This window comes from Hydra viridissima, unplaced genomic scaffold, assembly GCF_058129835.1.
Source record: "Hydra viridissima isolate aposymbiotic clone 2 unplaced genomic scaffold, HvirCarnegie_v1 scaffold_10, whole genome shotgun sequence".
In the NCBI taxonomy this organism is placed as follows: Eukaryota; Metazoa; Cnidaria; class Hydrozoa; order Anthoathecata; family Hydridae; genus Hydra; species Hydra viridissima.
The window spans coordinates 10,357,493-10,640,087 of NW_028324309.1; the positions used below are offsets into that span (position 1 = coordinate 10,357,493).

General features: G+C 29.1%; 17 protein-coding genes, 1 long non-coding RNA gene and 2 pseudogenes across 54 annotated transcripts; 7 read left to right on the forward strand and 13 right to left on the reverse strand.

Annotated features, from left to right (window-relative positions):
* Window positions 1-4,111: 4,111 nt before the first annotated feature.
* On the reverse strand, window positions 4,112-18,654 carry LOC149883095 (uncharacterized). Of its 4 annotated transcripts, none has more exons than XM_090100363.1 (5): window positions 18,384-18,654; window positions 10,399-10,504; window positions 5,183-10,320; window positions 4,814-4,975; window positions 4,112-4,637 (listed from the first exon to the last, which is right to left on the reverse strand). In XM_090100363.1, exons 2-5 carry the CDS (start codon window positions 10,430-10,432, stop codon window positions 4,506-4,508), a joined length of 5,466 nt encoding a protein of 1,821 aa, XP_089956489.1. In that variant the 5' UTR covers window positions 10,433-10,504; window positions 18,384-18,654; the 3' UTR covers window positions 4,112-4,505. The 4 variants fall into 4 exon arrangements, with proteins under 4 accessions (XP_089956489.1, XP_089956492.1, XP_089956491.1 ...); XM_090100366.1 differs by lacking the exon at window positions 18,384-18,654 and adding an exon at window positions 16,792-17,385; XM_090100365.1 differs by lacking the exon at window positions 18,384-18,654 and adding an exon at window positions 15,772-15,879.
* Window positions 18,655-31,283: 12,629 nt separating this feature from the next.
* On the reverse strand, window positions 31,284-36,710 carry LOC145181137 (uncharacterized). The gene is made up of 5 exons (XM_090100769.1): window positions 36,669-36,710; window positions 34,715-34,756; window positions 32,514-34,423; window positions 32,278-32,412; window positions 31,284-31,721 (listed from the first exon to the last, which is right to left on the reverse strand). Exons 2-5 carry the CDS (start codon window positions 34,746-34,748, stop codon window positions 31,611-31,613), a joined length of 2,190 nt encoding a protein of 729 aa, XP_089956895.1. The 5' UTR covers window positions 34,749-34,756; window positions 36,669-36,710; the 3' UTR covers window positions 31,284-31,610.
* Window positions 36,711-46,687: 9,977 nt separating this feature from the next.
* LOC145181824 (ethanolamine kinase 1-like) lies at window positions 46,688-51,433 on the forward strand. 3 transcript variants are annotated; one of them, XM_090101361.1, is made up of 9 exons: window positions 46,855-46,967; window positions 47,347-47,390; window positions 47,593-48,189; window positions 48,290-48,429; window positions 48,696-48,779; window positions 48,955-49,047; window positions 49,177-49,244; window positions 50,556-50,629; window positions 51,223-51,433. In XM_090101361.1, the coding sequence occupies exons 3-9, from the start codon at window positions 47,600-47,602 to the stop codon at window positions 51,302-51,304; spliced, it is 1,131 nt and encodes a 376-aa protein (XP_089957487.1). In that variant the 5' UTR covers window positions 46,855-46,967; window positions 47,347-47,390; window positions 47,593-47,599; the 3' UTR covers window positions 51,305-51,433. The 3 variants fall into 3 exon arrangements, with proteins under 3 accessions (XP_089957488.1, XP_089957486.1, XP_089957487.1); XM_090101362.1 differs by lacking the exons at window positions 46,855-46,967; window positions 47,347-47,390 and adding an exon at window positions 46,688-46,815; XM_090101360.1 differs by lacking the exon at window positions 47,347-47,390 and having other exon boundaries at window positions 46,829-46,967.
* Window positions 51,434-58,161: 6,728 nt separating this feature from the next.
* LOC145181086 (uncharacterized) lies at window positions 58,162-62,700 on the reverse strand. Its single transcript, XM_080056083.2, has 3 exons — window positions 60,852-62,700; window positions 58,467-60,302; window positions 58,162-58,343 (listed from the first exon to the last, which is right to left on the reverse strand). Exons 1-3 carry the CDS (start codon window positions 62,566-62,568, stop codon window positions 58,297-58,299), a joined length of 3,600 nt encoding a protein of 1,199 aa, XP_079912209.2. The 5' UTR covers window positions 62,569-62,700; the 3' UTR covers window positions 58,162-58,296.
* A 3,158-nt stretch (window positions 62,701-65,858) lies between these two features.
* LOC145181676 (TNF receptor-associated factor 6-like) lies at window positions 65,859-79,069 on the reverse strand. 3 transcript variants are annotated; one of them, XM_090100419.1, is made up of 13 exons: window positions 78,956-79,035; window positions 78,857-78,875; window positions 77,720-77,744; window positions 77,380-77,568; window positions 74,064-74,115; window positions 73,865-73,972; window positions 73,612-73,773; window positions 73,218-73,295; window positions 73,027-73,104; window positions 71,632-71,832; window positions 71,355-71,540; window positions 66,442-66,547; window positions 65,859-66,326 (listed from the first exon to the last, which is right to left on the reverse strand). In XM_090100419.1, exons 4-13 carry the CDS (start codon window positions 77,538-77,540, stop codon window positions 65,974-65,976), a joined length of 1,485 nt encoding a protein of 494 aa, XP_089956545.1. In that variant the 5' UTR covers window positions 77,541-77,568; window positions 77,720-77,744; window positions 78,857-78,875; window positions 78,956-79,035; the 3' UTR covers window positions 65,859-65,973. The 3 variants fall into 3 exon arrangements, with proteins under 3 accessions (XP_089956545.1, XP_089956543.1, XP_089956544.1); XM_090100417.1 differs by lacking the exon at window positions 78,857-78,875 and having other exon boundaries at window positions 78,956-79,069; XM_090100418.1 differs by lacking the exons at window positions 78,857-78,875; window positions 78,956-79,035 and adding an exon at window positions 78,382-78,516.
* A 4,596-nt stretch (window positions 79,070-83,665) lies between these two features.
* Window positions 83,666-85,326, reverse strand: LOC149883096 (uncharacterized). The gene is made up of 2 exons (XR_016456436.1): window positions 84,904-85,326; window positions 83,666-84,499 (listed from the first exon to the last, which is right to left on the reverse strand). It is a non-coding gene; the product is annotated as an uncharacterized LOC149883096 (long non-coding RNA).
* A 212-nt stretch (window positions 85,327-85,538) lies between these two features.
* LOC149883097 (uncharacterized) lies at window positions 85,539-87,237 on the forward strand (annotated as a pseudogene).
* A 2,724-nt stretch (window positions 87,238-89,961) lies between these two features.
* Window positions 89,962-112,347, reverse strand: LOC145181094 (GTPase-activating Rap/Ran-GAP domain-like protein 3). 14 transcript variants are annotated; one of them, XM_090099882.1, is made up of 26 exons: window positions 112,302-112,347; window positions 109,313-109,447; window positions 108,303-108,366; window positions 108,020-108,100; window positions 107,635-107,731; window positions 107,433-107,551; window positions 106,998-107,062; window positions 106,547-106,610; window positions 105,532-105,558; window positions 105,362-105,437; window positions 105,125-105,223; window positions 101,644-101,774; window positions 101,355-101,512; window positions 100,257-100,363; window positions 99,174-99,286; window positions 98,019-98,111; window positions 97,538-97,621; window positions 97,352-97,463; window positions 95,598-95,693; window positions 93,339-93,440; window positions 92,943-93,109; window positions 92,622-92,774; window positions 92,450-92,519; window positions 92,260-92,340; window positions 90,921-91,039; window positions 89,962-90,836 (listed from the first exon to the last, which is right to left on the reverse strand). In XM_090099882.1, the coding sequence occupies exons 2-26, from the start codon at window positions 109,384-109,386 to the stop codon at window positions 90,225-90,227; spliced, it is 2,964 nt and encodes a 987-aa protein (XP_089956008.1). In that variant the 5' UTR covers window positions 109,387-109,447; window positions 112,302-112,347; the 3' UTR covers window positions 89,962-90,224. The 14 variants fall into 14 exon arrangements, 12 of the variants coding, with proteins under 12 accessions (XP_089956008.1, XP_089956017.1, XP_089956014.1 ...); XM_090099891.1 differs by lacking the exon at window positions 112,302-112,347 and adding an exon at window positions 110,630-110,800 and having other exon boundaries at window positions 101,674-101,774; window positions 109,358-109,447; XM_090099888.1 differs by lacking the exon at window positions 112,302-112,347 and adding an exon at window positions 110,630-110,800 and having other exon boundaries at window positions 109,358-109,447.
* A 5,685-nt stretch (window positions 112,348-118,032) lies between these two features.
* Window positions 118,033-119,324, reverse strand: LOC149883098 (uncharacterized). Its single transcript, XM_090100892.1, has one exon. It carries the CDS (start codon window positions 119,136-119,138, stop codon window positions 118,236-118,238), a length of 903 nt encoding a protein of 300 aa, XP_089957018.1. The 5' UTR covers window positions 119,139-119,324; the 3' UTR covers window positions 118,033-118,235.
* Window positions 119,325-123,975: 4,651 nt separating this feature from the next.
* Window positions 123,976-140,969, reverse strand: LOC145181548 (uncharacterized). 10 transcript variants are annotated; one of them, XM_090100275.1, is made up of 14 exons: window positions 140,828-140,969; window positions 139,088-139,237; window positions 137,394-138,240; window positions 131,518-131,664; window positions 130,339-130,429; window positions 129,810-129,968; window positions 129,534-129,721; window positions 129,314-129,403; window positions 128,543-129,011; window positions 128,082-128,302; window positions 125,541-125,655; window positions 125,311-125,412; window positions 124,534-124,610; window positions 123,976-124,298 (listed from the first exon to the last, which is right to left on the reverse strand). In XM_090100275.1, exons 3-14 carry the CDS (start codon window positions 138,038-138,040, stop codon window positions 124,193-124,195), a joined length of 2,412 nt encoding a protein of 803 aa, XP_089956401.1. In that variant the 5' UTR covers window positions 138,041-138,240; window positions 139,088-139,237; window positions 140,828-140,969; the 3' UTR covers window positions 123,976-124,192. The 10 variants fall into 10 exon arrangements, with proteins under 10 accessions (XP_089956401.1, XP_089956398.1, XP_089956400.1 ...); XM_090100272.1 differs by having other exon boundaries at window positions 137,394-138,525; XM_090100274.1 differs by lacking the exon at window positions 140,828-140,969 and adding an exon at window positions 139,697-139,783 and having other exon boundaries at window positions 137,394-138,525.
* Window positions 140,970-141,548: 579 nt separating this feature from the next.
* On the reverse strand, window positions 141,549-176,485 carry LOC145181547 (spectrin alpha chain, non-erythrocytic 1-like). The gene is given in 56 exon segments (XM_090100270.1): window positions 141,549-141,959; window positions 142,101-142,251; window positions 142,334-142,480; window positions 142,686-142,841; window positions 142,943-143,037; window positions 143,141-143,195; window positions 143,292-143,404; window positions 143,482-143,545; window positions 143,827-143,942; window positions 144,057-144,173; window positions 144,273-144,345; window positions 144,635-144,771; window positions 145,313-145,389; window positions 145,473-145,632; window positions 145,916-146,147; window positions 147,335-147,577; window positions 147,689-147,787; window positions 147,999-148,213; window positions 148,449-148,633; window positions 148,806-148,890; window positions 149,572-149,734; window positions 149,899-150,002; window positions 150,221-150,404; window positions 151,185-151,333; window positions 153,519-153,618; window positions 153,807-153,988; window positions 154,177-154,321; window positions 154,699-154,790; window positions 154,893-154,997; window positions 155,083-155,166; window positions 155,335-155,449; window positions 156,841-157,121; window positions 157,521-157,570; window positions 157,573-157,612; window positions 157,989-158,138; window positions 158,754-158,821; window positions 160,095-160,164; window positions 160,246-160,298; window positions 160,523-160,766; window positions 160,903-160,971; window positions 164,059-164,171; window positions 164,462-164,666; window positions 166,024-166,179; window positions 166,305-166,382; window positions 166,510-166,620; window positions 166,736-166,975; window positions 170,176-170,284; window positions 170,372-170,436; window positions 170,601-170,717; window positions 170,865-171,009; window positions 171,291-171,382; window positions 171,497-171,601; window positions 173,445-173,528; window positions 175,039-175,179; window positions 175,274-175,399; window positions 176,037-176,485. Coding segments are annotated over 56 exon segments (7,260 nt in total). The 5' UTR covers window positions 176,316-176,485; the 3' UTR covers window positions 141,549-141,833.
* A 412-nt stretch (window positions 176,486-176,897) lies between these two features.
* Window positions 176,898-178,758, forward strand: LOC145181138 (DNA repair protein RAD51 homolog B-like). Its single transcript, XM_080056149.2, has 2 exons — window positions 176,898-177,433; window positions 178,055-178,758. The coding sequence occupies exons 1-2, from the start codon at window positions 176,980-176,982 to the stop codon at window positions 178,609-178,611; spliced, it is 1,011 nt and encodes a 336-aa protein (XP_079912275.2). The 5' UTR covers window positions 176,898-176,979; the 3' UTR covers window positions 178,612-178,758.
* A 603-nt stretch (window positions 178,759-179,361) lies between these two features.
* LOC145181375 (phosphatidylinositol N-acetylglucosaminyltransferase subunit C-like) lies at window positions 179,362-188,366 on the forward strand. 3 transcript variants are annotated; one of them, XM_090100282.1, is made up of 11 exons: window positions 179,362-179,423; window positions 179,501-179,559; window positions 184,823-184,943; window positions 185,917-185,986; window positions 186,219-186,352; window positions 186,570-186,673; window positions 186,753-186,808; window positions 187,280-187,427; window positions 187,556-187,722; window positions 187,809-187,859; window positions 188,004-188,366. In XM_090100282.1, exons 3-10 carry the CDS (start codon window positions 184,844-184,846, stop codon window positions 187,852-187,854), a joined length of 825 nt encoding a protein of 274 aa, XP_089956408.1. In that variant the 5' UTR covers window positions 179,362-179,423; window positions 179,501-179,559; window positions 184,823-184,843; the 3' UTR covers window positions 187,855-187,859; window positions 188,004-188,366. The 3 variants fall into 3 exon arrangements, with proteins under 3 accessions (XP_089956408.1, XP_089956409.1, XP_089956411.1); XM_090100283.1 differs by lacking the exon at window positions 179,362-179,423 and adding an exon at window positions 179,907-182,845 and having other exon boundaries at window positions 179,496-179,559; XM_090100285.1 differs by lacking the exons at window positions 179,362-179,423; window positions 179,501-179,559 and adding an exon at window positions 184,029-184,052.
* Window positions 188,367-189,274: 908 nt separating this feature from the next.
* LOC149883099 (uncharacterized) lies at window positions 189,275-190,262 on the reverse strand (annotated as a pseudogene).
* Window positions 190,263-194,499: 4,237 nt separating this feature from the next.
* LOC145181925 (uncharacterized) lies at window positions 194,500-214,007 on the forward strand. 5 transcript variants are annotated; one of them, XM_090099387.1, is made up of 21 exons: window positions 194,500-194,919; window positions 195,179-195,302; window positions 195,683-195,751; window positions 197,660-197,808; window positions 198,714-198,762; window positions 199,127-199,276; window positions 199,708-199,778; window positions 200,257-200,320; window positions 200,815-200,912; window positions 201,042-201,139; window positions 204,880-204,946; window positions 205,130-205,250; window positions 205,602-208,706; window positions 208,779-209,384; window positions 209,463-209,822; window positions 209,990-210,082; window positions 210,165-210,208; window positions 210,365-210,401; window positions 210,580-210,642; window positions 213,176-213,485; window positions 213,902-214,007. In XM_090099387.1, the coding sequence occupies exons 1-21, from the start codon at window positions 194,890-194,892 to the stop codon at window positions 213,930-213,932; spliced, it is 5,739 nt and encodes a 1,912-aa protein (XP_089955513.1). In that variant the 5' UTR covers window positions 194,500-194,889; the 3' UTR covers window positions 213,933-214,007. The 5 variants fall into 5 exon arrangements, with proteins under 5 accessions (XP_089955513.1, XP_089955515.1, XP_089955514.1 ...); XM_090099389.1 differs by having other exon boundaries at window positions 208,779-209,354; XM_090099388.1 differs by having other exon boundaries at window positions 205,602-208,364; window positions 208,437-209,384.
* Window positions 214,008-222,481: 8,474 nt separating this feature from the next.
* Window positions 222,482-241,965, reverse strand: LOC145181162 (talin-2-like). The gene is made up of 43 exons (XM_090100423.1): window positions 241,870-241,965; window positions 241,388-241,464; window positions 241,208-241,283; window positions 241,022-241,122; window positions 240,630-240,704; window positions 240,279-240,443; window positions 239,979-240,060; window positions 239,554-239,623; window positions 239,119-239,245; window positions 238,310-238,380; window positions 238,127-238,190; window positions 237,949-238,053; window positions 237,041-237,130; window positions 236,854-236,919; window positions 236,673-236,774; window positions 236,220-236,519; window positions 235,399-235,532; window positions 235,157-235,316; window positions 234,672-235,028; window positions 234,329-234,544; window positions 232,561-232,686; window positions 232,132-232,368; window positions 231,852-231,968; window positions 231,629-231,763; window positions 231,422-231,550; window positions 231,062-231,163; window positions 230,762-230,941; window positions 230,490-230,636; window positions 230,140-230,247; window positions 229,855-229,971; window positions 229,155-229,298; window positions 228,739-228,909; window positions 228,317-228,496; window positions 227,477-227,599; window positions 227,221-227,337; window positions 226,917-227,102; window positions 226,543-226,747; window positions 226,328-226,396; window positions 226,078-226,202; window positions 224,226-224,360; window positions 224,011-224,076; window positions 223,683-223,865; window positions 222,482-223,138 (listed from the first exon to the last, which is right to left on the reverse strand). Exons 2-43 carry the CDS (start codon window positions 241,445-241,447, stop codon window positions 222,854-222,856), a joined length of 5,808 nt encoding a protein of 1,935 aa, XP_089956549.1. The 5' UTR covers window positions 241,448-241,464; window positions 241,870-241,965; the 3' UTR covers window positions 222,482-222,853.
* A 407-nt stretch (window positions 241,966-242,372) lies between these two features.
* On the reverse strand, window positions 242,373-245,777 carry LOC145181260 (tetratricopeptide repeat protein 17-like). The gene is made up of 7 exons (XM_080056326.2): window positions 245,520-245,777; window positions 244,509-244,777; window positions 244,199-244,421; window positions 243,945-244,054; window positions 243,667-243,814; window positions 243,331-243,470; window positions 242,373-243,070 (listed from the first exon to the last, which is right to left on the reverse strand). Exons 1-7 carry the CDS (start codon window positions 245,664-245,666, stop codon window positions 242,911-242,913), a joined length of 1,197 nt encoding a protein of 398 aa, XP_079912452.2. The 5' UTR covers window positions 245,667-245,777; the 3' UTR covers window positions 242,373-242,910.
* A 4,575-nt stretch (window positions 245,778-250,352) lies between these two features.
* Window positions 250,353-271,629, reverse strand: LOC145182057 (A disintegrin and metalloproteinase with thrombospondin motifs 6-like). 2 transcript variants are annotated; one of them, XM_090065640.1, is made up of 33 exons: window positions 271,529-271,629; window positions 270,905-271,020; window positions 270,388-270,460; window positions 263,999-264,300; window positions 263,571-263,856; window positions 261,883-262,049; window positions 261,436-261,522; window positions 261,223-261,347; window positions 261,077-261,120; window positions 260,845-260,950; window positions 260,473-260,625; window positions 260,159-260,312; window positions 259,776-259,883; window positions 259,171-259,316; window positions 258,640-258,703; window positions 257,346-257,454; window positions 256,991-257,124; window positions 256,527-256,830; window positions 255,951-256,080; window positions 255,070-255,274; window positions 254,824-254,986; window positions 254,532-254,670; window positions 254,192-254,424; window positions 253,388-253,544; window positions 253,094-253,281; window positions 252,516-252,704; window positions 252,229-252,372; window positions 252,114-252,149; window positions 251,965-252,012; window positions 251,824-251,853; window positions 251,173-251,496; window positions 250,874-251,014; window positions 250,353-250,776 (listed from the first exon to the last, which is right to left on the reverse strand). In XM_090065640.1, exons 2-33 carry the CDS (start codon window positions 271,013-271,015, stop codon window positions 250,616-250,618), a joined length of 4,761 nt encoding a protein of 1,586 aa, XP_089921766.1. In that variant the 5' UTR covers window positions 271,016-271,020; window positions 271,529-271,629; the 3' UTR covers window positions 250,353-250,615. The 2 variants fall into 2 exon arrangements, with proteins under 2 accessions (XP_089921766.1, XP_089921767.1); XM_090065641.1 differs by lacking the exon at window positions 271,529-271,629 and adding an exon at window positions 271,224-271,406.
* A 76-nt stretch (window positions 271,630-271,705) lies between these two features.
* LOC145182059 (synaptotagmin-1-like) lies at window positions 271,706-274,036 on the forward strand. The gene has a single exon (XM_080057304.2). It carries the CDS (start codon window positions 271,796-271,798, stop codon window positions 273,260-273,262), a length of 1,467 nt encoding a protein of 488 aa, XP_079913430.2. The 5' UTR covers window positions 271,706-271,795; the 3' UTR covers window positions 273,263-274,036.
* A 951-nt stretch (window positions 274,037-274,987) lies between these two features.
* Window positions 274,988-276,580, forward strand: LOC145181165 (tyramine receptor Ser-2-like). Its single transcript, XM_080056188.2, has one exon. The coding sequence runs from the start codon at window positions 275,247-275,249 to the stop codon at window positions 276,441-276,443; it is 1,197 nt and encodes a 398-aa protein (XP_079912314.2). The 5' UTR covers window positions 274,988-275,246; the 3' UTR covers window positions 276,444-276,580.
* The last annotated feature ends 6,015 nt before the right edge of the window (window positions 276,581-282,595 follow it).

Genomic DNA, 282,595 nt, shown 5'->3' on the forward strand with positions numbered 1-282,595 from the left:
ACGTTTATGCTTTTTCCCGGAAAAAAAATTCTTTTATTTATATATTTTCGAAAGTACGGCTTTTTTTACATTGAACTCTTAAATCGCACAAAAAAGCTTTGAAGCTTTTGTTTTGAAAAAAAAAAAAAAAGTTTTCTGTTTTACGTACTACAAATTTTATTTTATAGTATTTAGCTGTAAACCAAGTATTGTGCCCTAAATTACTTATTACAAGAGTCCATTAAAAAAAAACTTCAAAACTCAAAAACGCTTTTTGATTTTAATCCAGGACTTAAAAATGACTCCTAATGAACCTCTATTGGCATGTGCTATCAGCCTTTAAAAGGATTTTCTTAGGCTATTTAATTCTCAAATTTACTTACCGTGTTACTAACAAATCTATTTTTTGCGGATGAAATCTGTTTTTTGTGGTAAAAAGATTTGTTTTTTTTAAAATATTTAAGTTTAATAAACATTAAGTTTATGGAGATAATTCACCAATTCCTTTTCTTGTTTTGGGTATTCAATATCTAAATCAAAAGCATAAACAAAAAGAAATTAACATTTCATATAAAAAGCATTTAAAACAAGAAAAAGAACGAAACAATTGAAAAGAAATCAAAGCTTCCTGGTTATGGGCCGATCTCAGAAAAATCAAACAAAATATTCTTCACCACATAGTCAGTTTCTTTTGAAACATCAACATTTGCTTCGTTGAATTTTCCATTGTAGTGTCTCAATAAGGTTTCCATCATTTGGTCAAAGTCAATTGTTTATTCTGATTATGCTTTATGTGAAATATCAAAAAAGTTGTAAAAGAACTAAAAAATCACAAAAAAATGAATATAAATGCCACAGCATATGTCATTTGCCGATAATATACACTTCTGTACACAAAAAATGATCCTCCACCAATTTGGTAAGCTAGTATTGGAATCCGCCACCATGCCTTACAAGCTAGTATTGGAAACATGTGACGTCACTTTCATGGGGTGAAAAATACAGATAACTAATAAAACGTTTTTTATTTTTTTTCACTCTTTTTTTTTTATTAAAAATCACAAAAATAAACAAAGCACATGTCCGATTGGTATGACTCCTGTATATAAAATATCAGCACAATAAAAAGACATTGACCATAGTGATATGGCGAGTCCTAGATGTCGTTATATCTAAGATTTACATTCCCCTAAGAATAATCGTTTTTAAACTTTGACATTTCTAAGTGTGTTATAGCTCTTCTACTGACTTCTCGGAATAATTCGAAACTTTTTTCAATTTTTTTGATTGTGGCACAAAAATTAATGTTCTTTTAAAGGAGTAAATAGAGTAAATATTACATCAAAGGTGCAATTTTAGCATAAATCTGGCTCACTTGCCTAAGCTTCTCTATTTAATTAAGGACTTCTTTAATGTTATGTTTCAAACATTAGTTTTTTATTCAACCGCTTACATTTGATAAAATACAAATACTATCTTCTTACATGATGCACGTTAGTAACATGTGTAACATAAAAAGATTTCTATAATTTTTCAGAAAAATATGATTTACGTTTTAAAAAATTTAAAAAAAGTTTAAGCGAAACCTAAAATTTTTACGAACAAGTCATCAAAACAAGTCAAATTTAGAGTCATTTGCTTTTCCTTTGTTGGTGCTAATTCTTTAAGAAATTTTGAACCTTTTCTAAAAATGGCTACTTTTTTTCCTTATAGAAATTGTACATTGGATGAATTGAAAACATGAAGTGATTTGGTTTAAATTATGCTAAAGATAAATTTCTGCTGCTTGTTGAAACCAGCTGTCAATTATTACCGGCTGTGTAGCCATTAGCCTAAAATATTGCATACCGGTAGCTTTTCGTCATCGAATTACGTTTTCATAATTTTTTATGAAGCCTCTGTACCATTTTTTAGTTTATTTGTCGTTTTAAATAAGCTAGCTTGATTTAATTCTTTCAAATAGTCTTGGTGTTTTATGAAAAGCAACGCATGTATATGTATTGGTTTGAGAATTATCACACAGAAAAACCAATTCAAAAGTTAAATAATCGATTTAGTCACTTTAAGAAACAGAGAATTTATAAGGGATACGAAATTTAGCAAGTAACGTTGAAGCTTACACCACCCATTCCTCTTTACGGCTACATATCTACTCTTTTTTTTTTAAAACTTTTGAAAACCTTCTCAAGATTTTTTTAGTTTCAAGAAATAGTTCCTAATTCGCCCCTCTCAGTAATTTATCGTGCGGGTTTCTATGAACACAACATGTTTTGTTTCTAACACATTGGCTGAAAAGTCCCGGGCCTAACAAAGAAAACACGGTTTTTTTTGTTCAAAATTAGCTTTATTCATTAAAGTAATCTCCATCAAGAGCAACGCAATTATTCCAGCGCCGCTCTAACATTTCAATACCACTTTTGTAGAACAATTTATCTTTTGCTTCAAAATAGGCCTCAGTTTCAGCGATAACCTCTTCATTCGTGCGAAATTTCTTACCGCCGAGCATTTTTTCAGGTCTGCCAACAGCCAGTAGTCGCTGGGAGCAAAATCTGGCAAATATGGTGGATGTGGGAGCAATTCGAAGTTCAATTCATGTAGTTTTGCCATTGTTTTGATTGACTTGTGACACGGTGCGTTGTCTTGATGAAACAAAACTTTTTTCTTTGCCATATGCGGTCGTTTTTTTGCAATTTCGGCCTTCAAACGCTCCAATAACTCAATATAATATTCACTGTTGATGATATTTCCTTTTTCAAGGTAATCGATAAATATTACACCATGCACATCCCAAAATACCGAAGCCATAACCTTTCCAGCCGATTGTTGTGCTTTCGTGCGCTTTGGACGAGGTTCACCGGTTGCTGTCCACTCAGATGACAATCGTTTTGATTCCGGATTGAAGTGATGGATCCATGTTTCATCCATTGTCAAATATCGACGCAAAAATTCCGGTTTGTTACGTTTGAACATGGCCAAACACTGCTCAGAATCATCAACACGTTCTTGTTTTTGGTTAACAGTGAGCAAACGCGGCACCCACTTTGAACAGAGTTTTCTCATAGTCAAATGCTCATGCAATATAAAGCCAACACGTTCCTTTGATATATTTACGATGTCAGCTAACTCACGCAACTTCACTTTTCAATCATTCAAAACGGTTTTGTGGATTTTTTTGATGTTTTCTGGTGTTACCAACTCATTTGGATGTCCACTGCGTTCTGCATCATTGATGTCTCTATGACCACGTTTGAAGCCAGCAAACCAACGTTTTATTGTTGTTTTTGATGGAGCGGAGACACCATAACACTTTTCAAGCGATTGCTTCGCTTGAACGGTATTTTTTCCCATCAAGAAGCAGCGTAAAATTAAAACACGAAATTGTTTTTGATCCATTGTTCTGAAAATAAAAAAAGTAAAGTTACTATTAGCAAATTAACTCACAAACTAATGAATAGAATATAATGAAATTTTAAGAGCTGTCTTTTGAAGGTTAGTATTAACTGAAAAAAAATGTGACTGCAATAAAACTCGCGCTATCTATGTGTTAGGCCCAGGACTTTTCAGCCCATGTGTTAGACAAGCAAGACTTTAGTTCGTCTGAAAACTGCGTCACTTACAAAACCAAGTAGACTTTAAATAGCGATGTTTAATAGTCATAGAAACCAACAAGAAGAAGCATAAACAATCAAAAAACAAAATTTTTATCTAATATTTTAAAAACTTTTTCAGAGCTCGGAAAGGAGAAAAAAAAAGATCTTAACTAGTTTTAGAAAGGCCTACCGAAGCTCTTCTTGCTTCTGAAATCCTTATTAAAATCTTCTTCTTTTAATTTAAATTTTGATATAAGAAGGATTTGAGAAAACTCTTCATTTTAAATAAGAATGATTAATCTTTTTGCACTTTTATTTAAAAGTATTTTATGAAACACACTTTATGTTATACTGTTTAGAAAGAAGGAAAGGCATTTCCTTCATTTCCAATGCATAATGAGCGAGCGAATCTTTACCACTTTTTAGATTAATAACCAGTGTCCTATCATAAGCCAGACCCCCCTCTCTTCTCGCCAGCCGTGTACGAGAATAAAGGGCTCCGTTTAAAATTTTTTTACGTTTAGAATTTAAATAAACCGATCTTTGTAAATTTGTTAAACTTAAGATCTTTATACCGTGGTTATATAAAAGAAAGCAGTTAAATTTTATGAAATACTTTGGTAAATAATGTGGAGTTAAAGTTAATAGCCACAAAATTGTATATATTATTTAAACTTTCGCTTTTTCTATAACAAAAAAAAAGTGTTTCTTCAACTAGAGATGGTGAATGGTTTTCCCGTTTCATGCATGTTGATGCTCTTTTCATCACTGTTCGTCTCGAGGTTTTCAATAATATTCTCAAACAAACAAAAGCCAACTATTTTTACGTTTCTTCCAACTCTATTATCCCTTTTTTTAATATCAAAATTTTTTTAATATCAAATCTTGTATTTCTAGCTCTTGAGATTTTGTTTAGATAAAATTATTCATATAACTTCAATCATCTGAGATGTAAGCTCCATTTATGTACTTTTTTGAAACAGAACCATCTTTATCGGAAGGTTTTTTGTTCTCTACGTTTACACCGTTGATGTCACCGTAGAATAAACTTTTACTTATTGTCTCGTGCTAAAGATAAAAAATAGAGTGCATTTTGGGTAATTTGTTATAGCAAAGCAAAATCTTACATTACATTGCACACATTTAACAACTAGCTTAAAAATTTTGAAAAGGAGTAAATTAGCATCAGCTTATAAAATTTTTTTTACTTTTAATGGTGATTTGATAATCTAAAAAAACACTACCTCATTATTGTTTTTAAGAATTTCACTTTCTTTTTTCATATCTTTCGTACTTATTTTACGGACTTGTACCAACTCAAAATTAGGTTTATCATAACGAGAAAAAGATCCTGCTGAAATATGCTCAGATACGTAAAGCCGGTCTTTAAAATCTCTTATTTTTCGCTGCAAAAAACAAAAATAAATATTTTTCATTACAAATATATTGGATGAAGGATATTAAGATGCCAGATTGTTGGTCAGTTAAAATGACCAACAGTAAATGACATTTAAACTAATTAAACTGCCTCATCCAGCAATATAAAGGATCTTTAGAGACCTTGTTAATCATAATAAAAACAAACAAAAATAAAAAGAAAAGAAAAAACTTACCCTTTGTAATAAAATTACAACGCTTAAAGCAAGTAAGAGAATTAGAGCAACAATCATTACTATTATCCAATTTGCAACGGAAGATGAACGAACATCGACTGTTCTTTCAATACTAACACTTTTAGCGTCCACAAGAAAACCTCCAACAGTACCATTTGATGAATTTAGATGTTGCATGAAGTTATTTATAACTTTTCCTTGAAGAACAGAATCGCTTGCTTTTGCCTCATTTTTATCAAAAAAAACACGACTGTTAATACGAACACTACCTTTCTCAAAACCAATTACAACAACTTTAATAAAACCTTCTATTTTTCGAAAAATCGCAGTGAGTTCTTGTACAACTACATTCTGTAACTTAATAAAATCATTGGAAGAGGGATTCTTCAAAAAATCGTTAAACTCCATTTTTATGGCTATTCTAAATTCATAGATGACCTCTACTGACACGGGAATTCTTGTGCTAAAAACTGAGAAACTGCTGATACTAGAAGAATATACTAAAAAAATAGAAGAATGTAAAAGAGTTTTAGAATTCAAAGAACCATAGGTAATTCCAGCGGTCTGAAAATATGAAGAATAGGCGTTTTCGTTTGCACTAAATAAATCTGATTGCCTTAAAGCTGTTGTTGCAGTATGCAAAAGCTGTTCTGCTTGAGTTGACGAGTCGATATTCGTATTCAAAGAAATAAAACTATTATTCAGAACGCCAGTGAATACGCTTGAAAGAGTCTTAGCTTCATTGCTGGAATAGCTGGCAGAACTATAGGTAGGAAACACAGTAAGATTACTGGCGTCAGAAGTTTTTGAAGAATGGTCAATTAAGCTTGTGAGGCTAGAAGAGTTTTCTATTGCTTCACTGCTGAAATAAATGGCAGAACTAAAGGTAGGAAACACGGCAAGACTAATGCCGTCAGCAGCTTTTGAAGTTTGGTCGATTAAGCCTGTGGTGCTTGAAGAGTTTTCTAATGCTTCACTGCTAAAATAAATAGCAGAACTAAAGGTAGGAAACACGGTAAGATTACTTCCGTCAGTAGCTTTTGAAGTTTGGTTGATTAAGCCTGTGGTGCTAGAAGAGTTTTCTATTGCTTCACTGTTGAAATAAATGGCAGAACTAAAGGTAGGAAACACGGTAAGATTACTTCCGTCAGTAGCTTTTGAAGTTTGGTCGATTAAGCCTGTGGTGCTAGAAGAGTTTTCTATTGCTTCACTGCTGAAATAAATGGCAGAACTAAAGGTAGGAAACACGGTAAGATTACTTCCGTCAGTAGCTTTTGAAGTTTGGTCGATTAAGTTTGTGGTGCTAGAAGAGTTTTCTAATGCTTCACTGCTGAAATAAATGGCAGAACTAAAGGTAGGAAACACGGTAAGATTACTTCCGTCAGTAGCTTTTGAAGTTTGGTCAATTAACCCTGTGGTGCTAGAAGAGTTTTCTATTGCTTCACTGCTGAAATAAATGGCAGAACTAAATGTAGGAAACACGGTAAGATTACTTCCGTCAGTAGCTTTTGAAGTTTGGTCGATTAACCCTGTGGTGCTAGAAGAGTTTTCTATTGCTTCACTGCTGAAATAAATGGCAGAACTAAATGTAGGAAACACGGTAAGATTACTTCCGTCAGTAGCTTTTGAAGTTTGGTCGATTAAGTTTGTGGTGCTTGAAGAGTTTTCTAATGCTTCACTGCTGAAAAAAATGGCAGAACTAAAGGTAGGAAACACGGTAAGATTACTTCCGTCAGTAGCTTTTGAAGTTTGGTCAATTAACCCTGTGGTGCTAGAAGAGTTTTCTATTGCTTCACTGCTGAAATAAATGGCAGAACTAAATGTAGGAAACACGGTAAGATTACTTCCGTCAGTAGCTTTTGAAGTTTGGTCGATTAAGTTTGTGGTGCTTGAAGAGTTTTCTAATGCTTCACTGCTGAAAAAAATGGCAGAACTAAAGGTAGGAAACACGGTAAGATTACTTCCGTCAGTAGCTTTTGAAGTTTGGTCAATTAACCCTGTGGTGCTAGAAGAGTTTTCTATTGCTTCACTGCTGAAATAAATGGCAGAACTAAATGTAGGAAACACGGTAAGATTACTTCCGTCAGTAGCTTTTGAAGTTTGGTCGATTAACCCTGTGGTGCTAGAAGAGTTTTCTATTGCTTCACTGCTGAAATAAATGGCAGAACTAAATGTAGGAAACACGGTAAGATTACTTCCGTCAGTAGCTTTTGAAGTTTGGTCGATTAAGTTTGTGGTGCTTGAAGAGTTTTCTAATGCTTCACTGCTGAAAAAAATGGCAGAACTAATAGTAGGAAACACGGTAAGATTACTTTCGTCAGTAGCTTTTGAAGTTTGGTCGATTAAGCCTGTGGTGCTAGAAGAGTTTTCTATTGCTTCACTGCTGAAATAAATGGCAGAACTAAATGTAGGAAACACGGTAAGATTACTTCCGTCAGTAGCTTTTGAAGTTTGGTCGATTAAGCCTGTGGTGCTAGAAGAGTTTTCTATTGCTTCACTGCTGAAATAAATGGCAGAACTAAAGGTAGGAAACACGGTAAGATTACTTCCGTCAGTAGCTTTTGAAGTTTGGTCGATTAAGTTTGTGGTGCTAGAAGAGTTTTCTATTGCTTCACTGCTGAAATAAATGGCAGAACTAAAGGTAGGAAACACGGTAAGATTACTTCCGTCAGTAGCTTTTGAAGTTTGGTCAATTAACCCTGTGGTGCTAGAAGAGTTTTCTATTGCTTCACTGCTGAAATAAATGGCAGAACTAAATGTAGGAAACACGGTAAGATTACTTCCGTCAGTAGCTTTTGAAGTTTGGTCGATTAAGCCTGTGGTGCTAGAAGAGTTTTCTATTGCTTCACTGCTGAAATAAATGGCAGAACTAAAGGTAGGAAACACGGTAAGATTACTTCCGTCAGTAGCTTTTGAAGTTTGGTCGATTAAGTTTGTGGTGCTAGAAGAGTTTTCTATTGCTTCACTGCTGAAATAAATGGCAGAACTAAAGGTAGGAAACACGGTAAGATTACTTCCGTCAGTAGCTTTTGAAGTTTGGTCAATTAACCCTGTGGTGCTAGAAGAGTTTTCTATTGCTTCACTGCTGAAATAAATGGCAGAACTAAATGTAGGAAACACGGTAAGATTACTTCCGTCAGTAGCTTTTGAAGTTTGGTCGATTAACCCTGTGGTGCTAGAAGAGTTTTCTATTGCTTCACTGCTGAAATAAATGGCAGAACTAAATGTAGGAAACACGGTAAGATTACTTCCGTCAGTAGCTTTTGAAGTTTGGTCGATTAAGTTTGTGGTGCTTGAAGAGTTTTCTAATGCTTCACTGCTGAAAAAAATGGCAGAACTAAAGGTAGGAAACACGGTAAGATTACTTCCGTCAGTAGCTTTTGAAGTTTGGTCGATTAAGCCTGTGGTGCTAGAAGAGTTTTCCATTACTTCACTGCTGAAATAAATGGCAGAACTAAAGGTAGGAAACACAGTAAGATTACTTCCGTCAGTAGCTTTTGAAGTTTGGTCAATTAAGCCTGTGGTGCTAGAAGAGTTTTCTATTGCTTCACTGCTGAAATAAATGGCAGAACTAAATGTAGGAAACACGGTAAGATTACTTCCGTCAGTAGCTTTTGAAGTTTGGTCGATAAAGTTTGTGGTGCTTGAAGAGTTTTCTAATGCTTCACTGCTGAAAAAAATGGCAGAACTAATAGTAGGAAACACGGTAAGATTACTTTCGTCAGTAGCTTTTGAAGTTTGGTCGATTAAGCCTGTGGTGCTAGAAGAGTTTTCTATTGCTTCACTGCTGAAATAAATGGCAGAACTAAAGGTAGGAAACACGGTAAGATTACTTCCGTCAGTAGCTTTTGAAGTTTGGTCGATTAAGCCTGTGGTGCTAGAAGAGTTTTCTATTGCTTCACTGCTGAAATAAATGGCAGAACTAATGGTAGGAAACACGGTAAGATTACTTCCGTCAGTAGCTTTTAAAGTTTGGTCAATTAAGCCTGTGGTGCTAGAAGAGTTTTCCATTACTTCACTGCTGAAAAAAATGGCAGAACTAAAGGTAGGAAACACAGTAAGATTACTTCCGTCAGTAGCTTTTGAAGCTTGGTCGATTAAGTTTGTGGTGCTTGAAGAGTTTTCTAATGCTTCACTGCTCAAATAAATGGCAGAACTAAAGGTAGGAAACACGGTAAGATTACTTCCGTCAGTAGCTTTTGAAGTTTGGTCGATTAAGCCTGTGGTGCTAGAAGAGTTTTCTATTGCTTCACTGCTGAAATAAATGGCAGAACTAATGGTAGGAAACACGGTAAGATTACTTCCGTCAGTAGCTTTTAAAGTTTGGTCAATTAAGCCTGTGGTGCTAGAAGAGTTTTCCATTACTTCACTGCTGAAAAAAATGGCAGAACTAAAGGTAGGAAACACAGTAAGATTACTTCCGTCAGTAGCTTTTGAAGCTTGGTCGATTAAGTTTGTGGTGCTTGAAGAGTTTTCTAATGCTTCACTGCTGAAATAAATGGCAGAACTAAAGGTAGGAAACACGGTAAGATTACTTCCGTCAGTAGCTTTTGAAGTTTGGTCGATTAACCCTGTGGTGCTAGAAGAGTTTTCTATTGCTTCACTGCTGAAATAAATGGCAGAACTAAAGGTAGGAAACACGGTAAGATTACTTCCGTCAGTAGCTTTTGAAGTTTGGTCGATTAAGCCTGTGGTGCTAGAAGAGTTTTCTATTGCTTCACTGCTGAAATAAATGGCAGAACTAATGGTAGGAAACACGGTAAGATTACTTCCGTCAGTAGCTTTTAAAGTTTGGTCAATTAAGCCTGTGGTGCTAGAAGAGTTTTCCATTACTTCACTGCTGAAAAAAATGGCAGAACTAAAGGTAGGAAACACAGTAAGATTACTTCCGTCAGTAGCTTTTGAAGCTTGGTCGATTAAGTTTGTGGTGCTTGAAGAGTTTTCTAATGCTTCACTGCTCAAATAAATGGCAGAACTAAAGGTAGGAAACACGGTAAGATTACTTCCGTCAGTAGCTTTTGAAGTTTGGTCGATTAAGCCTGTGGTGCTTGAAGAGTTTTCTATTGCTACAGCAAGTTTTTGATAATATACTGTATTTGAAGTCGTACTTTTTACCATTTCTTTACTGAGCATGAGAACTATTTTAAAGATTATAAATTTATTAATAATTTTAGTTTTATACTGAATTTTCGTTTAAGAATTAAAGGAGAACTTACATAGTGTATTGAGCATAATTTTTATTAAAGTCATTTTCTACTTCATAAAGTTCCAGGTGTCTCGTGGCTTTTCGAGACAACTCTTGTAATCTCGTGATGCTTTTTTCTAGAAAACGTAAAACGCTGTCGATTAATAGAACACCCACTAAATATATATTATCATTATCATTTTTCAAATCAAATGATTAGAGCAGGTACATCATAGTGACAACACCCTGCGCAATAGTACCATTCAATTATAAAAGTTTTTTTTTTCCTCAATTTGTTTTTGTTTTCGAAAGTTAGGTTTAGTGGAACTGTCTCCTGAAACGTGGTAATAATATTAATCAAAATATGATGCATTTTTCAATAGCATATTTCTCATATCACGCTTTTACTTAACTTTCGTTGTTTGACCAATATCATGATTATAGAAAACTACCTCTAATAGAGTACATAGCGTTTAAAATATGTTTCCTGTGAGATATATACTTTGTTCAACATATGTATATATATATATATATATATATATATATATATATATATATATATATATATATATATATATATATATATATATCCGTCAAAACATACCATGGTTTCTTTTATTGTGAATTTAAGTGTTAGTATATCCTCTAAAAAGTTTCTGACACATAGTTGCACTCCTAAATCTTACGCTATTTTTAATAAAATATGGTTCCATAGTGATCAGTAACCTGGAAGAGAAGTCCTAAAACTTTTTCAAAAGTATCACGGTATTGTAAATTATGAATTTAGGTGTTAGTTAGACCCATGGAAAATTTCAGTCCCTAGGACATAAGTACACTATTAAGCTAAAATAAAAACTAAATTAAACAGTTGCGGAAACTCTAGAAAGTTCTTGAACGCTCAAACTAGTTACACAATGTTTTAGCAAGTACTAGAATGTTATAGAAAGTTGTAAACAGCTGTTGGAAGTTCAAGAAAGGTCTGGAAAATTCTAATAAACCATAAAAAGTTTCAGAAAGCATTACCAAGTAAGATTAATAAAGCACCTGTATTATAAAAATAATTATTCCAGGTATTAATTTCGGGGTGACCATTTTTTTAAAAGTATGAAGAATTGTTTTAAGGCAAAAGCTAATCCATTTATGATATAGGAAATTTTTTAAGAAAAAAATTCAAAAGTTATAGCCCAAAGATTAAAGATTTTTATGATTTAAGAATTACAGACTTTGTAACTTTTAGTTGTTTAGCTAATAGTTTTAGTCTGAGTAAAGAGGAAGTGCTGGGGGTGGGGGAGTGGGGTGATGAAGGACAACGAAAAATATAGAATTTACTTTATAACATAAAGAATAAGTATAGATCAGTTTTCTGAAAAATAGAAATAAAAATTTAAAAAGTCTTACTTTATAAATTTATTTAGTTGATAAATTAATAAAAGAAGTCTTTTATTAATTTTTTAAAATTAATTCATGATTTCAAAATATATTATAGTAACATCATATTACATTCATATGCTACAAAATGATTTTTTAAGGTGGAAATTTAACATTCTTAATATCGGCAAAAGTTAAAAAGGATTTCAAAGGGCGTGAAACGATTTCAAAGGGCGTTAAACGATTTCAAAATGACAAATCAAGCTCTTAATGATAACAGGGAAGTTGTCTGCATAACAAAATATGCACACGGATTCTTACAGAAACTCAATTAGAAACAATCCTCCAAATCACATTAACATTGATGAGATATATTCGGAGGATTTGAGGCCAGTCTAGCTGCCCTACGCTGAAAAAAAAAGATGATTTTTATACAAACAGAATTCAACCTAAAACAAGTGAACCTAGCTACTTGATTTGTCAAACAGAATGCTAAAAACTAAACTTAAAAAAACTTGTTGAAGATTAAGAAAAGTTCACAAGAAGAAGCACAAAAGAGCTAGCTGTCTAATCCTTTTGGTTCAGGGCACATGCATACAAACAACCTCCCCTCAGAGAAAATCCTAACCTACTTGTCAAAATTTTTCTGAGAACCAAGAATTCCAACCAATGACCTTGTTCAATCCCAATTTAATACAAGCTTATCCAATTCTTTTATTATTAAATTGGCCTTAGTAATCAACCAAGTATCAAAAATACAATCTGTTGAGCCGAACTTAGCTTTAAAATTTCACAATAATGGGAAATAAAATTCAGACTTTTTCACAAAAACCTCACTCAATCATGTGAAAGTGAGGTAAAAGTGAAAGCAAAAGAAATCATCTTATGGCTAACTTCAATAGTCTGTCAAATCTTGACTGAAGAGTTTCTCCTCAAACCGAAAGTGGTTTTTGATTACTTGAACCAACTCGGAGTTGATAAAGGTGGTGGTTTTTTGAAAATTTTATCTTGGCATCAAAGACTTTACAATGCTTGAAATGTTTTTAATTAGAATCAATTCAAGCATTCAAAGCTGCTGAAAATGATATAAAACAATCCTAAAAGTTTGGAAACGTTGTGAATCATCAGTTTTTATACCATAATTTATGTTCAGAGCGATAAAAGCGATAAAAGCGATAAAAGCGATAAAAGCGATAAAAGCGATAAAAGCGATAAAAGCGATAGCGATGTATGATCAAAAATGAAGTAATGGCCAGCAGCTTTACACATAATAAGCTCCATATCAAATATTAAAATACTGTAAAAATTCAGAAACTTTTAATGCTGTTTTGTATGTAAAGAAGAAGAAGAAGAAAAAAAATCTTTTATTTCTTTCTCTCATGCAATAGTTAGATTTAAACTTTATCATTTTTGGAAACTGGAACGTACTCCAACCTTGCACAGGTGATTTTCTTGGGTCATAACTTATGTCAAACAGTGAAAAATAATATTGATTTCTTAACCACCTACCATCAGAACTTAGTTACATGCTATTAATATTTAATTACCTACCATTATTACTTTTTTCCTATTATTATTGCATTATTTGCTTACCATTTACTTAACTACTTGCCAATATTACTTAATTACTTCCATTAACCAAGCAAATTCGATTAAAGAAATTTTTTTTTTAAAGAAAAAATTTTTTTTTAAAAGTAAAGTTTTTGACTGAAAATGTATTTTTAATTTAATTATTATACATCTTACTTTCTTCGTCACACAATAATTGAAATAAATAGAAAGTAAAAGAACTTATATTTATGAGTTCTTTTACTTTCCATTATGTTGTTTATCATTTTTAACGTTGATTTTAAAGATCATAAGGTGATTAAAAAAAACTTACTTTGAAAGAGAAGTTGTAGAAAAAAAAAAAGTTGTAGAAACTTTTTTTCTGCTCCTTCAAAGATGAAAAAAGTTTCAAATGTTTCTTTTTTTGCCAAAGAGTAAAAAATTATTTCTCTCTATGAAAGTTCATTTTTTGCGATGAACTGAATTTCACTTTTAAATTTAAATCTTTGGGTGTATTACTCGATTAATACTTTGTTTACATTATAGTAAGCCGATAACAAGCCTGAATAACCGATAACAATGTAGTTTTCATTAATGACGAATTTATTTTACAACTTGGAAGGGATAAAGATTTTTTCTTTCTCTCCATTAAGGTTTTGTAAAATGAGTAGATTCTATCAGTTTCGTTTTCATTGAAAAAATTTAAATGGTTACAAGTGTTTCTGGAACAGGTTTTCTCACGTGGGTTATGACAAAGGATATTTTGCACGTGAGATGGAATAAAAGATGTTTATTGTGATTGGATAAAATATATTTTAACAACTCAACATTAAATTTCTGTAAAGAGTTTATAAAAACAGTTTTTTAATTAAAACTACTGTTGTAGCTGTTTGAAAATGAAACTCCTTTTTTTTTTTCTTTATTTTTTCTTTAGAGCCAACAAAGTTTAGGAACCTTTTTCCATAAATTTCAAAACAGTTATGAGAAAAGCATTTAAACCCGTTGTAAAATTCAAAATTAAAGTACATAATATGTAGGGGCATTTCACAGCATTTGAATCTAAAACGTCAATATTAAATCTATATTAGCTTGTGCTGAACATTCCGCAAAAAACATTTCCTTTTTTCATGACCTGTAATTGGAGTAAAAGAATTCCATAATTTGAGCTTCGTACAGTGCATATATATAAAAAAAAAAAAGTTAAAAAAAGTTGTGTTTAGGCTAAAACTGTAAGATTTATAAATATAGTTATTTAGCATAAGAATTCCCTTTTTTTTTTTTACATTTGCTGTAACCCTAATACCTTAATAATAGTAATACATTTTTATCATATTTGTAAAAGTTATATCAGTTGAAAACATAAAATTTTTTTTTAAATTTTTAAGTTGAAAACATATGATTCTGAAGATTCAGAAGAGCTTGTTTTCTACAATCGCTGAATTGAAACTTTTACTCGTCTAATTTTTCTGTTTAAAAAAGTTGTAATATAACAAGGTATTTCTTTAGAAAGTTTAGAAATTGTTTTAAAAACATTTAAAACTTGCTCTAAACATGAAAACTTAAACTTTTTTGGGGGTATTTTATTGTCTGGTTTTGATCACAAATGAAACACGATTTAAAATCCAAAAACATGATTTATAAATCAATGGGTGTTAAACGATGCACCGCATGAAACTGATATACTCTTAGAAAGTTTTATAAACTATATACTATACATACTAAATATATATATATATATATATATATATATATATATATATATATATATATATATATATATATATATATATATATATATATATATATATATACATATTAAAAAATGACTCAAAATTTTGACAAGGCCCAATTTTTAATGACATGAACTGTGTTTGTAAATCACTACTTCAAATGTTGTGAATTAATATTTGCATAAATTGTTTGTAGTCAAAATTTTTATTTTTAAGTATCCACAAAAACAACAACGTTGTTCTTTACTTAGGAATGTTTTCTTCAATTAACACTGCACCACAGTTAATTCGGGCTGTTCGATGTATGAAAGTAAATCTAACAAAACATCCTCGAAAAAAACAACGCTGTTCTTGTTAACCTAACACTGTACCAGAGTTAATGCGCAGACTGTCAATGTCTACAAGAAAATCTAACAAAATATTCTCGAAAACAACAACGCTGTTCTTATTAATACTGCTCCACAGCTAATGCAGGCTGTTCAATATATGAAAGAAAATCCCAAAAAATATTGATTATTAGTTCCACGAACATTTTTTGAGTTTTTGATGTTAAATAGAGCACACGGCGCTCATAAACTCAAGGTTGGCCAAACACATCGCGGGTGTCAGTGAATAAAGCAGTAATTAAATTTTATGCGTGTTAATTTTGAAATATTTTTTAAAGAAAATTTTTAGGATTTAATAATTAAACAAAAGCAAACGACAAAAAAAGAATTTCTGACATTTCTTTATTAAAAGATAAGAAGCAAAAAATTTACCAGTGGTCGAAAACATGTGTCCACTGAAAAACGAGACCAAATAAATCGCAATGGTTATAAGTTTAAATGCTTCTCAAAAAATACATATCTTCTATGTGTAAATTATACAATCAGTAGATAAATATTTACATAAAGATATTTAAAAAAAACAAAAAAAAAACAGAGTACCTGTTTTTTAAATGATCACAATTTTGTCTGAAAAAGATCAGGCGAGAAAACCCGTCTGTAAATTTTCTAAGAAAAGGTTCTTTTTTGTGGAAATTCATAAAACGTGTTAACAATTTTCAGCAGAAAAATACCAAAAATCATTATTTATTGTATAATTTGTTGTTATGAAGCCAGATAAAGTGCAGAGAACAAAATTAAAAAATCCACAAAGATAAGTCTAATGCCTTTAAGGATGACGGAAATTAATGTCAACGGCAATGAAAAAAGGAGCGGAAAAGTTCAAAATATCACGAGCTTATATTCGTAAATTACTCGAAACCAAAAAGTTGTTGTTGCTCATCATTTAAAAAAACTGAATTCTGAAAATTTGTCCTCGAAATCGAAGATTTCTTAGGTTTTTTGAAGGGAAGTCGAAAACCTTGAGTCACTAGTCGAATCAAATACCAAATAAAGGTTATGCTTAAAGAATCTAAGAATCTCACAATTTTTTTAAAATTTGAGATTTATGGTTCAAAACGAAATAAAAGGAAGTCATTTATCTAAAAATAGTTGCACATTGCGAATTGATTGAAAAAGAATTTAAACCGACATATTTTTCTGAATCAACAATATAAAATTTCCTGGTATTTAAAAAATAATAACTTGTCTCTTTATCTTTAAAATGTCGCATAAAAATCAGCAAATGAATATTCATTTTCTGATATATTAGGGGTTAGAAGAAATGATTCTTCTGTGTATTGAAAATACGTGGAAACCAGTCTTACTATTATTATTATCCTCAGTTTGTCAGATTTTCTTTTCCAGTAACTTTCCTGAACTTCAGAATTAAAATCATGTTTTTCAATTACTTACGACACTTCAAGGTTCTTTAAAACCATCTAGATCACGTGGTTTAGTAATGTATGGTTGTATCTAAGAAGCTACCATTAAGCGATAGATAAAGTATGAAAAATCACAGTAGCCATCTAAGGAATCATCACTAATAAAGACAAATTTAATGATGACAAATATAATAAATTGAATTCTCAACTGTATTTTAACATTTTAAGATACCATTTAAAAAACACCTCTCCTCAATATTGTTTCTTGTCCTCCTTTAGCCCTAGTTCAAAATATTTTACAACGAACTCGCTGTGTCTATGTGCTTTAAGGCATTTTGCGGGATTTACACCTATAACGTTGAGCTTTAATGCAAATATGAAGCGAACAAACTTCAGTAGGATAAAATGTAAAAAAAACATCCAAAATTCTAATTCAACTGGATTCCAACTGATCACGTAGTTCCAACGTTTGATTAAAATTAACCCTTGTTCCCAAAAATCTGTTATGAACTTTATTTTTGTTTTCTGTAACTTTTTATAGTCTGTGATTTGTTAAGAGCTGGTTGCTAGCTAGAGTCACCAACTCTTAACAAATATAAAACTAAAACGAATAATAGTTAAAACTTAATTTATTGTATAATCCCACGTGGCTTGAAATTAATTCCACATGACATGAAAAAATTATTATAACATACATACATACATACATACATACATACATACATACATACATACATACATACATACATACATACATACATACATACATACATACATACATACATACATACATACATACATACATACATACATACATACATACATACATACATACATACATACATACATACATACATACATACATACATACATACATACATACATACATACATACATACATACATACATACATACATACATACATACATACATACATACATACATACATACATACATACATACATACATACATACATACATACATACATACATACATACATACATACATACATACATACATACATACATACATACATACATACATACATACATACATACATACATACATACATACATACATACATACATACATACATACATACATACATACATACATACATATTTTAAAGATAAAGAGACAACTTGGATCAACGTTCCAAATAAAAAGGCTAAGAATTTCTCTCTATGATAGACTCAAAAAATCTTTTCGCGATCATTTTCAAAAATTTTTTTTCGCGAACAATCGTTTTCAAAACTAATGCTGATATATAATGAACTCTGCATGTAACAAAATTTTAACTGTCCAAAAAGTCTATTTTAATTATGCTGCTAATTTTAATTATGCTGCTAATTTTAATTATGCTGCTAATTTTAATTTTGCTGCTACCAATCCTGTTACCTTTCCACCTTAATCTTTTGCTGTTATTTTTAATATTGCGACAGTTCTAATCGCAAAATTATCGGGGTTGCTTCTAGTTTTATTATACTTGACCGCTCTTAAAAACTCTTAACTAAATAAAGATTTCTTAAAAAAATTAAAAGAAAAAAAACTTTAAAAAAAAAATGTTAGAAAAAAAGATTAAAAAATCCATTTAAAAAAACAAATAATTAAAATTCTCTTACTGATACAACAAGTCCGAAAAAAACTGTTCGATAAACAAAAGAAGAGAAAGATTATCATCACCTCGTTGACTTAACCAATAAAAAGATTTATCTAAAAACTTATAATGCTTTACACAAGTTTTTTATTTGACCAAGCTTTTTCTTAGAATTTTCAATAAAGCTTTCTAACTGTGACAGGGTGTAATGGAGACCGATTATTCAGATGTCCTTTTTCTAAATTTTTTTCTAAATGTTCGTTTCTTTGGTGCATTTGAATTCCTTTTAAAGTTCAAATGATTTTAACAAAGTCCTAATGATTTTAGAAAACAGATTTAAATTTACTTTCTTAATAAATGAATAAATAGACTAAAGATTCAAAAAAATGTTTAAAAACTTTATTTTTCCATAAAAGCAAACACATAACGATAATGAAAAAATAAACACGAGCGAAAGCATTACAGCTAAAACAACAATAAAAAAAAAAGTAGTTTGTTTGTTAGGTAAAACTCAAAAACAAGCACTAAGTTTTACCACGTTAGTGATAGTTTACTTAAGTTTTTGTGAACCAGCTGAAAAACTATGTTGCTATAGTTATACTTAACTAGAAAACAAAAGGCCGTCAGCGGTACTATATATACCGGTTGAACAAAAATATGAATATCTTCTAAAATTACTATTATTGTTTAAGTTTATTTTATATTTGTTTACAAAATTATACTATTTACCAGTTACAAAAAGTAATGAATCACAAATAATACAAGAAGTGTTTGGCTGAATAACCTAGTCATATAACGAAGCGAAAAAAAGTCTTTTCAAAACTTTGTCTCATTTTAAAAATTCTGATTTGAGTAAAATATTCTCAGACAATTTTCTCTTGATCTGCATATTTCCCATATTGAGTGAAATTTATTGGAGATTTTATTCAATCTCTACGTCATTGTTACCCCATATGTAGATGAAGATCTTCAAGTGGCCCTAAAAATGCACCAACAGCATTAAAATTCAAAAGAAAAGTGAAATTTGAAAGAAAACTTTGGGTTAATTTTAGTACATGAAGCATGGCTAAAAAATTGATCAAGCCATCTTACATGTGAAAAAAAAAACTTTTCCAGATTTGCTTTAGAAGATATTGTCTCGAAATAAACGCGTAGCACAATCTTCTCCCGCGGGGTAAATTGAGCAACTTACTGGATAAGTTCAGCAACTAACAAAGAACACCAATATGAAATTTAGATATAAACCAATATGAAATTTAAATAAATCTTCAACAAAACTACTGAATAATAAATGAATTATTTCTATTGACGTTTCTAAGATTTTCTTGACTTCTAAAAAATTTGCTCTTTTGAAAGTTTTTCTGTGACATCAATGATTCCATTTACTATACCTGTAAATATCTCTATAATTATTTAAATATAGACTTTAAAATCCGTATAAAACATTTAGTATACAAATCTAAAATGTAGTAAAAATAAATGAAATAAGTTAAATAAAAGTAAAACTTTTTTTATTTGAAAATTAAACATTTTCTTACTTTTTAATCGTCAAAAATCAAAAAAAAAATATTGCAATTAACTCAAACATAATTCAGACCAGAATTAGAATTGGATTTTGTGTGGGACCATTGCTTTAAAATTTGACTCTGAGGTCCAGCCTTCTCTAAGTAGGCTCTCAGGTTCACAATAGACAAGGCAAGGCATAATCGTATTGTGAACTTGGTTTTGAATTATTTTTCTTTTCAATTTTTGTTAAATGTTATTTTTAACTTTTTTTAACATATTACCTAAGACAATCTATTTTTAGTATTAAGATCTCTAATTGATTGACAAGAGGTTTTTTTTAAAATTTCATCACTTTTCTTAACATTTTTGCCAACAACGTTTTAATATATTTCTTTCACGAGCATTTATTATAATAGTGGCATATCTTTTCCTTCTTTAAGGTGCATTTGTTTTTCTTGGGTCTTGGGTGTATTTATCTTTTCTTGACCTGCCTTTGGGTAAGAACAAATGGTTTCTGGTGATAATGTTCCTGAACTTGTAAGAACAACTGCCAGACTCTTTACCACTACAACCAATGATATATTAACAGAGTGATGCTGTTAAACTAGCGTCAGCATGATCTTGATATGATAGATGCAGGCTTTTCTTGTTCTTGACGGTCTTTAACAAATGATGGTAAAAAAATCATCATTAGCGAATATCTGTGGATTGTATGGACAGATACTAGTTTTTTCGAAACATTTTCTAAGGTACAAGTCATAGCTAATGGCAACGAATCTACTTTGGTATATCATAAATTATTATAGTCTTTCCTGGGTTGTCCCTCACCATGCTCTATATGCACCTGGCATTAATTCTTTAAAAGATCCAAACTGTAGGCTTTACGTATTTTATAAAATGTTACATAAACTAGTTGAACTTTTTATTTGAACCACCAAGCCCATTTCCAACTCCGATTGACAACTTTTAATTGGAATGCTGTATCGAGCTTGTTGCACCGAAGTCCACAGTAGTGTGATAACAAAAAAACTTTTTTTATGAAACCACTTGCAATCGAGGAAAGTTTATGAGTAATTAAAGAATATAAATTGCATTTTTGATTTTTTTTAAAAAAGTTCCCCCCCCCCCCCCTCTTTGGAAGAAAAAAGTGACTAAATAATTTTTTTTAAAAAAAACGACATGTGTTTTTTGCTTTATTCAAAAGAGTATTAGTAATAACTAAGCAACTTTTATTAACAAATAAGATACAGAACACTAGCAATTTGTCCAAAATGTACAAAAAATGTTTAAAAAATAGTTTTTGCTATGAACTTCAGGTTCAAAAATTCAATTTTTCTTGATTTTGCATGAAGTTCCTCCATCAGTTTTACAACACGTTCAGCAATTTGGTTAGATCTGGGAATGTCAATTAATGACTCTTCGACTGACCAATGCGTCTCCAAACACTTAACTGCTTTCTTGCATTTTATCTTCATGAGTGAAGTAAACAGTTCATTGAAGGACGCTTCATTGTAGTGTTGCGAATGGAACCAAGCATTTGCCCATTCGTAGCAGATGAAGTCGCATGCTGGAGTGAGGGTATTGCGCCACTCTGGTATCAGAAATAATGCTATAGCAGCATATATCGCACGTGAGTTCCACCTTGCCTGGTGTAAATTTGGGAGTTTCTTCCAGCTGATTATAGGCCAACGTGAAGTTGTTTTGTAATGACGATATGCCTGACATAGTTCAAATAAGAACTTAAAATCATCTCGCCATCAAGGGTTCTCGCCTGTGTTAACATCATCTGTAGCAACGAGGTGGTAATCAGCCTGAAGAGAGACATAGTTTTCTGTTAATTTGTTAATGAAGGAATAGTTGAGTTCTGGTTTGGTTGTTGGCTCTTGAATAAGAAAATCTATGACATGCTTCAGAAGGAGGTCGAGCACATGGTGCTGACAGCCAATATATTGTGGCTTCTGAAACCCCTTGCTCAAGACATCATCCTGTATGAGCTTTACAATCCCGTGTAAACGACCTGTATTTACTGCGGTCGTGTCGCAGATTATCATGCGAATATTTTCCCAAGCATCGTATTCATCAATTAGCTGATAAAGTTCCTTATGAATGGCCGCGGCAGAACCACTCTCACATTTAAGAATACCGAGTTTGATTTCGGTTGTCAAATTTTTCAGCAGAACAACTTGATACTCTTCCCCTTGCATTCTTTTACCATCAAACTGGAGACAATAGGGATCATTGCTTTGAAGTTTTTGAACAACTTATGTGAGAGATTACTCGTTTCCAGACACCCGCCTGACTTGGAACCGGCACATCATGACCATGTTCAGCAATGGTTGCAAGAACGTCATGTGCTTTATGTGTAGAAATGTTGTTTTTCAGTACTAGTAAACCCGCTGTTGTAGTGCTTGATCTTTTGTATTTTGGTTTGCATTCAGGAGAAGATGACGTGGAAGAAGAGGTTGGCGACTCGGGTGAAGAATCAGAGGTTTCAGAATCCGAAGCTTCTGAGTCACTTTCATGTGTTTGTGTGGGTTGGGGTTGAGAAGAGCTGGCTTGAGGTTGAGTTGTTGATAGTCGGATTCGTTTTCTTGGGTGGATTAATTCCAAAGGGGCTTGTTTGATCATTGAATAACCAATCTTTCCTCCACTCTCAACTTGCCTCTGGTAGAGCTCTTTATCCTCCGTGCTTTTTCATTCTCCATTAACGTTAGTGACATCAAATAACTGAGAAAGTGTTGCAGTGAATTTATCAGACGGTTTCTTTTTGTTTTTGTCATATAGATCAATCAGACTATTGAGCTTCTTTCTGATGAGTGCGCTGGATAATAGTGGAAAGTCTAGAATTTCCCTCCAGAGCAATTCTATATCCGTAATCATAATTTTGATTCAATTCAGTCGCCGTTTTTTGCTGTTGAACAGAAAATAAAGTTTCTAAGAATTTGACGGTTTGTTGGCATCCGTGTGAGATTGGTTAGCTTTTCAACAGATGGAATACTTGGATCTCTTTTCTGTTTAGAAAAAGAGGGAAGATTCTTCATCCAAATATACCTGTTTGACTTTACACTGTTGCTGGAATTTCTATAAGACATTTTATTGACAATCTTGCACTGAAAACAAAAATATTCAAACGAGTTCACACTTCACACGGTATAGCAAAATACCGTGTGAAGTGTGTAAGTGAATATATTCAAAACAAAGATAATAAACAACATCTGTTAACAAACTACTAAACTAACAACCATCTGTAAATGTCTAGTTTATAAACAAATGGAAACAGCTGACTGGAATGTGCTTAAAAGCAGTATAGAACGTCATATAAAAAGTCAGTGTGAAATTGAAACCGATAGTCAAACTGTGCGATGTGCGCACAAAAAAAAATAAAAAGGTGGGGGAACTTTTTTCAATTTTGTCATCTACCTACAATTGTTCCTCTAATATAAAGGGTTTCAGTTTCGTAACGAAAAATAATGATAATAGTTATTACCCTAGTCCACAGGTCAGCTTTATTACTCGGTTTTGAATTTCCTAATTTGTATTTGACTTGTTTCCGTAAATTTCAATCAGATTTAAGCCCGGAGAATACTCTGGTAATGGCTTAATACTGATATTATTTTTCTGGAGCCAAAATGGTATGGTTTAGGCTGTGTGTTTTGGATCATTATCGTGCTGAAATGTCTACCACAACGGCAAGCTCCACTCTGCAGGAGGCAACATTTTTTATTATGTTTATGCAAACATCCTTTGTAAGAAATTTATTTATCAGAAAAATAGAACCTCTGCCATACAATGATAGACAGCCAAAACTAAGATATTTCCACATTCATGTTTTATGGTCTTTTTATTGCATAAAATCCGTACTTGTGTATATGGTTAAAAGCTTGATTTTCGGGATCTCTAAGAAATCTTCTCCCATATTTACCAATTAACATAAACTTGCTTTCCTCTCTAAACAAAATATTTTTCCACTTTTTAAATTTTACATCCCCATCTTAACCTAAATAGTCTTTAGCAAAATTTACACAACTTTGAAAATGTTTTTTTCTTAACAATCGCATTTTGCGATTCAAACAACTTTTTAAATATGGTTCCACTAATTGTCTTTGTATTGTCCATCCCGATGTATTTGCTCCAGTTTCTAATAAAATTTGGGATGTTGACAAAGAAAGATCTATCATACCTTGAAGTAAAATTCGTCTACTGATTTTTTCTGTTATTTCTGGGTCTCTATTTTCTTCTTTATTTTGATATTTTTACAGCATTTGTACCCAATGAAGATTTCATAGTATTAGCTATCACTCTATATGAAAATCCATCATCTTTACAATAATATGACGTTTGTCTTTCTGCCAATAGTATTGATGTTTAGAATAAAGCTAAATAAATTTTTTTGATGAAGCCATATATTTTATCATAAAACAAGTTCAAACAAGTTGATGTGCTTTTTATTAGGGGTTGATGTAAATAAAATTGTAAGTGTATTTTATTACACATCAATTTCAGGTAGGTTTTTCCTACAAATTAAAATATTTTTATGACTTTGAATTATTTAGAAACAAATATTATACTTTTTAATTACTTAATTATTAGTTAACTATTTTAACATTTCAAAAATTGACAAAAAACTAAAACATTTTAAGTCCAATAAATTAAATAGTAGGTGAACCTGATATAGTTAAGTGCAAAAAAATAAACTTTTTGGACTTATCTGTATCTGGTTGTCCACCTATCGGACTAGGAAATAAGAGAGGTGGGTCATATATGAAGTTCAACAAATTCATGGGAGGTGCACAAAGTATATATATATATATATATATATATATATATATATATATATATATATATATATATATATATATATATATATATATATATATATATATATATATATATATATATATATATATATATATAATATATATATATATATATATATATATATATACAGTATTGGACAAAACATTTGCAACCAAATAATGCTAATTTAGTTTCTTTATATAAAAGTGCTGCATTTTTTCAATTTAGAGAAATAACTATGTAACTGTTTAGAGACAAAGTTCTTCAAGTTTTATTCATCACAAAGTTCATTATTTGTACACGAAAATTAACAAATTAGTCAAAAGTATTAAAAAAAGTTGACTTCCTTCTGGACAAAACAAGTGCAACTCGACAAAATGTTGACCAAGCTGTATTTCGCTATCAATATTTCGTGGCGAATCCTTTGTTGTCTATCACAGCCTTGCATCTTCGAGGCATAGATTCGATCAGGTGATCAATGAAACTTTGTGGAATCGCTGCCCAGGCCTTTTGGATTTGCTCAAACAGTTGATCCTTATTACGAACACCTTCACGATTAATTCTGCGGTTGACGATCTCCCACAGGTTCTCGATAGTGTTGAGATCCGGAGATTGAGGCGGCCAATCCATCACCGATAGGTGGTTGTCTTAAAACCACTGCTTGGCTACTTTTGCAGTGTGTTTCGGATCGTTGTCTTGCTGAAAAACCCATTTTATTGGCATATTCCATTCACCATGAGGTAACATAACATCTTTCAGGATATTTTTATACATGAAACGGTCCATTATTCCATCGTTTCGATGTATTGCACCTAAACCGTTAGCAGAAAAACACCCCTAGACCATTACATTGCCTCCACCATGCTTCACGGTCTTATGGCAGTAACGTAAATCGAGGCGCTTTCCGGCCAGTCGACGTACACGGCAAATGCCATCGCTCCCAATGATGTTGAACTTCGATTCATCACTGAACAGGACAGTTCGCCGTTTCTGCACATTCCAGTCAATATGAGATGTAGCAAACAGGAGTCTTTTCTTCTGGTTTTTTAGTGAAATCAGCGGTTTCTTTACAGAGCTTCGAGAAAACAATCCGGCTTCAACAGCACGTCGTCTGATTGTTCGGTCCGATACAGGCAGCTCTAATTGCTTTTGTATCTCGACTGATGATATCCAGGGATCCTTCTTGACGGATCTGACGATCATAGAATCCTCTCTAGAAGTGGTGGAACGCGGTCTTCCACCTTTGTTATCTGCTGCCAACTTCCCCGCAGAACGATATTTGGAACATAGTCTTGATACGGTCCATTTTTTCACGCGATATTTATCACAAATACTTTTTTTTGACATTCCACTTACGTAATCGCCAATAATTTTCTTTCTTAGTTCCAATCCAAGACTGTCGGGAGCCATTTTTGCACTTGAAGTCATAAAAATAATAAATATTTCTGGATGCTACTGGATGCTTCCAGATGGTTCTTCTGGAAACGTCTGGAAGCTTCTGCATGCTTCTGGAAACTTCTGGATACTTCCTTTAATTATTAAAAAACTTCCGTGACGTTGACACGGACCAGACTTAAGAAAATGAAACAAACCAAAAAAGTTGCACTTGTTTTGTCCGCTGCAAAATGGCACTTGTCAACGAAATTCTGCATGTGTGCTGTCACCTGTCAGCTGATTGCTCATGTCATGGCATGCTATGACAACAGACTCCTGAACTATTTGCTGTGGTAGTATAGTTCGTTTCGTTTTTTAGACATGTAAAAATAGGAACACTTTTTAGCATTGTTCGATGTTGGTTGCAAATGTTTTGTCCAATACTGTATATATATATATATATATATATATATATATATATATATATATATATATATATATATATATATATATATATATATATATATATATATATATATATATATATATATATATCATATTGAGAGCTACAATACAGAACTCCAAGACAAGCTAGCACAGAAATGTATTAGATCTAATGGCATCCTGAGACCAGTTGAACTTGACATTTCTCCAAAGTTTTTGACCTCCTTTTAAAGCTGCGGCAAAAGTTTTTTGAGCGTGACACAAAGCATTCTACACATTATTCCAAAATATTCTTTATACCCCTTTTATCTTAATCAGTGTTGCTGTATGTTGTGTCTACACACAATCCAATGATCTGTGAGACGTCTTATAGTAATCTAAAATATTTTTAGTTTGTTAATTCTGGCTCTTTTTTAATCTGACCAACCTCATTTTGCTTTCTCTTATTTTCCTTCTTTTGAAAATTCTCTAGCATTTTTTTTTTTTAGTTTCTTCTCTGCCCTATTGACGTTTTCTCAAAATTTTTTGTCAGTGTTTACTATTTTGACCATGTTTCCTTTAGGCAGGAACTTTATGCTTTTGTTTTTGGCCTCATCAGCATTGCTAATGGAAATCACAACACTATGACACTATGACTTTTTAATCGCAACTACTTTTTAAACATATTTATAAGATGCCATAGTGTTGTGATTAAAAAGTGTTCAGGCTCATAGTTGTTGACAATATTTAAAGAGAATTTATCTTCATCGATGCAGCACTACAAAGCATGACTTTTTAAACATCTGCCTTCTTCACAAGATCAATATTCAATACAGACAGCATAACTACCACTGAAATTCGTGACATAGGCTTAACTTTCCCACCTTTCCTATCTACACTCGTATTACATTCTTAGTAAAGCTGAATGCCAAACTAGAGGTAGCTAGGCTGCAAATATATGGCGTATTGACTTTTACTCTAAAACTAAATGACAAAAGTTGTTACAATAGTTCTTTAAAAAAGCAATCAAGAAAAAATTCAAAAAAATAAAATGTTACTTTATTGCTTATTTTGGCGATTACGGGGGTATCAGGGCAATATCATCCCCCTGTCACTCAAAGTTTCACCGCCGCACAGTGGAAAATTGTAGAGCAATAGCATATCATAAATGTTTTTTATGATGTCGCTACTGTCATTATATTTCAATTTTATTTAATAGTTTAATAGTCAATCATTATTATAATGCAGGAATTTCACATAATTTTATGTAAAAATAAAAGATTTGAAGTCCTACTGTTTATTACTTTTGCGGATGTTCATTTCAAACCTGTTCGCTTCATCACTTTAAAAGTTAATTTTTTATAAAACTTTCTAGGAATAAATATAAAGTATTATACATTTTTGAAAAGCTCATCTTATGGAGATTTTAAGAAAATTATACATTTTTACTTAAATGGTTCAGTTTAGGAGTAATTATTTGAACAATAAAATAAATGAAAAAAAAAAATATTCTTCAAGCTCACTGAGACTTTTGGCAGTTACCCACGCTTCCCCACGCTTTAAATTTAATATAGTATTGTAGCCTTGGTGTTTATTAAAAACATGTATAAGAATCAGTTGCAGAAACGTGCGGTTTCCGAAATTATCGAGAAAAAAGTGATAAAAGTAAAAAAAACAGAAAACCGCTTTTTATCGTGGTTTTAAATTTTGTTCATTTATAACAATAGCTTGGTATATGTTTTTAAATTTATTATCAATTTTTTATTGATACCATGGCATTCTTGTATTTTTACACTCATTTTGTGGTGAATGTACACTGCCAATATATAAAGAGTTGAAACATTTATATCAGTATAACAAATTCACAGTGGAAATTAAACCGACACTTTTGACTATTGAATATTATGTACATTACTTTTGTGACTTGTTAAAATGACAACTTTTAAGTGTTCGAAACGTAAATTATTGCTTTCCTATATTGATGGAGGAAGGACAGTTGAGTCACTGTCAATAATTTTAAAAGAAAATTATCAACTTTCTGAGGACAACTTGTGTTTCATCATTAGTGATATTCAAAGGCACATTATTCCGTCGTTTAATAAACGATGGATACAGGCGTCACGGAAAAAGGATGCTTTTTTATCTAAGAACAGTGATTGGTTGGATTCTGAATATTGTGTACCTTTACCTAACTCAGAAGAGGCAATTACCGACTCCACGCCATCTACTTCTTTTGAAAAACGCGGAAGACCGTGCGTGTCTTATGGAGATTCGTCAGAATCCAGCAAAAAAAGAAAAAATACCATGTTACTTAAGGAATATGGATTTGATCACATCTTTAATACATATCTTCAGGCGTTGCGTTCAATAGGAGAAGAAGCAGAAGCAAAACTTGTGGAATCATTAAGGATGGCTGATAAAGACAAAAAAAACTTAATATCGAGTTTTATGGAAAACGCAAGCCAGAAAAATATGCTAACGGATGAAGAAGCACTCAGCGTGTTTATTGACTTAGATTTAACAAAAGCACAATATTTGTACATGAGGAAGGTGACAAATGAACGAAACTGTTCCATATTCCCACCATATTGTAAAATTCAAGAAATTAAACAGACCTGCTATCCACCATTTTCTGCAATAGAAATTACGAACACACATGCGAAAATTCTGGAACTGCAAGATTTATTGGATCACACTGTAGCTAGAATTTTGACTATAGATTCCGTGTACAGTATTGAATTCAAACATTTACTTTTATATAGTAAATGGGGCTGTGATGGTTCCTCTGGCCAAAGCCAATACAAGCAGAAACTTCCAGAGGAATCTGAACTTGTTTCTGATGCAAATTTGTTTACTAGTTCTTTGGTGCCTATCAAACTAATTGATATAGTAACTGGCGCAGTTGTTTGGCAAAATCCGGCACCTTCATCAGTTCGTTTTTGTCGACCTATATGCATAGAGTTTTGCAAAGAGACTCCCGAGAAAACTAAAGCCGTTGTAGATGAAATAAAGAGCCAAATAAACTTTTTGCGGCCGTCTATAATTAATAAAAATGGTAAAAGTGTTCAGGTAAAACATGAGCTTTTTCTAACAATGATAGATGGAAAAGTGGCTCAGGTATTAACGGATACGCCTTCTGGATCTACATGTACAATATGTGGAGCTACTCCACGGCAAATGAACGATTTGATTAAAGTGGCTTCTAGGCCTGAAAATGAAAGTTCGTATCAATACGGATTGTCTACATTACATGCCTGGATTCGTTGTATGGAAATGATATTACATATTTCTTACAACCTTTCTTTCCAAACATGGGCAGCCACAAGTGAAGAAAAAAAACGGCTAAAGCAAGAGAAGAAGATCTTGGTGCAGAAACGTTTTCGTGAAGAGCTAGGGTTGATCATTGACAAACCAAGACAAGTAAGTGGTAATACCAATGACGGTAATACTGCTAGAAGATTTTTTTACAATGCAAGCTGCTCTGCTGAAATCACTGGAGTGGATGAAAATTTGATTAAGCGATTTTACATAATTCTGCAAGCTCTCTCCTCAGGTGTTATGATAAATGCTGAAAGTTTTGGTAGTTATGCTGTAGAAACTGCCCGAATCTATGTGACCAATTATGGATGGTACTATATGCCATCTTCAGTACACAAAATCTTACTTCACGGAGAAAATATCATAAAGCATTTTGCAGTACTTCCTATCGGTCAACTTTCAGAAGATGCGCAAGAATCCCGTAATAAGGATTATAAAAAATTTCGCCTTCATCATGCCAGAAAATGTTCTCGATCAGTTACAAATGAGGATGTATTTCATACCCTTCTGTACACTTCCGATCCGTACATCACCAGCATTAGAAAACCGTATAACAAAAATGTGCAAGAACTTGATGAAGATACTCTGCAGCTTTTGAAAGTCAACGAACTGATTTCAGGAACTAAAAGTCCTTATGTAGTTGTGATATAGTACCTTTAACATACCTATACATTACTTCATAAAAACAACTATTTAAAAATTGTTCTTTAGAAACTGTTTTAAATATTTCTATAATTAGTAGGTAAGCATTTTATGTACTTTTCGTCGTTTCTAATAACTTTAAGATATTTTCATATATTTGTAAAGAATTATGTTAAAGTGTAAATTATTAAACTGCCAATTTTGAAGTTTTTGATTTTTATTTATTTATTTTTAATATTGTATTACAAAAAAATTCTTACAAAAAGTATTTCATTAGAAGCGTCATATACTACTTTACATTTGTGCAAATTTTCAAATCTCTTTTTTTAGTAACAAAAAAGTTATCGATTTTTGGTCCGAAACACACCTTTATTTTCCACTGTGCGCCGCATTGACAACATATATTAAGGGCCTGTTTATATGGAAAGCGGGCTGGCTCGGCAAACGGGCTGGCTCGTTTGCCGAGCCAGCCCGCTTTCCATATAAACAGGCCCTAAGTTGAATTTATTTGAACAACAAAGACTGATTCACAAAGATATTTATTTAAAAATAGTCACATCCTGTTACTATGTCGCATAAGTATGATATCAGAGTTTCTCCTGTTGTAAGAACTTTATAAAGATTTTATGGTGGTTTTCAGAGAGAAAAAAAATTTTTGTTATTCTTGATTTAAACGAAACTAACATTATCTAAATAATAAATTTAAGCATAAATATTGTATTTCATGTAAAAATATTTTTTAAAATGTTTCATTTAAATTGTTTATTGCAAAGTAATTCCCGCAAAATTTAGAACTTTGTACTCTAAAAAAAGAATTGGAACAAAAGCCTAAAAAATTAAAAATATTATTTAAAACGATTAAGAATAACACTTTTCTAAATTTCTTTGATTAACGTTTATAATCCTCTCATTGTTTATAATTATTGAAATAATCCCATGCAAACTAAAAATCTTATGTTACTTTGGCTTTTTTTTAATTTGATGTTTTTTTGTTTTTCAAATTAAAAAAATAATGATCGCCAATATTTAAGTCCTTTTACTTCCGCAGTTTGTTTCTTCTGTTGAAGAAACATTTTTTTCGTCTTTCTGCTTCTTTTTGCTGCTCGAAGAAATAAATGGGAGTTGTTATCGCGATTTTAAGCTCTCGATTCGTCTCGGGATTCTGAAATATTTCACTGTTTTTGGGAATTGTTCATTTATTTTGATAAGGGATGTCGAATTCTTGGGTTTCAAAATTTTCGTCGTTAACTTCCTCACTTATCTCACCGTAAAACAAGTGATTGATTTTTTCCCCACTTGACTCCTATAAACACAAGCTCATTGTGTAAGATTTCTTTGTACAAAGAAAAAAGTGAAAGTGATTTACAAGACGAAAAGAGCTTTTTAAAAGAAATTTAAAAAGTATATTATTAGCAGTGATCTAATTGAAAATAAACTTCGGCTTCATTTGGTTATTTATTGAGTTAAAAAAGAAAATCTTTAAACAAAGCCGTCAGGGGATCTTGTGGATTTAGGGATAAAAAAGTGGACCAAAATAAAACCATAAGTACATTTGTTAGTATACTTTTGGTTTCTGGAGCTACTTTTGTTTTTAAAGCGTCAAAGAAGAAGAAATAGTATAAAAGGGCAAGTAGCTTTTAAGCTAAAATTTAAAAATTGCTACTTTTTGACATTCAATGCTTTATTAAAAAAGTTACCAGACGATCAAATATGAAAATGGGGATAATAAAGTTGCTGAAAAATCATTGGGAGATAGTGGAGGATGGCACATGCCTCCTTTGTCTCCGTTCAAAAGGCCCTAAATTTACTCAAAGCTATTTTATTTAGTTAACTCAAAAATATTTTCTCCCTTAACACACCTTGTTGTTATTTTTATGAACGTTTTCAATCACGTCATCCGTCAGTTGTAGATTTTGGAGTTCGATTGTTGACCGTTTAGTACTTCTATCTTCAATGCTTGGAATTTGAAAACCTTTTTTTTTGTTAATTTTCCACTAAAAGAAAAAAAGAGAGTTCACTAAACAATTAAGCAAAACTATCACTGGAATAATTACCTTTAACATAAATTTTTCACTGTAACAAAAAAATCACTTACTGAAAGCAATATAATTACAAGGACCAAAGGTACGATTATGATAAGAGCGATTATCAGAACAATAAGCCAAGCTGGGAAACTGGATGAACTTGAGGCTGGAACCTTTTGTTCAATTAATTTCAAACTAGTAATGTTCACCTTATATTCTCCAATCTTTTCATTATTTAGAACAAAGTATCGAATAATGTACACTTGAATGATGGGCTTGATGTCTTCAGCTAAAGAAATCACTTCTTTATTAAAAACAAGCTGGGACTTTACAATAATGCTTCCCTCTTCAAATCCAGATATTTTTACTTCAACAAAACCAGTCATATTTTGCAACGAACTAGAGAGAGCTTCGATCATCAGGTACTTTAAAGTTTTATATACATCAGAGCTTTCGTTCTTTAGTTCTTTGTTATATTGGGTATCTAATTTTATTTCTAAACTAATATTCAAAGCACTAGAATCAGAAATTGAAAATGGCTTTATTTGAAGGGTATTGAATTGAATAGTAAAATTTGCAGTTTCATTATTTAAATTATTTTTAAAGTTTGCAATAATTGCCTGTTTGAGATCATCGTCACAATATGCCTTGCTAAAATAAAGATTAAACCAGTAAGCATTGGTGGTATTATCAATAACTGTTATCTTTGGAAACGTTAAAAACTGAAAATCGCTATAAACTTTCAAGCCGTTAGACAATGTCTCGTTTATTTTTTTTTGAATTTGAGGAACTGTCGTATATGCGACGAAAATCACATTAACACGACATTCAAATATGCACAATACACTTGGTGGGTATGGTGTGGTTGTGCTTTTTTCTTGAAAAATTGAACTTATAGAAAATTCAGTAGAATTAAATATTGTAGCTGAAGAAGGATTTGGTATTAAAATGTTTGTAGAACTTTGAATACTTTTAGTGTACATCACTGGGAAAGACACGCTCGATGAAATCGACATTGTTCCGTACAAATCTGTTTCAAACACTCCGGATTCGTTAAGCTGCGAGCTCTCTAATACTACGGTGCTGTATGATTTGAATTGATATAAACTATTGACGAAAGATTCACTCCAATAATGAAAGCTTGTGACCGCCATAATTGAAGTATTAGATATCATACTTCTTTCAATACTAGTAGTACTTGCTTTAATACCAGTTATGTAACTTCCTTCAATACCAGTTGTGTAACTTGTTTCATTATTAAATGTGCGAGTTGGTTCAATTGCTGTTGTGCTACTTTCTTCAATGCGAGTTATGTAAGTTGTTTGGTAATCAACTGTATAGCTTGGGTGAATAGAAGTTACGTAACTTGTTTCATTATTAAATGTGCGAGTTGATTCAATTTCTGTTGTGTCACTTACTTCAATGCGAGTTATGTTAGCTGTTTGGTAATCAACTGTGTGGCTTGGACCAAAAGTTGGTATGTAACTTTTTTCGCTATTAACTGTGCGCGTCGGTTCAAATGCTGTTGTGTCACTTACTTCAATGCGAGTTATGTTAGCTGTTTGGTAATCAACTGTGTAGCTTGGGTGAATAGAAGTTATGTAGTTTGTTTCGCCATTAACTGTGCGAGTTGGTTCAATGGCAGCTGTATCACTTGCTTCAATGAGAGTTATGTTAATTGTTTCGAATTCAACTGAGTTTTCCTCTGACAAAAAGTTAGTAACTGTTGTAATTTTGATGTCGCTACTTGTGTCAGAGTTGGGCAATAAAATACTTCTAGTATTCAACGAGCTAAAAGTATATTGAATAGTGTTTTCATGGGTTAATGAGGAATAATCTACTCCAGTCATAATCGTGTAAGTGTTTAATAGTGAGGTTAGCTCAATGCTTGAGTCATTGGAATTAGTTGGTTTATCTGTAGATATAAGGCCATTACTAGTTAATAAAGTGATCTGGGCAATTGACAAAATGTTGACCATTACTAAATTTTAAAAAGTATTACTTATAAAGGCAGTTACAGAACAAAATAACAGAGTTGTTCGAAAAATAAATGGCTATATTATAACTATTATAATTATTATTCGACCAATTAGTAACCAATAATAATACTGTTTATCAGCGACCATTCATTGGCATTAAGTATTTACTATCGCCTATTTTCATAATTGATATTTAAGCAAAAACATAAGCTTTTGGTGTTTCAAATAATAAATATATAATCAATAATAAATTTTTTGTAAGTTTAAATGGATATAAAAATATAAAAACTTACACAGAGTGTATTTAACATAGGTGACAGCTGCCATTTTCTTCCCTAGCTTAAAATTAAAAAAACAAAATGGAATGTATCCAGGAATCACACAACGTTGAAACAACGTTAAAATAACGTTGATCAACGTCAATCAACGTTATTTCAACGTTGTTTCAACGTTGTTTTAACGTTGTGTGCTTGCTGGGGCATCATAGAATATAAATATTTGATGTAAATCTTTGAAATTTTCAGATAACTTTATGATAAGTCAATTGAAAACAAAATAGGTAACTGTTTTCAGTGGCCAAAAAAGAAGATAAAAATTATTTTAAGAGTGAAGTATTCTTGACTTCATTTTTTTGTTGTTGTTGTTTTTTTTTTAACACTCACCTTTGATTCTAACTATTTCGTTTTTTTTTGTTTCTTTATTTTATTATTTTCATTTTTTAGTTACAAAAAAAGTTTAACCCATTTAGAAAAATTGCTTCATTTAATCGTTTACTAAAAAATTGTCAATCAAAAAACTTACGATGCACTTTCCTTTTATATCAACGATAATAAGTAGGTCTTATAAAATTCTCCACAAGCAAATTCAATGTCATCAAAGCATAAAACAAATGCTTTAGAAGATTAGAATAGACAACGATTTTCAATGTGGTATTCAAGTAATGGATTTAACCAACTAAAGCTTAGAATAAGCTTCGAGTACAATGAGATGCGTTAAAGTGAAATTAAAAAACACAGTTAAAATAGCTATGGTTTTATTGAATTCCTTTTAGTATATAAAACAACATTACCATGTCAATTAAAAGCATGACGATGTAATTGTCACTCCGTTGAAAAGAAAATCCTTTTTTTCTTTAGATTATTGCATTAGGGAATTTTCTTAAAAAAACTAAATAAACTAATATCAGTAGAAAATGCACACAAAAAATGCAATCCTAACATTCAATTTATCTTTGAGCAGTTGGTTATCTTTTAGGTGAATCTAATCGCGTTATTTAAAAGTTAGTCATGTGCTATTTAGCGTAAATAATGCGAAAAGCCAGTGAATGTTGTTAGAAATTTAAAGTTCGTTAGGATTTTAAGATAAATCTTTAATGGCAAGATTTAATTATAATCATTGACTAATATTATTGTTGGATTAACTGTTGTCTATTTAAATTAGATTCATCATTTTTTCCTGAAGATCCTGGGCACGAAATCTTCATTTAATGCGTTCCACTCTGTGAAACGCAGTTATTTAGAGCAACCGTCACGCCAAATATCACGAGTTTATATTATTTCTTATGTGTTTGTTATATGTCGCACATAGATTTGCAGTAAGCAGCAATTATTGCATCTCACTGGTTCAAAATGAAAGTGTTAGATATTTTGTGGATGCATATTTAATTCTCGTAACAATTCAACCAATGAAAAAAAGTTTCAAAACTGAAGCAAAAAATTTTGACAATCGAAGTTGTTTCGCTTAAATAAAAACCACAACCACAATTCCTCCCTTTTAAAAACCACATCATTAAAAAATTGTTACAAGTCTTTGTGAAAATTTCATGCCCTAAATTTTAAAGAATATTTTAATAAATATACTTTTTTTATCAGCTTTTTAATTGCGCACTTTTTAATTGCGCATTTAATTATAGCCTTCTATATCAACAGGCCTTAAGATCGTGCAAGCGACCGCTAAAGCTGATGGCCGATGGAATATTTTGTTCTGAACTGTTATTTAGAATCAGTTACTGACTGCACGTTTATCTCCAACAAATAAATGTTTGGTAGTTTATACATAAATTAAACTTTTGCTTAAATCTTGGTGTTAGAATAAAAATTTAGTCGCATATTTTACATTTTGATAATTATGTTACGAATTAAATAGTCGCCATAACAAACAAAAAAATGAATGTATAGATAATATAAATCATCAAAAAGCAAAAATAATCGAATAAAAAACTCTATATATTGCTTTTTGTTAACTTACATTGGAAATCACCATGATTGGAGTAATCCCCTTTGACATACTCTTAAAATAATTATCATATTTGTGATAACAAATTTTATATTATTCTCGTAAAATTATATTTCAAATTTTTTGAACAATCAGCTAGTTACATGCTCCCTAATTTACTGAGCTTTTTATTACAAAAAGATTAAATACAATAAAATTAATTTACATTAAATACAATATCCTCCAGGAAAAATTTCCTGGATTGTGGATTTGCTAAACTTGCAATCAGAAGACTTTAATAAATTGTAACATTTTTGATAATTCAGTTATGATTAAATAATAGGAAAACCTCAGAAAAAGGCAAAGCTGATTTAACATTATTTGGAAACCTAAAACTGGTGTACAATCAAAGCCATGCTAACATTTTCTTTGGTTCTGCTGTAAATTTGGTTGAAAGTTACAAATACTGCGATAAATAATTGATCGCAACTCTTTCATAAAAAGCCTTTATTTCTACAATAAAAAAGCAGAAGACTTCTATGTAAAATGCGATTAATTCAAACCACTTGCGTAGCAAAAGTTTTGCCGCAGCTAACGCATCGATCAACAGGGGGTTTAACTTCAACAAAAATCAGACAAATTTAAATTTTTTCAGAGTCGAGAGTTTCAGGGGCGAAACTATATATAAAGTTATTAACCTTTCGAAAAGTAATATAGCGCTTAAAATTTTTTGAGAAACCTTTTATGACTTTTAAAAAAGTTTGATTTTTACATTTTAGTTCCGATCCCCAACATACTTAGTTAACACCAAGCATCCTTACTTGTGTGATAGCTTTGAATTTTTCTTTTTCTACTCTGCATCTATAATCCTATTTCATTCTCATTAGTGATTGTTCACTTTAAATGGTTAGCTTATTTTAAACAGGAAAGTGCTAATTCATTTTACGAATTTCTCATATTCTGTTAAAATATCCTATGAATCCCATCAATAGTAATTTCTAGTTTCAGGATGAACTCGGAGTGCTAAATTTGATGGCATACGTGACATTTTCAAAATAGGTGGCCGTAATACTGTCGACTCGTGGAAAAAATTTTCTCAATTTCTGTTTTTTAAAAACTAACCAAGACGTTCTGATTTTCATATTTACATGACTATATAAAAACTCTTGCTTCCAAAAAAACATTTGATTATAAACGATAGGTCGATGAACGATAAACAATAAAAGCTCTCTAGCCAGTTCTTTATGGTGGTTTACCTTATCACCTCTTTGGTAAAAAAAAAATAGTTTCATTGGATCTGGAGAGATTCTTTTAATTGGATATGGAAAAACTTTTTCCATTGAATTTGAACTCATAACAGTATTGTTTACCAATTTTAATTAATTAGTTAAGCTTGGTTATGAGGTCAATTTCTTAAGGATGTGATTAGCTGGTATCTTGTTGTCAACACACAAACGGTCATTAACAAACAAGGTTTAATCTGATGTACCCAGGATATAGAACCTCACATATAATCACATATCTTTTAATTGGTGAGAATTTCTTTTGCTGATTTTTTGTGTATTTATCTTTTAATAAAGACTAAATGTTAAAACTGATCCCATATGGTGAACAAAAAGTGAAAAATTGCTCATGAACAAAAAGTGAAAAATTGCTCAGTTTTGTTTCTCATTGTGATGTCATTGAGTTTTTTTAGTATCTTGTATTAATTTAGTTTTCTCCGATAAAAAAAAACGAAATTCTGTATTTACTTTCGAATTACCGTAAATAAGTGTTATCCACAACCGTAAGTGATTTAAGTAGGACATGCTTGTGATAAAGTACGAGGATGGCCTACTTGAATTTAACGGCCTGATATTCTCCAATATCGTTGAAAAAATAGAAGATCAGTTGGATCGTTTTAAAAATAAGCGTGTTAACTCACTTATTGCAGTTTCTAAGTAAGAAGTGGAAATGAGGGCACTAAAAAATAGTCTTGATCAGCCAGAGAAAACTTTGTTACTTTAACAATCATGAATCTTAGTGAATTAATTTGCGAAATAAAACCATAAGCAAAACCATTGTTTTCTTAAATGAAAGTTAATTGACTTAGCTCTATTTTGTTTAAGACAGTCCAACTTTTAAGTTTGGCAAAATAAATGCTATGTTGTTGGTTGCTTTTCAAACTATGTATGAAATTTTTGAAAGAGTCAAATTTGAATACCCACTATAGATTCTACTATTAGTGAATTGGTCACAAAATACTTAAACACAATGATCAGGTTGTACTTTACAAAATATCGCTTCACAAACATTCTATTTTAGAAATTACTGAGTATAAAAGAGTTTATGAAAATCTACATAAAACTATTATACAAGACTCCATGTTCTTATGATCCTCTTGGTCCTATTGGTTCTCTTGGTCCTCTTGGTCCTCTTGGTCCTCTTGGTCCTCTTGGTCCTCTTGGTCCTCTTGGTCCTCTTGGTCCTCTTGGTTCACTTGATCCTCTTGGCCCACTTGGTTCACTTGGTCCATTTGGTCAACTTAGTCCACTCACCAACGTATTGCATCAGTATAAAGAGTTTAAAAAAAAGTTTATTTAAGCTGTCTTCGTTTTTAAGTCTTGGCGTTCGTAAGTTAGGAACGATACTATAAGAATTTGCGATGGTTGATATTGTAATTTTGTAGTTTTCGACATTCGTTAAATCAAACATTCTAAATATCAAACTATTGGTGTTTTCGGAATATTATAAATACTGACAGTTTTTCCAAAATCTTTTGATTCAAAAAAAAAATTTTTTTTAATGATATTTTATTGAGGAATGATTTTTATTAGATATTTTGAAACTTAAATTGAGTTTCAAAAAATACTTCCAAATTAGAAATCCTTTCTATTTGAAGTAAGGTGCGATTTTATTTGAAACTTAAATTGAGTTTCAAAAAATACTTCCAAATTAGAAATCCTTTCTATTTGAAGTGAGGTGCGATTTTATTTGAAACTTAAATTGAGTTTCAAAAAACACTTCCAAATTAGAAATCCTTTCTATTTGAAGTAAGGTGCGATTTTCTTTGAAGTAAGGTGCGATTCTATTTGAAGGTGCGATTTGATAAAAAAAGAACTCTCAAATGAACTTCAGAGAAATCTTTTAAAAATGGTGGCATTCAATTTAAAGATTTCATACTTGATGACCTGATTGATTTGTTTTGAAATGTATTAACATAAATGGATAATACCCATATGGCTAAAACATTGCAAATCTTCACAGAACTGAATAAAAAAATGCTATACAATCGTAAATTACTTAGTACTTGTAGAATGTCATGAACTCACGTAATGTAGAAATGTTAATTGGTACAGCAGATATGACATCGGTAAAACTATGCCTTTTTAAGTTTTACTTTAATGGTGCAGCGTACAGTGGCACCAAGTGATTGTAAACTGCGACAAAACCAAAAAATCTAAGTTTGACATTTTTTGACTTTATTTGTCCCTTTCAAATTCAGGCAGCCAAACTAACAACATTACAAGTAATTAACTGAGACAGGCACGCTTTGATTTTTGACGTTTGAAATATTCTTTTAATGAAAATGCTTTGTGTAAAGATATCATGAAGTAATGTGTCAAGCTTTTAACTAGCTTCAAAGCATATTTAAAATGTGTTTTTTAAGCAGGTGTCGAATCCCTCATTGCTTATACTTTTTTAACTAAATTAGTTTAAACGTTGTTGTTTTTTGCTATCTATGAAGTAATTTTATTTTATAAAAGTGAGTTACATCAAAACCCCAAGAAATCCTCGGTTAAATCCTTTGACCAGCCATCGAAAAGATATAAAAAGAATCACCATTGTCGCTTACACAGTGTTAGCTGTAGCTAAAAAATATTATTGTAGAAATTGCTTGCAAGGGATGAACAGCGAGGAGGCGCTTTCCAAGGATTGGACTTACTGTCAAGATCACAGCTCTGTCCGAATCGAGCTTCCTGAAAAAAATTCAACTATGCAGTTTTGTCAAGAAGATAGATCGATGAGAGTTCCGTTTGTGGTTTATGCCGACTTTGAAAGTTTCATCACTCCGATCGACACGGACGATAAGTGTGATCCTAATCAATCTTAAACCAAGCAGTTTCAAAAGCACACTACGAGCTCATTCCGTTACTTTATCAAATGCTTTGACGAAACCATTTATGAAGGAAGGCCGGTGACGTTTACGGCAACAAGCAAAACGGACGACGTCGCTAAAATATTTGTGGAAATGCTTGAAAAAGACATGAATGAAATTTGCGAGATAATTAGATTTTAAGAAAATATGGTCATGACACCTAAGGATAAAAAAGATTTTAATAATGCAAAAGTCTGTCACATTTGCGAAAAGTTCTCGGTAATGACAAAGTGCGCGATCACTGTCACATCACTGGAAAGTACCGAGGAGCTGCTCACAGCAGTTGCAATAAAAAATATCAAATTCCCAAATTCTTCCCTGTCGTTTTTCATAATTTATCCGGTTACGACAGCCACTTGTTCATCAAGAAATCACAGGTGGGAAGTTAAACTGCATCCCCAACAACGAGGAAAAACATATCAGCTTTTTAAAAGAAATTAAAATGAAAGAGTATGAAGAAGAGAGAAATCTCAAAGAAGTAAAACGAGAATTAAGATTTATCGACAGCTTCAGATTCATGGCCTCCATTTTGGACAGTTTATCCAAAAATCTGACCAAAGACCAATGCAAAAACATCACCAAATATTATTCCGGAAAGAAGTTTGATCTGTTGCTCAGAAATGGCGTTTACCCTTACGATTGGATGGAATCGATCGAAAAGCTTTCTGAAACTCAATTGCCTCCCAAAGAGTCGTTCTTCTCCAAACTCAACGACGAGGGAATAAACGATGAAAATTGTTCACACGCCAAAACGGTTTGGGACAAATTTCACTGCGAAACGTTCAGAGATTACCACGACTTGTACAACGTCTCTGACGTGCTGATGCAGGCGGATTTCTTTGAAAATTTTAGAGACGTCTGCATGAAAAAATAGATTGATCTCAACACCCATTTAAGAACTAAAGCCACCAACGACTTTGAAAAGGAATTTTTCAAGCTGATGAACAATTCAGTGTTTGGAAAAACCATAGAAAACATTGAAAATCATGTGAACGTGAGACTGAAAAATTAGCCTCCAAGCCTAATTACGAAAGTCGCACCATTTTCGATGAAAAATTGATCGCCGTGCACATGAAAAAAACAAAGCTCATTTACAACAAACCCATTTATTTGGGAATGTGCATTTTGGATTTAAGCAAAGCGTTAATGTTTGAATTCCACTACGATTACATCAGGAACAAATACTCTGATAAAGCAAAGCTGCTCATGACCGACACCGACTCGTTGATTTATGAGATTAAAACGGAAGATTTTTACAAAGACATTGCTGAGGATGTGGAATAAAAATTTGACACGAGCGAATTTGACAAAAACCATCCCGCCATTCAAAGCGTCGGTTTTAAAACAGGTGTCAATAAAAAGGTCATTGACATGTTTAAAGACGAAACCGCAGGAAAACAAATTGAAGAAATTGTCGATCTCCGGTCCAAATTGTACTCTTACAAGCTCCACGAAAAAGAACACAAAAGATGCAAAGGGGTCAAGTAAAATGTCTTCCAAAAATACATCACACACGATGATTACAAAAACTGCTTAATGACTAAAAATAAAATGCTCAGGAAAATGAACGTCATACGATCCCATCTGCACGAAATTTACACTGAAGAAATCAACAAAGTCGCACTCAGCGCCGACGACGATAAAAGAGTCATTTTAGAAAATGGAAGCAACACCCTCGCTCACGGACATTACAAAAACAAGTTTAACTTAATCCATTACTGGAAATTCTTCTGAGAAAAAAAGGTATCATGCCCACAAAAAAAGTGACACGCAAAAAAAATATTCGTGGTTACATTAAGGTCGAAATGAGCCAGAACCCTTCACGCAAAAAATATTTGCAAAAATGAAAATGAGCCAGAACTCCCATTTCTCTACTACTACCCTAATATATCTTTTCGCGGTTTGTTTTAATATAGTTTGACAAAATCCACCATCTTCATCAATCCGAGTTTGTAGACCACCATTTTATTTAAAATAGAATTTCAAACTGCATGTCAGACATGGAAGATTTTTATAATGACTACAACAGTGATTAAGTTTATTTATAATAACTACGATAGTGATTGAGTTTTTTTTACAGTTATTTCCCCTTTTTTCATATGACTTATAATAAAAATAAGTATTTAAGGAAATATGAGTTTAACACATGGCTGAAAAGTCCTGGCCCTAACACATAGATAGCGCGAGTTTTATTGCATTCACATTTTTTTTCAGTTAATATTAACCTTCAAAAGACAGCTGTGAAAATTTCATTATATTCTATTCATTAGTTTGTGAGCTATTTTACTTGAGTAATTTACTCACTGTTGACCAAAAACAAGAACGTGTTGATGATTCTGAGCAGTATTTGGCCATGTTCAAACGTAACAAACCAGAATTTTTGCGTCGATATGTGACAATGGATGATACATGGATCCATCACTTCACTCCGGAATCAAAACGATTGTCATCTGAGTGGACAGCAACTGGTAAACCTCTTCCAGAGCGCCCGAAAGCACAACAATCGGCTGGAAAGGTTATGGCTTCGGTATTTTGGGATGTGCGTGGTGTAATATTCATCGATTATCTTGAAAAAGGAAATACCATCAACAATGAATATTATATTGCGTTATTGGAGCGTTTGAAGGCCGAAATTGCAAAAAAACGACCGCATATGGCAAAGAAAAAAGTTTTGTTTCATCAAGACAACGCACCGTGTCACAAGTCAATCAAAACAATAACAAAACTACATGAATTGAACTTCGAATTGCTCCCACATCCACCGTATTCGCCAGATTTGGCTCCCAACGACTACTAGCTGTTCGCAGACCTGAAAAATTGCTCGGCGATAAGAAATTTCGCACTAAAGAAGAGGTTATCGCTGAAACTGAGGCCTATTTTGAAGCAAAAGATAAATCGTTCTACAAAAGTGGTATTGAAATGTTAGAGCGGCGCTGGAATGATTGCGTTGCTCTTGATGGAGATTACTTTAATGAATAAAGCTAATTTTGAACAAAAAAAAACTGTGTTTTCTTTGTTAGGCCTGGGACCTTTCAGCCCATGTGTTAGTTCATTTTTCGCTAATGTAATAATTTAAATACATAAACTAAAGCTTTGGATCATATATAGACCATTTACTTTTGCTAATGTGATAAATTTTTGGGGCTTCAATATATATGCAAGCATTACCATCTATTTTACTTTTCGCCATTTTAAAAAAGTGACGACCAATTTTCTTTTCACAAATATGGAGTGCTATTTGTTGTGTGCAAAAGTGTATCCCGTTGTTTTTGTTAAAGTGTGTTTCACTTGGTATCAATTTAGAAAATTGCGGTCAAAAAAATGAGTCAGAATATAGTAAAATAGTTTCTAACATAGCATTATTCTGACTTATCTTTTATAGCTTTGTTCAACTGTGTCCGTATTCAACCGTGTAACACTTCCTCCAAATTTTTAATTTCTATTTATAGTTTTTCAGTTTTATAATTGTTCGTTTGAGAGGGATTTATTTATAAAAAGGATTTTTTAAAAAAAAAAAGCAATATTTAAGAAGAAAATGTTTTAAAAATTAAAAAGAAATAAAATTTGTCAAAATAAGAGTTGAACAAAAATTAAGTAAACTATTTGATGCTTTTAAAAAAGTTAAATCTAAGAATAGAGCAGTTATTGAATGCCTCCTTCATATCCTACTGACTTGAGATTAGTCAGAAAATTAGTTTAAACCCAAATAAATGCTTGCTAAGTTACAGTATGTGCCAAAATTGTCACCATGTTTGAACAAATAAATATTTTATATTTTTTTAATAGAAAAGCTGTAAAGAAAAATGAAATTTTAGTTTTATTTAATTTAAGACTTAGCTAACTGAAAATATTGCTTTTTACTAAATTTAGAGGATATTGAATTTTTTTTTTTTAATTTTTATGTGAAGAGCTAACGGTGACAATTTTGTCGCAAATGAAAGCAACTAACATATTTGCCCACAGTTAATTTGGCATACGACATAAATTAATAGCCTTATGGCTAAAATGATTGAGTTATCAACTTTTCACAGATTTCTAACAATTTAATATCATTTAAAGTTTGATTTTGTTTACAAAACATAAAAAAAGTATTGTTATTATCATCATGAGGAACATAAATCTTGAACTAGAAAAAAATATTATGGAAAGGCTTAAATCCGGATAATCTTATCGTGAAATCGCTGCTGAGTTCGGAAAGTCTTATAATCTCATATATAAAATCAAATTGCGCAATAATTTAGAAGTAAATAAGCCTAAAAGTGGTGGAAAGAAAATTTTTACATCAAGAGACCAAAGAACAATCGTTCGTTTAATTGCTTCTGGAGAGTCTAAAACTGTAAAGGATGTTACTAATTTAATGAATAACAGCTATGAGACTAATGGTTCAGTGCCGACAGTTAATAGAGAGCTCAAAAGAATTGGTTTTCAATCCAGAAGAAAGATCAAGAAGCCATTGTCAGTTTCTTGTCACCGCTAAGCTTGTTTAAATTATGCTAAACTTCATGCACACATGACTTTCGATAACTTTTATGACTGGATTTGGACAGATGAAAGTAAAACTAATACTTGGAGGAAGCCTAATTCACCATTAAGTGCTCGAGATTTTACACCAATCGTTAAATATGGCGGAGGAAAACTCTTGTTTTAGGGATGTTTCTGTGCTCGTGGAGTCGGTGAATTAGTGAAAATTAATAGAACAATGAACGCTGATGACTATATCAACATCCTTAAGGTCGGATATTTCAAGTCCCTTCGAAAATGGGACAGAACTGTACATAACACGATGTTCATGCAAGACAATGACCCCAAGCATAAGGCTGATAAGACCATTTAATTCCTTCACGAGAAGAAATTGAAAGCCGTTGACTGGCCAGCACAAAACCCTGATCTTAACCCTGCCGAATTAGATGTTCCGATTTCACAAAGTTCTTTATCAAGCCAAGTTTAATATCTAGAGTTGGTAAAAGATCTTTTTCAGATCTCATAGTATCATCATATGCAACTTATCTAAAGAAAAATAGACGTTCAACGAAAAAATTGAGCACATATTTGAAACCAATGCAAAAAATTGTATTTGGGCCCAAAATCAAGTGTGATGAAAAATTCCTATTGACAATTATAATTTAAGATTAAAAATTCAAACTAAAAAGATTTTTATGTCGTTTGAAAGATTTTTGCATCACATATAAAAAATTTTAGCCTAATGATAAAGAAAACTATTCTTCCCCGTATTTATGGTGAAAATTGTTTATCTATCAATATGGGTAAACAAATTGTAATGGGTAGGCAAATTAATAATAATAAAAACGGTTATTTTTGCTTTATTTTATTTTTTTAATGGTTTATAGCTTTACGCAATGCATAAATGCATCGACACCCATTGCCTAAATTTTTATAATCCCCTTGACTACTTTCTTGGTGTAGGAAGTGGGAGAGGGGCGAAAGGTCTAACTGCGGCACTGACAACAAAAATCGCGAAAAATCTCAAACTTTTTTTACTAAGCTCATCAAAATGTTTAAGAATTGCATAAGATGAAAATTTCTCTTTTGTAAGATCGCGTTTTAAGGGAATCGAAAGAAGATAACAGCAAAAAAAAAAAAAAGTATTCAAAGCATTTTTCCTTTTATTAACATGTGTTTTGAAAAGTTATTCAAGAGCATAACTTAATTATTGTAATTTAAACGTAGTAAATCAATTTAATAAATCATAACTTAAATAGAGCCATAAATTATAATTTAGACATTTTTTTTTTGTTAATGTACTTATTAAAGGAAGTTATCGTCTTAACGAGATGCTGTCTCGTTAAAACTTCATTTTCCTTAAATTAAGACTCGTAGATTTATCATTACTCGTTGAAACAACTGTGGAAGCATCAAGTTTGACCAGACTTTGACGTGTTTCTATTGGTACATCTAAGATTTCAATGTTTGCCGTTTGCCCCAGATGAATTACCAGTATGGTGTGAATGCTTTTTTTTGCTTGCAGTTAAAGAGTGGTAACCAGGCGTAGGTAATTTGCGTACAGTTAAGTGTGGGAACCAGGTGAGTAGGTATTACATTTACGGTATGTTTTGATTCCAAATGCACAGCGGCACTTTTCGTTTGTTTACGAGTTAGTTAATAAAGAAAAAACTGTACTTTTCTTTATAATATATCATATTCAAGTAGAGGACTGACAAGTATCTGTTTTCAATGTGAGATTTTTTTCGTGTGTTATATAGATATTGTTTTAAATAAAATCATCTAAAGCTTTAGGGTTTTTTGGTGAGACTGATATATATTTTTATGCAACTGAGTTTTCTTAATGCAGATGATAGGTTAATTACTCAATTATTGGTGGAATTAATCATTTAATCTCTCTCATTACCTAAAAAAAATGTAGGCTAAAATGAACAAAATACACACCTAATTTCTTATGTTCAAGGTCAAGGAATAAGAAAGAAGATTAACTTTTAGCCTGTCATAATGAAGCATGTTAACCAAAACATAATCTACACTTTTTACTTAATATATATAGTATATTATATTTATATGTTAACTATTTGTTATTTGAGTTTAAAAAAATATGTTTAGATTTAAAAAAAGTGAGCTGTTCAATAGACTTTTTTTTTATTAAGGTAAGGTACAACAATTGTTAGTGTGGTGTTAAACAACCTAATAAGTTTCTGTAGTAAGGTGTTCCTCAACATGTATTACAGTTATTTTAATCCAAATTAGTAGAGGATGGCAAAGATTTTTCTTGCAGCTAAACAAAAGTAATTAGAGTATAAAATTACTTCTCTGTTGTACATAGGATAACTTTTTTAAAATTTGTTTTAGATTTCTAATGGCTTCAAGCTACATCAATCGTTTGGATGATATTCCACATTTTGAAGTTAAAATTACTGACAAAAATATAGAGACAACAGTTCAACTGTTAATAAGTCACTTAAAAAAATCTTGGAATATTAACAAGTTAAACAAAAAGGTTTATGAATCAGGTATCACAAACAAGCTTTATGGTTATTATGTGAACTATGATGGTACTACAGTTTCACCTCAGTTTTCTGAGTATGGTCGCTCAGAAATTGTACTTGTCCGAATCTATGGAAACAAAACAGATTTAGTAATTGATCGTGCACAAGAACTACGTAATTTTGAAGAGTTATCTAAGTCTGGAATGGCTCCAAGTCTTTATTGCACTTTTTCTAATGGATACTGTTACAAATACCTGGAAGGAAGAGCTCTAAATCCACAAGATTTTAAGGATAAAAATATTTTAAGCCTTTGTGCACGACAAATTGCAGCTATGCACTGCCTCCAATTGTCAGAAACTTATCTTAAGCATCATAAGCAAGAATCTCTCATATTCAAGACAATTAATCGTTACATTAGTTTAATTCCTCAAAAATTCAACTCTGAAGAATTGCAGAAAAAGTAAATTTTTTACCTTATGTTGACTTATTTTCTGTGTACTAGTAAAAGTGAGTTTCAAATTATTCAATATCTAAGTCTAATTTTTATGAATGTCTTCTAGATATATGTTAATACCTTCCATTGAAAGCCTACAGTCAGAAGTAAATCAGCTTATGGCTGTTGTAACAAGAATAAAGACAAATGTTGTGTTTTGCCATAATGACCTGCTCTGTGGCAATTTTATCTTTGATGAATATAATGGTATTTATTTTTACTTGTTTAAGCTTAAGTTTGATAATCTACTGTAAAAGAAGAAATAAACTAAATTTAAAATTAAGAATTAATAGCTATACTGATATAAAAGACGTTTCAAAAGTTTGTAATATCTGCTAATTCATAAACTATGAAATAGTTATTTTTCACTGAAAGAAAGTTGATGACTTTTAAAGCATCTATTAGATGTGTTTAGTTCAAAATTATCTTATTATCTTCATATTTTTGTTATGATTCACTTATTTTCATTTTAGAGAAAGTGTTTTTAATTGATTATGAATATGCTTCACCAAACTATGCAGCATATGATATTGCCAACCACTTTAATGAGTATGCAGGTACTTTGTTATAATGCTTTAACATTTTATAAAACATTTCAAACAAGAAAATCTTATTGTTAAAAAAAAAAATTATATAAATATGGTTTGTTTTTGAAATTTATATAAATATGGTGTTGTTTTTGAAAATATTTGGGATTTTTGTTGTTTTATGTTGTTTTTTTTTTAAAAAAAGGAATAGAAAATTTTGACTTCAGCTTGTATCCCAGTAAAGAGGCACAAATGGTGTGGTTAAATATCTATTTGACTGAAACCTACAAAATAAAAGGTAGAATTTGTTTCTCTAAAAACTTAAGTAAAACAATGGTTGCAGATGTACTTGTTGTGTGTGTAGTTTTATGCTGTGTTGACAACTTGTGAATTGTTTTATAATAAAACATCTTCTAAAATTTCTCAGGTTTAACTGCTGAAATTAGTGAAAGAGAACTGGAAAGTTTGTATTCTCAAGTTCAAGTATTTTCTTTAGTAAGAATATTTAATTGATTTTCTATAGTGATGCAAACCTTTTTTTTTTGTTTATGTACAAGAAATAAATCTTGAAAATAATCACACTCTTGTTTTACTCATGGGAAAAAACAAACTTAGAAAAAGAATGTGAAGTAGTAGTCTACAAGTTTTTAACTTAGGTCTAAACCAACTTCAAGTAAAACATCATAAAACAATGAAGTACCATTGTTTTGTGTTAAAACTAACATCATTTAATTATCTGCTGCTGTTACATCATTCAATTGGACAATGTGTTGATGGATATCTTTTGGTGAACAGGGTTATTTATTTCTGACTTATCGCTACTATATTATAGAGCTAATAGTTTGAGCTGCAATCTGTAGATACTACTATGAGGTTACTATCAATATATTTTTAAATCTCTTAAAAAAAGAGTCTTAAGGCCTGTTGAAGTTTGAATAAATTAATTGATTTGTATCTTATATTGACATTTTAGAGTTTTCTTAAAAACATTTAGATGTTAAGCATCAAACAGATAAGTACAAATTACTTGAATTTTCTGTTGTATATCTATATGTTATATAATGTTCAAGGTGTTTTTTCTCAGTCTTGCTGGATGACCAACATTACTCAATAAAGGTATTCTTGTGCCATGACCACTTTTGAATAACAGAAGTAGAACGGAATGGGAATCAGAAAGTTTATGAAATTGTCAATATTTTTGCTCTCTGGATTTATCATCCTAGCTCCAACATTAGAGCCTGGACCTTTAATAACTTATTTGTTTCAAGTAAAGGTCTGAGATTCAAAGGTGTGGTAGTTGGTCTAGCTTTTAATTAAATACCACTTGAATCCAAAAAAAATTTGTTTGCCGAATTAACAAAATTAGCTCCAGACTGTCCAACAAAGTAACCAGTTGTAAAAATGGTGTAAAGACTTGACAATAAAAGTCTTAGAAAATTTGTTTATAAAAAAAAATCAAAGAGTTGTTTCAGCTGGTGTTGTTAGCTCCATTAAGTTATAATTTTAAAGAAATTTTTTCAAATGAACAGAAAAAAAAGTTTGCTGTGGCAATTAACAAGGATAAGCAAATATTTACTATATTAAATCATAAAGAGCTCTGTTTTCAAAAATTTGGCACTCGACATATTTTTTTTTTTTTTTTTTTAATGCAGATATAATGATTCTAATCATTTAAAAATGTACATATAAATTTAGATTGCTGGGTTTTTTTTAGGGGGGATTTTTTAAATTAAAAAAAAAACACTTTGTTTATTATTGTTTTCATGGTTCTTCTAGTTAAATTATTTTTGTTAATTTCCCATACAGGTGTCACATTTATTTTGGGGAATTTGGGCATTAATTCAGGCGCATTATTCTGAAATTGAATTTGATTATATGGGGTAAGATTTTCTGTATGCTTTAGATTTTTAATAGTAGTAAAATTAGTTCTTTATAATTAAATATATAATCTATTATTTCAAGTATTGAAGAGATAATTTATTACTTCAAATATTAGTCTCTGAATTTTTACTTTTGAAGGGCATTTAACTTGGTTTGTTTTATATTTAATTGTGTAAAACAGATCAAGTTAATGGCCCTTAAGTCTGTGTTTTATGCATAATTATGGCTTAGTGGTAAAATGCCCAATATCCTAAATTTTGATTTGCAGCTATAGCTGTTAAATAATTTTTTTTGCTTTTTATAATTGCATTGCAATAGAGTAAAAGATCTATTGAAGTGATTTTTTTGTTTTTGTTTTTGAATGTTATGTAAATAAGAAACTTGGATATTTATCTTTAATGAATCCGAATCTCTCAGTAAATACAAGAGTTGAATATTGGCCTTTCGTGCACTATACAGAATAAATTATTTACATATTGTAGGAACAACTCAAGTTTATTATTTTGGATAGTGCCCATTTTATCACTGAGCCACAGATATATTTGTTACTTTCTAACAAATTTTTTAATCAATCGTGTTTTTCTATTCTTAGGTATAGTTCTTTGAGATTAAACGAATATTTTAAACACAAAGAATTGTTTTTAACGATCGGAAAAAATGCAGAATGTATTTAGTGGATAATAAAACGAAGTTTTGTTTTAGAAAACTATTAACAATATTATGATTATATTAACTACAATTTCATTTTTTTAAAAGCCAAATTATTGTAAATGTTTATATTTAAATTATTATATGTAAATGTTTATCTTTAATTATTCAAACGTCGTCCACAACGTCGTTGCGAGAAGAACAACGGACAACATCTGGTTTGTGATGTAACAAAAGTTTTTAAAGAAATCATTTGCTATCAAAATAACCACAAAAATGACAACTAGATAAGTTCGAGCAATTGTGTTCGAATATAAGTTTACATCAGTAACAGTTTCAGAATATTATATTGTCTAACACCATCTCAAAACCAGGAGCAAGTGTGATTTTTTTTTTTTTTGTCTTGGCGTCAACTAAAGTGTGGTTTACATTATCTTTTTACTTAGATTTTTTAAGGAGGTTTGCAACTTTAGGAGGGTTTTTTAATAGAATGTCAGGGTGGATGGTGTCAAAAAGTGTTTGGACCTAGCATCATGATGAACTGAGGGTGCTTGGTGTGACACACAGGTGGTGTCTTGTCACCCTTCTACAAAATGAATCTGTCATATTGCCTATTGAGCACACTGTCAACACTTAAATTTTTCATCTAAGAAGACTTTGACTGTTGATGAAGCTTTTCAGCTGATTCAGAAGCTCAGGGTTGCCACCAAATCAGGGAAATCAGGGAAATTTAGATACAATCAGGGAAAATCAGGGGGAAATAGTTGATTTCGGAAAAAATCAGGGAACTTTTAATTTTTCTTTAATGTTTTAAAATATTTTCTAATAAAATTTTTCCTTTTCCAGCGTACCAGGGTTAATGTTTAACATTTTTAAAGAAAATTAATCAGATTGCGTTTACATTTGCTTATATATGTATGTATGTATGTATGTATGTATGTATGTATGTATGTATATGTGTGTGTGTGTGTGTGTATATATATATATATATATACATACATACATACATACATACATACATACATACATACATACATACATACATACATACATACATACATACATACATTTATACATACATACATACATACATACATACCCCTTCAGAGTTCAAGTTGATGGGATTCTACTTTTGATTATTTATTTTAATTTTCAAACAAATAGATTGGTTTTTAACTCATTGGGGGATTATAGTATCTGTTTTTTTAGAGATAAAAATGCTCTGGGGTTAATGAAGAAGTTTGGTATGGAAGTTAAGTTTGGGTGTTTGAATGCTGGAAATATCAGGGGGAGATAAGCAAAATTTTAGCAAAAAATCAGGGAAAATCAGGGAGAAAAAAGTGAAATTTTAGCGAAAAAATTAGGGAAAATCAGGGAATTTTGTTCTTTAATAACGGTGGCAACCCTGGAAGCTTCTTTAATCGTTAAAATCTCAACGTTTTTAGTCTTTCTGTCAAAAGTTGGCGTATAAGTCGGGCCACACTGACTGTCCTTTTATCAACATTGAATAGTTTTGCTGTCTTTCTGATGGATACAGTAGAATTATTTTCATCATACTTTTTGTTAAGCTTTTCAGTGAACTTTTTTGTTCACTGGAGAGGGCATTTAGGCTCTCTCAGCACTGTCACATTTTTTCACTTGGTAAAATGTAGTTTTAGGCACTCCAGAAAAACGAATCACTTCACTTGCAGGCAAACCCGCGTGAATCAAATTTAAAACTTCGATTCTTTTGGCTTCCATTGTAAAACTTTTAGCTAAAATATTTTTTATTCAGTTTTATTCAAATCTAAGACTTTCATTGAAAATTTACCAACAAAATTCGGAAAAGTTTTAATTACAACATAAAACCTATACAAATCGCTACCACACCCTGTAATTGCGTTTTTGGCTACTATTACAAAAACAAATTTAAACTTCAAATATGAGTTCTATCTTTCGTACAAGCTCGTTGAAAAGGAGAGGCTGACGAGGAATTTGTGTACTTATATGTATGTATTATTTTCACTACTTCTTAACTTGTTGTTTTACTTTATTTAAACCAATCACCTGACGAAAAAAATTCAAATAAACATATAACAAACTTTATCTTATCATTAAGCAACAAACAGTTTTCAAGAGCACATTAAAAAAAGTTTTTTTCTTCCTGCGATTGTTAGTAACAAAGATACTGAAAAAGTTGTCCATCTTCAACTTCATTGGCACGTCAGGCTCAATTGACAGCATAAACTTGATCTATCACTATCTTAGCTCAAATACAGATTACATTTACAAAAAAGCTGAAACTGGACCAGATTGCACTTATTTTTGTTAATATAGCAATTGTCAGAAAGTCAGATTGATGTAAGACAGTGATTCTACATGTCCAACACTCTCTGGCCCCTCTGGTTTCTCAACCAGAGGCCCCAGAGAGTGTTGGACATGTAGAATCTGGTGTCAAACGTTTCCCACGTTGAGAAACACTGAGTCACTATAATAATTTTCATTTTCATTTGGTACCACGTAGTTTGATTTTAATTTATTTGGTACCACGTAGTTTGAGTTTAATAATCGAATACTACTACTTTCTTCAGAAGCATCAAATGACAAATGTTAAAATGTAGGTCTGAGTACTGTTGCAGCCCGTTGTATAGGATCCCCGTTTTATACCTATCAAATTTCTATTTCTAAATCACTCAATATATTTACTAGATTTCCGCAATTTTTTAGATTAAAAAGATATTAAATCTCTGAGATTTACAAAATTAAGATTCCGTCGAAAATTTAAATTTGTGAAATATACCTGCCTTTGACCATTCTTTAAGGAGATATTTGCCACAACTCAATAACAGGTATTTAAACATAACACTGTTAGTTTGTAAGATGTAAAAATAAATTCTCAGAATATCTCTAAACTAATAAAAATCTAAGTAAATAAAAATGGGTTTCAGTTCAGTTCGAATGATACAGTTAACCTGATTTAAGCTCTGTTCGGCTTTTTTATGAAAAGAAATAGTGGTTCTGTTCTTTAAAAGATTTTTTTACTTTTTTATGATTTACTTGAGATGAGATAGACTGAAGTCAAGGGTTCTCAGAAGATGGACTGAAATTAAGGATTATAGCAAAATGTAACCACTTTTTTATTTACCAGGAGCTGCAAAATGGAGTTTAAAAGTAGGGTTACGGAGAAAAAATGACACTTTAAGGGAAAACTATAATGATAAACAGATTTTCCTTTGAGATACTTGTTATTGTGTCAATGCAGCGCTTTTAGAATATTTGGATAATTTCGATAGTCAGTGGTCTTTTTATACCTTTGCCAATGATGATAATAATTATTGTAGATACCCAAAGGAATTTTCTGACCGCTGTAGAAGTCCTTAATATCATGAAAGACATCATGGACTTTTGAAAATATTTTACTCAAAAGCTCAGAGTTTGCATTAAAGGAAGATATTAGTTTAGTGTTAGTTATAATAGTTAGTACATTTAGTTATGTTAGTAAGTACGTTTAGCAAAGTATTCTTTTCAATAATGGCTTAAAAAAGAATCTTCATTCAGGTAGCATAGTATTTTGAGGAATAGAAAGAATAGAAAGATTTTTGAGGAATATGTTTGTAAAGGTGTTAATCACCAATAATTTTTATTCAAAGTATAAAATTAACACTAATTGTTTTATTCAGAGCCTTAACTCCATAGTAGTTTAATGTCATAATGGTAACATTCTTGGGTCAGCATTTCGGGTAATCTGGTCATTTTTAACAGCATTGACATGGTGTTGCGCCAGAAAAACCTTTCGGAAATCTTTTGAAGAGTTGCATCCTTTCCCTGGTGAGAGCCACCAATTGGCTCGGCTTTTGAATCCAATACAAATATCAGATTATCCTTTTACTTTTTACTATTGTAAATAAATTGAACGTTTACTGCTGTGTTTACGAAAGAATTTGCTTTCTTTTTGTTATCACTCTGTTACTTTTGCTATTAAATCAATTGAACTATCGATTAGACTTAAACTTTTTCTGAACACTGCAATAGAAAAGTTATGCTTTACGCATCTCATATGCTAGTAAAAAAAGAGTTTATTAACGAAAATTCAGTTGAACATTTAAAAAACTGGGTTTTTAAATGTTCAACTGAATTTTACGGGTTTTTTGGGTTTTATTAAGTATTTTATTAGAATTATAAAATACTTAATAAAACCCAAAATCTAAAAACTGTGAATGAAAAATAATTGACACTTTTTTACTTCAACTGCTTTTGTTATATCAGTATATTCTTGACCAAGGCACAGGTGGAGGCCACTGATCTCTATAATAACTGGATAGCGCAACTCCGAGCAAAAACTTAAATCCCGTAAGCATTAAGTTCTGTTTTTCGACTAATCCGCTTTAAATACGCAATATCAATTTTCAGCGTTCTGGGGCTTTCTAATATGGCGATTTTGGCGTCAACTTTTATACTAGAGATGCCCTATCCAGTTATTATAGAGATCTGTGGTGGAGGCATGGAAAGACAACTTCTTGTCTGGTTCTTAAAAATTATTTAAAGTGAACTATTTCCTTCTTAAATGGTCATGTAGGAATGTATTCCAATGCGATTGTTTTAGTTATTGCTTTTCAAGTGCAGCTTGATGGCTCAATCAAAAACCAGTCACCAACCAGTTAGCTAAGCATAATGGCTTCAATACTACAGGATAAATCTCCAGCAGTTACCTAATTAACTGCTCTCTAACATTTAACAACAACGAACACTTTAAGTAAGACTTTTAACCAGTTTCAAAAATAACTCAACTTTTTCATCACTTGGAATTTCACTGAAGAGAAAACCAGGCACCTCAATTAGTAGCAGTCCAAAATCCAGATTGCAGCTTCTTTTCAAATCTTGAGTCTTTTTTTGTTGCTAAAGACGTTCTTGTTCTTATTCTTTCACCATTTTTAACTTGACTATAAGATATATTTTATAGTCTAATTCAAATGTGAAAGAACTAAAAAAAAACTTAGACCAGAATCATTCAGACAAAATACTTCAAGGGGCATGAAGAAGTTGTTACAGTAATAACTAGAGGTCTAACTAAATTTAGTCGACTAACTTTTTAGTCTAACTAAAATTAATCGACTAAGAATTTAGTCTAACTAAAATTAGCTGACTAAAACAATATTTAGTGCTAAAAACAAGATTTAGTGCTAATTTTAGGTAGACTAAAAAGTTAGTCGACTAAATTTAGTTAGACTGAAAAGTTAGTTGGCTAGTTTTAGTTATGCTAAAACGCCAGTTGACTAATTTTAGTTAGACTAAAAAGTTAGTCGACTAAATTTAGCTTAGGTTTTTTTAACCATTAATTGAGAATTAGGGGTCTCGGTTAAAATGGTGCAGTAAAACAATACTGTTACTCAATCAAAATGATTTTAAAATTTTTTTCGTAGTTAAAACAAACATCAAGAAACATGATTTTTAATCGTAGTAATCAGAATGATTATGAGCAATTTGATCAAAATAATCATGAGCGTCCACTTTAAAGCTTTTAATTAAAATAGAAGATTTTAAATTTTTTCGAACAATTTTTAATTTTCTTTGCTGATGTTGATAAGTGATTAAAAAGAAAAAAAAAACACAATGCTATTTCTTACATGGAAACATTTTTTAAAATTTAAGGTAAAATTTAAAAAATTTAAAAGGAAGGTAAAATTTAAAAAATTATTTTGATTGTTTATTAATGTATTTGTGAGATTTGGACTTAAAGATTTTAAACCTAATACCAAAATGTATGAATTTTTTTCTATTATTGTCGCTAGCTCATTAAACACATAGATATGTAATGAAATAGAAAATGGTGAAAGGGATTTTGAAAAATGACCATTACTGTTATTAACAACATTTTGAAATGGTATAAAAAATTTTTGTAAAACGATTATGATTAATCAATTTAATTGATGAGTTAAAACGGCGTCATACCAGTCATCATTTTGTTCATCTTTATTTTGGTTGACCATTTCGTTCATTACATTTTTAATTTGGTTGACCATTTTGTTCATTACATTTTTAATTTGGTTGACCATTAACCATTAATCAAAACGTGCAATTGTCCGGTGTTTAGTCTAAATGATACTTTGGTGTACATGTCACAATGTTTTTTTGTTTCTGCAGCCAATTATCACATTTTTTCAAATGCCGGCAGATCACTGAAGTCATCATTTTTTGGCGCCACGTGTGACTTCCAACTGTTATTGTGTTAATTTACGCATTTTCATGACAGTTTAAAATGCTTGCACTTTAAAAAAAACCTCTGCAATTTCTGCTCTTCAAATAAACCAACCTGACACAAAAAATAGACAAATAAGTTTTGTCTCGCCTCTTCAATCTCATTGTACTCCATCTTATTACTAAAGTTTGATATAAAATTTTTTTACAAATGTTTTCATCAATGACAGCTCAAAATGAATCTTTAAATGTTACGTAATGTTTTTTGTGTTTGAGTCTGAGAAGATTCATCACCGTACTGATTTTGGGCTCGATAACTCAATAATAAGATTTTGGTTTTTTTTGGTTTTGATGTTTTTGTGTTTCAGTAAATGCTATAGCTAATTATAAACAAGTGTCTGATTTTGTCACATTTGAATACAAATATCTATAAAAATTAGTTTGAACGTAAATGAAAAACAGCTCGCTTATATGTTCACTCAAAAAGCTAATTCAAATATTTAGAAAAAAACATACCTTTACAATTTTTCATTAAAAACATTTGTAACTTAACTTTTCATTATCCTAGTTTTTTCGTTAATGATCATGAATCTCGCTGAGATGAATCTTTTATTCGTTTTAGATATTTCAGCGAGCAAAATATTATTAAAATGAAGATTTCGCTAAAAGGAATTCTTGCTAAACTAACGTGATTTAGAATGGACTTAGATGTTGCTTTTGATTTCTTTCATCAACCGTAAAAAAAAATATGTACACATTTCTAAAAATAAGTTTAAAAAAAAACTCAAGATATTTAAAAAAACAGTTCAAAATCGATGTAGTAAATGACTTCAAAACTTCGATTCTACAATTCTTTCAAGATTCGGTCAGGTATGTATATTTCATCTTTATCTAAAATAAGTATATATATATATATTAAAAACTAAAATTAAATTTAAGTTTTCTTATGGTGCTTCATAAGCTTCTAAATCATTTTTAAACAACTTTAAAAAATTACAAAAAAAGATGCCGTACCTGATTTTACAAAGAGTAACTTTTGATATTTTTTAAAAAAGCCAGTCAACTTAAGTAAGGTGGCGGTTGCCTCAAAAGAGGACATTAAAATCGGCATAAACGCTAATAAGTTGATGAAGTTTTCATACAATTTATGTCCGCTTTTATTTATGAACATCCATCGAAATGTGTCACTCCATAAAGCCACAAGAGATAAGTTAGTTAATAGAATCGCGTGGAATATATTGTGATATGTTTTAGCAAAAGGCTTCAAAATCAAGAACAACACAAGCACAGTTAAGCAAGCAACACTCACGCATGTTTGTTGAACTTCAGAAGGACTAAAAAGGCCAAATATTAGTACAAAAATTCTGGACAAAAAATAGAAGATCGGAAAATGAGACCGATTTTGTCCGTCATTTGTTGTCTTGAGTCCATCTTGAAAACAGTTAAAGTATTCTTTGATCATCGGCTTCTTAAGTTCAAAAAATGGGCTAGAGCAATACTTCTTCGTTGTGAAGTAATTCCAATTTATACTTGAGCACAAAATCAGAAATGGATAACCGATAAAAAAAAATATTATCAAAATTATTGCTGTTACAACTAACATTTTGTGTAGAAACCCTGTGAAATATTGTCTTTCTGCAAATATAAGAATTTTATCCTGGTTATCTATTTTAACTGACAAAAGTACTTCGATAGACACCTTAGCTGTAATCGAATAAACAACAAACGAAATAATAGCCAATGAACGCTGAAAAGACTCTTTGCAAAATATCCGAGAAAGAAAGCACGAGCCTATCTTCTGAATGAGAACTAATGAAAGCAACCACCAAACAGCAACAATATACATTAATGCTTTTTTCCACAAGTCATTCATGTGATTCAAAAAACAATAGGCAAAGCCATAGTCTCCATACATACCTACTGAATTAAATAACTCAATGAAAAATAATGAAATACTTATAACTTGTATAGGAAGCACTTGATCCAATACTTGGTAAGAATAAATTGAAGCAATAAGGTACCATGACAACGACTCAGTATTGAGTAGCAGTAGTATGAAGTTAAAAAGTGCAATCAATCCAAAAATAGTAAACGTGATTTTAGCTGCTTGAGACGGTTCTCTTGTACAGTTTTTACAAACAGAACTTCCATATACAACTGAGAAACCATCATTACATGCACTGCACAAAATGGAACTTTGATTTCGGTTTTTAGCACATTGATTTTTTGCATCTAACTTGCACATGTTCCCAATATAGCTATCACTCTTTGGACATTTTTTGCAGTAACCTTTTGGGCAAAAAAACAGTTCTTGTTTGTGTGCCCATTTCTTTATTGGTATATATACAACATCATCTAAACAATTGATATTACTACTGTTTCTGCAAACACAAGACTTCTTTTGAGCATCAAAGTAATATCCAAAATCACAATCATCTAACTGTATATCAAATGATAACAAACTAGAAGCTGATTGAATAAATAGTTTTGTGGTAATCATCTGAGGGCCATACAGTCGAAAAGATGCAGAACTGTTTTGAACAATTTGACGGAGATCAACATAAAACTCAGAGCTTCGAAAAAAAACACTAACTTCTTCATCAACATTTTGTCCACGCTCATCTGTTAAATTTATTCTTGCATCAATCAGGAAACCAGGCTGCACATTCCAATCTTTGTTCGAAACGCTAATATTTACTGCGTTTGTAGAAATACTGTGTGTATGGTTCTTAAAAAAAAAATTTGGCCATTTACTTATGACATCAGCTAGCCTTTCCACATCTGAATTTCTACAGGTCTCTAATGTTGATGTAAATATATCATTACCAACACCTGTGCCACTCTTATTTTCTAAAATTGCATACATTTAATAAGTGTTAAAAAGTAATTTGTGAAACCAGCATACAATTATAATTATAACAGTAACACCAATGGATATGCATATATACAAGTATTTAGTTTTTTTTTTTAAAATACAATTTAAAGTAAAAACTAGATAATTACACATATGCATGTCCATTGGTGTTATATGTAGCATATCAGCACCATTTTTTGATATGCTACATTCTAAATTTTGTTTAAAGATATTAAATAGGACTTCCTGTAGTCAAAATAACAATGAAGAATGAAGAGTGGAGAAAAAAAATTTATAAAAGAAGAAGAAATGTAAGAATATTAGAAATTTGTGAGGAAGAGAAAGATAATACAAAACATGAAAATTATTTACTGCAGAGGGATCAGTGAGCAGACATTTTAGTTAACAAGTGAATTGCTGAATTCACTTATTGCATTAGAAAGAAATATTTGAAAGTATACATATGAGAACATAGATGTAAAAACATACATATGAAAGCATACTTAGGAGAAAAATTGATTCTAAAAAAAGATAAAAAAACTAACCTAAAAATGTAACATTTCCACTAAAATTTTTAGCAAGTTGAAAAAAGCAATTATAAATCTTAAAGGATGGTAACCATGGTCTTTGAGAGAGTCCTGATACATGAACAAAAATGGCTCCACCTTGTTTTGTAGCTGTATTACTTTCAAAGGTCAGACTTGCATGCTCATCAATGAATAAAAAAGATTCACCAAATAATATTGCTGCTCCACCTTGATAGCCAGAATTATTTTTGAAACTAAGTATATCATAAATCTCAAGAACTGAGGAGTCTAAAAAAACAGCACCGTTATTATTTTCAGCTATTGTATTATGTCCATAAAAAGAAAGCTTACTATTTGAAGCATGAACTGCTCCCTGACCACTGCTGATTCCTAATAGCTTACTATTATTCGTAACATAAACATCTTTAAATGAAATAAAAGCATTATTTAATTGCAAAGAAGATCCCACATCAGCTTGATTTGAGTCAAACCTTAGAGAACTAAAGTTGACACTCATTTTAGAATTATAATCCAAACCAATGCCACCACCTATGCAAGCAGAATTATGACTAAAACTTACGTTTACAAATTTTATTTGATTTGATTTATAATTTGCTAGGTTAATAACACTGATGCCACCACCTAATATTCTTGCTTTATTAGACAAAACAACACCTCCATTAAAGAAAATCTGGTTTTGACGAGTATATTTACTGAAATACAAGTAGAGTCCACCTCCAAAACATGCTTTGTTTTTGTATATTAACTGATCAAAAAAGCTAATTTTTTTATTTGTAGCATTATTCCTTAAGAAAATTGACATTCCACCTCCTTTGTTAATTGGAGCATGTAAGTTATAACCATGATCGTGAATAGAAATACCATTACAAATGTATTTTTTTCTGTTGGTAGGATTAGTTATAAAGTTTGGACTGTTGAACCCAAATAAATCTCTGTGATTTTCTGAAGTCCAATTTATAAAACTAGACTCTTTTGTAGTTTTGCAAATATTCTGGTCCCCTATTGAATTAAACTGAAATTTTGTTTTGTTAAAAGTAATAGAAACAAAATCTTCATTTGAAATATCTAAGTAAACACCTCCATAAAAGGAAAACTTCCCAATAGACTTAGCTATTGAATTTGATACTATAACATGGTTGAAGAAACAAGTAATCTTTGGGTCAATTATAGTTATACCATAGCCACTGCTATTAAGAACAGCAACATTTTCAACAAATATATTTTCAACACCTTCATAGTAAATTGCACTGGAAAGTATAGTAGATACTTTATCAATTTTGAAAGCTTTAGCTTGTCTGTGAAAACCACATAAAAGTAAAGAAAACGAAGAAAAGAAAATATCAGAAGAGTCAGTAACCAGTATTCCATTTAATTCAGATATATTGCATGCAATTACAGTACGATCTATCGCTTCTCCAAGCAATGTGAATCCATATACATTTTTAATTGTAAAATTAACATTTAAACTAATATTACCAACAGCATATAAGCAAGAATTATTGAACGAAGACTCGATAACTGCCTCGTTAAAACTGTTGCACAGGGTATAAGTCTTGTTAACTGAAATACAACCATTTTGTACTTGTGAAGATATATGAATAAGACGAAGCCGGTTGCCACAATACTCTGAAAAGCAAACTTTTGTACTAAAGAATAGAACATATCCACAAAAAAACAAGTACCGAATCTCAAAACAGAGCATATTTTGAGCCATTCATAATTTTGAACTTTTAAAGCAAATAATAATTTAGGAGAGAGCCACAAGAATAATAATTTAGGATATCAATTCAGAATTCTCAGCTTCTTCTTTGAGTTTTTGTCTTTCTCCACGGATAGAGAAAGAAAGGGGGAGAGGCAAGCATACCAATCGGAAGGGGAAGTGCTGCATTATTTGAATTTCTTTTTCATCTTTTACCATAAACAGAATTCTTTTTCTCTTTAAATTTTCACCTTTAGATACAAATATATCCTGGTCTTCAGCTAATACATTTATAACATATAACGCAAAACAATATGTATAAATCGTATGATACTATGAATAATTAGTGTAATAACACCAATTACCTCCAAGGGACAAACGTCATTAACCGGTACGCGATATCTAACCTTTGATAATAATAACTCAACATAACGTTTTGATTTATTAGCAATATTAATAATGCATGAAGAGACACATGAAGGCTGGCACAGCACTGGTTATTTTTACGTTGAAAAGTTACCATTGACCCGTAAGTACAACTGATAATAGATAACTTTTTTTTTTATCAATAAGTAGATCAAAACCCAAAGAAAGGGTTTTAAACACCGAAACTCAACTTCTAGTAGATTGGTGAAACAATATCAACACATTGGTAAATCTGAAAGGTCAGTTGGATCAGGGGGAAAGCTTAAAACTTCTAAAAGAGCAAATCGCTACATTATTTTAAGCTATGAAAAAAGATCAAAAAATCATTTGTCATAAGATACAATTAGATTTGAATGCAAATATCTAAAAGTAAACAAAACCTTATTGAATAAAAGTAAACAAAACCTTATCGCTTAAAAGCATCAGTTGAACTGTTTGCTGGCCAAGGAAAGTAAAAAAAAAAATTCCATTACTACAAATAGCACTTAGATTGCATACAGTGAACAGTGAACAAAAGCTATTTGGAGTGATATGTGTTTCTTTTTACATGTTAATCTCACTTTTTAAAAAAAAATGTGGGAACCATTTTCAACTCTCAAACTTGTAAGACATCTGTCGTAACAAAACATAACAATAAGTTTAATGTTTGGGTTTGTTTTAGTGCAATAAAGTTACAGTCCTTCTTGCATCAGCACTGTACCTAGTCCGCTTCACTTGTGCCCCATTGATTCCTGTCTGTTGCTTTTTTTCATGTTTTTTATTTTTCACATCGTTTTTTAATGGTATTTTGGATGTTTTTTTTTAGATCATACTGCCACAACGCAGAAGGTTTTGTATATAAGTCTTTTGTCAAATTGACGTCTGAAAACAGATTTCTATCACGAACAACTTTTTTCAAAAGATTGCTTGTTACATGCAATACTGTGTTTTTTTCTTTTAGATTACAAAAAATTTTTTTTTAAAAATCTAACCACAACGAAAAGATCGAGTCGAGTTTGTATTAATCATCAGGACAACTTTTTGTTACATTTGTGCAAAGCTTACTATAAAAGCTGCATATTAAAGTTACTTTAGCATAAAATTTGGTGACCAGGATAAAAGTTGTCCTCCTCATAATTGCTACATATTATGTTATTCCTAGCTAACACTATGGCTACTTGCAAAGAAAATTTCAGTTCATTTCTATATACCAAGGGTAAGTGTGAACAAACCAATCATGTGGCCGATTGCTAAACTGAAAGACCCAATATAGTAGTATTTATCATGAACAAATCAGGTACATTGTATCTAGACTGTCCTTCAGTTTTGTTACCAGTCTAGCATGATGCTAGAATTCTGTCTCCATTCCATCAACGTATCCAAAGCCACTAGTGATGACAGAACAGATGAGATACGGCAAGAAAATACTTCTTGTGAAGAAGATTTAAGTAAGAACTAGCCACAATTTTTAACCTAATAACTTTGGAAAAGACCTTCAGATGATTAAAGACTCTTCATAGTAAAAAATTTGTTAAACCCGTCTTTCTTCATAATGACAGTTTAAAGCCGTTTATTTCTGCTGTGTATGTTGTAGGAATAAAAGTGACGTATAAATCCATGACACCAATACTCAAGGTAGTTAATTACAGCGAATGTGCGTGAATTACTTATAGAGGTTTTAAGGTTGCACTTTTTCTGAGAATGCAGATTTGTTACAATATGTACATGTTTTTCTAATACCGCTGGAACAGTCGTGATAACAAGGCTCACTATGATGTGAAAGAAAGACCTCCTCGATCTGAGTTTGTTGTAGTGCTCGCTATCGCACTCTGGTGGATATTTTTGTGAGACTGTCCGTGACGATCATCTACATTTGTGGTTTCAAAAGATGAATTTACAGCGAACACATCAAGAGAAACAATGGTTTTGTAAATTTAAAAGAACGTGTTTAAATGAATAAACTGGAAATCATTCTTCAACTTAAGTTCAATATTCAAGAAGAGATTTAATGAATAACACCAGAAATATTGGACAAAATCAGGTAATCACTTCTTTAGAAACAGTTAGTAACAATAAATGTAATTAAAATATGGATTAGTGTAATAAGTTTATCTACCACAACAAATTGTGTTGCAAGTTTATTATCTAAAACATAAGGTATATTGTATTACCCCGTTTTGGTGGCAGCTATTGTCATTTAGTTTTCGTATAAATATGACGTCATCAAACTTTTTTTAAATCAAAATATTAGTTATTAGAATTTTTACATTCTTAAGTAAAAAAATTAGGTATTTTGTTCCAGTTTACTAGGATCAGTCAAAAGCCTTAGTTAAATCCATCACACACACACACACACACACACACACACACACACACACACACACACACACACACACACACACACACACACACACACACACACACACACACACACACACACACACACACACACACACACACACACACACACACACACATGTAATAGGTCACAAATTTACAGAAAGGAAGCCTTTCAAGGGTTCCATCCTCGGGACAAAATGAAAAGCCTTTTCTATTTACAGCGTAGAACTTATTTCGATTGAACACCATTCAGTTGAAATTTGACCAAATTTTGATAACCGATTTTCCGAATATTTGTGCCTAATTTATTGTAAAGCTCAAAAAAGTATTTTCTAGTGAAACAGTAATTACTTTTGATTGGCTATTTTATACTGCTTTTTTTTAAAAAATGATTGTTAGGTCAAGCTATGTTCATAGGCGCCCGCAGGAAAGAATGTAGTAGGGGACAAAGCTATGAAACTGTTATATAAGTAAACAGTATCCTGATTTCAGCTGAAGCATGTGTAAGCATGGGCAAAACGAAAAATGCAGTTAACTATATAAAACAAAACGACACCAAATGATTACCAAATTAATCGAATTTATAAAAAATAAATTTATGAAGTTACATAGGGAGGTAAATTTATGAATCTATTCGGCTTCTCTCGTTATTTCGCAGAAATAAAGTATCAGTTGTTATCTTGGAGGCATCTTGATATCTACACGTACTAATAAGGTATCGTTTGCGATATACCCACGTGTGCGTAATGTTGTATGTCGAATCAACTCTATGTAACCATATCCTTTGTGATTACGATTAGTTTTTGGTCTTAAAAAGGCCTGCAATGTCGGTCTTGCAGTTAAAGTTTCACAAATATGTTGCGGATCGGGGGTATCTTGGTCAAGTATGGTGAAATTAACATTTCCAGGGAATGGCCATTCGACCAAACTATCAAACTCACCTTGCATCATATGAACAAACATAGAGATGTGTGTTCCAGCACCAGAATCGATACCGTTTAAATTGACTCGTAAACACATTTTGTAACCTGATATAAAAAAAGTAAAAAAGTGAACAAACAATAATATTTGTCGAAGCTGAATGACCAACAAATCTACATTTCTTTAACGAAAAAAAAAAAAAACCTTGTAGTAAGGAACTACCTGGAACGCCAGTATAGAATGGTAAACTATGTAGAGCTGGAACTTCACCACTCGACGCTTGCTTGAACAAATGATCGAAGTTGTTTATCCTCCATATAAAATTTCCCTAAGAAATTTATTATTTTGTTAATATATATATAAAAAAACAACTCAATTTCAGAAAAAGTTCACTTCAAAATTTCAATTGACACCCCCCCCCCCTCTCTCTCTCTCACACACACAGTGGACAGACAAAGGGCGTTAGATTATCGTCAATGTTACTACAATGTCCCCTTAATAACAAACTACTTACAAAATTTGTTTTCTTAATTTTTTCCGATCCGGAAGACTTTCGGCATTATCAATGAAAGTTAATTTTTTTAAATTTTTTTCATTAAAAAATTCATTTTCTATATTGATCAATGTTAAAGAAATTGACGATTTCCAATTGATTCATAAACTTTTGTGTCTAAACATTACTTTATTGAAATTAAAACCCATACTTTCCTTAATCTTCTGTTTTACTGTTGATAAAAATTACTAACTTTAACAAATAGTATGTAATTTTATTAGATTAATATTTGGTTAGGATTTTTCTTCAAACATGGAACTTAAAACAATAACATGGAACATAAACATGGAACTTGAAACAGTAATATATCAAGAGAATTTTGATACTTATAACTGTTTTAAAATTTTTTTTTCGCTTTTTTACTGAAAACTAACTTTTGCTTTACTCTCATACAGTGCTCTGCAATCTTAAAGCAAACTATACAAAAAATACACAACTGAATAGTCTTTTTTTGTAAACTTGTAGAACTTATTTTAAATTTCTATATTGCTAAAAAGTAAGGGTCTGTGTCTCGTTATTTTTTTTAATCGAGACGAGACGAGACGATCCTAAAAGCTTTGTCCCGATAGTAATAGAAATCGAGACTATTTTCAATTTTCACTCGAAATCCGGGACGATAAAGAGACGAGACGAGATGTCCCGGACAAAATAGGAGCTTTACAATTTCCCGGAATTTACATCTTTTTAACGGGACATAACGGGACATAACGAGACATAACGAGACATAACGGGACATAACGAGACATAGACATAGGGTAAGGTTGCTAATATTGTACCGATGCCTATATTGTACTTTTAACATAACTCGTTACAACCCACAAGAAATTTTTTAATTTATTTTTTATCTTTGCTGAATGAAATTAAGTAGTCAACTGTTTTTTTTTGTCATCCAACTGTATTAAGGCCAGAGTAAGCTCTTGTTGGTTTGTTATTGGAGATTTCTTATTTTAGGTTTTTATGGCTAAGCGTATTTCACTAAAAAAAGCAGAAGATATGATTTGTTCAGTGTATTTATGTTAAAGCATAATTTATCTAAATTCAAAATAAATACCTAGAATTTAAAATATCTTATTTTTAGTTGTCAAATTTTTTAACTAACTGAATGTCAGATTAGTTGCGTAAATTGTACCTCAAGGCATATCCTTAATTGTACCGACACAACCATTCTGACCGCTAAAAATGCGTGTAAAGTTTAACAAATTCCTTTTGAGATTCCAATTAGAGAAATATCCATACTTACAAAACGAACTTCACCACTTAAACAAAAAAAGAAAAATTTCAGTATTACTCTTGTATTGACAAGCAGTCCTTAAAAAGATGCACTCTCTAGTTCAGTTTTACCAATATGTCAAGGCTGGTGTCATGTTCACTGTGCAGGTGTTAATCAAAAACAGACACAATATATCTGAAACTTTTTCCAAAAATAATGTTTTTATGTATTTTATTTTACAATATTTAGTGTGGTTGTTTTTAAAACAGATATAGTATATATTGTTTTACATTATTTAGTATAACTATCTTTAATATCTACCTTCCTCCACTATTTTAGTCTTACCCATTGCTAAAATATTTCCAATTGCTGATTTTATAAAAACCATTCCTTTTAATCAGTTCTTTAAATTCCTTAAATCTAAAATCATAAAATATTTGCAAAGCTGTAAAGTAATTGAAATCAAGAAAGTGGTACAATATTGGATAGCAATGGTACAATTTAGGATCTAGTTTCCTTAATTGTACTCTTAGCGCTATTTCTTTAGTTTGATTCTTCGAGACTTAACGCTTTTTAAATTTTGAGCTTTTTAAACATGTTTACAACAAACAGTCCCTAAATTATGAAATCCAATTGAAAATCCAGGTTTCTACTCGTAGATTGCCTACATTTTTAAATTTTGTCTTAGGGGGTACTATATTGGCAACCTTACCCTACTAGTTAATCCTTAATGTGAAATTTAAATAATGAATTTCTGGCACAATCACCATTATTAATTTCAGCTGCTATTATTGATATTGTTATACCATCTACATAAACACAGCTTTATAAAAGTTAATGGTAGCAACTGAAATCAGGGGGGAAAAATATTTTTGGGATAGTATTTAAATCTTTCCACTAAAATATATTGGAAGAAGGGGATAAATATGTGTCCAAGGGCTAAGAGTCTGATCATTTAATATTGTTTACCACTGAGGTCAGTATTCACTTCTAATGCAAGAGTTTGTTTTACACTCATATTTAAGGGAAAGGTTATCCAACGTGTCTTTAACTTTTTTGATCTATAAAACATTTGACTTTTTTTAAAAAGTTTAATTCTTGCAGAGACTAACAATAGAGCATGATGTTCAATACCTAGTTCTTTTATTTTTTTTCTTTTCCTTTGCTCTCCAAGGACCACCCATTGTTTATGGGGTTTTCCAGAACCAAAATGGCTACTTTTATTGGTCATAAGATTTTCTTGAAGCTATTGGCATTCTTTTTCTATAAAAGAATCATAATTTCTACCACATTGTTTTAGTTTTTTTCTTCACTTTTGAATTAAATCTATCTAGAGTAGCATTAATTTATGTTCTATTTGCTAATTTCTTCAGCTTTATTTGATTTCGTTAAGTAAATCCTTCCAAAATCGTAATTTATCCACTCTTAATTCACGTATATTCGGGATAAGATCTAACCTTTTTGTTGTTGTTGTTTTTAAAATCATTAAAATATATCAGAAGCATTTTTGAGTACTTTATATTATTTTTCACTTTACACTGTTTAACGTTTTGTTATAACTTCGTTGACAATTATCACATTACGTTCCCTATAATGTTTAAGTAAATAATGTTACTTGTATATTACAGGAAATACTGAAGTTGTTAAGTAAAGCTATTTCAAATATCTAGCACTTCTTGAATAGTAAATCATTATTCAAGTCAAAACATTTTAACAAATTTCTAAGTAGCATATGATGACAAAAATATGTTTCTTGAAACTATATTTGATATGTTGAAACAAGTCATATAAGTAAAAAACTCAAATTCAAGAAATACTAATGTCAATGAGTCCATAAAAACCTTGTTTTCCGCCATTTTCATTTATTTTGATATAACAAACCACTTAAAAAATGGCAGAAGACAAGGTTTTTTTGGGTTCATTGACATTTGTATTTCTTCAAAAAATATATATTAAGTTATGAGATTATCTTCAAAGTAAATATAGACTTTAATTTAGATTAAAAGTTCTCCATTTTTACTAAATAAAAATCTCTCATTTTTTAGATTTCTTTGAAAATAATATTAAAATTTTTAACTTCTTCTAACCATAAAATGTAAAATATAAGTTTCATTAAAAAACTGTTTTTACTTTTTAAATAAATGATCATTCTAATTTAATATTATTTAAAAAAGGGCACTATATTTACCAAAAAATTGTGAGGGGTTTAGTGCCATTTTTGTTGTTGTTTTGAGTCACTGTGCGTCATTTCTGGCTGGCAAAACAAACTTGGTTGGCAAAAAATTTTCTTCACTGGGAAAGCGCAAGTTAAATATCTAGTTAATATAATTGATGTGTCTCGTAACGTTTCGTAATTATCCGGGGCACAGTTTTTAAATTCCGAGAAAAAGTTTATGTCCCGATTTATAACTTTATTCCGGGATAATCGTTTCCATTACCTCGTTAATTTTTTCCGGGAAACTTCTCGTCTCGTAACGCTTTTCCCGGTTCATTTCGAGAAAACGATTCCGAGACGCAGACCCTTACTAAAAAGCTTCCTAAAAAAAAGATTGGAGAGAGATTGTTTGGGCCGATTATGATTAATTGGCCCTTACTTTGAGTACTAACTGTGAATACAATAAACTGTGCAAAATGATTCCAACTATTTAGCTTAGTCCTTGCAACAGTTTAATGGATTCAATAAAAAGAATATTGAATATATAAAAATTCAATACAAGAATAATTTTTTGTAAATAATCATGGATCGAAATAAAATAATAATTTAAATAGGTTAATATTGTATATTACTGAACGTAGGCTGAACGTAAGTAAAGCAAATCTCATTTCTACTTAAAAAAAAGTTTTAACAAATCAAATATATAAATCTTTTATATGTACTTTAAGAAAACTGATAAACATAAACTTTAAATTGGAACGGACAACAAAATAAAAAAACTATTTAAGCAAGTTAACAGCTATATTTTTTAAAGTGCACACTATATAGGCATAATATATCAACAGCAGTGTACTAGTTGTCTAGTTTACTTAATCATCTCTAGTTTATTAGACGTTAGTTGAAAAACAGTTGAAATGAGGGGAAATCAAGCTTTAATAACTATCTTCTATGACATGAGAGGATAACGATATTAGTTTAATTAAACACTATCCTCTTGTGTCAATTTTTATTACAAAATGATTCTAAGGTAGTAATCAACCTTGAAATTATAGAGAGGCTTATCTTTTCATTGAATAAAGGTTTTTATTATACTATATATTTCTTATTATCATATAACATATTGTTAAATTATAAATTGCAACTGATAATTATGCAACTAAGAATGTCAAAATAAGCTTAAAATCTGTAAGTTTTAGAGACTAAAATTTGAAACTTACTTTCCATGTCTTTGCGCTAACTTCATTAAGAGCTTCATTTTGAGCTTTAAGCTCAGTGCTCAGCGAATCAAAACGCATGTCAAAATCATTTCTGGTGTGCTTAAGTTCACTGCGACACATATCTGTCATAGTTTTTATTTGGTTGATTTTTTTATCAAAATCATCAAATTTTGAACTAATGCTGTCCTGAAAAAGTTATTAAATACACATATGTAGAAGACAGAAAAATGATATAAGAAAACTCTACAGAAAATACGCTTCATGAAATCATGTTTACCTCTGGTTTCAAATAGGATAAATTGTCTGCAGATGGTTGTATTGTCAATTGCGGTCCTTTACTGAAATAGGCGTTTGTTTTTATATCTTCAATAACTTTTTCTTGATTTACAACTTTAGTTTTTAGCTCTTGCAACAATTCTAGCAAAATAGCAAGATGGTTGTCTGTTTTCTGATGAGCGTTTACCTCATCTCTTGTTCCCTTAACACAAAACATCAACATTTTACTAAGGAGATAAAAACATGTAACAAAAATCAGTAAGTTTTGAAAAAAATCATCATAAATTTGTGTTTGCTAAAATCATTTTCTCTAATTTATTTTAAACTGATCTTTGGTTAAAAAGAATTAGTTTCTCTAACAGCTATAGTAACCAGGACCTATCAGTGTGACCCATTTGGGCATTTGGCCTCCATGGAGAATAGCCTTAATCAAAAAATAATAAATACAAAAAACTAACATAATAAAAGAAATTGTATAGAGTAAATGAAATAAAAAACTATATAGTATATTAATGTTTTACAATTAAAAATTCAAATCCATTATATTAATCAGTCTATGACATCATTGTAATACATTTTTACAAAATTTGTAGATAAGTTTATGTTAAAAAGAAAATCTGAAGTGGCTCAAGTTTTTAAATTTGAAGCAAGAAATAAGAACAGTATTTGAATGTTTAAATTCCAAAACAAACATTTTTTTTTTTTTTGTTTTAAATATTTTAATATAAAATTAATGTTTTCATCAGATTTTTAGAATAAATAATAAGTTAGGAGCCTCCAATTTTAAGCAACTACAGGAGTATTAAAAAAAGCTTGTAGACATAAACTATATTTTAAAAAACAAAATATTATTACTCCAAAATATCTTAAAGACTGTTAAAAAGTTTTAGGGCTAAAAGGTAGTAAAAGAAGCAATTCATTAAAATTAACTTTTTAATAGTAATATAAAAATCATTAAGAAAAATTTTTAGTTATATATTGATCTAAAATTTTTTAAATATAACATTTTACTGCATGATTAAGCTCCAAATATAATTCTAACAATTTGATTTATAACCAATGTAAGTGAATATACAAATTAACAAAAAGAGAGCAAGGTGCTTCTGAAACTAAAAAGTATTTCTATTATGATTTTTTAAAATGGAGATAAAGCAACATGTTAGGTGGCAATATAAAAACTTTTACCTCTTTTTTAAGTTGACATAAAAACAGAGATTATGAAAAAATGAACTAAAACTTTCAAAAGAAATTAACATTTGGTAATTTTTTTTTTAACTAGAAAAATAGAAAAACTTATCAAAAAAAAAAATCAAAAAAAAATTTTTCCAAGCAAAAAGAATTTAAAAACTTATTTTTGGTTTTTAAAGGCTCAAATTTGAAAAAAAAGAAAACTTACTTGAAATACACAACCATTATCTTTAAACAAACATTTAATTATTGCCCTTGAGCAATCTTTTTCCATATGTATTTTTAACTGTTAAATAAAATTTACATTTATCAAAGAATTGATTGAAAAAGACAAAGTTGTAAAATAAGATTAAATCATCTGCAGTAAGACATACTAACACATTTAAAATATTGACTCACACGAGCTCTAGGTATTTCATTAACTTCACATAAATTGGGACAAATAACAAGATATTCTTCACAGCGTTCATAATGCTCCTTAAAAGAAAAGAACACTTGAACAAAGAACCAAAAACAGGTCTTTTAACAATTCTTACAATTAATAATATATTCAACTTCTTTTTTTGCAATTCAAAATAAAAAATAATGAAATTTTGAGAATTTTTTTATTTTAAATGTTTTTCCAACAAATCATTTTGAAACTACTTAAGTTAGGGAACATATAAAATATGGAGGGAAATTGCATGAAGGTGATTTTTTTCATCTCAGAAAAACTGTTGTCAAAATATTTAACTGCAGCAAAGAATATTAACACATTCAAAAACACTTTTAAAAATACTTTAACAATGAGTACCTGTAATTTCTTAAAAACAACTTTAATATTGCAGAAATTACAGCTGATAAGTCTTTTTGGACAGTCATCTTGACAGTGTGCAGCCAATTCACTTTGTTTCATTTCAGCGCCACATTTATTGACACAGGGGACCACATTATACTCACAACTTTTCATATGCTCCTTGTAAATTTAAGAATTTTTTTAGCATGAAAATATATTCTAAAATTTACATTTACAGACAATAAAGTTATTTTTAACTCATTTTTATTACCTGAAGATGCTTTAGACTGCCTAACCATGTACAGTTATGTGTTTTGCTGTTTTGACATCGCACTTTAAGTTGAAGAATCTCTTTTAAAGCATAATTATCTGGATATATCTGGAAATTATAATGAAGATCTGTGAATATAAGCAAAGTTTTCAAATTTAATTAAAGAAATATTTACAAAAAAGATGATATCATAAAATACCTGTCTTTCATTAATTGATTGATTGTCAATTGGACAATTTGGACGGCCTTCTCTAAAAGTATATAGTTTATCCTTTTTGAATTTAAAGCCTTTAGATTTAAAACTTATTCATAATAACTCTTATTTGAAAAATAAAAATTTGAAGTGAAATTAAATTGCATTTAAGGACTAAATGCTTTTAACTGCATTTGAGTCAATTAGTAAAATAGTCATTTTAACTGCATTTGAGAAATTTGATAATAGTAGTTTTTAGTAAAATTAGTAAAATAATTTAATCATTATAACATGGAGTTTTAAATTGAAAGAAAATTTTTGTTACTATTTTTGTGAGTATTATTATTATTATTATTATTATTATTATTACTATTATTATTATTATTATTATTATTATTATTATTATTATTATTATTATTATTATTATTATTATTATTATTATTATTATTATTATTATTATTATTATTATTATTATTATTATTAAATATACAAATATAAATACTAAATGTATATATAAACATACTAAAGAAAAATAGAACAAAACAGTGAGTTAAGGAATGAGAAAGAATACTTTTAATGCTGATCTTTATTAAAAATTTTGATCTATTAACATATGCTGTAATAAGGGACACAAAACATTATCTCAATATGCCAAGGAGTCAGTATATTTAACATCTATAGACTAAATGTTTGATGTAGCTGTGATACAATGAATTTGATATGCATTTATGAAGATAAGTAGTTTTTGATTGATCAGCAATCATGCAAAAAAAAATGTATTAGGAGGAAGAAACAAGAAATTGGAAGCACAGAGATATAGGGAGAAAAAAAGAGCAGAAATTAATGAGACCTGTAAAAAATCCACTGGTGATGAATCCTCAAGCAGTACAGATGATGAATCTAACAGTAGCAGCAGTGATCTCACCTCCAATGGCAGCAGCCTTAGACCATGCAAATGTGAGCAACAGAAAGCAGCATTTATCATATCAGAAGCTGCTCAGACTTATGGTAAAGTTGCCAGTTCAATGGCTATATCATTCAGCAGTATCGACCAATCAAGAATGATGCACAGAGCACAATATGCTGAGGCTATCACATCAGATTCATTTGAGGGCCCTGCAGTTGTATATAGATGAAGAATTGCTTTTTGCTATTAATGGCAAACCAGAAAAAGAAGATCATATAGCAGTTGTGGTGACTAGAGAAAATGGTGAAAAATTGTTGGGTACTCCTAAGGCTGTTCAAGGAACTGGAGAACAAGTTACTGAAGTTACCTACAAAACACTTCTTGAATGGAATCTGCAAAATCACATGGCTAGTGTTTTACTTGATACTACTGCTTCAAACACTGGTCTTTCAAACAGATCTTGTGTCCTGCTTGAGCGAAAGTTACAGAAAGAGCATGCAGATATCATGTGCTGGAGTTGATTTGCGGAGCTGCATTCAAAGCTGTATTTGGACTAACATCAGGTCCAAATATTGCATTGTTTCTCCAATTTCAGGAGTTTTGGCCAGCTATTGATAAAAGTTGTTCAGACAGAAGCCTGAATGAAGGTCTGAAGTCAGCTGATGCAGTTTGGTTTTCCTGTGAAGCTCTTACAAAGTCTTTTCCCAGAGAAGAACTTCTTGAACTTACACTAATCTTCTTAGATCAGACTCTACCTCAAACGGTATCCTTTGGAAGCCCTTCAAATTCTTAACATGTACAAACTGTATCTGTTTCAAGACCAGTTTCAACTGATTAAACATGAGAATTCTGTCCATTTAGAGTTCTGCCTGCTTGGAGTTCTGCATGTTTGTTTCACTTGTGTATGCTAAAGCAAGGAAACAAGCATAAATGCATGCAACACACCTTTGAATGATTTGCAGCTGTTTCAAGTCTGTCATGAGTATGATTTAACATCAGTCACTATCTCTAAAGAAACAGCATCAACCCTTGGAAGGCATCTATGATATCTTGGAGAAAAGTTAGTGACCCTGAGTTTGTTTTCTGACAAGGTTCTGACAGAAACAAAGCATGTAATGGCATACAGACATCGTGATCATAATGATCAGTCCTTTCTGCACAACTCAACTTGCTCACAGAAGTGCAGTGATATAGACATCATTGGCAAGCCTCTTGAAGCCTTTATTGGAGCTCATTCAATGTAATTGTTCAGCATTTTCAAAGTTGTTAATGATAGTACTGAAAGTGCCATTGCACTGGCAACAGAATTTAAGTCATCAGTTACAAAAACAGGAAGAGCAGAAACAATTCCTGTTTCAGACAGTTGAAAGCCACCACAAACAATTCCCAAACTGCAATAAGTCAACCCTCATTGGAAAAATTGATGAATTAAAAATCTTGCTGATAACTGAAATGACACATAACAACTGTTATATTTTGAGTAATCCTGACATTACAGTGTCATTGCAATGTATGTTTTTGAGTTGTGTTTCATAGTATGCTAAGAGTTGCTGAAATATTGCAGATATATGACTTATTGCTTAATAGGCCACTTTGACCGGGTGAAAATACCCAGATATACAAAATCTTTTACACATTTGACAATTTAGAGGTGTATTGAGGCACTTAATATTTATTAATGCTAAAAATATTTTTCACTTTTTATCTACTAACTAAAAAGAACATGAAAAGCAAAGAGCACTAGGGAATTTCAACAGTTACATACATGCATACACACATAAATACATACATACACACATACATACATACATACATACATACATACATACATACATACATACATACATACATACATACATACATACATACATACATACATACATACATACATACATACATACATACATACATACATACATACATACATACACACATACATACAGACACACACACACACACACACACACACACACACACACACACACACACACACACACACACACATACACACATACATTTATACATACATACATACATACATACATACATACATACATACATACATACATACATACATACATACATACATACATACATACATACATACATACATACATACATACATACATACATACATACAGACACACACAGACACACACAGACACACACAGACACACACACACACACACACACACACACACACACACACACAGACACACATATACACACACAAAGACACACATACATACATACATACATACATACATACATACATACATACATACATACATACATACATACATACATACATACATACATACATACATACATACATACATACATACATACAATATATAAACATAAAGTACAATACTGCACAACACACACATGTCAAAATGGTAGAAAGTAACAAACCTTACAACTTTTAATATGCACCCTCTACAAAACCGATGTCCACATTCTGTCTGAACAGGTGTATTAAGTACAAGCAGGCATATTGGACATTCATAGACATCTGGAGCTGGGGGATCAAAATACTCATCGAAACCCTGCTGGTAAGTTAGATTTTCTTCCATATTTGAATTTTTTGTATCATCTAAACATCTATGATAAAATAATATTTACTTATCATCTGTGATACAATAAGCATTTATTTATTATCTGTGATACAATGAAATTCAATAGAAAGAAGATTGTATTACTGAATTACATATCCTTGTAAGATTTCATTTAACTGGTGAGTTAACTAATTTACCTCACATACACTTCTGCTGTAAATTCTAGAAGAAAAAAAAAGTCTTTATTAACCTTGTCAATCTAAAAAATGCTGGCTTTTATTTAAGAATAAATTTTAAACTTTACATAATACATATTAGGTACATTAGGGTGACAAAAAATATTTTTATCATAGAGTGGCCTATATCCTTTCTAAAACTACCTTTGGAACATGCTTCTGATGGTTAGACTTGATATAAGTAAATCTTAGTTATACATAGGAGAGCTTCTTTTTGCAAAGTTATATACCTTTTACATGTTTACTTAAAACTACCTGCACCTGCTTTGTTATCTGTTTTATTTTACTATTTGTTACTTAATGCTGGCTCATTATACCATACTTCAAAAAATTCAAATTACTAATGGATCAGTTTTAGAGTTATTATCAGTATCTTGTTGGACTAAGATCAGATGTTATCAATCAACAAAGAACTTAGTTGCAGGAAAAAAAAAGTGAATAATGTAAGACAATTCTGCTTCTGTCATAATCCTACTAGCTACAAATAAAAAAAAATGTTCCAAGTGATAGTGTAAAGAGTAAGTGTACAAAGCTAATATTTTGAAGTAGCAATCATTTTCAAATCAACTACAAAAATCTTAGTGGGTATTTGGTATTTCACTTAAATGTATAACCAGACATACTAAATGGTTCTAAGATCTGTCAACCAGTAGTCTGCCATAAAACAAGAGTTATTCCAGATATTTTGTAACATTTAGAAATAGAGATAAAGTTCCTGTTCTGAATTTTACACCAGATTAGAAAAGGAAACTGTGTCCGAAGCTAGTGTAAGAATTATATTTTGTTATGCATTTGTTGCACAAAGTTGATTTCATTTTAAGGTAAAGATCTAGCGGCAGAAGTCAGATGTTAGTAAGATTTAACTGAAAAAATATCTCCTAACAGTTGAAATGCAAATTCACTAAGTTCCTTAATAACGTCAATGGGAAAACTAATATGCAGAAAGGGATATAGTTTGCAAGTTCCACACAAAATAAGTTTGTGCCTTTACATATTGCTATGAAAAAAGCCTTTATTTTAATTGTTATACTCGATAAATGGTTAATTTTATTGTAGCTAATATATATTGAAGTAAATAATTTTAACATATGCGTTTACTAGGATTCCAGTTTCAAATGGGTTATAGAACATCCAATACTCTATGATTTTGAAATTTAAAAGAAAAAAAGCAAAAACATAATGAACATTTTCGGTCACCTCCATGCACATGATAGGGAGAAATTTATTCAGATCTACACATATTACGGCCAAGGGAGTTTTTACAGACAAAATTAAAAGTGCTAAAGCTATCGAAAAATTTAACGGCGTAAATTTGCATTAAAGAACTTTCATTTAAATTTCTTGTTTTTTCTCATTTAAAGTTCTTGTTGTGTAAAGTTTTAGCTTTAGTAGAACAAATTTTAATCTGTTAAATTAAAATCTTTTCAAAATTCTCTAAAGACCTTGTGAACAATCAAATAATTTAAAAAATTCTTGAACTTTTTAAGATTAAAAACTTTAGAATTAATTGAATTATACAATGATCAAGTTTAGTGATAATATTTACAAGACAAGAAAGAAGACTCGACAAAATGAAGAAGATATGACTCAAGTGTACCTCACAGTCTCTCAAAAGCTTCTCCTTACAACAGAGATATTTTATGAGATACAAATTTTGTTTGCTTCACAAGATGCCAAAGCCTCGAATAAGGAGAAGACAGTAGAGTAACAAAAAGTCTATAATGCAGCTTTGGCCAACTGTTTGCCTGTCTCTTGTAGAGACTATATTTAAGCTTTATAATGGACTTACATGGCTCATTTAAAGTCTACCCAACTAGCCATTTCAGAAAACTAAATCATAAAAAAAGAGAAATACTTTTAAAACATTAACACTATAGATATTGTGGAAACTTGGTAGATAGATGTCTTGACTCTTGTGCATCTGATATACACTGAACTTTGCATTATTAATACAGGGGTTCCATCATGGATTAATGTGTTCATTTACAAGAAAATGTCAGTCCTAAAAAGGCTACCAAGATGTCATACCCGTATGTTTAATGTATAATCTTCTGATTTAAATGATGAACATTTGTTGATGAACACATTGATTGACGAACACATATATTGATGAACTTATTTGTATAAATTTCCAACAACTTTTTTTCAAATTTTGTTGTTGTTGCTTTCATTGATGTTGCTGTCGTTATTTTTGTTGTTTTAATATGGTTGACTTTTTTTGACAGGAGAATACCCTAAGGACAAAAGCTTCAAGTGCAAAAGTCTTGTTTGTTATTTAAAGAAATTAGAATGAATGTGAAAAGTTTTGTCTTTAAATCTAGTTTATCTAATTTTATATTTAAAAAAATTATTTCTTTTGAGTTGATACAACCATTGTAATATATTGCAGTGTTTTTAGTATGCATGAGCATTGAACATATTGACCTTAATATTTTAAACATTTTGGGATACTTTGCGCCATTCTACTATGACCAAAATTGATTCACTTAATAAAACTGTTCAAGCCTATTTCTATTAATCATCCAATCATCAGCTCCTTAGATAGATCAATTAACCGATGATAAATTTATCAAATATGTTAGAATAGCTCGATTGAACCTAAAATCTCATTCGATATGAAAAAAATCTTTTCTTTTATTCTTAAACCCTTAGTTTAGTTTATAAAAGAAGCAATGCTTGATAATAAAACAAATTCTATTATCTTTATTAAATTGTTAGAAGTGGTGAGAAGTACACAAAAGTGGATGAGATTGTGCTCAATATTTTTGACTTGGCTGAACATTCATCAAAAGTCATAAACTTTTCGATTTTCTCGAATAATGACGAATTATTTCAAAGTTTTATATTAGTAAATTGAAGTTAATCGAATTTAAAAGAACTTTTATATTTAGACATTCAAAATTACAAGATTCCAGAAAATAAATTGCAACAACTTGCATACTTTTTGTAACTATGTTTCATCCCTTCAAGACGCATGCGCAGAATTGCTACTCGAATAAAACCGTTATACTTATCTTTACAACATGTCTTAAAAAACAAACTTATGTATGAAAATAAACTTATTACGCCGAAAATTTTTCTATTTTAAATACTTAAAGAGTTTCATTTTAATGAGCTCTAGAAAATTCGATTTATCCTAAAAGACTGGAAGCTGGTCATTGTTCGTTATTATTGGTTAAATACTAAAAAAACAAAAGCTGGTGTTTACTAAAAATTATCTATTAGCTTCTTGCAAGTTATGACTATTTATTTGTTTTTCCTCTGCCAATCGGAATTCCCTATTTTTGAACTTGACAATAAAGTGTTTATGTTAAGAATATTTAAAACAAAATAATTTATTATACTGGTATTAAATATAATATAAAATAAGATATTATTAAAAATTATATTTTATTCTATCAGAATATTCTTTGCATTGGATGAGATTGTAATTTAAAGGCATACAGGGAATAAATTTCAAACGAATGAAAACTGAAAACTTTTTTTGGTAATAAGTTAAAAAACAATTCAATATTTATAAAAAAATGTTAATCGGTAATTGTACAATGGATGTTTCCAGCCCGTCGAGAGGATGAAAGAGGTTCGTCAACTTACTTTGGTTGGCCTCTAGAGCCCAGAAAAGGCTGTGATGACGCGATTTAAGAAACTATTAAAACGTTTTTTCCTATTAAAAAAATTTTATATTGAAAATTAAATTTATTTACAAAAATCACGTAGGAAACAACGAAGGTTCATTCACCGATCCTCAAACGAAGGTTCATTCACCTATTCTCAAATGGATATTCACAGATTCTCTAATAGATGTTCACAGATTCTCTAATAGATGTTCACAAATTCTCAAATGGATATTCATAGGTTATCAAATCGTTACTTAAAGATTCCTTAACGGATATTTACAGACTCTGGCAAAAAAACAATCAATTAGCTGTCTCTACTCTCAATAATTTCATTAGCATTTGTTTCTACGGTTGACCAAAACAGTTTCACCTAAACATTCTCTTACGAATGTAACAACTTGCATCGTGCATCTTGAGGAATCACAATTCAAACTGAAGGTTGTTTATTTGAGCGCGACTAAGAACTTTTGTGTTCTGATAAACCTTAACAACACAAATAAGTAAAGTATTTGGAACTTTAGTAGCTTAATGAATGCTTAAAGAATTTTCGTTTAGCTACTAAAGGTAATTAATTGAAAAATAAAACACTTCTTGCATCACAGTTTTTTTTTTCCCTAGCTAATTTCAATTAAATCTGATCAATATTTTGAACAAATAGCACCTGGAAAACAACTTTCATTTGGGTAAATGATCTGCTCGGCTTCCATACATATAAGGTTTCGTTCTGTTTTAATCATGACTTCATGGCAGATTTAAAATGTGCCATTTTGAACAACTTCTCCAAAAATTTCTAAAAAAGTAACTATTCCGAAATTCAACATAGAGTCTCAAATCTGGCCTAAGCTACTTTTTTTATATTTTTTAACAAGTATTGTAAAAGTTTGTCAACTTAGATGATTAGGGAAACAATTTGAACATATCTAAGATAAGTTTGCGCTATAGTTGCTCTAATAAAAATACCCAACATTCTAAATCGTCACCACAGTAATAGCTGTGATAACGTGAACATTATTACCAGAATCTTAATGGCTTACCTTTTTAGTATACATAGATTAGCTTGTAAATAAAATAAAAAAGTATAAATCATCAGTGTAAATATGAAATAAATATAAGTAACACAAAAGTTGTTATTCTAAAGTTAACTTTATCAGTTTGTAAGAAAATCTTCCAACTGATCAACGAACAGTTCTTGGCACCTAAGATGATTTTTAGAACTAATGTTTTTTTAATTGTATGATTTAATTGTTCATAAAAACCTCAGTTTGAATGTGTCTTTTTTTTTTTTTTTTTCTACTGATGATCCCAAGTTCATCTGTGAAGCATATTTATTTTTTAAAACCACTTCCGAAAAACATGTCCATCAATAGTAATATCTTGCCAACAATTCTGAATCATTAAATCAAAAACCTTATATAAAAAAATTAAAAAAAAAAAAAAACCAAATAAACATAACCTCCTAATCATTCCATTTTATAGACAACTAGGGTCATAAGATGGGAAAAAATCATTTCCTAAGATAATAGTTTTAACTTTAAGGTGTTTATTTTCTCTATTAAGGCTAATTTATATCGTACCTGTAATCAATTCTATTAATTGTAAACTTATGGAGATCATTTAAAGTGAATTTACTACAAATTACAGTTAATTTACAGAAAAATCTCGTGCACAAATTTTCATATCAAGTTGGGTATGAATTAAATTTGCTTTAACTCTTTAGGGCCCAATGTATTGACTGGCCTGGTGTACTGTTAACATCATTTACATTTTTTTAAATTAAAATTTCTCTAAATATCAATATTTCAGTTTTTGAAATATTTGATCTCTTAAACACTGAGTTTTGTTTTAGAATTTAATTTAATATTAATTATTAACTTGATATCAATTATTAATGTTAATTACTAATTTAACAAATTTAGTAAACTAAGGAAAGAATCGAAAGAATCGTTGAGCTAACCAGTTAAGCTTCCTGAAGTGCAAACTTTTGGACTTTGGACCTTGGACCTTGCAGTTGGGAAAGATGGAATTGCAGACTTTAATTTAAAACAAATTTCTACAGAACGTCCGAGGTTTTTAATTATGTTGATTGTCTCGCTTTTGATACTCGGTTCCCTACTATAAAATTTTGATACTCGGATGTTATAAAATAATTGAAAATTTGATAAATAGCCATTACTAGCGCAGCGTAAACTTTTTAGATTCAATATAAAATCTCTTTGAGGTTCCATCACTAAGAATAACTGATAATTCAAAGAATTATAACCAAAGACGTATGTAATAAGACAGCACCATCAACAATTTCACAATATTTTCTTTAATCAATCAAATCGTTAATAAAATTATCGAAAGTATACATAATATTTAATATAGAACGTTCTTATATTTTACATAAACATTCTTATATCAAATATATTAGTTGTTTTTTTTTTATGTAAAAAAAATCGAAAAATCTTTTTAAAAGATTATAAAAACGTTGATCAAACAATCAAATGTACAATCGTACAAATATATTTAGCTTAATAAATTTCATTCTTGTTGATATAGTCACTTGTTGTAATTTGTTTGTAAATGATTTTTTTTAATAACAGTATTAGAAAAATACAAAACAAACTTTGAAAATTTTGCGCGGATTTTTTGTAAATAATGTGAATAATTTACTCCAAACCAATTACAAAACAAAAAAGTGTTTTTTACTGTGCAATTTATATACAGATCATATACTGTATGCTATGTGTACAATTGCTGTACTATATGTATGTATGCTCGCTGTACTAAATGTATGCTCGCAAAATTATATGTATGTATGCTCGCAAAACTATATGTATGTATGCTCACAAAACTATATGTATGTATGCTCGCAAAACTATATGTATGCTCGCAAAACTATATGCATGTATGCTCGCAAAACTAAGGAAACGTTTTACCAGGAATAAAAATATTTAATAAAAAAAGCAGCAAAAAACAAAACGACTAAAAATATATCAAAATATTCAAGTTGTGTACACTTCTGCACCAAATTACAAATTTTCGCCATCATCAAGAATTGGTGAACGTTTGATCTTCATATTATAAATATCGTTTTTGACAAAAAAAAATAAAGTTCTTTGATTGGTTTCACGGCTTCTATCTTAAAATAAGAAAATAATCACTTTTTACTATAGAAAAAGGAATCAACGTTAACCTTTAAAAAGCTATTTTTCAGTCCTTTTACAATAGTAAGTAAACAAAAAAAGAAAAAAAATGAAAAAAAAGTTGCTGTTGCATGTTTTTTTGCAACATTATTTCATTATTACGCTTCAATGCTGTTTCCAATCTAGCATCAATGTTGTTTCAATACTGTTCTCAACCTGGCGTTAAAGCCGCTTCAATACTGTTCCTAATCTTATGTTAACTTATGTCTTACAAATAGGAAATTTCCTTTATAAAAGACACCATTATGAATTAACAATTCGATAACGGTAAACCATCTCAACACCAAAACAAAATTAAATCATCAAAATCTAAAAAAATAAATTACTTTTAAATCATTACTTGTTTATGGATGAGAAAAGTTCTTCTCGTGACCATTTTTCATTGACTTCGTTTATTCTGCAACAATTTTTACATTTTATTCCATCAGTATGTCCTTTCTTACATGTGTATGGTAACAAAAACCCTCTGGCCACTACCACAGCGTTTGCCATCATAAATGTAAGCAGCGTCCCAGCCGCAAACCCCAAAGTAGCTTCCACCATGACCATGGAAAAATCTCTTTAACTTTCAAATAAAATCTTTAAATGAAGAAGTTTCCTTAAAAACAAATTTTTTTCCTTGTTGCATTAATTTTAAATTATGTTCGTTCATTTTAATAATTTTGTTCAAGCACATTGCTCTTCCTCATTGTAATTCTAACGGAAAATTTCCACTTTGTTTAGAATCATGATAGTAACGCTAGTGAATAATGCTTAAAAATGCGAAGTTGCTGGGGCGGAGAGCTGTTATGTCGGTTGTTCCAATAGACTCACCACATTTACATAAATATTTTAAACCGTCATTAAAAATTTAAATTTTTCTGCTCAAATACCTTATTACGAATACTAATCAATGCTGTATTATTATGCAAAGACTCTCAAATAAACAAATTGTTATGTAAAGATTTTCTCAAATAAATCACTCTAGACATTTAATTGGCACTCAAAAAAAGTAAACTAAACGATAAAATTCACCATCGATAATCGATAAATCACGACAGAAATGCATTAATAATACAATACAAATACACATATAGTGCGTATGAACCGCGCTCACGCACACACAGACTGGTCCAAAACCATATCTTAAAAAAGCATTACACCTTTTTCTAAACGTTTTTTTCAAAACAAAAGGAACCTTTCTCTCACTTAAAAAGATAAAGGTACGAACGGGAGCATTATCGCGTTACTTCACACACAGCGCTTCATAACGGATAAATAGATTACTTATTGACCGATTTACTAATCAGAATAAACTCCTGACGCCTAAGATTGTAATAATCGAAAAAAAAAAAACCTTGCGCAAGATTTTGATTTTCGTTCAAAGTTTTAAATTTCGGATTCGACTTGTACTATCCAGATATGTACTCTATATTATATCATAGGAAATATATCACTGATCTAATCAACAGATGAGAGTTTAAAGAAAGCAAGAATAAGATCTCAAAAGCAGCAGGAAAAGCAAGACAAAATTTTAAAAAGAAAGGAGAGAAAGTTTTTTGGTTTGCTATGATAAATATCCAAGACATCCTAAAGAAGACAAGCCTTAATTTAAACTCATATCATACAGATAAAAAATGTTTGACAGACCAAAGAACCTGTCGTAAGAAGACCCTGGGGAAAAAAGGCAAACAATATACCTAGAGAATGAAGAAAAGACAACAGAGAAGATTGAAATATGAACAGTTAGCTCAAAGAGATTGAACATTTTGTCAAGAAGATTATTTGACAACAGAACTTTAGTTTTTCTTTAGAAATCAATGATGTAAATACTCGCTTAGACTCAGATTGTTCATTTGATAACACCTAGCCAGGTCCAAGTAATGACAAACCACACGGATTTTAGTTAAAGATATTCCCATGACTGCATTTTTCAAAAGTAATTCATCCAAAGATTTGATGCACATATGTACAGATTTGATTCAGTTCAGGCGGAAATATCTGCTAAAGACTTTTCACTGTCTCATTCATTCATTTGGCGAGCCAATTGAATGACTATGGAATGTGTGATGATGTGGAGGGATTATGTTTTTACTCAACTGCCTTAAACACGGGAAAGCACCCTCGGAACTAATATCAGGTTTTGCCAAAAACAGGATTCTATTTTACTGAAGCTTCAAAGAAATGAAGGTAATGACAGAATTTTCCTCAGCTGCACGTTTCCAGGATATAAAAGCCTACTGGCAAGTGGTTCAATACAGAGAGTACATCGAGAACCATGACTCTGGTTTTGATAGAGTTTTAAATGCAATTGAAAGCATCCTGATGTCAATGGAGAGACACCGCTAGTACCTAGCTGAGACCTTAGTTCCACTAGCCCTTATAAAAGCTGATCTTTCTGATGTAGAGCGAGAGAAAATAAGAAAAACATTATTTGAAAACCAGTTTCTGATCAGTTACAACATTCAGAAAAGTAAAACATGTTCAAAGATGTGAACTCTAATCAAGAAAGACCACCAGGTCTTGCCTCATTGATTGGAGAGTACTTTTGGTTGATTTTCAGTTTAGTAAATTTGACCAAGTTAGAGGACAAGTTTTTCAACTTTGGTAATAGTCTGGAAGTTGTTAACAACAGCTCTTAAAGGACTGTAAGGCTTGTTTTAGAATTTGTGAACAATTTTTACAAACTACTCTCTATGCAGCAAAGACAAGCTCTGTGGGATAGCAACGAAGGAGCAGTTGTAATTTCAAATTTGTATACTTATAATAGCATCAACAATAAACGTCTTCATTGCACTCCCATCTTTATTTTATGCCTCCATCCCTCTTTACTTAACACACTTTATATAATTCAATGATAGGCCAAAGGATTTCTAACAATGTTAGAAATCCTTAGGCCTTTCATTAAATTATATAATTTGGCCTAAATAGAAAATCAAATCCCAGTTATATATAGTAAGAAGTTACGTCTCAGTTATATATAGTAATAAAAATTACTTTTTTTGCCCTTGGGTATTCCTCTGCCATAGGAATCCACAGATAGCACTAGTTTATTACAATAGTTCAGTCACCATTCTTTTATGTCAATAAAGTCTTCAGTTTTAGGCCTTCTTGTTTCAAAGTTTTCGTTAGCCCCATAGATAAGATTTTCATACTCAGTTGGTGTGTAAATCCTGTCATTTTTTCAAATATCTTTTCGCTGTCCCAAACATTCTATCATTTGGCAGGAATGAGTGACCTCATTTGGGTTACATACCCAAATGAGGTATCTTATTTATATTGTTACCTAGTTCAGCTACCAATGATAAAAGAACTTGGACCATGGCGTGATTCCGATTTTGGCAAGCACAACCATCTGAAAATAGGTACCGGTCTTTGGCATCATTGACAATATACTTTTTTAATATATTGTCAATGATGCCAAAGACCGGTACCTATTACTTCATTGGGACCTTTGTAAGCAACTCCTTCACAATAAAATACTGAGTTACTTGTTTTTAGATCATATATGCAAAACTCATATACCCATAGTTGACGTAGATAAAAAATTTCCTGGACGGGGTCATGTGGAAATGGCAAATTTTGCATAAAACCAAATGTAATCCTATACACATTCGGATCATTCTTGCATTTAGTATCTTTCTTCCTGTATTTTTTGGTAAAACCAGACATCAATGATGTCTGTGGACTGTGTAAAGAGTTAAAGATTAAACTAATTAATGAAAATGCAAAAAGAGTCTATCAAGTAGATATTGAGATCCATAAAAGACAAGCAAATAAGTAAAATTTGTATTTAATAGAATGATCTGGATATTTTTGTTCGTAAACATCTAACTTGTTTCATAGAAATTCCGTGCATACTGCAAAAAGCTTTCTTGCACACTTTTTTTCTAACACCGTTTATCTTAATGTGATAAATAAAGGTAAATTCTTTTTCTTAAGTTCTTCAGATCTAGGACGTTTTCTCTGTATATCCTTCTATTCAATTAATGAATGCAAGTATGTGTCTAGGGCGTTTTTGCTATCAAATTTGTTAACAATATGATGATATAGAAATTGAGATAATTTACTCAACTACTTTAGTACATGTATAACTAGAGATATAATAAATAATACAAAATATCAACTAGTTTTGTAGCTACCTAGACCTGCTATATTGCTGTAGACTTCCAGCTTATGAATAATATAGAATTTTCTATTTTTATGCTTAACAACAGAAATATATACAGTTAAGGATAAATAACTTATACATAAAAGGAATGTAAATACAATAAAGAAAAAAATAATTTGTCACAGTTTTAAAGAATTTTGCAAAGCAAATTTATGGCAAACCGTAAAAATAACTAAGTATTTAATATTAACATAATTTGATTTACCAGCTAGATATAAACTAAATTGTATTTGACAAAAACAAATGGGTCATTTTGTGCTTTTAATGAAAAATGAAATAATATATGAAATATGAAAAACGAAAAACATGAAATGTCTGACCGCATTTTGCAAGATAATTATAAATTTCAATAACTTTTTAAAAGGTTTTGCGTTATCAAATGAATTACAAAAAAGCCCATTAGAAAATACGCCTATAGAAAAATATTGCATAGTTGAATATATATTGTGGAAAAAATAATAAAAAAATACACAAAATTGAGGCTGTTGAATGAAGGACCAAGGAATTGAATAAAACCAGATCTTGACAAAAAATTTTATTTAGACTTTTTTATATTTCGCTATACTTTTTTTAGTCATTTCAAAATTATCCTTACAGTTCTATTTTATCATTGACAGACCTTGTTTACACGAAAAAAATTCCCAAATTTACAAATGTTCATCTTGAAAAAATGATAAAATCTGTTCGTGCCGATAACTAATTTCCTTAACCTCGGTGTAATTTGTTAGGTAATTTGTCAAAACGTGAAGTAGTTGATTTATCCTGAACATTCTTATTAAACAAATGCTACAAAAATTTAAACTAATACCACGTGATCAGAACTTGTTTTAAATCTGTCGGCAGCCATTTTAAAAAGATTTTTTGTTGACGGGTGAAAACTTAGACTTTGTCGGAAACTCGCATGGCTCGCTGATTTCTGCGGCCTCTGTTTTAAACAATGTTGCACGTCCATCTCTTATACGTCCCATGTTGTGAGTAATATGAAAATTCAATATACTTGTAATTTTTTTTTTTTTAGGAAAGAGCATCCTAACAGTTCTTTTTAACTCAAAATTTCTTGCCGTCAATTCAATTTTATAAAGGTTTTGGGTTAGGAAATAAAAACAACCCACGGAAAGGTGGGAAAAAAAAAAAAAATTAAATTAAAAAAAAAAAAAAAACACAAAATTCTCAAAAAACTCAGGCCAAAAGTTTTCTTTTAGGATGGAGGAAAAAAGAAAACAGAGAAAAAATGAGCACGAATTGATTTCAATTGAAAACTTCGGTTTAATTTAATATATATAAAAAAATATATATACAAAATATATATATAAAATAAGACCGACCCATCACAAATTATACAAGTAAAAAGTGAGTAGAAATAGGTGTTTCTAGTGACATCAGAAACGGAATCTGTTTACAGGGGGAAACTAAGAACTCCGAAAAATAATTATTGCTTTATAAATATTAGATAAATACACGATCGAATTATTTTCCTAAACGGAATCAATTTTACGCAGCAAACACGAAATTCATGTTTGTTTACTGCTTAACCTTGTTTTTTCTGGTAGAGACCTTCTTTGTGTTGGAATATACTTATTTTCGGTAATATTTCCAGATCTTTGCATGTCCTCTGAATGCAACATTTTCAGAGGGGAATAAAAGAAATTAGTTCCATCAATTTTTAGCGAATCTCCATTAGATTTTGTAGCACTCTTCAACAAACTCATATTTATGACTTTCGTTGAGCTTTTCTCTTCCGTTATAAAAGATACGGGCTTAATATGTGTGTGCAGGTCGTCAAAGGACTTGGACGAACGCAAAGTTGTCTCGGTGTGGTTTAGATCCTTTGAATTGTTAGCGAGGGTTTTTTCCGTTGTATTTGGTGTTGCAATCGAATATGTTCTTGTTACGTCTAATGAAGCAATTCGTCTTCCAGTGCTTCCAGATGTAAAACTTGCATAAACGCTTACATTTCTCTGAAAATGGGAGTCATTTAAATCTGTAAGATTTTCTTTCAAATTCAGTCCAGCTAAATCTGATAGGTTGATTTTCAAAAAAGTCTGTGTAACAGAGGAAATCTTTTTTTTCTTTTGAAGAGTTGCATTATTGTTGACAGTTGACGAGGTAAAATAAATATCTGTCTAAATAAAAAATTTATGTTCGAATTTATAAAGAAAAATTAATAAAATGTAAAATTTTTTTTTTAACGAGTAAGAGTTAAATACCTTGGCGGTGATAAACTTTAGTTCCGGTACACAAAGCGTATGAACCAAACTGCCGTTCACCATTAAGCGAATTTCAATAGAGTTATCCGAGAATCCCAATAAGTATGGGAAAGCGCACACTGTTAAAAAATTTTTTGCGTGAGATTTTTTTTTAATTCTCAAATATTTACGAGCAAAATTTGATATGATACAAAACCTATGTCAAAGGTGGACTGCGCTAGATAAAAATGACCAACGAAACGGCGGTAAAAAAATATTCCTTAAGTACAATATCAAATCTGTAATTTCAAAAAATTTGATAGTTTTACCCAAAAAAAGCTATTAATTCAACAAACTTGATGGCGACTATCAACATGTAATGCTACTAAAATATTAAAACAATTGTCGCAATCCTAACAGCAGTTTATAAGTTATTATGCAAAGTGGCTGTTAAATCGAGGAAAAAAATGATTGAAAAATAACAGATGGAACAATAGTCCCTACACCTTGAGGGAACTCAGAACATCAGATAGTGTTAATAGAAAACCTTATTAAAATTGAAACCTAAGTAAAATCAGTGTTTGAAAGATGGCAAGGCTGAAACATTTGTTACAGGAATTGCCAAATATAAGATTAAAAAACTCCATCTGGTTTACTTTCAGAATATTCCTAAGATAAGCAATGCAGATTGCTGTTCAAAAGCCATTCTAGCTATTCTTGCATTCATTCTAGCTATTCTTGCATTCATTCTCATACCAATAAAAAAGAATTTAGAGAAAGTATGTGAATTCATTTTATGACTGAGAAGACTATTGGTTAACTAATCAGATAGATGTACAATCAAAATGACTTCAAGAACTAGTTAAAAATGCTGAAACCTTACAAAAAAGCATTGTACTCATCGGAGCAGAGAAGTCACTAGAAGCAGGATCTATACGCAATATACCAGGAAATAATCAGTGCATAGAACCTGCAATCAAAGTGATACAAGAACTGTGCTTGCAGAATCAAAGATAGACAGTCAAGATGACTATTTTGTGGTGAAATTAAATTAAAAATATAAAATTTGCACACAAGAACAATAACCAAGACTCAATACAAAACTAAATACTAGGTATTTTAAATTTGGTTTCAAGTGAAGCATCTCTTTTAAATTCAGGTTAGTTTTTCGCATATTGGCGAGTTTTTACTACAACAATTCAAATTCATATTTATCTCATTGGTCTCAGCAAAAACATTTGAAATTGCAGATTTTTATTTTACTTTGGCTATAATCAAACTTCCTAATGGCAAGTTTTGATGAACATTTTATTTTTTATCTAATCCACCTTAAACTTAGGTGTATTCACCTGCAAAATACCTATATTTTTTGGTGCATTGTTCCAATGGAAATTTATTATTTCAGGTAGTTTATCGTGAATCCGAACAAATGCTGACGAGTCTAAAAAAAAAATAAAATTAATCTTTTAATATTTAAAGAAAAAACAAAATAAACACCACTGTTTTGAAAAAGAACTCATGTATGGTTAATTAAAACTTTTATAACATACGACTGTAAGTAAGAAGCAGCTCTGGGTTATCTTCATCAAACACATCTAAGGCTGACACAATCTTTGGTTTCTTAAGAGAAATGTCATTTGGTCAGTTTATATATAATATTCATATATATGTGCAGCAATCAATAAATAATATCTTTGTCGTTAAATTGCAAATCTTTCTTACCCTGTACATGACAATGTTCTTTAGAACAGAAACTTTCTCTGTTTTAACATTTATAATGTCAAAACGAAAACGAAGACCCAAACACAGAATGAGATCTTTATTTATATCTGTAGTTATGGTTATAGTTCTTGGAGATTCATTCACAATTAGGTTCTAGCAAAACAAATATATGGAATATATAAAAATAATATAAATTAATGTTAAAAAGTAAAACATGTGAATTATTTAAAATTGAATTTTAAATATTTTAAAATGTTTACCTCAAAAATTGAATAATTTATCAACTAATTGTACTAAAAGAGAATAAAGAAATTAACATACTCTTTCCATTTCAAATCCAGCAGGAGGCTGACCAGCGCTGCTATTTGACTGTGAAGCATACCAAACTGTAGACTCATTCCAATAAAGAAGGGAGATTCGTCTACCAACAGCAAATGCCAAACACATACTAGGTGTAACTTGACGAGATAATGTATACACATGTGACCCTTGAAATATCACAAAACTTTATTTATTCACAATCTAAATGAATCTATTTAATGAACTTTTGGGCTTCAGAACACATCAATTAACTTTAATCAGAAAAAGTGTCATTAAAATCTTATTAATGCTAATAAAGTAAGAAATAAAAAGTATATTAGTCTTTTTGAACTAAAATAAATACTAAATATGCTCAAAATGTTACAATAAATAGATTTAATTTAAAAAAAAAATTACCTTTCGATCTTTTGAGATAATACTTTGCACAATGTCTTCTAGATAAAATAAAAGGTTTTTCCACTTGAAGTTCTGATAAAGGTATTGCATAAATTCTGCCATCTACAAAACATATAATGCATATAAATATACACACATGCCTACACACAGTCATTAAAAAAGAACAGTTTTAAGTGCAAATACAATTTATACATGTTTCACTAAGTTTGTAGTTGTGAATCACAACTATAGTTTTTTTTGAAAATTGTTATGCATATCTTCTAAAAAGTCTTTTAAAAACCCTCCATACACATCGATTAATTGACATTTAGGGGTCCTCAAGGTTCATGAATTTCTTGGAAATCACTGAAAACTACAAATCAGTCAGTATCCTACTGTAGATTGTTTGTCAAAATTGGACAACTTTTTTCAACTTTTTAAAGGTATTTTATATTTATTCCCCACTGGATATAGTTGGACACACCAGCAAAACAAAAATCGTGTAAATAGAAAAGTATTAAATTGTAACAATTCTGAACAATTCACTGTCTGTGGCACAAATACAAAATTAAAAATACAAAATTACAATCAGATAAAACATTGAGTACAAAAGTTTGTTTCAGTACAAAATATGATTCAAATAAAATAATAAAATAAAGTTAGTAACCCAATCATATATTGGTAAAATTGTGGATAGTTCCTTATTCAGCATTAACTTTACAAAAGCATTACTTTGCTTGGCTATACTCAGTACTGCAGTTTGGTAAAAATTTTAGTCTTAACAATAACATATCAACCAAATCAGAAGTTTTTGTTTAATATTGCAAAACATCTCAGTTCTAAATATGTAGAAGATTGCTATCATTACACTCTGCAATGCCACTCTTTTAAAAGTTACTGTTTTTTGTTGTTTTTTTTTTTCATTTTCATTTGTTACTATGGCATTGAAATTCTGTATAAGAGCAACAGCGTATTTGGAAAAGTAATTAACACAGGTCAAATTATTAACCAACTCAGATATAGTCTTGAATGATGGCTTTCAGCCAACACTGAAACTGGAATCTCTAGAAAACTATTGTTAATGGTAGTGATCTTGAAAAAACTTCTAGAGATAGATAATTTTTGTACTACAAGGAGCCGAGTCTTAAGTAGATGCAGTCCTCAATCATCTCTAATCAGTGACATAAGGTGTCCTTCTTCTGACAAGAGAGAAACCAAAAAAAGAGAGAATTACTAGCTCTGGCCTTAAGTACCACAAGTGGCACACCATCATCTTTATACTAAAAGTCTGCAAAGTCACATCATCATCAGCATCAAGTCTTTTGATGAGTTGAATGTTGTGTCAAAGCACATGCCAATCACAAATGTATTGCATTTCCATGATTTCAAAAGTTCTAGAACTGCCAACATAGCTGTCTCTACTGAGCCTGTGGCCAGCTTTGGTATACCGAGAAGTTTTGTGCTTCCATTTATAAGAGAAGATACCAAAACTAACAATTTTTAAAATTGCCAAGTGTCTTCTCCAGTTGTATCAGACAGCAGCTTGCCATCTCAGTGCACAACAAAATTGCTGGCTTGAAATTCATCCCTTGTCTGCTTGGCAGCTTCATCGTAAAATTTCTGCTGTTTTTGGTGAACTGTACTGTAACATGTTCACATTCTTCAGTTTCTACAACTGCTAGTCTGTACTGATATTATTCTGCCTGCTTGAGTAATTGTTCTTTGCATTTTGATAACTATAATGGTGAACAGTTTTCACTGGTTTAATCCTATATGGATTAAGGGTATAACAACAACAACAACAAAAATGTTAGAAACCAAATAATAGATACTTACCTTCATTTCCTTCAAGCTCAACACTTGAACAACTAAATTTTCAAATGTCTATTCAACAACGCGAAAGATGATTACATTAAAATACCTGCCTAGTGCCAGGTCACATGACAATTATATTTACCCAAAATACACATAATGTTAAGAAACTAAATGTAAAAATGCTACATTGTGAAAAATCATGACAACTTTTCATGATTTTAATATTGTTTATGCTTGAAATCTTATTTTTTGTGTGCATTATTTCACAAGTTTCATGACACTTGGAAAACCTCTAAATGTTATTTTAATTCAAATTTGAGATAATATCCAAAAAAAACTTTGAGTAGGTATACATCAACATTCTCGAAAAAAAAACATACGTACACACAGATATACACATTTTTGAAGTTAATAGTCATATACAAAGTGTGTCAAAAAAAAAAAAAAAAAAAAAAAAGAACTTACTTTTTTTGATTCTAATAACACAAACATTATAACATTCAATTACATTTAATTGCAAAGCAGACATGCTACGATCAAACACTTGCCGCGTGCCATGATCTATAAAAAGGTCTTTATATAATGATGTCTTTTTTAGATTATAAAACAAAACATGCAGCTGAAAATATAACAGGTGGCCAAAGATAAATGGCATAGGTAGTATTTTTATTATAACTGTTCTTTTTTAGCTAAAACAGTGAATTTTTTTTAAAAAGATTTATTAAATTCTCTATAAATCTGTCTTGATGGCCTTGTTTTATGGTTTTTAATTTTATTTGTAGATAATGAAATCTAAAGATTTGCAAAAGCTTGTACTTTCTAAATACCAAATTGGGTTTCGTACAATAAATCGGTGGTGTCAAATGATAAGAGAGACAGGCTCTATTGAGTTGAAATGTCCATCAGGTGGTCCAAGATCAGTTTGAACAAATGCAAACATTCAAAAAATCAGAAGTTGTCTGAAACCTAAAAAGAGGATTTCATCTCAGAAATAAGCTAATGAACTCAATATCTCCAGAACCAGTGTTCAAAGAATACTTCAAAAAGGATCTCAATTTGCAGGCATACAAACACAGAGTTGAACCACTGCTTACAAATGGTCAAAAAGTCAAGAGAATTAAATTTGAAAATTGGATAAGAAACCATTTTCGAAAAGAACAAACACTGAAAATTCTGTTTTCAGATGAAAAAATTTTTGATTTAAATGGTATGTACAATGCCCAAAATGATCGCATATGGTCCACTAATCGTAATGAGGCTGATAAAGATGGTGGTATTAAACAGAAACAAAAGATCCTTCAAAAGGTAATGGTTTGGTTGGGAGCTTGTTCAAAAGGTGTTACACCACTGGTTATTTTGGACAAAGATACAGTAAATCATGACTGGTATATAAAAAAAGTGCTGCCAGTGGCCTTGAAATATGGAAGCGAGATGTTTGGTGATGATTGGACATTTCAACAAGATGGAGCAACCTCACATACGCATCATTTAACTCAAGAATGGTGTCATGATAATTTTCCTGCTTTTATTGACAAAAACCATTGGCCTCCAAATTCCCCCGATCTCAATCCTTTAGATTACTCAATATAGGATGAACTCGTTCAAATGAAATGGAATAAAATTAAATCAAAATTAACATTAATTCAAGAACTTAAACGAGCTGTAAAAAACATTAGAGTAAATGTAGCTTTAGAAAGTTGTACTAGTTGGACCAATTGCTTATATTGTATGTCAAAAAATAATGGAGACTATTTACATTAAATAAATCATGTCATTTTGTAGAGAATTTAATAAATCTTTTAAAAAAAAATTCACTGTTCTAGCTAAAAAAAATAACAAAGTTATAATAAAAATACTAGCTATGCCATTTATCTTCTGCCACCCGTTATTTTATTAACTATTTATTACTTTTACTATCTTATGTAACAAAATTTCTTAACGTACAGTTGATAAAATAATTATCAATTGATATAATAAATATTACTTGATAATATTTATTAAACCAACTGATAATCATTGTCTCAACTGTACGTTAAGAAACCTATACTTTATTTAAAACTATTTCAAACTACTTATAAAAATTTTGTTTGATCAATTCTCTTGATCTACTTTAACTATAGGTCCAAAGCTGTTGCATTGGGTAGAAAATATTTAAAGAGGGAATTTCAAGGAACTTGATTTCCTTAGAGATTACTTTTAAAAAGAAATAATTAACATACCAGTTATGAAAAATATTCCAAAGTCAGTCGAAACAAGTAGTGAATTAACTAGTGAGTCACCACACAATATTCTGTGTGAGAAACTTGAAAGTACAGGATGAGGAGTCCATGGCTAAAAATATAAAAGTTTAAATAAATGAACTTAGTACATTTTTGGCAGTAACACTTTAAAGCTGATCGAAGTACCGTGTTTTTAATAGCACGCAAACCTCCAACATTGGCAACACTTGTTGGTGCAACACCTTGAAGAATCTTATTCACTTTCAGTGCCTAACAAAAAAGTAAAATAAACTTTTCTTATACAAAAAAATCACAAATAAACTTTTCTTATACCAAAGAATCATAAACAAACTTTTCTCATCCAAAAAAAAAGTAAAATAATTTTTTCTTATACAAAAAAAATCAAATTTTTTTAGGAGAATATTATTATCTGTACAAAGCCCATTTAATATTTATAACAGACTCAAAATATTCATAATCATGTATATTTTTAACCAATAAATAAGAGGATGTTCTTTAGATTTAAGTAATTGATATTAACTTTAAACTTTTCTAATACATCTTAAGATACTCTATCTTATATTAAAGTGTTATTTGAACTAAAATAATACTTACAATCAGATAGAACATCTTAAGATGTATTAGAAAAAAATAATGTAAAAATTACCTGACCAAACTCAAGAAACACTTTCCTTTTTTCAGCATTGATTTGTTTGTTATCAGAGTTTATTGTATCATTAATAGAAAGCTTCATGAATTTCTAAACATAATTCAATATATTGTAGTGTTTTATGGCATTTAAACTTAAAACGCTAAGTTTTGATTTTTATTTAAACCTGTGTATTGAATATTTTTAATGGTGTCAATAAAAAAGAAAAAAAAGAGAAATTTTTTTTGGTTTTAATGTGATAATAAAAATTAAGTTTTAATTATCAAATAAATTAACATTAAATTTTGAAAAATATTTCTGACTTACTTAAACTTTTTTAACACTTTCCTATACATAAAGTGAAAAAAATTGGGTTGTTTGAACATGACTGCTGCTAATATCAGGTAGAGACAGAGGTACACACCTCTCGCTTCTTGGAAGCATTTACTAGAGAAGTGCCTCTATGAAGTAAAAGATGTATACCTCCAATTTAAGAGTTTAGAAGGCCTGACTAGGGATCAAGGAAGAGATAAACAAGATTGAGAAGCTTGTCAAAATTAAGTGGAAGATGTTCCAGGCTTGATCCTCAGAGCATCAAAGGACCTAATGTGGAGGAGTTGTTCCAGAGTTTTATCTACATCACCCTGGAGCTTTCCATGAAGCCAGATGCTTGGCATAATTTAATTTTACTTAATATGGTTAGCAGAAAATTTATTTTTAGTTATCTAAAAATATTTATTCCCAAACTCAACCGGACTTACAACCAGTGTAAGGCTGATTGTGTTTGCTATCTTAAGCTAGTGTGAGGTTGTTTGAGTTTGTTCAATGTGTGAATGATTCTACTGAGCATAACATCCACCTATTCAGGACTTACTCAGTGACTACAATCTGAGTAAATGACACAAAACCTAATGCTAGCAGTTAGGAATGGCTGGAGAAAATATTCCCTGCTAAAACTTTTCAAATAAAAAGTTTTTACATTCCTTGATACATTTTAAGTTCTCCTAACTTATTACATAAAAGCCTTTAAAACAGTTTTCAACTGTTTAAACATATTGAACTATGGCTGTGAGTTTTAATTTGCCTTTCTTTTTGGTACTTTAAACCCGTAAAAACAACACTTAAAAAAAGAATAAAAAAAAGCAAAACAATGACAAAACTATCAGTAAGTACCTCTGGTTTTGCCCACTTATCATTTTGCAGGCTGTTAATTAAACTTTCTAATGTTCTTTGTCTTTTGTTACTAAAAACTGGGCTGGAATAAGCTGCCTTCTCACCATTCATCACTAAAAAACAAAATCATCCAGTTTTTCTTCTTCCAATATTTCTTTTCACAGTTACATTCTTTATTTATAAAGTACTTAAAAAATTTTGCATGAAAAAGTTTGTAGCTTTTTGAGACTTAAATACAAAAATTGTTCAAAAAGTAAAATTTTGGCTTGTTTTAACAATCTTTAAAATTTTTAGTGAAAAGAAAAATAACACTTTCATTACACTGGTTTAAGACATTAATCGGAGCCATTCAAAAATTACCTTAGCTAAGAGGTGGGTAAGGGATCTATAAAAAGCAAACAAAAACAATTGAGTGGGGGGGGGGGGGGGGGGTTATCCATCACAAACAAATGTTTATTCATTAGAAAATTTTTTCTTTAACTTTTTGCAGTTAATGTTAGTGAACAGAAGACTTTCGGCCAAATCCATCTGTTTGGGTAACATTCTTATTTTGAATTATCATCATTTTAACTTTTATATTAAGAAGGCATTGTAAACTAATTTGCACATTTTTTTCTTGTGTAGTTCTTAATCTTTGAGGTTGTAGCTGATTATGACAATATTTTCTAAATTAAAAAATGAGAACTTTTTTTCCAAATGCTTTAGATTTGAAAGATAGGAACAAGTGCTTGCCCTAACTGATTTTCAGGCTATTTATTTTTTGCTCTTGAGTTTCATAGCAGAAAATCTACAAGTAAATGTCAAAAGCTACATAATTACTTTTTAGAATTAGTGAAGAAAGTCACAGATGACAATTCAAAAATAATTCCAAAAATGTTATGAAAAAGAGTAAAAAAACAAAGCAAAGTTAAACAAAGATGGGAGAAAGAAGGGGTTCAAGAAGGATTGTTTTAAATAGAAATTACTGGATATGACTCTTTAAACAAAATATCCATCCAGACAATAGAAAAAGCCATATCTGTGCATCACTAGATTTTGAGCAAATGTAATATTTAAATGGCCTCCTAAAATACATTTAGTTACATTTTGTGATAAGAAAAGATCTGAACTCCTGCGGATTATCAAAGCGTGGAGGAATAGGTAGAGGGGGGCCAAAAACAGGAACATTTTCTTCAGATAGCACTGATATCCTAAAAAAAAAACAGTCACATGTTTGTAAATAAAAACTGTTTAAAGCCAACAATATTATTAAAGTTAATATAATGCTTGGGTGTGTATTTTTTCATTTTCGAAAAGATATAAAATTTCTATCATTCATGGCTTTTGTGTAATATAAAAGTTTGGTTTGACTGTAAGTATTTTGACACAGAAAATTGTTCTTAGAAGAGTAAAAGGAACATCACTAAAACATTATACTTTGAAAACTATTAATGTTTTTTGAGCTCAGATGAATGATCATTTCTTCTAGGAATATAAAGGATCCAGAAGCAATTTGCAGCTAGGTTTTAGTTTTGTAAAATCTGAAAATTGTTTGTTGTTCATTGATGACTAATCAACCTAATCAAATCTAATTAACTAATCAAAATTTTGTTCAAAAAGATATAAAGTAAAGAGTTTCAAATGAAACCCAAAAGAGATGATGTTCTAAACCTTCAGATTCCTACCTAAAGATTCAGATGATTTACTTACTAGCAGTTATCAGAATTGTTGCAGTTTTACTTTTTCAAGTGTAGTTTTGAAGAGAATTTCCATTTAAAACTACAGTTTACAAAATAAAAAAAATAACAGCGCTGAATAACTAATTAATGATTTTGACATGGAAGATGAAAACTTTGAACAATCCAAGAAACTCTTGAACAAACTAAAAAGCTTATTTGATGAAAAACTGTCTATTCTGTAAAAAACTGCTTACTGTTGACTGTGTCATTAACAGGAAGCAATTTTTTTTATAGAATTTTTGTATTTTTTCTAAAAAACAGAAAACATAAAAAAAAAAAAAATTTCAATAACAATAATAGAGTGACTTTTTTCATTATTAGAAACACAGAGCAGAGAATGAAAGATGACTAAAGTTTCAAAAGAATGTGTTCTCAAACACTGTAATGTATAATCTGACAAATTTGCAATAAGTAAAACATTTCATATTTGAAAATTTAATTCAACTAAGAAATTTAGATTTACCAATAAGATTTAGTTTTGATGGAGTATCTGACTAAAGCAAAAACATGAGTGAACTTTGTCCTAATAGATGATGGTTTAAAGCACAACTCTTCAGTTGGCTCTCCATCAACAAATACAATAACTGCAATATCATTACCAATATGACGTTTTCTTTCAACCTATAAAGTTAAAAACTGAAAAAAAGTAAATTATTGTACCAAATTTGAAAAATTAACCTCATACCTAAGATATTGAAACATAAATGCCTTAAAATTCCCATAAGAGAAATATTTCTTTAAAAACAAAAAACCTGTTGAGAATCTTTGGAAAAACAAAAAACCTGTTGAGAATCTTTGGAAAATGGTAACATTACTGAAACATGAAACATAACTTCATGACCTTCAAACACAGTGTAAAGTGAGTGAGTGCCAGTCATATTATCTAAGTGTATTAAAAAAAGAGCAAAATAAATTAATATCAGCATAGTAATGATTTAACATGTAAAACTCTTTCAAAAAGCAAATTGACAGAATAGCAACTAATATAGCCACTTTATGAAAATTATTAAGTAAAATGCTTAAAAAACAATATCAAACAGTAATATTGCATTTATATGAGGAGCACTGAAGAAATTTTATAAGAGTATTTTAGAAAAAATTGCTTTTTCAGGTGGAAATTGTTAACATCATTATTCGTAATCAATCTACATCAAACATGTTTCTTTTTAACACTAAATATACTTTTTAAGATGTAAATGCCTGCAATCCTACATGTTCTTAACAGTTTCAAAGACCAGAAGCTAATCCTTTAAACACAATGTTTGCATAAATTACTATTTTGATTCATTCTGTTCATTAGACTGAGACATTTATTTAGCTGTTGCAGCAATCAGCCTCTCTTAGCATACATTTTCTTTAATTAGAATTTGATTGATTCAATGAAAATGTAGTATGCAAAATGTAAAATGTGGATGATAAACATAAACAATAAAAAATAGTAAACTTACAAATGTATACATAGTAAACTTTATTTCAAAAATACCAAAATTATGAAATAAACTTGTTCACACAAAAACTTTTGCTGTTTTAAATGCAGAGAAAATTATACAGAAATAAACTTCAGAAAATTCAATTTCTTTTAACAGACTGATAGTTATTTCAATAGATTTTTTTACTTTATTTGTTATCATTTGTTGTTGATGGAAAAGTCAAAAACTGTTGCTTAATTTAAAAGTGAAATACTCCTTCTAAGAAATACAATTTTCTATGAATTTAAAATTTAAAATGTGAGAAAGCAATTTTATAGCTGTAAATTATTGATTTTTTTAACAAAGCGTGTCAATTTCACAACAATTTCTTCAAACCTTAAAATAGGGATATGAATTAATGATCTATTTTCTGAAAATCCACTCAAAAAAAATTGTAAGTTATTTGTTATTTTGGTTATTTGCAATTTTGTTGAAGCAAAGTTATCATTTTTAAAATTGTATTACTAACTTTAAAATAAAGACTGTACTATTCATGTATTTAATACATATACTATTAAACTTAAATTTATTAAATAATACAATTTAATCATGCTAACCTCATTATTGGAGCATGTTTGACTTTTATACCTTTGATGTTCATTATGTGATTCACCTAATAAAAGGTAAACAATCTGCAGGGTTTTTTTTTTTTTGGTTTTTTTTTTCAATTTTCTATTTGCATTGGTATCTCACAAATAAAACGGGTAATATTGGCTTCTAATATTTCAATCATAGTTGATTTATCAGCAAAAGCTTTAGACTTTATGTAGCCCCAGAGAAAAAAGTTTAGATGTGTGATATCACATAATCTTGGTGGAAAACAAATGTTTTCAAGATTTTGGGCTTGAATTTCATGTCTAAAAAAATGTAAAGTTTACCAGGTTGGTTTATCTTTCCAAAGTGTACCAAGGGCTGAACTTCCTAAATAAGTTTACTTAAGCTCTAAGATCCTGCTAGGTGTTCACAATTTGATTTATACCATTATGACATTTTTACAGAGTTAAAAATGTATAAACTTTACAATTCTCCAAGTATGCTAAGGAGGCCTAATTTTCTAAAATAAGGATACAGTACAATCTCTCTAATTCAAATCTCCTTAAATCGAAAAACCTCCGTAATTCGACTAAATGTAAAGTCACCGTGACATGCGCTTAAGAAACTCTTTTGTTTAACTTTCTATAATTCAAATCTCTATAATTCGAAAACCTCCGTAACTCGATTGGATTTTTCGGACCCTTTAGTGAGAATCTCTCTGTAAATCAATTTTTTTATTTTCTGACTTGTAAAAAGCTCGTTAACCGTTGAGTTCTTTTTTCAAATTTCGAATGTTTTGAGTTTTTGAAAAACGATTAATGTGAATTATTATCTTTTGTTTAAAAAACGTCATGGCATCAAAGAAACACGATGTTCTACTAGAATTGGAGAAAGGAAAAACAAATAGAGGTTTCAAAAATCTTTGATATTCCACCAAACATTCTTTTAACCTGGAAATAGAATAAAGATAAAATCTTTGACGCTTTTCGTCAAGGAAATTTGGCTAAACGGGTGAAGGGTGAAGGTTGATATGTATTATCATGTCAACAAAGCTTTACTTAAATGTTTCAAACAAATGAGCTTATATTTATAAAAGACATAATCTCTATTGCATTTAGGTCTAAGAATCACTATTTGTTTGTTTTTTCATCTCTATTTGTAGTTTGACCAGAATATTTGAAAAAAAAATCAACTTTCTATAATTCCAAAATCTCTCTAATTCGAACTTTTATTTTTCCCCATGAAGTTCGAATTAGAGAGATTGTACTGTATTGGAATTGACACAGGGGTCATATAATGTCAGCAACATTAATTTTAATTATTATTTTAACACCTATTTCTACTTGGATAGTTTTTTTAAATCAAATTTGGTTTAGTAAGACTAAAATTACATATTAAGAATATATAAATACAATATTAAGAAGTTCTAAAAATTATTAAACTTTATGATACAAGGAGTAAAAACCTATGATATAAAGAATTTCTTGTCAAAAATAACCCAAAGTAGATAAATATAAATATAGCAATATCTTGTAACTGGAGGTATTACAAAGTTTATTGGCCAATTTAATAGATTTTATTTTAATTTATTTGATGATTAAAACTTAATTGCATAATACCCAAAACAAAAATGAAAACAAAAAGATTTAGAACTTAAGGCATTTAAAATTAAGGTCTAAAATATTTTGAAATACAGTTACAAAAATATGTATTAAAACTTAATAAAAGAGGATTAAATGCTGCAAACTACTTTATAGGATTAATGACACATTTTTGTGTGTTTTGCATAACAAGCTTTATAGGATTAGGCCCAGGAAGAAAGCTTTCAGCTGTCATACTCAGGCTAGTCAGAAGCCGAATTAACAGGAACCCTATCAGGTCAATCAGAAGGATGGAAAAAAGACCTCAATCTGTCTGTAACAACAATAAGAAGGGTTCTCAGAAAGAACATTGGTGCCAAATCATTGGTCATAATCAACTTTTGGACTCATTGTCTTTTCAGGAGAAAAGCCACCTGTGTTTCTTAAGACAGACTTGAGGAAGCTGAATATTATAGCAGTGATTAGCAGATGATGGTGGCTACATAGATTAAATATTGTAAAACCCTTTTACTTTGTTTTCTTTTTGAAAAAATTCTTTGGTAAGTAATTTTGAAAAAAAAAAAACTGTCAATTTTTGTAATGCAATCAGTTATTATTATGATGTGATGACATTTATTTTCATAAATTACCTTTGACATCCAGGCCACCTCGAAATCTATTCCAACCTTGTAAAGTTACAATATCTCCAAGTACATGAAGAAAGTTACTGAATTCCAAACTTCCACACTCTAAATGTTTTATTAGAAGTGCCTATTACAGAATTAAACTGGACTATAAAAATCAGCTTGTTTAACTCTTAAAGACAGGATCAAAGCAAGTTATTGACAATTGAATGCATGAGAATAACACTAAAAGATTTAGATTACCATTTCCAAACATTTCATCATCGGTAGCTTGACCTTGTTTTGCATAAATTACACCAAACTTAAAATTAACAGAACCCTAAAAAAGAATAATTTAAAGCAACTAGATGAAACACAGAAAAACACAAGTTTGCTTATAGCTACCAAAATAACTTTAAAAAATCAACTTTTACCTCTTGTTCTTCTAGTATTAAAAGTTCCTACAATGAAAATAGTAACATGAAAATAAAATCTTAAATGATTCAAAAATAAGAAGTTTTATTTGTTTTAATATTTTATGCATTCTTGTAAAGAATCATAAAAACAAAGCATCCTAATGACTCCTATTTACATTTATTTTGTGAAAGATATAGAAATAAAATTTAAAAAAAATATGAAAATCATACATTTCACTGCAACAACTTTCACAAGTTATTAGGAGACAAAAAGAATTCCATACTTCAATATAAGGTTTTTTTAATGACTAAACTTAATTTTTCAACTTTTTTGTAACAAAAAATTTATTTAATTTTTTATTAAAACATGTACTTGACATAAAGTTGATAAGCCTGTAAGAAAAATAGAGAAAAATGATGTATAGCCTAGAAGCAATATATATGTCTTTTCATTTTAGAATAAACAATTAAGGTAGATTTTTAGTTTAGTTTTAACCCTTTTTTATTTTATACACTAAATATATAATATTTAATACAGCCACTAAATATATAATATTTTATACAGCCACTAAATATATACTATTTTACAAAGCCACTAAATATATACTATTTTATATAGCCACTAAATATATAATATTTTATATAGCCACTAAATATATAATATTTTATACAGCCACTAAATATATAATATTTTATACAGCCATTAAATATATAATATTTTATAGCCACTAAATATATAATATTTTATATAGCCACTAAATATATAATATTTTATACAGCCACTAAATATATAATATTTTATACAGCCATTAAATATATAATATTTTATAGCCACTAAATATATAATATTTTATATAGCCACTAAATATAGTTAGAGGCTGTATAAAGTAGAAAGGATTTTTTGCAAAAATTAACTTTGATATATAAGAATAAGGGGAAATAAAAGTGTTGAATGATAAATCAAAATGATAAATCTTTTGTATCAGAAAAAAAAAAATGAATGAATAAAAAATACTCATCTATACAAACTCACTTTCTGAACTTCAGGTGATATAATTTCTCTCGGGTTTTTTTCTAACTTGTCTTTCATAAAAAACCTTTAAATGTGAAAAATCATTTTAAAAGTAATTTTAGTAAAATTTTAGTAATTTTAGTTATTATACCTAAATTTTTAATGTTAGGTTAATAAAATTTAAAATTTTAAGAATAATTTAATAACAAAAATGCAATAAAGTAACCATAGTTAAAATAAATTTATTTTGAGATTTTAACCGGTTCTATATCAACATATAGGTATAATTATAGGATATGGATCTTATAAAAGGGAATATGGAAATTTTTTGCTTTTACTTCATAAATTATTTACATTTATTGGTTGATAAATTTATATCAATCTTTACTTATAAGTAAATTTGTGTCTTAAACATTTTTCCAAAGTAGTATTACAAACTTTAATGTATTGTAACAAACATTTCAATATTTACCTGAGAACTTCTTTTGCAGTGTAGCTTTTCTGTGGATCGTAAGGAAAAGTAATTCGTCTGCAACCCTAAAAGATTTATAATCCTTTATAAAATAACTTCATTCGAATGAACTTTTGTTTTAAGCCAAAAGCATTTCTTCTCAAGAATATGCTTAAATTTTGAACAGAAAAAACATTATTTGCTGCTTTTCATACTTACAGCCTTTATACTTAGTAAATAAGACATATAGCAAATATTGGCATAGAAGCATAATGATTATTTGCACTGATGATATAATATTGGCATAGAAGCATAATCATTATTTACTCTATGGATATAAAATTGGTATGGAAGCATAATGCAATGATTATGTTAAAAAGAATCAATAATTTAAATTATTTAAGTTTTTTTTATAAATATGTACTAAATGTACTATTAAATAAAAACTTAACTTACCCACTTACGCCATAATATAGCTCTATATTGTGGTATACCACGATTCTCTATGTCTGTCAAACAAACTGATAAGGCATATGCATTATTTGATGAATCAGTAAACACATAATTGCAATGAACTAAGAAATCAAAAGATAATTTAAGCAATTAACATAAAAAAAATACTTATAAAAAAATTGTGATGATATACCATTTTTTTTACCTTGGCCAAGAAAGTACTTAAAATACCATCTGGTTTGGAACTCTGGGTTTTCTAATTGAGCAAGGGAGGGTGAGTGAGCAATCATTACCTGCGTTGCCTAAATTTTTTAAAATCATTTATTCAACAATACAACTTTAATACAATTTTCATTACATTAAGTGCAAACCTTACAGTTATCAATATAAATAACATAATTACACATGGATATATTTAAAATTATCTTTTACTGTAAATGCACCCCTGTTACTGTATCCAACCCCTGGTAGTAATAAGAAATACAAATTTTAAGAAGAATGTATTCTAGGTCATGTATCTACTTTTCCATCATATTAAAAAGTATAAATATGCATAAAACTTTCAAATGGAAAAAAAGTAAGAAAATTACCTTTCCATCTTCACTAGGCTCAACACGAAAACGACTAGGTTTTCTTGATAGTGGGGTGGATGAACCTTCTTCTGTAGTTACCTAAAAAAAATTGCTCGCCTTAAAATAAATTTATTGCAAGATAATGGCTTTACAATAAATGCTCACTTTTTTTCTTTCATTTCTTCTTCTCTTTTTTTTTTTTTTTTTTTTTGAGCAAAGAAAGTTTAAAGCCTACTACAAAAGTTGATAAATCACAGATTCTAGCAAAGTAAACAATTTAGACATTTAATTATAAACTTACTGCTTCCATGGAGCCATAGTACTGGCTTCGAAACAGGATATTTCCAGAGTAAGTTGAAGTCGAGCTGAAAAAATATCTACAACTTTAAAACTTTTGGATAAACTTTAACTTGAGATATTGAAAAATTCATAAATAATAAGTTAATTTACACCAAAAATTGAGAACCAAAATTTTTCTATCCTGTTGCTGGAAAAGAGCTTGTTTAAACAAATGAGTGATAGATTTAATAAAATATACTACTTTAAGAAGTTCTGAATTTTTAACATTTATCTATTTTGAGACAGTTATTCTTATATTCTCATAAAATAATGCCAACCATTATTTTATAAAAACATGTAAATATTTAAATTGAGAGAAAAAATAAATGTGAATTTTAATGCTCAGAATTAAATGTAAAATAATTCTGAGTATTAAAAGCAAAAATACTTCACTTTTATTAAACTCAAGGATTTTGCAATCAGCTTTTTATATTTTAAACTTGAAAGAAAAAGATAAAAAAAAGAAAAGATAAAGAAACAGATAGCAATTATTTGCATGATAAGAGAATTGTAGCTTTAACATTCATTTATCTATTTAACAAACTTTAAATAGAAAAATTATATTTTCTTACTTTGTTTACTATATAATTAATCTAATAAGAAATTATTTTACTTTAAGTCAAAAAGTTGTTACTAAAGATTTAGAGACAAAAAAAACAAAAAGATGGGAACAAGAAGTAAAATATAAATTGAAAAAATTTGGTAAAATTTTTTTTAACATATTATTTGTAATATTTCTTTTTTTAATCTTTTTCACTTAAGTAGTTCTGTAAAGATATTTAAAAATCAATAAGTTAAAACTTAAATCAAAACACTTTTGCTGATTTCTTATGGTGACAATATCTTTTAGATTTATGAAAAGCATTAATAAAAATCATTACAATTTAATCTTATAAAATTGTAACACTAAAACCCTCAACAGTTATAGATTGGTTAACATAAGCTTAATTCATTTGAAGTATCATATCTCACCTAACTCTTTCAACTGTATTCTTTTGTGAGTGAAATAAAACTTGCCTTACACTAGGATCCTTCATATCTGCCATAACACTTAACACAGCAAGTAATAAACTTTATTTGCATGAAATACTGGAGGTGTAACTTTAACTAAAAAGACAATTTGTTTATGCATACATACATACATACCTACATACATACATACATACATACATACATACATACATACATACATACATACATACATACATACATACATACATACATACATACATACATACATACATACATACATACATACATACATACCCATTTCTATTGTTTGGTTTTTTTTGTGGGGATAGGGGGGGGATTTAAAGACCAAATTTACCATGAGGTTAGTTTATTTATTTTGAAGCCAATTATAATGCACTTACTTTTCAAATAGAAAATAAAATCCACAAACATTTCATAATTGAAATACAAAGACAAATAATTTTTGAATCAGTTATTTCAAACATATTTGTAAATCAATAGTAAAATAGCAACAAATAATACAATCAAATGGCAGCAAAAAAACTTAATGCTCTTTCTAATCTAATGGGTAACAACTCATTAAAAAACGTCATTAATACTTTACAAGGAAACTACATATTATGGTTTTTGATTAAAGATAGGACATCATATCCTTCTATGAGAATCAAAGCAGATTAAAAAAATTTTTTGAATAACTTAATCTTGTAATTAATAACTTTTTATTGAAATGAAACTAAAACAATTTGTACTCTCACACATTATTATAGAAAAAAACCATTTAAATATGTTTAAACAAAACAACCTTTCTGAGATTTTAAGATTAATACTTTGTCTTTTAAAACGAAACAAGAAAGTATGAGATTGTTAGTGATGTGATGCAATTACTAAGAGGAAGTTCATTTAAATGGAGTTATTTATTTTAATTAGATTCCCATTTACCTAAAAAAACTTTGATTTTTTAAAAATATATACAAAGATTTTAGCCACAATAAACTTATAACTAAAATTATTCAAATTATAAGTTTGTTTTTTTTTTTTTTAAAAAAAAATACTTTTGGATAATTAAAACAAAGCTATTTTGTTAGAGAAAATGTTAGAAAAAAAATATTATCCTGTTTACACAAATTGTTAAAAATTAAAAACTTTGATAAACTAAACAGTAAATACTTTTGAAGATATATTGCTGATGACTTTTTAGTCTAGATTTATATATACAAACACAAACACACACACACACACACACACACACACACACACACACACACACACACACACACACAACTAGAATACAATTGTAAACAGCCTATTTCATCTTACCCCACATTTTGGGATGGAAAATAACAGTGACCAGAACTAGTACTGTTTATTTTTTTGCTCATTTGGAATTTTTCATGTTGAAGTTGTACATAAAAACAGTGGTAGTTTTCAAAAATATTTTAAACTGAACTTGGTCAAGTATGTTGGTTACAATATTTTGGCTGCTAAATATTGATATGATAGATAAAATGTTACAAACAGATAATAGGAGCACTTGTTTGATTTCAGATAAGCAAGCTACACACTTCATGTAAAGTACCCATTTAAAAAACTTTCATTAACAAATCAGAAACTAAAAAATATCAACAAAAAACTGACATAAAATTTAGTGGGGATTTAAAAATTCTATCATTCTTTTCTAGTAAAATGTATAAAGAACTTGTTATGTCATAGGATATTAAATATGCCCACATAAGTTCACAATCAATCTTAATCTGCAATCATCACATTAGAAACTGAGGAATATTGAGCACCTAATTTTGCTCATTAAAAAGGTTTTACAATCTCAGTTGTTTGTTTATTGAAGATATAACAGTATTACATAAACATTTAATATAAGAATTTTCTTCTTAATTAAAATATCATACTTTCAGCGTTATTGTTACAAGCATTTTTTAACATGATCATTTCCAATGTCATGGGGAAAATTTTTGTTTATTTCTCTACACAAGCATTAACTAAACTTAAACCAAAACCTTTCATCGAACAACATTTTACATGCCTAAAAGTAGTTTTATAAATATCTTTTACTTCTACTTATTAATCATTATATCTTTTACTTTACTTTTATAGGGCAATTTGCTTATGATGTTAAAACTAATTAATAGACAGTTGATAACAATAAAAAATTAATAAAATGGAATAAAAAATAAAGATCAATAAATAATTAATAACTTATATTGGTTTAAGTTTTTAGCTTAAAGCTGAAGATTAATGGATTACAACCATATTGTCAGATTTTCATAATAAAATGCAATGAAAACAAACAACCATTATTTTGTTGAGTTAAATATCTCAAGTAGAAGCAGTTTTTACTTTACTTACTATTTTTACCTATATTATATAAAATTACAGTTTAAGAATGCTTCCTAAGACTGCATTAATGAAGCTTATTTTTCTAACAAGAATTCAAATTTCATACTCAGAGTTGTGGGGAATAAATTAATAAATAAAATTTTTATGTGAAAAACTTATTTTAACCTTAAACTTAAAGCTTTTTTTTCTTTAAGAAACTAAATATAAAAGCTATAAAAATGAAGAGCTAAAATTTACAAAAAAGGTTTTTACAATAATTATAAATATAATGTTAAAACCTAAGTACAAACAAGTGCCACTGAATCACAGTTTAACAATAAAAACTCTCATAAAACAAATTTGAGCAAAACATTGGTGCTTAATTTGATTAAAAAGTATAATTTTAATCAATAGCTCAAGTGAGCTGCTTAAAGTTTGATGAAGCAGTGGTTGTTTGTCTAAAAAAATTGCAGTGTTCCATACCTTAAGACATAAAATAATAATATATTGTACAAAGTATGATTTATGCTTATTATTTTTGGACAGAACTTAGATTGAGAGTGAATTTTAACTCAACACTTTGGGTTACTAATTCTACAAGTTAAAAGTCTTTTAGGAGCTCCAGTTGTAATAAAATACATTTATTTTGATTACATACATGGTACATAGTTACTAATCTCAATTGATCTCCAGACGGATAAAATTTTAGTATTACTTCTGATAAAATATACAATGTAATTCTCTAAAAGATGATTCAAATAAAACAACCTAACCAATTAGATAACTTATGAACCAGTAGTTATAAAAACTCAACTTTCAGTAAGATGTTTAAAAGTTTATTATATCAAAAAAATTGTTGATAATGTACGCAATTTAAAAAGCATAATATTTTTGTTCTTTGCTGCACATTTTAAAGCCGTAGTCTCTAAGTTTGTTATAATATTTGAATAAACAAGTCAAGTTTTAAATATCTTTTATTAGCATATACAAAACAGCTATAATTAGAGAAACGTTTCTTTAAGATTCGAAATGCACTTTATTATTGGTGCATTTTTCAGAAAGAACGTCTCTAAATATTAATGAATTACGAAATGTTCTGATAAAAATTATTTGCTCTAAAAAACTTAGCAACTTCTTTTATTTATTCTTATTCTTATTATCTTTTTATTTTTAAAAAAACCTTTAAGGTTACTAAGTAATAAAAACCCGTAAAATACCATTCTACTACACTATTGCTCATATTAGTTTAGGTACTAGGTAAAGTTTTATACAGCCAACCCATGTATACTTGGGAGGGGTGCCTTAGAAACATTAAATAAAGAAAAAAATTAACAAAAATTGCAAGTTTTGAAATTCACAATTCAACAAATCAGGTGAACCCAATGCCATAGAAGGAAAAAAAAATCATTGACGAAGAAAATAATAATTTCCTCAAGGAATTTTTTTTATTCAAACAATCAGTACAATTAATCATCTCATTTGGTCCAATATTTTTGTCTGGAAGTTGTGGCAGCACTTAGAAATAAGTTAATTTTCGAGATTTTTGGCCATACGCTAGTTTCTCAATACACCTTAGAACGGCTTGAGATCAAGGCGTTATAAAGTGCATTGAAGTCTAAAAATTTGATTATTTAACAACGTAAAATCAAAATGAATTTATAGAATGAAACTTGTTACAACAGATAAACAAACGTGGACAAGATGTTAAATTTGTGTTCAGAGAATTATATAGAAGTATGATATTGTATTTGTGTAATCATTATCATTAATCAAAAATAGTCATGGAAATATTATACCATTTTAATGAGAAATTTTTGAGTTTAATTTGTTTTGTAAAGCTTGCATAACAAGAATCATTTCACTTTGAACAGCCATAAATGTAATGCTGTTTTGTATTCTCCAAATATTTTGTATTGGTGTGCTTTAAATGGGTCCTTATCAGTTTCTTTAGATGCATCTGGTTTTGGAAGTCTATCTATCCACTTTTTATTCAATTTAAATCGTGTAGAAGGCAGCTTGTTTCTGTCGGATGACGTCTGTTCTTAGAAGTGACAGTAGGTTATTCTATTTTCGCTGCTGATGTATAGGACGACGATTGGTATGACGTAATGCTGACGACAATATATGTAAACAGACGCCAATAAAAGGCCAGCAACCAACGTTAGTTGGTCACGTAATACTGAAGTATTGAGCTCCTTGAATGCAAAACTTTGTAAATAGAACTTTTATTGAATAATGTATGGCAGGTCATTTTATTTTTTTTTAATTGGATGATTTTTGGATCAACTTTTTACGAATGCAGGCGAGACTTTGAAATTGTATAGATGATTACGGAAACTTCTTTTTACTACAAACGTTTACGAGCACATCCAATCATAAGCTTCTATTCTCAGGTTTTATAGGTTTTTTTATGATAGCTTTTTCAGTTGCTGCATGCAAGGAGTCTGCTCCATTTTATTCCATAAATTTCAAGTAAATAATTTGCATATATAGAAATTTGGGCCATATAAAGCATTTCTGCGGTAACAAACACATTAGGGTTTTGACCACTGGTTTTCAAAAATATCTCAACGTGTTTCTTAGTAGAAGGAAGATTTTAATAATAAATAGAAAGACTAGATCCGATTTCATTAGAACCTTATCTACTTTCTGTTTCTTTTCACAAGTTGCAGGATTGTGAGGACGACGTTTTTTTATAACTTATTTATTTGTTAAATATGATTAATGTTTGTATGATGAGGTAAAATTGTGTTTACCGTCCTTAGTATATTCTATTATACAATATAACTCAAAAAACGCTTTATTGGCGTGTAATGCACTTATCAAGTGTATAAAATACAAATAGGACTCTTTTATTCATTACGTGTATAAAATACAAATCGTCGTTGTCGCAAGCAAAACTCGTAAGTGTAAAAAACTAAGTTTTATGGGACATACAAAAAACAGTTTATTTTGTCATTATCATATATTAGTTATAAGTCTTGGTGAATTCAATAATCTTGTAACAATACTTGAAATATAATTAAGCGGCTATAATATTAACCGCAAATGCTCCTTGTACTAAACAACAATTTTCATCAATAACATAAATTTCGGAATTTTTTGATTTAAGTGGTTTGCTTGCGACAACGACGAAATAATACAACCTCACTGTACTTGTTGCGTTCGAAACTGCTTTTATCGATTACTCCTCTTTTTTTTCTTTTTTTTTTCTATACAAATATCTCTTCTTTATTTGAAAACTTCTGGTTTTTCTTCTTTAATCAATATTTCTTCTGATTTCAGTTTAATTCTTTACTTCTGATTATTAAAAAGTTCTTCTTCTTTTTCTCTTTTATTCACTTACAAAACTGCTTGTTCATCAAAGTGTTTTTCAATCACTAAAATTCTCTCTTTTTTAAAATTCTTCTTAAATTCTTTCTTAAAAGCTCTTTTTTACTTCTCCGTGAGTGTTTTCAACTTTTTCTTTCCGTTTTATCGTTTATGAGTCTTCGTGTTTACGTCTTTTCTCAGTTGTTTTCAACTTTTCTTCTTTCCGCTTTATCGTTTACAAGTCTTTGTATTTACGTCTTTTCCCTGTTGTTTTTAACTTTTCTTCTTTTCGCTTCATCATTTATTTATATGAAGTCATCTTGTGTCTGTCTTTTCCAATCGTTGTTTTTAATTTAATTCTCCCTCCTCACAGTATCCTTGATGTGACACTGTCTCGAACAGAGTAAAACTCTAAATAGGCAGTTTTAAAGAATACTTATGGTAGGATAATCCTATTTGCAAAAATCATCTCGGTAGTGTTCGTACATTTGCCTAATATTAGAGTCTTGTTATAAATTTGTAAACTGTTCCTTTGTATTTTTTTCTGTAGTGAGAAAACTTTTCAAAAATTTTCCATTTTAGGTTACGGATTTGTTCAACAACGTTTACCAAAATTTTGTTTGGTGCTAGCCGTCGTCTCCGTTTGTCTAATTTAAAAAAAGGCGCAAATTTACATAGTCTGGCTAATTCTGAATCAATACTTCTGAATGCAAATGAATTTATTTCGCAAAAAAATTTCTAACAAAACTCTTTTTTTAGTACCGTCACTAGATAATAAATCAGAGCGTACAGTTTTTCTGTTTCTTTTTTCTTCGCATTCATAACTTAAATCCTAAAACGTTACTTAGTTTCCGTAGTGAGGTTGCACAAAAACTGCTTTTTTTTGGCATTATAATCTGGAAGACTATAAAAAACCTGACATATTTTACCTGGCTCTTCATCAGATACAAAAGAGTTGCAGGTGAGTCTGCATTTTTAACAAACAATCAGTATTTGTAAAAATTAATCAGCTTTTTAGCAGATACTGATTTACCTTTTCTAGAAATATACAACAAATCGTTGTTACTATTTGCCTAATATACCGTCTTTATTTTACATGTTTACAATCTCATACAAACAAGATGCTCCAACAAATTGATACTAATTAGCAACATCGAGAAGTTGACTAGAATTTGCAGTATCGATGTAAGTTAGTATCATTGAGCTGTACAATGGTAGCAGTATCAATGAGTTGACCCAGTCTAGCAGCAATATTATATGAGTTCGTGGTAGCATTATTGACGAATTGATCGGAGTTTGCATCGATGAGTTGATACGAGTTACCAGCATTCCATGCTTTCCCATGAGCAACACTTTTAGCTCTCTGAACAAAATGTTCACTTTTCTAAATGCCCATCTTGTTCTGTGGTCCAGCAGAGACAATATAAACTAAAGATGTACTGGTGAACAAAAGCGATATGCCCAAAGAATATTATACTACATATGTGCTCTGTTGAAATTCCACAAACAAAATGTAACAATTGTATTTCGTATTATACACAATGATGAATATCCATTCTGACATTCTTTTCGTTCATAATTGTTTCAAACCAAAATCGTGCTTTTGCAAAACAGTTTATTGATCATTAGCCGACTAAAGTAATTCTTCAATTTACAGTTTCATCTTGTTTGTTCTAAGTAATAATTCTATATTTTACAGCTGATGTCGAGAGATTTGTAGTTAAAAAGGTATAAATAGCTGACAGAGATAGAAATAATGTGGAAAAAAAGAAGCTTTGTCGAGTTTTTAAAAGTGCAAAGAACTCAATTTTAAAAAATTTACCAAAATTGCAAGAAGAAAACCGAAATATTTTCCAGATAATAAAAGTATGCCTGAATTACTAAATAAAGTTTCACTTTTTAGAGTAGAAAATGTAGGTATTTTTTGTGTGTAGGAGACGATTTTTTCAAGTTGACACATCGGTAAATTTTACTCTTTTTATAAAGCCCTGACACATAGAAATTTAGAAGATCAGATGCAAATTATTGTGGAAAAGATACTGAGGATATGAGGTGCTAAATATTAATTTTAACGGGAAAATCTTAGAAATCAAAAATCTGTTCAAAGAAAAAATTAATTTTCAACTCACTTTTTTTTAATCACGAGATAAAAATTAATTTCTTCATTCAAATAAATAATAATAAAATTCAGTCTATCAAAAAAGAGATTTTTTCAACTTTTTCTCACTATAGAATAATCATTCTTAAAAGTTTCTCTTTTTATCATGAACGGCGGACACGTAATGAGAACTTGATAGTGAAAGCAACCAGTTTTAAGTTTTCCAGCTTGTTTGTTAAATCTAGAGATTGGCGATGAAACTCTTCTTCTTCAGTTTTTAAATACCTTTTTGTTTTAAATTATTATTTAAAGACCACGCATGAGCTTATATAGAGTCGTCAATGATCGGGGTACTAGAGGCTACACATTAACTCGCAAGATTCGGCCTTGTTCTGATGAGCAAGACAAGGCCGAACCTTGAAAGAGAGGCAGTTAGATACAAAAAAATAGGCTACTTCTATATCATAAACATACTTTTTGATATCCACTTTTTATCACACAACTGAATAGACTACTATTGATATAGTGCTTAACTAGACCCCATACCATCAGTTTATATTATATTAACAGCAAAGCATTGTAAAAAAAAAAATGAAATGAAAGAAAAGAAATGAAAATACCACTGTATCAAGTAAGATAAGCTAACTGTAAAGAATAAATGATAGAGAATAGATTGGCTGGATGGCAGAGTTTTATATTAAGACTGGTTTTGGTCAACATAAACCATTCAACAGTTTTATTACAATTATCATATATGTTATATCATTTTTTATATCATATATGTTAATTATATGTTATATTATGTTATATCATGTATGCTATGTTAGTAAAACTAGGTCAGAAACATTTCAACCATATTCAAAACTTATAAAATGCAGTTGTTTTAGCTACAATGACTTAGTGTCATTGTAGCTAAAACAACTGCATTTTTATAAGTTTTTTTAATAATCATAAGTATACATTAAAATCACCTCACAGAAACTCAAGTTAGTAACTGTAAAAAAAATATTGTTTATTTTATTTTCACAATTTACAAGCTAACTTTTATCTTCAATTTTAAAGTCATTATTGTTCGATCATCGTAGTTTATCTTTGCTATCTCTTTAAAAGAATTCAAACGAAAAGTAATTTATAAAACGTTTGGCTCGCTCATCAGCAAAGAAACTTAATTTCGATTGCATATTATTGAAGGGTGTATATATCTGTGGGTATTGATCCGGAATTTTTTTGCCTTTTTAATGAACAGAGAAAGATTTTTTTCAGCTCATCTCGTATTGGTGGAGATAGGAATGTATAAATCAAAACGTCTGTTAAAAAACCAAAATAGTAAGAAATTAATACATATTTCGAATATGAATCATTTTGTTGTCGCGTGTTGTATAAGTAACAGTTTATAGTATCAGGCACTGCTATAAATACCACAAAAGTAGCTATAAAAAGACTTGGCATTAAAATGCCTCGAAAAGATCTTTTGCGCTTTTTTATTGTAACCACCGTAAGTGTTTGTCCAATAAATGAGGATCTGGTTAATTTACCGATTACTGACGTTGTTTTATTTAATTCACAATATTTATAATAAATATATGCATAAGTGCCAAAGATACTCAACAGTAAAAGTGCATTAAAAATCGGGAAATAGTACTTGTAACAAAACTTTTCAATGAGTAATTGAGACGTTCCAAAAATCATTACACATGCAGATATAATTATAGAAATTATGATAATACATCCCATAGTAACTTTAACCCGTTTGTACCTCCAAACTTGATTATAACGCAAGTTTAAATATACCTCAGAAAAACGATTAGCTGTTAAAATGAAGACAACGCTATAATATTCCAATGCTAAACCAGTGTTTATGTAAACTGAAATAAAAGAGGCTGTCTTTTTCATCTCTAAAGTAGAAAGTAAAATTGCAGAGGGCATGCAAGCTGTAGTTTGTATTTCGACTATACAAATTCCTAACAAAATGATAAACTGGATGTTGTTGAGTTTCCGCCTTGCTTTGACTAATAAGTACACTCCTGCTATTTGAATTGGAAGCGATCCATAACCTATACCGACAACTGTGTAGTTAGTGATCATACCTTTTAATTAAAAAAATTCACTTAATAAAGCATCTTTTATGAAACATCCATTTAGCTTAAAGAAGAGCGAAGGAAGGAATACAACTTTTATTTGATCATTTAAATATATTCTTCTTGCGTATAAAACATATTTATTTCACAACTTATTCATAAATAAAATTGAGTATAAGCGATGACATCAGGTGCACTTTTGATATTTCTACAAAACTCCTCCTATGGAAAATTTTCTATTTTTTCACGTTTTTACTTTTGATTTTTGTATTTTGTGTTTTTAAATCTTCATGCTTTGTTATTTTTAATTTTGTAATGTTATTAATTTGCGATTATATTATATATATATATATATATATATATTTAATTTAATTGCATTGAATTGCAGTTATTTTTTGAAATGGAATTATTTCTAACTTTTAAAAAGCCATTTGTGTATTTTTTTTTTATTCAATTTTTAATTAGAAAAAGCTAAATAAATTTTATTATATTTTCGAAGAAAACCAGATTAAACGCGATTGGTGAGGATGGAATTAACTTTTTCGCGAGTATTTTAAACACACGCTAAATATAAAGTTTTTTTTTTCTCGTGTGGAGTTTTGAAAAAAAATTCGAAAAACGCGACAAGCACTGCTCTTTTTTAGAGGTTTTTAGTTGAAATTATCTTTACTTCATTTTTTTTTTAACCACTCTTTCCAGTAGGTTAACATGAATAGAAACCGTTGAAAACGAACTAAAAGCTGCATCTTTTTTTTATTTTCAGACTCCTTTTCTAACACAATGAACGGTTAAAAAAATGAGGGGGTTCTAAACTTTAAATGATTATATATTTGAGCACCAAAATAGATTTTGATGAAATTTGAAATCTATTCATGAACTTTGATCCAAATATAAGATAGCACAATTTTTTTTTTAAAAAAAAATTTAATTTCCTTAGACCAGTAGGTTACTAGGGACATTTTTGAGGGTACTTTTGATCCTGTGCTGCTACCGCTAAAATATTTTGCAAAACATCATTTTGCATCAATATTAACAAAACAAAAGTTGAAATTTCCCCATGATAGATTGATACGTATTTGGATGCAAAAAAAATTCTGCCACCACTGAGACAAACAAAACAGGTATAAATCTCAAAATAAAAGTTCAAACAAGTGTAATAGCACGACGTGTATTTTAAATAAAACAATGTGTTTAAAAAAATGTGTACTCGTGCAATATAAACATATTAACGAATCTCATTGAACTGCATTCAACAACCATGGCTCTTAATTTCTGACCATGTGGGACATTTTTCTCGGAAACAACAAACCTTTTTAGTGTCTTGTTTAGGTTTTTGTACACTGCTTCAGATGTTTGTTCAGATGTAACACCTAGTGGAATCTTCTGCCTGTCGAGATACAACTTCAAACCAAGTGAACTCTTCTTGTAAAATACATCATTGATATTTGATTTCAAGTGAAGCATGGACTCCACAAGCCTATCTATTTTCTCGGAGTAGGATATAACAAGTTTCACCCCAAAACAGCATTCAGCAACTAAATCAAAAAAAGGGTAACCAAATATTATCTTGCTGAAAATAATAGTATTAACTTATTCCTGTCTCTTAACATTATCTAAACTGAGTGTCAAGTAAATTCGCAATATACAAAATGTACAAATTGAATCAAAAAAATCTGTTCCGAAAATTTTCGGCAATAAAATGAACTACCTTCTTTAAATCTCCGCAGGGTTTCAACACATTTTATATATTTAATTGGAGAATGAAGTGTCATTGGCACAGTTGGATCCATCAAAACCACCACCATTATAGCCATGATGTCTGATAAAAGTTTTTTTTCTTCTAGAAACTCTTTTAGAGTTTTATCAGTGAAGAGGAGATGAGTAGTTTTACTTACATCATGTTCATAGAGATGGTATTCAAGTGGTGGTATCATGTTGGTAATTTTATCATCCAATTTCTCACCCAACAAGCATGGATTAGTGATATTTTTGTAGTTTTGAATCTGTATCTGAGATTTGCCATCAAATATTTACCTTTTAAATTCATCTGCTAATGATCCGAAAGTCCTTAGAACTCCTTTCTCTTCTATTTGTCCATTACAGTTGCAACATCAATATTTTCTACCGTGGCCTTCTATTGGCCCAGTTGCAATATCAGTATTTTCCATCGTGAGCTTATGTTTAAAATAAAGTTATAGGTATTGTTCATTTAAAACTTACATCGGATCTAAAGTCAAGGTAAGAACATAAGGTACTTGCAGATAATCCAAGAATGATTTTGCAAAGGTGACGAATACCAGGATCAACTACTTGACAGCATTCTGAGCAAAATGAATTCCTTAATTCTAGTGGAATACTCTTAGCTTCTTTATAGGTTAATTTAAAAAGATTTAGCTTACGGCTACTTTTAGTATCCTGCCCTAGGAAGCAAATAGCACAGGAGCAGTTGTCATTTACTTGGTTCATTCTTCTTAACTCTTTATTTAGCTGACGTCCATTCAACCAGGAAGTTTCTACAGCTTTACTGATAGCCTTACCTTTCTGTTTAAATATAACACATATTCCGATCGGATGAGAATTTATGTTCAAACTGAATCCAGATTCAAAAATTCTTTTTTTAGTTGAATCAATAAACTGTTCTTCTCCAAAAATAGACATTTTCTGTCTCTATCGAAACAACAGAAACAGATACATCAATTTTCCAAATGAAAAAGATGTCTTGCTCTCTGGATACTCATTTGAAAAGAAACTTTTTTTAAAAAAAACTAAACAAGTTTTGATTCGAATAAATTCATTTTACAAACAAATTATTTTTATTCTTATTCAATATTATTATTATTATTGCTATTATTATTATTATTATTATTATTATTATTATTATTATTATTATTATTATTATTATTATTATTATTATTATTATTATTATTATTACTATTCAATATTCAGACAAATTGTCTTCAAATAAATTATCAGCAAGTGACATAATTAAGACAATGTTGCAACATTGTCTTAATTATGTCATTGTCTTAAAAATGTCAGACAATATGTTGTCTGACATTTTACATATTTTTATTAATCGATTGTAATTTCACATATTTATGTTAATCTATTGTAATTTGCCTCTAAATAAAAAAAATCTTTGATTTGAGAACTAAAACAAAAATGCCCCCAGTAACCTACTGGTTAGGGGAAATTATTTTTTTTGAAAATTTTGCTATCTTAAATGTGGATCAAAGTTCATAAATAGTTTTCAAATTTCATCAAAATTTTTGCTCAAAAGATATAACTATTTAAAGTTTAGAACCCCCTCATTAGAAAAAGCGTCAAAAAAGAAAAAAAGATGCGGTTTTTTTAAATTCGTTTCAACGGTTTCTATCTCGTGTTAACCTACTGAAAAGAGTGGTTAAATAAAAATTGAAAAACAACTAGGAAGCGACGATGTATCGTTTAATGATGAATCGATCAATCATGTTCAATACATCGAACCTAATAAGTTTTTTCTATGCATCGAACACGGTTAATTGAACAAAAATGTACCCGAACGATTTACAATGTGTTATATAAATAATATTATATAAAATGGTATAAAGTTAATTATATTAGTTGTTTTTTCGATTTCCGATTACGTTCCTTACGATATTTTTACATTTCACTTGAGAAAAAGTAACTAACAAATAAAATAAATCGTTTAATTAAATAGATCGTTAATATATTGTCAGTCATAAATCGTTAAATTAGATGACTTGTTAATAAGACACGCGTAAATATTGCTCTTTTAAAACTTTTAAATCATAAATTTTGAACCCACATCAGTGAGCATTTTCTACAACAAACTTCTACTTACAATATACAATCAACAAGGCTTTTTTATTTAAAATATTTCTTTTCGATGTACGATGATGCACGATTAAATACTTACATAATTACTTATATATAAATAAATATTTATATCTATTGTTAGATGGATAGGTATATAAATAGATAGTTTGATACATATAAATGTATAAATGGAGTTGTTAATTGATATATAGATTGTTAGATGCATGATAAACGATGTACGATGGAGTTAAATTAAAACGATGCATTGACCATATTTACGATACAATGCGTCGCTCCTAAAAATAACTTCATCTAAAAAAACGTCTAAAAAAAAGCAGTGCGAGGATGAGCCATAATGGGTGAACAACACTTTAAGCGTTTTACTGAATTGCAGTCGCTAATAACGCTCATAACAAGATGACCTGCTATACCTTGTCAACTCATGAGGTAGACCATAGATAAAGAGATATTCCGTGAGTACACAAAATAAAAAAACCAAGTCAAAAAACTATTTTTTCAAATAATTTATGCTTAGTTTTAATATTTATAAAGAGAAATAAATTCAATTATTTTATAAATAGTATTACTTTTAAATATTTATTAAACATAACAGAAAAAAAAAAACAAGCTGTACATTTTAAATAACAAAAATAGAAAAATAACAAAAACCATAAAAATGTAACAAAAAAAAGCCACAAATATTTCAAATAAACTTTCGTTTACTAAGTAAAAATATGACGATGGTTTTTTTTGCTAATAATATATAGGTTAAAATGAATATATATACATATATATATAGATACATACATACATATACACACACATATACATATATATACTCAAACTCACACACACACACATACATACAGACCTTCTAATAGATATCTTAAACCTAATTTGAATGCAAAATCTCTGTAACAAAAAATGGTAAAAACCCAGACCGGCTGGAAATACTTTTAAAATTAATTGTTTGATATTCTATTTTATTTTCGAAGTAGTTAAATGTGATATTTATATTTCTTCGGAAAAAAAAAAACTGTTTTAAAAGAACTTGTGTAATAAAAATAAGAAATATAGTAGAAATATCAGATCAATTTAAAAATTCTTAGCACAAGTACAAGAAGCAGTTGCATATCTTAATGGTAATTGAATTTAGCTATAGTTACTAACGAGCATACTCAAAACATTTTAATTCAAACTCCACAATCAAAATATTTTTGAGCAATCCTTAAAACCTCAAGCTTAGCAACATATGTTTTCTTTTTTCCTTTCCTTGCATGCAGCTCCGAGACTTAATAAACTAACGTCGTTCCGTATAATAACAGTATCTTCTCTTTGAAGTAACGTGCTACAAAAAGATACCAATACATTTAATCAAAAATAACTAAAGCACGAAACAAAAAGCTGTCATTTTATCTACAAGTGTTATTTTTCAAATTTTCAAACTGTTTCCAAATCAAGTGTAACTATACAGAACCTTAATTAAGAAGTCGTTTAATCGCTTAAATACTTGGTTATTAAAACGTTTTTAAAAACATTGATCAAATATTTCTAATTGAAATAAGAACTTAAAAATCACTAACGTAGCAATTAACTCTATCAGCTCATAAATGTTTTCGTTAGATTTTGAACTCGCCTCAATAAACATAGCATCATTGTCCTACATATAAAAACCACATAAAGCTTTATATAGGCAGAGAAATTTATTTACTATATTATACAAACATACGCACATAAAGTTCAAACGATTATCAAAAAGACGACATACAGCCTAAACATCTGCTCGAGTTCAAAAACACTATTTTTGGACTTAAATACTTAGACTGTCTGAGTTAGTCTTTTTGGACTTCTCTATATGAAAGATGAGGGGATTAATTAAATTTACTGATTAAATATAATTCGTTTTGGCAAGAGAAAATGATCAGCTAAAGAAAACGCACGAAATTAAATTCTTGAAAATCTGTTTTGGAGTTTTTTACATACACTTAAACTTTATATGAATTAATAAGGTAAAATTTAAATTTGTTATGACTTTTGAAGCTCCAAGATGTGAACTACTAATTTTCAAGATAACTTAAACCACTAAAAATGCACCAATGACAAAAGCTTTACTTTAAATTCCAATTTGTATTGGTTATATCATCTATACTTTAGTTGTTAAATTACAGCAGTTATAACCAATAACAATTACAATTTGATACTTTAAATAATGTCATTTAGCCAACCTTTCAAGCATAACAACAGATTCTTTTGCTTCATCAAATTAAAAAAAAAATAATTATAAAAACATGCGATTGAGAGAATTTTTATTCTGTTATTAAATTATGATATCTCTTGATTGAAAAAATACGAAATTTAACCTTAGCCAATAAAGCTCCACATTCTGTTGTAATAGCTCTTTTAAGAGAGAGATCTTTTTTATTGGCTACTAACACCAAAAGAGTATTGTCTTCAATTAAATCCTAAAATATCAAAAACTTAACAAAATTTACAACAATATTTAGAATAATAAAAAGGCTCAAATGGCTTTAAATTGAATTAAATCAAACAAATTTATGCATTTTTTTTCAAGAATTACTAAATAACTTACATGTATATTACTAAACCAACTTTTTGCATTTACAAAAGAATTTTCTTCAGCTAAGTCATAAACCAAAACAACAACATCAGACTTTCGATAATATGAACGAGGTAAACTATTAAATCTACAAAAAATAAAACAAAAGTATAAAGTAGCTACATGTTTAGCAGACTTAATTTAAAAATAGTCCAACCAAGAATGGTGCCAAATAATAGAATTTTAAATTTTCAACATTTACAGTCTCCATCTCCTCCTCCCCCCCCCCCCCTCCCACACACACACCCATGCAAACACACAAACACATTTTCTCCAGTGTACAACAGAAATCCTTTAAAACTCTATTTGCAAATTATAAAAAAGCAAACAAATGGTAGAAACAATATTTAGGAATTTTTTTAAAATAGATTAAAAATTAATTTTCTTTAAAAATATAAAATCTGAAAGACATAGCAAATAACTTTTAATAAACAAACAATTTAAATTTAATATCAAAAGTTTAAGAATTTTAATTACTTCATTTAAATATGATTCAACTAATTTTGTTTTTCTGCTTTTACCTTTGTATTACAAGATGCTAAAAAGAATTACAATAACTTAGTTGCATATGCCATATGTTCAGGGTCATTACAAAAGTTTTCAATGAAAAGGATGGACATTTTTCTGTTATGTATGATGGGCATACAACTGGTAATAATAGAGGATTAGTGAATCTAAATACTCTGATAAAAAATTTAATTGACAGTACAAAAAAAAAAAAAAAAAAAAAAGAAAAGAAGAATCACAACCATGATTAAAAAAAACTAGAACTTGTATATTCTAGCTGTAAAATTGGAGACTAGGTAAAAGGTTGGGCACCACATATATAGTGTAATTCATGAAAGACTTATGCTTTTCACAGTGTTAAAAATTGCTTTTTTGTATGTACCTACAATTGATAAGGGTGTAAGAAAGAAGAATTTTTTGCAGTAGACAAATAGTAATTTGGAAAAATGTCCCCATAGAGATGAACTACAAATTTCAAACACACCTGAGTCTTTCATAGTTGAGCCCAGTGAGGAAGATTCTTAGGAAGCTTGCAGAGATAAACTAACAGCCTCAACACAGATTATTTTACATCCACACCTGCTGAACTGCATAACAACCAGACAAAATAAGAGAATTTTAAACTTTAAAGGCATAGCTTTTAGGTTTAAGACTACAATTATTGGAATTTTCTGGTAATTAATGTTTACATATTTCCTTGACCATCAGAAAGATCATTTTCCATTAGTTAACTGAGGATGCTATGGTATTTATAACTATGTCTGTAGCTTAATGTTGGCATCAACATAAATTATAATCCAGATAAGTGGAGGTTTTTGATTGATGCTTCCAGTCTAAAAGTTGTATTGCTGCTTAATAGTAATCAGCTACAAATCAAATCCAGTTGTTTAAGTAGTTGAAATCAAAGAAACATGAAAACTTGAGAGAAATCTCAAGATGCATTAACTAGAATCAATGATCAATCTGAGATGACCTGAAAGTGGTTGCTGTCTTACTAAGTCTTTAAGGTGGGTATATAAATCATAGGTAAATTTTCAATTGCGCTGCAAAAATAAATGAAGGAATTTTTTTCAGCTCACAAATCAGTGAACTAATTATCAAAGAAGAACTTTTTCTCTGATGCATGACAAGGTAAAGACTGCATGAATAGTAATCATGTCACATGACATCTAATTTTCTTGGAAACAATAAAGCAATAAACTATAAGGAAGTGGTATAATAACTCATCCAGATATACAAATCTTGTAAAATGTCCTTAAAAAAACATTTTTTACTCGTCTGAATATCTTTCCATCAAATTATGGAGCAGTGAGTTACAAGTCACTTGTAAGAGAATCCTTTAATTGAAAACAAAAGAAAAGTCAAGAGAAGCAGAAAGGACACAACTTAAGTCAAGAATAATTAGAAATTTAAACTTTTGCACATTTTAAATTTGTTTACTAATTTAGTTTTTCTTGATAAACATATACAATAGATTCTTGGTAGTGAAAAAAGAAGAACTATGTAAGTAAGGAAGCACAAATTAAGTAAAAGATTGTATGTTGATAAAAGAGAAAAGGTAAGAAAGTTAGATTTTTCTGGCTCAACTACACATTTCTGCAAATTCTATATTAGTGAAAAAGTCTCTGGTTGAGTTAAATGATCAACTTTTTATAAATTTGTTGGAAGATACAGTAAACAAAAATTAAATTGTACAGTATGATTTTTATTAAACTGCAGAAGTAAACAAACAAATAGCATCTTAACGCTTGGGCCCCATTATCAGCTCTTACTAAAATGAGTTGTACTTAACAAAAATTGAGTGAGATAAAAAAAGCAATGTGGACCTTTTTTTGCTCACTGTATCATTGAAAAGTTTTTGTGAAATAAGAAGTTGCTCTATTTTTTCACATAAATGTCTTATTTTACCTATGTAGCAAGTATTTCAGTTTGCACAAATAAACTTATAAACAAATAGTGTAAAAATCAAATAACACTATTGTACAATCATCAAAACCAATTTAATACCTTTCTTGACCACATGTGTCCCATAATATCAACTTAACACTATTTTCTTTCAGATTAACAGTCTTTGAATAAGTATCAAGACGCATAGTTTGCTGACGATTAAGAAGAAATTCATTGAAGCAAATACGATGTATTAGACTTGTTTTACCAACAGAACAATCACCACAAAATATAACTTTAAATTCAGATTGAATTGTGCAAGCAAGGCGTATATGATTTGTCTAAATAGTGTAATTTTATAGCAATTTATTTTACTTTTGCTAACCTTAGTAATCTTAACACAAGGAAGAAACTAAATGTATTACAAGGCACATAGCTGTGGAAACATTAACTCCAGACAGATCAGATATGAAACTCTGACAATGTAAAAGTTTTATACAACAACATTTTTCTGAAATATCATTTAATATAATTCCTAGAATATGTAGGATATAGCATATATTTCATAAGAAAATAAATACCGGTTCCTGTGCATATTCACTTTTTATCTCTACTTTATTATCCATTTTATTATCCATTAAAGAGGAATTCACTAATGGTTCAAGTAACTGTTCTTGAAGATTGGTAATCTCATCTGAAGATTTTTCAAAGTCATTAAGATTTAAATGAATTCCATCTTTAACTCCGTTTAAGTATTTAACATTTAATGGAGTTTTGGCATCAGTAAGGTTTCTTTTTTGAATATCATCATTATGCTCTTCCAATTCAGAACATAATGACTTATAATTGATCTCAGGGTCTTGATATAGATCAACACTCTTATTAACAGTAGATGCATAAGCCATATCTTCATGCAGTGAAGAGAATCTGTTGATAACAAAGTCTTTATTTCTTGGAGATGATGATAATGGAAGGAACTTTTCTGAGAACTTTATTTTCAATTCATCCATATATATATGATCTTCTTTTTTTAATATAGAATTGACATTTCTGAAAAAAGAGAATTTAAAAAACTTACAAGATAAATTAAAGCAAAAAACTATTAAAAACAAATCACACGCACAAAAAAAAAAAAAAATTGCAGAGTTTATATAACTTATTAAACATATAATTTATCAAAGTTTAAGCTAAATCTTAATAAAAAATTAATTTTTGGCTACTAAATTCCATTTTATTAGTTTAAATATATTTAGCATTTGTTTAAGATTTATAAATGTAACTTGACACATTTCACAAAACTATGTTATTCTCATCCAGAAATAAAGCAAAGACATTTGTCATCAATAACTTACTTTAGCTCATAGTTTTCAAATGATAAGTTTGATAAACTCACTTCAAGAAACTCCTTTTCTTCAAGCATGTCTTTGAATTGACGAAAAAAGCTATACCAAATAAAAAGGTTATTGCAAACAAACAAATTACAAAAACATTTTTGTTGAATATTTAATTGAAAAAATAAACATAACTAAATTTAATTCAAAAAACTGAAATGAAAAAAGTTGAAAAGCTAACTTGTTATATTTTTCTCTTTCTTTCTCTGATTTTTGAGTGACTTGATTAATAAACTCATGTAATTCACGATTATTTTCTTCATATTCCAGCAGTTGTTTTTCCATGAATTCCTTTTCTTTTGTGATGACTTCTATTGTTGAACACAAAACTTGTAGCTCCTTGAAAAGCTGTTGACATTGATCTTCTAACTATAATATTTTAAAAACTCTATTTAAATGATTTAAAACTATTTTCAACCAAAGTTATTAAGATTTTTTAATTTCACAGTCATCTTACTTTTTCATTGGAATGGATTAATTTTGATATTTCCTCTTCACATGTTTTCAGCTTCTCATTTGATTCAATAAAGTTTTTAATATTTTCTTGACAAATTTGTTCTTTTAAATCTAGTGCATTTCGAAACTGTGTTTTTAGTAATTCTTCTCGTTCCATATGCTAGATACAAAATTGTAATTATTATAGTTATTTTAGAAAACCATTTGCATCCACTCCTAATGCAAAAAGCCATTTAAAGGTTCCTAACTTCAACAATCCATACTATTAAACTAATAATCATGAAAAATAAAGAAATATCCATAACATAACTTAAATAACTAAAAAATGTCAGGTGATTCTTAAATATATCTAACAATTTTAACTTTCAATCATCCATTTTAACTGGTCATGATTGAAAATTAAAATTTAACAATTTTAACTTTCAATCATGATCTCATTTAAACTTTCTCAGTGAGCAATTAAAAATTGACTCTCATACAAATGGAAGCATTCCTATGTATATTAACATTCAGTACACAATAGAGCCTACTTTTTTATCAATTTTTACTTGATCTTCTTTCTTAAGTCTCTCACATTCTTCATATATATTATCCAACTCTAGTTCTTGCTGTGCTATTTTTCTGGAAAAGTAACAAACAAAGAAACAATTATTTCATAAGCAATTAGAGTCATTCAGGTTCAAGAAGAAGCACGCGAAATATGGCAAAAGAGCTTGACATTTCTGATACAGTAAGAGAAGGCCATTTTGAATTGTAACATGTTTTTAGTTAATCATACTACTCTAATTGAATTTATATCAGAAACCCAGTGACAAATAAATAACATTACCAATATTTGTGACAATGATGAAAGTAATATGGCAAAAAGGACCACTAGCTTATTTTAATTAGCAACTAGTTGGTGACTACTTTTAACAAAAAAGATATTTGTAACAATAAAGATAAGAAATCAATAAAATATTTTTACCCACAAATCTATTACATTTAGTTACTGACATTTCTTTATAGTATCATTTGCAACAAAGCTACGAGTAGCTATCACATTAGTATTGCAATACCTCAAGTTTAATAAACCTTTTTAACATTTAAGAAAATAGATTGAAAACTGTTTTTTGTTTTAAAGAAAATGATAAAGCAAAATTTTGAATAAAAAAACTAGCTAGCTTTTTTGTTCAATAGTCTCAATGAAGCCAGCTTCAATTCCAAAAATATTTTAAAAAATTACAGACATCATTCAAGTCGTAATAAAAATACAAACTAATCATATATAATATAGCCCTAAAACAAATTTTATTAAAAATATTAATGTCTTATAATTATCCCAAACTTGAAATTGGTACATGGAGAAATAATGAAACGCTTTTTTCCAGGAAATTCAACATCGTTGGCCCAATTGGATTTCAAGAATATAAAAATAACATAGAAATAATCTTTGATAGTTTAAAAGCAAAGTACTTTATTGATAACCAAAGTGCATTTCTTTAATGTTTTATATGTTAGAAGTATATTTGTAGAGCAAGTTAACAATTTTTGTGATACATTCATACATAAAATTTTTATGCATTCATAATTGCTTTATGCATTCAAGCCTTAAAAAAATTTTTTATGACTTTAAAACTTACACCACTGTAGATTCATAACGTTTACATATACATATGTACTTTTACTAAATAAATCTGTGAAGGAATATTCTCATTTTTTATACTTACAAATGCAGTGCATTTTCTATATCTTGATATTTTGTATATATAGCTTTATGCTCCTCTATAATCCCTTTTAAAAAATCCTCTAAAGGCAGTAGTATAGACTTCTGGTATGAATTAATCTGTTGCCAAATATAATGCAGAACCTGATTTCTAAATGAAAAAATAAAAATATAGTTTAAACTCTTCACAAATATAATGCCTTAAAATATAATTAAAGTAATTCTAATACTGTATGTCTGGTAATGACAGATGTCTGGAAATGATTTTTAATCCATCTTAATTTGTGATATAGAATTTAAAAAAAAATTGATTAAAAGAGTTTAATCAATTAAAAAAATGTAAAACATAAAAATCATGACATTGTGATTGAATGCTCCTAAAAATAACTCTTATTTTAAAATAATAACAAAACCTTGAAATGTTTTTTTTAATATTTTATACCAGTTAAATTACTAGCAGTCAAGGAAAATGCTTATCTAAGAGTCATTTGATTAAGTTCAATTAAAACATGAATTCAATAAAATACTTATGAAATTTATAACTGAATTATTCTTACATCTGCATTAAAAGTGATCTTAAAAGTGATCCCTCTGTGCAGTTTACATAATTTTCAGACAGAGTATCTCAAGTATGATTGTAAATAGCTGTAGAATATTTTACTCTCTTGATTTTGGGGTACCAGCAACATATCGTCTATTGAAATGTAAAACTCATTAAGTGCAATTAGCTGCTGTGTCACTTAATGAGTTTTACTTGTCAATAGACGATATCAGTCCCCGTATGATGTAGCAGAGGTTATTTTTTAACGTTTCATTTCAACTGTTTTAGTTTCAACACATCGTACTCAAGGCAAATAAATATCTAAAGATCTCCAAAAACTGAAATTCGTCGTTTTTTTCGAGTGCTTCAAATTATTTCATTAGAATTTTCTCTATTTGTGATTTTGTTGTTGGTATTTTAAGCCTCATAGAAAAGTTTGTGAAAAAACTTGACACTTTGAAGACTTAAGTTTCTAAACTGAGTTCTGCGAAAAATATCAATTTATGTATTTATTAGTCAAATTTCTTTCGGTGAATTAAGTTTTCCCCTAAAAACTTGAGTGATGTATCTGATGAGCATGGTGAACATAAGTAGACATGAGTGAATTCATTTCAAAATATTTCTGAGATAGCTCAAGCAAAACAAAACATTTTTGAGTTAACTCAGGCCAAACTATTTAATATACATTTTTGTTTTTAAGTTGAGCTTACTATTAATATCACAACTTACATGCAAATTGCATGCACGTTACATGCCTACTTCATGCAGATTTTCAATCCAAATAGAATAATCATCAAAAAACAGTTTTATGTAAATTTTAAATATAATTTCATGAAAAACCGCATTTAATTAAAAAACACTTTTTATTTAAACCTTAAAAATGAAAAATAAAAACCTTTAAAAGTGAAAACAAATCCTAAGATTGAATTTTGCGCGCCTAAATTAACTAAGCAAAAACGAAATTGCTTTCATAATTAGCTTTTTGATTAGGCTTTATGTAAACGTGTGTTGGACAGTAAGGGTCTGCGTTAGGGTATATCATACTTTTGCATGTTTTAATTTTCATTCAGTATGTCACTTTTCCTATGTATTCATAAACCCTGAGTTGAATGGTATAATTTATTTTGGTGAAAAAACAAGTCTAGCTACCGGGAAAACGTTTTTAATTTTCAAAAATATTGTGTTTTTTTACTAAATGATGACTGTTTATGTTATAAATGTACATAATAATTATTTAAAATATTGTTTAACCTTATGCTTAATTTTTATAATATGCTTTGAGTTTTTAACAATATTATTTTGTGTATAAGTATCAGTTAATATTCAAATATACTTTGAAAATATTATAACTACCATTTTAGATTTTATTTCAAATTAATTGCTATACTTGCTGTATTTATATCTTCCAGATTCATAATATATTAAAAAAAGAAAAATGGCATTATCAGTTAGCAAGAAAACCAGAAAATCGATTAACACCAAACTAAGTGAGTATCTTGGAGGTCCTAAAAAGTTTCTCCAAACTGAATTTCCAACATTACGTGATTGTTTGCAGCGATGTCTAGATCTGCAGCGAAACAGAATACTAGTCTGTGAAAAAAATCCGCATAACATATCAATGCAAGAAATTTTTTCTAATGTTGCTAATGAAGTTGCAGAACGGTGGCTTATATTTCCAACACAGAATTTAAAGAACCCATAGTTTGTGGAACTAAAGCAATAGCACTAAGAATTAATAGAAGTTGGTCTGCATTCTCTAAGATAGCTCAACACAAATCTCAAAAGGCAAACAAAAAATGCTGGGAACCTAAACTTGATAAACTTTTAGATATTGCTTTTTGCAAATGCAGAATCGTTTACTGCAGTGATAATGATGCCCCTTGCAACGAATCTTGTGATGACGGTACTCATTGCTTTTGCAAATGTTACTTAAATTTAAGAATTCCTAAAAAAGAACTTATTTGGATAAAAACCCAGCGAGAAAAACAAGGCAAACAAGTGTTTCATGTATGCAAGAATTTGGTCTTGATCTTAAAGAGACTGCCAAACTTAGGCTAAAATGCTTACGCAAGTCAACTGAACAAGCAAGACTCACGCGACAACGTGAAGAAGCTTTAAAGTATAAGTTAGAATCATCAGTCTCTATTTATCCAACCGATGTTAGATTTGATGATGAAAGTGTGTTACAATAGAAATTAATAATTCCAATGATGTGATAGTCAGTGATAGCGAAGAGGACTCGACAATTGAAAATCAAGAGAGTTATGTTAAACAAAACTACCTTGATATTAGTAATGCTGCCGTTGCCTCTATCAGATTTGGTGTATCATCGACTGCTACTGCTGCTATCATTAATGGTCTACTGAAAGATATTATGAAGGCAGGAAAACTTGTTGAAGATAAAAAAAATCTCATATGTGATAGTATGAAAGTTTTTCGTGCCAAAGAGTGTGCTATGAAGTATTCCAGAGTAAAATAAAATTTCGACTGTGAAAGAAATATAATTACTGGAATTTTTGTTGATGGTAGAAAAGATAAAACTTTAGTTCTTATCCATGATAAAACCACAGGCACCTTCAGAAAACAAATTATCAAAGAAAATCATATAACTGTGACAGAAGAGCCTAGAGGTCGCTACCTTACTCATTATACACCAAAACCTAAGTCAGAAATATCTAAACCAGCTAAGCAATGTGCTATTGGATTATTCGACTGGTTAATGGAAAGAGGTAAAGATCTTAATCTCCAACTAATTGGCAGTGATACTACAAATGAAATGTCTGGATAGAAAGGTGGAATGCTTCATTTTGTGGAAGAACTTCTCAATCGAAAACTTTTTAGATCTTTTTGCTGGCTTCACATTAATGAGCTTCCGTTCCGTCATATTATGGAAAAACTTGATGGACCAACTTCTTCAGATAAAGGATGGAGTGGAGCAGTAGGTAAACTGCTTTCCAAAGTAAAAAATCTTGAAAGAATTACTAAATTTATGCCAATTCCGCTTCTGGAGCCTCTTGTTACTATAAGTGAAGATTTCTTAAAGCAAATGAGCACTGACAGTTTAGTCGCATGGAAGTATTTAAATGCAATATTGAAAGGAAAGCTCGATCCTGAAGTAGCAGCTCTTAAATGTGGTAGATTGTCTCACAGTCGATGGCTTACTTGTGGCATGAGATGCCTGCTTCTCTATATGAGTAAACATGATCTTGAACCTGATAATGCAGAGATCTTAAGACTGCTTGCAAATTGGGTGACTCAGGTTTATTTTCCAATGTTCTTTGAGATTAAAGTTAAGCATGACATTAAATATGGTTCTTGTCATCTTTTAAAACTGTTTCAACTTTGGCAGAAGCAAGATGATAGGATTAAAGAAGCATCTAAACTTTATCTCAAAAGTGAATCTTGGTGGGCTCATCCTGAGAATATACTTGTCTCACTTCTCTGTTCTGATAACTCAGAACAAAGGTTATTTGCTGTCGACATAATATTGGCAGTTAGGGCCGGAAGTGAACTTGGCTCAACAGATGTTAGACCATTTAAAGTTCCGCAAACAATAAACCTTGATGCTTGTGACATCAAAGAACTTATTGACTGGGAAAAAGAGGTCATCACTGAACCAATTTTCACTGCAAATATGTTGTTAGTCCAACTCAATGCATTGATAGTTTCTCCCCTGCAGCTACCTCTATACTCATTACATACCCAAAGTTGCGAGAGAGCAGTCAAATTAGCCACAGAAGCAGCTCAGTCAGTGTGTGGTTGGGATAAAAGAGATGGTTTTATAAGAACTCAATTGCGAAATCGTAAACTAATGCCTTTTTTTAAATCAAGAAAAGACTTTAAGTAATTTATGTAATTACTAATTTAGTATTTTTGATTTTTATTTATACTTTGTTGTGCATAACATTAAATGTTAAATAAATACTTGGTTTTAATGTTGATTTTATAAGAATTTTGGGGAGCTAAAACAAAAATTAAGGCAGCCAGATTTATAATTTGAATTAGTATTTTGAGAAAGTGTAAGGGGAGGGGGCTTTTGCAACTAAGCCCCTTGCTCCTACTCTACCTACTCTATCTCCTACCAGTGCGTGTATAAATATATATATACTAATTGTAATATATCTTAATCTTATAATCATAGTAAAACTATCTAATATTGATAGAAGGGGGGGGGGGCGGAAGCCCTAGCCGTGCATTCTGGCTCAAGAATCCTGGAAGCTAAATGATAATTTTGTGTTTTATAACAAATAGTTTATTTTTTACCTAATATTATTTTAGTTTTTATTATTAATTGACTAAAAACATTTAAAAATTAAGCTTTAGTTATAAAAGACTTTTTTTTTAAAAAAAAAGCTAATTTTAAAACCAGTTTCCCAGTAGCTAGACATCAATATTTTGCAAAAATATTATTATATTTGAATTCCCCGTACCCAAATACATAGGAATCCAAGCGTGCTAGTCAAAATTCTGAAAAATTAATTTTTGGCTCAAGTATGATATACCCTAGTCTGCGTCTCGGAATCGTTTTCTCTAAATGAACCGGAACAAGCATAACGAGACAAGAAATGTCCGGGAAAAAATTGACGAATACACTGTCCCGGAATAAAGTTAAAAATCGGGATAATAAACTTTTATTCGGAATTTAAAAATTGTATCCCGGATATAATTGTCTCGTCTCGTCTCGAATAAAAAAAATAACGAGACGCAGATGCTTATTGGACAGCGATAGATGATTATTTGACATGTTCACGCAAAGTTTAATTTGTTTTATCTTATACTTTATGTGCAGAGCTACAAAGTAATTTAATTTTGGAAACATTTACTTAAAGTCTTTTTCTGATAGGTAAAATTGTAGGTAAAGTTTGTTTATAGAAGTTCTAAATGCTAACATTTTTTTTTTTGGCCGTCGAATGTTAGTGTCAATTGTTTTTATCTCCAATTGAAGGGTAGAAAAAGGTGCAACAATCCGGAGTTTAAGACATTGTGCGGCACAATAATTGTATAGCGTACAATAAGTGAGAAATCAAAAAATATTTTATTAAAATTGGACATTTTAAAGTAAAGGAATGGAAAGGATTTGTCTAAAACTCGTGTAATAAAAAATCTTAAAAAAAAATCTGAAAGGAAATTTTGGCATTTAAATCTTCATAAATTTTGGCATTTAAATCAGCATAAATTCATTTTTTAGGACTCAAATAGGATTCTTAAATAGGATTCCCATTCTTTATTACCGTTATTCAAAGCATGGGTTTTAAAGGATATCAAATCAAACACAAACATACACACACACGTCTGCGCTTAGCACTGTGTTAAGCTAAACAACAACAATTAAAACTCACCCACCAAACAACGCCACACCTCCTATTCTTCTTAAATAGGATTCCCATTCTTCATTACTAAATTCCTCTACATACAACATGTCTTCTGAAGAGCTACTGTTCGGCGATAAACTACCAAGCGATAAACTGTTTCTAGCTGATGTCAACACAAAGTTTTCATCGAAACTTTTATTCAAATTTGACGTTTGAGAAAAAGAGCGTTTTAGAGAATGTGTCAAACCATTGAAAGTATTTACGGACAAACAACCCTTGGAAATGTCTTCAAACGAAGCTCTACATGACTTGCTGCAAGTAAAACTTTCGGCTGTGTTAAATATCTCATCAAACTCTTTTCTAATAGAGTCACTGGATTTTCTTTTTATTAAATTTCTATCAAGAGAATTGCATCGGTTGGATATATTTCGGTTTAAGTTCTTACTTTTACTTGGAAGTTTTATCGATAAAAAATCAATACCGTTATTGCACGACCTCCATTCTTGAAAATCTAAATTGTCAGAGCTTTGGCTTAAACTTTCGAGTATTAGAGGAAGGGAATCCCTTCTCTCTTCAAGCGTTCTTTTTTCTTCACATGCTCCTTTGTTATTCATTTCAAGATTTAAAATATCTATTCTATCTATATCCTCTACATTTCTCTCATGCTGATCCATGCTATATTCTCTTATGTTTTCTGAGTTGTTTTCACAATCCAAAACACTACCGTTGTTACTAACATGTAGATTATCATAGTTATCATAATTAACTCCAGCATCTTCGACTAAAATATTTTGAAGATCTTTATTTGAATCTGATGCTCCGATAAACGCATCTGTAAAATCCGTGAGAGTAATGACGCCTTTGTTTTCTTTATCTAATAGTGAAAAGATATATGAAATTTGATTGTATGAAAATGATCCACTACCATCATTACTACTATTTAGCAGCTGCTCTTGCGTTATATAGCCTTTGTTTTCGGGATCGAATTGTTTAAAAAGTTCAATAGCTAAATCTTTTAATTCCATCGTAAAGATTTAAAAAAGTTGAAGAATATTTCTCAAAACCTTTTTTTACAATTGCTCTTCTGCTACCGTATTTTATAGATGTTCTTCCGCTACCATATTTCTTGACAATTTCTCAGTTTACAAATCTTTAATTACTTAAAAATGCATTTTAAAGAAAGAGGTCATTTTTTAAAAAGTATCCACACAACAAAACAACAATAATTTAAACAAATATATATATATATATATTAAAAAAAAAAAAAAAAAAAAAAAAATCAATAAAGTAGCATCTCAAATCATCTTAAGGAAAAATTTTGTTCTTGATATTTAAACTATCATTAAACGATAAAAACTCTTTAAGCATACAAACTTGTTGGTTAGCAATTTATTTAAAGTGCTAATTAACGTAATCGTTTGCAATCTTTCAAATCTGAACAAACTTCCGAAACGGAATTATTTAAAAATATGTGTTGCTCATCATTTTAAGAATTTGTCTTATCAACTCGCTTGTTACTGTTGTAATGGATGTGTTTACTGCCTTTTTAAATTAGTTTTAATTACGGTTAACAATATTATTATCAACACGCACTTTAGCCATTCATTTTTCATAATACTGAATTTGTCTTCTAATAAAAGATAAAATTTGTTGCTGTACTCATGTAAATACCCAAAAAAAAGCGAGGTTCTCAAAAATACAAAAGCAAAATGCTAACTTACTGTATTTAAAAGTTCAAGGAAACCATTTTTTGAAGCTTTTTGTAGAACACGTTTTAGTATTAAAATGATTATATCTGAAATATCATCTACGCCAGCGCACTCTTATTTCAAAACTTGTCACAACATCATCTTTTGTTTGTCTTTGAGTAACTTAAAAGTAAAAATTGTAATTGCAAAAGAAACCAATTGTTTAAATAAAATCCAAACATATTTTTCGCCTAGATTTTAAAAGCAGTTTTCCCACTTTAAAAAATATTTTTTATACAAAGAATCGCTTTTTTTTTAAATTATTATCTTGAAGTCGCCGTTTTCTGAGTGGCAGGTTTTTTTTCTTGTCATTAAAACATTACTCTTGTCATGAAAACATTATCTTGATTACATGTATTTTCCATTATAAGTTTTTTTTTAAATTGATAATATTCAACAAAATAATAAACTTAAAAAAGATTAGAAAAACCTTAAGTTTCCTGAATACGCAATTACAAGGATCACTGATGCATTTCAAAAACACATAACAACGCTAATAAAGGAACCATTAACTTATCAACAGAATGGATTTAGCATGGTGGATATATATATATTGTGAAGAATTCTATTGGTTAGGCTTACCTCTCTAAACAAATATGATGTACGCTAACAAATCAGACTTAACATAAAAACATAATCAAGAAATTATATTTTTATAATTTTACATTGTTCACGAAAAAGAAAAACTTGTTGTTGGGTACTAATTTTTTTACAAAAACAAATATTTTCAAAGTATTTCATAAAGTAAGACCAATATTTACTTTATTTCCGCTAATAAAAAATTTACTTTATACATTTTAGAGTTACTTTTGATAAAATGTTAATGTTGCAGCATTAAACTTTAAGTTTTTTCTCTTAAGTTTTGTATTAATCTCGCACATTAAGAATATAATAATGATAATAAAAATATTTGTAATAACAATAATAATAATAATAACAATAGTAAAAATAACAGTATTAATAATACTACTACTACTACTAATAATAATAATAATAATAATAATAATAATAATAATAATAATAATAATAATAATAATAATAATAATAATAATAATAATAATAATAATAATAATAATAATAATAATAATAATAATAATAATAATAATAATAGTAAAAATAATAAAAACAGCAATAATAATAATAATAATGATGATGATAAAAAGATTTATGGCTTTTAAATTCTGAAAAATAAATCTTTTTTTAAAAAAAGGCAGGTTGCATTTGTCATATTAAAATGCATGCTAGTTGAACTAATCATTTTCTAATTTTTTTCTCTATTGAACACTTATGTTTAGACAAATCAAAAGATTAATCATTCAAAATTAATCTAATATGATCAAGTATTAGATCACTTGGTAAATAATTTTAAGTCAAAATGATGATATAATTCTCATTTTTTTTGATTAGTTGACGAAAAAAATTAAAATCCGTTCTTAAAATCTTCAAGATTGACAATAATAAGCCTAACAGAAATTCCACGGTATCTTCAACATAAAAACAGCTCAGTGTCAGGTGACCCTGTTGATAGCGACTTTGATTGGAAGGACATTAGATAAAAAACTTCTTTATTAAAACAAAATTCATTGAAATTTTAGTTGCAAATAAAGAGAAAGCATTCAACAAAAAGGTATAAATATTTGTTATATGGTTTATACAGTCAGCTAAAAAAAAAAAAAAAAAAAAAACATTTTTCACTTGATAAATCTTAGTTACCAAATTTGCGAGCGTCAACGGCGGCTTTAGTCTTGACGTCTTTATTTTAACGATTTAAAACTTTTTGATTGGTCTTATTCTTAATAATGGTTTACTATCAACCGTAAAAAAATACGAGCGATTTGCGAACTTTGGAAACAATAAAAACGTATTTTTTTTTTTGCTACTTGAAAGATTTATATCATCAATAAAATATAATAAATGTGCTATTGACTTCAAATCGTTGTTATAAATCTTTAATTTTGCATTAGATACGCACAGCAGTGCCTAAAGAGCAAAGTCGAAATAGGAATGAGATAGATAACTACAAAATCTCTAGCATACAATTAAGGCTAAGAAAAATGATTAACAACGTCAATTTTAGCAGACTTTCCAATGAAGTTCATTATAACAATGCGCAGTCTTTAGGAAAGAATGTGGTTGCTGCGCGTATCTGGTAAATTGTTAAGATTGTTTTAGTGTTGTTCTTTAATTTTAGGTGGCTTCTTGTTTGTTAACTTATTACCTAACACTATTTTTCTCAAACAAAATAGTTTAATCATTTTATAATCTGAACATCTTGCTGATCGCTATTATAAAACTAAATGCAACCAGCAACTCTAAAAGAGTTGTTAGCAAAAAGACTATTTAAATGACAACGTGTAAAGCAGAAAAAAGTAGATTATTTTAGTGGCCGATTTTAAAGACTACCAAGAGCAATACACAAAGAGAACAAGATAACTAATTCACAGCATATATTTAAAAACAGATTATTAAGTAGATTTAATATAATAGGTTGGAGTGCATACTTTCTTATACTTAGATATATCTTCTTATATGAACCCTTTTGTACTTTTTTTTTAAAAAAAAAAAACTCTGTTGGAAACTTTAATCTTTCAGATTTTTTGAAGTCCAGATTTTCAATTTCTTCTAAAATTTAAAAATGCAGCAAATCAAACATCGATGTAGCAACAGCAAAAAAGTAATTCTCGTTCACACTTTTATTTGTTTGTTTAGTAAGGTTTTTCTATGCCACAAACAATTCTTCGCAGAAAGAGCCATAGTCAAAGTAACCTGGCAACTCCCTTCCATTTTTATCAACATAAGTCTTCATGCGAGATATACAGAATTCAGCTTGCTCATGAGTCAAAGCCTAAAATAAAGACATCGTAAACTTAGTAGGAAACCATCATTTTACAACAATTTAAGAAAGCACATTCCATGTTAAAACCCAATTCCTTATTAAACACAGAAATAAAAAAACAAACAGAAAGTTCGAGAGAAAGTTCTTTACCTGGTATAACTCTTGTTCAGTGACGTATAGCTGCTTTCCACCGTCGGTTATAGCTCGGAATGCTTCATCGACTTCTTTAGCAGATCTTACGTTTTCTGTTTCACGGCTGATCATAAACGCTATGTATTCGTTCAATGAAACAACACCATCACTAAAAGGATTTTAAATCGTTTTCGATATTTGAGAATATTTATTGAAATTAACGCAGGAAAATCGAAGTAATTTAATCATACTTGTTTGGATCAACGGTAAGTAGGATTGCATTGAACTCTGGGTCGTCTTCTCCTTCTTCAACCACTGGTAAATTGTAGCCTAACGATCGAAGACACGATTTAAACTCTTTATGTTCCAAAAAGCCAGTTCGATCTTTGTCGAAGTGTCTAAAATAAAGATAGAACGATTGAAAATAAAAGTAAATTTTTATGCAAAAAACTGATTTCTATTACCTAAAGCTGCAATAAATTTTTAAGTTAAAAATCTTTCGCATTGACCGCATTAACTCATGTAGTGTATTTGATTCACGTTGCTGACCGATTTGTTAATGAAAGTTTCGCATTTGCAACAGTGAAAAATTAAGATTCTTACTTAAACATGGAAGTAAATTCTTTGAGCTTTTCCTCAGATACACCGGTTCTGTTTTTCGCTTGTATCTGATGATCAAGATTTTGCTGCATGCGCATATTGAGCTGCTTCAATTGATCCCACTGTTGGGCCAGGCCAACAGTACCATGCTCTGTGTATCTAAAAAGAGATTCATTAATTAAAAAAAAAAAAAAAAAACCCACAATAACCCACAATAAATGTTCCAAGTTTAAAACCCATAAGTATAAAAAAAAACGTGCTTATTGTCTAAGATCAAAGCTTCTTCCAACTGCGCTCCTAAAACCTCAATGTCTGCTAGATCATCGCGTTTTTCCTGAATAACACTTGACGTTTTCTATAAATAGTAAAAATATGGAAATAATTTTTTTTCTTTTTAAAAAAAAAAAAAAAAGAAAAAGAAAATTAATTAATATAAAGTAGTCGAATATTCAAATTACTTTTAAAATCTCTAGCTGATCTTCTAAGGCTCCTGATAAATCAACCATCGATGCTCTGTAAAAATGAATATGTGGGATTAAGGTCAATCTGATAAATGAATGCAAAAAAAAAAAAGTAGAAAATGCAGTTTTAAACATCTTAAACACCTACTTGGTATCTTTTAAAAACTTATGAAAGAGATTGGCCTTCGTAGCAAACGTTTGACGCAGTTCATCGTTAAAATCCTGACGACGAACTTCTTTCTCAAGCTCGATTTCTCGATCCTGCACAACAAAATAATATTGTTGAAATAGACTTTCACAAAAATAAGAAAAAGAACAAGAACAAAAAGCAAACAAACCTTGACCATTTCTTGTAAATTTTTCCATGTTTCTTCCAAAACTTCCATATCAAACCATGTATACCTAAAAATGTATGGAACATTTTTGAAGCCACAAGACATAAAAATTTTATACATCATAATTACTTAGAAATGGCAACATACTTAAAAAGGTAATTTACCAAATATTATAGGCAAAATGCAATTTTTGCTATTGGAACTACAGCCAACATTTTAAAGGTATAAACCACAAAAAAGTTGGTTGTAGTTCCTATAAATTGAGATAATTTTAAACTTTGAATTATCAAAAAACTTCAAAGACTTTACCAAAACCAACTAAAATGGACAATTAAAGATTTTTCTTACGGATTATAGTCAATGTGATAAGCTTTGATTTGGGAATCCAAATCAATTAACTGCGCAAAGTCAGCTTTTGTTTGATTAAGGCTGTCTCGAAAGGCTGAATGTGAGTCTAACAACTCCTTGTAAAAAGATTTTAAACTTCATTTTAAAAAACTAAAAGCAAACTCTAACAAACAAAACAAAATAGGTTTATCATGTATGCCTCATTTTTAAGAAACAATTAAAAATAAAACCTTGATTTGCTCAACAGAGTTACAGCGAACAGGGTCAGTCAAATCTTCTTCTGCATTTTCAAACCAACTGTTAAATGCAGATGCTTTTTTTGCAAACATTAAAAACAAATCCTCAACCTGTAAAATATATATAAATTTGAAGCGAATGAAATTTAACATTTGAGAAAATATTTTGTTTGCTTGCAACATTAATATGAAATATTTAAAAAATTGTACCATTTGGTGGTACTTTTGCTGCTCGACCAACGACTGTCGTAGTTTACTTGCATTACTTAAAAGATCATGCCATCTACACAAAAAGAAAGTTTGTAAGATGCCAAGAATATTTTGAATAGATCTTTTTAGATTTTATGAGAAACCAAAAACATGTTGAAGATTTTTGAAAACTTCCTATTTTTATTTTTTTTTTGGGCAAGTATTTTTCTTCTTTTTTTTTTTTTTTTGCACAAGTATTTTACAATAAATCCATGCAATAAATATAAAAAATAGAAAATTTATTTCCAGGTTTGGAAATATGCTAAAATTGACAGCAAGGAGAAACTATTAAGCTGAAAAAAAAATTGCTCAATATATTGCACCTTGCAATCAGGTTTTTATGTCTTTCGATGATAGCAGCTGACTGTTCATGCTGAGAACTAACAAGTTCTTCTTTTAATACTGTCATTCGAGCAATACCTTCCAACTCAAATGCTGATAAACCTGCTTCAAATGTATCCTAAATAAAGATATCCTCTTTAAAAATATCTTTTTCAAATGACCACATCTTAAAGGATGAAACTAATCTTTTGAGTTTTAGAATTATAATAAAGAAGAATAATTAATGTTTAGTGATTCTAAATAATAAAGAATGAGAATTTGATGGATTTGATGGATTTACAGGACAAGATGAGAAAAAAACTTAAACTATCAAACAAGTTTTTTTTGCATCAGAGATTTAGCAGATTTGACTCAGCTGACAATATTGAAAGTTCATTGCTACAACAAACAAATTCATTTAAAATCATTCTAAATTAATTAAATATTTTCAAAATAACACAAAAATATTAAAAATTTTCAAAATAAGAAATTTTTTTGTTAGTTGTAGTTTACTTGTTAGTCATAAAGGAAGACTAACAAACCTGCATTTTAAGCAACTGTTGAGGACTTAAACGTGTCAGTAAGCTACTGACACTTACCTGCAATAAAGGAATAAGTTATGAGAATGAATATTTTAAAATACTTACATAAAATAACTAAATAATATATAAAAATGAGACCTGTCTAGTCAATAAATTTTGAGCACTAGATAGATCTTTTGCAACGTGATCGTTTTTGAGATAATTCTCTTTTTCTTCTAAAAATAAAGTTTTACTTTAGATTTTATATTTATTTTTTTTTACAAAACTTGGCTAAGTATCAACCAGAATAATAAGTTACCAATCCATGATTCAGCAACATCTGCTTTCCATTTGAACTGTAAAAATGCATTGTTATCATTAAGTTTCTGTTTTCGCAACTCAGCATACCTCTCTAACACTGCAACTTTAACGCTGAGATCATCTATCTTCTTCTTAACTATCTCTTTTTGGAAATTGTTCTAAGCAGTAAAAAAAAAAAAAAAAAGAAAAAAAAAAATTAAACAAACGTTTTATATCATAATGAAATTGAATGGACAAAAAAAAAAAAGTCAATTAACTTATTTCATTCTTAATCATCAAAAACTTTTTTAAAACTTGTCTTTTTACTTAAGAAAAAACAAAACAAATGTTCAATTAAAAGAGCTATGAAGAAGATATTAGAATTGAAAACACTAACCAGTTTAATGATTTTATTCTCCATTTACCAAAAAATTATGTCATTTAAATTAAATCATCTTTTACCTCTTCAATAAGCTTCTTTCCATGTTTTTGAACATTGTCAAATCGAAGTTTATGTACATTCCAGTCGTTATTGAAAGCTTCATGTTTCTTTAAAAGACCTTGAATAGCAACTAAAGAATCTCCATAATCATCACTTGATACCATCTTCAGTTTTTCAGCAATCCAAGAATCTTCTACATGGATATCAGATACAATTTGTTGATATTCTTGTGCTTCAAACAGCATTTTGCTCCTTTTTAAAAGATATCAATATACAGTAAAAGTTTTTGACCACTTTTGCTTCTTTTTTAAAAATAAAAACCTACATAAATTAATGGGAAAAACATGGACCAGTAAGATCAACAAAGTTAAGTAATTGAATTATTATAAAAGTCATGCAAAAAAGTAATCAATGATAAGATAAAACTTAATTTTTCTGTAATATTTCTTTTAAAGATTGATTCTGAATATCATTGAACACACATCATTATAAAAAGATATCTAAAAGATATCCTCCAAAGGAAACTTATCAAAATTTAAACAGTAAATTCAATTTTGTTTTTCAGCATGATAATGACCCTAAGAATACTGCACAAAGTGCTAAACAATAGTTATCAGAAAACATACAAATAAGAATATGCAGCTCTTTTCATAATCTTAATCAAACTGAACACCTATGGGAACAAAAAAACAGAAACAAAAAAAATAGCAACCTAAATGACCAAGTTTATCAGCGAAAATGAATTGATTAGTAAATTTGCAAAAGTTACTAAAACAATTGATCAATTTCTACTGCAAATGCAGGCAAAAAATTAAATGGAAGTCCATGAAAATATTGAATATTTATTGTAACTATGAAGATTTGTGATTTTTTAATTTTAAACTGAGTACAAAATGCTGATGAAGCTGTGGCTGACCTAATATTTTTTTTGCATCAAGTTGGAGCAATTGCTGTAACATATGGATGTTACAGCGATTAAAAGAATAATAAATTACATTTGCTAACTGTTTAAAAAAAAATAAAAATAAAAAAAATAAAATTTTACAAATAGTTATAAACTTTTTTTCTGACAGTAAATTATTAGATACTGAAGCATTTTAACATAAATATAACATAGGTCAAAATGAATTCCCAAAATGAATTTCACTCAAAATGAGTAACCTTTATATTCTGTCCTATTTAATCTACATTCTGCTGTAGAACAAACAGCAAAATAAAATGACAGCATATACCAATGGCTACCATCACAAAATTATAGAGGTATAAATAAATCTGATTCCAAATCAAGAAGACTGAAATTGTTTTAGGTAAAGAACAAACAAATAAAGAAACAGCAGCAACAGTGTGCCTGTACAAAATTTATGCTGAAGCATATTTGTTTTAAGCAATTTGTTGACACAGATTCCAAGTACAAACATACAATACAATATATGGTTAACCTGTTGCTAGCAAGTTGAACTAACTCATTCCAGTTACTTTCAAGCTGTTCACATCGTGCATTTATTCTTTCAACATCGCTGGGTTCTTTCTCTTTGAAGTAACTTGCTTTTGAGAGAATATTTTCAAACTGTGGTTCAAAGGATTTTAGCTCTGCAATTAAACGCTGTACTTTCTTTTGTAAATTTTGACAACCTGTAACATCTTGACCATAATCCTGTGAAGATGCAAGAACTTTCTTCACTCTGTAAAAAAAAAACAAAAAAAAAAACTTTAGCAATAACTAAGCAAAGTAAAACTATTCACTTAATAATATAATTAAATAACATTTATTGAAAAAAAAGCAATTGAGATACCTTATCCATGACTCTTGATCATCTATATCTCTATAGTACTGATACAATGCAAGACATGATTCTAATTTGCTCTTTCGGCTGCCAGAAAGAACCTTCAAACTTTAAGGAAAAAAAAATAGCGAAAATTTTGTTAATAAGTAAAATTTAAAAATTGGCATAATTTATATCAAATGCATTTATAAAACTTTGTGAAAGCTCTACAAAATATGATTAAGAAAGTTAAATTGCAATAAAGATTCACAACCAAAACAATATGAAAGACACATAAAATAAATACACAAACCAAAATGATGCATTTAAAATTGCATACTTGTTGAACCGCATAGTAATGTTATCAGTGGTTTCTGTTATTCTGGAGGCATCAAAATGTTTGACTTCTAAGAAATGCTTACAAAGCACTTGAAGTGAAACAACACGATCTTCATGAGCAAGAATGTCAGCTTCAGTAAACTGATGCTTCTTTAGAAGACTCTGGACATCAGAAAGATTAGAGCCATAGAAGTCTGATGACAAAGCCTTTTCAATCTGAAAAGCATTTTTGCCAAATGTTGGTAAAAATTTCAAATTTATAGAACAACAACTAAAGTTTTCTAATCTTTAAAAGATGTCAATCTGGCAGTATTTCTGAGCCAAAAATTTGACTTTATAAATTATAATGGAAATAAAAATAATGAAATATAAGTTCTACTGATCATCACTAGAAGCTACATTGTGCTATGTGCAAAATGAATAAAAAATAGTTTATTAAAAAAAAAAAGACCTCTCCTAGCCAGAAACCAAGATCTTGTGCATCATGCGAAAATGCTTGCTGCTCATTGGCTTCCAAAAGTTTCTTTGTTTTAATATTACAACATTCACAGAGCGTCTTCCATGTTGACTCAATTCCATCTAACCTTTCTTTGAAAAGTGCTTCACTTCCTTGACATTTGTTCTGTTTAATTAATGCTAAAGAAAAGCTTGTTATGATATATTTTATTAAATTGTTTAATTGTATTGAATTTTTAGTCAAGGTATGCAACACGCCTTTCACATTTTATAACTGATACCTCAGACAAAATATTTTTTCTGAATTTTAAAAATTATGGAAAATTCTAATGGAATAACAAGGATAACTAACCATTGCCAACATTGATTGTGCCAAGAACTCTGTCTTTATTTGATGAAACTTCTGCTTCTAATGCCTGATGTTTTTGCAACTTTCCCTAAAAAACAATCATAAACCAATTGCAAGATATGTATGGAATTTATATATTACATTAAAAAAAAAAATTTATCATAGGCTAATGTCCAACTGAATAAGAGATTTGTTTGACTAAATTTCTGTCAGACATCATCCCCAAGAGATTTTACATTATACTTTTACCCAACAATCTAAATCTTCATCAAAACATAAAAAAAGATTCATATAATTTAAAACTATTTTAAAGTTATTTAATTATTATAAAATCCTTTTTTAAACTTTATCATTGGATAATCTACTTTTGTGTAATGCAAATCTGATAGGGGAAAAAAAGAGTTTAACAATAACAAAATTAAACTTTTTTTTCAATGAAACAAAATGTAAATTGCCAAAAATTATAAAAAAATACACATCTGACAAAAACATCACACTGAATTAAGATTTCATCAGATGATGAGAGATATTATTGTAAATAAACTCTGAAAAAAGTTAAAAGCCAAAGTATTAAGGACAGGCTTTGTAGAATCCCTAAAGAAATTTAATACTTTTTTAAAGATACTTTTATCTCACAGGAGACAGGAATAATGACAAATGATTTTCAACACCCTACTTAAATAAGCAAACTTGCCTGTACAAGTTTTTCTTTTCTTTACCATATTTCCAACTTAAAATTATTTCTTTACACAAGTTGAAAAAGTTTTACCTGTATGTTTGATGAATCTTTATATGATTCATCCATAGCAGTTTGCAACTTTTCACTTATCCAAGCTTCAATATCATCTACATCTTTACTCACTGATTGCAGTGATTGAGATTCCCCTAGTTTTGATCGTCTTTCTACTAAAGCTTCTTTTAATGTCTCCCACCTTAAATAAATTAAAAGTATCGATTATATATTAGTTGTAAAACTAATACTTCTAATACACTTATGAGTTCTCTTATGATATATTTTTGAATCATGATAGAGCTACTGATGTAATAGGATAACAAAACAAAGACTTAAAAGAAGATAATCCTGTCTTTATACTACCTTGCCATTACAGCAAGTATTCTTGCATTTATTGTTTCATGATTGTAATGCTCTGCATTTATCAGGTCTTCAGCTGTTTGTTGCAACACTTGGATTTTAGCTTCCTGTTTGTATAATAACAATACAATTATATAGCTGTTGATAGTTGTTAATATAACCAAATAGGATTTAATAGAACCAAATGCATTCTCATTGTTTTGTTTTTTTATTACATAGAAAAGTAGAGAAGACACAAAAAATAAATCCTTTACTTTACAAGTTCTCAGGTTTTAAGTGCTAATTCAGGTTTTAATCTCTAATTAAAACTTTTTGAGGCACAAACCTGAATGGCAATCGCCTTTTCAAAGTCTTTTTGCTTCTTCATGAGAACATCAGTTGACTCGTTATCTTCATTCTTTAACGAGGCTTCTCTTGCATCCATCCAAGATTCAGCAAGTTCTGCATCTCGATTAAAAAGCATTTCATCCATGTTATCATCTAGAGTTTTCTTACGCTTGTTCCAAGATCTAAAAGTATTTTACAATCTTAAACTTTCATTAAGTTATCTGCTACATTTACTGAAAAACTAGTGTCATGTATAAAAATTGGATTTTAATAAATTATTTAAGTTGTAAAAGGTGCAAGAAGCATTCTGTCAATGATTTTTTTTTTATAGAAGAACTTTCTTTCACTTTGTCAAAAACTGTCAAAGTGAGTAATTAAAAGCCTAAAAAATCATTTAAATTTATTTAGTGGATGCAAAGTAGCTAATTACATTCATAAACAAACAGTCCTATAATTAGTTGCTATGATTATTATTGTTTAGTATTTTTAATGATTTAGATTAATTTTATTTAATGCTTTTAAGTATAAAAAAATTTAAAGAGATTTTTTCTTGTTTAATCAATGATAAAGCTAACAAATTCTTAGAGACCATCATTAAAGTGTAAAATTCTTAGAGACCAAACTTTTGTTTAAAGTAACTGCTTGGCAAGCAAAGCTTGATGTATAAAAAAAAAAAAAAACTATTTAATACAAATTCTCACTTTTAAATAACAAGAGGAAATAAATGCTAAATAATTTAAAGTTAAATTTAATCAAAATACTAATTAAAAAAACAGGAGAGCCTTCTCAAGGTAAAAGAGATTTTGAAAGGCAAAAATGACTTCAGTAAATTTTTGGTTCCATGCATTTATAAATTCAATAGAAATTACTAAAATGGTTTTTAACAAACCTCATTTTTTAAGAGAGTTTTTTTTAAAAATGTAATTTTCCTTTTTAAATTGAAAAAAAGACAAGCTACTTACATTTCAAGGTTTTCTCTGCTTGATTTTATATCTTGAATTTTTTCCAAAATTTCAGGAGAATTGAAGTGTTTTTCATTGATCAGCTTTTCACCAAATGAATTAAAATTGTCAAATACCACTTCCCGAGAATCGATTTCAAACCTATGCTCCTATTCAAACAATTTAAACTAATTTCACATCAAACTCATTATAACTATCATCAAAATCATCATCAAAATCATCACCAAAATTATCACTTTCTTTTGAAAACAACTGCAACTGCCATGTTGATAAAAAATAAAAGTGGGTGAAATAAAAACCTTTAAATAGGTTAATATATGAGTAGAACTGCAATTTAATTGAATTAAAAATTTCATTAAGATGCATGACATTTACAGTGTTTTTCATAAATTTAGACGCACTCATTTTTTTTTACATATATGTAAGAAAATACTTAAAATAAAAATAAAATAAAACTGCTACCGCTATGCTTGATATATAATTTAATAGAGGAAGTGAAACTCTATTACAGAGCACCTTAATTTTTTTTTACAGGATGTTTATTACTCATTCTATACCAATTAACACAAAAAAGTTCATTGATAAGCTTGATGTTATTTTATTCATAAATTTAGACGCACAATCAAAAAAGTCTTATATCTTGTTAATTGATAGTAAATTAGTAGTTTTTTTTCCCATATTTCTCATTTATAGGCCTAAATTAATTGATTTTGTCAAAAAAGCCTTATATAAATATGACTTACCTGGAATTAGTTACTCATTATTTAATAAATAAACAAAAGTTGAGTTAGTTTTGCACTAAAAAGACGCGAAAAATGGGCAAAATACGTATCACTCAAGCTGAAAGATGGCAAATAATTGCTCACATCAAAGAAGGAACCAAAAGTAATAGAGAAATCGCCAGGTTAAATTGAGTTTCTGAGAAATGCGCTTGGACAACAAAGCAAAACATTCTTCACACTAGTGGTGCCAGCAAGAAAACAAGGCCAGGTAGACCCTTGTCAACCACCAGAAAGGACGATAGTGCCCTTTTTAGAGCTATCAGAGGTAATCCAAGAATTAGTTACAAAGAATTGACCACAGAATTCAATGCAACGCGAAATAAATCTATTTCTCAAAGCACAGTCCGCCGAATACTTATCAAATACAAGATTGGAGTCTACTCTGCTTTGAAGAAACCGCTCCTGCATCCGTATGATAAACAAAGGAGACTAAAATGGCATTGTGAAAGAAGGTATTGGATAATAGAACAATGGGAAAACATTATGTGGAGTGATGAGAGTAACTTTGAGCAAATCTTACATAACAGTCAAAAGAATGGCTCACAAAAAGTAATACTCCAGGTACATTAGACCGACTGTACAAAGTGGAGGAGGCTCGATAGGAATCTGGTCATGCTTCAATTACAAAGGTGTTGGTATGTGCCAAACATACACCAGAAGAATAACTCCAGAATATACATAGAAGTACTGGAAAACAACATAATTCCATCAATTGACCTACTTATTCTCAATGATAAACCATGGAAACTTTAACAAGATGGCGCTACTGCACATACTGCATACTACACAAAGGAGTGGCTCAACAATAATAATATCAAGACAATACTGTGGCCACCATACTCACCTGATTTGAAACCTGAAAACATTTGGACTTGGATTGACCGTGAATTGACAAAGGTTCAAATTTCCACACTTGGCCAGGTGAAGGACATCCTTAAGGAGACCTGGTATAGGGCCCCAGAAGCGATGTGAAAAAATCTTGTTGAGTCTATGCCTAGAAGAGTTCTTAGTTGTATTAAAGCAAAAGGCGGATACACAAAATATTAATTGGTTCATAAATTACGCCTCCTAATGTATCATGCGTCTAAATTTATGAATAATTTTTTGTCTTATTTTTTTTAAAACCATATAGTTGTACCTAATTATTACTTAGTATTTGTATTTTTTTTGTAAACTTTTGTATTCTGTATGTATTTATCTAATAAATAAAAACTAAACCGAAATCTTTTTTCGTTATTGTTTTATCATTAAAAAACTAAAAATTTCTATTCTCAAATATGAGTGTGTCTAAATTTATGAAAACCACTGTATATTTGAAAAGTTTTAGAAGAATCCTAAGTTTTTTTGTACTAAATATCTAAACATAACTACGAATAAATTTATTTATAGTATTATTTACTTTTTTTATAATAATGATATATTTAATTACAAATTGTTTTAGGCCAAAATGTTTACATTTATTGTTATAAAAATGAATAACAAAGAAATAAAAACAACATTAAATAACAGAAAAATGTTGTAAACATAAAATTTAATAATTTAAATTCTTTACCTGATGTCTATCAAGCATAGCTTCAGCCCCAACAACATCTGATGCTAGATCATCAGATGAAACTAATGCATCAATACTCTGAATCCAAGATAATTGATCTCTGATAATTTAAATTAAATTACATTTTAAATTATTTAACTAAACTAAAATGAACCAAAGTTTTTTACCAAAAAACCTGGAATTTTTATCAAAAGAATATAAATGCCTATAAAAAAAAACAAAAAAAAACAAACAAAAACACTGACATACTTTATATAAAGGTGAACAAAACAAAATAAAAATACTTACCGATAATCATTAAGAAATTTCTGAAAAACATATGATTCTGTCAATTTTGTTTTTCTTTGATCACCTTTACCTTTAAGCTCCACCCAATTTTCAGTTAAACTATTAAGTTTTTCTTTGATTAACCCAGCTGAAGTGGGATGGTTATCTATAAGTTTTCCGGCTTCTGCATTTAAGGAATTTACCTGTTAAATTTTTAATATCATTTAAAAACACATATAATAAAATGAAACAAAATTTAAAATGTAGAAATTTATTAAACTAAAATAAAACTTTGTTAGTTAATATCAATTTGACTTTTTAAAAATATTTCAAAAATGTGCACACTTTTTTTTTATTTAAAAAATGATATAGTTAAACAAAATATAAAAACCTTTTCTTCTAATGCAGCTAAATCACGCTCTAAAACTTCATGCTTTCGTTGAAGTGACTGGACACTAGCAAGATCATTGCCATAGTCTATAGATGATAGTGCAATATCTTTCTCATCTATCCAAGCCTTAGCATCATCAGTGTCACTAAATTTATAACAATTTTTTAGCTATAACATAAAAAAAAACCTTTTATAAAACTAACAAAATTATTGTAATAAGTTATCATGAATGGAAAATTTCAGCTTTAAGTTACACTTTCTTAAACAATATTACTTTTTGCACCCAGTTATCATTATGGTAATTTAAAAAAATAAAAAAGGAGCATAGACATCAGCAATCTTAACAATCTAATAAATAAAGATTTTTAACTAAGCAATGTTTATGGTAAAATTATAATGCAGTAATTTTCTATATTCTGATGAAATAAAAAGTTTAACACTTATAAATTTCACTTTTTAAAGTAAAAAAACTGTTTTATATGGTTTTTTTTTTTAATGCAATCTTTTAGTTAAGTATATTACCGGTGGAACTTGTGAATCTCACTAGCACTTTCTAGAACTCTCTTTCTTTGTAAGGCATTCTCTGACATTTTCTCCCATTGTTCAGAAACATTCTAAATGCAAGCCCAGAAGAATTTTAGACAAATTAATGCTTAACACAAAAACTTATTATTGCTTCCTAGTTTTTAAAAAAAAATCTTTAAATTATAATAAACCTCAAGGATTGCATGCACTTTTTCATATTCACTAAAATTTTCTTCTTTTAATTGAGAGCACAACAACTGCAGTTCTTTAATTCTCTGTTCTTGGGCCACCATATTCTATAAAATTATTACATTAAAAACTGATAAAGCTCATTTTGAAGTTCATTATGCTAAAAATAAGTAGAAATTTAAAAATAAAGACCTTTTCAAATTCATCATACTGCTTTTGAAGATTTTCTACACCATCCATATCCTCACCAACCTCAGAGCTCATTGTTATTGCCTCCTGATGTTTATTAAAAAGATATGTAAAAATGTTATCCAAAAATTTCAACTAAAATTTGTTTAATTTAATTAGAGACAGATAAAGAAGTTTAACTACATCTATAAAACATTAATTTTCTTTCTGCTTCTATTATGCTATTCTTTTCTAAAAGTGCATCAAAGAACTAACACAATCTTGTATCCAGCTTTGAATCTGTTTTGCCTCTCGAAGCATTGCATTCTTTTTCATGGATTCTTGTAGCATAATATTTCTTTGCTGAGCTTTAGCAATTAGATCGTTGTACCTTAATATTAGAAATAAGTTCAAATGAAGTATAAAGTAAGTTTCTGTTTTTCAACTTCAAGATAAATTTTACTGCTTCAAAATGTAAGATTATGTTTTATATTAACACTTGCAAAAAAAACCAACAGAAAAAAAATTTCAACATGGAAACCAAGGTAACTGAATCAAATTCAATATTTCATATCAGTACTTCAGGAAAAAGGACCTTTTGATGCAAATTTGTGAAGATTATATTGTGTGTTGGCAGTAATAGATCCAGTGGTAGGGGTTGGTGGGGGGAATGGAAGCATGGTTCCACCTAAGGGTCTGCGTATCGTTATCGGTATATCGGTATGAACCGATATTTTGAACCGATAACGATATAAAATGATAACGATATCAAACGATATGAGTTTGCCTATGAAACGATAACTTATCGTTTGAAACGATAACCAAACGATAACTTATCGTTTGAAACGATATTATCGGCTTTTTTTATCGGTTTATCGGAATACATAAAAATAATGAGAATAGTTTTAATAAAGTCAGCCATTATAGAACTTTGATCTATAATGGCTGACTTTATTAAAACTTTGGAAGAAAAAAAGCCAAAAATTATGCATTTTAATTTTGGAAGTATACATATTTAGCACTTAGTTCAGATTTTTTTGACAACATATATTGTGTTTACTAATGCATATGATTGATTAAATGTAAAAAAATCAGGAGTGGGGGGAGTTTCAACCTGGGGTTCATTTTGGAGAACAGTGTTGCTTCACTTTTTCTTTACAGAATTTTTGTGAAGTTAGACATCTAGATAATATATACAATAGGGAAGGATTAACTTGTAAAACCGGTTAAGATAGGCAAAACGACATCTTGACTCGACTTGAAGATTTATTATATATTTGAACTAAAATTTGGCATTTAAAAAAAAAAAAAAAATTGGAATATTGTAAAAAATATCGTTATTATACCGATAAATATCGGTATTCTCGTTATTTTTATGTATTCCGATAAACCGATAAAAAAAGCCGATAATATCGTTTCAAACGATAAGTTATCGTTTGGTTATCGTTTCAAACGATAGCTAAACCGATATTATCGTTTCATAGACAAACTCATATTGTTTGATATCGTTATCGTTTCATATCGTTATCGGTTCAAAATAATAACGATACGCAGACCCTTAGTTCCACCCTCATCAGAAAATCGAAAAAAGAAATATTATTACTAATTATTATCTTTTTTCTACCCTAACAAAATGACAATAATTAATTAAGACTTGTAGCAATTACTTAAATCAATTAAATGAAACTTTTGTTTTTACTTATAACAGCAAAAGTTTGATTTAAAAACATAAAAAATAACAATAAAAAATCTTAAAATTATAAAGATATAGCAACAAAATACCTTTTATTCAATTTTTCTTGACGGCTTGCAATACTTTCGGCTTCAGGAATATTTGACAACATATCTTGAGAAGCTTTTAATGAATCAATTTTTCTCAAACACTCGGTTGGAACGAATCCTTGGCTATCATCACTTTCAACTTTCCACCATTCACGATTTGAACTATTCAACAGTGTCAATATTTGCCCCTTTTCTACAGAAATCTCATGAGGATTTTTTTCATCATAGCTGTGTATAACTTCAACAACTTCTTTATTAGACAGATCACCAAACATAAATGGCTACATATAAATAATATTTTTTATTAAACTACCAAACATAAACAGATATTTAGTAAAATCAATATTAATAAATCAACAAATGTGAAATGGCTATAAATTTAAAGAGTTCTATCTTCATTTAATGAAGTGCCCCTCTCCATTCAAAGAGTTGCTATAATTCCAAACTGATTCTAATTTGTTTTTTATGGATTGCAGCTAAATTGAAAATTTAGAACTTTCTAAAATAGTTGTCTCAATTGGAGTTCTTGAGAAATATCATTAAGAACAAACTAGGCTCAGGTTTAAGAATAAACTTTTTTTTTGCATTTTTTGAATTGCAAAAAATTATACACCCTTTCAAATAATTACTTTTTTCACTTGTTTCTTGAGAGTACCCACCAAGAAATTATCAGAACTAACCTTGCATTTCTGGCTTTGTTCATTTAAAGTGCGAATAACAGAATTGTATGTTCAATATCTGCCATAAGAGCTTCGTGTTTCTTAAGCATAGCCTGTAAAACATTTTTAAAATTTGAGAATTACAATAAACTTTTTTTTAATACTATAACAAACAGATTTCAGGATAATATGAAAAGCTCTCATTAGTTTTTTCTTAGTTTTTAAAAAGCAGAAAGTAAAATAGAATCTTTCACAAAAAAAATATTCAAACTTTTTCTTTTAGATCTTGTATACAAATAAAGTCTTAGAATTCAATGAAATTAATTCACAGGTTACAAATAAAAATGAGTTCACAGGTTACAAATAAAAATAAGTACACAGGTTACAAATTTAAAAAAAGTATTGTGATAAATGATGCTTCATAAAATTATTTTAACTACTTAAAACTTGTTGCCAAAAAAAAAAAAAATCAAGTAAAAAAATTTTTACCTGAGCTGTATCTTCATCTTTCCCATATTCAGTATTACTAGCAAGTGGCTCTTTCTCTAGCATCCAAGACTCAGCATCATCAGCATCTGCAATGTACTGATGTGTCTCAATAGCATCAAATAACTCCTTCATACGCAGATCACTTCGAGACTGAAGCAAAAATTTTTAACTATTATAGCCATCATCTTAAAGAAATATAAAATTCTATTTCAAAATTATGCTAGCTTAAATATGCAGTGTAATTATGTTAGTTTAAATATGCGGTGTAATGTAATAAAATGTTAAAGGGAATTATAGAACCCAGAATATGAAATTAAAGAAACTGAAAACTTAATTTTTCTTAACAAATTTGTTGAAAAATAATTGAAAAAAGAAATTTTCATTGGCTTTTAAAATTTAACATTGCTTATGACTGGCTGATTTTACTTTTACATTTTTTTATTTTTTTGACAAACATAGAGAGTTCAAAACAGTTTACAAATGAGTTAATTGAACAATAATTTACAGGAATGGTGTATTTTATAAAAGAAATTTCAAAGAGAAATCTAAAAATGTTAAGCAAAAAGAAGTTATAGTATGTCTAATTGTACTTGAAAGTTTTTTAAATATCAATTAAAATCATATTGAAGACTTCAGGTCTCTGCTTCAGTTATTCTATTTTGCTTGAAAAAAAAATATGATAACTGAATACAATATAATTGAAAATATTTCATGCTTGTTGAACTTTTTAAAGCCTTACAAATTTTTGACATGAAATTTTTTTACCTTGAGGTCATTCCACAAATTACTCAAGTAACCAACTTTTGCTGCAATATCTTCAGAATTATTGTGATCTAGATAAATAGCTTATCATAAAAAATTTAAGTAAACTAACATATAAACAATCAGAGAATGAACATTTGATTTACTCAAAATTCACAATTTATTAAATAGGCCTTAATATGACAAAAATTTGCTTAGCTCTGAGAAAAATCTTTGATGTTTTCCATAATAAATGATATAGGGTTGGTTGTATAATTCATTTTTATACTCTGAGCCAGGGAGAAAGTAGCAAATTTAAAAAATAATCCCCCCTCTCCCCTAAAAAAAACCTTAATGAAAATAAAAATTCTTAAATATAATTTTAGCATCATTTTATTTTATCTTTAAAGATTTTTTTAAACTTTGTTAAAGTTCTTAACTAAAATGTTATTACCACTTTATCTTAATAAAAATAATTTTACAAACAATTTTGTTTATACTAATTGCTGCATGGAATATAATTAGCATATGCTACTATTATATTTTGTTTATGTGATCATATGAACAGATTTTATTATACAAACTTTATTACTTCAAATCATTGTTGTAAAGAAGTTCTTGAATATAAAACAGATTTTGGTATTGTTTTACAAATAGAGAGATAATATGATATATTCTTCCAGAGCAATTAAGGAACAAAGAAAATCTTGGGTATTATTAAGCAATTGTAGATTATGCGCAGTAGTTTATCAAATAAAGATGGACAATACAGTACAAATGTATCATTATTATCTCAGTACTGTAACTTGCTCTTATAATCTTATTACTGTTCAATTACCATGTGTAAATGCATCACATAATCTCTAACCTTTGGCACAAAGTACATTAAGAGCCTGATTTGGATTTTGAATTAAGAGCAGCAAAGTTTTCTAATCTATTTAAAAAGTGCTTTAGGTTACTTACTAAAATAGTAAATTTAATTTCTTTTAGATTTATCCACATCATGAAGCTGCAGTTACATCAGAAATTTTTTACTAAAGGAAATTAATTGAAAGTAGCTGGTAAATTAAGCCCAACAAAGGAGTTAATATCAGTTAACCAAATAGATATCTTGAAGGACATTTCTCTAAATTGACTACTTTTGGCTTTTTTTTACCATCACAAAAATTAAAATACATTTTAATCTCAGCTGTAATTGAATAATACTCTTTAAAGTAGGACATTTAGGCAAAAAAAAATTTTTTTTATAAGTGTTTTTTTTAAAAGACATTTAGGTGCTTGAAGCATTAATGGAAGCTCCAAATTTACATTGACTAAATTGGGATGTAACAGGAAAAAAAACATTTCTAGATAAAAAAAACTAACCTGTTTTAACTAATTCATTTCCTAATGTGCAAACTTCTGTAACATCTTTTTCATGAAGAGCAATTTCTGTCTGTAAAGAATTTCTATTTATATAAAAATGTAAAAACACTTGCCTTGGTTATAAGATTTACTAATATGTTCTAAAAATTACCACTAAAGCTTGATGTTTTTTCAGGAGATTCTGTGCACCAATTAAATCTTTTCCTAAAATATAAACTCTTAATTTTTAAATTATCAAATGAGAAAAAAAATTTTAAACAACAGCACTTTTGACTTAATTTGATGAAAAACTCCTTATTTGCTGTTATACAGCATGCAAAACTGTAATAGTTTTTAAATGACCTCAACCTTAAACTTCACTCTCAAGCAAAAAAGAAGGACCTTATTAATGTTAGAGTATTGAAATTCAAAATCTTTTTTTATTATACCTGTGTGCAAAGAAGAAACAATTGGTTCTTTTTCTTTAATCCAGCCTTCTTCATCCTCAATATCATGAAAGAGTTGATGAAGTTTTCTGGAATTCTCCAGTTCAGTTTTACGTTTACTAAGAGGGATTTCGAGATGATTATAGCGGTCAAAAAGGGCAACTTGCTTTAAATGTATTTCTTCAGCATTAAAGTGGCCATTGGCAACAAATTGGGCAGCACTCTCTTTTATAGCTTGAAGTGGCTCCTATTGAAATTAACTTTAAAAATAGAGAAAGAATTGTAACAAGCTGATCTTTAAATCAAATTTGAAATTGAACAATTACAAAAGGTTTACAAATTCTGGATTTTTAAAATTTTTTAAAATTTCCTTTCAAAATAACCTTGTGAGAAAGAACATCAACTTCAAGCATATTTAACTTCTTCTGAAGATTCTTTACATTCATCAAGTTCTAAGAATGATAAGAAGTAATAAAATCCACAAGAGTTAATCAACCTAAATAAATGTCATTGTAAATCAAGCAAAATTGTAATAGAGCTAATTTTTTTAGCAAATGTAAAAATGTAATATATATAGGCCTGTGTTACTGTGATTGAAAAAAAGTAATTATTACACAGATAAAAAGTTTGACACTTTAAATTTCAGATAATTTGAATCATATTTAATAAATAATCCTAATATCACTATGCCACTAAAGTAATACATTTTATATTGAAGTGCAGTGAGATATTAACAAATCCAACAAAATGTTGAACAACTAACTGATTTACTTAGTTTTAAGACCTTTGAATCTTTAATTTTTAACTTTTTTTACTTCACTTCATTTTTTCTTTTTTTTAAGATAAACTTTTGCAAGCTTAGTTTTTTTTAAGGAAGAAAAAAATAAATAAAAAAAATTAGAATGTACCAGGTTTATACAAAGGCTATGTTTTGTTTGATGATTTGCTAATAATACTGAAAAACAATCATTTAAAAAAAAAGGCAATAGCTTAAGGATCATTTCACATAATAGTGATCATGATATCTTTACTTTATATAAAGAAAACATCTAGGAATAACCAATGAACATAATTTTTGGTCCTAATATACCTATAATTGGGTATTAACTGGAATTATGTTTCAACATTTTTTTGCTCAGCCTGTTAGGATACAACAAAAAAACGAGCAAGGGATCCAAGAGGAGTCGGTGAGAATTTATAAAAATTTATAATGTAATAAAATAATGTAATGCTTACAATTTAATAAAACTTATAATGCCTAATCAAAATAGAGCAGGTTTTGGTTAAAAAAATGTTTACTCAAAGGGTTTAAGAATGGAAATAGTTTTTTTTCATTTAAGATTTTCACAATCTAACAGTTTTTTTGAACTGAAATGACAGCCCATTACTTTCTGCCAGGTTCAATTGTACTTAAAGCAGATAATTACTTATAGGATTATTCATTTATGTCAGTATAACACGCAGAAAAATTTTTATGATTTAATCCAGAGGTTCCACAACTGTGAATGTTTTTAAAGCTATTAACAGAAAGGCTTTCATGTTAATAGATTTAAAAACATTCATAGTTGTGGAACCTCTGGATTAAATCATAAAAAACAAAAAGAAAAAAAAAGTATTTGAGCTTATCTCCAACAAGCACCTCTATATATACTCTTGATAACCTTATTCTTGCACCAATTTATGAGAGTAATAAACTCTCTTTAACTTGCTCCTCTGACTAGCTGACAGCATATTTAGTGAGAGACAATCCAAAGTTAGAAGGTTGCAGATTTTTACACTAAGCAAAACTCAAAAGTAGTTGAATTTTAGTGCCACAGCATCACATATAAAAATTTTATAAGGCAACAGTAGGTTACAAGGGGAAAGAGGGACAGAGACTCTCTGAATTGGTGAGCACTATAAATAGTGATTAACTGTAAGTTGTTTAGATGAGACTTAAAAAAAAAGACCTCATTTTTATACAAAGTCAACTTATACACTAAGCGAAGATTTTTTTTTTAAATCAATAATAATTATAATTCAATCAAAGCTTCAAAAGAAAAGATATATATATTTAATTTACTTATGCAGTCTAGTTGACTTACCAGTATAATTGGTGTGTGAACAGGACATAATACAAAGGATAAAGTTTGACAATTTTGATATCATTAACAAATTCATTTGTAAAAGGCAGGGGATTCTCTAAAACATGGCAACTTTAGTAAATATTATCAGAAATTATCAATTAATATCAGAAATAGTAATAGTATAGGATAGTTTCTGACTTGAACTTAAATGCTTCTTCCATGCAATCAGAGGAAGAGTATATGGATTAACTATTTAAAGCTTTCTGAAATTCTCTCATTTTCTTTTTAAAGGTAATAATAACAACATTTCTAAAAAATATGACTTTTTACAGAAAACAAGGAGTGCACAACTTTGATTCACTCTCATAATGATAGTTCATCCCAATATTATCTTTGAATGCATTTGTGGAATTAGTGGCATTTTAGTAGTGTCATTTGATAAAACTTTTTCTTTTTTACAAATTAAAAATTTCACAGTTGGAAAAATTTAAAACTAAAAGGTTTTTTGAATGAAAAAAGGGAGAACCATGTTTTTTAAACTTAGTTAAGTAAAGGATGATTAAGCTTTATAAATTGTATCTCCTTTCTTATTCAACTGTTTTAAATTTCTCTTGCACAATGCCCAAAAACACTCTATTGGTTTTGGTTAGGTACAGCTTTTGCATTTCTCTTCTTGGTGACATAACCAAACAATTTAAAGATAATGGGAGCTAGTCATTTATAGCAAGAAAAGAAACTAAAAACCTTGCCTCAGTTTGTTTAAATGGAATTTGATGCTTCTTAAAACTCTTTGGGGTAATCATAAGATCAAATAAGACATAAGGTTCAAAAACTTACCACCCTGTGTGATCATCTGACATACCAATCATTTAGCATTGAAATTCAACTTACTTTTTGTTTTAAGTTCAATATCAACCTCACAATCATTGACAGTATTGTAGTACTCTTTAGTTGGTGCCTGATCAAATGGTCAGTAAATTTCATCATTCATAATAAAGAACTTTTATCCACAAGATGCAACAGAATGTTTATACAAACCTCTAAGTGACCTTTCAGCCTATTTTCTTGAACTTTTATATATTTTGGACTAAAAAGCCTTCTCATTGAATTTCTTTTTTGCTTTCACAAAGCCAGCTTTTGAAATTTTGAATTTACAGGCTGTTAAATATTCACTACTGTTTGCTTTGCAAATATAATAGTTCTTTACCAGTTAATACAGATGGTTGTGGGCCTGAATTCTCTAAGCACTCAACATTTCCAAAATCAAGATGTTTTAATACTTATTGTGTTGTTCTTAATAAATCAGTAGAAAATGGTGATTAAAAAAGTTATTTAGTGGTTTAACACAAGAGTACTTAAACAACACAAGCTATTTGAACATCACAATTAAAACTTGAACATGCTTTAGGGAATTTTTGTGGATTCAGTTGGCTTCTTTGAAAAAAATGAACTAGAAAAATAAAAAAACTTTACCTTTCCAAGTTCATCAGATGCTAAATGCATTTCTGTTTCCCCCAACCACATCTCAAAATCTTCAATGCTTCTAACAAATTGCTGCTCTAAATTTGCTTCAGAAAGACGCTGACCTAAAATGAAACAGCTTTTAAGCTATCAAATATGCTGATATCACAATGTATATATACAAATTTTGTTTTAAAGAAAATTAGAATTGAAAAAATATAGGAGTGAGAGAGAAAAAGACATGTAGAAGAGGGTGCATCTTATGAAAAGTTTACAATTGTTAATTACCGTTTTGTTTGTTTAAAAAAGTTACAAAAAATTTTTTTAACATAATTAAACCCTTTATACTTACTAAATAATAGTCTGTAAGAAATAAGTGATAAAAAAATATAAAACTGTGATAAAAAATTAAAACCTTTTTCTTCTGCTTTTAGTTTAACTTCATCCCATGAATTTTCAACATCATTAATCATTGTTAAAATATCCACTTTGGCATAATGGCCACTATCAATCAGTTCATGGCCCCTTTCTTTCACACTATCAATTCTAGACTTGTTTGAGTTGAGTTCCAATAAAAATGCTTGATGCTTTTGAATCTTCCCTTGCAAATTGATTGGATCCTAACAGAAAATCATTTTTTATTACTAATTTCATTTTTTGTTAATACATTTTAACATTTAAAAAAATTACTTTAAAAATAACTAACTTTATGCAATCACAATCAATTAGTGATTGAACCGAACAGGATTAAAGAAAAAACTGGGAAACAGAAAGAAATTAACCTTAAAACAGGAAACCTGTTTGAAACTGGGAATAATAAAATAATATGTTTTTACAATAACTTTAAAGTGGTTAAGGTAGCTTTGATATATTTTAACAATTCTGATTAGAGTAAAATATTCTTAAACCCTTTACTAGGTTTACTAGGTCAGTTGATTACTCTACATCCTAGAATTCTTCTACATTATTTGTAAATTATGTTAATTTTTGTTTCAAAAGTGATAAATAGCATTTAAATGCAAGAACACGCATTTGCTTTAGTAACTTTGGAAACTGCTTCTTATCTGCTCATTACAAAAAGATGTCTGTTCATAAAACTTTCTCAAGCAATTTTAGGATGCTGTCTTAGCAGTTTTGAAAAAACAGGCATCAAGTTGCTATAAAATACTGCTAGTGCTGACAAGCACTAGCAAATAAATTTCTTAAGTTCAAGTTGCTGAGAGGCAGATATAAAATGTGAGCATTGTGTCCATCAAAAACTGATAAATCTCTTTCATCCAGGTTGATGAGAAGCAGACTTGAATAGTGTATTGCATGTTTGTGGGGCTATTTTTTAATGTAGATTCTTAAGGCTTGCAAATTTTTTTTTTTCTTTTTAGTACCAGTTTGAAATATGGCATATTCATATAATTTGTATATTTTTTGAACTTTTTGGATGTCACGTAAACTGACAAGCACTGTAACATCAAACAGCATTCTTAGAATAGTAACTTCTCAACAAACACAATGATTTAATTGATTTATCACTAAGTCAACAACACAACTTAGTGATGAACAAATCTACTGCTAAAAAAGTTCTCTGCTTCTACAGAAGTAGGTTTAATAAACAGCAATAGTCATTATCATTTCGGACTATCTTTAAAATCACATTAAAAAAAGTTAACTGCTAGCAAATCAAAAATAACATGATTAGTGTTTGGAGCCCCATACTTTATTTTTGTTGTTTTCACAGATTTCCTGTGTTTTTTGGTAAAGTTTGAAAAGTTTAGACTATTTTTCGGAAAACCAGTACTCAAACCCTACAATTTATAAATAATTTTAGTGATAACAGCCAAATTCTAGGACACAAAAATAAAACCACACAAAATTTTTTTTTTTTTTTTAAATTTTTTAAATGGTATTATACTATGCAACTAGAAAATAAGCAAAAAAAAAAAAAGATACTAAAAATGATCATGACAATAACTAAAGACTTACACGAAAACATTCATCTTGTGCTATTTTTAATTTTTCTTGTAACCATATTTTTGTTTCCTCAGCCTCCCTTTCAAACTGATAAAACTGTGATGAATTCCCAAGTTTTGAACGACGAGCATTAGCAAGTTCCCATAACCTATTGCGCTTGTTAATGATCTAATTAATAAAATTATTCAAAATTACATAAATATATTAAAACTAAAATTCCAGAGATATATTAACATTAGTTGAAATTCCAGAGAATTTAACAAGATTAAACAAATAGTAAGCAAAACTCTTACTTGTTCTTGTTTGGTCTTGATTTCTTGAATAGCATTATGATTTTGCAATGCTAAGCGATCTGCAAACTCATTAATAGCCTTTAACAAACAAAAAAAAAAAACAACTTATGATATCCCACAAACAATTAATTTGCTACTATTGAAAATTTATTGCACACAGTTTTCTAAATTGCACTTAAAAAAAAAATCTCATATTTAAGAGAACCTCTATTTTTTCTTCTTGTGTCTGCAAGGCATTTTCAAATTCCTCTTGCTTCTTTTTCAACTTATCTGCACCATCAACAGAATCACTGTCTGGCTCTGAGCATAAAAAATTCTATAAAATAAAAAGATTATTCTCCAGTGATACAGTCTACTCCTAGGATACATAATGAATCCATAAAAACACACTCATACATTTTTATAGGTTTAAATAAATTTTAATTGCTCACTTCTTGCTTAATCATAATAGACTCCATTTGATCAGCATCTCTCATGAATAGTTGAAAATCCAGGCCTTGTTCATACTCTTTCTTTTTTTCTTCCCAAAATTCAAGAATCTTTTGATGTTCATTTTGTAATGTAGCAATCTCATTAGCAACATCTGCTTTACCATAATGCTCTTCTTCAATCATTTTTTTCCCAAGCGCAATTGTTTTCTCAAATCCATCCTCAGAAGCATCTATATAACCCTGAAAAAAAATCAATGTAATCTAGAAAAAAGAAATTAACTTTGAAGAGGTATTTATACAACCCTAGAAAATAAATTTACATAACTCTTAATAACAAGTTATGCAGCCCTGAAAAAATTAATACAAATAAATAAAAATATCAATATTCAAGCTCCAATGAAAAAATATTGAAATAAAACCATATGATATAGCACTTTTCAGTGACATAATTTCATCTTTTATGTTAATATCACATTTAACAAATGCAATTGACTAAAAAAATATGAAAAAATATTAAGCTTTGATAACCACCTGTTTTTTTAGCATTGTGCATGAGATGTATATGATAGCATCTTCTCAAAACAATAATCCTTTAAAATGTCTGGAGACTTCAAGAATTTTGTTTTTGAAAGAAATCAAAGAATTTAAATAGCATAATGAGTTGCCAATTATTGTTATTTAATATGGCTAATGGTTCGCAAATAAAAGTGTTGCTTACTTGAAATAAGCAAACCCTGAAATAATATAACTATGCTAAAACTTATGATTACTAAAATTTTGGAGAAGAAAAATGTCAATGTTCAACTACATTCATGCAATTTTAATAAGGCAAAATGCTTGAAAATTAATTTGCTCCCATTTTTTATTAGCTGTAATAGGGTATATGGAAAACTTCAAAAAAAAATCATGCAACATCAACAATGAGTCATCTATCACTGTGGCAACTTATCAATAGCAACTTATTTTGTTCATAGCTGAACATCACTCTATGAGTATCTCTTCTATAAGGCCCAACCTAACAACATCACATTATGCAAATAAATTTTTTTGTACCTTGACAAGTAATGGGCTAATTTTGATGCAAAAGCTGATCAATCAAGCATTCCTAAATATGCCTGATCCAAGAGTTAATCTGAAAAGAATGGTCTATTAGAAGGGTTGGTGAGCAAAAAATCTTAAACAACTTCACAATAAGATAAAACTGTGGCTCCAAAAAAATTTGATTTTGACCTTGTAAAACAACCTTTTAAGACAATATGTCCTCAAGTTAGAAAAAGCAGAAGAAATGACCTCATTGAAAAGATAGAGATTTTAATATAATAAAGAAAAAATTCCAAATCTTTTTAAAATATTTTTAAGAAAATAAGTAAAGCTCTATAGCGAGTAGATTCTATTTTTGATAACATTTTGTTTCTTTCATTTATTGGCGTATTTGAATTTTTTTAAAAAACTTAAAATGAAAATTAAAAATGAAAAGTAAAAAGAGATTTAAGTGTTTCTGTTAAAGTTATTTGTAGTAGAATTAAAGAAAGAAACCTAAAAAATTTCTTTAAAATAAAAAAACATAACTAATAAAAAGGAACATCAAGACAATCTGCCTATATTGCTTAAGAAAAAAGTAATATGGGCAGACAAAAGTAAACTGAGGATTAAAAATTTAAAGAAAAGATAGCATGATTTAAAAAATCAAAATGGCTGGTCACCAACAGTGAAGTGTAGCAGAGGTTCAGTAAAAGTTTGTGGCTGCTTTTCATGAAAATGGGTTGGTAAATTTGTTAAGATTGATGAAAAGATGATTACGGAAGCATACGTTAAAATTTTAACAGAGGATCTTAAGCCATCTGCAAGAAAACACAAATATATATTTAAAAGATGACTCAAAATATAATCCAAAGTTGCCAAAAACTATTTTAAAGAGAAAAAAAGGAAATATTTGATTGGGCCAATCATCAGATTTAAACACCTTTGGGGAATTCTAGAAGAAAAAGTAGAATTCCAAAATCATACAACTTTTCGGAGTAATCTACTTGGGACTCAATACTGAATAAAACTATGCACATTAAGTTGACAGTATACCAGCCAGACATCACCGGTAATCACAAACATAGGTGGACACAACAGAAAAAGTTTACTTAAATTATAGTAACTTTATGCTTGTTTACTTTTCATTGTAAAACGAATTTCTCACTTTTATAGAATAGTAGTTTAAATATATCAAAAAAAGTAATGCTTAAAAATGTAATTAACCCTTAGTTGACCAAGGTATTTAAAAGTTACTTGTCTTTTATTGAACAATAGCTCTCTTCAGTAACACTTATTTTAAACCAATATTAAATGTAGTATTTGACATATTTGTAACCAAAACATGAAAGCAAAATAATTTTTTTTTTAGTAACACATAAGTTTTACTCAATACTTTAAAGTATCAACAGTCAAATAATAGTTAGGGTGTATACATTAATATAAAATATATAATTAGAATGTTGAATACATTAATATAAAATTTTAAGTTTCTGTTTAAAAACATGAAAAATATTTAAAGAAATAAAAAGTTGATTATCAAGTTTGTTTACTTTCCAGTGCAGGGCCGCCGAGAGCCTTCAAGCCGCCTGGGACAAAGCCTTTTTTGGCACCCTTATAGATTTTGCTTCATATATATACTTAGCATAGAAGCAAAAAAATACATTATGCCTTTGTAGCTTCTTTAACTTTATTTCATTTTTTGCTAACTAACCACAGCATAAACAATCCCTAATTTAATTAAAATTTTGGAGCTTTTTTCTAGGCAAAATTATAAATTACTTCATCATATGACAATGATTTCGCGAGATCATTTTCAATCAACAACATCATAAGATTTGAAAGTCACTCTTGTCCCATGGTGGCTCTGAAGTGGTTTTTTATAATCTTAAGATGCCATAATTGTAATGTATACATTTCAATTATGGTATTTTAAGATTAAAAAAACTATTTTTATTTTACTTCGGCATCTGGCGCCCCATCGACATCTGCCACCCTGGACAAACTGTCCCTTTGGCCCCCCCCCTCTCGGTAGCCCTGTTCCAGTGTAACATATTTTTCCATTGTGATTATACTGGTTTTAAAAGTTTAAAAGATGATGTCAAGGTGTATTTTCAATTAAATATATGAAATGGCAGATAATCACAAACATTACTTTATTTTACGAATTTGGGGAAAATATTTTGAAAAAATACTTATAATACTATATTGGTAGAAAGTATTTGTCTTAAATTCCTGGTTCAAATACAGGAAAATTGCTCATTAGAAAAGAACATTTACTTAAGAAAAAATTGACAAACAATAAATTATTACAAATAAACAGCTTTTTAAACCAATAAAGCTCTTCAACTGTTAGTGTTTTAGAAGAACATCCCCCCAGTAGCAATTGTTTAGATCAAATTAAAAGAATATTTATCAACCTTATGCTCATCATGCATCTCTTGCAAAGCTTTAGCACTTTCAACATCATTGCTTTTTTTATCTGCTGCAATCATCATCAACATATCACCAACGAATGATTGATAATCGCTAAATGAGGGTTTTATTGCATTAAAACAATTTAAATTAAGATTAATCAAAAAGGTATTAATTATTAAATAAAAGTATACAACATACCGTGATTCTGAGAGAAATCTTTGCAAACAAAAAGAATCTGCTAAGTTCGTCTTTCGAATATGAGCCTGAATCAAAAGTTAACATTTTTTGTAGCAAGGTGAATATCAAATACATTTAAAAGCATAAAAAGATAACATACACAAAGAAAAAGAATATTATAAAAAGAACCCCATAAAATTAGGTATAGAAGGCTTCAGTATTTTTAAAAAGTATTAGACTATAAACTTACCTTTTTTTGTAAATTGCTCCAGTACAAAGATAGCTCGTTCTCTTTATCCATAACAGTTTTTTCTGAATCTGGATACTTTAGCTTTAAATTACTTGCTTCACTGTTCAAAATGGAAACCTATGTGAATGCAAAAAAAAGACACCTATATGAATGCAAAAACAGACACCTAAGTGTAAATAAAAATTTAAATCCAAAAAAACAGTTGTTTTCTGGTCAGAATATGAAAAACATTTTTCATACTTTGACCAAATTCAAAGAGCTTACTTTCACCAACAGAGCATCAAGATCCCGTTCTAATGTCTCATGTTTTCTTTGCAAGGCAGTCACACTCTGTAAGTCATTCCCAATGTCTTGATTTGACAATATGTCATTTTTTTCACTCATCCAATTAAGACTTTCATCAACTTCTCTACATAATGAATATAATATATTGATAATGTTGTCACAAAAAACAAAAATGTTATGATACAGTTTAAAAGAAAATTAAATGCTTTTAAATGAATTAAAACTATAAACTTTTAGAGCTTTAGTATGTTAGTCTAGAATATTTTAGGATTCAGAAAAACAAAAGGTTTTACTTTTTTTTAAGTTGCATGTTTATTACACTTCAGCAATATACTAAATGCAAATTATTTATTATCTAATACTAAAACATAAAATTATATAATAAAAACTGTTATATAGCTCTACCTGTAAAAATGATACAACTCAAAAAACACCAACAATTTCTTAATTTTTTCCTGAACATGTTCCATTAGAGTAGACCATGCTGAATTAAGTTTCTATAAAATGCAATTTTAAAAAAAGAATGTAAATTCAGAATAGTTGATTTTAAAATATTTTTTTGAAATTTCTTTTATTAAAAGAAAGAATTTAAAAAAATAAATAATACTCACATCACATTTTGCATTTATTTCTTCTCGGTCAGGGTGCATTTCCTCATTAAGTCTCTTACACACTACATTTGCTTCTGTAATTCGCACTTCATTTGCTAATAAATCCTGAAATTTAACAAACACTTTTTGTTTCATCTCTCAGCAATTTATGAAGTCTCCAATAAAATATCCAATAAGAAATAGTTTCCAATAAAAAGTTTTTTCAAGTTTCCAATAAAAATAATAAAATTTCTAAATCAGGAGTAAAAACAAAACAAAAAACTTTTTTTACAAACTGAAATCAAAATTATTTAACACACTGAAATTGCACTTTCAATTGCAATTCCATAAAATTTTTTATAAATAAAAGAAATATTTATGTCATGATGTAAATAGAAAGATTATAGAAGGGTGTATAGAAAACAGATTCTTGGAAACACAATATTACACTGTACATGAAATCTAGCTAATCAATAAAAGTTGTTTGAGTTACAACTTTACTTCATAATAATTTAGTGCTCACAAATTTACCAATTTTTTAACTACAACACTGTTTATAAAGTGGTGTTCACAGAAATAGCACACCTAAGATTTTCTTTATTAGTATTTCCTTCTTTATTAGGGAAACAAAAAAATAATTCCATTTATTAGCTATAAATGAAGTATAACTAGAAATATTGAAAAAGTTTACAAAATACAACAAGAAGTTGTGATCATAGATATAGCACATCAAAAAAAAAAAAACAGAGCTGTTAAAAACTCTACATCAAAATATTAAAACTGATATTAATATTTTGTTGAGTAGCCTTTATTCTTTATAACTGCAGCACATCTTGATGGCATACTGTTAACAAGCCTTTGACATTATTTGAAAATAGTGGGATTCCAGACTTTTTGAATTTCACCTAAAACTCATTAAAATTAGGGGTTTGTTTATCTTGTAAAGCCATCCCAATATTGTACCATAAGTTCTCAATCAAATCCAGATCAGGAACTGGGGTGGCCATTCTAGAACATTAATTTTATTTTCCTTAAGCCAAGATTTTCCAGAGCTTGCAGTATGCTTTAGGTGTTTTGTTACGTCTTAAAATCCAATTAACAGGTAGGTTATCATCAATATGCAGTTCGATTGCATTTTGTAATATATCTATATATTTGTATTGACCCATAATTCCATTAATTTTGACCAGGGGACTGATACCATGCCAGGACATAGATCCCCAAACCTTGTCCCAAAATTTTATTGAAAAACTCCAATTTTTAACAATAAATGGGATTCTCCACTAGTATGTGCTATTTGATTAAGCCACATAACAAAAATTGACAATAAGTTTTTATTGTCACATTATTGGTATTACATCCAATTATACAAGTTCCAACTTGTAAATTATCATAAGAAATACCATTAAAATTAAATATGTAGAAATACACTATAAAATGCAATTAAAAGAAAATATTATTGGGTGTGTAATTTCTTTGATCATCACTATATATCTATCTAGATCTTGTCATTAGAAGTTATATTGTTTATTGAACAATGCCTCAATCTCTTTCTGAGCATCTATCAAAGAATTTTAAAGTTTTAAAAGTGGTCCATTAAATATCAGGTCTAATTTTTTCTTTAAAATTCAATATGAATTTTTGGAAGAGTTTTATTTGAGTTTTTATTTGAAAAAAGATTATATAAAGGGAAACTTTAATATAAAAGTATTTGATTGGTATCAGCACTGATTAATACACATTTTGATAAAATTTAAAAAATGATTTCAAAAGTAATCTTTATTGTAAGTTATATTTATGGCTACAAAACTATTACAAAAATTTAAATACAAAAGACGTATGCTGCTGTATTTGTCAAATACAGCCAGCCAAATATTCTTTACTTGTTGTATGAAAAATAGTTAATGAATCTTTAAAATTACTTATATCATTCTATTTTCATTATAGTTTTTTTTCACTAAAAGCTTACTTTATGAAAGTCATCAAATTTCTTCTGTAGCACCTGGACATGTTCTAAATCCCTAATGGGTTCTTCTTCAGCAACAACAGATTCCTAATTTAAATAAATAATAGTATATATTATAAGTATCATTATTATAAAAAGTAATTTTACATACATGCATGCATACATACATGCATACATACATACATACATACACACATACATACATACATACATACATACATACATACATACATACATACATACATACATACATACATACATACATACATACATACATACATACATACATACATACATACATACAGCATACTATATAGTGCATGCATGAATAAAGAAAAAATAACTTTGAAATGCATTAATGTTTATAAGAGCATTTTGATTTTGCAATAGGGTGGTCCTTATTTTTGAAGTTCCAAAATTTTATTATCTAAACCCTACACTGTGATCCAATATATGTATAGAAAGAATTCAGTTCAAATATGGGAGAATTAGGACAAAATTTAAAGGTAGTTTAACAATCTTAAAAATGTTCAGTAAGATGCATGTAAAAATCCTGACTCATTATTGATGTAAAATGTTAATATTAAGTGGCACCTTGTGCCCACATTAATTACTATTTATTATAAATTCTTTTGCCAGTTTTTTGATCTCAAACTGTCTCAGTAACTCGAAAACTACACTGATCATGAAACAGGATCTGCTACAGCCAAGAAGATAGATTAACATGTAAGATAACTCCTGGAAAATTTAATTATCCTCAGCCTCTTTAGACAAAAAATGATGCATGACATTACGAATACAACTATAATGGCAAAGGCAAAACAAAAAACACTTGTAGATTGCCAGATGGATTTCTATTGGAAGATCCAGAATCATGGAATAGTAGGGTGACTACAAGGTTGCACAAACAATAGTCAAAACCCAGGAAGTCACAAATGATCACACAGAGCGAGGTATTGTTTTGATATAAGAAACTGGACACTTTGGGTAATTCAAGAATGAAGAATAATTGTAATATAGTTTGCAAATAATTGATGAAAATTAAACAGCCTTTCCAGATGCCAAGAAATGTACTAATGAATTATTTCAGTGTTGGCTAATATTTAGAAACTTCATTTTGCATGAGCTACCTCAATATATATATATATATATATATATATATATATATATATATATATATATATATATATATATATATATATATATATATATATATATATATATGTATATATATTTGCTTAAATTTTTTCTAGTGTGTTTTCTACTTAACAGGAACAACCTCTAGGGTTCAGACCAACAAAAACTTTAAAAGGTTATTTTTTGCTGAAATAGGAACCACCTTATTCTGTAACCAAATTTTGGATGTATAATTAAATGGATTTAGAGGGTATTTATAAAAATTTTATTTTTAAAATGACTGCCATTTTAATTGGAAAATTTGGCCAAAATTAATAAACTTAGTAACAGTATATACTTAAAACTGTAATGTAACTAATAAATGTACCAAATTTCATCAAAATATGATATGATAGTCTTTAAAGTTATTTTTTTACTCCAGTTTTAAGTGAAAGACTATAACAGAGTACTATAATATTACCTTTCCTGCAATCCAATACAAGATTTCTTCTATTTTAAGTAAAAAATTTACTCTTGACTGTGTGCAAAGAAGCATGTAAGATTTTTCTTGAGACTGTTGAAGCAACATTGACCATAACAACTTTAACTCTTCAATACGTTTCTAAAAAAGTTAGTCTGATAAATAATCACATGCAATACTTGTATACTTTAAAAATAAAATAATTGATAATTTAAACTGCTTTTAAATTATTTACCAGAACAAAATCAGAAGCATAATGATTTTTGTTGACCATTATCATTCCACTGTTTTCAATGCTGTCAATCATAAAGGAATGGGCTTTTATTTCTGCTTCAAATGTTGTGTGCTTCTGTATTTTAACCTTGGTAACCAAATAATAAATAACATTAGTTTTAATTAACAAGACTATTACTTCAAATATGTGCTTTTAACTTAAAAAGTAGTTTAAATTAAAATTGCATATTTTAAGTAGCATCCAGCTTTAAATATAGACACAAGTTACAGTAACTAATGGAATACAAAAATTATAGGTATGTAGAATATAAACTAAAAAGTTTTAAAAACTGAAATCTATATGTAAATTAACTTTAGATATTTTCAGTTGGACATCTTTTGACTAAACTTAAGGTAATAGGTTGTTATCAAAATATATTTTTCTTTCAAAGGATACACATATGGCTCCAAATTCTCTTTTTTGATGAGAATTTTCCTTGTATATAATTTGATATATAATACTGATGATTAACACACAAAAAAAGTTTTTAAAAATAATCATAACAAAAAAAATTGCTTATACTTGTTGAAAATGAGATGAAATAATGTAAATGAAAAAAAATTAATGTCAGTGTTAAAAAAGTATAGACAAATAAATGGCTCAATATGTTAAAAATTTGTGATTGCTTTTTTGATCTGCAGGAAACCCAAAATATTTCCCTCCCATAAACATACTTATGCTATAACTTCGATGACTAATTCAATATTTAGACTATAGCTCAAACCTGAAGATTTGTTGGTTCCTTAAAACTTTGATCAGAAGCAACTTTCATCTTCTCTTCAATCCAGATTTCAACTTCATCGCCATCTCTTTTAAATTGACAGAGAACTTTTGCATCTTCTAAGCGTTTTTTTCGCTCTTTTGTGGCTAGTTTAAAGTCAGCATATCTACGAAGAACCTGCTCTCGACGATTTTGAATATCCTCAACTGTTTCAAGAAGCTTTATTTCTTGTTTTTGACTTTGCTGTTTAGAAAACTCAATTCCTTTTTCAATATCCATCATAGTCCTTGTTACTATTTAAATCAATTATTTTAATCGAAGATTTTAGCTACTTTACACACTGTATTTTATATAAATGTTTTTTTTTTTTTACTTATATTAAAAATTAATAACGCTAAAATCAGAATTTCAGTAACGCCTGAAGAGAATAACACAAATTTGTTAGAAATAAATAATTTGCCGGCAACTTTTTTTTTATTTATTTCTCTCCTCCTCCTTACTTTTTTATCCCACCATCAACCCACTAAATCTTTTTTCTCCACTTTCATGTTCACTTTACCGTTAACAACTCGAAATAATTTTGTTTTTGTTTACTTCATACGATTTGGAAATTTACGATAAGACAAAATCAAACGCGCGAAAATTCGTGGTCTAAATTCCTACTAAATATTTGCTTAAGTCCTTAGTTTTTTAGAATTTTATTGTATTTGCAATAAACTATTTAGAAATTCTTATAATTAAAGAAGCTTTTTCATATTAAAAATTTTTTAAAAATTTCATGATCGGAAAAAATCATAATTTGGTAATATTATGGTTAAGAACTTATCAGTGTAAAAGTAAGCTAATTATGTAAATAAACATATAGTTAGTAAACAGATACATGTGATTTGGACACAATTGTATGTGCCTTTAGATAACTTCAGTAAATATATAACTATTTTAAAAAATGGCTGCTTCTGGGTTGTTGCAACAGGAAGAGGAAGATGTAGATGATGGGGGACCAATTCTTGTTAGTAAGTTAGAGCAGCACGGAATAAGTGCAAGTGATATTAAAAAACTATCAGAAGCTGGCTTCTATACTGTTGAATCTTTGGCTTATACCCCAAAAAAGACTTTGCTTGCAGTAAAAGGAATCAGTGAAGCTAAAGCTGATAAAATTTTAAGTGAAGTTATAAAACTTGTACCAATGGGTTTTACAACAGCTACAGAATTCCATCAAAAACGCTCTGAAATAATTCAGATATCTAGTGGTTCTAAAGAACTAGACAAACTGCTACAAGGTGGCATTGAAACTGGTTCAATCACAGAGATATTTGGAGAGTTCAGAACTGGAAAAACACAGCTTTGTCACCAACTATGTGTCACTTGTCAGCTACCTGTTGACTGTGGTGGAGCTGAAGGTACTCAAAATTATGTTTTTATTTCATGTATTAGGTTTCATATCATCAAACATGACAATCTTCAATGCAATTTAATTTTACTAAAATATTTAAAACCTGTACACAAAAAAAGCTGCAATTTTGTTAAAAAAGATTTCTGCCATTATATGACAGTTGTTTTTTTATGTCTAAGTTTTTTAGTACACATTTATATTTATGTCAAAAAGTTATCTTTTCTGAAGTGTTATTTAGGAGATTGATTTTGTCATATAATAGTTTTTTAATTTTTTCATGTTCATATCCTATATTTTCTTTTATAGAAGCTTTATGGTGCACATTGTTATTTTTCATGAAACTATTGGTACATGATTTGTTTCTCAAATTCTCTAGTATCCTTAAGATAGCTTTGTATCTCTTCTATATATTTTCTTGTCTCAACCTAAAGGCTTTTTTTTTCATCTAGTATATAACCTTTGGCTTTCAAAGTTAAATAAGGCAACCTACTGATTAAGTAGCAGTTTTTAAGGAGGTGAATGTTTTGTAAAATTTAATTTCCTGAAGATTTTCATAGACATGAAATGAAACTTAATCTATATATAAAACTACAATTTATATGTAAAAATTTAAAAGTTCTGATTTTAGGAAAAGCAATGTATGTTGATACTGAAGGTACTTTTAGGCCTGAACGTTGTTTGGCCATTGCTGAACGCTATGGATTAAATGGACAAGAAGTTCTTGACAATGTTGCATATGCAAGAGCATACAATTCAGATCATCAAACTCAACTTCTTATTCATGCTTCTGCCATGATGTCAGAAGCTCGATATGCTCTTCTTGTTGTTGATAGTGCAACAGCCTTATACCGTACAGACTATTCTGGACGTGGAGAGCTATCTGCTAGACAAATGCACCTTGCAAGATTTTTGCGTACTTTGCTAAGACTTGCAGATGAGTTTGGTGTTGCAGTAGTTATAACAAATCAAGTTGTTGCACAAGTTGATGGTGCATCAATGTTTCAAACTGACCCTAAAAAGCCTATTGGTGGAAATATAATGGCACATGCATCTACTACTAGACTTTCTTTAAGAAAAGGTAGAGGGGAGACAAGAATATGTAAAATATATGATTCACCTTGTTTACCTGAGTCAGAAGCAATGTTTACAATAAATCCTGATGGGATTGGTGATAGCAAAGACTAATGTTTACAACATTTTTTAACTGATATTCAGCTCAATTGTATTTCCAATCTTAAAGACATATTTTTCAAGTTTTTAACACATTTTTTTTATTAAAATAGGGTGCTGTTCGGAGTCTTTGTTATTCATATGCTTATAATTTTTTTTTTCCTTCTTAAAGAAATGCTAATGAATAATTTTTGGTTCTAAAATTTTCAAAAGTTTCCATACTACTTATTTGAATTTTCAACAAAAGTATTTGAATTCTATATACTTAAATATTTGGTATCAAAATGTAAATGTAAAGCTTATTGTCTTATTCTTTAAAATTTGCTATATCTAAGCCAGAGAGAGCATCAATTTATGGTTTGATATAAAGATTGATATCCTTATGCAAATAATTAATTTTATTTTTGCTTCACATAAATTTGATACAATTAATGACTAATGTGCTTCAGAGCATATTTTTTACATCTTGAAAGTGTAATTCAATTGCATACTAAATCACATAATAAAGATTGTACAATTTGTCTTAAAATGGTTAATACTACAATTTATCCATACATAAATTTAACTACATAATTTTAACTACATAAATTTATATTTTTTGATCTACTAAAATATTCACAAAGTTATTTCAAAAATTAAGGTTTAAATAAAACGTTCTGATTGTTTAGGAATTGAAAGATAAAGCTACTTTATAGTCATTTGATTTATAGTTATTTCATTTTCTCATTTAGTCATGATTACATTTGTTAGTTATGAGTCAAAATTGTTAATAGCTCTCAGTATTTTAATTCATATATTCATATTTTGGCTACACTTCTTTTCAATTGGTATTACATTTCTTATATATATATTTAAAAAATTGAAAGATGTGTTTATTTTTTAATTGATAGGTTTCCATTTTCAGCTAGTTTGTTGTTTTTCAAAAGAAATTTTGATTGTAATTCTACTACACTCTATGTAAAGGTATTTTAAAACTTAATAATTTTTTGATTCTATTTGTTTCAATGTATGCACTTGCACACAGTTTTTTATATGTGCAAAAGTTCTTTAACATTTGGCCAAAAGATTTTTTTTATTAATCAACTTTTATAAATGCAATATAGATATATAAATCTCTTTAAAAATTAGTATTGCACAGTAGCATTAAACTTGATTATAATCTTTTTTATAAGCTGTGATTTTTTCCAAAACAAATAAAACTGGGGTGTAATCTTTTTCCCCTAAGGAAAAACTGGAGTGTAATCTTTTTCCCCTAAGTCACCTTAAGCTTGAGATTATCCTTTACTTTATCAAAATGCTTTTGCATTAAGGTTTCTGAATTAATACCTTGAATTTAATGGAAGATTTTGGCTAAAGTGTGACATGGAAGGCCAAATTGCCAACCTAGCTGATCTGAAAGCACCGCCTATATGGGGTAACAGTGTACACATCTGTGGATCCTATGATGCAAATTTTAAAATCATTTAATTACATCAATGGAAGAAAAAAGTTGCATTTGAATTTTCACTCAGCATAAAATTACCTTAAATATTTTAAAACAGGAAAGTGGCTTTAAAATCTGAACTACTCTTAGGAATTCATTGAATTTTTGTGGCTATGCAGTCATTAATCACGCCAAGCTCTGGATAAAAGCTAAGTATTAACCTTACAATATTTCTAATTTATTGCATGTGTAAGTTAAATTTTTTCGTTTTTTGCCTTGTTTGTTGCAGAATTTTTCTTACCAGTGCTATGTACAAAAGCCAGTGTAATGATGAAGATTCCATCTAAACTCTGTAGGGTTATGCCTACAAATTTTACTAAATTCGTATTTAATCTACTGTTATGATTTTTATTTTACAGACCGAACTGGAACTGTTGAAAACCTACACTTTTTCCAAAATTAATTTTTTTTCTTCTTCTAAGTACAATTTCAAATTTATTTCATTATTGTTCTACTTGAAAGAAATTTGTTTTTATGAAATCCCTAATGTCAAATGATTTTTTGTACCTTCCCTACTGGTATAAATGATTTTTTCTATTATTACAATTTAAACATAGTATATAGTGTGGGCTTTTCAATTACAAGGATACAGTTTATTTGAAGTGAACATTTCTTACTTGAAATTGTGTACTTGAGATTAACAAGTTTTGTTGTCAACTTTGAAATTATGCTCATGCAGCATTTGTTGTTTTGCTATATAATTTTGAAAAAGAAAAATGAAGATTTTAGGATTTGTAAAAATTTTAAAGGAGAGCGAAACTCTTAATTTTCATCTCTTTGTACCAAGTTTTTCCAGTGAAATTACTAAGGGAAGAATAATTCTTTATTTCTGTTTTATTTTTGCAATTTCTATATTGCCACATCTGGAGATAGGCAAAAGTTTGTATAAAAATATTGACTTATCACTCGATTATATAGTTCCAATTTTCTGCTTTATAGCTATATTTTTTGCGACATTTTTGACCTTTAAATAATGACCCACCCTAAAATTTAGTTTTAGATTGGATTAATTTTATTCATATTAATATGATTTTCTGTCTTTGATGAATCTAATTCTCTATTCTCTATTTACAGGTGTAAGACCTATTGACTACCCAAAATGCTCAACCAAGCTATTTCAATACATACTCTGCATGAAAAAAGCTGTATGCCAACTGACTGCATTTCAAGCTGAATGAATTTACCATCTGTATCACACAAATCTTGATGTTTGTAACTCTAGAGTCCCTCAAGGGATTTGTGATACATGCCAGATTTCTTTAAGAAGAAAAGAAGATGCCACTGTATTGGTATTAGTGGTAATTCCTTAGGGGATAAAGCTGTCAACTCACCACCTCCAAGAAGACTGCTCACTGAAAGACACCAGTGTAAAAAAACAAATTCTTGTGGTAGTCTTTCAAGGTTTACCAGAAAATTTCAGAACTGCCAAGGTTCTTTAAAAGATCAATCCTCCTCCAATCTTTTAAAAGATCATGTAACATCTTGGCAAAAGTCAAAGTGTCTGGCAATCATGTTCGCTAACCAATCTTTAATGTACCTAACAACACTTTGATTTTTGGCATCATTACACCAATTGAATTGGTGGGAAGTTTGAAGGAAATCATTGCAGAAAACAGCTCAACAATGTGGAACCACTACAAAAACTTGTTAAGACTGATTCTGTTGGCAAACTTTGATACCTTTTATGAGTTTAAATTTGGTTATGAAAGTTTTGGATTTGGTTTGGAGCTAAACTATGTAAACAAAATTAGGTCTATCCCAAATACAAACATTACAGTGAAACTGCTCACAGTGTTTTATCACTTCAAGGAATTAATTAGCCAAAGAAGATCACCACTGGGCCTCTATAGTAAACAGGCTATTGAAACTATCAGGGTTTAAAGGAAGATTGCTGAACACCAATTTTGAATTGAATAGTAATATTAGAAAAATTCATTATCTGTAATTCAGCATCTGTAAAAAAATTCTCTCCACCTCCACCCCTCCCACTCTCTTTTGTAATCAGTTTAGAATTTTATTTAACTTTTTTATATTTGTAAATAATTTTTGCTTTTTAAACAAACTTTGAAAAAACTCAAGAGTTTGACCATCTATTAGAAGTATCAAATTTATTTACTTCTATGAAGGCTTAAACGCCTCTTAATATAGTTGAAATAGCTTAAATTAGCTTGAGACAAAAAAAGACTCATTAGAGCAGCTTTTGACAATTATTTTCAATAGTAATATATAAGCTGAGAATATATAGGCTTTGATCAGTACTTTTGGTTTTGCCCATTACATAATAATTGTAATTGTAGTAAAAAAAATTTTTTTTACAAGACTTGTTAGGATATCATTAAAGAGTTCCTGTATTATCCTTACAATGGCACTCACACCAAGTTAGTATTTTTAATAGATAAGTTTCCAGCTGACAATTGCAAAAAAGGACAAAAATCTATCTTTAAAATCCAATACATCCAAAAATATTTAAGTGATCAGTCTGAAATTTTATCAACATTTTTATTTATTAGATGTATTGCCACCAAGTTTCATAGATTTCCAAACACTGGTTAATTTTAGGGTTGCTTTTATATGCCAATCAGAGGTGGTAAAATTTTACTGTACCCTTAAATTCAAATGCAATTTCTTTTTTTTGTGAATGTATTTAAACGATTTCAAAATTTTCATCATAGGTGCCTCAGGTGTATTCTGTATCACCTTATAAAGGTGGCACTCTCAGATCAGCCAGGTTGACAATATGGCCAAGTTATCCATGATAACAGTGAGGTAATTCTATCACTGCTAAGATTTTAAAAACTGAAAAGTTGCCATAGTAAAACTAAAAAAAGAGAATTATTACTATAGTTTAAATGTAGTTGCAATTACTTTTCACTGGTATTACTTGCCACAGCTATTGAACCAAGCTTAACAAACTATGATTTCATTTTTATTTAAATCTACTTTTAAATTGTCTTCAGACTATTTAAAAGTAAATTTAAATGTAAATGTAAATTAAAGAGTAATAAGGGAACAAAGTCTGCCTTTGCTCAAAATCTCCAATTTAACATTTAGTGCGCAATTATTTAGTGCAAATTATTTAGTGCATAATGGACTAAATTAGTTCATTAGCTCCTCTTAAGTATTACTCAACTTTAAGCAAAAATAATTTTGCTTCAGTTTTTAAATAAATTTGAAAATAAAAAAATAATTTTCTATGTTTGGTAAAAAATTTTCTTAAAAAGACTATACTTTTGAACTCTGTTCCACTTTCTTGATGTCATTTAAGCTGCCAGGTTGACTCCTGTTGTGAATCCATATAACAGCACATGCAGTTTGTTGACTCCTAGCATTTTTCTCAATTCTGTTGTTGTTTAATTTTTAAATTTTAAATTGGTGATACATCAATCATTCAAAAGTAAAAATTTTTCTTTAACTATCAATTATGCATAGCAAGAGATTTTGTTAACCTCACTTAAATTACAATGACAACTGTTTTGGTTATTTGAATTAACTCCTCTGGGACTTGATGGATTGCATTTTCTTAAATTTTGTTCTTAATGTCTAACAATGCAGGTTGCATATGCTAATATCTAGTAAAATACATGTAAGCAGATGTTAAATTCTTCAGCGTATTATCCTTAAAATTCAATACACATAACTTCTTAAAGGTCACCAAAGTTTACATCAAAGTGGTTTACATCATCTGACAAAAACGTTTTTTCATAACAAAACTGCTTGGTATTTCTGAAAAGATAATGATGGTTCAGAGAAAATTTTGGTAAATAAGGTGGATGTTTTGGTAATTTGTACTCTAATTAGTTTAATTTTGTCATTTTCAAAACTCCTGTGCAAACTTTTGGATTTTCTTAATGAGAATTTTTCATCAAGAGAGTGCAAGATTTGATTGTTGTTTATTTGTGATTCAGTCCACTGTTAATACTCCTTTTTCAATTTAGGATCACAGTGATTCTTCCAAGTCTCATTCATAGTTGAAGTAATGCATAAAATCAGTTTTGTTCTAAAATCAATTGATGCTACTGAAAAATTCACTTTCTGTTAAGCTTTTATCATTTGTTGTTTTCCTAAAATTTTTCATCTGCTGCAAATAAACAATGAATTTTTTTTTAGTTAATTCTAGCCATTTCTAAAATGTGTGAAAGCTCAAAAAAAACATTGGGTGCATATTTTTACTAACAGAGTATTTTGAGTAACAGATGAAAAAGAACTTTGAACAGATTTAAAGTAGTAATTTTAGCTTGCCACTTACAAAACTGAAGTAACTACTGTAAAAACTTTGGTTGCTTAGTTCTGAATATGGTATTTGGTTGCACCACCCTGTAATACAATCATTTTACTGTTTAAAAATCAGCATTTTTACATAAGTAAACTTGTTATTTATTCAAACTCTCTTAATTCATCGTTATTAATGAGACATTCACAAGATATGGTTATGAGAATATTATCCAATCTTTTGATCACAATCAACGAAATTTCAGAAGAAACTTTATGATTTTTAAATGCTCCTCTGGGAGAATTAGCATCACTTAAAAACATTTTTTGCAAGTTAAAAATTAAAAAAGTGAAATCAAAAAAGATTTCAAAAGGGTAGTTGACAACTAAATATGATTTGCCATATTGTTTATTTAATGATACAATATGCATACTCTTTACTTAACAATACAATATATTTCTTTGTAATGTGGTATAATATATTTTTTTTATAATTCGCTGTTTTTTTGTTGTTGTAAATATTTTCCTTTTTAGGATGACAATATTTTATTAAAAATGTCTGAAAAGAAACAATGGTGTAAAGTTTTGTATAAGCATCAACCATTTCCTGACAACTACACTAGTGAAACATTTTTATACGAAATGAAGAAAAATGGTAATTATATTTTGTTCTAATATTAACAGCCTTTGATTTTTATGTTTTATTTAAATATATATCAAAAAATCATTTATTAGCTGTCTGATTGCAAGCAGGGTTACAGAGTTGTGGAGTTAGAGAGTTAGTAGCTGCTGGAGTGATAGTTATTAAAAATGTCCAACCTATGTGCAGTAATTACCACTATAAGACACTTTGTTTAAAAAAAGTAAAACTATAACTTTTTTTTTGTCAATAGTAATGGTTTTACAAATTAAAGTGACCATTTGCATGTCTTCTCAACAATTATGAAGGCATCATAAACTGTGTATGCCATCATAACTGTATAATTTTGCTAATTGACTTAGATCTCTGAAATAATCTGTTAGTATACAGCAAGTTTTTACCATTAAGTACATTATTTCTCAACTAGTATATACAGCATCAGTTTAGGAAAACCTCAAACAGGCCAAACTTTCACAGGTACAGTATCGGTATTTATAAATCAACCTAGATAGATTGTTTTTAACTTAATTGCCACCACATTATGCCACTTTACCACCTAGATAGATTGTTTTTAACTTAATTACCACCACGTTATTGAGTGGCTTTTTGTAGATGAATTTTATTAACTATTAATCATTTTATCTTTTTTGTTATATTAAAAATCTTTAAATGCACCTTCATCAACTTCTCTTTATAATATTTTACTGAGCAAAGATAAAATAATCGTGGGTGAAAGTATATCTGAGATGTAATCCAATGTTTAAGAATTTAGGAAATTTTCTAATATGCTTAAGTAAGTTAAATATCCGCTATGTTGGTAATTAAACCATGGTGAATATTACACTTTGTTACCATTCTTAATATGGTTTTTAATTATCATAATGCATTTCAACCAATTATAAAACTAACACTTTACACAGTATTAAAGTACTTTTTAAGTATTTATAATAATTTTAATTTCAACTTAAGTTTTTGTGTGTGTTTATAGTGAACACAAGGATTTATGATCTACAAAGCATCATCTTTGAGTCTGGGGTTGTTTCTCAACAGCTATCAAGGTTGTTATTTTCACAAGATTAAATATTTTCCAGAAATTATGATTACAGATTTTTTATTAATATGTGGGTTTCAATCAAATATTATTATTACTCTTCAAACTCTTAAATCAATTTTAAGAAATGTGCAAAACTCTTTACCGTACTCATAAACTATATTTTCTCCTACAATAATACTTTTTTTTATTTAGATTAGTTTACATTTTACAATTTTTTTTTGTTGAAATTATTTCAGTATTTGTCTCTTTGTTGCATTATTTTGGTATTTGGAAGCCAAAATTATATCTCCAGGCAATCTCTTAATAGCATTATTAATGTGTTGCTGTGCCGGTATTTGCTGCCGCAGAGCTATTGGGAAAAAAGTAATTGGTGAATAATTCAATTTTTATTTTGAACGTTTTTTTTTTCTTTACTTTTTAAAAAAATCTTATCCTAAATAAAACTTTTTTTTGGAGCTTTAATCTTTTTCTATAATACTTATTTTATACTTCTTATAATTGATTTTTTTTATTATTATTATTTTTTATTTTTTTCTTTGAATAATGAAAAAGTTACTTTTCAAAAAAATATTTTTGAATATTTGAAGGATTTGGCAGTTGCATAATGGTTTCATCATTTGTTTTTGCAATATCACCTATCTTAAAAACATTGACGAAGTCCATTAGTACAGATACAATCTACGCAATGACGGTACTCATGTACTTTTTGGTAGATTTTTAAGATCATTTATTTATTAATCTTGATGAGAAATGCTATTTCATTTGTTTAGACAGGTATGTTCCTTGCTAATATGCTTTTCCATGATTATGGTGCAGGTGTTGCCATGTGAGTAGCTTTTCTTTTCTGCTTACATTATCTATTTTTAACTGTATTTTTTATATTTTGGGATGCTCCTAGAAAATCAGCAATTAGCATCGCTGAGATTTTGTTAAAAGTCTTAATCTGTGTTGAGCTTAAAGTGATTAACTTTGCTTTGATTTTATTTCTCAATTCGTTATTTTTTTAGCTAAATACCCTTAAATTTCATATTGTTAAATAGTTTTGTGAGTTTTATGTTATTAGTATGTTTAGTGACTTATTTTTGAGTGTTTGATTTGTATTGTTTAAAGCTCTTAAAAGTTATGTTTGTTAAAGTCAAGTTTAAAACACCCGTCTATAAAAATAAATCCGACCTAAAGTCTTCAATTTTTTTATAAAGTTTATAAGGTCCAAAACCTTCATAAGGTTTGAAATTATTATTTTTTGTTGGTATGTAATTTTAAAAATTACAAGAAGCGTTGTTTTTGTTGAATTTAGAGTATCAAAAGTAATATCGTTAAATAGTAGCATTTTTGCCGCTGTTTGTCTCGGGTCTCGGCTATCTTCTTCTTTGCAGGTTTATGCTTTTGTTATGTTGGCAGTTGTAGTATTCGCGTTGTTTCCGGAGCTCCGCAAAGATATCAAGGTTTTTTAAGGAATAGCTACATATTCAAAATTTCTCTTTATACCCATATAATCCGTATGTTGCAAATATAATCTATTCTTGTCTTCGTTTATTCTGTGCTTTATATCAGAAAATTACTACTAATTTAGATTCTGTGTCGCGGAGCCGATATTGCACTTACTGAAGTATTAGTGCTTCTTACAACGCTATTGTTGGTACCTGTCAGTCGGACAGCTGCTTGCGCATTAGTCTTGGTGCATGTCATGATAACCTTTTTATTCCCAATATGGATGTATCGTTTGCAAAGATTTAAAAAGTGAGTGATTTGTTTTTAATTCGAAGTAATTGTTAGATATATTTATATTTTAGATGCATTTCATTTTTAGTTCATTTTATTCTTAGTAATATTCATGGACCTTGGGATGAAGCGCAAATTTCGAATGATTGAAAAATGTGAGATTAAACTTAGAATAATTATTTCATTAACTACAAACGATTAGTTGAATATTTTGATTTAAACGGTTCATTGAAGATCTTCGAATTAATGGTTAAAAATGATAAATTTGTTGTTAGAAATATTCAATGTATTTTCTTTAGATTTATTAACATATGATATCAACCTGACTGCTGTCAAGATTTTATGGGTTTGTTAGAAACCGACCTATTCATTCAGTCCTAATTTCCGATTTACTGAGAAATCCAAAATTCCAAATACGACTAATTAGCAAGAAATAACGGGAAAGGGAACAAAGAGTGTGGTTACAAAAGCGTTCCTACATATTTATTTTCTGTGAATGCAACAAGTTCCATTAATGTCATATAACAAAGATTTAACATTTACATGTTTTAATGATTTCTCTTATAGTCGCCCGACAACTTATTGTAACTTTTTTTTTTTTAATTTTTTATTATTTTGTTCAGTCCTAACAATTGTTTTAAACAAATTAAACATTTCTCTAACCAGCAATATTTATAAATTGTTCGGCTAAAAGCAGTACTGGGAAATAGTTAATGCACATGTTTAACATACAAAAACGATTTTATTGCTACAGATAGCAGAACACATGAAAATTTCAAAATGATTTGTTGAAAGCCTTTTTCGCGAACGCTTGCACATATACATGTATATATGTGTGTGTGTGTGTGTATTCATGATAATAATAGTACGCATCGATTAGATGGTGTTGCTTAAGGTGGAAAACCCCTGAAAATTTTTTTTTGAGTAAATATCAATATATTATAAATTTAACTTCATATACATAAAGTAAATAAAAAAATTAACTGAAAAAAACAAAAAAAAAATTTTTTGGGGGGTAAAATGGTAGCTGTAGCAGGTGCCATAAACCCCAAAATATTGAAAGACTGGCCAACATCTAAAGATATACACAATTTTAACAAAATCTTTTTTGCATACTTGTTCTTACAAGGTAGTTCTGTGATATGAACGAAGCAGATTTTTAATAATAATTTTTAATAAGCTAAAATATTGGACCGAAGTACATGTAAAAAATTTGACAGAATTTTATGACTTTGTTGACCTATTTAAGGACTGGATTCAATTTTTAAAAAAATCTGTCACGTTTAAATCACAGAAGACATTCAAACAAATTCATACTTAAAATTTTAGCTTAACACCACTTTTAGTTATATAGATATGCTGGCCGGCGTCTAAAAAACTCTTTATCTGAGAAAAACAGCTTTTAAAAATGCTAACAAAAAATTTCAAAATAGTGTAAATAAATATGCAAATCTCTATATAAAAAAAAAAGTTAAATCTTAAAATGCACCAATTTGATATGGGTTTTGCTCTTTATTAAGAGATTTAACATATCAACTCTTCTTTTTTCCACGAATTACTTGTCTGTTTCTTTGCTCGTTCTGTGTTTTTATATATGGCTAAGTATAATCGCTTTTGATTAATTTTTCTACATCCTTCTAACAAATGCTTTCCAGGTCTTAAATTCATTTTTTCTAAAACTAACACACTAGCTTGTCAACGAATGTTAAATGTGCCATCACATGATACTGCAACATCAATAACATTGGGCACATGGTCTGGAAAAGAATTTAAAATAAGATTACTCTTCAAGTCTTTTAATTCTTGAGCAGCATCCATCATAGTGTCTTCAGGTACAGATTTTATTGTATTAGTTAGTTTTATAACCAATTTTATTATAATTATTAGAAGTAATTGGTTTAGGCATGTCCATTAATGAGACAAATCTTGAGAATCTAGAATAGCCTTGACCACATGATCTCATAGCATATACAGCCCTGGTATTAATATCAAAATTTTTTTGTATATTCAATGTTGAGGTGTAAAGTTCTCTTGAATAGTCACATACACAGCAGTTAACATAAAGACAAGATGCTAGACCTTTTCTATTGTTTTCATTTTCAGAGAGAAATAACTTAGATGACATACATTCTGGACATCTAAGGGTAAAACTACAGAATTTAGTATTTCTAAATCTATAAAATAGTATTCAGTAATTATATTACTATATGACTTTGGTCTTGATGATGAAACTTTTTTTATTTTTCTAGCAGAAACACATATTTCATCAGAATTAATAAAGTTAAAATCAACTAGCTTCTCCATATTTTCATTTACATCTTCAACACTTGTAGTAACATTTATGCTCATATCTACAATATTCGATTCCATATTTACATCCATATCAACATTATCTACAACTAAGTTCTTTTTTACATTAAATATTTTTTTCCTTTTATTATTTTTAGCTCTTTGTTTAACTTTGCAAGCCTTAGCCATTGTAGAAGATTTATGATATATTTATGAGCTTTCCAGTAACTGTTTTTATACTAAAGTTGTTTTAAACAATGGAAAATACAATTTACTTGATAATATATATTTTTCATATAAAAAAAAGGATTTTGGACTATTTCTTAGTAAAGGTAAAAAATAGTGCCGTTGTTATGGCGGTTGTTAAGAAAGCTTAAAATAATAGGGTTCAATAAAATCTATTTTAATGAAGATCTATAGCAAATTCTTAAAAAATGGTTTTCAGATTGTGAATCTCTGATAAATTTTGCACAAATCAAGAAAATAATTTTTTTTTTCAAAAATTTCATATTTCTGAGGGGTTTTCCACCTTAACAATACCATCAGTACCAATTCGATGCTGGCGGCATTCAACTAGAATGTAGCCACACCACAGAGGAGGTACTAACAGAGAATCTAGCACCTATAATGAAAATTTTTATTCTTCTAGAAGCTTTTGATCTGCAGCAAAAAAAACTTGCCGACAATATGTCCTATTGGCTTAGCAAATAAACCACACACTGTTATGTTATCCACAAAGTTCGTACAAGTTTACATCTGTACCCTCGTTGACGCTCAGATTTGTTTGATAGATTATTATTATGAGGTTGTAAAAAGAAAATCATCTCATACTAATTTATCAGGGTTGTAATCGTACTTCAACCATCGTCCAGGCTTCTTGTTGGAGGCTTCTTGTTTCTATACTTAATACAATTTTGTCGCTATTTTCCGCTGTTGGGACAAACTCTGAATCAAACTATCAACCGTCAGGTCAAACTCGTGCGAAGTTGTTTCGCTCCTATATTCATGTCCCTTTAAGGCCACTATAGAAGTTAGTATAAAAGGATAATTCTAAAAACGTTAAAAATAACTAAAGGAGATTTTTCGAATAAAAATAATATTACATCAGTTATAAGGCTAATTACATATCAACTATATGTCAACACCAGTCAATTGTATCGCATCACATTATCTCAAACAACTATCTATAAAACAAAATCTTAAGAGCCTTTCCTCCACGTAAGTTTTCAGCTAAGGAATTGGCAGATGAAAAGTAAACAAGTTTTTTAGGAGAAGAAGCAACTTGTCCAATAGAAGATGAAAAAAAATTTAGATCTCATTGTTGATGTAGCAAAAGTTAAAGTCAACGGAAATTAAAGTCAATAAGAAAACCGTTTATAAAATTCTCAATGAAAAAAGAGTTGAGAGAGAGCGAGCGCTGAATTAAATGTATCCTTTGTGAAGAAGGATATACATCTCTTGAATTAATGCTGATTATTGTAATAATAAGTTGAAAGGTCCTAAATAGAGTCAGGAAATTTAATAAACCTGATAAAAAAAATACAGTAAAATTATCAAAGTTGATACGGTTGTTGATCCGAAATCAATGTTTATCCCTTTTCTTAAACCTATTTTGTGATTAGACATATTGTGATTTACAAACCGCCCAAAAATGGAAGTTGCTAATTGTGCATTAAAAATTTTTATCTAAATTTAGTAACAACTTTCAAGTCCATCCAAGCATTGTAAAAATTCAAAAATGTTTTTGGATCCAGATATACACCTGGAACAAAACACCGTTAAAGCTGTACTAGCGGCAATCGAAAAAAGAACTAAAACTCCTAATAGCTCGCAGGGAAATACTTACCTCCTCATGACTTTACAAGAAGTAAGATAATAAAATCTCTTGTGAGCTTTTACCCTGAAATAGCTTCTGTGGAAAAGACCTGTAAATAAAAAGGTTTTAGAAAGAGCAAGCATAGAGTAGTTTTATTGTGGTTTAAAGTGAACTTTTAATGAGCGTTGGTGAACAATGATAATTGATCGCTAGGTCTCTTCACAACTGATTCTAGTGCTTGCTAAAAACAAAATCCACCTTGTCCATATATTTGACTTTCAAGTCAATATATTTTGCACATTTATTTTAACTTTGATTTATGCATAATGGTTCATCGTATGTCACTCCTTATAAAGAAATATTTTTAAATTCTAGGTTATATTTTACATCCATGAAATAGATCCATCAACACTTTGGGTAACTATGGCGTCTGAATATTTAAAAATGTTCAGATTTTTTACAAGAAAATTCACTTATTTCCAACCTTTCCAATTTCCAACCCCCTTAAAGTACCTTTAAATTTTTTTTTGTACCCTACAAGTTTATATAACAAGTTTACGAGTTTAGGGTTGAGATCCGGACTTGAGGGAGGTCATTCATTTAAAGCAATTCAGACTAGGAAATTCTGGACCAATCTTGAATAGATCAAACTTTGTAATCCTGCTTTACTCAATAATCAAAACTAGCCAACATAATCTTAAAGCTTATTCAGCAATTGTGGAAACGAAGTAAAAAACGGAGCAGATTAACAAATGACAGTTTGAAAATCTTTTATTCATTTGGAATCACTTATACTTAGACGGTGAAGTAACAGACGAAGATAGCAAATTGCATCTTTAATTGATTAATTGAAAATTGTTTTAAAATATTCTGTAGTAAAAATTTTTTTTTAACCTTTAGATATAGTAAATAAACTATCAGCAATCAGTACATACAGTTTTGTTTGATATTGACTTCTTCATTCTTGCTGAGGGGCAGTATAAATAAATCCTTAGAAAATATATTATCGATTTATGATCTTAAAAAAAAACCTTAGGATTTCTTTAGCCGCAACTTTATTCATGCCCACCCCTGATATTATATCAATGACGTAGCTTTTACTGTTTTTAAAAGCTAGTTTTTGTAAAAAAAAAAAAAAAATGGTTTAATCTGCGGCGATACAAGTCGTTCTAGTCATTTTTATTTCGGAACAGTGTTTAAAATCACTGCATAGTGTTCAAAATCAAAATTAAAAAAAGAAGTTTTGAATATTTTTGAACAGAGAAAGATATCTAGACTAGTGATGGCTTGTTTTAAAATTGGATAACTTTTAGCAGGGTAGCAGTTCTTTTTAACCTCAAGAACTTTGTAATACGGTTGATATGCATCATAGATATTTTCCATTAATAACCTCCGAGTTACTTGTAATTGTCAGTCTTGGTCTAACATAATTGCTAATGCTTTTTCAGGAGAAAGGGCTTTGGTGCTTCACTTTCCATTACCTGTTTGTAGGCCATTTTAATTTGTGCTGCTCTTAGCGGAGATTTTTGAGTATCCTGTTTGATAATATCCGAAGCATCTTTATTTATTTTCATTTTTATCGCAGTTGTATAAACAACCTCATCAGCTTTTATTCCGTTGATGACGTTGATCTAAACTACTTGATTTATATCTTTTAGATAAACTTTATCAAAGCATGGAGTGGCTTCAAGTGTTTTTTAGTTTCAACTTGCCCTTTAGATGTTGATGAAAGTTCGTTTAACGCTTTTGACGGAAGATGGAATCTTGTTAACATAAACTCACGGCGGCTACTAATTAAGCGATCATACCTACGGTGTGCTTCAGTCCAGATCCTTTTAAACTTCATATATAACACTCTAACTGATTCCTTAAGTTTATCAGAGGCTTTTTTAAAAAATTTCTTTGTCAATTTCATCGAAATTACGAACTATCTAATTACTCGCTGGGTGCTGTTATCGTCCCCACTCGAAGTTCACAACTGTAACAGATGATTTTTGTCGATTCCTTTCTCCATTGTAGACGATTAAAATACGAGTTTTCGAAATATTAGAAATATTTGATATCTTTTTATAGTTAGTGTCTGTCTTTAAAATTTAGATAAATAAATACTAGGGTGTACAAACGTATTTTTTTCTGCAGAAAGCGCACTTTAGTACACCTTAACATTCATTTCGTTAAAAGCAAACACGCACAGCAACTAATTTGTAGGGGTCATCGAAAGATATTCTTTGGTGTGTCACCAAAGAATATCTTTCAATGACGCCTACAAATTAGACCCCTTTGAATTGTTAATTTTGAAAAAAAAAATTGTATCGACTTTAGCGAGCTAAAGTAGATACTAAATTGTATCTACTTGAGCTATCAAAGTCAAACTTTTTGGGAGGTAAAATTTTTACCTCCCAAAAAGTTTGACTTTGATAGCTCAAATTACGTAATTTACGTAATTTACATCCAATTTTTTTTACCTGTGTATCTAATAGCAAAACCCACATGCATAAACTCTAATTAAAATACTCGCACTTTTACTAGATTTCCAATTTTTTTTTCTTAAATTGAACTCTGTACCCTGCATTCTTAAAAAATGTTTTGAAGAATGAGGCAAATAAGACAGAATCATGAGTAAAACGTTTTATATGGATTCTGATTTCTCTTCATCTCCGACTTCCGTCACAAAATAAACAAGATGTCCCAAATTCGTTTTAGCACAGAACGGCGCTCTATTTCAAACACTTGTGCCCTTTTTATAATTGAATCGATGATTTATAATCGAATACAAAAACGTTCTAAGTCATAAAAACTATTTAATGACTTAGAACGTTTTTGTATACATCGATTCAATTCATATATCTGAAAAAATTTTTGGTTTTCTTCTTGTTTCACAGAGGCGAAATTTAACCTTTCCTCTAAAGTTTCTATACCCTACCCCAGGCCAAATATCTTTAGCTTTCTATATGTCATACCTTTAATATTTTCTTAAGCTATCTATGTCATACCTTTAAGAGAAATAATTTTGTATGAGTGCACGCCAATGTTAAACTGGAAAGCACATTAGTTCATTAAGTATTCTTGATCGTTCTACAATGGAGGAAGGAACTGAATGTGAAGTCAAAGTAAGATTAAAGTCCTTTAAATATCACACAGATATGTGTATATATGTATGTATGTATGTATGTATGTATGTATGTATGTATGTATGTATGTATGTATGTATGTATGTATGTATGTATGTATGTATGTATGTATGTATGTATGTATGTATGTATGTATGTGTATGTATGTGTATGTATGTATGTATGTATGTATGTAGCCACACATTTTTATGAATATAATGTACAAAGAATCTCCTAAATGTGTTACATATTTTTTTAGGAATTTAACTTTCGCCAAATTTGTAAAATACGCTTAAGTTCTGGTGTTACATTTTTAAATGACAGAGTTAACCATATTGCTATTTCAAACCATTTTGGCTTGATATTTGCTGTTGCCCTTAATGGTATATTTTTATTTTTTCATTTGAAATAACTTTCTAAAGCATGTATTTTCAAATAACTTATATATATATATATATATATATATATATATATATATATATATATATATATATATATATATATATATATATATATATATAATATAGATAGAAAGATATATAAAAGATAGATAGAAAGAATTTGATTTTTAGATTTATCGAAAAGTATTTTAAAGTTAATTTTTTGATAATTAAACTGTTTTAGACTAAAAGAGAACATAGTTAGTTTATTTATACACTGGGTCAACTTGCACACTTAAACACAATACATACAAAAGTGTGTTTTTCAGTTTGTTCACTCATGTATCTTAATGCTAATGTTATTACAAATTTTTTGTATTTAGATATCAAAGTGATACATATGAATGAGATTGAGAAACTTTCACAAGAACATATTAGCGTAAACAATGCAGGTAATTTTTTAATAATGCAATTTTTTAGAGATATAGATGTTGAAAAATTTTCAGTCTTTTTCTAATTAAAAGTAAACAAGTAAGTTTTGATAGAAAAAAGTAATTCCAATAAAATATTTTCAAGATGCAGCTACAAACTTAGCATAGAGTGCCCTTATGAAAAGGAATTGATATTTATATTGTTTATATTCAAAAAGAAGCAATTTATTTGATTTTTTTTAATTTTTAGACTTATTAAAAAAAAAAACAGATTTTCTACTGACCCAATATTATATCTGTACCTCGGAGGGATACAACACTATGTCCATTTTTTTAAAAAAAGAAAAAAAACCGTAAAAAAGGTTTTTTTTTATTTTATAACAACTGCATGATGTAAATAACAATAAATAGAATGTTCTGGTAAAATATTGTTTCAACATCTCAATAAATAGCTGTGCCAATAACACTTTTTGTTGAAAAAAAGTTTAAAACTCCTCTCCTGTAAAGTTGTGAAAATGGACATAGTATTGTATCCCTCCGAGGTACAGATATTTAGTTGCAAAACAGTTCTTTCATACTTTCATGAAACAGTTTGATTCATTACAATCCTCTGAAAAAAATACAATCTACAATGTAAGAGGCACAGAAATGTCTGGAGAATATGGCAGGTAAGACAAGATCTTGCATCCCATCATGTCAATTTTGCTATGTGTGGCTGCTCATTGTTGTGCAAAAAATAAATCTTTTGGTGCTGTTGCTGTGTTTAAGTGACTTTTTGCCATAGTCTTTCTAGTTGTTGACAGTAATAGTCAGTTATTATGTCAGTAACAGTTAGTTGTTATGGGAAGAAGAAGCTCAAAAAGCATGATGTCTATACATCTCACCACACTGAAAATTTTGTTTGGTGAGGATCTGGTTTAGGCTCTGGATTTGTCCACTCACCAGTATCAACACACTGACTCTTGTGTGTGATTCTCACTTTTCATCACTAGTAATTGAGTGATCTAACCAGTCAAAGCAATCCCAAAGCAAAACCAAGTTCTTAACTTTAGAACATTTTCCAATGAATGAAGACAGTGCAGCACTAATGTGTGAGAACATTAGAGTGTGGAAGCTATACAGCGGCTACTGAGTCTTTGATCCTCCTCCACTAGTTTGTACGATGCTTCAAAATCAACTTCAGTTAGACAACTAGATCTTAGACGATTCTTGAGTTAGAAGTGATTGGAATGAAAATGTTAAAACCAAATTTAACAAGTGAGTTTGGTAAAACTGACTTGGCCTGGGGCTTATCAAATGTTATGTTCAACCTCAGTGATGGAATAACTGAGCTGGAACTCATATAAGCTACAATGTTGAAGTGGGATTTATGATCTGATATTTTATGTCAAAAAAATCACTTGTACATGCTTATATAGTTGTGTGGAAATTTCTAGAAAATAATGTAACATTGATGCATTAAAATAAAATGTTAGAACATTCTGGAAAGTTATAGAAATTTCCTTGTTCTCTCGCTAGAATATTTTTAATTGTACAAGTGAGAAAGAACTTTCTTTCCAATACAACATTCTATTGAACTTTTTAAAACTGCACTGCCTTTAGAAATCTTATTTAACATTTTAACTTTTCTCTTCCATCTTTAAAAAGGATCATTAAGTTTATTGATTTTAGTTACACTTACATGTTTTTACATTTATTTATTTTATATTGATATGGTTTTGAAATGCTTTGCAAATTTTTTTAAATCAAAGTTTCAATGATGTTTTACTATAAAGATATTCTGTAAAAAAATTTTAACCAGCAGACATAATATTTATACATAAGTTTGATCTTCTTCAAACCAACAAAGAGAAAAATGAATCTGCTAAAAAAAATTTTATGTCTTGGGGGCTGCAAATAGTTTTTATAATTTATTAAAATTTTATTTAGTCACAAGTTTTAGTCATCAAATCATCCCGATTGGATTTCCTATACACCATATTTGTTTGTCATGTGATGAATCAATACTTCTTGTAGTTTATAAAAATGGAAAAACTTTAAACATGGGGGCTGTTGATGTGAAAATTTTAAATGAACAGGTAATTTTGTTTTAACATGCACTTTTATCTGATTTTTCATTTTGTATTTTAATACTGTAAATGATTGATTAGTGTCCAGGACTGAAAAACTCACACTGCTAAATAAGTTTCTTTGGTAAAAAGGAAAATTTTCCAATAAGCATTCTTTCTAAGTAAGCACTTTGACTTACTAGGCAAATGAGACATTTGTGAAATATACACTTCTTGTTCAAAAAAGTATATTAAAAACATTAAAGTTTACTATTTATTTTTTTTTATAGTTGAAATTTTTTATAATATTACATTATGCTTTCAATTGTAAGTACTTTTTCAAAATAATTGTTCTTCAAGAAGTAAACCTTCTTAAAGAACAACTTGCTTGCAAAATCTTATGATTTGATCATAACATTTCACAAGCTAGTTTCAAACAATCAGTATTACCTTTCATACCCTTTTTGATAGTCCTTTATTTCCCCAAATTAATTTTAACAAGATTAAATGACCAGTTAGCTAGAAAAGTAAAATCTGGAAATGTTTGTAAGTTCTCCTTTTTTAGAAAAGATTTTTTATACCGTATATACTTGTGTATACTTGTGTATAATCAAGACTTTTTTTTTTCAAAAAACTTTTAATAGTTTGGTGTACAGGTTATTTAACAAGCAATAGTTAAAAAAGAAACTTCTTTCATGCATAGGCAAAAATGCAAAATATTTGATTAATAATTGATTAACAATAAAGTGTTTATATTTTAAAAAGTGCAGGTTATACATGAGTATATATGGTAAGTATTAATTACTTAACTGGCTGACTGACCTAAAGAAAAATTTTATGTGTAAAACTATTTTATTTAACTATTGTTAAAATCTATATTTAAAAAGATTAAGGTAATGAATTTATTTAAAAAGCATTAAAAATTTAATTTTTAGAGTCAGTCAGAAGCAATTTTTGCATCAACTTCTCTATCACAATCTCCAGGTTTTTTTTTTATTTCTTTTATTTTTGATTTAACTCTGAGTTATAATATTTTTCCTCATCCTAAAGCTAATTATTTAAGAAATTATATTAATAAAAGACTTAAAATTCTTAATGTAGTTTAAATATTTTGTATTATTTTCTGCTTCAAAGTGTGTTGGTTTTTATATGTTGTTTTTGGATTGTTGCTCTGACTTTATCTTAAAAGTTGTGTCAGACAATTTTGTTTGTTTATTACTAAAGTCTGATTATGTGCCTCAGGACTCTTAGAAATTAGGATAGTTTAAAGCCTTTGTGTCACTTAACAAACTCAAATAACTGTTAAAAGACAAAAACAATTTTCTCAAAAAATTTTTTTTTTTTTTAGATGTTCATGTTAAAGATTTGCGTGTACATCCTGATACTCCCTCATTAACAGCAATCTGCTTGTCCAATGGTCATGTCTTAATCCTTGAACTATCAAATAATGTTTTAAAAATAATTTCTTCACTTACAAAAGGAGCAAATGCGTGTTCATGTTAGCACATTAATCTTTAATTTTAAATTAAGCATTTTACTTTTTAAATATCTAGTTTAACAAAATTATGTTTAATCAGTATACGAGGTCCGTTTAAAAAAAACCTCATATCTTATTTTTAGTTTTAATTTTTAAAAAGGAGAGCCTGAGCGGGCTTTTAAAACTGAAAATTAAATTAGCTTAAGTTGAATTTTTTTTAGGTTTGAAGTTCTTTTTTTTTATAATAGTAGCAGGTTTTGCCTGTTAATGTTTAAGTAACTTTAAGTAAATGTGTTATACTGAAGTTAACATTTCGTTTATTTAAAAAATGTTTCTTCTATGACTTAATTTTAGATTTCCACAAGAGCACAATGATTAATATCAAGCATGCTTTTTATAAATCATTGTATCTTCTTGGAGGCAACTGAGTTTGTTTAGTTTTATCTATTTAGTATCATGGAGTCCTAAAGGCAAAAGGATTGTTGTAGGCCAAGATGATGGAAAGTTGGTTCAATATGATAAGGTTCTTATTTTTCTCTTTTGATGTTATTTTATTAATGATTTTCATCATCAACTCTTTCTTTTAATTCTTTTTTTTTTTTCTTTTTCAAATGGAGTTAAGCTCAAAGTTCAAAGTAGAAAAATTTAATCACATTATTTACATTATGCTTTAAAGTATCTTCATGTAATCTGATGTTGATTATAAAAGTCTTCATCTTTATCATAAGTATGTTTATGTAATTAGTTCTTGATCAGAGATTTGATGCCTATAAATTTTGAAAAAGTAATTAATTTCTCCAGTGTACCGAATAATATTTTTTAAAAAAGATTTTTAGTTTAAGTTGTAAAATGTGCCTTGAAATGTAAGTATAATTTAATCTTTATATTCTAAAAATAATTTTTATTTCAATACTATTATTAACAGGTGTGGAATATATTTGGTTTTTGTTTAATATTTTTTCCTTAAGATTTTAAAAAACATCTGTATCATTTTTTTCAAGTTGTTACAAGAAGAAAAGAAATCTACTGAGTGTGCGAATCTATTTGGGGATCAAGCAAGATCTGGTTAATACATTTGTTTTTAGAAATGCACTTTTATTCCTTTTAAGTTTTTTATACAAAAATATATTTTGATAGAAATATATTTACATAAAAATATATTTGTATAAAAGTATATTTATATTGGAATAGTTTTTCTTTTTATTTAACCTACTTTGTTGTCCAAATTTTATCAAATATCAAAGTTTCTGTGTATATTTTTTGAAATATTTGCATGGTTTTCTTATAAAACAAAGTAGGATTAAAGCAGTGTGATATTGCATATTGCTGATACTTGTCTTTGAATTATTGTTTGTGTTGCTGGGTTTCTTAGTAGTTAAAGCTTGTTTTTCTTTACAATAAAAGTTGTTTTTGTTTTCAATTGTGTCTTTTGTGGGGCCTTACCAAGCTGTTTATAAAAACGAATGGAATTATCTACAGAAACCTTTTGAAAATGAAAATCTATGAATTCTTACCTTTATTTTTTAACTGTCATGGTTATAATTTTCTTTTCTTTTTAGTTGGTGGTCTATATTGGATTTCTTCATTTCAATTCTTTGTTGTTTATGATTCTCCAAATGTTACAAATCCACCAACTGTAGTTATTGTAACAGTCCCTGTATGTAATTTTATGCATGAATGATAAATTTTTTGTAAAGTAAATCTTGTTTACTGCAACCTGTTGGGTTTTTTTTTTAATGTGTAAATTTTCTAATTTGGTTTCAATTAGTTTTTGATATTTTTTTAGAATGATGGTGCACCAAGTTTTCGATCATTTGAGGATATCTACTTTGGTTTTAACGAAGAACGTCTCTTATCTTATTACTTTGCATATCTGTCAGAATGGTAAAATTTTAGTTAAAATTTATTGTAAAGCAAAGATTGTCTCTAATCATTATGTTCTAGATATATAGCCTGATATTTAACATTTTTGAATCTAAGAAGCTATATTTTATATGGAAAGATACATTAAGTTAAAAGTAGTTTTATGAGCTTACAAAATTTACTAAGGTTAATTTATGAATAAAAATTCACATAGTAGACTGCAACTTACTTTAACGAGTTTATTGGATTGCTAAACAATAATCATTGTTTTTAGTCAAGTTAGTGTATGCCCAGGAAGTAAATCACGCAGATAATAGAGTACATAGATCTTGTTTATAGTGTTTAGAAGAACATGGTCATGTGCATAAATATGCATTTATATCATTTATAATATAAATATACACAATATCTATGTTCGTTATATCCAAGTCCAGAGACAATAGAGCTCATGTTAAATTTTTTTCAATTAAATACAAAAAAAAATAAAAAAAAAATAGTATAAGGTTTATGATTTATCAATTTTTCAGTTTATTTGAATATTTAAACTAAATTAAACTCATGTCAATGTCGGATAAAACTCTGAATATTCTAACATTAAAAAGCAAGCATTTTCATTTTGTAAAGAAAAGTGAACAATGATTTACAAATCAACTGGAACGCTGTCAATAACTGTGTTCAGCAAGAAACATTTTAATGAAAAGTTGTATTTATAGATTTAAAACCAAAAACTGCTTAAATTGGGATAAGAACCTAATCCAACCATTCATTTGTTTTTAATAACTGGTAAGCTGTCAACATCACCAAATTCAATAAATATTAGAAAGAACCCAAATAGTAAAATATTTTCTAAGAATCAATAGATTTGCGGTAGAAATCCCTCTAGGAGTTTTCTGCAAGAAAATGACACCTACATTTTATTTTATAGCATTGAAGAAAGTTTTTTTCCAAAGCTTTTGAAAAGTTTTTAAGTTGATATAAATATACTGTTTCCCATTCACATTGATACAAATATACTGTTACCCATTCACCTTGGTTTATTCATGAAGTAAAATCAACCAGTAATGTCAAACCAATAATGTGGCATAATGAATGTGCAACTAGTAATGTGGCATAATGAATAAGGAAAGGTATAAGCCACCTGCTTTACTTTATCAGCACAATTAAGCTCAGCATTGAGTCAAACATTAAATGGTTGTCTCAAATCCACTGAAAAGATTCATTTCTACTAGAATAGTGACCGTTTGAAGCCTTTTAGATGGTATGATAAATTTACTTTCTTCAGTAAAAGTTCCAAATAAAACCACTTATCCTGGAGAATATAGGTTTCTGGAAGGAAATATTGTGTAGAAAAAAAAACCAGTTCATCAAATAAAAAATATTTTGCTTACAAAGTTCCACTTAGTGATCATGAAAACAAAGTTATAGGGGAAAAAAAATCTTTTTTGCACTTTTAAAAGGTGGATAATGACAAGAAAAAACTGAGTTGATTTTGTAAAGGAAGTTTATGTAGTAGAATTAAAAGAGCCATAAAGTCCTAATAAAGTCCCAAAATCCCATTATGCTAATTTACTGATGGTATTTTTATAATTTAGTATAAATTAATATTAAAAAATCTAAAGAAATTTACCTTGCATAAGTTCTATTAACGTTTGACGTGTATGGCATTTAGTTTTCTAATAAAGTGGACTGCAACAGTCAGTTCATTTTGAGATGAAATATTTTCAAGTAAAATTAACTACAATATTTTTTGGTTTCAGTTTCTAGAAATTGCTTTAAAAAGAAATAGGAGGAGCTGATTATTAACCAAATTGTTAAAAATTAATTTTGAAAGGTACAATTAAACACTTAAAAACTAAACAGGAAGAGATATTAAATTTCTGATTGACCAGAGAGTGCCGCGTATTCAAAAATTAAGTTTAGCTAGCCTTAGTAAGTTACATAAGCTCAATAATTTATTTTCTACTCAATTATTGAGCAGAACTTTCTGTAAAAAATTTAGCCCTTTTAGATTTACCCACTAATATGTTTCATACACTACCGTTCAAAAGTTTGGGGTCACCCAAACAATTTTGTGTTTTCCATGAAAAGTCACACTTATTCATCACCATACGTTGTGAAATGAATAGAAAATAGAGTCAAGACATTGACAAGGTTAGAAATAATGATTTGTATTTGAAATAACATTGTTTTTACATCAAACTTTGCTTTTGTCAAAGAATCCTCCATTTGCAGCAATTACAGAATTGCACACCTTTGGCATTCTAGCTGTTAATTTTTTGAGGTAAGCTGGAGAAATCGCACCCCATGCTTCTAGAAGCAGCTACCACAAGTTGGAATGGTTGGATGGGCACTTCTGGTGTACCATACAGTCAGGCTGCTCCCACAACAGCTCAATGGGGTTCAGATCTGGTGACTGCGCTGGCCACTCCATTACCAATAGAATACCAGCTGCCTGCTTCTGTTGTAAATAGTTCTTGCACAATTTGGAGGTGTGTTTAGGGTCATTGTCCTGTTGTAGGATGAAACTGGCTCCAATCAAGTGCTGTTCCCTTGGTATGGCATAGAGTTGCAAAATGGAGTGCTAGCCTTCCTTATTCAGAATCCCTTTTACCTTGTACAAATGTCCCACCTTACCAGCACCAAAGCAACCCCAGACCATTACATTACCTCCACCATGCTTAACAGATGGTGTCACGCATTCTTCCAGCATCTTTTCATTTGTTCTGCGTCTCACAAACGTTATTCTTTGTGATCCAAACACCTCAGACTTGGATTCATTCGTCCAAAACACTTTTTTCCAGTCTTCTGTCCAATGTCTGTGTACTTTTGCCCATCTTAATCTTTTTCTTTTATAGGCCAGTCACAGATATGGCTTTTTTTTTGCCACTCTGCCCTGAAGCCCAAAATCCCGCAGCCACCTCTTCACTGTAGATGTTGACACTGGTGTTTTGCGGGTACTATTTAATGAAGATGCCAGCTAGGGACCTGTGAGGCATCTGTTTCTCAAGCTAGAGACTCTAATGTGCTTATCTTCTTGCTTAGTTGTGCAACGCAGCCTCCCACTTCTTTTTCTACTTTGGTTAGAGCCTGTTTGTGCTGTCCTCTGAAGGGAGTAGTACACACCGTTGCAGGAAATCTTCAATTTCTTAGCAATTTCTTGCATGGAATAGCCTTCATTTCTAAGAACAAGAATAGACTGTCGTGTTTTAGATGAAAGTTCTCTTTTTCCGGCCATTTTGAGCATTTGATTGACCCCACAAATGCGATGCTCCAGAAACTCAATCTGCTCAAAGGAAAGTCAGTTTTGTAGTTTCTGTAATAAGCTGGACTGTTTTCAGATCTGTAAACATGATTGCACAAGGGTTTTTTAATCATCAATTAGCCTTCTGAGCCATTGAGCAAACAAATTGTACCATTATACACCTATGTAGATATTGCACTAAAAACCAGACATTTGCAGCTAGAATAGTCATTAGCAGTGTATAGAGTTTATGTATAGACATTTCTAGCTAGAATAGTCATTTACCACATTAGCAATGTTTAAAGTTAGGACTAGTTTAAAGTTATCTTCATTGAAAATTACAGTGCTTTTCCTTCAAAAATAAGGACATTTCAATGTGACCCCAAACTTTTGAACGGTAGTGTACATTTTAAACCATATATTTCATTTATATTTTATACATATTAGGCCATATGCTTACTAGGCCATACTCTAATCATAATTTTTTCAATCAATGTTCATTTTTATGTTAATTTGTTAGGCAACTGATGATAACAATGTCAAGTAATAACATGGAAGCTGTACCAGTTGGTAATATAGAAAACAAGGTTTTTATGTTTATTTTATTACTTCATAATACCTATTTAGAAAACTTTGAGAAGATAGTGAACTGAGTAAAAATGTTTTCTAATAAGTTTTTCAATTGTAAAAAAATTTTACACAATGTATTCTTCAATAATTTTCTCAGATAAAGTTTTTATTTTCATATTTTTTCATTTTATCTATTTAAGTGGAGTCGATGGATATTGCAAGATTTTGGTCGAGCTGAAGTACCCCTCACAGATAATCGTGAAGATGCATTTGCTGTTGGTGTGGGTATTTCTCTTAATTCAAAGCTCTCTATACAGCAAGGTATCATTTTAATTGGTGTAAAAAACCCTTTGGAATGTATGAATTTTAAAAAATTAGTATAATCAGCTTTTATCCCTTAATAAATTGTGTTTAAATTTTTAAATAAAAATTCATTATAAATTTGAAGTTAAAATTTGTTTGCCTCTACTCTTTACTATCACTTGACATTTTTAAGTTTAAAGTTTTACATCATAATCTTAAATACAAAAAGAATTTCTTTAATTGCTTAAGAAAAACATTAAGAATAGAGTCTATCAGTATTCTTTCTTGTCTCACCAAAAGTTGCTTCTGAAAAAAATTGATATTAAAAATAAGATTGTCTTTTAACTTATTCTTCCTATCATTTGCCAGATGACAAGGAGCTTCCTGCATCACCTGTATTTTTCATGCTTTCAACTGATGGTATTTTATGTGCTTATCAAATGATTAATCAATTTCCTGGTACCAATCACCAAATTGTGAAGCCTCCAAAGTCTATTCCACACAATACTGCAAAACGAGGAGATGCTTCAAAAACAGCTCCACCTAATGATTTCTGGTCTAAACAATCTCCATTAAAATCAACTTTTAATTTTAGTTCTGGAACCATGTTGAGTTCATTTAATGACACAACTTCAACTTTTCCATCTACAACAACAGCCAATTCAAAGCTTACTTTTGACTTTTCAGGAGGAAAAAGCAGTGTTTCTGCTGTGACAACTTTTAGTAACTATCTGCCTAAAATAAATACCAACTGTTCTGCCATATCAGAATCTAGTTTTGGTTTATCTGCAAGTGCTGCTCCAGTAATGTCCAGTTTTAGTTTTTCTGAGAAAATTCCAACTTCATCAACTCCTGGTTTTGGTATAAATCTGAAAACAAGTATTTCTACTGTTGCACCTTCAACAAGTTTTTTACCCAACAGTAAATTAATGGTTGATTCTGGAAATGATGCATTAAGAAAAAATGTGAAAAAGCCAGCAAGCTCAAACTCAACCGTTTCTTTTAACTTTAATACAAGTACTGCTGCAACTACTCCTGATCAATCCATTTTCACAAATGTTGGTAGCCAAAAGTTAACCTTTCTAGCTCCTACTGAGTGTTATCCTTCATCAACTAGCTCTACTTCATTTGGTACAAGTGTTTCCTCAGTACCATTGACTGCATCTACTCTTTCTTTTAATGTTTCTGCTAGTCAAGCACATACTATAGAGTTGACTCCAGTATTACAGAACAAGCAACTTAAAAATATTTCTGCACCTCTTTCATTTGATAAGAAACCATTCGATCTTATAGAACAAAACACAACAACAAAGCAATTGCTGGTGTCCAGCAATAGTACAGATGATATAGAGATAAAAATATTTTCTGATAAACTTGAAATAGCACTTCAAAAAAATATACTAGAAGAGTTAAATGGTTTTAATAATGAATTAGAAGTTTTTTTAAAATCTATCTCAGACATAAATCATCAAGGAGAGTTGATTGGTACTCAACTTGAATTGCAACAAATTAAAAAAAGTGTTGAAGATGTAGATTGTTTAGTGAGCAAATATAAAGCATGTATGACTGAGAACAATAAGGAAAGTTGTGAGTTGCGCAATAATTTAGTACTCAATTTTAAGAATGTGGATGAAGCAAAGCTGCAGAAAGAAAAAATGGAAGACAAACGTTTTTCTTTAGTTTTAAAGTCACGACCACTTGATCCAATATCTAGTCGTCAGCAAAAAGTTATTCGAGATCAAATAAATGGTATTACAGAGAGGTTGAATGATGTAAATATGGCTTTAGATGAAGAGTGGAAGAAAAATGAAATGAAGAAAAAAAACATCCATACTAAGAATTCTAACTTTTTGCAAAATCAGCAAGTTTACAAAACTGTAGATGCTATTGACCAAATTACTTCCAACATCTCAAATAGATTAAAAATTCTTACGTTAAAATCAGAAGAAAATCAGCTCTTGTCAATTAATAAAACACCAGATTCTACAAATTCTAATGAAAAAAAGTTGCCTAACTCAAATATAACTGATAGAAACCTGCCTAACAATAAAAGCATGTCACAATTGAAAACCTACCTTAGCAGGAGATCTAAAACCCCTGTTCGCAAATCAAAGCTTTGTAATTCATTGTTAATACCTGATGATTTGAATAATACAGTTCATCTACCATTGACTGGAAATATACATCCTAAAGCAGCATCAACCCCTTTTATTGCAGCTGATAATTCAACATCAACAGTATTTGAGGAAAAACCTGCGAGGATTGGATTAAAAACTGGAAAAAGTAAGCAATCTAATAATTCTCAAGCAACTATCAGTGTGTCTCTCCCTGAGGATCAGAAAAATAATGCACCCCTTATAGTGACTAAAAAGCTCTTTGCTGAATCACCTGTGCCTCGTGTATCAACTGAATTTTCAAGTATAAGTCCAACTCCTGAAAAGCACGAGACAGAACTAAGGTTGCCTGGTGGTAGCATCAAACTAATGGAGAATAATCATGCAGATCCAAAAATAAAAGATTCAACTTTAAAAACATTTGCTACTAAGCACTCTGTTGATTGCTCATTACCAAGTAAATCATATGTTGATTTTACCCCTCAAAAAACAGGAACTTTCAACTTGCTTCACCCTTCTGCTGTAACGGATTCCTCAAGTGTTGTATTCAGTTCAGGATTATTTGCTTCAGTCTCCACACCAGTATCATCAAGCAATTTAATTGGTCCTCTATCAACTTTAAAGGAGTCATCAAGCAGTGTATTGAGTGCTGCTGTTACAACAACTGAATCATCAGAAAGTTTGTTTGGCTCTGCTGCTACATTTCAAAATGGTTTATTTGTTTCAAATACAAAAACAGTTGAGTCTTCAGTTAGTTTTAATACTATTACAACAGGACCAATTGTAACTGCTTCAACTGGATCTTTGGGTAGTTTATTTGAATCTGTTAAAAAAACACCTAAATCTTCAGGGGAATTATTTGGTTCAGCAGCATCAACTGGATCTTCAGGAGGTCTATTTAGTACCAGTGTGTCAGGAACTTCAGCAGGTTTATTTGGTTCATCAACTCTATTTACTCTCACTCCTTCATCAACTGTTGGTTTGTTTAGTTCTTCTGCAACATCAGTAGGATCCACAGGTACATTGTTTGGTTCTAATGCTACAATAACTTCTGCTGGCAGTTTGTTTAGTTCTAATGTTCCATCAACAGGTGGTTTGTTTAGTTCTTCTGCAAAATCAGCAGGATCCACAGGTACTTTGTTTGGTTCTAATGCTGCAGCGACTTCTGCAGGCAGTTTGTTTGGTTCTAATGTTTCATCAACTGGAAGCTTGTTTAGTTCTACTACAACATCAGCAGGATCCACAAGTAAATTGTTCAGTTCTAATGGTACGACAACTTCTGCTGGCAGTTTATTTGGTTCTAATGTTCCATCAACAGGTGGCTTGTTTAGTTTTTCTGCAACATCTGCAGGATCCACAGGTACTTTATTTGGTTCTAATGCTACAGCAACTTCTGCAGGCAGTTTAATAGGTTCTAATGTTCCTTCAACAGGTGGCTTGTTTAGTTCTTCTGCAGCATCAGCAAGATCCACAGGTACTTTGTTTGGTTCTAATGCTACAACAACTTCTGCAGGCAGTTTATTTGGTTCTAATGTTCCATCAACAGGTGGATTGTTTAGTTCTTCTGCAACATCAGCAGGATCTACTGGTACTTTTTTTAGTTCTAATGCTACAACAACTTCTGCAGGCAGTTTATTTGGTTCCAATGTTTCATCAACTGGTAGCTTATTTAGTTCTACTTCAACGTCAAGTGGATCCATAGGCGGTTTGTTTGGTTCTAATGTTCCATCAACAAGTGGCTTTTTTAGCTTTACTGCAACATCTGCTGGATCCACAAGTAGTATTTTCAGTTCTAATGCTGCAGCAACTTCTGCAAGTAGTTTATTTGGTTCTAATGTTCCTTCAACAGGTGGCTTGTTTAGTTCAACTCAAACGCCAAGTGGATCCAAAGGTGGTTTGTTTGGTTCTAATGTTTCATCAGCAGGTAGTTTGTTTAGTTTTGTTGGAACATCAGCTGAATCCACAAGCAGTTTATTTGGGTCTAGTGCTACAGCCATTCCTACAGGAGGTTTGTTTGGTTCTACTACTTCATCAACAGGTACTTAGTTTAGTTCCACCCTGACTGGGTCTTTAGCTGGTGTATTCAGTTTCAAAGCTTCAACAACTTGTTTTTCAGGAGGGTTGTTTGGTTCTGCTACTTCTACTGGATCTACAGGAGGTTTATTCAATTCTAATGCTAAGGTGATTTCTTCAGGGGGTTTATTTGGTTCTACTTCTTCAGGAGGATCTTCAGGTGGTTTATTTAGTTCCTCTACAACAGGAGGTTTTTTTGGTTCTACATCACCTAGCTCAAATAGTAAATTTGGTATGAATAATGTATCTAAGTCAGATAATTTGTTTGGATCACAACCAGCTGGTATGTTTAATACACCAGCCAGTGCTTCTAAGGGATTCTTTAATACACCTGCTTCAATTCAAAACAACTTGTTTGGTAGCAAAATTGCTGAATCATCAGATAATTCCATGTCAAATCAAGGTTAGTAAAAATTTAAACAAAACCTTTTTTAGTGATTTTTTCTGTAAGTAAATTTTTCATTTTATGAAACCTTTTTTGATAAGTTTATTTTTATTTTTAACTTTTAGCCATTTTTTTGTTCTTTACTCTTAATGTTTTACTTAAAATGTGTATACCTACTTAAACAGTAGACACTTTTGGTGGGTTTGGTTTGGGTGGAAAACCTATGAATGACCCAAATAAAAATCCTTTTGGCGTGGTGATGACATCGTCAGCTCCTGGTAAGTAAATGTTATTTTTTTATTATTTTTTTCAAACTGTCTCTTTAATTCCTTTGTCTTTTTAAAATAAAATTTTCTTTAGATCCAAGCAATATATTTGGAAATTCTTCAACTGTCTTTGGCCAAGTGATTACAATAGATTATTTTGTTTTAACTTATTCTAATTACTGCTCTTCATAAAAATATAACTTTATAAAGACTTTTCTTTATTTCAGATCTTTTTTTTAAGTCTAAAAATAAAAAAAGAATGTCTAAGTGTGGCAGTAAAATATATTTTTTCAGGGTTCCAATCAACCTGCTGTTGGTGCATTTTCCAAAGGTAAACTTGTATTGTTTGTGAAAAGTCAAAAGTTCTTTTTCTTAATTAAACTTTAAAACCTAATCAAGTAATGTTTCTTATTTTTCCAATACATTTTTTTGTTACTTTTTAAAATCTTTTCTTTTAATATTACAAATGAACATATGTTTAAAAACTTATATAATTAACGTTTTTTTAGGGTTTGGCAGTGGTTTGACCCAAGTCCAACCTTCAGTATTTGGTTCACCTCCTTCAGTTGCACGTAATTTTCTTATTGTTGGGTTTTTTTTGTAATTTTTCTGGGTGAAATTTTGAAGATAAAGATTAACCTCATTTTAAACAATATTCTTAAGAAAAATTATACTATCCGTTAGTTTATCAATGAGGATGCTACAAACTTCAATGTAAATCCAAATGTGTCTAATAGAAGTGCCCCTTCGCAATTTTTTTATCCCATAATTTATATTAACTAGCTTAACCAACTTTTAAATCAAATAAAATAGGTTAACCTCTGCCAACAGCTCAAAATGTTCAAATGAATGCAAAAATAAAAATTTGCTTTGAGCTTGTTGTGATAATGCATTTGATATATGACCACATTTTTTGCTCCTGACAATATGACAACACTTGAAAGAAAATTTTTTTTGGACTGAAAAATCTTTTGTATTGATGGCAAGAATGCCTTTTGTCACCACCATGATGTATTAAGTTATTATTGTCAGAAAGAGGTTGTCATAACTTCCCTTAGTGAGAAAAGTTGTGATTTTACAATTGGCTCCAGCAGTGATACAACAATTGATTAAGGACTATTCAAGCTGCACCCAGTTGATATATATATATATATATATATATATATATATATATATATATATATATATATATATATATATATATATATATATATATATATATATATATATATATCAACTTGGTGCAGTGCTTTCAAAAAGATAGGTGCATTAAATTTTTTTTTATTTAAAGCCTTTTTAGGGTATACCATAAGATAAAAAGAAAAAAAGATATTACACTTGTATATTATTTTAAGTTTAAGAAGAACTGTTCTTTAATAAATCCTGAATCATTGTGTTATACTAATGCATACAATTATGTTTTAAAATAAATTTTTTTTTATTAAAATAATTATTATTGAACATAATAATTATTTTAATAAAAAAAAGCTGCAATAAATCAAATATGGTACAGTAATAATAAACATCAAAATCGGAGTTTCAATTATCCATCATCTAACAACATTACTGAAAATATCAATTGAAACTCTTTTCTAAACATCAATTGTAGCTCTTTTCTAAATATCTAACATATTAGTATCTATTTCTTATTTTAGGCTACTTATGGACCTTAACTTCTTTGTTCATCCAAGTCCAAGTAGATTTAATAGATTCAAATCTGACGATGGAGCTGGCAAAAGCATTAAATTTTCTTCCATTCAAGCTTTGGCTATGCACAGTGTATGGGTTAGAGCCATATTATGTTGAAACTTTCTTTATCATTTGTTTTGATCAACCAGCATGTCTGCTAATGGAGCCATACAGTTCTCTAGCATTTCTATATAGGTGTATTGGTTGATTTGACCTATATAGATATTACACAAATCTACTCCATTAAATTTCACCCCCACTCCAGCCTTGCCCCACCCCTCCCCAGTTCATAATACTCCTATTACCATCTTGCAACTTTGGTATGACGGTTACTATACCTTTTTCAGATTTAAATATTTTAACTTTGCCTTTCCTTTTAATTACTTAAAAACTACTTTGATTGTTAAAAATTACTTCCATTTTTTTAGATCAAGCAGTTCTCCCCATACACCTACTTAATCTTGTGAGCCTATCTTTGGCTGTCATCATCTGTTTTATAACAGCTGCATAAACACTTATGTTTTTCTAAGTAAAGGTTTCGGAATGTATTTAATGAAATACGTTTTTCACGATTTCGTTGTAATGAAAAACGTTTTTCACGTTTTCGTTGAAGGTTTTGATAAATTCAAAATAACCCTAACTTGGATTTACTTAGATTTTTTTTTTTACCTTCTGATTCCTAGATGAGAATGGATACCACCTGTTGTTTTAAATTCTTTCAGAGTATTTCTAGCGCAATTCTTGGAAATTACTGTAAGATTGGAATGAGTTGCCATCTTTTTTAAATTTAGTTGAGACTTTTTATGTTGCATTGGATCGAAATAAAAATGCTGTAGTCTTTAAAGATTTGGATGAAATGCTTTTAGATTTTTTCCATTTAAAGATTTTTTCCATTTAAAGAATCAATTACAAGCATGCCACGGGGCATCGCCGCTGTAATTGCAAATTACACCGGTGATGTGCCGAGGCATGCTTGTAATTGATGTAAAGGCGTTATTACAAAATAATAATTTCTTAAGTTACCACTGGTCCTAATGTGATGGCCACCCACGGTACATCCATAAAACATGTTGTAATTATAATGTAATACCATAAAACGCGTCTTGTATTTTATGGTATTACATTATAATTACAGCAGATGTGTTTCATTGTATTTTATGCAAAGACAGTAGAACTTTTAAAATATTATATTTATAAATATTTGCGGTTTAAAATGATTCATCTTTTTAAAATAAATAATTTGTTTGATTTTTGTATTGAAAAATTTTAATTGTTTTTAAAATTATTTCATATAAAATTTAAAGATTGTCGCATCTTTATTTTTGTTAAAAATAATTTAATTCTAAAAAATTAAGAAAGTTGTAAAAATCAAAAAACATTTCATAATCATTTGTAAAATTTTTCTTTTATTTGCAGCAATATTTGGAGGCGCGCCAACATTTGGCGGGAATCCAGTTTTTGGTTCACCTCAACAGGGAGGAGATAAGTTTGGTGGTGCTCCTTCTTTCGGAAGCGGAGCTACTTTTGGCGGTGCTCCTTCCTTTGGTAGTGCTCCATCCTTCGGTAGCGGTGTTGGTGTTTTTGGCAGTGGTGTCGCTAATGCACCAACTTTTGGTAATTTGGCTTCGCAAAGTGGTACACCATCGTTTGGGTCATTAGGCTCAGCACAACCTTTTGCGTCTTTTAGCCAATCTGCAAATGTATTTGGAAATAACCCAGTACAAACGTATGTTTTACAGTGACTCATAATTTACTTATATTTAGTTGTGGTTTACGAGTGTTTCTATTTGTGTCAATCGATGTATTCTTTGGCTGATTTAACCGACTCTACAAATACGGTATTTTACGAATGGTGCTTTTTACGGAGCCTAATTATGCTTTGATGGTTATCAGATGGTTACATCAAACTTTCTCAGACTGCTATCGTTTTATAGCTCTTAGTGATCGTTTTAGATCCTTTTTTTTTTATCTTGCTGTTGGTAGTAAAATACTGAATCCTTACAACATTCGGTTTTAAACGTAGTTATTTCCTGCGTATATTGGGATTTTTAGATTTGTTTAAGTTAAAATTATTCTTTTTGCTTTTCAAAATATCTGTGCAACTATTTTTTTTATTTTTTTATTTTTTTATTTTTTTTTTAGCTCGAGTTCGCAGTTTTCTTCTTGGAGGTGATTATATCATGATTTTATATCAAAGAAATTATTTCGCTTACCTGTATGTTTTATATCAAAGAAAGTATTTCGCTTACCTGTATGTTTTTTACTTGCCTCCTTGCTGTAGATATCGAAGGCGATTAAAAAATTTTTTTTGTCCAATTAGTGAGTTTTACCTTTAAAGTGTCAATTAGTATTGTATATTCACGGCCAATAATAAATTGGTATCTTTGCAAGCAAGAAATAGTCTCATCTAATAATAAAAACAGCTGTTAACCTAGTGTATCTGGGTCGTTGGAAGGACTCACTGATTGATTGGCAAAAAAAAAAAAAGATATTTTTATTGGTATACCCTCTCTTAAACCATTTTCAATGATTGTACAGTCAGTTTTTCTGGGCATTAACCTTAAATGTTCATCATCTTGCTATTGTGACCGAACTAGAGGAATTACTTTAGGAAATAATGTGTTACCCGTGTTTTCCTAAATATAGAATTTCTTGTTCCACTTTTAGCTTACGAGCTTTGTCTGGAAAAAATCATCATTTTTTTGTCAGGTGAAAATTGTCAAAACGTTTTTATAGGTCGACTTTCAAAATTCAAAGACCTATTCGTAATAGAAACCAATTTCCAAAAGTATCAAATGCTTAAAAATCAGTTAACTCCATTTTCAAAAGCTCCTTAATCTTTAATTAGTAATGTAATGGAAAACCTATATTTATAAGGTTTTAAACTTTTTTTATGTTGGAAATATTTATAATTATTACATAAAACGTAATTATAATATAAAGTCATAATTGTTTCATGTATTTCAATATATTTGTTTACTGTAAAAATACTTGAAAAGTGGTGCTTGATATTGTGTAAAAATTAATGTTGTTACGACTTTAAAATTATTTGACTGTCGATTAAATCGATTAATGTATTTTTCAAATCGACTAGGTTGACTAAAAGTCGATTTAGTTGAAATATTTGAATGAAAAATTTATCATAGTTATATACTTTAATGTTGCTTGACAATTTATCTTTTAGACGCTATGAAAAAACTAGAACTTTAAGAGAGTAAACAAAAAATTAGGTGGTATGTAATACTGTTATAATAGCACATGCTGTTGTTGTATCGAGCGTTTTCTTTGTTCGATTTTAATTCATCTGAACTATTAGATGAATTAAAATCAAATAAACAAAGTAAAACGGAAATTATAATCACAAAATGAAAAGAAAAAAAAAACACAGATGGGCATTTATCTCATTTTCACAACAATTAAAGCAAAAGATTTTATTAATAAAGAGCGGCTAAACTTTTTTTGGGGTGGCAGATTTATAAAACATTTTCGCATCCTTAATTGAATACCACAACACACTACTTAACATTTTGTTTTAAAAGCATCAACTGGTTACTATAATGAGAAAAAGGAAACATACTAATGAAGTGGTGCTACATACAGTAACCTAAGAGTTAAGTTTATGTGATACAGCAAATTAGGTTCAATGCTCAGATATTTTGGTTGAACACCAGCCTGTGCAACTGGGGCATATGATACCAGTTGTTTTTTACCAAGCGTTTTTTACCAAGTAATTTACCTAAACTTTTTATTGATAGAATTGAAATAAAAAAGGAGTCCGTCACAAGATTTTTAGGCATTTACATTGATGAAAATATTACATGGAAGTATCATATCGACTTTATTTCTACTAAATTGGCAAAAAGTATTGGAATTCTATATAAAGTCAGATACTATCTAAGTAAACAAAATTTAATTCAACTCTACTACTCATTTATTCATAGCTATTTAAATTATGTAAATATTGTTTGTGGAAGTACCTCTAATAGTAAGTTGCGAAATCTTTACCATTGTCAGAAACACGCAATGCGTATAATATGTTTTGAAAATCGTTTCTCTCATTCAAATATTTTATTTAAAAGCGTTAAAGCACTCAACGTCTACGAACTTAATATCTATAATATTTTATGTTTTATGTTTCGTTGTAAAAATGAACAACCATTGTCGATTTTTATAGATCTTTTTACCCATAAAACTATAACCAAATATCCTTTACGAAATTATAATTTATTACTTGAACCCTTTTGTCAAACAAAGTTTAATCAATTTTACATAAACTATCGAGCACTATATTTGTGGAACAAAATTGTTGTTCAAAATTTTGATTTGTCAATTTCTTTTCAGTTTTTAAAACTAAATTAAAAAACTATATTCTTTCTACTGGCAATATATATAAATATTTTTGAAATGAAAAATTATTTCACTCTGGATAATTTGTAAAATTATTTTCAGTTTTTTTTAATTCTGCATTGTTACTAGTTGTTAAATCAATTGTATTTTTATTTTATTATGTATACACGTTTGATATATTTTATATGGTTCTGACGACAAGATCTTTTGGATCTTCTTTCAGATAACCACTGGTAAGCTAAAACTTATTGAATTTTTAGTTATCCAGTCTTAATTATTTAGTTATTTTGTTTATAAAGTGTTACTTATCTTTTACTGAAAGTTTTGTTTACTTAGATTAATTAATAAAAAAGTTATCCAAAAATGAAGTCGATTACATTAATTGAACAAGTGTACAACTATTGTAATTTGCATCCTAACGCTAAAACGAAGAGCACCGTAGAGTATTTTGTTGCCTCTAATCACCCCGAAAAAACCATTAAACGTTATACGGAAAAGTGGAAGAACAATGAGCCAAAGTCTCGTAAGCCTGGATCAGGCAGAAAACCAAAAATTATGACTGCTGGGAACATCAATCGTCTGAAAGGTCTTTTGAACAACCGGTCTGGAACTTCAACAAAAAAAGTTGCAAATAAATTCAAGAGTGATCATTCCTACATTGTAAAAACAATAAAAAACAAAACAAACATTTGTTATTTTAAGAAAAAACAAATCCCTGATCGCACTGAGAAACAGTTAAAGCAGTTGCAACTGAAGTGTGGAAGAATTTGTCGCAAATTCAGAAACCGTGACTTTGTCATTGACGATGAGTCTTATTTTACATTTAAACATACAAATAAAAATTCGAATGTTGGATTTTACTCAGATGACGCAAAAAATACACCAAAAAATGTAAAATATAAGCGCAAAAGCAAATTTGGAAAAAAAATTCTTGTGTGGATTACCATATCCCCTCATGGAATCTCGAAACCATTTATTGTTCTGCGAGACTGGCAATTATTCAAACAATGTACAAAAATGATTGCATCATCAAACGATTGATTCCTTTTATCAACAAACATCATAGTGATGGTAATTATGTATTCTGGCCTGACTTGGCCTCTTCACATTATGCTAGAAGTGTGACCAATTACCTCAATGAGAAAAATATCCGTTATGTAACAAAATTTGATAATCCAGCATGTGTCCCAGAATTACGACCAATTGAAGATTTCTGGTCAATCCTTAAAGGCTACGTGTATGAAAACAATTGGGAAACTGAAAGTGAAGATCAGCTGCGAAAAAAAATCCATTCTTGTTTAAAAAAAATTGATAAAAATCTTGTACAAGGCATGTGTGAACATGTAAACAAAAAAGTTGATGCCGTACGTCGTAATGGCGAGTCCCGAAAATAAAAAACTTATATATTAATTAATATTCTGTACAATATTTTTTGATCATTAAACTTTTAGTTGTACTATTACTGTCTGTGTTTATTTTGTGCCAAATTTTTGTCACCAGGGGTTACCAAGTTTATGTATTGTTATATTATTGTATTACGATTAATGGTTGTAGATCTTCACTTTTCTCTTGTGTTTTGTACCATGAAGAACAATATTATTACGGATCGCATTTTCCAAGCTTATGACATGGGTCGAAAAGTATCCAGTTAAATACCTTGTTGCTGGAGGACATCGGACCTGGTCAAGAGGTTGCCAAGGTTTGGCTGAAGAGGTTCAATCGTTGCTGAACCAATGTATGTAAAAAAATCTACTAATCAGTTCATAGCAAATTCCAACACAACAAAATAAAGCAAATGTAAAACAAAATATTTTAATGCATAATAAAGCAATGTAATAATGACTAAGCTACACAAAAGTTATTACAGTGCAGGTTTATGGTAAAATATGTACTTTGGCGAAACGACAAACGAGTCATCTTGCCCGGTTCATCTTGCCCGGTTAATCTTGCCCTAGGCTACTTAATCTTCAAAATGACTCAGAACTCTACATAAATAGGTTATCATAGCTTAATACTACTTGTATGGCTTCCAAATTGAACAAACTGAATGAGAAATTTTTGCTTACCTTTAGTTGGTGATGTAATGAAAAAGTAAATCAAATACGAGTGGATATTTTTTTTTTTTCCTTAATATAGGAAAAATCTTTTTAATAATTATCTTTGATTTCGAAAACAATATTTATAAAGAAAGCATAAATAAATCTAGTAGATGTAATCTACTTCCCTCTCAGCTACAGTCAGATTTCATATTTAGTTGAGCTTTGAAGATAACAATATTTTTTCATCTTACCCCATGTTCCCCTATGTATGTATGTATGTATGTATGTATGTATGTATGTATGTATGTATGTATGTATGTATGTATGTATGTATGTATGTATGTATGTATGTATGTATGTATGTATGTATGTATGTATGTATGTATGTATGTATGTATGTATGTATGTATGTATGTATGTATGTATGTATGTATGTATGTATGTATGTATGTATGTATGTATGTATGTATGTATGTATGTATGTATGTATGTATGTATGTATGTATGTATGTATGTATGTATGTATGTATGTATGTATGTATGTATGTATGTATGTATGTATGTATGTATGTATGTATGTATGTATGTATGTATGTATGCATGTATGCATGTATGCATGTACGCATGTACGCATGTACGCATGTACGCATGTACGCATGTATGCATGTATGCATGTATGCATGTATGCATGTATGCATGTATGCATCTATGCATGTATGCATCTATGCATCTATGCATGTATGCATCTATGCATCTATGCAAGTATGCATGTATGCATGTATGCATGCATGCGTGTATGCATGTATGCATGTATGCATGTATGCATGTATATGGCAAGTGTTGTAAATATCTGAAGATCTCATTATGATCTCTAAAGAAGAATATGATGGTTAATCTGGACAGTCTGTTTATAAACAGATGGTATTCGAGGATGTTGAGCTAGCCAGCATAGCAGTAAAAGAGTCCTTGTTCCTCACTTGTCTGATTCCCCTACAGATCCGGAGCAAGGAGACAGATGAGGTTGTCTGGACAAACCCAAAACCCTTCTCCACACTCTATTGCAGGCCTTTCAGGTTTCAATATATAAAGAAGAGCAAAGATGTCGTGGTGGAGGAGTATAACATTTTTAGTTCTAGGCTCTCCCTTCAAGGTTGAATTAATTCATGAACTACCATGAGCTGGAGGAGACCATGGTTGATGGAAAAGTTGCCATCATTCTTAGTGAAGAGACTGACGAAACTACTAGTTGCAGCATCTGCTACCTAAGCAGTTCCAACCTGAATGACCTGGAGAAGGTTTATAGAATTGCGGCAGATCTTCCAAATATTAGATTTAAATATGGTCTGTCCACCATTCTGAGGGTTGGTCTTGGTATCAATTTTGATGTTCCAAAGTCAGGAGGATCTAGAAACTCCAATAATAGCAATACTGCTCGGAGGTTTTTTACGGGTTACCAAAAGTCAGTAGGGATTCTAGGTGTTGATGAAGAGCTGATGAAGAGGTTTTACATAACCCTCTGTATCCTCTCCAGCAATGAGGAAGTGGACCCAACAAGCTTTATCACTATAACCTGGAGACTGCACAACTGTACACCAGCCTGTACAACTTTTTGTTTTTGTTTTTTCTTTTTAGTTTACATAAAACTTAACACATTTTTGTCCCAAATTTGCCGCATTTTCTTGTAAAAAATAAATACTTATTAGGGTCTATGAAGTGATCACTTTCTACATAATTGAACAGCACATATTTAACCCATTTAAAATACAATTTTCTAAGAGAAAACGGTATTTTAGAAAGAAATATCACTTAGACGGCCAACATTAAAATTGTGTGCATTTAAAATAATAATAGATTTATGTGGTTTTCTAAAGTTTGTGGGAATTTACTCATTGGATCTAAAGGCGCTGATAATGTCGCAGCTGAAAATAATATATAAAAGGGGCTGATATTGTAAATAAATTCATTCGCAGTGAGATAGTAATACGATAATAACAAGTTCTTTAAACCAGTGAATTCTTTAGTGTCTCTGGGAAAGCTATAATAATTCCCCACATATAACGAGATTTAGGTGATCAGTATGTCTAAAACCGTTCTTTATGCGTCTTTTTCAGTTTTGTTAAGCCAAAATTTATGATTAATAATAATAATAATCATTTATAACAAAAGGCTTAGGACCTATTGCGGTCAGGTGAGCTCAGAAAATTTAGTATTAAAGTTTTATATGTATATGGGAGTGTTGTTTAAAGTTGATCATATGTGCAGCCTAGTACGGCCTATTGATTTTCTGCTTGTGTAAATTTAAGTGTTAAAAAAAGATTGGGCATATTAAGGGATTTTACTGAAAAACACTTTGAAAAAATGCAATTTAAAAAAATAAATTTTCATACTTCTTATTTCAATATATGCTGTCTATGGATTAATATATACCTCTACGATGTTAAAATGTTCTAAAATCGTCTTTCTAGCTTCATTTTTCTTTATTATATGATTTTTTCATTTTGACCGATATTTGAAAATTAACATATTGACATTTCCGTGGTAAAATTGGTATACTGAGCTTAAAAATCAGAGTAGGAAGAAAATTTAAATCAATTTTAGAGGGGTCTTTAGATTTTATTTTAAAAAAAAAGAGATTGCTCACCCCTTACCCACTTTGACATGGCTTAATCTTTATAAATAATTTATAAGATAAACTACTAATAAAGATATCTCTTTACTTATTAGTCAACATCATAACAATGTTAAAGATTGATAAAATTAAATCAAGTGAAAAAATAGAAATAAAGATGTTAGAAACCAACTAAATCGACTTTTATTCGATTAGTAGGAAACTCATAGTCGATTAAATTGACTATTCAATTTTTCAAAGTCGACTAATTTCGACTTTCGACAAGTCGACTTTGTCGGTTTAGTCGAAGTCGATAACAACACTAGTAAAAATGTAAAGTACTTATGGCTGTTACTATAATTATAAAATTATTATTTTTGAACTAAAATTTCTAATTCCTTCAAGATAAGATTTCGGCGACTTTATTTTACTGTTCCATTTGGTTTATCCTATCATACCCCAAATGGTTTTCTAGAATCAAGTTCACAAAATTTTAAAAAAAATTTAGAGGTACAAAATGTACGTTTTGCCTTTATTCTCTGTTCTTTTTCTTGTTTACTCTAGAGGTTTTTTCCTGGTTGGTCTTGATGTTTTATCAAACTAATCAACTTCTACAGTATCTACACCTTCAAAGCAAATTATAACAAAAAACATTTTAAATTTTCTGATTTAAAAAGACAGCTTTTAGTAGCAGTTTACCAATATTTTTCAGAAACATTTGAAAATATTAACTAACTCCTCAACTTGCCAAATAATAAGAAGTCCAATATTTACTCTCATGTGATATGAGATTGGCTAATAGTGTTTGTGGAATTCAATTTCAATCAAGCATGCATCTTTATTGATGGTGAAATACATACCACTGCGTCCCATTATGTCCCCAATATAGCATCTTTGGGACATAATGGGACGCCGTGTTAGAAGCCAACATCCACCACCTAACAGCCTAGACGAGCTGCAACAAAGTCTTATCCGCGTGTGGGAAGATATCCCTCAAGAAACGATTAGATCTCTAATTGAAAGTATGCCACGGGGGCTGTAAGGCTGTAATGACATCAAGAGAGGGTAACAATGATTATTGATAAGTCAAAAATGTTTCAATTTAAGCTGTATTAGTGTGCATAACAATAATCGTTTTACTTTACTTTGTTAAACAAACCATATTTTTGTTTTTCGTTTTTTTTCCACCATTTTCAATGTCATTTTTTTTATTATCATCGAAATGATTGTGCTCATGTGTTCTATTCTTAATGTTTGTCAAAATATATGATAAAATTGACGACAATTAAAATAAATCAAAATTTATGTGGTGCGTTAATTTTGCGGTTAAGTGTATATATATAGAGAACTTTAAGAAAATATATGCAAATCGGCAAGATAAAAATATATTGCTCCGTCAAGTTCGAGTATCACATTAAAAAGAACTTTTATTATTCAAAGTTTGAATAAAACGTTTCTCCTGCTCTTACAAATGTTATTGATTTATTTAAATCACGAAGTGAGAAAAATGACAAGAACCATGCATTAATTGAACCAAAGTTTTGCAATGAATAACGCAAATAAACTACTTCCTTATTAGCATCATGGCAATGGGTTTCATAAATTTTTTATGACTCCTCAAAACTCGTACTCTTTACGCAACAAGTTTCAACATTTAAGCAATTTGTGTAGAGTTTCAAGATTTTTTCGCAACGCATTGAAGTTTAATAATACAAAATAAAATTATGTTAATTGTTTGTTTGTTTGTTATTTTTTTTTTTTTTACGTTTTAAGTTCACTTTGAACTTTACCTTTAAACTTTACCTTTTAAATACTCAAAAACGTAAAAGAAATTTACAAAGGTTTCTGAAAGATATTCAAAAGCTTCAAGATCGTAAGTGGATATGAAAAAACCAATCAAAGCATACTAAACAAATTTCAAACATTAAAAAAATGAATCATTATCGATAATATTTACAAATTAAAAAAAAAAAAACGAACAAAAAAAAAGTAGTAGTAAAAGAAGTAATCAGTAATGAAGGATTTAAAATGAAGATATATTTCACTAAGTATAAATTATTTTGAAATTAAAACTTTTATGTTATCATAAATAAAAGGTGCTTAAAAACGAGTCGCTGACTCATCTTTCGAAGAAGAATCTTCTTCTGCTTTTTCTTTTGCGTATTGTGCTTCTCTTAAGATTTCAAGTCGTCGTCGTGCCATGTTCAGTTCTCTTTCCTTTTTCAAAATGGTCTCTTGGGCTTCAATTTGTTCAATAATCTCTGAGGTTTTTGTACCACGCCGAAATCTTTTATGAAAGCCAATATCTTCAACTTCGTTTAAAACAGCTTCTTTTGTTGTTTTCACAAGTTTTTCTGTAGCATACTTCACTGCAGTACCGGCAATCTACAAACAGCAAACAAGAATTACATCATTAATTCATGAATTATATCATTAATTCATGAATTGCATCATTAATTCATGAATTACATCATTAATTCATGAATTGCATCATTAATTCATGAATTACATCATTAATTCATGAATTACATCATTAATTCATGAATTACATCATTAATTCATGAATTACATCATTAATTCATGAATTACATCATTAATTCATGAATCAGAGTAAGGGGATGTTGTTCATCGCTAAGAAAACTTCCACCAGTGAAGGATTATTTTTTTTTTTAGAAATCATGAATTTTGAAAATATTTTTTGTTTAACTTTGTTTATGCATGATTACCAAAATTAATGACTAATAACACGAGATTATTTAAAGTTTTATGTAACTGATATTTATTAGATATACGATTGACAGTGCGATTTGTAACCAGAAGATTGGATTTAAGTGTTAAAATCAGTGAAGTGCTTTTTTAAAAAATTGAAATAATACAATTTCCATCAAACAAACTTTAAAAAGAATTTTATGAATGTGGTAAATGTTACCTGAAGATTTTTCTGAGCCTTGCTAAAAGGATTAGCTCTAACACGGCTTGCTAATAACAAATGAGCTGTAGAAGCAGACACTGCCTGAGCAGCAGCAATTAACTTCTCTTGACTGGCATTTCCAAGCACTACATCGTTAGCGGAATCACAAAGTGAATCGGTTGTTGAAACCACCAAATGAGCCTAAAGTTAAAACAATAATGATATTTACTGGAAAAATTAATTTCAAATGGTTCTCAAAAATTAATTTTAAATTCGTTGTTTTTGTAAATTGCGGATGAATATCAGGTAATAAACAATTTATGGTTTCTGTAAAACAAAAAATTACCGCTGATACTAAGCCATCCGACCATTGATGGGAATCTACGTAACTATTTCTTCTCCTTGAACCAATCTTAGAATATTTACTTTTGTTAAAAGATTGCAAACAACAACATTATTAAATATAATTATCGTAAGAATTATAACAAATATCTACTAACTGTAGTTATCAATTAAAATCTATTAACTATAATTGTTAAATATAAAAAAACATTTTCATACTTTTCCAGTCTCGACCAGCTCCTTTTGCAACAAAGATGCAGCCTTTAATAAGCTTGCAGAAGCTGATATAACAACTTTTGCAGCTTCTAGTATTCGTTCTTCAAAGTTAAGCTCATTGTTCAAAGTTAAGCCGTTCTGAAAAATTTAATCACACTAATTTGACTGGTCAGAGTGGTCAAATATCAAATTCTAAGCCATTTCTGGCACAACACTTAATATTTGACCACTATGATGGAATGAAATATGAATGTAACATTCAAAATAACATTAGAAATTGGATTTGCATTTAAAATAAGATTGAATAAACATCGATAGAAGCATCAACTATAAAATTCAAAAACAGTTCTACTGAAGTAACAATACTGTAACTACTCGGTTCAGTTGCTTCTTCTGATTGAACTGATGGGAAAAAAGTAAAAAGAACACAAAAGCTCCCTCATGAGGTCCCTCTGTGTATTCTATTGGTTGTGCTTTATTGAAAACTTGTAATTAGTTACTTTTTAATGTAAATGAGGAAAAGAGTGGAAGGGTGAGGAAAGGGGGATGTTTTAAAGGACATTTTTTTGACTTTACATGTATTTAAAATATCTGAACATTTTAAAAAAGAATCCAAAACAGCTGACAACTTTTTAACTTAATTTTAGTTAAGTGTTGGATAAATAAAAGTCCCTGAGAGTAAACATTCCTCTGAATATCCTGCTAATAACCATTTCAAACCGTGTAAACCATAAGTTTTCAAACCCTACAAACCATAAGTTTTCAAACTTGAATTTTAGGTTATGAATTAATTTTTTAAAAATAATTCTTTTTTTAATTAAAAAAAGTAACAAGTCTTTTTCTTCCAAAGTCTTTCATTTTTATCAAAGTAAAATAATGGAAAAATAAGATACCGTTTCAAAGCTTTTTGTGGTTTTTTGCAATTTTATTGTTTTTGGACAAAAAATACACCAATTTTTACTTTTAGACATCTCATTACAGGACGAAAACATAATTAAAAAATGAGTTTTTTATTTTAAATTTATTATCTAAGCCAAAAAAAAAAAATCACTTTTCAACTTTTGTTTTTAAAACTTTTGCTAACCTCTTTTGCTAACTTTAATTTTCACTGTATAGCGGAAATAAAATAAGTATGGCATGTAAGTAGTTTACACAAAGCACATGTGCTTTTTGTGTTACATGCTCTAATATAAGCCAGATTGAAAGCATGTTCATTTACTGGTCTGTAGATCAAAATTTCTTTTAAAGAAACCAATTTTGGTGCTGCATCAAAACCATCAAAACTAACAGTTTCTAAATTTCTGAAACATCAAATCATGTTAAAACTGTAAACATTTTAAATTCAATCTACAATTCCACAGGATGTCAATCTACAATTTCACAGGATGTCAATCTACAATGCCACAGAAAGTAGAATGTCATATAAAATACACTTTCTTCATTCTCATCTTGATTTTTTTTCTGAAAATTTTGGCTAAAGATTTCATCAAGACATATTGATAATGAAGCAATATTACCAAGGCCTAAGTGTACAGCAGTGATAGGTGATTTGTAATGGTTTCTTTAAATGGAAACTATTAGACAACACAAGAATCAGTTTCACTCAGTCCAACACTTTTTAGACTCATTAACTACAAGCATTTCTAATTCGTCAACTTTATGTTTTAACATTTTCTTAAACCATATTTAAGATATTCTTTTTAAAAAATGAATTTGAGAAAAAGTTCTTATGCTATAATGTGATGATATTCATATCTGTATTTATATTTGTCTCTTGATATAAGAGAGACATAAATGGCAATAATCCTCTTTTTTTTATTTTAAAAATAATTGAATTAATTTTTGGTCTTCGTACCTTTGAAAAAGTGTTAGGATTGAGCTTAGTAAGCTTTTTAGCTGAGGCCTCAACAGAGGATACTGCTTCCAACAAATCAACCTCTGCAACTTTATTAGGATCTTTGCAGAGAGTAAGATCACTTCCTAAAAATAAATAATCAGTAGCATGATGTAACAACATAACAAAACATTACATAAAAAAATCACTCTGAAATTAAATTTTGAAGACATTACAAAACTATTTGCAATCATTAAAATGGTCAAAATACCAGTTTCAGACAACTTGAGAACAAATTTTAGAGTAGGATATTCAGGTTTAGATTGGTAGATGCTAATTTCTAAAGGAAAATAAAAATGGAAAGGGAATCAATAAGGTTCTCATATTGTTTTTTAATGTCAATGTTAATATTTGTTTGTTAATATTTAAGTGTTAACTAAATAAGTATTATAAAATATTATTCTAATTTTTTAGCAGTCACCAGACCTCTCAATTCTTCTGCAGTATCCACAAGCTCTTCTATTGACTGTGTCACTTTGTTAACCAGGGTTGGTAACTCTGCTTTTAAATCAGGGTGGACTTGTATTTGAACCAAATGGTTGAGAACATTACAATACAACTGATTTGTTTCAGTTACACAGCAAATAATTGCCTCTCGAACAATATCATCATCTGTGCACTGTATCACCCCCTTTTAACATTAAAAAACTATTATAATTATTTCATCATATTTACCAAGCAATCCATACAGAATTCATAAGTAATTTGCTTTAAATATCAGTAAATTAGATATTTTATGTCATTTTTTTAACTTTAAGATACAGCTCCCATCTTTAACTGTTATTTATGGGATTAAATACCTGAGCAACTTCAAAAAGTTCTAAGCACTTCATCCGACCAAAGCTAGCAGCATTAATAATATCAGCTTGCTTAACTGAATCTCCTGCAGCTACTACTTTTGCTATTGCCAAAGAAATTCCTTTTGTTGCTTGAATCAGCTCATCAGGTGATGCAGTTTTTTTATTATTTGCAGATGGAGCTGTTTGCTACAAAATAAACTTTTATTAACTTTTATAAACTTTTATTACTTATTTAAAGCACCAATATCATTGATTCCCTTTCCAACAAAACCAATAAAATCAATTAGTTTTTTAAGGATCTTACAATAACTGCTTGGCGAATTGCTTCTATAGTAGACTCAACAGCTCTTACACCACGAGATGACTCATCTTCAACACTTTTCACAGTTTTAAGTAAAGAAGCAAGATTGCCAACCATATGCTGTAAAAGAAACTCAGTAAGTAAAAAAAAATATATCAACACTTATCACTTTTTAACACTTAAATTGACAAAATGATATGAATCTAGTAATTGGTCATCTACATAAAGTGTACATGAAGTACAAAATTTTAAATATAACCTTAGCTGTTGTCTTAGTTGATTCTTTAGCACAACTGTTATTTGGATTACCACTAGTCTTTGTTTCATTGATAAGATCTCGTAATGCAGTCATTACATCTTTAACAGCATTTAGTAACAAGGTCTAAAAAAAGATTTGAAGCAATTGCATCTAAAAATATGATCAGATCCATCAAACAGATTATAATTTTAGATGCAATTAACAGGCAATCCTGCTTGTTATAAAAACATTCTTTAATTCAAAAAAATGTTTCGGTTTGCTTAGACTGTACAAAAATGAGCATGTTTTTTTTTTTTTTTTTTTTTTTTGTTATTAATGCAGTTCTTTTTATGGGAAAGATGAGTGATGATTTATATGTTTAAATTTTTATTTTCAATTTATATGTTTTCTAATGTTTTGAAATCATATTTTTATCAAAAAAAAAGATGTAAATAATCAAGGATCAATTGCAAAGTGTAAATGTTAAAAATGCACACCAACAGTTTTGTAGTACACTTTGAAAAGTCAATTAGTAAAAGTCAAACAATTTTGCACCAACAACTGGCAAATAAGAAGTTAAAAAATTCAAAAGCTAAAAATTTGTTAAAAGAAGTAAAACTGTTAAAAGAACATCTTTAACAACCTCAGTGATAAATGTTTTAATGGGACTTAAAGTTCTTTTTGAACTTTATTTCTATTTGCAAAAACTATATTCACTGTAACTAGTATTTTTCTTTGTTACTTTTAAAAGTTGAAGATATATATATATATATATATATATATATATATATATATATATATATATATATATATGTAAATATTCATAAATTACAATAACACAAAATGAGTAAAAATTTATACCTGGCCATCAGCATCTTCTGCACCAAGTGCAGTGGCAGCTTTCTTAATAGCAACACCCAACTTGTTGGTACTGACTACAGCATCTTTAACTAAAGTAGCAAGATTTTCTTGCGAGACTGAACTTAAGTTAGTTAGTGCTTTCACACCTTTTCCAACATTTTGAATAGAAACTAACACATCCTGAAAGAAAAAAAAAACTAAAAAATAACTGCAGAAAAGAAAAATCTTTAAAAGAATAAGTTTTATAAAAACCTTTAACAATAAAAGTTGTAAAAGATGTTAAAGAACATTGAAAAATTTAAATTTAAAAACAAATTTGGTTCAGAAGCTTTTTTTTGCAACAGTAGAAACCAAAATAGGATTTTGTAAGGATTTTTTAAAACTTTTTGAAAGTAAAGAAAACTTTCCGAGAAAAAAACAACCTCTTTGTGCTGATTAAAAGCAGAATCATCATTTTTAGTAAGAGTATGAGCCTCTGCAATCATTCTGGTTGAATCTATGTCAGAAATGAGTCCATCTAAAGTACTTATTGCCTTTACACATTCTTGTATCCCTACAGAACCCTTTTCGATGTTTGATACTATTGAAGCAACCTTAAAATAATGTTGCATTAAATAAGTAAGACTAAGTAAAAATAATGTTTCACTATTTAAATTCTGAACAGAACAGACAATATCAAATAATTCTGAACCAAGTAAAAATCTCTCACAGCAAGAAATGTAAGAAAAAACATAATCCATGTAAATGTAGTGGATAAAAAAGTCCACATATCTGAGAAAACAAGGTAGACATACCACTTTGTTTCCACAGATTAAAAGTAACCATAAAACTAAAATACCTTTGAAGAAACATCTTTGACATCTTCAGCAATTGCTTTTTTATTAACTTCTGTTAAATCAAGTCGAACCTTTTTAGCTGACCTCATAATTTTTATGCAAGCATCTCCTAATTCTTGAGTATTAGCAATAAATTCTTGTCCAAGCTAAAAAAAATTTACATTTAAAATAAAAGTTATTATTAAAAAAAAAACAAAAAAAAAACAAACATTTGTACTTCCAAAAATATCAAAACCATTTTATATTTGTCTTGCATTTTGCATTTATATTACAATTACTAGCAATTTTTATGTACTTGTGATTTTTAAGTAAAAATAAGTTTTTTCAAATTTTTTTACAAAAAGGTATGCTTAGTTGCAAGTCTAAATACCCATATAAACTATGATAAAGATTTTTTTATTTTTTTAAATCATTATGAATGTTAAAACTGATACAACAACTAATAAACTGCAGCCAGTAATAATATTTAGTTACTAGTGTAAATAGAAAATATTTTTCCTAGATGGTGCTTATCTTACTATAACATTTTGTTTATTAAATAGATGATGTTTATCTTTTATTAATTAATAAGCATTTATGCATTTATTTTTAATGTTTAGAACCACTTTTGTTTAGTCAAATCAGAATCACCATTAATAAATTGTCAATTGATTAAAATACTTCAGAATTTAAAAAAATTTGAAAAATAAATTTAAAAAGTACCTCTGGGTTTACAAGTTTTGCTGCAAACTTAAGATCTTCACATAACTTTTCATAATTTAATGACACATGTTGACATATTTCGTCAAGATCATTTGGGCTTGTGGAGCTTCTTTCAGCCTATTAAAAGTCCAAATAAACTTTATTTGTTATATGTATGTATTTTTTGTATTAACACCTATTTGTAAGAAATTTTTATTTCCAAGAACTTAAAAAAGGAAAAAAACTTCTAAAATTGTAAAAAACATAAACAAATAAAATAAATGATATAAAATGATTTACGCTTACCAAATTATAAGCATCTTTATCAATCATTTTTAGTGCTCTTAAAATATTTTCCTGGTGAGTAAGATATGAGTGAGCACTCTCATTTCCATCTTCAATGGGAATCGCTAACTTTAAAAACAACATAAATTACACTTACATCTTTTTTTATAGCATTTTATTATTCATAACATTTTATAGAAATAAAAAAAACATACACTTTTATAAAATATTATGAAAATTATCAATTTAATTGTTAAACAGTATAAATAAGATAAACTGTATATACAATAAAATGTTATATACAATATACAATAAAATGTTTTAAAGTTTAACATCAATTATGGAGTATGAAGAAATTTTTGAAGCCTTACATTTTGCTTATTGAGCTCAACTGATTTGGTTGCACAATCCAATCCATCATCAATAAAAACACCTTTGAGAAATTCCTGAATTTCTTTTAATGCTGTTTTGAAGTTATCACCAGTTTCAATAACTGCAGTTTGAAGTTCACTTGTTAACTATAAATATCATTAGCACAACATTTTTATAACGAGCATCAATTAAAAAAAAAGTACATTTATATAATTTTTGTGAAAAATGAACATAAAGTGTAATACAGAAAACAAAAATATATTTAAAAGACCTCAGAGTCATCTATGCTTTCTTTCAAAGCATTTAACATAAGGATAGCAGATTCAAAGACTGTTTTTGTTATGGCCAGCATTTCTGCTTGTTTTGAAGGCATCAATGACATTTGAGAAGATACTGCAAATGAAGCTGCAAGTTCAGACAAATTACTTAAGATTGAGCCAATGTTGGAAACCTGTAAAAAGAGTTAAATTTTAATCAAAATTTAGAATACTGCTTCAGAATATTGTTCTAAATATTAATTTATGCATAGCGTATGGAAAGTCTTTGGTCAAGTAAATGCTAAATAACTTACTGAGGTGCCAATTGATTCACAATTATTTTCAACATTTTGAATAAGAACAGGAACAAGGCTGTCTGCACTTTCACAAACAGCAACAATTGAACTTTCTAATGTCTGAAAAACATGAGAAATATCACGAAGAAAATTTAAACAAAAATCCCCTTTATTTTGATCTTCTCTTGCAAAGTCTATTGAGTTTGGGAATTTTTTTTTTAGTTTTATTTTATATGTTAAATCAACAACTAAAGAAAAAAAAAGCAATTCAAACAAAAGAAGTAAGTAATCATTTTGATAAATTAATTTTTCTTTTTAATTTCTTGTGCTTAGTAAATAATGGTAAAAGAACTAACCAATTGGATGTCAAAAAATTACCTTAAGTGAATGTTTTCTTTTTATGTTTGGTGTGGAACCAGTTGCATTGAGAGAAGCTTTGTCAAGATCATGAATGCATTTATTAAGCAAGTACAATGTTTGATCACATACTAATTTGTTCTGACATGCCTACACAAATGTAAAATGTTTAATGGTCAAATGTTTACAACTAATGTTTGTCTGTTTGTTTGATGATTAATCTGTTACCTTGTTTGCAGCTTCAGAGAACTCCTTCACAGATTTCTCAGCATGCAATATAGTCTGAGATAGTTGAAGAGCACCAGAGGTTTTACTGTCAGGTTTGATTAATTCTTTTAAAGCAAATATAACTCTGGAAGCAGCCTTTAAATAAGAAAAAGACATTTAAAGAAATTTTCAGCTACTCAAATTAAATTACATCGTTAAAAAAAAATTTAAATCTTTTTTTTACTGGTATAAAGTATTTGCTTGATGACAAGAGTTTTCTTGTTGCAATTTCATTTTCTGGATTTGCCTCACTTTCTTTAACAGCATCTGATAGACCTTTTGCATTCATTGAGATAAATGCCTATAACATGAATAGGCACATATGTAAGTAACATGAATATACACATATGTAAATAGGTACTTTTTGAATCTACTTTCCAGATGCAGAAAAGTAATTTCATTTTCTCTAATAAAAAAATACTTTAAAGATTTTTAAACAAAAAAAGTTTAAAATCAAAACTTACAGTACTTATTTTCTTATAGTCTTCAGACAAATCTGATTTTTGCATAGCAACCTGCTTAGCTGCAGTCAACATTTGTGTTGTGGATTTCAAAACAGCAACAGCAGAATCACGCAACCTTATTATAGATGCTGCTTTCACACCATCACCTGTTACCATATTTGCAACACTTAGGGCTTCAATAACCATAGACTTCAAAGCAGCTTGTTTCTCTTCATCATCAGGCTCAGCTCTTAATAACTAAAAAATTATTAACTGTTGCTCTACAAATCTCTAAAAATATGTTCCATATTTAATATAAATTAATATAAAAATAAAAGTATAAAAAAGTATTGAGCTGACTGTTTGATTCTTAAGTAAGCACAATATTTTTATTACTAAGCAAAAAAAAAAAAAAAAAAAAAAAGAGCAAAAACAACTAAAAAAAGAAACCTTAGCTGACTTCAATAAATCAGCTGTAGCTCTTGATAACTTGGTAACTGCTTCTAACTTCTTCTCCTTTTCATTTGGGTTATCAGCAGCAGATAACTCCATAGATTTTGCAAGCTGGGCACATACCTAATATATAAAAAAATCAAAACAATTGAATTTATACAAACCCCATAGCAAAATTACTATTTGATTAAATTGGGCAATAAAATTTTTTCCAAAATATGCCCTGATTTCAAATGAAATATTTATGATTCACTTCCACATGAGGTGTTAAAGAGCAGTTTTTTATGTTAACTTTTATGTGACACATCTTCATAAGATATCCCATGAGCCATCTGTAAGATCTATCAATTGCATAGGTTTAAAACTTCTATTGCATTTGTGCACCACAAAAGGGTTGTTTTAGTTATTATTTCTTGTTAATATTTTAATTTACTTACGATTTCTGTTTTGTGTATTGAAACTATGAACTAACTAAAAACTGAAAAGAAAAAAAGGCAAGTTATACATTAGTGTAAGAGTGGGAGGTCAAGACAAAACATGGGCTCCACACATGTTGTATATGCTGAGTCCATTGTTCCACACATGTATATGCTGTGCTCATTGCAACAATGTTTGAGGTTTATTTTTTTATTTATTTTTTAGATTAATTATTAATATCTGTTAAAATTCACTTATTGTTCCTTTTACAAGTCAAATATTTAATTTTATACCTGGATTTTCTTCAAAATCAAAAGATAAATCAAAATCATGTATCTTGAGATTGCTTCTGCAATTGGGCATAATTTCATCATAACACTTTACTTTAAACATTAGAAAAGTTTGGGAAAATCTTTAAATGATAATTTCTTGTTCTTATCAAGAGCCAGGTTAAAGAGCCTTCAATTTACCATATAAATCTTGTGAGGAATTAAAGTTATTATGTTCGCTTCAATGTTTTTTTTTTGTCTTTTTTTTTTTTTAAAGTAAATGGGAAAAAAAAAAGAAGAAATTTTCAAAAACATTATTTCTTGTAGTGCAATATAACTACCACTATCTTTATCATTTGGTAATCTCAATAATAGGGCGGTGTGAAAACATCATCAATATGTTTGCTTTAATATTTTTTTGTAATAAATTTGAAAAAAAGAAGAAAATTTTATAAAACAATTTTTCTTCTAGCCTAACATAACTGGCACTATCTTTATCATTTGGTGACTTCAATATTTAAAAAAAAAAAAAAAAAGTTTACTAAAAAGCTAATTTTAGAAATTTTGATTTTTCATTTTATCACAAAGAAAAACAATTGACCAAAAAAGCAAAAACATTTTTAAAATAACTTGACATACAGTGTAATTTAAAAAATTATTATGTTGTTGGTTGAGATATATTAGAAATGATACACATTTATAGCTTTTGAAGAGCTTTTAAAATTGACCTGAAAAAGCTCTCCGAAGCTTTTGTTTGTGTATTTAATAATTTGTTTTTTATACAAAGTGGTTTATATCAAGATGAAACTGAGACTAATAATTAAATTAAACTTACTGCATTTCAATTATAATTTGTCAAGTAATTTATAAACTGTTTTTTTTATATCAATTTTTTCAATTCCAGCAAAGTCAAATATGAACTAAAAACATTACAATAATAGAGGAACCAAGAAAGTTAGTTTAATACAGAATCAATTAACCTTAAAATAATAGTATATACATAAAACCTTAACTATGCAATACAATCTAATTGTATTTAATAAAACAGGTTTTAACAAAACAAAAATGAAAATATGTACCTGACCAATTATAATAGATTGTTTAATCATTTCATCAGAATCTCCATTACTTTTAAAAAACAAATCATTAGCATCAAGCAGTATATCAAATGAATTTTGTTCTATGAATTTTTCACTGCCTTTTTCAACATGCTTAAGTAAAGCATCTGAAGAGTCTATGATATTGACCAGAGCAGATTGTATTTTAGGCTTTAAATCATCTGTATTACTTGCAACCTTAAAGTAAGTGATTATAATTGTTGAAAAGCAAATTATTTATCAGTAAAGAGATAAAAAAAAAAAAAGATTATCAATAAAACTTATCAGAAAAGATTAGGATTTATTTAAAACAGTGATAACTTACTAAACAAAGCCCACCCAAAGTATTAGCATCTGTTTGAAGCTGTTTGATCAACTCAGAAATCTCTGTCTGTGTATTTGAAGAGTTAATATATGGCAATAACAAATTGATACTTGATGTGAACTGTGTCATTTTTTCTTTGGAATGCACAGCCATAGTATTGATTTTTTGATAACTTTCTTTGTCTAATGCTTGAGAAACTTCTTCTGTTACTGTTAATAAGGAATCATTTGCTCCCACAATTCCATTGACCTTTTCAAGCACAACTTCATTAAAAGCTTGATTTTTAGGAGCTTCCCCATTGATTCTTATAAATGCACGACTGATATTGTTTACACTGATGATAACTCCACTGCGATTCTACCAAATAATTGTTGTTTAAAGATATAACATAAAAAAAGTAATATAAATACTTTTAATATGTTTTACACAATAATGGAAATAATATGAGCTATTAAAAATGCTATCAAAGAAAATAATGCAATTACATTCTCTTTTGGATTTAACGAAATGAGAAGGTCTTTGAATGCATTAGCCAAATCTTTTGCTGCATCCAGTAATGTATCATGATCATGAGAATCATGTTCATTACTTGAGCTTTTCACATGCATCTTTAACTTGCGTGTTAAGTCTGTTAAGTTTGAGGTTCTAAAAAAATTTGAAAATATTGTTATATGAAAGTATTTTGTGAGCTAAAAATGCTATAAACTTTTTAGTGAAGAATATTTACAATATCGTAACACTGTTTCCAACAGCCAGCAGATCATCTTCAGAAGGGTTGGCAGATGTTTTGTTTACAACAGAAACAACACCTGTTGCAATATTTGATAGTAACGTCTCAATCTGATTATCCCCATCATCTTTCTGTTTTTTAAAAAAATCATATTTATTATATATATAACTAATACTATTCTTTTAATGGTGTAAATTAATGATGTAAGAGTTTTTTTCTATAACTTGAAAGGCTAAAAAGTTACAAATTTTTTAGTGCACAAAAACTGCTTACAATGGCTTAAAAGAAAAACTGTCCCAAAAAAGAGTTTTGACACTAAAACTACAATAATTTTGTTAAGCCCAATGGTGGAATAGGGTAAGCTACCAAAGATAAGCAAAATGTTAATCAAGATAAAGCAGATTTTATTCAACTTGGGTTTTTAATGAATTTTAATGAACACTTTATTATTAAAAAAAAATTTGAAAACACAAGTTTCCTATCTTCAAGTATAACAATAATGTTAAACCTGATTGTTATACACAAACACAAAAAACTAGCATTAAAACAATCAGCAAGTTAAAAAATATATAAGATCATGCAATAACATTTTATGTAAATGTTTTAAGCTATTATCATGAAAACTAATTTAAATGATGTAGAGCGATCCAAATCATCACACGAGCATCATTGAAAAATGTCAAAAACGTAATAATCAGAAACTTTGGAAGAAATCAATGATGGAAAAATTCAGAATTCAGCATACCTAATATACATACACCTACAAACCTAAATATTACAAGCCCATTTAAAAGAATAATTTACTTAAAACTTTTTACCCGAACTTCCAGCTCTGCATATAGTGGTTCATCAGTAGCCTCATTACAACTTTCTTCATTTAGTTCATCAACAAGCATCATAATAGCTTTGCTATTATTATCCAAGTTGTTAATCAAGGCTTGCTGCCCTGAAGAAAACTGCCCTTGAATACTAGTTTTTTTTGGATATTGTGGAATAGATTCTTTTACATTTGAAAAATTATTTCGTGAAATATCGATTCTGCGACAAGGAAGATTTGTTGCTTCGGAAATCACCCCATGGTCATCTCCATCTCCAGTCAACATTTTTATACGCTTGCGCTAGAATATTTAAAGCAGTAGATTCGTATATAATTCTTTTTTCGAATTTAAAAATATTTTTATACATGGTACTTTAATTCCAGTTATATCAAGTGAAACTAATAATTTTTAAGTTTTCCTGCATAATTATGTTTTATTATGTAATTAACTTACCCTTTTTAGGATAATATCAATATAACCACCAATAAGTTGACATATTTGTTTTCCTTCATTTGTTACAACTGTATACATACCTTCTTTGTAATCTCCAAAGTCCTAAATTAAGCTCTTAGAATGTAAGCTACCTATACCCTAATACTGAAATAAAAAATGCAATACTGAAATCAATCATTACTAGGGTAAAGCTTGTTGGAGATGCTGCCCATCTTCTCACAGTTGTTAAAGGCCAAACCTTTAACACCTATTAGAAATATAATTGATGCAACATTTTAGAAGACTTTTTATAGCCAGATATTTAAACTATTAAATTACAAAAAGAAAAAAGAAAAAAAAGAAAAAACAGCAACATTAATAAAAGATACCTGCTTTGTTTTTTCATCAAGTCGAAAACAGCTTTCTTTGCTAACACCAAACAGACGTGGAATTAATTTGTTTTTACCTGTAACTTTTTCCTACAAAATCAAAATTCAAAATTGTTTTGTTTCATGAACTTTTGACTTATTGTCATTAAAAAGATAATAATAATGATGATAAAAAATAATATTCATTTATACTATTCACATACTTAACTATTCACATAATATACTTTTATATATGTTATATAACATACAGATGTAAATACAAGGCACATAATACACACGTTGAACATGTAACATAATTAACATAATAAAATAACATAATGATATACAAATGTAAATACAGGGTATTAGCTGGAAATAAAAACTATTGACTGCTAGTCTAGAAATGGGAGAAGTTAGTAGGTATTTGGGGTAAACAATGAGACCCATAAAACTGTTAAAAGAATATAAAACTGTAATAAGATCAAAGAAAATCTTTTTTGACAAAAATATTACAATAGATTCTTAATACAGCAGAGCTCTATCTATAAACTACAATCATTTGCTCAGATGACTGTACTAAGCTCCACATAAAATCATGAAACTGTTTTTGTAAAGTTAGAACAGCAACATCTTGAACTTTAACTTCAAATTAGAAAATATTGTTAATTATGAAATTTATTTGTAAGAAGTAATCTTTTGCTCAGGGCATCAATCCAGATCTTTAAACTTCTATAGATTTTTCTGCCATAATAACTCATATTTTACAAATTCATAAGTAAAGTTTATTTAACAATTTTTAAAAAAAAAAACTTTGAAAGCAGTTCAAAGTAACTTTTAGATTTGAAATAAATTTTTAGTAACAAATTTCCTTTAAAGTGAGAAAAAAAAGTGGAAAGATGAGGGAAAAAATATTAAACATAATTTTATACCTTTACAACAAAGAAAGTGACACCATATGTGGCAAGATTTTGACACAGTTGTATATATTTATATTTGCAGTCAAGCTCGTTTATGCCAACAAGTTTACTATGTTCCTACAACACCAAATTTAGTAATACTGATATCAATTACAGATACTGATCAAATAAAAAAATACAATGAACTTACCTCTTTAACTTTTTTAAGAGTTTCCTTGTTTTTAAGGTATTCTTTGGGAACAAATTCTTTTAACCTAGAAAAATCATTTTCCTATACTACTACAATATAGCGGATTTTTCCATTAAAAGGGGCAAAAGATTTCAAATACTCTCTAACTGAAAATTGTTGGAATATTATAAATGAATCCCTTACTCTATATTTCCCGACTTATATCTTAATTCATCAAAATCTCCATGTTGAACTTGTATCTGATATGCAGCAAACTGAAAGCAAAAGAAACTGAGTAAAATTTGTTAAACCTTTTACAAATTTAAATAGTAGACTTGACACTTCTGAATTTAAATAGTTGACTTGACACTTCTGAATTTAAATAATAGACTTGACACTTCTGAAAGGACTTAAAAAAGGTCCTTAAATACTATATTTTTTCTTGAGCATTTCTTGAGCCCAGATTATAATTATCATTATTATTCAGGGTGGATGCATTTTATTAACTAAAAAAGGTACATAACTCCAATTTATCATAAAACTATACACATAACTATAAGAAACAAAAATTAAATTTAATATGGCAACTTATTTTTCAAAATTCACAGAAACATCAGTTATATAAGCAAAGCACATGTCCTTTTTAAATAAGTTATAAAACTTTTAAAATTAAAATAAGCTATTGAAACATTATTCAGGGGATACTTTTTCTTATTTTTTACACATTGCCTTTATTGGGACACCTTAATTGAGTTTCTATTTTATGTTAAATCTTAATTGGTTAGGGCTGATTTAATTTGCAGCTGCCTTTAGGAGCATACATGTGTTTGAAATCAATATAATGAACAAATAGTTCAAACTACTAAGTGATTGAATCACTTGTTTATACTGAAAATTTCTCTCATTACAGACCCAAAATGTATAAAGACATTTGACATCATAAAAACTGTAAAGAAGATGAGTAACAAATTGAGGGGAAAGTTATAAAGCCTTGAATACTGGTAAAACCATACCCTAGCTGCTTCATCAAGCTGACATGGATGACTTCCATCTAAGATGGCATCACGAGATTGAACATACAATAAATTGATTTCAACTGGATTTGTGATATTCACACTCTGTTCATACATATATCTTCGGCTATATTAAAGAAAATAATTTCTAATGGAAAAGTTTAACACTTTTAAAAGCTTTTTCAAAAATGTAAAAAAGTAATAATCAGGGTTTGATATTTACATCAATAATAATTTTGAACAAGTAATTATCAAATTTATACATAAATAAATTTATTTAATACTTTTGAAAAGTCGTTTTCATTGATTTAATTAAATAGCACTATTGTACAAAAATTTCAATGGTTGAAAGAAAGATTTCCAAGATTTATATATGTTTATTTGTTATTATTCATTATTAACAGAGAAATGTTGATGATAAGAACATTAATTTACCGTATAACTACAATGGAATCATCTTGAACACCAGCTTCACGTAACGTTTTGTTATTACGCAACCAATTAGCTAGATAAAAAAATGGATGTAAAACTATGAAAAATATTTTTGAAAAACAGAAAATTCTTTCATGAAACTTCATAAAAAGTTAGTTCTAGCTTTATATCAGCATAGTTTTTCTTAAGAAAAAAAACAGTATTTTTTCGTAAATTTTCAATATTTTTGGGTAATAAAATACACTCTTTTAAACTGTAAACAAATGATGGTTTTCAGCACAGCTCCTATTCATCTACAACACAAATAACTAAGCTGGCTTGAATAAACTTAAAACAAAAAGTAATCAAATTTCAATTAACTGATTTTCTAAGCACTAAAAAAATAGAAAATCAAGCAGTCTATTTCAAAACAAAAAAAAAACTTTTACTGTCATCATCAGTATGTGCTTTCTTTTTCAATATTTGAACTTTTTTCTCTTGCAATTGATCAACTTTGTCCATAATCAAATCCTATAAAACAATTTTAAACTATTAATATATGTTATCACTCAAGATGGTTATTGATTTAAAATTATTTTGAAATACCTTTATGTGCACTGTTTTGACTACAAAAAAGTGTACAACATTATTCTCACTTATAAATCAAAACCAAATTGTTTTTTTAAATTATGATAAACTCCAGGTTTGTTTTTCATTAAAAAGTTTTAGAAAACTTAATAAACAAGAACCATCATATAGAGAGAAGCTCTTCGAGGTGGAACTGGTATATCTGGTAGTTCTATTTCTTTTTCTTCTTCAATAAAAAGTGCATATTCATCTGCGTTTAAAGTGTTTATTCCAATTTTTTCACATATTACATCTAAAGCATGGCCCACAGATTTACTGTCATCTACCTAAATAAGAATTTTTAAAAATATTTTAAAAGTAGCTTCTAGATAAGTATTAATCTGTTCTTTAAGCACTAAAGGCAGAATTAGGAGATGCTATAACAGATTGATCTGAATCAATATCCTTCAATGCAGACATATTAAACCTTTATTTCTTTTTATGGAAATCAGCACAAAAAGCTTAAAAATTACCAGCACTGTTTTGATTGTTTCATCTAACATTTTAACTTTTAGATATCGATTTTTGTCCTTATAATACAATGTTGTCTGAAAAAAGGAGAGTATATTTTGTTACATTCTCTACTATCATTTATTATTTTTATACACATAACTATAGAGTAACAGGGAAAAAATTATTTAAGTGAACACTAAAAGAAAATTAAGAAAAGGCTATTAAAAAGTAATCATTAAGTTAAAGCTTGTAACATGAAAATTTATTTGCAACAATGAAATGTGGTAAATACTCTGACCAAAATATTTTTGTCGTTGTGCTATAAAGAATTTATTTGAAATTTGTTAAGATTTTGTGAGTGAATTGTAAAGTGCACTTCAATAAAGATTTTTACTTGAAATAAAACATTTACCCCATTTTCAATATCATAAAAACCAATTGTTTTACTATTCATTAGCCAATGACTTTTTTTATCATCCTCAGGATCTTTGTAAAATAAACCATAATTTTCATCTAAACAGGTAATCAAAGGACTTTTAATTGAAGCATACTTTTTAATTATTAACTTAAAGAAATTCACAAATATGTATGCTATTACTTGGTTTAGCTTCTGTACCAGAAACCTTTTCTTGAACTGATTGAATAACAGTTTCGACTCTATCAGTAGAGAGAACCTAAACCATACCAGAGTTTTATCTTTGAACAGTTTTGGTAACTAGCTTCTATTACAACAAAAGGAACACAAATTTAAAAAGAATAAAAAAGCTAAAAAAAGAACCTGAAATGTTTTCAATAAACCAAGATTAGCAATATGTATCTTTACAATCAAAGCTGTCATGTTTGAAGATGCAGGAACTAAAAAAAAGTCAAAGTAAGTAATAAGTTATATTTATCAAAATATTTAATTTTTCATAGGAAGAATGTTTTGCAATTTTATATAAAATAAAAAAAATTACTGAAAATTTCAAGCAATTCAGTAAATGTGAAGAATTTAACAAACTCATTAAAAAATTATATGTAAAGTTTACAACATGCAATACTTGTAAACTTAACATAAAAAAGTATACAATTTATTTTATAAAACTAAAAAGATGGTATCTAGATATAATAGTTTTGAAAATTATAATTTCAGTTTTAATTTTTTAAAGAAAGTAACTATAAAATGTCTATTGAAGTAAAAATTAAATTGTCTTTAATAAATTAAAAAAAAAAGAAAAAAAAACTAAAAAAATAACAAGAAATTTATAAGAAAATAATAACCTTTCCTCTAAGAATAAAAATCTTTTTTTTTTTTTCTTTTTAAGATCAATTACAAATACAGTGTTATTTGAACTTTGAATGACATAATTTATAATCAGGTCAATTAAAAAAACAATGTTTCCTCTACCAAATCATAATTACAATGCAATTAAGAGTTATATTAGCCCAGAAACAATTTTTTTTTCCACAATGAACTTACATAATCTTATATTGTTTAAAATGTCATTAATTATGTATCATTTAAAGTTAAGATTTTATCTTTTTTATATTTTTATTTGTGGAAAAATTTTGTTAAAATTTTTAACATCACTTTTTAATTCAAAAACTCAAAAAAAAGTTTTTTTTAATAGAAACCCCTCTAAGGAATGTTTTGTAAGGAAATAATTTAATGAGATTACCATTGAACTTAATGATAAAGTTTTAAACAATATGGTGCTTCTTCCAGGAGAGAAAAAAGTACTTTTAGTTACATACTGGTTTGGTGAGAAAGAAAGGAGAGCAAGTTTAATAAATTGATTTTTTTTTTCTTTCAAGTAAACTTTTGACATAATACAAGAACAAGAACATAAAAACATTTGCAACTATAATGGCAAAAAAGTTACAAAAACTGTAATCATAATGGCAATCAAGCTATAAAAATATACATTTAAAGTTTACAAAAAGAAAAAAAACATATTTACATTTCATAAAAGTTGATCTCATTATAGTTTTACAGTTGACAACTCATAAATGAAAAAATATATTTACATTTCATACACAAAATTGATTTCTTCATAGTTTGACAGTTAATAAGTATGTAATTTAAAAAATTGGTTAATTTTTATATGTAAAAAACAAAAAAAACAAAAAAATTAAAAACTTTTTTATAGTTTGTAAGAAAATATTTTTATGTACTTTCATTACTAAATAAATCAAAAACTGAGCTCAGCATTTTATAGACTTTTACATTGTAAAACATAAAAGAATAGCACTATAAATATTTATACACTTTTGATTCATTTAAAATTCAACCAACATTCTTATAATATAAGCTACTAATGTTTACATTTGGCCTCTCTCATTTTCAGGAAGTTCTAAGGCGTTATAAATATTATATTTACGAAGTGGATATGATCGATCTGCTAAATACTTTTGCTGATACTCAATCATGTGTTGCTTAATGGATAACTCTTCTATATCTTCAACACTTTTCTTCAAAAGACTGAAACAAATGTAGATATTTAAATGATTGCATAATTTAACAAAATTTAAAAGGATTACAAATTTATCTAGAAATCAGTAAATTATAGAAAAAATGAATAAAAAACAGATCCAACAATTTTAATCCACAGAATGTGTGTTTATACAAATATAAAAGTTAATTAAATATTACTAATGAATATATATTTGATTGACTAACTAAGATATAACTTTGATTAGCTAAAAAAAACTTTGTTTAAAATATAAAAAACTTTCACATACAGTTCATGTTGATCCAGGATTAAACCCAGTTTATGCTCACAGCGTGCTGCATGCATTCTTAGGCGAGCGGCTTCAAACTCAGGCTGCAGCTCAAAAACACACTTGTAACAAATATCTGCAAGATCATACTGACCAAGTGCCTGTTAAAGTTTTACAATTAAACTATTAGGACCAAGATATATAAAAATGTGCTTTAACAAAAAAAAGACAATCACTATTTAAATGATAAAAAAAAACTTTATTTAAAGTTAAAACTCACAACTAAAAACAAGAAAACAACATAGGAAACTCTTTCTAACAAGCAAACTATAGATTGCAGAAAGTATCAAATCTAACCCCATAAATGTTTCCAAGAGTGAAATACACAATATCATAATCATTTGTTATTTCAAGAGCAGCATGCATTAATGTAGCAGCATCAAGAGAATATTTTGATTGGTGGAGAATGTTTGCAAGACTTACTAATGCCAAGTCTTTGTGATTCCTAAAATAAATCAGGATAAGGTTCACTTAAATCAAAAAAACATTATGATAAACTTTTAGCATAAAATTGTGATGAGGGCATTAATGTATATTTGCTTACTTTTTGGGTATAGACCTTAAGTTTTACTGACCTTGGTGAAGAATCAAGTGCCCTGCGTAAACATTCAACAGCTTGGTTAGAATTTCCTGCAACTCTCCAATAAATTGCAGCAAAGTTTAACAAGATCCATGAAGTTTCATTCTATAAAACATGAACTAACATAAATATGCATGAACATTTCACACAATTTGAGCATAAAATTTGGTCTTAAAATAAATTAAAACATTCATTTTTTTAAAGTGTTCAAAATTACATGAAAATGAAAATACAAAAAAGATTTCCTACCTTTTGAAGAGCCCAATGCACTTTATGACCAAATTCTGGTAAATTTTTTACTTGAGGAATTGAATTAACCAAACTATCCTCTGTAACATTTTGAAGAAATTTCCTTTCTGCTACACCTTCTAAATGATCATAGCTCTTCATACTGAATAGAAACTCTGAAGTACAAAATGGTTGATTAAGCTTAACTGGCAAAGGTTGCTTTTCATCAAGATAGTGTTCAATTCTAAAAGAACAATAAACTAACATTTTTCAGGAAAAGAGCAAAATTTAAAAATTGGAAATCCATACATTTTAAAAACTAAGTTCGTACTTTATACCCTTTGCCTCTAATCGCAGAAAAGAACTAATGTAGAGATCAAATTGAGATAACTTTTTCCGAGCAATTTGACAATCAGGATCAGAAAAAAAAGCTAACTTTTCTTGATTTTTATGAATAGAATCTTCTGTAAGCAAGCTACTATGCTGTTTAATCAAATCTTCTGATTGTTTTTCAAGTGCCCTAAGTTCATCAACAGCTTGGCTTTGTTGTATGAATAACATAAGGTCACTTGGGTTGTAGACATTATACCAAGTATCAACCTAAACGAATACCTGTTTATATACGCAGTTAAACAAGTGGTAATTTTTTGAACTGTGTATACATGTGTGTAAGAGAGTGAGAGAGTATTTGATTTTAGATAAATAGAATATTTAATTTCAAACTGATAGGGAAATATGACCACTGATATATCAGAGTGTTGATTATTGTAGAACAAACAATTTTTCACTTCTTTTTATTTTAGACTTTTGAAATATTTAACATTAAATTTATTGATAAACGTGCAATGCAAAAGTGCCAAGCCATAGATAGTAACACTTTTAAAAGAGAGCAAATAAAAGGTTTTTTGCACTTTTTTTTTCTTTTACATAAGCCTCAAAGTTTATATCTCTGATTTTGCCAGTGGTACATAGCAATTGGTCCTCTTCTTAATAACTAAGGCTTAGTTATTAAGAAGAGAACCAATTGCTATGTACCACTGGCAAAATCACAAAGCAGATCATTACAGATCATTAAAAGAGGAAATTTAAAAAAATTTTGACTTAATAATACGGATATAATAATAAAATTTACTAATTTATAAGCTCACTTAGTTTTTCGTCCATTAAAGTTTTTTTGAAAAGCTTTTCTCAAATGTAGCATTTTTGCTGGCAATAAATAAATACTCTTAGTAATTTTCATATTATTTGCCATTTTAAAACTTATTATTATTTCCCTGAATGCTTTTGGAAATAGATAAATACACACACACACACACACACACATAAGCATATATAAACACACTTGACTCTTTATCAAACCATCTTCAAACAGCCAATGAGTTGCAGCATTGACAATAAATGGAGCGCACGATATGAAACACAACGTGGTTATTTTGGAATATAAAAGCCAAAAGCCATTAACAGACTTTTGCCATATTTTACTATCCATAAATTGAATTAAAAAATGTGAAAACAATTTAGCAATAATTATACGGTTCTACATGTGTAAATACGATTTTTCGCCGACTGAGTTGTTGCCGATAAAATAATAGGCAAATATCGATCATATATATCAACCATTGTTAAGACCATTTAATTTATTTTCCGAACTATTTCAATCCGTTTTAAATAACAATCATTCAAAACGAAGTTTTTCATACTCAATACAATTTCATTCATATTAAATATAAATTCAATATTATGATAGACCTCTTCCACTACATTTTAGGTAATCGCCAGGGATAAGATCAGAATGTGTATTCTTCATTGTGACTAAAATACTCGAACTATTTATTCAAAAATACTTTGCGAAAGGCGAAACACCTTTCACAACTTGTTTTTATCTTTTGACAGAAGACAATTAACAAGTTAGAACAACAGTTGCTTCGAACAAATCCTTTATTTTCTTCTTATAGTCCTTTATAGATATATAAGGAAGAAGGGGGTTGTGGGGTGGGAAAGGGAGGTTCTTAAAGGGGTCGTCCATAAACTACGTCACGAAATTTTTTACCATTACTGACTCTCTTTCCCCCTATTGAAACAAGTCGTTAATTTTTATCTACCCCCTAAAAGTACATCACAAATTTTAAATATCTCCCTTGATCAAACTGATTGCCATAAGCTCAGACTGATGACGTGGTGCTAAACGAACTGGTCTTTGCCTTATCGGATGCTGTTTAGGATTTAAAAAGCACAAGATGACGTCGATCATTGTTGGTAATGACGTCTTCAAAGCTGCTAGGAAGCGATTAGCGAGTTTATTTGTAATAATGGCTTCAAGCGGTCTTCAGTTGTATTATGGGAAATAAAGCATTTGCAATTACGATCTGCTTAAAGGTAATAATCATAAATGTTGCAGTTGTGAATTGTATTTAAAGAGTTGATATTTTAAAGAGTTCATTTGCAGTCAGATGAAAATGCAATAAAAAAAAAAGTTTGTAAAAAAATGAATTTATATATATATATATATATATATATTTATAATAAAGTCTCTGAGAAAACTTTAATAAATCCTCATATCGTCAACACACAAATAAATGCTTCTTCACCAACAAATAAATGCAGTATTTTTTGCAGAAACGATTCTGAAGAAGAGATTACACAGACAGAAGAAATTTTTGGGCAGAATCCTATGCACCATTGCCAGGTTTGAGAGAATATCATCAAAATTTATCTCGTCCGACAAAAAACGACCATTACTTATTCGGAGACGGAGAGTCTTTCTGCTACTGATATAGAATCACATAGCTTATTTTAGGCTTTTCTCCCTCTAATTCGAAATTTCTGGCATCTTATCATCAGATCTTTTTTTCTTAAAATCCATAGCCAGTTCAATTTTTTCTTCTCTTTTTCCATAAGCTTTATTTTTTGCGTAGATGTTAACTGTCTGCACTTTTTTCTCTTCATCAAACCAACCGAATCTCCGTTTATTAAGTTGATTTCTAGTTTTATTGAATTTCAGGTTTTTTTTCTTGCCGTACAGATTGTAAATCCAAATTTTCAGCTCTTGATGTGGTCTTCAGCCACTAAATCAACTTTGAGCATTACATTACATTCAATTAGATTTGATTTGGTCTCTTTGTCATGAGAAATCATAGATGTTTTTGAAGTTGAAGACTAATAGTTAAATAGTCTCTGACATTCATGGCTTTGGAATAATGTTTGTTTAACAACTGTTTGACTTTTTGTGGAAATCTTTTATATTTTTCTCATTCCACACAGACTTTATCTCTTGTTAACATCTATGCTTCGACTTTGCATGACAATAAGTTTTTACATATCTATAAAATGATAATTGTTTGTATAAATTGTCTTTATAAATTTTACATAGATTTACTAATAAAAAAAAACAAAACAGTAAATGAAGAACTTTCTTTTAGAGGCAATCGAGGCAAAAACATAAAACAACCAATAAACAGCGAATAGAAGATTTTTAGTAACTGATGTTGGTACATGCGTATCTGGGTTTTTACGGCACCGATTTTAAAGACAAAAACTGTGACCTTTTTTTTCAAAGCGTGCTCGAAGTCGGTGTGGTAATGATGTATTTATTTGTCTTTTTTTTTAGAATTTTATATCAGCTTAGACTTTATTAAAAAAGTAGAATGTTTTATGTTGAACAAATTATGGTTTTTTTTACGTGTAATAAATTTTTCAGTTTTTTTTATTGCTATTTAAAATTGTGTTCCTGTTCTGGCATTGCATTGATATTGAAGGCATGTTGGTACATATTTGAAATTTTCCAGTCAACTGTATAGATCTGTTTTCTATGTGCCTGACAAATTTTATTAAAAAATATTCATGACCACATACCGTATTTTTCGACCCAGTGGAGGTACTATTTCCACCTCTTTTAGCGTTACTGTGACTGTTACACTTTATAAAACTGTTTCTGCTATTGTTACTGTTACTTTTTGTTATAAATTCAGTTGTTTTTTTTACAGTTACCAGTGATTTTCATTCGGTTTTAAAATTTCGTTTCTGTTCCGGAGTTGCATTAATATTGAAGGCATGTTGGTACATATTTAAATTTTTACAGGCAACTGTATAGATCTATTTTCTATGTTCCTGCCAAATTTCATCAAAAAATATTCATGACCACATACCCTATTGTTCCACGCAGTGGAGGTATGTATTTCCACTTCCGTTACATAGTGTTAGGGGGAGGGGCGGTTTTTGACAGTAGAGAATTCAGTAAATTTGTTTTTTTTATTCATTATAACGATAAAAATAAGGCGAAAACGCTGAGGCTTTTAATGTATTTAAAGATCACCTCCATAAATATATATATATATATATATATATATATATATATATATATATATATATATATATATATATATATATATATATATATATATATATATATATATATATATATATATATATATATATATATATATATATATATATATATATATATATATATATATATATAATTATTGTAAATATTGCAAAAAAACGCGATATTTTTTTATGCATGCTTTATAAAATTTTATTATAAATTTTACTATTACGTTTTAATCATTAAAAATACTTTGTTTCTTTAATTCGAAACTTTTTTGTTACGTTTTTTAATTGTTTTACACATTTCACTATGCAAAATCATGCGCAAATTAACAATAATTCTATTATAAAGCTGCCGTTAGCCGAACACGAGTTTTATACGAAAGTTGCATTTTTCTTAAGCAATGCTTCATAAAAATAATGTTACTTAAATGAGCATAACTTTTTTTGTAATGATTCTTTTTTCATAAAGTTTTCACCATTTTATTACAAATTCAGAGCTCTTTCGAACCATATATAAAACTTGAATAAATAAATGGTTTGAAATTTTCACACACGTACCTAACTGATGTTTTAAATCAAGCATTTCGAAAATTTGGGAAATTTTTTGTTCACTAGTCAAATTTCTTTTTTATGTTTTTTCTAACAAGCTTCCGTTTTTTAAAATAATACACAAACTGTTACTCATTCTTCCACTTTTTACGAGAAACATTATTTGGGATTTTATTTTTCTTAAATTCACTGCAACTCGTATTTTTGAACGACTGAGATCAATTGCTGACTCAACTTTTTTTTTTTTGTAAAGACAGAGTTGATAGAATTATCATTACAAAAACTCAAAAATACTAATAATTTGACAATTCTATCAACTTTTTTCAAAGTTTAATGTGATGATTCACAAATCTAAAACTTTTAAACTTATTCAAGTTAGAATAAGTTTAAAAACTCGAAAAACAAGAAAAGCAGAAATGCGTGGGAAGGTTTGAGGTTAATTTTATCTAATAAATTGTTAAAAAGCATTTTACAGGAAACTTACAAAAGACAATCTTTGAGTACTTTTTGACCCAAGCTTCTGCCGTGTTATGCAGCCGCCTAAATCTATTGACTGCGGTACAGTGGGAGGAATTACAAATTTAGCTAGCCAAAACTATTAGTGCAACAAAAATTAAAGAACTTTTTTTAAAAACACAACATATTTGTTAATTGGATTAAAATGCAGTAGAATCGATTCTTTAAAAAAAGTATTTTAAATTATTTTTGGTTCTACTACATGCAAGAAAAAAATTTTTCTTGACGGTTTTATCCATCATGAATTTTTTCAAACTCCTCTTCAAAATTCCATGCATCACTAAGTTTTAACTCTCGCAAATAGATAATTGCACAATTTCTGGTTTTTCAAAATCTTATCTTTTAGATCCTTCATTTTTGCGAAATTTAAACCAGCAACAATTTTTTTTTATTATTTTTTTTTTTAAATAAAACTTAAAGTTAAATCTGTAATTCAGTATAAATAATATAAAACTTTGAAATAAAATCACACGAATTTAGATGCGCCCTAATGGACCGTCAAGAAAACCATTAAAAGTTTGATTGACAAGAACAACATCAATATACAATCCTATGTTTTAACTCAAAAAATATTTATAGTAATGGCATCATACTCGTATTACACAATTCTTGTTTCGTTTGGTGACAGATTTACTGAAACTCTGTTTATCAAAATTCCAGATTCAGAAAAAGTTCCATTTCAAAAATACAATATTTTTTGAAAAACGCAAATAGTGCTATAAATACGAGACAATTTAAATTTTCTATGATTTTTGCGTAAAAAAAAAACAACAACAAAGCATACTTTTGCAAATTCTAGTTTATATTTTGCTTTTGCTATCAAAAAATTTGTATATGCACCAATGTATAAATGCACGATTATTTACAGGTTTAAAAAATAATAGTTAAGGGTCATAATGTTTTGAACGTTTTCTACACAGTTTTTAGTCCGAGAACGAACAACTATTTTACCCATCGTCGAACTATACACAATTGAATTATGAATTATTAGAAAAAAATGTCAGAAAAATCGTAATAAAAGATATAGACTAAGGCTGAATCGTATTAATCTAAAGAACTGTCCCTAGTGTTGGTTAATGAATGTCTGCAGTATCTTTGTTTACTCATGTCCAAACAACATGGACTCTTGTTAGGGCAATCAAACTCCGAGTTGCAATGTATCCGAGGAAAATAAAATGGATCACGTAACGGGCACGATCGAGTCACTAAAGTAAATAGCAAATTAATTTTTAATTTGTAAATTAAAAAAATTATTAATACGATTTTGACAGAAAAGTTATTGTTTGGAATGTCTCGACCAACCTTTGGGAGTGCACATTCTTAAACCGAATTCACAGGAAGTAGCGCAACAAGCAAAACCAGACCCACAGTTCTCATCAGTATTGCAAGGATAAGAAAGAAGTAAACGAAGGCATCGAAGCTGAGTAGGGTGAGGACATTCTCCTTATTAAAAAATAAATCAAAGAAAAATATTTCAACAGATTTTATAGATCAGTATCGTTCTAATCACGAGTTAAACAAAAAAAGTAAAAAATATGTTATATATTTTAACTTTCAAAATTTACTATTTGAATCTACAATTATGAAAGCAAGTAGCGTACCGTTTCTTCCGTCAAGATTGTGTTCATAACCTGCCAATCCTCTCATGATAACTGACTTTTTAATATCTTCATGATGTTGATTTGCTTTCAAAATAAACTGGGGTTTTGGAATAATTGGATTTGGGTATTGAGATTTCTTTGAAAATGCTATTTCTTTATATGGCAAAATAGATTTTTTTGAAAATGCTATTTCTTTATATGGCAAAGTAGATTTTTTGTTAAAACTTGGTAAATTTACTAATCTCAAAGGATTTTCAATTTGATGTTGGTCTTGATTTATTGAATTTTGAAGATGAGAAGATTCAGTGAGCCGAGAAGAGTCATCTGAAAAAAATATTGCACCAATTTTTCTATTGGACGCTCTGATTTATGAATCAGTTTTTATTACTCAATAACTTATTAAAGATTTACAAATGAACGCTTATTCTTATATAAAAGAACAAAGCTTAAGGAGTTTAGCAACAATTTTGAGATGCAAGGAAATTATTATATCTTACTAAATGTCCAATTCACACATCGAATCAAATATTTACAAAAAATATTGAGACTTAAAGAAAAACCATTTCATTTTACTATTTTACTTCGATCAGAAATTTCTCTCTTAATGTAAAAATTCTTGTTATTTTTTCTGGTAATATAAAAATAATTTACCTGGTTCAGGGATCCAAGCAAGAGTATCATCTATTATAAAAATTTAGGATGCGATTATATAAGTGCAACTTTTAAAGTAAAATTATTTTTGACTTTTAAACATTGATAAAGTATTTTTGAGTATAAAGAATAAACAGTGACCTTCTATCGGAATGCCAGATATCTTTTGCTTTTTATCAAGTGTAAAATCTGTAAAGTAACAAATTTTTAACAGTAGTTAAATAAATTTAAACAAGATTTTATTTTTGCGCTAACAAAAAACTTAAGAGGTTTAAGCAACTATGAACAACCTTGATTATGTCCAATTGGCAGCACTTCTTTGGAAACTAAAAAAAAATTTAATTAATTTTAAAAAGAAACAATATCGGTGGTATTTGTGTAAATACATTTAAAAAAATTACATACTTTCATCATTTGAGCTGGAGCTTGCAAAGGCAACATAATTAGGGTGTAAAAAAGATTTCTTTTCAAGTGCACTGGTTTCTGGAGCCAACTGATCAGTAATTAACAAAGAAGACGCTGATGCTTGTGGAGAAGGATAAATAATACCTAGAACAAAACAACAACTTATTTATTCTGAGCATGTTAATTTTCAAAAAAAAGTGAAAGTTGAATTTTCACAGAGCTGTGCTGTCTGATGAAAATTTAAAAAAGTTCAATGCAATGTGTTAAAAGAGAATCAAATAACCTACTCTTTCGCTCTTCGGTAGCCTCCTGGATGGTTTTTTGAGCTTCCTTTAAACTCAATTGGGCCTCATTTGTTTGACTTTCTTGGACTTTATTCGTTTCATTTTTAAATGCATTATTTTCAATGGGTGAAGATACAACATCTTTATCTTTGTCTGGTAATGAGATCTGGTGACGAGATTCGCTTGACTTATCTTACAAAAAAATAAATTTAAATATGAAAACTTTGTAAAAAAAACTTTGTGTTTATAATAAACACTCAATTTTAGATACAGTACAACATACATTTTATATCACATTAAATAAATTTTGATGCATTTATCATTAAAAATTATCTTTATAAACTGATAATTTTCAACTTAAAAAAAAAAAAAAAAAAAGAACTTTAAGGTCTTAATCTATTATACATTATAATACATATAGAGTTCATAATAACAATCATATTTAGAGACAACAGAGAATCATATTTACAGACAACTATTGGTGTTTAATTCAATCAGGTATTTAATGTATTGATGCACAGATGCATTGTATAGAGAGGTGAAAAGTTTTAAAAACTAAAAAAATTTTAAAACTTCTTTACCTTCTTTGCTTGAAGGATTTCCAGAAGTATATGTAGCAACAAAACCTGGTTTCATTGCAGTCAGGTGACTGCTTGAAACAAATCGAACAAATAAAGTATCTTTTGATGTATACACAGGAGGAACTTTTTGTCCACAATACTTCTTTTTTTCATCACCTCCACTTAGGAAAACATAATCACTAGAACAACTAAAAAGAAAATTTATAAAACTTTCCAATAAACACAAAAAAAATAAATCTAAATGTTTTATATTTTCATTTTAATATTGATAATCTAATTCTATATATGTCCTACTCTTCTGTTCCAACGTCAAATGCATGAAAAGTAATTCTTATAGGTTTCTCTTCTGTAATAATAGTGATATTGCAATCTTCATTTGGTGGATAATATTCAGGGTAGTTAGGTGAGGAAATCAAACCAGCGGGAGCAGTGTAGTTGTAGCCACACAAATCTAAATAAAGTTGACAGCAAAAATGTCTTAAAGAAGAAAGTTATTTCCAGCAGTAGCAAAAGTTTCATGAACAGATAAAATTAAAAACTGAAACCCTTCAAACTTAAAAATTTTAAAACCATCACATTAAATACTACAAAACAAGAGTGATGACCCTTAAGAGGTAACAAAAACTTAACAAAATCAATTTGCAAAACTCAATTTACATTTTTAATTTAAAATATCAATTTTAGAAATGCTATTAGAAAAAAAAATTAGCATTCATTTGATAGAATAATTTGATAGAATTAATTATGTTAGGGTTATTCCCCAATCCATGGCAATGTTAGACTAAAAACATTATAAGGTAATCTACAGTCAATAATCAAGTGATTGAGTATTCTAGATTTTTTAACATTTTTTAAATACTCAACTCAATTCTGGAAAATCTAACTATGAAGATTAATTTTAGTAAAATTTTAAAATTAAATAAAAGAATAGGACAACTGATATGAATATATTACTTAGGAGCAACAAAAAAATGTAAAATATAATAGACAATGTTTATTTATTATATATTTTTTATGATCTATGATTATTTTTTATGATTTGTTTAATTTAGTACTTTCTTTTCCTTTTCTTTTTTTTTGAAATGTAACAAAGTGAACCTGTATTTTGAGCAGGTTTCTCTATAGCCTTGTATTTAGCAACAAATCCTTCGTCATTTTGTGAATCGTCTGAGTAAAATTTTATACAAAGTCGGTTAGTTGTTGAAACAAATGGAGGAGGTAAAGTTTTCCCACAGAATTTAGATTCCCCTAACCGAGATACACAATCTCCATCCATAACCTTTACAAAATCATTCTTGCATTCTTTATCATCAGGTGCTACAATTTTCATTCTAAAAAAACATTTTATTAAAAGATCTTTTAAAATTCAAATAAATGCATAATCACAAAATAAAAGATTTAGTCACAAAATAAAATTGACTTTCAAATGAAAGCTTACACTTCAAAATCTAAATGGATGACTTTTCCCTCCTCAACTTGTATAATATGAACACATTCCATATTATTTGGGTAATTGTTTGGATATTCTGGAGATGAAAAGTTTCCACGTAAATCAGTATATATTCCACCGCAACCGGCTAAATAAACACAAAAGCATATAGTATAGTGAAAGAAGTATAGCTATATATAAATCAGTGTATATCCCAACGCAACCAGCTAAATAAACACCAAAGGATATAGTGTGGTGAAAGAATTATAGCTACATAAAATAGTGAAATCAGCATAATTACCATCTCCAGGACATGGATTGTGAACATTGCATTTTTGCTCAGTAGGTGGTTTAGTTTCCTTGCGACAATCGGATGACTTTTCTGTAACTAAACTACCATCTTTTAGAGTTTTCTGACAAAGTACATCACGAACTTGGACACCTGGTCCACAAATTGTAGAACACTAAAAAAATATAAATAATAAAAAAAAAAGTAGTAAACAAGTAAATCTTGCATTTAAAACAAGTGCAAAAAAAATTTTCTGACCTCGCCAAATGGCTGCGCTACCCATTCAGCAGGGCATGATTCTTTATTACAACCCTCAGTGTCAGATGGCTTTCCTCCAGAACATAAACTATTATCAACATCATATTCAATACCATTACCAGCTCTCTGCACACAGCGAACATTTCTTTTCTTTAAACCACCATTACATGTTCGACTGCAATCTCCCCAGTAAGAAGTCTGCCAACTAATTTGAAAAATAAGGTAAACATTTATTTATAAATCAAAGTTTAAAAGTTCAAATTTTAACATAAAAATCAAATCATGAGTTGAAAGATCAGTTGAAACAAAGTTCAAATAGACTTGAAACAAAGTCTAACAGAAATAAAGAAAAGCTGAAAGATTACTTATCGTGATAAAAAAATTTGTTTAAAAGATTTTTTAGATGTTGTTGATTGTGAAAAAATGTATTAGCCATAATCTTAATAAAAAAATGCTTCTAAATTCCATCTCTTCTAAGGAAATATTTTCAGTTCCTGCATCTTTGCTTAAGAAAAGAAACAGCTTTGTTTTCTATTTTTATATGTGATGCTTGAGAATTTATTACAACCACCTTTTTTAAACCTTTATTTACTTTTAGTTATCACAGATTTTGATTTCATTTTAGAAAAGTTTACTACATTTGCTTTTTACTTATTTTCTTACTTTAATTTTTTTTTTTTTTTTTACTTATTTTCTTGTTTTTAACCATTTGAAGTTCAAAAAAACTTCAAATGGTTAAAAACTTTTTAAAAATTTTTTTTTATTTGAAAAGTGAAAAGTTGCTTCAAAGAATTTATTAATTATTTACAAGCTATTAAACAAATTTTTAAAACTCTTTGTACGGTACATTTATTTATTCAACATATTTCATCAATTCTTACATCGGTGGACAAGCTTCTTCCTTGCATGGATATTGTTGAACAGGAGGTTTTGTTTTTTTATCACAACGATCTTCATTTGATGGAGATCCATCATCTAATCTTCGGCATTCAGGTGTTACAATTTCTACTCCTAAAGTAGAGTAGAGCTTTTGTTTTATTTATAAATCTGACTCCTAAACTTATTTAATTATAAAGTTATAAAATCTTGTTTAATACAATAAGAAAACAAAATATTTCTTAAAACTGTTTTGCAGTATTGTTATAGTGCTGTGCAAGACAATCAAATATACTTAATAGTAAACTGTATATTTTAGTCTATTTTTATTTATAAGTTTTAATATTTAATGTTAACTTTTTAAAACAGCACTAGAAATGAGCCAGGAGACCTAGGAGAGAGGTCAGAGGTTAACATTTTTTTTTTAATTAACTAAAATCTTATCATAGCTAATATTATCTTTCTTATCTACAACTGATACAAACTTAGTTATAAATTTAACACATTTTATTTAATATAAAATTGAAAACACATCAGTGTATAAACAAGGTAAAACAATCTTTAATGCAATAAAATCAAACCTCCACCACAAGAAGTTGAACATCCAGACTTAACTCTTGACCACCCAAAAACACTATCATCTTTTTGTGGAATATCAGAGCGCTTTTCAGAAAGACTCAATTGAGACTTTCCATAAAAACTGCCCATATCAAACCCCATTTCTTTTAATGACTTCAATGCTTCAGCAATGCCTCCACTTCCTGTGCTAATCTCTGGAATCTCTGAGCGATCTGTTCCAGTGGCACATGAGCTACCATCACCATTACAAACACCACACCGATCAAATTTTGCTTTTGAGCCAAGAATAGAATCACAGCCTACTGTCTAAAATATAAATCAAATCTTTTTTACAATTTATGACACTTTCATTTTGTTATAAATATTTTTTTATTATACACTCCAATTAGCTAAAACTTTTTTCCTAACATTTTAACAGTATATCTAGCAATCATTAATATAGAGTTTTTAGCCATAAATATCTTACAACACATTCTCCATTAATACATTTATCAGCAACAACACTGCTATCCATTTGATCGCAGTTAGTTCCATCTTCAACATTACCAAAATCATACCCATGACCAGTTCCAGAAATAAAACAACCAAGTTTACATGACTCTATTGACAAAAAAAAAAAGCTTAATTTAATATCTACCACAAAAGAATTTTGGTTTCTCAAACTATCATAAAACCATCATCACATGATGTGTGAATGAGTAAATCCAGAAGATTTAGGATGAACTTTGATATAGAATTAATGTTACTGCAAATAGAAACAACATAATATAAATTTTCAAAATAATCAAAGGGGAAAAACCATACTACACTATCCAGCTTACCAATTTTTGAAGGCTTAAATTCCCACTCAAACTTTCTTTCACCAAAAAGACGCCCATCAAGCGAAGCACATTGTACACTTCTATGAGATTTTGAACCATTGTCACATGGCTTAAAAGATATCAAATCACATACTTACATAAGCAAAGATTGAAAAGACCCCAGCAGTTAAGAGGTCAAGATAATTCATGTAAAATAACAATTAACTAATGTATTATTATTAGTTAATTAATTAATCAATTAATAATAATAATAATAATAATAATAATAATAATAATAATAATAATAATAATAATAATAATAATAATAATAATAATAATAATATAAATAATAATAATAATAATAATAGTAATAATAATAATATAAATAATAATAATAATAATAATAATAGTAATAATAATAATAATAATATAAGTAATAATAATAATAATAATAATAATATAAATAATAATAATAATAATAATAATAATAATAATAATAATATATAATAATAATAATAATAATAATAATAATAATAATAATAATAATAATAATAATAATAATAATAATAATAATAATAATAATAATAATAATACAATAATAATAACAATAATAATAATAGTAATAATAATAATAATAATAATAACAATAATAATAATAACAATAATAATAATAATAATAATAATAATAATAATAATAATAATAATAATAATAAAAATAATAATAATAATAATAATGATGATGATAACAACAACAACAAAAACAACAGCAGCAGCAATAATAATAATAGTAATAACAATAATATTAATTATTTACTATTTTTACAATTATTATTATGTTTTGCAAATACTTATTAGTGTTTAATAGTTTTGAAATGAAATGTTTAAAATTTAAAAAATGATTCAAAAACTTTATATTGAGTAAAATATGATTTCATTGATGATTTTTACAACAGTTTAAGAATAAAACTTACTTTTATTTATAATTCTGAAAAACAATTTTTTAATTAACTCTTTGAAAAAAAAAAAAAGAAAAAAAAAGCATGTGAATGGAAATACAAGTTATAAGCATAAAGTTCTTAGTTACTGCTTCTTTTAGAATATAAGCAAATCACTTTTAAAATTCCAATTAGCCTTTTTAAAGAGATTGTTCAAAACCCTGCAGCCATAATAGTAAAATTCTACAACTGCTCAAATTTATATATATATATATATATATATATATATATATATATATATATATATATATATATATATATATATATATATATATATATATATATATATATATATATATATAAAGAAAATGGATGAGGACCTTTTTTTCACACAATCTATACATTCTGGATTCACCTTCACAATATTTTCCCCCATTACTTGGTCTAAAATAAAAAAAAAAAAAAAAGATTTTAATAATTTTAAATAACATTTAAGCACATAAAAAAGTAAGAACCTTAAAGGACCAATAATGATTTACTTTAAAATCTGCCTAAAAATCTAAAACAATCACCAATAACAAAAAAAATTGATAACTGTAAAAATCCTTCAGGATTATTGTAAGAGAACTATTAAAACAAAATAAATATGTTTAATACCCTACTAGATTTAGTAAAAAACTTAAATATTTCTAAACATAATCATTTTTACCTTATTCTATCAAGCATGATTTTTTTTTAATAAAACAACAGAGCTCAACAAACAGTAGTAGCAAAATTTCAGTTTAAATTTTAATTCAGTTCAAAATTTTAAAAATTCAGCTTACACAAACACCCAAACTAATTAAGTTGATTTTGTAGTTTTGTAAATTAAAAAAAAAAAAACATTTTACTAAACTTTTAATTTCACTTACTTTGGGTGACTGCATTGCCTGTGCCTGTATTGTACACCACCACCACAGCTTCTTGAGCAAGCAGAAAATTCATCACTCCAGCTTGACCATCCACCATCAGTAGATTTAATCTCCCCTGCTGAAACACACTCTCCACGATAACAGAACTAAGAAAACAAAACATGATAAACATAACCATAAAAATTTGCAAAATAAAATTCCAAATGCTACAGAATTTTAAAAATTCCATATTTTTCCTATAGCTTCTGACCAACAATATTTTTTATGATTTTTTTTAAAATTAACTTTTAAGCCGAACTTAAATTAAATTGTTTAACTTACCATAAAAAACTTTATAACAATAAGGAAAAATACTTTTGATAAACATCTTGATTTTAAGAGTTTTATATTTTATTGAATGACTTCTTTTTTTAAAAACCATATAAAGAATTAACTTTTAAACAAATATTATATAAACATTTATATGCAATAAATATTTATATCAGAGTATAATAAAACAAAATTCACTTTAGTTTACTTAAGTGTTTGTCTGAATATTTGTCCAGATATTTTAAATCATCTTATTATTATGAACTATTTTTATCTATAGTGTTAACAATAGTTACCTTAGAAAGAGCACATGTTGTACCATCAGCAGCAGGATATGAACTGGTAAAACATTTTTCAGGATTTGCTGGATTTGTACATTCCAGTTTGGTACATATTCCTTCCATCTATGAAAAATTTGTGAAATTAGGAAACAAAAATATGCATGTATTTTTTTTTGATGTCTACTGCATAGCTGATGGTTTTATTGATAAAATTTAGATCTCATAATCTACCCAGATGCAAATACTTACGATTATTTTTTAAAAAAGAAGGATTTCTATTATTGATGATAAAATGTTAATAAGAGTAACAGTTGAAATCAAATAGTTTTTTGCTGTTAAAATCATTTTTGTAGAAGAATAATGTCAACAAAACTGCTAAAAAAACAAATCTTTTTAACCTGATTTTTATGGCAGATCTTAGATCCAGTTCCAAATTGCATTTCACACTGCTTGTGCAAATCATACAAAACACCAGGTTTGTTATCCATTTTTTCATAATCAACCAACTTGGCTTTCACTGGTGGATCAAGAAGACATTTTGCTTGTTCTTTCCTAAATTCAAAAAATGTCTAAATGTTAATGAATAAAAAAAAAAATATTTTACAAAATTATTTAACAAAAAGAAAAAAGGGAACAACTTTTCAAGTTAAATAAAATTTGAACTTGTTTCTATTTAAAGCATATATTCTTAAATTAAAACAAAAAATATTACTTTAAAAAGTTTCTCAAATAGTTTCTGCTGCATCTGGACCAAAGAGTTTGTGAATTTTTCCATTCTTGTATGGGAGTTGTTGATGAACTCATGAGAAAAGTATTATCAGGACATATAAAGGAACTTTCATCGCCATCATGATTCATACCTAAGCTGAAGAAGAATTGTATACAAAATATACTTGAAAAAAACACTTGTAAAAAAATTTGAAATTTTTAGAATTTGCATTTTGAAAACATAAGTTTCAGTATAGATTTACATGGTACAGCATAAACTGGCAAGTCATAAAAATGCATATAAAATATAAAATAAGTAAGCTATAATAAAAAAAGGAATTATGCTAATATCAATGAAAAGACAAACAAAAAGTACCTATGACCAATATTGTGCGTGACAGTGTATGCAAGTGGTAGCCCATTGTCCTCATTGATTGAAGCTGAGTATGGCCAATTGCACATACCCCCAACCTGGGTTAAGCCTAATTAAATGGATTTATTAAACAACTTTCTAAAGTATAAAACCAGAAAAAAAAACTACTGAACAGTAATCTTAATTCTGACTTGGTATTGTAAATAAAAAAAAAAACACTTCAATAACAATTTACCCAATAAGTCGCATGGCTGTCGGTCATCAGCACATATGTTATACCTAAAACAGAAAAAAAATTCAGTGGGTTCAAATATAAATCATTTTTAAAAAGTTAATTTTAGTTTTAAGAAAACAATTGTTAAAAAAATTTAAAAGGCCAACCTTGTCATTAATACTGCATAGTCAAAGTGATCATCTGATCTATCATCTTGATCACTAGCTCTAGCAGCCCAAGTTCCAAAACTCTCTAATGTGTTTCTTGCATGATGATTGATAACCAAACCAGGCTGTTAAAAGTTTAAGATTTGAATTTTTTGTGTGAATGCAGGACATGAATTGGATTTTTTAAATATGTACAATGCAGAGATTACTTACAATATCTACTGTGTGCAGTTCAAGCTTTACAACAACAAGAATGATAAGGTTTGAACCAATACTCCCATCACGCAGCAAACTAGAAACCTAGATAAAAACCTAGATGTTTTTAAATACTGTTTTAAATAGAAATTTAGAAAATTTATCTTATTCAAAGTTTAAACATGAAGTACAAAAAAAAAACCATTATTTTGCACCAACATTTGTATTACAGATAATAAACAGATTAAACCTGTTTATTGTATTTTACAGAAATTTTAGATGTGCTTTTTCATCAGCATAAGTTTTATAAGTAAAAATTTCTATGTACAATACTCTTGGTCACTGCATATCTTTTACCTTTATTTCCACAAGAATAAAACCTTTAAGTAAAACCTTTCTAAAATAACAGTACATAAAATGGATGACTAATTGTATAAAGTCACTGTAGTTATTACAGGCACTTACAATGTTAAGGACTACAAGAGCAAACTGTGTAGCTGCATCTTCTCCATGGTAGTTGACCATTTTTTGATCAACCACAACCAATGTTTCAACATATCTCTCAGTATTATCAGATTTAACAAAATTTGAAGAATCATCTGCAGACCGATCAATACGATTAAGCGGGTCTCCTATGAAAAGATTTGTTCTTGAAATAGAAATCTGCAACTTTATATTTTTATCACTTTTTCATAAATGCTGAAATTAAAATCAAATCTTTTTTATTTCATTTTTCTTGTTGTTCTTAAGTTATGAAACAATAAAACAAAAACAATGAAGTAAAATCACAAAAGATCAAAGTGTAGAATAAAAAACTTTCAAAAAAACCTTAGAGATTGAAATTCACTTAAGATAACTTTAACAAATTTTATATGAACACTTTATTTTTTTTTTTCAATTAAATGAAATTCTATAATAAAAGTGGTTTCTTAACAAAATATATAGGTCTTTGTTAATTATCATAATTCTCCTTCTACTATGATGATTTACAAACTATTAATTTAAATTTGCTAGTTTTGGCTAATTTTATTTATAAATAGATAAAAAAAAAAAAAAGAAAGAAACATACGCTGATATCAAGAAAATGGTTACTGTAGTGGCATGCTGTATTTTGTGAAAAAACCCAAAGAATTTAATTTAAGTTCAATGACATTTTTCCAGATTTGATGTTAATGTACTTACTTTTTATAACTTAATTTATGTTGGTGGCATCATTTTAATTCTTTTAGCATTTGGCAAGAAATTTAAGTTCAAAGCACAGGTTTTCATGCATTCATTAAAAATTATATTCAAAGTTTTAATGTCACAGAATGTTGCAAAGCAATACAGCAGTTTAAAACTATTTAAACAACTTACTTCTAGAAAAATATTTAATTAAGCAAAAATATTTTAATTACCATTAACTACTACAAAGCTATTTTAAAAATAAGAAAAATTTACTAACAATATATATTTGTAAATTTATTGTTATTGTTCAAAAAATATAGATGACCTAAAAAACCTTTAAATGTATATTTATGCAAACACCCTTAAATATATATTTTACATATATTCTTTTAACATATATTTCATATATATTTTTATAGTGGCAAGTATATTATAATACCAATAAATATCTTTTTTTTCCAAAATTTTAAACATTTTTTGTTTTACATTTATAATTTCAAAAATAAGAAAATTTTAGATTTTTTTGTTTTAAATAATTTTTAAACTCTTTGCTTTTTCTGTCTTTTAAACTTTATTTTGTGTTGTCATGAAAATCTTCTTCAAATACTTTATTTTTAAATATTCCTTTTCAAAAAAGAATAATGCTTTAAGATATATTTTTAAAAAGTCTCAAGAAGTGAGAATCATTACTTTGTGTTTGAATTAAAATCTTGGAAAGTTACTAATAAATCTGCAAATTAAAAAATGTTACATTTAAGAATGTTAAATGCTGGTAGAATCTACTGTTAAAACTGCAAAAGAAGCTTTTATTTTGAAGGATTTCCATAGAACCTTTTGAGGTATCAAACCAGTTACAGTACTTTACAAAGAAAAAAAGTACTTTACTTATCAAAATTTAAAATTTTGTAAAAGTGAATATTGAGTAAATCAGAAAGGTAAAGTTGAAAATAGACAAACTAATTTTCCCCTTTAATGAAATTAATTACCTTTTGTGGCACACTGTTTTATTTTAGAATTTTTATGCCAAAGCCTTGTAAATCTTTCAGATAATGTTTCATGATCTTCAATAGCATCTTCTATAGATCGTCTATAAACAATATGTGGCTGATGATATGCTGACTGAACAAGGTTAGAATGTCTTTTTCTTGCTTTGGATTTATCATGAGTTGATTTATCAAAATGATTTTGTCCCTTTCTTTGATGAAATTTACTAAGGTATTTTGGAACAGGCTCAATAAAATAATCATGATTTTCAAATTTAAAAAGACCACTCTAAAAAAAAAAAAACAAACATGCAACCCTACAGTTAGGTTTTATATATATAGACACACAGACACTTAATTTTGTGACTCTTTTTATACATTTATCTTTCAAACTATTAATTCAAAATTTTTTAATTTTCTAATCATATTACCAGTCCTTTGCAAGTACTTAATCCAACCACTGATTCTTCGTGGTCATTTACCTTCCCTGAGTAATAACAATTTTTAGCTTTTTTTTCAACTGTGCCATTTTTCCCCTTAATTTCAATTTTAAAATTAGGTCCCAATAAATGCTTGTTTAAAGATAAGTTAAATTTGAAGTCAATATCAAATGCAGATATTCCAAATGTAAAATGGATAGGTTCTTGATCATGAAGTTCTCTCTTTTCTCGAAAATTTTTTGAATCTAAGTTGTTATCTAAGTGAAATGGAACTACCACATGATACACAGGCACTAAATAGAAAAATGTATTGAAATTAGTATTAGCACATACTCAAAGACAATCACACATTACAAAAATTAAATAACAGTAATAAACAAGATATTCAAGGAAATAAAAAACCAATGTTAAATTTGATAACAATTTATCATTTCACTTGGTACACATAAATGTATATCATTTCACTTGGTACACATAAATGTATATAATTAAAACAAGTATTATTCAAGTACTTACATGTTAAAACTTGCTAAAATACATATTTTACATCAAAATATATTTTTTATATATTTTACATTAAAAAATCTACTATTTTTTCCCATTGATATATATTAACATCTAGAACATAATTTTTTGTATTTTGCTGTGACTTTTCTATTGTCACTAGAGATTCTGTAAGTGCATAGTAACCAGCACTGACATAACCAGAGTTTTATTTGGGAGGTTTTTGGAAGCTAAGATTACAGTTAACTATTGTCTTGGTACCACCAAGTGGTTACAAAGTCATGGGCTGACTCTGGTTATAACTGTAACACAAGAAATCTTAAAATTTTGGTGAATTAGAGCAATCAATAAAAAAAAAATCAATAAAATCTTTATAATTGCAACTACTATTGTAGTAGTAAGTATAAGTTGTTTTTTCCTTGCTTTCAAATAAAATTTTAAATTGCTTTCAAATAACATCTTAAAAGAAATCTAAACAACAAGTTCAAAAATAGGCTTTAAAATAAGTTTTTCGCGCACTTCATATGCGTTCAAGAGAAACCCGGATACATGAAACTGGTTTATTTTGTTGCTAATTTAAACAAATCACTCAATAAGTTCACTAACAGCAGGTATGCAGAATTCTGGCAAATACTAAGGGCACACACAGGGCCAGAATGTACTAAAAATTAGCAAAAAATGATTGTACTTATTTTAAGATACAGTGCATATCAAAATAAAGATTTTTAATTTTTTTCAGTATTTGTTTCCGGTATAAAAAATTATATTCAACCACTCTAACCGGACGGTTGACCACTCTGACCGGGGAAAAGACAAAAAAATATATTTCATAAAATATATGAAATATTTGTGGCCTAGCTTACAAACCATACATTTTTAAACTTTAGGTTAAGAATTAATTTTGTAAAAATACTAAGCACTTTTTTCTTTTAAAAAGTAACAAACAAATCTTAAAAATAAGAAGTAACTGTTTTTTGTTTCTAAAGTCTTTAACATCAAAGTAAAATAACGCAAAAATCATTTGGATTTCTTTAAAATTATGATGAATGGTTTCATAGCTTTTCATTTTATTTCTTTTTTTTTTTTTTTTTTAATTTTTATTACTTTTATCAAAAAAAAAAAAAAAAAAGCACCAGTTTTGACTTTTGGACATTATTACAGGACCAAAAACATAAAAGTATGGAAAAAGTTTAGTGTTCCTTACCACAAAAGAATGAATATTAATTATTAAAGCCAAAAATAATCACTTTCAAACTTTGGTTTTTAGAATTTTCGCTAAATTCTCGTTCACAATGGGAGCAAAAACAAAATATTTCAATTTGAACATTAAACAAAATTTTAATGGAACAATATCGACATTTAAAAAATCGGCCGCTGATTTATTGAGCTGGCCTTTGTTGATTTGCTATTTCGTAGAATTCGTTAAAACTCAAATTGTATCAAAAACAAAAAAAGTTCCAAGATTTTATAAATAGCAGCTTAAAAGCTCATTTCTCCTTATTTAGAAAATGGCAATAGAGGTTGCATGAAATAGAGGTTATTTGGAATGTTTACTTAATATATTCATCAAACACTATGGTTAAAAAAAAAGTCAAATATCTTTTTTCAGCATCAGCACACAAATCATTTGCCCAAAGCTCACTACTTAGGTACTGATCTTAAACTTTATCTTTTAACTTATTTTGCAAATTATAAAAAGGATCAAAACTAACGCAGTTACAACGACACCCGCAAACAAGTTTGTCGGACTTAAACTGTTAAGTAACAGTTCTTATAATAAAAGATTCATAACTGCCTCAAATGATTATATGGTTTTACTGGCGATAAAACCCGATAAGACTCGAAGAAAGATTTTGGTGCTAGATAAAAACCGAAAATCCATCTTTTAAAACTGATAAAAGATTTTTTTTTAAATATTTGTGCAGATAACACTTGAAAGTTTTAGAATAAATGCTGAAAGAAAAAGATTTATGATTTGATATTGAAAAAAAACTATTGAAAAAATATATACAATGTTAGGCTAGTAGAGAAAATTGTCCCAGACGTATGTAATATAGCAGTAGAAGTTTGGGCTGTCAATATTTACAGCTAAACTTATAAATTAAAGCAATTTGGAAGCGATTTTTGGAAGGGTTATAATTGTGTTATTCATAAGTTCTATATATCCTTTTAAATTTGAGTTTCATTTTCGGTATATTAGACCGCAGTTCAGTGGTTGAAATACCGCTAATCTAGACCATAAACATTTGGCAAAAAATATTTTATCAGATTCACGTTATAACTTTGAAGTGGTTGGTGATGTCTTTGTAGTCGCCTTAAAAAAATTTCTTAGAAAGGAAAAACTGATTTAACCTATCGTGGTTGGTATGTATCTAATGGAGACTAAACTGTTCACTATGAGGTTTTGGTCTTGAAGATCCCAAAAATGCGTTTTCTTGCTCCATTAAACATTGAATCAATAAAACGCATACTTTTTAACTAATATTGCATAAGCGGTTGACGTTTGACGTTTGACGGTTGACGTTTCCAAATAACTGATGCAACTTCATTCGACTCAATATTTTAATTACTTTAGTTTCGCTTTGTAAAGTTAAAAATGGTTGGTTTAAAAAATATTTAAACGGAGTAACAGAGTTTACCCCTTTTACCGATGTTCTTTGCAAGATTTTTTACTGCTCCGCGTTTTATCTTATTTTGAACAACATTTTTTAAGATTTGAAATTAAAAGCCTTTGTCTTAAGTTTCCTATTTAAAAAAGATAAAAGATTTTAGCGAAGAATTCATTGGTATCACTGATAAGAATGAACTTTATAGAAGTTTTGTATGTCCTATGATAGTAAATATATGATAGTAAATATATATATATATATATATATATATATATATATATATATATATATATATATATATATATATATATATATATATATATATATATATATATATATATATATATATATATATATAGGGGAAAGGTGCCTATGATGGCATACTTAACTTTAACGTTTCTCTGAGTCATTACCTGAAAACTTAAAAAATAATTTTTGACATGGGTGTATTCCCTCTAGCATACAGAATAATAATGAACGTCAGAATTTTTACTATTATATTTTTTTATAAGTTTATACCATTAAAAAAAAAATACAAGTATGCCATCATAGGCAACTAACTGCTCCTATGATGGCACACTTTAAAGAAAATAGACAAACAAGAATTTTTTTTTGTTTTTTATTAATTGAAACACAACTTATCAAGAAAACAAAATTAATAATAAATATTTGGTCTATAAGCATAGTTCACATTTAAATTTTTTTTTCTACTTCTCTATATGCCTGCACATAAACAATGACACCAAGATCTGCATTTTTGACAACAAATCCTTGGTTCTTTAGAGCAAGACAGCGAATAAAGTTCATAACAATACAAAATGCTGTATCAGATTCGAAATTCATTTTATTATTACTTTCTTTCATCTCCTCATTGCAGTATTTTTCTTCAACAGCCGTCTTTCTTTTTGTTTTTCTAACTAATTTTTCCTTTTCTTTGTTATCTTTTTCTTTTGCCTTATCTTTTAATTCTTGAATATCCGGTGTGGTATTCAGAGGTCCAGTTTTTCCACGTTTTCATGCCCTTTTCAATTCAATTTTAGGGGTTGCTAAAGGCACCGGACACAACTTTTATATACTAGATCTTATCCTTTCGTTGAAACAAAAGATCCAATGCATATGGAAGCTTCTGATGGGGGAGATCTCATTTCCAAATGTGTTAGTTTCTCAAACTCTTGTATTTCATCTTTGTTCTTAATCTGATCACCTTTATTATGGGCATAAAAATTTATTTCAGGCATTTTTTTCAATTCATTTTGCAGACTTTCATGATGGCAACTCCTAGGTATGCCATCATAGGAAAGAGTCACCATATTTATTAAAACAAGCTGTGACTACCTTATTCTACACATATCATTAAAATAAGTATTCTAATAAATGTACAAAGCCTGCAGATGAAATGCATGAAAGTTTCACTTCTGTATGATGTATAATAAAATCGTAATCCTAAATATATGAGGGCATTAAAACTACAACACCACATGCGAAAATTTATGTTTGTTGATTACAAAAGCACAATTTATGACAGAGGGACGAATTTTTACCAGAAGTAATGAATTACTAATATACACATGTTGGTCTAATCACTTACGCACCAAAACTAATATTTTTGGAAATATGACCAGTATGCCATCATAGGCGCTATGCCATCAAAGGCACCTTTCCCCTATATATATATATATATATATATATATATATATATATATATATATATATATATATATATATATATAAAGGGTGCCGCAAGGATTTTTACACAAAAAGTCTAAATGAAAAGCATCTAAAAAATTAAAAGTATTCTTTCCCTGTTTATAATGAAGCTATGAATAATAAAAAGTTATTTAATATGCAAGATGACACAGTGTCATACATCAAAGACTGCAATGGCATGGAATAATAAAAACCTCACAAATGTTTGGACAGATTGGCCAGGAAACTCTCCAGACCTAAATTCTCTGAAAAATTGTTGGTCTTATTTAAAGGTTAAGATATATAAAGAACTTTGGACTGCTTAGTGAATAATAGCGATCATACAGGTTATTAAGATACTCAAAGGTTTGCTTTATTATGATCATGAAAGCAGGTAAAATTTGATTGCTTGTGAAAAAATTTTCTAAGTTTTTATTTCAAGGCACAAGCATGTAGAAACTTTTGCCCAACCCTATATATATGTATATATATATATATATATATATATATATATATATATATATATATATATATATATATATATATATATATATATATATTTGAATGGAATTCATTGGTATCACTGATAAGAATGAACTTTATAGAAGTTTTGTATGTCCTATGATGGTATATATAATATATATATATATATATATATATATATATATATATATATATATATATATATATATATATATATATATATATATTTATATATATACATACATACATATGTTGCGTATTAATACCAATTAAAAAAAGCAAAAAATATTGTAAAAGTCATAAATCTAATTTAGATACTTTTGTGAATGTAAATTAAAGTATAAATGGCCTTCTACTAAAATGATTTAGACACTTTTACAAGCACTTACGAGTTTTTCATAGAACGTTAAAAAGTAATCACTTGGTGACATTTAACTTAATTTTCATCAAAACTATATTTAGTGACTTACACCTCTAAATCGACGATATGTAAAAATACTACACTTGTTTTATTTCTAACTTCTATTTATATATAATGTTTATGGAACTTTTCAATAAATAACATTTTTGTTAAATTGTGCATACTATTTTGAACATTTTTAGAAGTTTTTCTCATTTATTCTACAGGTTTATATTTTGTAATGCAGATAATATAAGAGACAAATAACAAATATAGCAAATAAAAAAAAAATAGCTCAACCAATTCACTGTAATACTGTGAAGCTATTTAAAACCATTGCATATTTGCCTCCCTTCTTTAGAAATGATAAAAATCATTTTTTCCCTAAATTCATAAACACCCACAAAATTCAATGTAGTATCATGTTGTATGCGTCCTTCAGAATGACTCAATTAAAAATGACTCTAACGAAAGCTTTTTTTGCTATATTTTTTTTGCTTCTTGTTATTTTCATCAAAAAGAAGCTCTTTTAAATACAACAACCGTTAATTTGTTTATTATAATTGCATAATGAATGCTATGACAATAATTCTAATCAATAACTGATTTTTATAAAGATTAATAACTGAATTTTATACTCAAGAGAAGCAACAAATTTTAAATATCCAAGTATTTAACTATAACATTTTATTAGTTACCGTTATTTGAATCTTCAACTGCAAAAATGCGTGATAAGTCCCTCTTTTTCATAGATCTGTGTATGTTTTGGAGCTAAATTAACATAAATTAACATAAATTAATATGAAGCTGGTTTAAAAAATAGGAGCAATACTTATCTTCATAAGAATCACGTGAACAGTTACAATTTGAGCAAAAAGTTGCGAAATAATCAGAAATTGTAAGAAAAATTTCATATCAAAATTATTTCATATTAAAATGGTTTTATATATCAGGATAATTTCTTATTAGAAATCCAATGAAGTGTCTTAAAAACCAATATATTTATGTAAATTTAGTTAGAAAATTTTTTGAAGAGCTGTTTAAAAAGAAAATTTTTGAAGAGATTTTTATGAAAATTTTAAGTGATAATAGTTAAAACACAGAAATAAATCAACACCTAAAACAAAAATGTTTTAGAACTCGCAGTTTCTTAAAAATGCTTTTTCAAATTTAAACATCTTTAAAGAATATCCTAAACAGCGTCCAAAATTCTACCTTAGGGTTTTCATATTTGTAAGGTTGCTTAGCAGCATATAAATGTTTGACGTACGCCAATAAAATTATCAAGAATCCGCAAACACACCTTTTGGACAACAGAGATTTCATTTCAACTAAAAAAACAAGTTCTTTGTTACAATAAAAGGATATGATTAATTCAACAATTAGAGGATGGGCAAAACTTTCATTTGATATCATCAAATAATCTTAAACTGCACCATATTGGTAAACTAAGTTAAACTCGTAGAACAAATATTTAACAAACCAAGTAAATAGCGTTGAACAAAACGCCTGCCCATTTACCGTGCAAACTTACCTCTCGTTAAAAAAATTCCCAATTTCTAAAGTTTCATTATTCACGTATTTAAGATAACAGATGAGAGAGAATCTTTTTAGCTATAAGCTCAAAAAAATTGAATGAAATATAAAACTTTTATCAAGATTTTTCCATACTTTAAAAAAAGAGTGTTATAGAAAATGATAATTGTCATGCATCGTTGCATTGATATGAAAGAGCTTCATTTAATGTGCACTGAATCAGTTCGGGTGCTACAAACATTTATAAATCGGAAAATAAAAACGTACTTTCACTAAAGATGCAAAAAATATATATTTTCAAACCTTTGGTGATAGTTTCAAAAAAACCAACAAGAAACACCAAGGGCTTCTTTTTCTAGCTTTTCATCTTTTATTTGTTTTTTAATATCAGACTTGAAAAAATCTTCATACAATTTTTTATTTTCTACTTGATTGGTCATGCGTGTTAAACAACAGTGTTTGTTAAATTAGATCTATATATGATAACTGTGACCTGGAAGGGAGCTGCAAAAAAATTTAAAGCAATGAAAATCAATCTGTGCTATCACATAACAATAAAAGATAGTTTGAATGATTAGAAAACAGCATTTTTTTCACTTTTTTATTTTCATAAGCTGTTGTTCTTTGATTGTAACAACAAAGTTAAGTTCCCCGCAACAAAAAATAATAAGCTATCTGGCTGCGAATACCACAAATAATATATCTAAAATTCAAGTTAAAGATCCGAAATTAGCACCTAAAGAGAGCAATCAAGTTGTTAATGTTAAAGATCAGAAGCCAATCCAAAAAGAGAATCCTCAAGTCGTAAAAGATCAGAAACCGCTGCAAAAAGAGACCCCAAAAGATGAGAAGCAAGGCATTACGTTTCAAGAGGTTTTTGAAAAAGTGGTTGAGTTTCTTAAAGTTGCTAAGAAGAAGTTTGATATTTGGTTAGAGTCAAACACATTAGAACCTCAAACTACATTGAATTTAATATGGCTTTGTATTTTGATATTATTTGTAACGTTGTGTTGTTTGTGTTGCAGATTCTGTTGCGCTAAAAAAGAAGAAAAAAAAGAGCTTAAGGATAAATTAGACTTAAAACGAGATCACTTATTCGGTCCAAATTATGCGGAGCGAATACAACCCAAAGTCGAAGAAATCGATTATAACATAGAAAGTACAATGTTTGATGCGCTTGCAGAAATTAAATTAGGCCAAATAAAATTTTCGATAGATTTTAATACAGAAGAAGGTATTGTAGAAATAATTATTCATGAAGGAAAAGACATACCAGCAGCTGATATATCTGGTTTTTCAGACCCTTATGTTAAAGTTCTGTTAAAGCCAGCAGGTAAAAAAGAACCTAAAACAAAAACGAAGAAAGCCACTCTTTTCCCTGTTTATGAAGAAACATTTTACTTGAAAAACGTGACATACGCAGGCCTAACTGCAAGTACTCTAACGCTAAAAGTGTTTGACCACAATCGATTTGGTCCTCATGAGTTACTAGGTGAAGCTAAAATTCCGATTAATGATATTGACTTAACTAAAGGTAAAGTAACTGAATGGCGAGTTTTGATGCCTGAGTTTAAATCTGAAGCGGGTAGATTTGGAAAAAATTTTGGACTTGGCCATCTTTGTGTAGGGTTAGGTTATGCACCCAACACAAGTGTCCTAGCAATATTTATTTTAAGTTGTCATGATCTAAAAGCAGTTGACGATGGTAAATCTTCGGACCCTTACGTCACACTGTTTTTAATACAAGACGGTAAAAAAATAAAAAAAAGAAAAACGACAGTTAAACTGAAATCCTTAAATCCTGCATTTAACGAATCTTTTGCGTTTGAAGTTGATTTTGAAAAAATTGAAGACACATCTTTGATGTTTGTGGTGGCAGATTATGATAAAGGGCAACCAGGAGAACCTATTGGTCAAACAATCATCGGCCAACTTGGACAAGGGTTGGGATTGAAGCATTGGGAACAAATGCGACGATCTCCAGGCAAGCCAATCTGCTTTTGGCATATGTTAAAACCAGTTCCGGTACCAGAATGATTTTACTTAGTACGCGTACTTGTACAAGATATTGATTCATAGAGAACAGTTACCCCATCATATCCAAAAGCTAATTTGCATAAAAAATTAGTTCGAGCGATTCCAAAAAAAAGTGGCTCATTCTTAACATCCAAATAACAGTTCTGCAAATTTTAAAAAAATAGTAAATTAAAACTTTTAACAAAAATATTTTCAAAAAAATTACATTAAATTTAATAGAAAATTAAAGCTTTAAAATTGTTAAATATTTTTTTGCTAAAAAATACATTTTTTTTTAATGTTGCAGTATAAATGTCTAATGATAAATCAGCGAAAGTGGCGCAGATGAATTTTGAAGAACTTAAATTTTGAAAATGATTCGAAAAAACGAGTTGTTGGCGAAGTCAACAAATCATGGGTAAAAAGTAAACAAAATTTTTTATGTTTCCAAATATAAGTTATACTAGAGTAAAAAATTATACAGGAGTAACAAGTTTTACTAGATTATAAGTTAACAAATGGATAAACTTTTTATGTCTCAAAGCCCGCAATTACCATTTTTGCCATTATTATCGTCGTTATTGTCTTGACGAACAACTGTGCAATAACTTTCTGGAATTTTATATCAGATTTTCAGGTTGTTTTCATTTTACTTATGTTAAAATAGAAATCACTCATAGAGCTTATTTTCTTCCAATTTTACGCGAGCTTGTAGAATGAGTTTATTTAAACGTTTCCTTCTCAATTTTTGATGTACTCATCTCAATTTTTGATGTTATCCAAAATTCTTAAAAACAATTTTTTTTTAAGATATGACTCATTGTGTACTCTATTGTTCTTTTTCGCCGACAGTCCACCGAGCGATGCCCAATCATCAATAAACCCGACTGTCCCTGTTCACATTACACATCGTAATGGTAAACTAACTCATGGCTTCTTACGCACGCTTTTTTTACTTCATTGAAATAAACGAAAATTTAGTTGTGTAACAACAAATCGTGTGACCATCGTTTTCTATCACTAACTTAAGTTTACTTATATTAAATAAGCAAACTTATTTAACATTAGTAAACCTAAGTTGAGAATAAACAATATTTATTATCAATGTTGTGTAAAATGCTCAAGAATTTCTACTCTCCATCAGGCTAAAATTTCTGCTCTCCATCAGGCTAAAATTTCTGCTCTCCATCAGTACTAAATGTGATAATATTTTACTAACTTCTTTAAAAACATTTTTACACACAGGTTTTAGAGAAATTATTTTAGATTCCGAAGACTAATGAGGTTATAAAAATAATTATAAATACATTTTACACATTATCTTAAAAAATTCAGAAGAATGTAATTTCTGAAATTATTCAGTGTTTGAACATAAAATGATTTGTTACAAACTTCTTAATTCACAAAAATAAATTTTAACACGAAATAGTAAAAACAAAATCAAATTAATAATGATAATATAAATAATGACGACGATAACAATGGCTATAATAATAATAATGGTAATAAAAATGAAAACAATCATAAAGGTGATGAAGATCGTGATAACGTCAGTAAAATAAAACCGGTAGCTGCTGGGCAGTAACGAAATTAATTAAAACGACCTTTTATTATTTAATGGCTATAGAAATTTAATTTGCTATAAATGTTCTTTCTTTATGATAAAAATAAAAATAGGGCTTTTATTGTGATTTTGTGCATTTAGAAATGTTTCATCCATATCGAAAATATATGCGGTAGGTTTAACAAAATCTTAAAACATCTGCGATAGTTTAGTAATAAAAAATCAATTGAAGAATTTTTATTTTGAGTTAAAAAAATGGCAGCGGCTTTGAAATCATTCAAATTGAAAAAAAGAATGAAATTGAAAAAGTGAAAAAAGCAAAAATGGTTGAATTAAATTCCATAAAGAAGAGCAACGTTCACCTTTCCAGTTAAAAAAGATCTTTTATCTATTTTTTGGAAACCTAATTGAAAATTATTTTGTATTAAACTACGGTAAATAATGAACAACTCCAGTCTTCCTGGATCTTACGCGTGTGTCATAGAAAGAAATGCGCACAGTGTTTCAGATTCGGTTATTTTTTTAACAATATCAAGTTTATCAATTTTTGGGAATATAATGGTGTTTGTATGTTACGCTAAGTTTCGCCATCTTCGAACAGTTACCAACGTTTTCATGATATCGCTTGCTGCAAGCGATTTGCTTGTGGCTTTGCTATCAATACCATTTTCTTTTCTCCTTTTTGTCTGTCAAAACGGAACTTTTGTTAAAAGCCAACGTTTGAATAACTTTATTTACTTTGTAGCTGATATGTTACCAAGCGTTTTATCCATTTACTCTCTCATGTTAGTAGCGATTGACCGAGCTATAGCTATTTATAAACCTTATTTTCATCAAGAAAATGTAACCAAAAATGGTGCTTGGCTAACTGTTGCTATAATGTGGCTCATCATCATGCTTTTTGTTGCATTAAAACTTGTTTTTGATTATTACAATGACAGCTTGGTATACACAATTGCAGCAATAGTTGCAGCATACGCAATACCAGTTTCAGTAATGGCTATTTCATACGGTTTGATTGGGTTCATTGCTCGAAAACATGCTGTTGATTTAAGAAAGCTCGACAAAATAACATCGAGACTGCAAAGCAATGACAACACTTTAAGTTCGCAAAACTCTGTTGTAATACCAGATAATTTGTCACCCTCAAAATTATCTACAGCAAAATTTTTGCCAGCAAAGTTATCACCAACAAACTTATCACCGACAAAGTTATCACCGACAAAATTAACACCGACAAAATTATCACCGACAAATTTATTGCCGACAAAATTATCACCGACAAAGCCTGTTTTACTACCAAAAAATGTAATAGGAAAACCGAAATTGCCGATTAGAGAACTGAAAGCTGCCTTTACGATATCTATAATTTTATGTTGTTTCATAATTTGTTGGACACCTTTTATTGCACTCAATATTGAGTATATAAAATGTGCTAAAGGTTGCAATGTCAGCAAAATTTTGATTAAGTACTTTAAAATGTTGCATTACAGCAGCTCAGCGCTGAATCCTTTGCTATTTATATTATTAAACAAAAGGTGGAGAGGGGCGTTCAAAAAAATTGTATCCAGCTGTTACACTCAGAAAAAATATCATAGTGCGGTTGAGATGTCGTGCACTGACCTGACAGGTTGGTAAAAAAAGAGGGTTCCTTCCTTTTTTTTTAGATTGCGCGCTTATTGAGTTATAAATCAAAGTGTAAAGCTTTAAAATAATAAAAAATTATTTTAAAACGCAATTTTTATAATGAATAAATTAGTAGATGATGCTCAAAATCTTGTCCGAAAAATTCAATAGTAAAAGTTGGGTTTTCCCAAAAACTTATTTAGAACCAAAGCCTTATCAATAAAAATCAAGATCCATAAAAATAGTGGTACGCATTTGAACTCATAATCGTTAAACTATTTGTTTCAAGGGGAAAAATAGCTAAATGCATAGTTGTAATTGTAGAAACTTTTTTTGACACTTTCAATAAAATACTGAGATAATATTCAATATGCGTTCAATGCAAGTTTATATTTTTGAAACTTTCGTTTAAAAAAATTGATTTGACCTTCTTTAAAGTTTGTTGAGACATTAAAAAAATTAAGACATTGGCTTAAAGGGCTTCGACAAGGAAAAGAGACCAAACAAAAGTATCGTAAAGTATGAACATTGATAAAATCCATAGATTTGTCTGAGTAAAGAAAAACAGTTTTATTTGTATTTAACTAATTATAACTTGGTCTTTCTTTAAACGTATTTTTCTCAAAACAGTTATCTTTGTTGTCGATGTCTATAGTTCTTTACCAGGTGATGTGATGTTTATATTTCTTTACCAGGTGATGTGATGTTTTTAGTTTTTTACCAGGTGATGTGATGTTTATAGTTCTTTACCAAGGTGATGTGATGTTTATAGTTCTTTACCAAGGTGATGAGAAAATAGAACTTTTTTTATTAGGGAGTTTTAGTAATAAAAATCTTTTTTAAAAAGGTTTTCAAAAGTGAAAATTAGCTACGAAGTAAAAAAATATGTATTTTGAAATCCGTTGGGCAAGGAAGGGCAAAGTTGTCCTGTTTTGCTGACGTCAATGACAATAAGTATTCTATATTTAACAGTATCTGTTGCTATCATTCCCATTAAAAAAGGGTAATATTTTATTTTTCCAACATCCTTTCAAACTGGCAACTAAAGTTCGTCGTCATTCATCGTGGTTGCTAAATTTGTCTTTTTCCTGGTTTGCCAATTTAAAAAAATCAGTGTTTAAATGGTGCTCCAATGGACATTTAAACAGAGATTTTTTAAAAAGAAAAGCTTTCAAGGTTTATAAGTTGTCAGAGTTGTCGTGAAAGAAACTCAATTTGACTCTAAAATTGGAATTCTCTCACGATAACTTTGATAATCTTTGAAACTCGATTTCATTTTGACTAAATTGTTGTTTTAATGTTCTCTTTACTCAATAGACAAAAAAATGTCAGCCAAATAGTATTATAAAAATAGTTTTATTAAAGTATACTTGTATGTAGATTATTTCTTGTCAAGACTTGAGCCTGATGTTGTAAACCATGATCTGACGCCTCTTCACTCGTAAGCAGCTAAGAAAATATTGCTGTTTTTAATGCTGCTGAAAACAAATGGAAGAGGCACCTAATCCACGTTTTTAGTAAAACTTCTAAGAAGTTTATGGATGCTTGGCTTTTAATATTATAATTTACTTAATCCTTGATTAGAAGATTTTGTAATTTAAGGGGTAATTCATATACTTTAGTATATTTCAAGAGTAAGGTATATTTAGTTTTGTCAACTTTTAACAATATTTGTTACTTTTAAATCACCTTTTTACTTTGAATAATTCTTTGTTTATTATTTTTAGGGGAATTATTACCTGTATGAGAATCAGTATAAAGTATGAGAATTGAATGAATTACTTATGTATGCGCAATAAAAATAACAGTGACAGTAGACGGAGCTTTGAGTCACCCTGTAATCAAAATTTTTTATAAAGTTTTTTCTGTTTCGATTGCTTTTTGTTTTTCAGATAATCTCTAAACCAAAGTTAGCATTTGTTTGCTTTATTCAAGATTCGTGATTCCTATGAAAATACGCTCAATATTAAACATCTGCATAATATTACATCAAATCAATCTTTGTACGTGTCGAACTTCTTAAACTTTTAACACATCAACATCAATCTTGCTGCATGTTTTAATTGCGACAGTAATTTCACGGTGCATCCTTTTTCATCTTTTCTAATTTGTTTAAGGGATCATGTTGTAGAAGATACAGTCTTTTTTCCATCGAAAGGTTAATCTGTATGAATCTGTATTTTTGTAATAACCTCTATTATCTTGGGATTTGAAGACCTTTTTAAGGATTACAGCATTAGTTTTTCCAGTTACTCTGAATACACACTCACAAAATAAGTACTTATTGCATGTCACATAAGATTTTTTAAACTTGATGTTGTATAAACATTCATAAGGCCAAATATCATTCCTAAAGTTTTTTCAATCGTCACAAAAAACGACAACAAAAACTATTATTTTACTAACAATATGTATTATTCCGGTTATTTTTGTTAACCGAAATATTTTTCACCGACAATATACTTTCTAATCGAAATTTTTTCAATTCACAAAAAAGCGAATAAAATGATTATTTTTACTTATATTATCAAACATTCCGATTACATATTTGTGACCGATATTTTTCACCAACAATATACTTTTTACCGACAGTATTCATTTTTACCGATAACTTTTTAACCGGTGTTTACTTTTTTACCCACAATACAATGTAAAACTGTAGGCGAAGGGAAGGCCGGTGTACACCTCTCATCCACCTTTACCGATGGACTTGATCATCTGTGTTAATGATTGGTATCACTGATCATTTTTAATTTAGGAGGTACATTACTTACTTAGGTACATTACTTGTTTTAAGAACGAAAATCCAAACTAGGTTTAATGCTTTTGAAAACCGCAACATTTACACCATTCGCGCAAATTTTATCAATTTGTAGTTAACTTTTGATGTGTAAGACTTGTCCCTAAAAAGTTTCACATTTTTTGAAAGAGTTTTAAAACTTGAAGGAAAAATAAGAGTTTAAGAGTTTAAGAGTTTAAAATTTGAAGGAAAAATAATATTAAGAAGTTTTTTAGTTTTCAGCTATATTTACTTGATCGTAAATAAGATTACCATCTATCAAGCATTTTTTTAATGAAACCCCTTTTTTTTTTCATTATTGTTTGTTTTGTTCAAATTATTTCGCACAATGAACATTAACAAGTTTTGAATGAATAAGTCTGAATTTTGTGAAGTTGTTTTAAAAACTTGTTTCTTGTTTGAAAACTTGTGTATGCCTTATGCCATCAAGGTTCTTCAAAATAGTTTTTACATTCCATTTGGCATCATTTGTTTAAGATGTATAATAGGGAATCTTCGTTGCCTTGTCGCAAGTAGATAGAAGATTTTCAGAGAGTATTAGAAACCATCAAGTTGAAAGTAGAGCATCCCGCCATCGGAAATTGCGTAAATGCGTAAATTCCGATGTGAGAAATAGTTTATAAAGATGACTCCTATGTGATTTTATCTTTTTATTTTCCGATATTTTCCGATAGTTTGTGGTGGCTTGCAAAATTTTGCTTTAGCTTTGCGAAAACTTCGTAATTATAGATAAATACATCGGAAATACCACAATATTACGAGTTTACACTTTAAATACGATTTATTGTGAAATTACGCGAAAATATCGTACGATAATGCGTAAATCTCGAAATATATCGGAGAGTGCGTGAAATTCACCCCATCGGCCTCGGACTACATCGCACCTCCGATGTGATACCATTCCTCACCATAACATCACATAGGAGTCACCTTTATAAACTATTTCTCACATCGGAATTTACGCATTTACGCAATTTCCGATGGCGGGATGCTCTAGTTGAAAGTAGTTTGGAAAGTTGAAAATGTTCTGCTAAGTCTTTGGATTTCTATTCCGCTAAATCTTTTCTGGATTGTGCCAGTAGAAAAGCGAATATTATGAAAATTAGTACTTTTCTTTATTGATATCGATAAATTTTTAGCTTTGTTGGCTTATTTAGAGTTTAAATAAAATCATTTTGAATAATTGCCCCCTATGAAATGTTTAACATCTGAAGCAAAAGAGTTACGTCATTGATTTAAACACTTTTTTGCTTTATTCATTTTTTTGAAGAATGTTGGCTAAATGAGTTTTAAATTTTTTTAGATTATCATCTGGTTCTCCTTATCTGGTATTAACAATGATGTTTTTTGTGGGTTTGTCTAATGTTTTAATTCAATGAGACTTGCAATCTGTTTCATTAAGTTGAGGTTATTACACAAAATAGAGTTAATAGATTTGAGGATTAAAATACGGACACCACCTCTACCCTCATTTACACGCGGTCGGAGAACAAACGATTAGTTTTCTAATTCAATTAGTGATTTTTGTTCACCTCCTACACTCTAAGTTTCTGTCATACAAAATAATTTTGAAATCACGATTAAGTTCACGAAATATTGGTTTTACGTTTTAAAGGGTTTTGTTTATACTTTGAATGTTACAATCAAATTTAAAAACGTGTTTTGATTTTCAATTAAAAAATTGACAAAGAGATTGAACAAATTCAATATTTTTAACCAAATCTTATCAGGATGATGTTTTTGTCAGTTTTGCGAAAGAATTAAACTTAATAAAGTATTGACGTCATTTACAAGATATTGAAACCATTGACGCCTTTTTGAAAGCTTTTATTAGTGAGCAAAGAAGTAATATTTCCGAGATTTAAAATCTCTAAAAAATAACCTTGTCATACTAAAAGCAGATTTGTCTTCTTTTCTCGGTCGCAATTCTTCCTGCCACTCCTCTTTACTAGTCGCCATATTTTCGCATAAAAATCTTCTTTAATGAAAGTACTGCCAAGTTTTGATTTACTCACTTGCTGTATCAGTTTTTTATCTTAACAATTTTTAAAATTAGTTGAGTAACTTTAAAACAATTTTCAAATATTTCTGGTCTGTTTTTCTTCCAATTTAACGCTCGCTTTAATTTCTACATTGTTTTTTTTATGAAGGTTTTTAACTTTTTCCTCAACTACATTACATGTATTATTTTTATCTTCCTTAACGTTGTCTTATCCCAGGTTATTCTCGTTCGATCCTCTAGATATCTTTAAAAATACCAACTTTTTTTTATTTTCTAATGCTTATTCTTGATTTCATTTAGTTAATTCTTTTGTTATGCTTGCTATTTTCGCATGCTTCTGATTTTAACTATGATAAGCTTTTGATAAAACTTAAATAAAATACGATGAGTTTGCCAAATACCCAATGAGCATGCATCGTCCGCACGACATTTTACGGACGTCTTACGGACTTATAGACATCTTACGGACATCGTGCTGACGAATCATGCCCACTGGGTATTATCTGCAATACATTTTTTCCGCGGTCATACAGCTTATGAATTTTTACACCATTTTTTTAAAAGTTTTTTCAAACATTACATCCATGATCTCACTAATCTTAAAAGATACAATTTATGACAGTAATTTAAAGCACACCCGATTTCTTTGGTTAACAAATTTGAATTCATCGCTTTTTGTACACTCTTTAGGTGATATATGCGAACATGCTCCAGTGTTCACAGACATCATTTTAAATTTTTTTCTCCATTTTAATATAAACTGTATCAAATTGAAAAGCAACATTCTGGATAGAATTTTTGTCAAAAAAAATCCAGCAGCAGAAAAGGCTCGCTCAAACTCTACATTTATTGGAGCAATGGTCTCCAGTATATCGAACAAAAGTTCAGGATTTGCAGTTCTCTTTGGTTGCTTCATAGACCAACACTTCTTTTGAAATGTTCTTGAGTTCGTTGTTTGAATTGCGGTGCTATATTTTGGCAGAATGATGAATAGCTTTCTGGAGTTCATTTTCGATTAAAACTTTTTGAGCCACGCACTTCTTAAATAAATTTCGAATCATCTGAATTCGTTAGGAAAAATCTAGACAACAAGTTTTTGGCTGTCTTTTGAAGTACTTCGAAGGCATATTGGCTGTCTTTTGAAATACTTTGAAGACATATTGAAGACTTCATGTTCTCAATGTTGGACAAACATTGTGGATGGAAAGATATTTTTACAAGCTTATAAAATTGCTCTGCCTTTACTTTTCAAAACGTTTGAAAATTAAAAAAAAAACAACAAAAAAACTCTTAATTTACAATCAAATAACAAAAATTCTTTGTTAAGATGCAAAGTGTTCAATCTCGTTGTTTTATTCTGTT

Excerpts from the sequence above, each read along its gene's own strand:
- LOC145181375 (XM_090100282.1), top strand. The coding sequence starts at position 184,844 with ATGTCTGAAAAGAAACAATGGTGTAAAGTTTTGTATAAGCATCAACCA. Across the intron at positions 187,428-187,555 it reads AGCTCCGCAAAGATATCAAG|ATTCTGTGTCGCGGAGCCGA; the intron begins GTTTTTTAAGGA and ends CTACTAATTTAG. Across the intron at positions 187,723-187,808 it reads CGTTTGCAAAGATTTAAAAA|TAATATTCATGGACCTTGGG; the intron begins GTGAGTGATTTG and ends TTTTATTCTTAG.
- LOC149883098 (XM_090100892.1), bottom strand. The coding sequence starts at position 119,138 with ATGATCACTAACTACACAGTTGTCGGTATAGGTTATGGATCGCTTCCA.
- LOC145181138 (XM_080056149.2), top strand. The coding sequence starts at position 176,980 with ATGGCTGCTTCTGGGTTGTTGCAACAGGAAGAGGAAGATGTAGATGAT. Across the intron at positions 177,434-178,054 it reads TGACTGTGGTGGAGCTGAAG|GAAAAGCAATGTATGTTGAT; the intron begins GTACTCAAAATT and ends TTCTGATTTTAG.
- LOC145181086 (XM_080056083.2), bottom strand. The coding sequence starts at position 62,568 with ATGGCTCAAAATATGCTCTGTTTTGAGATTCGGTACTTGTTTTTTTGT. Across the intron at positions 60,303-60,851 it reads TGGAAATGTTACATTTTTAG|AAAATAAGAGTGGCACAGGT; the intron begins GTTAGTTTTTTT and ends ATGCAATTTTAG. Across the intron at positions 58,344-58,466 it reads GTTACTCTTTGTAAAATCAG|ATAAAGATGAAATATACATA; the intron begins GTACGGCATCTT and ends TACTTATTTTAG.
- LOC145182057 (XM_090065640.1), bottom strand. The coding sequence starts at position 271,015 with ATGAAATCTCTGTTGTCCAAAAGGTGTGTTTGCGGATTCTTGATAATT. Across the intron at positions 252,705-253,093 it reads AAATCCTTCAAGCAAAGAAG|ATAAGTCAAGCGAATCTCGT; the intron begins GTAAAGAAGTTT and ends TTTTTTTGTAAG. Across the intron at positions 252,373-252,515 it reads GGCTACCGAAGAGCGAAAGA|GTATTATTTATCCTTCTCCA; the intron begins GTAGGTTATTTG and ends GTTTTGTTCTAG.
- LOC145181165 (XM_080056188.2), top strand. The coding sequence starts at position 275,247 with ATGAACAACTCCAGTCTTCCTGGATCTTACGCGTGTGTCATAGAAAGA.
- LOC145182059 (XM_080057304.2), top strand. The coding sequence starts at position 271,796 with ATGATTAGAAAACAGCATTTTTTTCACTTTTTTATTTTCATAAGCTGT.
- LOC149883095 (XM_090100363.1), bottom strand. The coding sequence starts at position 10,432 with ATGACTTTAATAAAAATTATGCTCAATACACTAT. Across the intron at positions 4,976-5,182 it reads TTGTAATTTTATTACAAAGG|CGAAAAATAAGAGATTTTAA; the intron begins GTAAGTTTTTTC and ends TGTTTTTTGCAG. Across the intron at positions 4,638-4,813 it reads TTCTTAAAAACAATAATGAG|CACGAGACAATAAGTAAAAG; the intron begins GTAGTGTTTTTT and ends TTTTATCTTTAG.
- LOC145181260 (XM_080056326.2), bottom strand. The coding sequence starts at position 245,666 with ATGGATAGTAAAATATGGCAAAAGTCTGTTAATGGCTTTTGGCTTTTA. Across the intron at positions 244,778-245,519 it reads ATGGTTTGATAAAGAGTCAA|GTTGATACTTGGTATAATGT; the intron begins GTGTGTTTATAT and ends GTATTCGTTTAG. Across the intron at positions 243,071-243,330 it reads ATCCTGGATCAACATGAACT|TCTTTTGAAGAAAAGTGTTG; the intron begins GTATGTGAAAGT and ends CATTTGTTTCAG.
- LOC145181925 (XM_090099385.1), top strand. The coding sequence starts at position 194,890 with ATGGAGGAAGGAACTGAATGTGAAGTCAAA. Across the intron at positions 200,913-201,041 it reads TAGTTATTGTAACAGTCCCT|AATGATGGTGCACCAAGTTT; the intron begins GTATGTAATTTT and ends ATATTTTTTTAG. Across the intron at positions 210,643-213,175 it reads TTCACCTCCTTCAGTTGCAC|CAATATTTGGAGGCGCGCCA; the intron begins GTAATTTTCTTA and ends TTTTATTTGCAG.
- LOC145181676 (XM_090100417.1), bottom strand. The coding sequence starts at position 77,540 with ATGGAAGAAAATCTAACTTACCAGCAGGGTTTCGATGAGTATTTTGAT. Across the intron at positions 74,116-77,379 it reads TGCATATTAAAAGTTGTAAG|AGAAGGCCGTCCAAATTGTC; the intron begins GTTTGTTACTTT and ends ATATACTTTTAG. Across the intron at positions 73,774-73,864 it reads GCAGTCTAAAGCATCTTCAG|GAGCATATGAAAAGTTGTGA; the intron begins GTAATAAAAATG and ends TAAATTTACAAG.
- LOC145181824 (XM_090101362.1), top strand. The coding sequence starts at position 47,600 with ATGGCTTCAAGCTACATCAATCGTTTGGATGATATTCCACATTTTGAA. Across the intron at positions 48,780-48,954 it reads CCACTTTAATGAGTATGCAG|GAATAGAAAATTTTGACTTC; the intron begins GTACTTTGTTAT and ends TTTTAAAAAAAG. Across the intron at positions 49,245-50,555 it reads AAGTTCAAGTATTTTCTTTA|GTGTCACATTTATTTTGGGG; the intron begins GTAAGAATATTT and ends TTTCCCATACAG.
- LOC145181137 (XM_090100769.1), bottom strand. The coding sequence starts at position 34,748 with ATGGCAGCTGTCACCTATGTTAAATACACTCTGT. Across the intron at positions 34,424-34,714 it reads CTATGTTAAATACACTCTGT|TAATGGTCAACATTTTGTCA; the intron begins GTAAGTTTTTAT and ends TTTAAAATTTAG. Across the intron at positions 31,722-32,277 it reads TTCATAAAAATAACAACAAG|GAGTCAAGTGGGGAAAAAAT; the intron begins GTGTGTTAAGGG and ends TTGTGTTTATAG.
- LOC145181094 (XM_090099882.1), bottom strand. The coding sequence starts at position 109,386 with ATGGCAGATATGAAGGATCCTAGTGTAAGGCAAGTTTTATTTCACTCA. Across the intron at positions 106,611-106,997 it reads ACTGCAAAAGAAGTTCTCAG|GTTTTTTATGAAAGACAAGT; the intron begins GTAAATATTGAA and ends TCACATTTAAAG. Across the intron at positions 93,110-93,338 it reads TTATCTCAAAAGATCGAAAG|GGTCACATGTGTATACATTA; the intron begins GTAATTTTTTTT and ends TGATATTTCAAG.
- LOC145181162 (XM_090100423.1), bottom strand. The coding sequence starts at position 241,447 with ATGACAGCTTTGATTGTAAAGATACATATTGCTAATCTTGGTTTATTG. Across the intron at positions 230,248-230,489 it reads TTGAGCTCAATAAGCAAAAT|TTAGCGATTCCCATTGAAGA; the intron begins GTAAGGCTTCAA and ends TTGTTTTTAAAG. Across the intron at positions 226,203-226,327 it reads TCTCAAGTTGTCTGAAACTG|GAAGTGATCTTACTCTCTGC; the intron begins GTATTTTGACCA and ends ATTTATTTTTAG.
- LOC145181548 (XM_090100272.1), bottom strand. The coding sequence starts at position 138,391 with ATGGAATTAAAAGATTTAGCTATTGAACTTTTTAAACAATTCGATCCC. Across the intron at positions 129,012-129,313 it reads TTTGAAAACTATGAGCTAAA|AAATGTCAATTCTATATTAA; the intron begins GTAAGTTATTGA and ends CTCTTTTTTCAG. Across the intron at positions 125,656-128,081 it reads GACACATGTGGTCAAGAAAG|ATTTAATAGTTTACCTCGTT; the intron begins GTATTAAATTGG and ends TATTTTTTGTAG.